Source organism: Meriones unguiculatus, chromosome 20 (assembly GCF_030254825.1).
Source record: "Meriones unguiculatus strain TT.TT164.6M chromosome 20, Bangor_MerUng_6.1, whole genome shotgun sequence".
NCBI classification, from domain to species: Eukaryota; Metazoa; Chordata; class Mammalia; order Rodentia; family Muridae; genus Meriones; species Meriones unguiculatus.
The window spans coordinates 69,212,652-69,456,444 of NC_083367.1; the positions used below are offsets into that span (position 1 = coordinate 69,212,652).

General features: G+C 47.2%; 1 protein-coding gene, 1 long non-coding RNA gene and 1 other non-coding gene across 3 annotated transcripts; 1 reads left to right on the forward strand and 2 right to left on the reverse strand.

Annotated features, from left to right (window-relative positions):
• Window positions 1-74,785: 74,785 nt before the first annotated feature.
• On the reverse strand, window positions 74,786-242,393 carry Mthfd1l (methylenetetrahydrofolate dehydrogenase (NADP+ dependent) 1 like). Its single transcript, XM_021644473.2, has 28 exons — window positions 242,002-242,393; window positions 234,920-235,004; window positions 233,495-233,545; window positions 233,353-233,406; window positions 229,028-229,152; window positions 227,627-227,727; window positions 225,576-225,712; window positions 211,674-211,785; window positions 205,116-205,207; window positions 203,293-203,390; window positions 200,236-200,409; window positions 191,022-191,158; window positions 189,188-189,234; window positions 186,807-186,914; window positions 185,829-185,903; window positions 184,136-184,238; window positions 177,433-177,509; window positions 172,067-172,207; window positions 171,627-171,695; window positions 164,881-164,992; window positions 141,387-141,526; window positions 136,220-136,261; window positions 135,106-135,206; window positions 134,404-134,581; window positions 121,060-121,167; window positions 117,786-117,938; window positions 81,899-82,017; window positions 74,786-75,208 (listed from the first exon to the last, which is right to left on the reverse strand). The coding sequence occupies exons 1-27, from the start codon at window positions 242,214-242,216 to the stop codon at window positions 81,928-81,930; spliced, it is 2,925 nt and encodes a 974-aa protein (XP_021500148.1). The 5' UTR covers window positions 242,217-242,393; the 3' UTR covers window positions 74,786-75,208; window positions 81,899-81,927.
• LOC132649661 (U1 spliceosomal RNA) lies at window positions 120,044-120,205 on the reverse strand. Its single transcript, XR_009588139.1, has one exon. It is a non-coding gene; the product is annotated as a U1 spliceosomal RNA (small nuclear RNA).
• LOC132649514 (uncharacterized) lies at window positions 192,135-195,315 on the forward strand. Its single transcript, XR_009587983.1, has 3 exons — window positions 192,135-193,087; window positions 193,200-193,967; window positions 195,043-195,315. It is a non-coding gene; the product is annotated as an uncharacterized LOC132649514 (long non-coding RNA).
• Window positions 242,394-243,793: the final 1,400 nt, after the last annotated feature.

Consider the following 243,793-nt stretch of genomic DNA (forward strand, 5'->3'; position numbering starts at 1 on the left):
AGGACTTCACTGGCCATTGAGATTAAAAAAAAATTAGGCATGAAGCCAGGGCTACATAGTGAGATCCTGTATAATATATATATATATATATATATATATATATATTTGTGATATACATATGTGTGTGTGTGTGTGCGCACGCGCACGCTTGCATCTTGGCCCCAGCCAGATGGCTCAGTAATAGAAGGTGCCCACGCCTAGCCTGAGGTCCTAAGTTATATCACTGGCCCCACAGGTTAGAAGGAGGTCATCAATTTACGGAAGTTTTCCTCTGACCTCTACAGAACACCAGGCCATACCATGCTCATGGCCCTGCTCAGAATAAATAAAGATGCAATTAAAACAAAACAAAACAAAAACCCAAAAGCAGAACTCATGGCTATTTAATATATCTTTAAAATCTAGGAGATTATGTGTTTTGTTTTCTTTCCTTCTTTTTTTTTTTTTTTTTTTCTGAACTACAACCCCAGGCCTGACAGCTCCTCCCTTCCCCCTATTTCCTCCTCCTCCTCTGAGTCAGGGTCTTACTATGTAGCACCAAGCAGCCTGGAACTCACAGAGATCCCCCTGCCTCTGCTTCCCACGTCCTGGACATAGAGGGATGGGCCACTACACCAGGAAAAACCTTTATCTCACGAGTTCTCTTTCCTTGTGATCTTTTCTTCTCGTCACGCTTCTGGGCTGTCCCTTCCTGCACAAGCTGCTAAGGCTGAGACTTCCCCGTGTTTCTATAAACTCACAGCCCGGCTCACAGCTTCAATGCAACCTCCAGGGACCCTAAGCAGGGACAGCCCAGACAAGCCATTTCCTGGTCCCTGATCCTCAGAAACTGTGAAACAACACAGATTCTCTTTAAATGCTATGTGCTTGTGTGTGCCGAACGAATAATTCAAACTGAACAAAAAAAGTTTTAAAAAGGAAAGGGTACGACTGCTCCTAGTTATGGTGCAGGGGAAAGGTAACTGGATTTTAGGAAAAGCGTGATCAGAGGCAGGGACACCGGGGAGGACCCAGCACGTACATGACTAGACTGAGCTGGGCCATGTGAGGAAATGGGGGTGGGAAGAAGGAAGAGCTACCGACCAATAGAGGGCCTGGGCCACCTGACTGGCCAAAAGAGGGTAAAGAGCAGACCTAAACGCCAGGTAACCAAAATGGCTGGGTTATATAGGCAAGGGCAGCTGGGGGAAGGCAGCGGAGAGGTTCAGGGGAGAGAATGGGGTATCAGCCACACCCTCTAACAGACTCTGGGGGAACCTGATGGCCAGGTCCACTTTGGCATGTTAAATAGGCACTTCAGCCTTTTGTCCTGAATTTGAGATTTAACATCTTTGGTTTTGTTGTTGTTTTTTTCTCTAGACAGGGTTTCTCTGTGTAGCTTTGGCTGTTCTGGAACTCTCTGTAGACAAGGCTGGCCTTGAAGTCATAGAAATCCACCTGCCTCTGCCTCCCAAATGCAGGGGTTAAAGGCGTGCACCACCTCAGCCTGGCTGAGATCTAACATCTTCAATGTGAATATTTTGGGTGCTCGAGAAAGTGGACTGTGTAGACAGAGCGCTGCCTGCCTGTAATCCTAGCTTTGGAGTTGTAGGCCGGAGGCTCAGAGGTTCGAGGTCAACCTTGGCTATGTAGAGACACCGAGACCAGTCTGGGCCACTTGGGGCCCTGTCTCAAAAAACAAAACAGAATCAAACAAAAAGAACTTGGGGTGATGTTCCCTAAGTCCTGAATACCAGTGATCCCTAACTCCATGGGAGAATAGCTTTTCCCCGGAAAGTCAGAAGTAACTTCCTGTGGTGGCTGTAAAACAGAGCCTGGTGGCAGAATCAACTGTGACCATTTTAGGAGCAGACACAGCACCTGCTCGGCTAAGTGTGGCCTCTCTAGAGGCCTGGTACCTGGCACTGGGTCCTGGCCCTCCAGAATGAGCCTGTTAACAACGCTCAGCTAACTGTCGTGGCACTCACTTTTATTTTATTTTTTATATTAATTAGTTTATTCACTTTGTATCCCAGCTGTAGCCCCCTCCTTCATTCCCTCCCAATCCCATCCTCCCTCCCTCATCTCCTCCCATGCTCCTCTCCAAGTCCACTGATAGGAGAGGTCCTCCTCCTCTTACATCTGACCCTAGGTCAGGTCTCATCAAGGTTGGCTGCATTGTTCTCCTCTGTGGCCCAGCAAGGCTGCTCTCCCCTCAGGGGGAGGTGATCAAAGAGCCAGCCACTGAGTTCATGCCAGAGGCAGCCCCTGTTCCCCTTTCTAGGGCACCCTCTTGGAGACTGAGCTGCCATGGGCTACATCTGTGCAGGGGTTCTAGGTTATCTCAATGAATGGTGCTTGATTGGAGTATCAATCTCAGAAAAGACCCCTGGGCCCAGATATTTTGGTTCTGTTGCTCTCCTTGTGGAGCTCCTGTCCTCTCCAGGTCTTACTCTCTCCCTTCTTTCCTAAGATTCCTTGCACTCTACCCAAAGTTTGGTTATGATTCTCAGCATCTGCTCTGATACCCTGCTGTAGAGTCTTTCAGAGGCCTCTGTCGTAGGCTCCTGTCCTGTTCCCTGTTCTCTACTTGGTCCAGTGTCCGTCCCTTTGTCTGAGTGAGGACCGATCATCTTACCCACGGTCCTCCTTGCTTGGCTTCTTTAGATACACAGATTTTTGTAGGTTTATCCTATATTATATGTCTAGTATTCTAAGTGAGGATATACCATGTGTGTCTTTCTGCTTCTGGGATACTTCACTCAGGATGATCTTTTCTAGATCCCACCATTTGCCTGAAAATTTCATAATTTCCTTGTTTTTAATTGATGAGTAGTAGTCCATTGTGTAAATGTACCACAATTTCTGTATCCTCCGTTGAGGGACCTCTGGGTTGTTTCCAGGTTCTGGCTATTATGAATAAAGCTGCCAGAAACATGTTTGAACAAATGTCCTTATTGTGTACTTGAGCATATTTTGGTTATGCCTAGGAGTAGTATAGCTGGATCTTGAGGAAGAGCTATTCCTAATTATCTGAGAAAGCGCCAGATTGATTTCCAGAGTGGTAGTACAAGTTTACATTCCCACCAGCAATGGAGGAGGGTTCCCCTTTCTCCACAACCTCTCCAGCATGTGTTGTCAATTGAGTTTTTGATCTTAGCCATTCTGATGGGTGTAAGGTGAAATCTCAGGGTCATATTGATTTGCATCTTCCTGATGGCTAAGGACGTTGAGCATTTCTTTGTTTCTCTGCCATTCTATAGTCCTCTACAGAGAATTCTCTGTTTAGCTCTGTACCCATTTTTTAATTGGATTACCTGACATGTCACTTCTTTAGTTCTTTGTATATACTGGATATTAGCCCTCTGTCAGATATAGCGTTGGTGAAGGTCCTTTCCCAGTCTGTAGGCTGTAGTTTTGTTCTGACGACAGTATCCTTTGCTTTACAGAAGCTTTTCAGTTTCATGAGGTCCCATTTATCGATTGTTGAGAGCCTGTGCTTTTGGTGTTCTGTTCAGGAAGTTGTCTCCTGGTGGCACTCGCTTTTAATCCCAGCATTCAGGAGGCAGAGGCAGGTGGATCTCTGAGTTGGAGGCCAGCCTCATCTACAGAGTTCCAGGACAGCTAGGAATATTTGTGTCCTTATTCCTGGATGGCTAAAGAGTGTCTTTAGCCCTCCTCTGGCAACACAAATTGGGTCATACCAGTGATGACCCAGTTTAGTACACTTTCCTTTCAGGGTACTGTCCTAACCCTTAGCCATGTATTTGTGTCTTTTGGTATCTGTGCTTGCTCCCTTCTGTCCTGTCTCTGCCACTATGTCCCCCCTTACCCTGGAGGCCTTCGGACCAAACTTCAGAGCCAAAAGGACAACCCTTGTGCCTTTCGCATCTCCTCATTTCTGCACATGCTGTCAGCTCTGACTCAGGGACGTCTGCTTAGGGGGGCCCAGCCAGATCCGTCCCTACCCGGAGAGCACCTGAACCCGGAGCTCACTCCGGACCACACTCCTTTCAGTAGCCGTGAAAGCGTCGGTCTGACATAGAAAGAAGGACACTTGGACACAAGAGAAAGAAATGGAGACAGGCTGCTCCCAGAGAGAGAAAAAGAAGCCCAGAGGACAGCTGCTTTTGTTCCTCAAACAGCCTAGCACCGGGCTGGGCTCCCTTTCCTTCTAAGAGGTGTGAAGGGACTTGTCCCCGGGGCTGGCTGGAAAGCCTTCCTGTAGGGAGGCGGCTGAGTCTTGACCAGACTGCTGGGTTCTTAGAATCTCTGTGCGGGGGCTGAGGCCAATCCCCAGTCATTAGGCAATGGACAGTCATTAGGTAAGATGGAAGCCAGCGTTGTGAATTACCCCAGTTCTTCCTGGCTGCTCTTGGGGAAGTCGGATCCCTCCACTTTTGGAAGAACTGGTTTTAGCAACCTGGCATCTTAAAGTCAAATGAGGTAACACGACTTGTGCCTCATTCAAGTGGTCATCAAGACGAGATTTCAAAAGTTGAAGAAGTACTGTTAAGAACATCTGCCAGAGGGCAAGAGCCGGCCCTGTGGTTAAGAACACTTGCTGTTCCAGCAGAGGAACTCAGACTTACATAAACAGGAGAGGGGGCGCCTGCCTGCCCTCCCACCCGCCCGCCTTCCAATTCTCTTTCTCCTTCCTCTTTTTCCATCCAGAAAACTCTCGTTATTTTACTATGTAACCCAGGCTAGCCTCAGACTGTTCAGCCTTCCTGCTCAACCTGCAGAGTGTTGATAGTGTTCATAGGCTTATACTGTCACAACTACTCCCTCTCTACTTTTTTCCTTCTTTTCAGACTGACCTTAAGCCAACAAGAATTCTGCCCAGGGTCTCCCACACCAAGCTGCAAGCCTTTGTTTCTCCATTTTTATCTTTTGCTCCACAGTCTCTGTGGATGTGTGTTCTGGATGTCATAAAATATGGCCAATTAATTCACAAGCCTGTGGTGTGTCTTGGAAGCATTATTGTGATTAACAAGGGGACAAGCAGAGGGGGAAAGGAAGTTGAAATTGGCTTTTCTGGCTTCAGAACACTTTGGCTCCCCCCCCCTTTATTTTGGCAATTATTTTAACTATGCAGTATTTTTAATCTTCTTGAGTTAGAGCTGGGGAAAGCATTATTTCTTCTGAACATGCTCTTTAACTGGCATTCACCAGATAGTTTTAGTCCGCTTCTTTTATATCAGTGGCATTTCTAAATCAAAATGTACAGACACCCATAGGAATGCTCATTCTTCAATAAATCAGTCTCAGCGTCAGCAGCCTGGCTTGTGCTCCTGCTGGTGGAAGGGATACTCTCCTCCCCAGGAGCTGGGTAATGCAGGTACAAGCCCGCCCCCCCCCCCCACAGGCTGGGTTACACCGGTAAAATCCACAACCCCATTCCCAGCCCTACACACCGGCTGGGTTACCCAGGTACAAGCCGCCACCCCTCCCCCCTCCCATACTGTGATTTAGTGTTTCATGGCTGAAGTGGATAGACGGGAATTGCTTGGTCAGGGCAATACGTATGTCCTGTGTGAACAGCTTTGTAGAGAGATGAGCGTGTGTCCCATTGTCACGGAGAGCCTCCACTGCCAGACAGGCTCCGCCACTGTGACCTTGGGTGAATTACTTTACGTCTCCAAGCCTTCATTTGCTGGCCTTATACTTACATATCAGGAACAAAAAGCCGTTTTGCAGGTGGGTGAGATGGTTCAGCCGGCACAAACGCTTGCAGCAGAGCCTGGCGTGGTGGAACCAGTTAGGCTTCTAGTGTCCTGCCTGAGTGCACACAGGCATGGACACACACAAGTACATAATAAAGAAGATAATACGTGTGTGTGTGCTGGTTAGGAAATTAGAAATGGAATCATGGGTTCGGTGAAAATTTCTTCGGGAGGTGGAAATAGAGAGGGATAGAATAAACAAGGTAGAGAAACAGCTGGGAAAAGAAAGGGAACCAGCTACAGGAGGCGGGGCGACAGGAGGCGTGGCTACGGGGGAGGGGCTACAAGGGAGGAGCTAAAGGAAGAGGGGCTACAAGGGAAAGGCCGTTGGGGGGAGGGGAAGGAATGAAAACAAGGTAGAATGACAAGTGTGAAGATGCTACGATGAAAGCTTCTACTTTTTATGCTACCTAAAAATAATTTTAAGATTTTTTTGTTTGTTTTTGAGACAAGGTTTCTCTCTTTATAGCTCTGGCTGGCCTGGAACTTGCTACACAAACCAGGATGGCCTATAGCTCACAGAAATCCACCTACCTTTGCCTCCTGAGTGCTTGGATTAAAGGTGTCCATCCTCCCCCGCCCCCCGCCCCAACTTTTTTGAAACATTTGTAAAGCAGGGTCTCCAGGAGATACTGCATTTCTATATTCACAGAGGCACTGATCCCAATAGCAAAGAGAAGAAGTGTCTCAGAGGTCCACCAGGGAACCAGCAGATACGGAGGATGAATTGTGGACATGTGCAGAAGAGCATTTAACCCCCAAAAGGAGGGAAATCCATCCTACACCACAACATGGAGCATCTCTGAGACTCTGGTGGTTTGAAGAAGAACGGCTGCTGGCCGTGGTGGCACAGGCCTTTAATCTCAGCACTGGGGAGGCCAGTCTCTGTGAGACTGAGGCCAGCCTGGTCTACAAAGCGAGTACTAGAGCAGCCAGGACTGTTACACAGAGAAACCCTGTCCTGAAAGACCAAAACCAAACAGACAACAAACAAAACCAAAATACCCAACGGCCCCCATCAGTTCAAATGTTTGACTGCTCATCAAGGGGTGGCGCTACTTGAGCAGGAGTAGAGGTGTGGTTTGCTGTAACAGGTGTAGCCTCATTGGAGGAGTGCTCCTCCTGAGTCATCACTCTAGCTTCCTCCCTCTCTATGTGGATTCTTGAGACAGAATCTCACCCTGTTGCCCAGCATGGCCTAGAACTCATGCAATCCTCCTGCCTCAGCTTCCTAAGTGATGGATGAGGTTAATAATAATAATAACAATAAATTATATTACAAATTATTATCAAAATTATTATAATAAAATTTACACCGCCTAGCAAAGGAAAGAAAATGCCCTGTGAAGACAGAGGAACAATGTTTAAAAATGGAAGAATGGGGGCAGAGAAAAGGAGGGAACTCCAGAAAGGAACCCAAGTTGGGTGGGAACCATTTCTGACAGGGAATTTGTTTTGCCAAGGGAAAGGGAGGCAAAGAGGCCAGGCCTCCCCAGCTGTTCCTTTTGCTTCTTGGTCTGCAGCTGGAAGTGTTTTGTTTTTATTTTGGCTTGAGCTGCTAATTACCATGCCAGCCGGCCTGTGTGACAAGAGTCAGAGAGAGAGAGAGAGAGAAATTGATTAACTTAAATTCCCAATCTCAGGAGAGCAGCTGTAGAGAAAGGCACAGCCCTGTAAGGGGGCTCGGTCCTGGGGCGCTCTGTGCTCAACACTCATCTGACACTGTTCCTCAGTGGAGAGAAAAGTATTTGAGAAACAGTCATGAGAGCTAGTTATGTTGGCACACACCTTTAATCCCAGCTCTTGGGGAGGCAGAAGCAGGCAGATCTCTGTGAGTTTGAGGCTAGCCTGGTCTAGAAAGTAAATCCAGGACAGCCAAGGCTACACAGAGAAACCTCGTCTCAAAAAACAAACAAGCAGAACCAGTCATCCAAAATAAGGTGTGTTGCTAAAAAATTTGAACCATTGCTTCTGACAATCCTAATCTAGAAGCAGGTCGAGCACCCACTCATCGAGTGTCTTGGGTATATATGGGTTCCAGCTTAAAAAGAAGAAAGGCTGGGTGTGGTGGTCAATAACTTTAGTTCCTTCACTCAGGAGTCAGAGGCAAATAAATGTGTATAGACATACATATCTGTATATATATGCACACATACATACATACATATATATCACATATATACATAGATACATAGATATATGTATATATACATATATATACACATATTCAAATATACATATATACAACACAAATATATATTATAAAACTATATATATATATAGTTTGTTTTGCTTTTTTACTTAGTTCTCTCCTGTAATCCTTCCTGCCTACCGAATGTCTCACCTTCTAGTCTACATTTTCCTATAGGCCATAGGTCTTTTAATTGACAGGCAATGCTCCTGGGGGCTGAGCAAGGCCTGTGCTAAACCCACAGGTTTTTGGGGTGCAGAGGGTGGGATCCAGGGCATACATGTTAGGCAGCCACTTTACCAACTGAGCGATCTTCCAGGCTGGGAGAGAGTTTCAGGACTCCGAGGCTGGCCTCCAGCAGGCTGTGCAGAGGTAATGGCTGTGACCTCCTGGTCCTCACACCTCTGCCCCCGAGTGCTAGGATTGCAGGTGTGTGTAATTGTCCAAATTAAAAAAAACCAAAAAACAAAAAACAAAAAAAAAAACCTATCATCTTTTCTAATAGCCGCAGGAAAACCTGGAGGAAGATTATTTGCATTTATATGCAAATTGATTCAAAATATTCTCCAAAGAAGGAAAAGATGAGGATGTCAGGCACGGCTATGTAACAAAATGAAAAGAAAAAAAAAAAAAAGATTTTTTTTTCTTCTTCTTCTTTTCTGGTTAGTGCCTAAAGAAACTCTGAAAGTAGCTGGAAGAAATCAGCTATATAAAACACAGAGGGAAAAAAACAGCATAAACCTGTCCCCACACAAAATGAATGAACAATTTTATTGCTTAGATGGTGTGGGCTAAAGGTAAGCCAGGAGCCTGCTCTCTCATTCTGTTTATGTGTGTGTGTGAGTGTGAATGTGTGTGAATCAGTGTGTGTGCATGTGTGTGGCGACCAGAGATGCCGGTCCTCGGCAGCTGTCCACCTTTGTTTCTCACTGGTCTGGAACACATCAGTTAGGCTAGGCTCCCTGGCCAGCAAGCCCCAGCGATCTGCTCTCACCTCCTCAGCACTGTGCCGACTCCTGTGGTGTCGCATGCACAGGTCCGAATGCTCGCACAGAATGCATCTTGACGACTGAGCTATTTCCCCAGAGCCTGTGTTTTGTTTGTTTATGATTTTTAATTATTATTTATTATTTTTAATTTCGTGTCTGTGCATGGGCATTTTTGAGTGTCTTCAGAGGCCAGAGGAATCAACCCTGGAGTTGAGACTATTGGCAGTTGGGAGCTGCTCAGCCTGTTTTCTTTATTTTTTAATCTTTTCAGCACTGTTCAGCCATTTCTTTTCTGGAACCTCCAGTGCAGCGATGACCACATTCAGCCTCAATCAGACATTACTGCTGCGTTCTTAGTAAGAGTGCAAGTAGAACTTGGGAGGCAGGGGGATTAACTTTAATGGCAGAGAAGAATTCTTTTTGAAATTGTATTTTTAAACTTTATTTTATGTGTGCTAGTATTTGTCCTGCTGGTGTAGCTGCACCACATTCATGCCTGGTACACTAAGAGGCCACAGAAAGAAAGCATTGGTACCTTGGAGCTGGAGTAAGAGAGAGTTGTGAGCCACCATAGGGATGCTAGGAAACCCATGTCATCCGTAGGAGCAATAAGTGCTCCTAACCCCTGAGCAAGCTCTTCAGCTCTCTTGCTTAAAGAAACCCTTTGGATGCAGAGTCTTTCTATGTAGCTCAGGCTGGCCTTGAACTCTAAGCAATCCTCCTGCCTCAGCTCCCAAATGCCCAGGTTAATTCAGCATGACTCACAATGGTCAGCCATATTTAAAGCTTTGGAAAGTAAAATCCTTTTTTTTGTTTGTTTGTCTGGTTTTGTTTTTCCAGATAGGGTTTCTCTGTGTAGCCTTGGTACTCCTGGACTCACTTGTAGAGCAGGCTGGCTGCAAACACGTAGAGATCCGCCTGTCTCTGCCTCCCGGAGTGCTGCGATCACAGGGGTGCGGTACCCACCCGGCTGGGAAGTAAAGTCCTTAAGACACTCTGCATAGACCTGTGCATTGTTCACCAGGCTCTCATCAGGAGCCTCACCAGGCTCTTAGAGCTGGCGCTGCCCTGCTGTCCCTCACATGACTTAGCTCCTGCCTGTGGCCATCAGGGAACATAGCACCGGGAGCTTCATCCGAAGGAGGCTCATTCCAGGAAAAGATTCAATGGCCATAGCGAGCAGGGCGCCTGGCACTCACCAATTACCGCTGCAGCTTGTTTGGAAATAGAGCTCTCAGAAGCAGACTCTGAGCAGGGTGACAGCAAGAGGCCCTGCTTTACTCTGGGAAAAGCCCATTGCAGTGGCTGAGACTGACCGACAGATGCAGGATGGAGAGATCCTAAGATGTTGAAACTTAGAGCGGGGTGCAGTGATGCACGCCTGTAATGCCAGCACTCGGTGGATCACTGAGTTGGAGGCCAGCCTGCTCTACAAAGTAAGTCCGGGACAGCCAAGGCTACGCAGAGAAACCCTCTCTCGGGGCTGGGGGCGGGGGGAGTTGAAACTTTTTCCCATCACAGAAGGCCAGCTGTGTGCCTTCTCCTCTCTAGCTTTATTGCTCAACCTTGCTTTGCCATCTGGGAGCAAACAAATTCCATGTTTGGCCTTAGTTCAAGGTCAGTTCCCAGTTACAGAGTCCTGACTGAGCCAACATCAAAGCAGTGACAGACTTTGCTTTCTCATCTTGGCATAACTGATCTGTGGAAATCCTATATGCAGCTGGGCGTGGAAATAATCTCACACTCAGGAAATAGAGATAGGCAGGTCTCTGTGAGTTCAAAGCCAGCTTTGGCTATCTATATAGGCAGTTCCAGGTTAGCCAGGGCTACACAATGAGACCCTACCTAAAAGAAAAAAGAAAGAAAGAGACAAAGAAGAAAAGAAAGAGAGAGAAAAGAGAGACAAGAAAGAACGAGAAAGAACGAAAGAAAGAAAGAAGAAAGAAAGAAAGAAAAAAAGAAAGAAAGAAAGAAAGAAAGAAAGAAAGAAAAAGAAATTAATAAAGAAATTAAGAAAGAAAGAAAGAGAAAAATTAAGACCCAACTGAGCTGGGTGGTAGTGGCACACGCCTTTGATCCCAGCACTTGGGAGGCAGAGGCAGGCAGATCTCTGTGAGTTTGAGGACAGCCAAGGCTACACACAGAGAAACCCTGTCTTGAAAAACTGAAACACAAAAACAAAAAACAAACTCGAAAACAAAGCTGTACAATTGGACGTTGCGATTGCATGGCAAAGTGACTGTCACGATACAGTTATTTCACACAGCTATTTGCGTGTGCGTGTTGAGAAGACAAGATTCTTGTGTCTTTGTTTCTTGAGACAGCATCTCATTTTGTAGCTCAGGCTTGGCCAGTGCAGCCCAGGCTGGCCTCCATCTCATGGCAATGACCCTTCCTCAGCACTGCCCCCCGCCACACTCCTGTAAGGGCTGTATCACCATGTCTTGAAAGTACCCACTCTTAACTTGTAAGGATTTATTATTTTGAATTGTGTGTATGTGTGGGGAGTGTGTGGGTGTGGGTATGTGTGGGGGTGTGTATGCTGCTTACTGGCTCGCTCTCATGGCTTGTCCAGTTTGCTTTTATATCCACCTGGACCTCCTGCCCAGAGACAGCACTGCTCACAGTAGGCTGGGACCTTCCACATCACCTTAAAGGTTCCAGTCTTTAAACTATTGCCACACGCTCAGGACAGAGCATTCAAAATGTGAGCCTGTGAACATTTCAGACTGAAGCCAGTAACAGTCCATCTCACACTGCAAATCTACATATCTATCTGTCTGTCTATCTATCTATCTATCTATCTATCTATCTATCTATCTATCTACTCATCTATCTACTCATAATAGCCTTAGAAGGATTAACGTATCCAGTGGAGGATGGGAGACTTTTTCCCAACATACGAAATTCCACCCTTGATTAGAATTACTTTTTATACTTTGGATGCTTTCAAGTGGTCTTGGCATCTTGTATTTTGGCCTGGATAGATGGCTCAGCAGCTTGATGAGTCCTGCTCTTTCAGGGGCTCTAAATTCAGCCCCCAGTGCCCACATCAGATAACTCACAATCACCTGTAATTCTAGCCAGGGGATTGGCTACCTTCTTTGGCTTCAGCAAGTACCCTCAGTCATGGAGCATTTTCTCATGCATACACACAGTTTTAAAAAATTAATCTTTAAAAATTACACAAGCTGGGCATGGTGCACACGCCTTTAATCCCAGCACTCAGGGGGCAGAGGCAGGGGATCTCTGTGAGTTCAAAGTCAGCCTGATCTACAAAGTCTAGGACAGCCAGGGCTACACAGAGAAACCCTGTTTCAAAACAAAACAAAACAAAAACAAAAAATTTAAAGAACACAATGTAAATGCATATATATTATTTTTTTAGATTCTATTTTATTCTATCAGCGTTTTTTTTTTGTTGTTGTTGTTGTTGTTGGGTTTTTTTTTGTTTTGTTTTGTTTCTGTTTTTCAAGACAGGGTTTCTCTGTGTAATAGCCCTGGCTGTCCTGGACTTGCTTTGTAGACCAGGTTGTCCTCAAACTCACAGAGATCCACCTGCCTCTGCCTCCCGAGTGCTGGGATTAAAGGTGTGTGCCGCTATGTCTGGCCCTTGATCAGTATTTTAAAGGTTTTTACAAAAGTTTTTTAGATTTATTTATTTTATGCATATGAGTATTTGCCTGCATGTATGCACGTATATCGTGTGTGTGTGTGTGTGTGTGTGTGTGTGTGTGTGTGTGCGCGCGCGCGCGCGTGTGTTCGTGTTCATGTGTGGTGCTTGTGGAGACCAGAGGAGGACACTGGCTCTCCAGGAACTAGAACCGCAGATGGCTGTGAACCGTCATGTGGGTGCTGCAAACCGACCTGGGTGTGCTGCAGGAAGTGCTCTTCACCACGGAGCCGCCTCTCTGCTGTGACGATGATGCCCTCACCCTCTGAAAGTGCGAGCCAGCCCCGGTCATGCGTTTTCTTCTGTAGGCTGCCTTGGCCGCGGTGCGCCCTCACCGCAATAGAGGAGGAACGAGGGTACCCTGTCTCACAAGCAAAACAAAAGATGACAAGCCCGAAGCAAGGCAATTTACAACAGTCATGCCAGCACCAAAGAACACTCTAAACTTGTGTTCTGCACAGAAGGAAGAAGATCCGCTTCTCCATGACAGCACAGAAGAGGAATCAGTGAACACCAGAACTGGGAAGAAATGAGCCACACTGAACACAAAGCCCCTGATACCAACAGGGAAGATGGAAAAACCACCAGTAACTCAGCTAGTTCAAGCCCCTGCCTCCGCTCACCGGGAATACCTGGGGCAGGTGATGACAAGAGGAAATGAAGTCTGGACCCGAAATTAGTGAATGAGAGTCCAGGGACACAATACAGAGAAGCAAAGAGCAGTTTCTTTGGAAAGACTAGCAAGACAGATTCTGGCCAAACTAGCCAACAGACAGAGGGAGAAAAAGAAAATAAAGTTACAGATAAAAGGGAATTGTTGCAACAGGCACCAGTGAAATCTAGAGAACCGTTAGAGAATATTTAGATACTGATATTCCAAAAAGCTGAAAAAGCTAAAAGAATTGTATAGTCTTCCAAACACTTATGACCTTTCAAACTTAAACTAAGGAAATATAAGCAATTTAGAGAGATCCATGACAAGTGTCTTAGGGTTTTATTTCTTCGAAGAGACACCACGACCAAGGCAACTATTACAAAGAAAAACATTTAATTGGGGCTGGCTTATAGTTCCAGAAGTTTAGTGCATTAGCATTGGTGAGAAGCATTGTGGCATCCAGGCAGACATGGTGCCAAGAAGGAGCTGAGAGTTATACGTCTTGATCCACAGGCAGCTGAAGGAGACTGTGTGCCACACTGGGGTTAGCCTGATTGTAGGAGACCTCAACACACGAGACCCCACAGTGAAACACTTCCTCCAACAAGGCCGCACCTTCCAATGGTGCCACTCCCTATGGCGTGCAGGAGTGGGTGGGGCCATTCCTGTTCAAACCACCATGAGATTAAAGTGGTAATTGAAAGCCTCCCTCATAGAAGAGCCTAGGGCAGATGGATTCACCGATGAATTCTACCAAACCTTCAAGGATGATCACGCACTAATACTTATCCAATTGTTTCACAAAATAGAAAGGGATTGAATGTGACCAAACTTATTCAACGACTATACTGGCATCAGATAGGACATGACAATAAAACAAAGAAAAGTGCAAGCCGATCTTGCTGATGAACATAGGTGCAAAGATGCTCCCCAAGGGCCAGGCACACTCAGCAGAGCCTCACAGTGCTTGGGAGACAGAGGCAGTTTATGTAGAGCCTGGTCTACATAGTGAGTTCCAGGATATCTAGGGCTATGTAGAGAGGCCCGTTTCAGAAACACAACACAGCAAAAGAGATACTAGCAAGCCGAATTCAAGAACTTCTTAAGAACATACAAACGACCAAGTTGGTTTTACTCCAGAGAGGCAAGGTTGGTTCACATATCCAAACTGACAAATATAATACAGCACAGAAGAAGATTTGAGTGTCTCCCTGGGTAGCCTGGGTTATTCTGGAGCTGTCTCTGCTTCCCAGGGCAAGAGCACACATGCATGTGTCAACTCACACACATTAAAAATAATGAAATTGTATTTAAAAACTGAGTTGAAAGTAGACTGGTTTTTGGACTGTGAAAGCATTCATCAAGGTGAGATTTTCCACCTGAGTGTGTTAAAATACCTAGAAGCAAGGACACAGTTCCAAAACATTAGGAAGCCATATTATTTGTTCGTGTTTTCTTTTCCTCTTTTGCTTTCTTCCTGAATTTTGAATCAGGGTCCATGTATCCCAGTGTGGCCTTGAATTCAGAATGTAGCTAAGCTGGTCTTGAACTCCTGACCCTCTTGTTTCCATTTACAAGTGCTGAGATGACAGGCGTACCTACCACCAGGAAGAGATCGTTTTTTATCTTTTAAAGAAAACTCAAACAATGACATCAGAGAGAAATGCATCGATACAGTGTTTCAGGGTCTAAATGTGCTCTTAGATTCATACTCTCATTATATCTCTGCTTTGTCTTGAGTCAGGATCTCATGCAGCTCAGGCAGGCTCAAATTTGCCACACAGCCAAGGCGAGATCTTGAACCTCTCGAACTTTCTGTCTCCAGCTCCCCAGAGCTAGGATCACTTTTATGGACCACATTCAATTTCATCCTTCCTTAGTGAGAAGTGGTGATGAAATGGTTTTTGCTAGCTCAGTTGTGATGGCAGGTTGGCCCCAACAAATAAAAAAATTACAGGCAAGCCCACGTATTAAACATAACTGTGGTGGGGCTACTCAGCATACTTCGTGACTTTGATAAACTTTCTTCCATGTTCACGATTTCCTCCAGTTTGGCGATAAATATGATTCACGCGTGTGGAACATCCAGCAGAATCTCCTGATGGGAAAAGGTACACAGCCTTCCCGGAGTCGCTGTGTACATCAGGAAAGGAGTGTGTGGTGTCCAAGAGGCCAGAGATTGCACGGGACTGCACAGGGAGGGGTAGAGCGTGGGCAGATGAAAACCAAGAGGGTTCTTCTGAGCCCGGAGGTGGTGGTGCGTCTTTAGTGTCGGCGCTCAGGAGGCAGAGGCAGGAGGATCTGTGAGGTCAAGGCCAGCCCGGTCTACAGAGTGAGTTCCGGGACATCTGGAGCTACACAGAGAAACCCTGTCTCAGTGAAGAAAAAAACACAGATTGCAAATAACCTCCTTATGAGGCCGCCCCACCAGACACCAATCCAACTAGCTTACGTGCTACCCTCGTGCTGCTTGTTTGATGTTGGGCTGGATTGTGCGCGAGTGTGCAAAGAAGGAGGGTGTGTGTGTGTGAAGTGAGAGGAGCTGCTCACGAGGAGTGACCACGAGAGCAAAATCTCAGGCTAAATGCCCTCCTCGCTTCTTTGTTCTCTTCTAGACGTTTCAAGAACCATTATGCCATAAAAGCACATAACTTCTTTGCTCATCAATTTTACAACCTTCAAAGACGAGACAGGCAAATGGAAGGTGGAAAGGAAGAAGCATAAAGGTACCGACTTTCCTTTATGTGGCACCTCAAATCAGAGTCGCGCAGTTAAGGCCATCAAAGACAGACCATTTTACTTGCAGATAGGGCATCTGCTGTCAGCCATTCAGATTGGTCCCCTCTTCGTTTATCTTGTTTTAGACAAGGTCTCACTGCGTCCCTGGCTGGTTTGGAACTTGCAGTAATCCTCCTGTCTCGGTTTCTTTGACTGTGCTCCCCCCCCTTTTAAAAGCAAATTTTAAATTTTAGTTTATGTGTATGAGTGTTTTGCCTGCATGTCTGTCTGTGCACCAAGTTGGCACTTGAACCAGGAGAGACTGAGGGACTTCCTGGGATCAGAGTTACAGACCATTGGGAGCTTTCCTGCGGGTGCTGAGGGTAAAATCCAAGATCTCTGGAAGAGCGGCAAGCGCTTCAACCAGCCCAATCATCTCTCTGGCCTCCTTCCTTTTACTATCATGATCATCACTTCCCTGAACTAAGACGCGCCTCCTTCTTTGTTTTACAAACGTCCGTTGCTGTTCTGTGACTGCACTGGGATCACTGTACCGCTCACACACACGTCCTGCCCCTCTTTCCCCTTGGCTGTGATCACAAAGACCTACTCGGCCACCCACACCTGCTCCTCCCCGCCCATGTCCCCAGTGCTTTCTGGGAAGACAGAGAAGTCATTTGGCTCAGGGCCAGATTCATTGACATAACATTTTTCCTGATCAAGGATGGTCACGTGCTGCATCTTGCAAAGAGGCCTGCTGAGCTGCTCCATACAGCCTCCCATCTGACACACACACACACACACACACACACACACACACACGCACACGCACACGCGCGCACACACACTCATTCAAACTTGCTCTGTAGACAAGGCTGAGACCTGTCTACAATCACCTCCCGAGGGCTGAGGTCACAGATATGTGCTGCACCTAGCTTCATCTTGCCCTGGTGAAAATGAGGAAATGCCACTTGCTAACCTTGTTGCCGTGGTGTATGTTACCTCCAGCGAAGGCAGAACCCCACACCAAATCCATGTTAAAAAATAACTGTGCTTGGGCTAATCGTCGATCTTTGTGGGCTTGACAGTGTTTCTTCTGCCTTCAGAATTGCCCCCAGTTTGGTGATAAGTGAGATACATTCTTGTGGAATGTGCAACAAACTCCTGATAGGGAAAGGCACACAGCCCTGTGGGAGTCGCTGTGCAGATCAGGAAGAGAACGTGACGTGTTCAAGAGCCCTGTGACTCAGTGCATGCAAGTGTGTGTGTGTGTGTGTGTGTGTGTGTGTGTGTGTGTGTATGAGTCTCCGTGTGTGTCTATGTATCTCTGTCTCTCTGTGTCCATCTGAGTCTCTCTGTGTGTTTGTGTGCGTATTTCTGTTTGTGTGTATGTGTCTGTATGTACAGTGTATCGCTGGAAAGTTTGAGCTACACGAAGGTGAGCAGATTGTGATGTGACAGTCATTAAAATGGTTCACAGTTCCACATCAGGTCTCATCAGACCATGGGGTAGGGGTGAGGGTGGAGAAGACCTGAGCTGTTGGAGGCAGAGGGGGATGGGGAGCTGTGAGCGCTTACAGGGTGATTTCTCTGGGAAACAGACAGACAGACAGACATACAAGGCCACACGGACAGTTTAGAATTAGCTGCTGCGGATCATTTCAGCAGGTTCGGGGAACCAAGGACTGTCATTGGTTGTCTGTACCTGGATCGGGAAAATGCAGGTACATAAAGACTGGCTGGTGTGTGTGTGTGTGTGTGTGTGTGTGTGTGTGTGTGTGTGGCAGGGTGAACTAGAGGAGGGAGTTGAAATGTCAACCTTAGGTTGTTTCATTTGTCATTGAAAACTTCACTCACTCATGAGTCATTACTTCTAGGAATTGGCTATCCTTGGGATAAGCAGCATGTGGGCAAGACATGTCTGTGTATCAAAGTATCAGAACAAGTGAAACAAGAGTCATGGGTAATGGAGATATTCGCCGCAAGTTTGGGACAGCCCTCTGAAGCTCCTGACGCCTTAGCATGGCAGAGAGAGTAGAGAACCCAGTAAAGACAGTCCTTCACGATGCCACTACAATTATCTGAGCAAAAGGAGCGAACACAGTCTCGCATGGTGGAGCATCCTGCATCCCTGGGGAGGAGGTCTTTTTTGCTGGGTTGCTAAGCTGGCAGGATTCACATCCATAACCCTAGCTGCTTGCTATTCTCACCTTGTAAAATGCCTGGTACTCAGGAGAGCAGTGGCAAAGCTACATCCTAACGACACTGCCTCATCTGCTCTCTGGCCAGTTCCCCCTGCCTTTAGCTTCAGCTCTTTTGACCACACAAGCCAACCACCACGCCCCTCCCCACTCACTCTTCTCTTTTTCTTCCTTTGTAGAGCAGGATCAAACTAACTTTATCTTAACCTGCCGCTAAAAGGTGGCAACTTAAATACCGGCTTGGATTCATTCCTCAAGACCTTGCTTGTCCATCATGTGCCTTACCCTAGCTTGTCTATCATGTGCCTAACCCTTAATCATTCATTTGAGCACAAGACCTTCTGGGCTCTGGGTCCTCAGAGAATTGATTGTCCAGGACACACAGTTTAGTTGTGCCCACAAAGGCTACGCTGTGAGGCCCACAGAAGCTTTGAGTTCATCACTCCCCTGCTTTAGCCTCCTTCCCAGTAATGCTGTGCTGTTTTGGGCCAAGAGTTCCACATGCATTCTCTAGGCCTCTCATGGGCTTATCGCTCAAGGTTCTATCTGCCTCCCAGTTCTGGAAACAGTAAGTCACTTATTGAAGGTCACGTGGCTGGATGGAGAGGGAAACAGCTTATACAGCTAGGCCTTGGACCAGGAGGGTAGCTCAAAGAGCAATAAGCACCAGCCATGAAAAGCTGACAAGCTGAGTTCAATCCCTGGAACCTCCGTAAAAAGCCAGATGCTGTCATAGCTGTAATCTCCACACTCCTAGGTGGAGAGGGGAGAGGAACCAGGAGGATGGGGTGCTGGTCGCTCCTGGGCTTGGAAGCCCGGAGGACGTGGTGCAATGGCAGAAAGCAGAGACCCGACCTCAGCTGGGCATGTGACACACGCCTTTAATCCCAGCCCTTGGGGAGGCAGAGGCAGATCTCTGTGAGTTCAAGGCCAGCCTGGACTGCAAATCGAGTCCAGGACAGCCTAGGCTACACAGAGAAACAAACAAAACAAAAAAAGAGAGCTCACTTCAGTAAGGTGGGAGCAAGGATCAGCTCCTCAAGTTGTCCTGAGGTCTCCACAGAAACACAGACAAAGAAGTAAAAAGTGAAAGCGTGAACTCCAGGGGCAGCATCCAACCTATCGCAAAGACACGGCTCCCAGAGCACAGGGCGTCACCCAGGGAAGCTCTACCTTCTCTTTCACCCAGAATAGAAGGTGGCCATCCAGGTGGGGAAGGTGGTACCTGGAGATGTGGCATCAGGCACAGGGCTTCTTCCTTCTTGGAATGCCACACAGGGGAGTGACTCATCTCCAAATGTCCCTCATACAGAGCTCCCGCAGGCAGGAGCAAGGAGTCTGGTCAGGGGTTTGAATTCTTCAGACCTGCCTGCTGACTTCATTTGTTGTTTCCCCCTGTTCTTCCTTTCCCAGGGTTAAGTGAGGTCACGGGAAGAGGACTCTGGTGACGGCATTAGTGGCTTTATAAGAAAAGAATCCAGCCAGCCTGCTTGCTCAGTCTCACCCTCTGCTGCCTTCTGCCGCACAGGTTATTTGTTATTTTATTTTAAAGGTTTACTTTGTTTTTAATTATGTGTCTGTGCATTCTTGTGTGTGTGTGTCGGTGCTCTCAGATGTCAGGGGCGTTGGATCCCCTAAATCCAGAGTTACAGAGTGGTGAGCTACCTGACATGGGAGCAGGGGAGCAAACCTGGGCCTCTTGTAAGAGCAGTAAATGCTCTTAACCCCTGAGCCATTTTTCTAGTTCCCTACTTTATTTGACTTTATGTTTTTGGTGTCGGGGGATCAAATCTAAGGCCTTGTACATGGTAAGACTGGGTCTGCCCCTGAGACACACTCCCAGCCGCTCCGCTATGCTATGGGTACTAGAAGACACACATCAGGTGCTAGTGCGATGTCCGCACCGTGACTCTTGCTTCACGCGGGCTCGGAAGTCAGTTCAGGTCTACAATTCTGAATTCACCTTTCAGGAGTTGATGAGGATGGAAAACTGATTCTATTTTTTTAATAGAACCCCCCAAACCAAAACCCACATAATTTATTTTTTGTATGAATGTTTCGTCTTCCTTTGTGTGTACGTACTATGTGTATGCAGTACTCCCAGAGGCCAGAAGGGGGCAGCAGCTCCTCTGGAACTGGAGTTAACAGACATTGTGAGCCGCCACACAAATGCTGAGACTTGAACCCAGGTCCTTTGGAGGAGTAGCCAATACCCTTAAGTGCTGAGCCATCTCTCACATCCTGCAGTGTGTATATTTTGCCAAAATATGTGTGTGTTTAGCACACACCTCTGGTGCTTGCAGAGGCCAGAAGAGGATGTCAGGTTCCCTAGAACTGTAATTTCAGATGGGTGTGAGCCACCATGTGGGTTCTGGGACTTGAACCTGGGTCCTCTGCAAGAGTTATTAGTGCTTTTGACTCCTGAGACATCTGTTCACTCCTCAACCCCCATCCCTAAGTCCTTTGCGTGTGATGATGGATGGGAGCAGGGGCAGAGGAGGAGCTTGGTCGCCTTGTGTGTGTGTTTGTGTGTGTGTGTGTGTGTGTGTGTGTGTGTGCTTGCAAGCCAGCAATGGAGGTTACTCCAGGGCATGAGAACTGTGTCTTGCTTGCCATGACTTTGGCCGTTAAGACTCAGCCTTTGTCCTTCAAGAGGAAAACAAAGGGTGATTCCAGATAGGATCACAGTGTTAAGCAAAAAGCAGCTTGCTTCACTCAGGGGATTGGGAAGCTGCATCTATTGGAAACTTTCCTTCCACAGTGACTTGCAAACAGCAGCTGTAGCTTAATTATTCAGGAACATTCCAGGAACTGCCTCTGTGCCTTTGCACCTCCCTCTTCTGAAACACTGCAGTTCTTTTCCTCGGAGACTTTCAGAAAGTTATTTAGGCGTTATTATAGTGGGAGTATGGGGAGCTGTAACTCCAAGACATCACAGCTATACTGGGAGAAATTCAGAATCTTGCCAGCCTCTTTTCCTGTTTCGCTGAGATACTAGGCTGCTATTATCTTTTAAGATTTATTATATTCCGTGTATGAGGGTTTTGCCTGCATGTATGTCTGTGTACTGTGTGTATGTGTGGTACCCTGAAGTCAGAAGACATCCTCAGGTCTCCTGACACTGAAGTTATAGACGGTTGTGAGCCACCGCATGGCTTCCAGGAACCAAAGCTGGTCTTCTGCAAAGCGACAAGTGCTCTTAACCCTAAGCCATGTCTCCATTCCTGTTATTAGTATTTTGAGCCGAGGCTCTGGTTTCTTAGGCCGGCCTCAGATTCACTGTGTGGCTAAAGATGCCCTTAAATTCTGAAACTTTCGTCCTCTGCTTCTCAAGTGCCGGGAGCACAGGCCTGCACCACAAAACCTGACGACAGTACATGATTTTTCTTCTTAGATATTGTTGTCAGGTTGAGGCAGCCAAGAGAGTGTAACATGTGTGGGGTATAAACTGTGTTTTTTCCTTGCCAAAGAGTTCTCTCTGTGTTTTAGGTCAGTCAGGGCTGTATCCATAAAGAGTACATCTGTCAGAAGCTCCTCACAAGAGAGCCAAAAGTCTCTCTCTGATTTCTGGTTGTAAGCTTAGCCTTTAACAGCTGAGCTGTCTCTCTAGCCCAGAAGTATCTTAGAACAAGGAGCTACTCCCAAAACTATTTCAACAGACCTAGACAAGAGCAGACTTGCTTGTGAACCACTGTCCACCATCCTCCTGTCCATTCCTTCCCCTCTTGTCCTGCGGGAGCGTGACCTCCCATGTGCCAGGCAAACATTCTACCGCCAGCTGCACCCACAGACAGCTTTTCAGCATCTGAAGGCCAGCCTCACTTAGCAGAGGCCCTTCCGGATTGGTCCACTCCCTGTGCTTCCCTCTTCAGTCTTACCTGTGGATCATATATCCGTTTCTTTCTTTTTCTTTTCTTTTTCTGGTTTCTTTGTTGGCTTGTTTCTCGAGACAGGGTTTCTCTGTGTACCCTTGGCTGTCCTGGACTAGACCAGGCTGGCCTTGAAATCACAGCGGTCCACCTGCCTCTGCTCCAAGCACTGGAATTAAAGGTGGTATCTACCACACCCGACCACATATCTATTTCATATGCACTTCACCACTGAATACGGAATGACAATTTTTTCAGATTCTTACACCCTCATATTTCGCCCTGAGGGGGTCCCTCTCTAAGAGGAAAGTGTGAGAGGGACTTGTTAAAATCAATCCGTCTTCACGCCCTTTGTTTTGGGATTCCCCTTCTATTCCAAGTGACCATGACATTGACTGTCAATGATCAAACCTTGCATCCTCTTCACCAAGATGTGAGCTTTGCCTGGTCAGTCTCCCCCAGGAGCCATGCCTGCATCATTGGGCTCAGAACCACGACTCCAGCATAGCCAGGTGGGCTCACAGCCAGAGCTCGAGACGGAAACGGAAGGACTGCTGGTGCTCCTTCCAGCATGGGAGCACAGTCCCCAGGGATTAAACCCTGAGCACTCCCAGTGGCCTTCTGCAGAAAGAGTCCGCCTGGAAAGGAAACCCACAGACAGAATCTGGACTGTGAGGGTGTCAAGAGCGCCGCTAGGTCATTTCAGGGAAGCCTGGCTCTTTCCTATAGGGGCCACGAGGCTTCTTCTAAGTGTTCAGTTACTGATGCTTGCAATTGAGAGAGCCTAATAAACAGATTGGAAAGAATCTCTCCCCTCCCTGTCAGTCACGTATCTTTTACATTTTAGGTTAGGGCTCTCTCCTCCAACTCATAGACTCCCATAGGTTTGAGAGCTGGCGCTGTGCATCTGTTCATTCCAATACAAACACGACGATATGCTTTGTTATAGGCTGGATTGAAAGCCTTCAGGTGTTTCCCTCGTCAGCTTCGTTTTGGCTGGGGGATCAGGGTTGTATTGTGCATAGTCCTAGCTTTTGTCCCTCCCGAGTGTGTGTGTTGCAGATCCATAATCCCAAAGCCAAAATCCTGGGGCCTTTTGTGTCTCAGGGTTCAGATTTTTAGGAGGGCAGCACAGACCACAAACTCCTCTAGCAGAGGGCTGTGGCACGGCTTAGTGTTAGAGAGTTTGCCTGGCCCCCAGCACCACACAAAAAGCAGGAAAGAAAAAAAGCGGGGAGGCCTTCAGAGGCTTCCTGCAGTAAAACATGGTGTGCTGTTTTCTTATGATACTTGTTCTGGTTAGGTTTTTGTTTGTTTTTTTGTCTTTTGTCATTTTGTCTTTTTCCTTTGTCAACTTGATACAAGTTAGAGTTCTCTGGAAAGAGACACCTCTATCAGGCAGGCCTTTAGGCTAGCCCGTGGGACATTTTCTTGATTCATGATTGGTGTGGGTGAGTCCAGCCTGCTGTGGGTGATGCCACTGAAGCCGGTGGCCCTGGGTTCTATTAGAAAGCAAACTGAGCAACTCAGGAAGAGCAAGGCAGGAGACAGCATTCCTCCATGGCGTTCGCTCTGGTTCCTGACTCCAAGCTCCTGCTCTTGCCCTGACTTCCCTTCATGTTGGCCGGTGAAAGGGATGTGTAAGCCAGGTAAAACCTTTCTCCTAAAGTCGCCTTCAGTCACGGTGTTTATCGCAGAGTAGAAACCTCCCTGGACAGAATGAATGCCAACACTGGGGCGAGGATTAAATGTGGATGAGCTCATTCTTTAGGTCAAGGTCTCGAGGTTAAGAGCACCAGCTGCTCTTCCTAAAGGTCCTGAGTTCAATTCCCAGCACCCACATGGTGACTCACAACCATCTATAATGCAATCTGGTGCCCTCTTCTGGCTGGCAGGTGTACATCTAGACAGAATACTGTATACATAATAACTAAATAAATCTTAAAAAGAAAGAAAGAAAGAAAAATGGCCCAGAGTAATGAAATAAACCAGTTCTCTTCAGAAGACTAGTTCCCAAACACCAAAGGGTTGGGGCAGATTAATTAGAAAGCAATAACAAAAAGGGACAGAGTGTCTAATTATTCTTGTCCTAAGAGAGACCCCTTTGCAGATGAGGACATGGGGCATATTAAGCCTCCAAATAGGTTCACCAGAAGTTCAGTGGCAGCATAGAAAGATATCGGGTGCCAGAGATATGTGTATCACGTAAACACAAACACACACACGCAGAAAACTGTGACAATAAGCCAAATTACCCATTTTTAACACTGGCTCCCGGTCAGAGAATTTTTTGGTGTTTTTTGTTGTTTGTATCTGCATTTAAGAAAAATTTAACAATCATGTGTATGTTTCTCGGCTCTGAAATAATTGGCCGAGATTGAAGAAGTATGTTGCTTCACTATGGTACAGGTCCACTCTCCTCTCATTCCCTTCAGTAGAAAGGAACTCATTGTAGCACCAGCCATGACTCGCAAGCATTATTGTTGTTGATATTATTGTTTTGCAGCACCAAGGATTGAAAACAGGGCTTACTCCATGTTGGGCAAACATCTTCCACTAAGAACTTTTATGGACATTCTGTTTTGAACCACTTTCACTCAGTTGTCGCAGGTGGCTGTCGCTTTAAAAAAGAAAAACCCAGTTCATTCACTTTTACCAATAAAGACTCAGGAGCCAGATGCTAGGGTGAAAACTTGCTAAGAGAGACAGAGAAAACACCCAGCTGACTTTCCTACTCAGCTCACATCCCAGAAGGAAACAGCCAAAAAGCCAACAACTAAAATTCAAAAGCTTACAAGCTCACCCGACAGTCCAGGAGGAAAAAGCCAAAAGCTAGAAGTTAAAAAAAAAAACAAAACACAAAAACTCTTCCTCTTGGCATTGTCTTAAACACCCTTCAACTCAAAGACCCTCCCTGCATCGGACAGCTAACTCTGGTTAAGTCGGGAGTGTACAATCGCAAGGGCAAGCCGTGGGAACATGTTTTCCACAGTGACTTATAGACCAATAACAGCAGCCGGCTGTAAAGAACAATGGGAAGTAAATTCACTCCTATTCACCTGCGGGGTGCACAAACGCACATTCCGACAGGTCCGCGTTCTGAAGAAACTGAGGCCTTGTTCTCTCACAAGCACTTAGCATTCTCCTCACACGACTCTAGTCTTGGCCCGAGACTCAAACCTTGGACCAGGTTTTGAGCAATCACCAACTGGGAAGCAAATATTCAAATGCCTGAACTGTGGGGGACATCGCCGTCAGCCCACCCCAGCCTTGGGACTATCACAGAGAGAGCGAGCTGAGCCCCGGCACTCATCTCTCTCTCTCTGCTTCCCATGCCTACTTCTCTCGCGTTCCTGCCACAGCGACCTCCCACCGTGGACGGACTGGACCCTCAAACTGAAGTAAACCCTTCCTTTCTTAAAATACTTCCGTCAGTATTTTGCAACAGTGATGAGAAAATAACGAATATAATACCATGTAGGCACCTTCGCTGGAGCAAATGAAAAAGCCATGCACCCAATCAGGTATGTGCTACAAGGAATGCCACGTGCAATATTTGCCAGTCTCTAGTAAGAAAATTGAAAAGGGAAAGAGGAAACCAATGTAAGTGTTTGGAAATCCAACAATGAGTCATCCTCTATTTGACTAGATTTTGAAGACTTAGTTTTATAAAGAAGTTCAAGAAAATATGACTTGAAAGCTAAAATGAAATGTCTCTCAAAGGAATGTGAGGGGCTAGGGACATATAGCTCAATGGTTGAGCACTTGCCTAGCTCACATGTGCAAGGACCCGGGTTCCATCTCCAGCACGGAAATAAAAATTGACAGAGCTCAGAAAAGAGCTAAGGAAGGCAGAGAAATGGCACAGTCAAGAAAATGTTTGCATTGCAAATCTGAGGACCGGAGTTTGATTTATAGGCTAGGGTTGGAATCCCAATGCTGGGAGGAGGAGTGGAGACAGAGACAGGCTCATTGATTCCTGGGTGTCACTGGCCAGCCCGTGAGGTTACTAAGAGTTCCAGGCCAAAGGGAGACCATGCTATAAAAAAATAAGAGTCCAGCCAGATGGCTTTGCAGGTTAAGGGAGTAGCCAGCCACAAGCCTGATGACCTGGCTTCAATGCCTGGACACACATGGTGGAATCAGGGACCCTCAAAGCTGTCCTCTGACCTCAAGACATGCATGTCACAGCACACTTGTATATACACATACACAGTTTAATAAAAAGGAAGTTAAGATGTTTAAAAAGAAAAACAACTTGGGGCAAGAAAGGTGGCTCAGAGAGGATCTGAAACTTCATGGATTCCTTGGGGACCTGTACCCACAGATACATACTCCTTCAGCATGCACATATAAACATAATTAAAAAGAGAATCAGTCTTTAAAAAATGAACTTAGCTGGGCCCAGTGGTACATGGATTTAAGTGAGTTTAACTTAAACTCACTAAACTTAAAGCACGGCTTTAACTCTCTGTGAGTTCAAAGGCAGCTTGGATTACAGAATGAACCCCATGACAGCCAGAGCTACATGGTAAGACCTTGTCTCAAAAAAAAAACAAACAACAAAACAAACAAACAAAACCAAAAAAACAAACAGAATGATCTAGTTTTAATTTTATTTTAATTGCTTTAAAAAGATGTATGTATGTATGTATGTATGTGTATGTGTGTTTGTTGGTTGTGAGTCCGTGCCATTGGTGTGCAAGTGCCCAAGGAGGCATCAGACCCTCGAGGGCTGGAGTCACAGGTGTTTGTGAGCCACAATGGGTGCTGGGAACCAAACTTCGGTCCACTGGACGAGCAATGAGAGCTCTTCACTGATGAGCCATCAACACTGTAGCCCTTTATTTTATCTTTTAAATTAATTTATTATTTGTTTTGAGCTTAACCCCCACACCTCAGGGTCATTAGATGCCCTTGTTCTGGAGATGAGCTTCGTAAATAAAAGTAAATCCCAAAGAATCACGTAAAGCACAACATTTTACAAGGACAGTAAAAATTCTATTTTAAGGCAAACGTTATGGAAAAATGCTAAGACCGGCTATTTTTGGAATCGAGAGATAATTTCTGTCGTAAAGGGACTGTCCTGTGGCTTAGGACAGCAGGCAGGAAATCTGACTTACTAAAGCATTGTTTCAGCTCCATTGTTTTCACTAGTTTACTAAAAATAACTCCCCAGCTCCACCTTTTTATCAACCTCCCAGCAGTCTCCCTGAAAGCATTAACTTTCAGTGAGTTCAGAATATCCCAGGCTCATGCCATCCGCACAGCTGCCTGACAGCGTCAGACGGGACGGTAGCCCTCTCCTGCGGGAGCAAGACTTTGGGAGACAAATCTTTGCCAGATATAAATTACTGATGGGGCAAATGTCTACTCACATTAACGAGTAGGTAAAATGTGGTGTAACATTTCTCAGCCACGATCAGAAGAAATAAAGTCCTGCTACAAACTATTTGGTGAACCTCAAAAACACTGTGCTAAGTGAAGCAAGCCAGCAGCAGAAGCCGGCTAGGAAAAGTACCTGAGTGGGTAGCAAACCGGAGCGGAAGTGACCGTGGGCCAGGGAGTGGGGGTGGAATGAAGATTGGGATTTCTGATAAAAATGATGGAGACGTTCTGGTGGCAGAAGGCAGTGATGCAAGTATACCGTAAGCAAGCCGCCATGCTTCACTCTGTCCTAAACATTTCTGAAAAGCTGTTAGCAAGCTTATGCCGCACGTGTGCAGATGCGCTTAGAGGCGGGAAGACGGTGCTAGTAGATTCCTTGAAGCTGGATTACAGGCAGCTGTGTGCTGTGCTGGTGCTGGGAAGTAAACACGGGTCTGGAGGAGCAGCCAGGACTTTTCACTGCCTAGCCACCTTCCCACCTGGCTCAGCTTTCTCCATCCTAATGCGATCGCCCCTGATACCCTGCAGAGTCTTCGGCCCAGGACCAAATGCTAAAATCTGCAGATGCTCAAGTCTGACACGGGGCAGGGAGCTGACTACAAGCATCTAACATACATACACTCTGTTCTGTTCTTTTGTTCATTTACTTTGTTGTTGCTGCTGTTATTGTTGTTTTCAATTATTTTATGTGTGTGGGTCTTTTTGCCTGCCTATGCGTCTATGCACTATGTATGTACAGTACCCAAGGAGGCCAGAAGAGGGGTCAGAGCCCCTGGAAGTAGAGGTACATACTGTTGTGAACCACCATGTACATGCTGGGAATCAAATCCGAGTTCTCTGGAGGAGCGGACAGTGCTCTTAAATGCTGAGCCATCTCTCCAGCCCCTGTTGTTGATTTGTTGTTGTTGTTATTGTAGTTACATTGTGTGTGTGTGTGTGTGTGTTTGTGAGGGGGGAGTCTCATGGAGTTCACTGCTTGCCTTTAACGCCAAGACTGGCCTTGAACTCCTCATCTTCCTGCCTCCTCCTCCTGAGTGTTGGGATTGCAGGCATGTGCACTCTGCTTGGCTTCCTCTGTGTACTCCAAGTTATCTTTGGCACTAGCAGAAGGGGAGTTCTGTGGTTCGAATATTTGTCTATATGAGCGATTGTTGACACCTTAATCCTCTGGATTATTTTTCATTCCAGTTTTGGAGCTGGAGCTCAAATCCTTTCACACACAAGCCTTTTGCCACTGAGTTCCATCCCTATCTCTTGTGTTTTTGAAACACAAATTTCCGGTAGCACAGGCCAGCCTTGAACTTGCCACTCTACAGGCTTCCCCTCCTGAGTCCTGATATTACAGGATTACACCATCACACCTGGCTTTGGAGACACACATTAATGGCAACTGGAGATGAAGCAAGATAAAAAGACGGGGAAAATTATGATGCCGTGGGAAGGAGAGCATAGGAAAGAAACCCTTATCCCAGGATCTGATCTGCTTTTCCTGTTGTTAGAGGCAGAAACTTTAGACATTACTGATAAAGCCAAAATTGCCTCGTTGAGACAACGCATGGTTTTCTAAAACGCCTCAAACAAAGATGCCAGTGATAAGTCAGCTGTGCTTGCATTGGGCTCAAAATTAGACATATAACCTCGAGTTCTAACCACCCCCTCCCCCAAATCTGGGACAAGAGCCCTCATAAATCCATCTTGCAACCTTGCTTACAAAAGAACATTCTTTAACCTTTAAACCTTGTAAATTATACTCTCTGAATGGAAAAAACAAAACAAAACAAAAAACTTAGGAAGCACAAGATCATAGATTGAGCCATTGTGCAGACAGTTCGCTGTGACTCCCCCATACCCGCAGAAAGTCTTACTGCTCCCATGAGTGTCTTTTTACAATCACCGCTGTACTGGGCTGTTAAAGCTGGGCATGGTGACACATAGCCCAGCACTTGAGAGGCAGAGGCAGGGGGTCTCTGAGAGCTGGGGTCCAGCCTGGCCTACACAGTGAGGTCCAGCTTTGGCTAAAGTAGAAGGCCTGTGGGGTGATTATGTTGGTCGTATTTGAGAAAGAGCAAATTGGGACCACTCCATGCTACATTTCTCTCCTGGACGAGGAGCTGTGATAGTTGATGTCCTCTTGGTTAAGTCCATTGCTGTCAGACTGTAGGAGGTAAAGACGGGATCTCTGAGGGAGAAAAAAAAGATTAAGGTTGAAGGAGAGCTATCCTCACTGACAGAGAAAGGCTCCTGAGGACCTGAATGGAATCCCCAGAACTCCCACAGTGGAAGGAGAATACGCTTGATCCTTTGATCACCACAGGTGTTTAAACACACACGCGCTCTCTCCACACACACACACACACACACACACACACACACACACACACACACGCCTGCATTCACACATGCATGCACACACTTGCACAAAATAGCTAACAGTGTAATGATGTAACTTTTAAAAGTGAGGAAGGAACTGTCACAGCCAAAGGACACCTTGGCTGCCTTTCCTCAGGTGCAGCCCACCGTGGGTTTTTGTTGTCTGTTTAGGTTTTTGTTTTTGAACTAGGACCTCTCACTACACGTGTTCTGGGGATTACAAACCAAACCTGTGCCTCTACACCCGGCTTCTTCCTTGCGTCTGGGAATGGAACCCAGTCCTCCTGCTCGCAAAGCAGGCAAGCAGTTTGCCAGCCTCTGCCTGCAACTGCTGCATGTTAAAAGTGCTGTAAGAGAGGCTGGAGAGAGGGCTCAGTGGTAGGAGCATTGCTCTTGCAGAGGACCCCGGTTCAATTCCCAGCACCCGTGTGGCAGATCAGAACTGTCTGGTCTGTAGCTCAAATTCCAGTGAATATGACTCCTTCACACACACACATACACACATGCCAGACACCAAAACATACATAAAAATAGATAAGTTTTTAAAAAAGACAGAAAAAAAAAAGTACTCTAAGGGGTGTAACCACCAAAGAAAACACGCAGACCTTAAAAGTCTTAACAGCGATGGCTTAGGGAGTCACAGAAACCAACCGAAAACAGTTTATCTTAGAGGAACTCTGATGTGGCCTGTGATTTAGATAATCTCGGAGGATGGCTCCCAGGATTTTAAGCATAACAATGGCATCGTGATTGTGGAAGAAATGCCTGTGGTTTTGGAGAAACATCCTGGAGTATGAAGAGATAAAGTTACATGTGTGAGAAATTAGCTATAGAAAAAGAGGAAAATTGAGAGAGATGAAGACCTGTTGCTGACCGGGCGGGGGTGGGGTCTGTGCCACCTGTGATCCTCAGGTGGGTCAGAGCCTGGCAGCGGCTTCTGTGCTGCAGTGTGTGTGGTGGGCGTGGGTGGGCTGCTCCCCTGGCCTGCCCCAGCCAGGGTGGCCTCTGATCTGGGCTCCGGAGTCGGGCGAGGGAGCTGACCCGTGGAAGACCCCGTCCTCTTTTTGGCTCAATGGCTGGGAAGCCCTGAGGCTGCCCGCTTGGCAGCGCACCCTGCTCTCTCGTCCAGGAGGACAGACGTGGGAAGAAGAGAAGTTCCTTCCTTCTCGTGTGTGTCTGTGAGTCCTCAGCTCTGCGCTACCCTCCAGCAGGGTGTGAGAAGCAGTGGTTTATGGGGGACTGTTCGCTGTTTGTTTTCCCCAAGATCAAAACTCTCATCTCCCTCCGTTAACATAAGCCATCAAGGGTTGGTCTGTATTTAATTTTCCCTGGGTGGTCCCGGGATGACATCTTGCCCTTTTGTCTGACGGTAGGAACTTGGGAACCCTATCCTTTGCTCATCTACTTAGAACCGGCCCACCTCCTGCTGCTGGCCTGGTAGTGTTGGGTGGATTCTGTTTTGAAAATGCTTCTAAAGTTACAAGGAACAAGGGCTCCTTACATGTGAGTGCTCAGGGCAGAAGCCCTGTGTCCCGGCCATGCCCTAGCAGACTGGTCCTGCCAGCAGGAAGGAGCTGCAGAGATTTCTCTGCCCTCATAGCTTTCTCTTCTTTGTCAGTCTTTGGGGTTTTGAGATGGGGGCGGGGGCCCTCACTGTGTAGCCCAGGCTGGCTGGGAATTCCTGACAATCATTTAGCGGCAGCTTTCCTAGTGCTGGGATAACAGGTTTGAGGCACTCTGCCCAGCAGCGTTCCCTGTACTTTATTTTGTTCTTTTGTGATAGGGTCTTAGAGCGCCCACCTGTCTGAGCCTCCCAAGAGTTTATAGGAGTATGCCGCTATGCCTGGCTCCTTTCCAAGTTTCACATTTTTAATTATTTGTATTTTATTATCCATTTTCTTTCATTCTAAGACAGAGCTGCTCTGTGTGTAACAGCTCTGGCTGTCTTGGAACTTGCTCTGTTGACCAGGCTGGCCTGGAACTCACACAGACCCACCTGCCTCTGCTCCCAAGTCCTGGGATTAAAGGCCTACACCACGGCCGCCCAGCCTCGAAATACATTGTTGATGCTGTCCATGAACCCCTGATTCTCCTGTCTCTTCTCGACCACCGTGCCCTGAACCTTACAAGATTTATTGTTGTTCTCAGGCGCGGTGCGGTGGATTGAACGTAGGGCCTCAAGCACGCTAAGCAAACGCTCTACCACTAAGATCTACTCCCAGCCCCTCCCTGCCCAAACTGCACAAAGCCCCTTGGGCTATGAAGTCGGCAGTTCCACCGTGGAGAAGCAGCTAGGCCTCCAGGTAGGCTGACTGGTGTAGGCTTCTCACTGAACTGTCCCGTTTGGCCAGTGGAGATGACTCCACTTGACCGGTGTCAAGGTGAAAAGCACTTCTGTAGGCTGGCCTTTTAGGGGAGGGTCCATCTGTCTGTCTTCAGTGAGAGTGGAAGGCTTTCCCCAGGCCTCTCCTGTACCAGCCTCCCGAAGGAGCCCTTGCCAGAGCACTGTGCCACAGAAGTGCGATGGGGGCCAGCACGTGACCATTCACAATCCACCAGCATGGCTGGAGTGCTGAGGAGCCCAGGAAGCATCCTCAGTCCCGAGTGACACCCTGGACACACACCCTGAAGGGCACAAAGAGATGCGCTTCGAGTGCTGGGACCAGAGCGTCATTTGAAACCTCACACCATTGCCCCTTTCCTGGAGTCTGAAGTCTTCGTACTGACCCAACTAACAGGTCGGATCCAACTCACGGCTTCAGCAGCCGTCTGTACAGCGAGTACGTCACGGGCATCTTGGCTTGATTACACCTGTGACTTCATGGGATCTATTTTTAGTATACACACTAAAGTGAATAAAAGCTGTGTGATTCATGTTGTCCGAGAGCAAGAAAAGAATGAGGACATTAAGCTGCCCCCGGGCACCCACACCCCTCGAAGCCTCAGAGCTGGTGGCTAGAGCATCCGGAATCCAGAAGCCTGAAGCACATCTCAGGGCCTGCTAGTGGTCTGTAATCCCCCTCTAAACGGTTCTCTCTCACTGCTTTTGAATCTGTTCGCGTCAAACCGCCCCGGTGCTTGAGGCGAAATTGTTGACATTTCTCGTGTCGAGGTAGGTAATTATACATCTAAGAGGCTGGGCTGTTGCCCACCTGTGGCAGACATCTGTCCGTCACGCCCGAGCTTCCCCGGAGATAAGCCCCGAGATAAACGCAGTTGAGCATGACCACGGCGGGAAAGCAGACTTGAGAAGCTGCGTTGGAATCCAGGTTGGTTTTCAGGTGAGGCGGAATGTGTGCTTCTCTGCAGCAATCGTAGGAAGGAGCGCAGTCCCTGCGTTCCTCGGCACCCTCCCCAGCCCCAACAAAGTCTTCACGGTCAGGTGGGGGTCCTTACTCATCTAGATGAAAACGTGCCAGCAGGATTGACGGATAGATAAGTCAGAAGAGAGCAGAGATCAGGACACAGTTACCTCTAGAGATTGTTTCAAAATCTGCTTTCCAAGCTGTCAGGTCTATACACATAGACACACATAAATAAAAATGCTAAAAAACAAACTACAATGACGGCCATAGGAAAGGGTATATGGTATGATTACAGTGCACATAAAATGATGTATAAATGTGTAATTGCATTTGTGTCCTACACAAAATGGAAATGACAGAGTTCTATGGTAGTGGGATTTGAGGTTATGCCTTTTGGTTTTGGTTTTGTTTGTTTTGATTTTTCGAGACAGGGTTTCCCCGTGTAGCCTTGGTTGCCCTGGACTCACTCTGTAGACCAGGCTGGCCATGAACCCACAGAGATCTGCCTGCCTCTGCCTCCCCTAGCACTGGGATGACAGGGGTGCACCACCATCCCAGGCTTCTTTTTATGCCTTTTCTATGTAGGAAACCAAACCAAACCAAACAAAACCCAATATATTTCAGGAAAAAAAAAAAAAGCTACATATTTGCAGTTAAGTGTTCCCCAAGGAAAGCAGTCTGTTAAAAAGTAAAAAGCATTAATTATAAGGCTATCAAATCTGATAGTGAGTAGGGCTTCTAGATTTAGAAAATAAAAATAGAAGATACTTGGTTAAATATAAAGCTTGAACAACAGTGTCAGTATGTCTCCATGAAATATCTAGGACATGGCGCCTATGTTTTTTTCAAGGATAAGAACTAAGTGTAACAGTAAGTATAATTTCTAATCAACAATATTTGCACATACATTCATATCACACCACATACATGTTTACTTTTTTCCAGTCCTGAGGCTGGAACCCACGCCTTGTACATAACAGGCAACAGTCCAACACGGGCTACGTCCCCAGACACTCCCCACCCCAACTCCCAACCAGGGTTTCTTTGTGTAGCCTTGGCTATCCTGGAGCTAGCTCTGTAGACCAGGCTGGCCTGGAACTCACAGAGATCCACCTGACTCCGCCTCCTGAGAGCTAGGATTAAAAGCCTCTACCACCCAGCTTCCCAGCCCTTTCTTTTTTTAATTAATTAATCTATTCACTTTACATCTTAACTGTAACCCCTCCCTCCTCTCCTCCTGGCTCCACCCACCCTCACTGTTTCTCCTATCCCCCTCTTCTATGTCTCAGAAAAGGGGAGCCTTCCCTACCAACCCACCCCAGTATATCAAGTCATAGCCTCATCCTCGGTGGCCTGGCAAGGTAGCCCTGCCAGGGGCAAGTGATGGAAAAGCATGCAACAGAGTCCTTGTCAGAGACAGTCCCTGCTCCACTTACTAGGGAAGCCACTGAAAGACCAAGCTGCCCACTGGGACACTCAGTTCCCCAGGCTGTTGTAGAGTACCTTCTGCAGTCCAGGCGGTCCTTGGATTTGTGATCCTCCTATTTTAGCTGAGTAGTGAGATTAAATGCCTGCATCCTTAGGTCCAACTGACTCAAGCATGTTTTCTTTCTTTTGTCTCTGTGTAGCTTTGCTTCAGATGGTGAAATGCTGTGCTGTGTGCATGCCTCTTCCTGCAGAACATGCATGGAGCAAGTATTCCAAACATGTCAGGGGTAATGCTCTGGTTTTGACTTTTTCTTTTGATTTTATTTTTCAGATTCTACAGGTGGAATCCAGGCCCTCAACATGCTTGTTAAGTGCTCAGTAATTAAGCCACACCCCCAGCCTGGGAAATTATCTGACTCAAACTCAGCTCAATATAAAATGACTTCACCGCTGCATGCGGTGGTGCACGCCTGTAATCCCAGCATTCAGGGAGGCAGAGACAGGTGGATCTCTGTGAGTTCAAGGCCAGCCTGGCCTACAAAGCAAACCCAGGACAGCCAGGCTATGCAGTGAAACTGTGTCAAGAGAAACCAAACAAATAAATAAAGTTACATAGTTTAGTATAAAAAATTAAATGAGCTAGAGAGACGGCTCAGGGAAGAGCACCTGCTGCTCTTTGGAGGAATCAGGGTTGCTCCCCAGCACCCCCATGGAGACTCACAACTACCTGTAATAACTGTTCCAATGGTTCTGAAACCCTCTTCTGGCCTCTAAGGATACCAGCCATGCACAGGCAGGCAAAACACTCATCCACATAAACAGGACTTATTTTAAGACCTGGGAGTAAGTGCAAGATCTGTCATTGAGTTGACATTTTTCATTTTATTTGACTGATCTTTCTTTGGGGAATTATTTTGTTTATCCATTTACATTTTCGTTTTCTTGCTAAATTTTATACTGCATTAAAGGCCTTAGTAAATCATGGTTTTTATTTTTAGAATAGATATCTAGCAATATTATTTTAGTTTTGGGCTAGTTGGAATTCTGTGAGAATGTTTTGAGAAGGTAACTGACTGGAATGTTTATGTTTACATAAACATAAAGAGTGCTTATGTCTGTAATTCTTTTGTTTTTTTTTTTTTTTTCGAGATAGGGTTTCTCTGTGTAGCCTTGGCTGTCCCAAAGTGCTGAGATCAAAAGCCTGTGCCAGCACCATGTGGCATTATGTCTGTAATTCTTTGCCTGTTTTTGTTTAGTCATTTTCCATGGATGTGTTCACTAAGTTTATTTGCTAGATTACCTATGTATTTTCAGAGGATGGTCTTGCAATTATTCTAATCTTCATAAAGAACTGAACTTTAATTGACGTCAGAAATTCAAAGTTACCCTCAGCTACACAGTATGCTTGAGTCAAGCCTGGGCTACATGAGATTTGTTCTCAGATAATAAAAACAGGGGATTTGGGAGAGATGGCTCAGCAGTTAAGAGCACTTGCTGTTCTTCCAAAGGACCTGAGTTCAAATCCCAGCACCTACATAAAAGTGGAGTGTGGCTGTAGGTATCTGTATCCCCGGGCTGGGAATGGGAAAGCAAGTGGGAAAGCTCTTGCTGATTGGCTCGCCATCGCAAGCGAGCCTCTAGTTCAGTGAAAGGTTCTGTCTCAAAATACACAGAAGTCTGCAAATGTCCTCCTGTGGTGCGGAGGCCACAGGCACAGGCACACTCGGATGAACCCACCCACACACCTGCACACACCACACCACACCACAAACATGCCCAAAACCAAACAAAAACTCGGAAAAGTGAGGTCAGCTTTGGGTCAGATTGTTCTTAGATTGTTTTTATGTTTTTATTTTATTTTTGGCTATCAGTTATATTTTTGCTTTTTACCTAGAGCAAATTGACATCATAGCTATTAAAATCTCTTCAGCTGTTTCTTAGTGTGAAACATCATTTTTCTATCCAAATGTTTACTACGTATTCGATTCTATTTTATCCTTTGTTATATTTAAAAATAGAGATCATCTGGGATTTATTGACGTGCATAAGATAAGATTTATTTCTCTAGATGACTTGTTTGGTGTTTTTAAAGAACATTCTGTTTTTCTTTCTTTCCCTTTGATTTTTATGATGACGGTTTATCTTACATTTAATTTTTTCTATGTTTGTCACTAGACTTAGGTTCTTTTGATCTGTCTAGTTGAGCATTAGTATCACCCTGCTGTACATTACAGAATCTAACAGGGTGGTAATAAAAAGTGTTGGAGCATTATAGATTATGTGTGATGTAAAATTTTTATAGCTTTATAACATTTTGAACGTTATAGTTATTACCTTAATTCCCTAATTCTAGAGTCTTTCTTCATGTGTGTGTGACTCATTATGTAGCCTTGGTTGGCCCAGAATTTCCTATGGAGTTCAGGCCTAAACTCATAGAGATCTGCCTGTCCCTGCCTTCTGAGTGCTGAGATTAAAGCTTCAAGTCATCCCACCTGGCTTCTTCCTTTGCTTTCTGTCTTTCTGTCTGTCTTTCTTTCTTATTTTGAGACAAGATTTCAGGCAGCCCAGGCTCGTCATGAACGCTCTAGAAAACTGAGGATGAGGCGAACTTCAGCTCTTCTTCTTCATCCTACAGGCTGGGGTTGCAGTGGGCCCAGTTTATGTAGTGCCGAGGTTCAAACCGAAGGCTTCATATGTGATGTCAGGCAAGCATTGTACCAACTGAGCTGCCCCCACAGCCACGGCTTTTCTCTTTCTACATAATTCCTTTGGGGCCTGATGAAATCAAACAAAGCCTATCAACTAATTGGTTCAACATGGGCAGTTCTCCACACGGTTTCTCCAGTCAGTCATAAGAACAAAATTAGGCCCAGCACCTGGGAGGCAGAGAACATCTGTGAGTTCCCAGGCCAGCCTAGTCTACAAAGCAAGTTCTAGGACAGAAAGCTAGGGATGTTACACAGAGAAACTTTGTCTCAAAAAACCAAAAAACCAACCAACCAAATGAACAACAACCACAAAAACAAAAAACTTGAAAAAAAAAAAAAAAACACCCTGCCCCCAATCTTTCTTCTGTATTTGACATTTGTGCTATGAAGCCTATACCTGTAACCTTTCAGAACCCTGAGGTTTGAAGTAGGATTTCCTTGGTCCTTGTCCTCCTCCATGTTTTATCCGTGGGTGCTCCATGGATAAATTTATGTAGTCCATGTTACAAGCCCGGCTCCCCACAAACACTCACAGCTGCAGCTCAGAGTGTCCCGATGCTCTTTCCTAGCCTCTGGATGTGCACAGGTGTGTGTATCATACACACAAATAAAGACATCCTTTTTTTTTTTTAAAGATTTATTTATTATGTACATAGTGTTCTGCCTGCATGTATGCCAACATGCCAGAAGAGGGCACCAGATCTCATTACAGATGGTTGTGAGCCATCATGTGGTTGCTGGGAATTGAACTCAGGACCTCTGGAAGAGCTGCGAGGGCTCTTAACCTCTGAGCCATCTCTCCAACCCTAAAGACATCTTTTTAAAAGAAGAAATTTCCTTCAAAGTAAGCTAAAACAAGATTGAGCTGGTGAGATGACTTAGTGGGAAATGCAATAAGGAGAGAGAGGGACTTAAAAGACAGAACAACAAAACCAAAACAAAATCAGAAACAAGTGCAAATGTTGAAAACGAGCACCCATGAATAAAGTTAAGAACACAGTGGAGAGCAACAGCAACAGGACGAGGGCCAAGGGAATCCTACTGTCAAACCTCAGCAAAACAAATCTCTCAAGCAGTAACCGGGCAAAGGAGTTGAACAGACAAGTTACTGATGTCCAGCAAGAATGTTCGACATCCTCAGCTATCAGGAAAGGCCCATGACGATGGCTGCAGGGTCCCCATTCATCAGAGTCAGAGCCGCAGCAACCAGGACAGCGCAAGGGGAAAGGAGCACTCCCAGACCCTTTCGGTGGGAGTGCAAACTGGTGCAGCCATTAGGGAAATCTGCGTGGAGAGGCCTCAGCAAGTTAAAATAAGATCTACCATCAAGCCAACTGTGCCACGCCCACATCCCACACACACCACATGACCCTTGCTGCCCTCTTCACAGGGCTCATGGTGTAGAAGCAGCCTAGACCTCATCAGCCAGTGAACAGATAATGAAAACGTGATGTAGTCATGTACACGATGGAGATTTATCTAGCCCCGGGGATGAACAAAATTATGTCATTTGAGGAAAATGGATGTAACTGGTGAAATAAGCCAGGAGTCAAATGTCACATGTGTTCTCTCATATTCACTCTAGACTGAACTACAGTGAATACACACAGATGGAGCATGAAGGGAATCCTGGGGAAAAAAAGAAACTGTCAGGGGGAAGATGCTTTAGGCAGAGGCAAATAAGAGCAAGGTAGAATTATATATATATATTTATTTTAAATATATCTGTTTAGGGAAAAGCAAATAAGATCAACGTAGAACTAGATGTATGTGTGTGTCTGTTCATGAAACTCATTATTTTGTATTCTTACTAAAAATACAACTATATAAAAAGGAAAGCTTCCAGTACCTGCATCACGTCACCCCCCCCCCCCCTTTCTTTGGTGTTTTTGACACAGGGTTTCTCTGTGTAGCCTTGGGTGTCTTGGACTCGATTTCTAGACCAGGCTGCTCTGGGACTCACAGAGATCCACCTGCCTCTGCCTCCCCAAGTGCTGGGATTAGAGATGTGTTACACCATGACCCCCGCCCCTGCAAGCTGTTGTATTTCCAACAAGCTTACTCTTGACCAGTTCGGACGGCATCCGACCCATTGAAAATCACATTATCTTTTGCAAATATATATAGTTAGCTCCCTGTGTTACAGTGAATGAAAAAGTGGGAGTTTTTAAAGAGCGAGCCAAGGATGGATAACCCCTTCATACACACACATGCTCCCCCTCTGTCTGTGCAAAGGTGTGATCATCCTCCAGTTGCCAAGCACTGGGGAAGGAAGTCGAGAGAAGCTGCCCTCTTCAACAGACAGCAGCTGTGGCCTTGTTTTTGCTGCCGCCCCCTCCACGGGGCTTTTCCGTGGTTGAGATAACATAGCACAAGCCAAGAGGGATTTGTGTTTTGGATAAGGAGAGACATTCTGGATGCATGTTTTGGGAAAAGAAGGCGTTTTCCATCTCTGCACTTTGGCAAAAATCTTCACTAGTGAGAGCAAGCCACATGGGGTTGGGCTGGGGTCACAGCGATCCTCCCTTAAACATCCCCCCAGCTCTTCTCTCTCTAGTGTATGAAGACGGTACTCTTCCTTCCTTTCCTTCCTTCCTTCCTTCCTTCCTTCCTTCCTTCCTTCCTTCCTTCCTTCCTTCCTTCCTTCCTTCCTTTTTTCCTTCTCTTCCGTCCTTTCATTTTTTGAGACAAGGTTTCTCTGTGTAGCCTTGGCTGTCCTGGAGTCGCTTTGTAGGCCAGGCTGGCCTTGAACCTAGGGAGACCCACCTGCTTCTGCCATCTGTGTTGCTGGGATTACAGGAGTGTGCCATGGCCCCCAGCATGCACTGCACCTTTTTAGGGTCTGCTTTGTGTTATAATTGTTTGATATCTAGGGGATATCTAGGAGGTGTTGATTCCAAAGTATGACTTACTTTGCGTGTACCCAGTCCCATGGAAATGGGATGGTTTTTAGGGGTGACTGGTGTTTCCTGTTTACCCTACCTCATTTTTAAATTACTAACAACACACAATACAATATAAATGGCTGCAGTGGTCTGAGTAGGAATGGATCCATAGATTCAAGTGTGTGACTGTTGGCCTGTGGGAGTGGTGCTGTTGGAGGTGTGGTCTTGTTGGAGGAAGTGTGTCACTGTGGGGGCGGGCTTTGAGGTTTTATAAGCTCAGGTCTGCCCAGTCTGGCTCACAGTCTCTTGCTGCTTCAGATCAGGATGTAGGACTCTCAGCTCCTTCTCCGGCAGGCACAGGCTGCCATGCTTCCCACCGTGACGATAATGGACTAAACGTCTGAAATTGTAAGCCAGCCCCAGTTAAATGTTTGCCTTTATCAGCGTCGAGGAAGCTCTTCACAGAGATAGAAACCCCAACTAAGACAATGACAAACAGTTGTTGGGTTTATTGTTTAGAAAACAATGGTTTAAAAAAACCCTGTTTCGTACAGACTAACTCCCCTCCCCAGGTGTTTTTCTACTTGTGTTCGCTAGGATTCATAAATTCAGGTGGAGCTAACTCTGCTGCTTGACGCACTCCCATAGCTGAGCGATAGCCATTGGCTCTCAAGTCCTGCACGAAGAGCCTTGCTGCTCCAGGCTCTGCCTTCCCATCCTGATTCTTCTAGTCCCCGTCTTTAAACATCCATTTCCCAAACAAAGCAAGGGAAAGACCTTTGAATTTGTTGCCCCTTCGCGGCCTTCTAAGAGCAGCAAGCAAAGCTACAGAGCATAAACAGGCAGTATCAGGGACTAATGGATGTTGATCGTCTAACGTGGGGTAGAGGGAGCCCTGTGTGCCTGAGGAAGGAGTGGATGAAGTCCTGAGTGAGCATCACTGGTGTGGACACACACAGCCGTGTCAAGAACCCCAGGGGCTCAGACCGGTGGAGTAGCACAGCCTTCCCCAGGTGAGGCGCAAAGGGGTGGTAAAGCTTCCTCAGGTCCGAAAATGAATGTTGATATGTGCGCAGAAACCGTCAACCATAGCGTCTTCCTCCCGAGTGCCTGCAGCCGGAGACTGCTCCCCTACAGAGACCTGCCAAGATTGGCTAAACCTGCCTCCTTGTTCAGCTCTGTGCCATGCTGGTGCCTCCTCTGGTCAGGTGCAGAAGATAAACCAAGCGAGGTTCCAGGTTGGAGTTGGTGCCCTCTATCAGAATGAGCATGGCCCACTCGATCTCAGGTTTCTGTACATACGTCTGTCCCTTCTTAACTCTCCCGTGACCCCAGTTTCACCAGCCTCCCAGCTGCGCAGATCTCAGCAGTCTGACTGCCCCTGAGTTTGAAATCTACTGCACTCTATCAGCTGTGTCCCCGGAAAACTGGGGACGAGGAGTATGTCGGGGGAGGGGGGGGAATGAGAGGATGGGGGTTGGGGAATGGTTGGGGTTGTAGATCCCTCCCCACACCCTCTGCTTCATTATGTCCCCACCTTCTCCCTTTGTTTCCCTGTCTCCTCCTCTCAGATGGCATTAAGTGTCCTTTCTATGCCAATGTGAGCCCAGCCAGTCCCACTGTAACCTCTGATTTCAAGTTTGGCTCATTCTGAACTACTCAAAAAATAAGCATTCATATGACAAGACAGAAATGGACTGCAGTCTATGCCAGCAACTAAGGGCAGATGCCGTAGGTGGCAGGGAGCTCCCAGCAGTGAGCACAGGGCACCCGAACACTGAGAAGTAAGGCAGCACCGGCAGGATACTGCCTCAAGTGTGAAGAGAAGCAGGAGGGTTGAGGAGAAGGGAATCTTCAGGCAAACTGTCCCGGTGGGTCCATGCTTGTCCATGTCCACCAGAGAAATCCCTCCATTCTCGATTTGGTGCCACTGGTGAGGTCAGGCTCACGCCCATGTTTCAGAGTCATGGCTCCTGACAGTTACTCCATTTGAACTTAAATAGCAATTTCAGGTTAATTTGAAAATTGATTAGGTCAGGCCTTTTCACAGACATGATTTTGCCTTTTGGGATGTGGGGGGTGGAGTTGGGGTCAAAGATCCTTTCATGGATCCAGGATGTATTTGTGAGAACCGGCTTTCCAGTCAGTCAGATGCAGTCACTGGGGTCTAACCGCGGCTGTTGGCAGAGGGCAGGGTTTATAGCAGGCTCCATTTTGACATTCCTTTCAGGTTGTTTTTTTTTTTTTTCCTGCGAGGCCCATGCTGTTCTGCTTCTGCAGAGTACCTGTTTCAGATGATCTCCGCTGATTGCCAGGCCAAATCAATTGGAGACATTGGCAGCAATTTTCACTTCACAGCGTGCAGGGGATATCACTCCTTCCTACCCAAATGCCAAAGTGTAAAGGTCGCCAGTGATTAGAGCCTCCTCATCTGCAGCTGCTTCCAGGCTGCCGGAAGGTCACGCTCATCTGCCAGCAGTCTGCAGGTTACCCAGGCTATGCAAAAGCCTTCCAAGCACTCCCTGCCTCAGACAACGCCACCGCGTTGGTGTTTGCTGTTGAAGCAGGGGTCTGAGATTCTTTGTCTCCTTTAGTCCTGCCTTCTGGCAGCCATCCAAGAGCCATCCACCTCACTACAAGGCAGCAGCCCTTGCCAAGACGAAGCATAAGAGTCATCTGAGGGACCTGTAAAATCAATCATTCCAGACTCTCCCAGAGATGCCGAGTCAGCACATCTGGAAGAGTGGGGGAGGGTGGGAGGGGCTGAGAGAGTTTTAAAAGTCCAGAGGGCTTCTTACGGGTGATTTGAAGAGTTACTGTCCTAAAAGTGTCATTGCCTGGGTACGTCCCCAACACCTCTGTTCAACGTCTCTGTGTTCGAGTCTACCTCTAACCCTTGCGGCCTCGACAAGGCATCCAAGGGTTTTTAAGAACTGACAAGGCATTTTTAAGAATTTTGCTGGACTCCTCAATGCTCTCTAGTGCGAAGAATGAATATCACTTAGGAAGTGGAATTTATTCAGGTGACCCGTATGACAGGAGCGTTAACCGAAGACTGATTCCATGCTGGGGGTGCTGAGAACCCAGTAGCTGTTCATACGGGGTTCTAGAAAGCTGCCGGTCTCCAGTCCGTGTTGACTGTAGGCTGCTGTGCCACCCTGAAACTGCAGGGTGTGGAAGGGGTGGGCTTCCCACGTGACTGGCTAGGGGTGCAGATTTGGCTTTCCTAGGGTCCAAAGTTGGAAATAGGGATGAAAGGCACAGAAGTTGGCTATCAGTGGATCAAGTCCCAGCCCTGTGTGAGCAGCTGGCTGAGGGCTTGCTGTCCAGTTTCTGGACACTGTTCCTGGAGACAGTGTCCTGAGACATGGGCCGGAAGATGGAGGTTGCAGGGGAGTGTTCTGTTTCTACGCACAATCTGTTGTCTGAGTAACACTCGGTCGTTCAGGTTGAACAAGGTGAAGAAGTAGTTAGGAGTATTTTTATGTTTTATTAAGTTAGTATGTGTTGGCACATGTGTCAGTCAGTGGCTTCCTTTGACCATGTGAGTCACAGGGCTTGAGCCTATGTCCTCAGGCCTGGCATTAGGCACTTGAATTCACCGAGCCATCTTGTTGGCCCTGCAGTCCTCCCTCTTTCACTCATCTTTGCTTATTTTGAGGCAGGGTCTCAGCGCATTTCTCAGGCTGATGTTGAATTTTTTTCTGCAGCCCAGGCATGTCTCGGCCTTGCCACCCTTCCCTCAGGCTCCGGCGCTACCAGGCTGACTTATTTCAGTGGCTTCTGACTTGGCCACAGAATGAAGTCCGGATTTGTAAGCATATCCCCCAAATCTTGCCAAATTCACCCACGGAGATGCTGTGTCTCAGAGAAATGGAGCCAGCCTCCTAGCCCTAAGTTTATGCTGCTTTCCGGATAGCCTTCGATCCTGGGCTACCACCCCTTTGTCTGGATTTGGCCGCATGTATCATTCTTCAAGGCCAGAGTTGGTAAGGAAAACCTCATGGTACACAGTCCTTCTGTAGTGGTCCCTTTCAGCTGTGGGACAATCTGCAGTCTGTCTTATCCTCTGTAGACCAGATTAATAATTATGATGAGGGAGGCAGGAGGGCTTCAAGAGAAAAATGCTCATCGGAACAGTCCCAACCTACAGCCTGCTTTCTGGACACAAGTGGGGAGATGGGAATTTACCCTGTGTGAACGCATTGACCTGTGCTTCAGGCTTTTGCAGTTTTCAATGTTGATTAAAATCTAGGAACAGCCAGGTATGGCAGCTCATGCTATAATCCCAGCGCCTGGGAGGCTGAGGCCACGTTGGGCTATAGGTCAGCCTTAAGCCGTGCTTCTTCTTCTTTTCAATCACTTTACAGCCCCATCCCAGGCCCCTCCTTCATCTCCTCCCAGTCCCACCTTCATGCCTCCTCTTCCCCTTCTCTCCCCCTTCTCAGAGAATGAAAGGCCCCCAAGGAGTACCAATCCACTCTGGTATCTCAAGTCGCAGCAGGACCAAGCACATTTTCTCCCGCTGAGGCCAGCCAAGGCAGCCCAGCTAGGGAAAAGGGCTCTAAAGGCAGGCAGCAGAGTCAGAGACAGCCCCTACCCCCATTGTTAGGGGACCCACATGTGACCACGCTGCACATCTGCTACATATGTGTAGGGGGTCTGGGTCCAGTCCATGCATGCTCTTTGGTAGTGGTTCAGTCTCTGTGAGCCCTCATGGGTCCACATTAGTTTACTCTGTAGGTCTTCTTGTGGTGTCCTTGACCCCTCTGGCTCCTTCAATCCTTCCTCCTACTCTTCCACAGAACTCCCCGAGCTCCGCCTATTGCCTGGCTGTGGGTCTCTGCATTTGCTTCCATCAGCTGCTGGGTGGAGCCTCTCAGGTGACAGTGATGCTAGGCTCCTGTCTGTAAGCATAGCAGAGGATCATTAATAGTGTTGGGCTGGCTCTCTCCAAAAGGGTGGGTCTCAAGTTGGGCCACTCATTGGTTGGCCGTTCCCTCAATCTCTGCTCCATCTTTATCTCTACACTTCTTGTAGGCAGGGCAGATTTTGAGTTGAAGGATTTATGGGTGGGTTGGTGCCCCCTCCCCCGCTGGGAGTCCCCCTGGCTACAGGAGGTGGCGACTTTAGGCTGCATATTCCCCACTTCCAGGAATCTCAGCAGGGTCACCCCCATAGACTTCCCGGAGCTTCCCCTGTCCCAGAGATGCCCCACCCCACTGACTTCCTCTCCCCTGGTCCTCCCCACACACCCACTCTCTCCATACCCTATCCCCACACCTGTTACCTCCCGCCCTCTCCTGTACCTAGTTCTCTCCCTCTAGCTACTTCAGAATTTCCTCTTCTGAGTGAAATTCAAGCATTCTCCCTTGGGCCCTCCTTGGCTATGGCTAAAATCCACCTATAAGTGAGTGTATACCATGCATGTCTTTCTGGGTCACCTCACTCAGGATGATCTTTTCTAGTTCCATCCATTTGCCTGCAAGTTGCATGGTGTCCTTGCTTTTGATAGCTGAGTACTGTTCCATTGTGTAAATGCGCTACAGTTTATCCATTCTTTGGCTGAGGGACATCTGCGTTGTTTCCATTTTCTGGCTATTATGAATAAAGCTGCCATGAACATAGTTGAGCAAGTATCCTTGTGGTATGGTGAAGCATCTTTTCTGTATATTTCCAGAAGTGGTATAGTTGAGTCTTGAGGTAGAACTATTTCCAATTTTCTGAGAAACCTTCAGATTGATTTCCAAAGTGGTTGTACACGTTTTCACTCCAACAATGGAGGAGGGTTCCGCTTGCTCCACATCCTCACCAGGATCCTTTGTATCTCTCTGATGACTAAGGACATTGAGCATTTCTTTAAGTGCTTCTCAGTCATTCGAGATTCAAGAGTCCTCTGTTGAGAATTCTCTGTTGAGCTCTGTACTTCATTTTTAAATTGGATTATTTTGTTTGTTGGTGTTTAATTTCTTGGATTCTTTATATATTTTGGATATTAGCTCTCTGTCGGATGTAGGGTTGGTGAAGTTCTTTTCCCATTTTGTAGGCAAGGCAGTGGTTCTTAACGACCCTTTCATACAGATCCTCATGTTGTGGTGACCCCCCCAATCACAGCATTATTTCCTTGCTACCTAATAACTGTAACTTTGCTATAATTATAAATCGTAATATAAATATCTGATATACAACTCCTGAGGGGTCGCAACCCACAGGTTGAGGGTCACGAGGCTAAGGCATGAGACCCTCAAGATGCTGGCAGGACTTCGAGTACTTGAAAGGATGTTTCCAAGAGTGACCAGAATCGTTTGATTGTTTGAGGCAGGAGGTTAGGTTTAATTATCAACTCGACACAATCTACAGTCACCTGGGGGGGGGGGGTCTCAGTGAGGGATCGTCCATATCAGGTTGGCCTGTGGGCACGTTTGTGGGGTTGTTTTGATTGCCTTAACTGATGAGGGAAGACCCAGTCTGAAAGTGGGCGGTACCATTCCATGGTTTGGGACCTTGGGTCGTATGAGTAGAGACAGCTTGCTACGCACTAAGCATGGGTGCGTTCATTTTTCTTGATGTTTGAAGTTCTTGTCTTCCGTGTTTTGTGGCAGACTGTGGCCTGTGACCTAGGATAAACCCCATTTGCCCTGAGTTGCTTTTTTAAAGTTTGGGTTTTTGTTTGTTTGTTTGTTTTTGGCAACAGAAATGCACTTGCAATAGTTACGGATTGACTTGTTCTCCAGTACAAGGTGCTGATGTCTTGAGCCTCTGCACCTTGTTTGAGTGTAGGAGCTTTGCATTCAGCATCAGATCATGAGGTCACTAGGATTCACTCAAATCCCAGGTGAAGAGAGGAGACACACTGCCAAGGAGACAGCCTTGTAAATAAGTGATTCTAGAGGGAAGGCAGACTGTAGCCTGGGTGGAGGCAGACAGCCATGTAGCTGCCAGCCAAGAAAGGCAAGGAGATGGAGCTCCATTCTGATGACACCTTGACATCAGATTTCCAGATACAGCAACTGTAGGAACGCCAGGACTGGCAGAGCAGTTCTGTTGTTTCAGTGAATACTGTGCCAGCAGCCCTAGGCCATGAATATGCCAAGATCCCTGGCCAGCCTCTGAACCCTCCCTAGCTGGATGGCAGCAACAAAGGCAGGCCTGTCTTACAACTTCATCTGGACATACATGCTTCAATTGTTGGCCCTTTACACCGTCTTCTAGGTGACTGGCTATGTCCCAGCTGCTTCTCACCTCATGACCCTCCTCAGAAATGCTCCTGCGCCCCTGCGCCCGCTCTGCCACATTCTACCCTGTTTGTTTGTTGTTTTTTACTCATCCCTCATCCCATGCCCAGGTGGCCTGTGTGCAAATCTTGGGGGCCTCTGTGAGACTCCATCCAGGCCAGGAAGCTCTGATAGCCCTCCAAGGCCCTACCCCACCTAGAGATCCCCAAGCTTAGGGCTCTCTAGCCAGAAAGTGTAGGAAAGGCTTTTGAACCTCAAGCCACTGGGCTTGACGTTGAAGCCCACAGCAGATAAGGCTGTGCCCATGCAGCCCACCGAAGCAGTCAGCAGGCCAGAAGCACGTGGCGAGCCCTCACAGACAGTTCATGTCTCTTCCCACTGAGCTGCAGGACTGTCTCGTGAGGACCTTTGCTGAGACAAGAGAATGGTTTGCCTTTCAAAAACCTGCAAATCGGTGTGTCCCCTCGTGATTCTTGCCCACACCAGCTGCTGCTGTGTGGAAACTCCTCTAGGTGTTGGTGCCCTTTGCAAATGGCCAGTCCCTGTGGGTTGAGGGCCAGTACTGGAGAGGGAGAGATGTACGGGAAGTTGTCACAAGGACAACTGGGTTCTTCCTTTGACTTCCTTAGAACGGCCCCTGGGACCTGAGCGCTAACTCCCGTATAGTTTCATGAATCCTTGATCCTGTGTGTTCCTTACTGGCCCATTCACTCCCAACCCCAGCTGAACACCTAGACTCCATTGCTTCAGGGTGAGTGCTGCATGAGCTTGGATTTAGAAACTTTGTTGTTAACGTGCATGTACATGTGTGCTCACGTGTGTGTGTGTGAGTGTGAGTGTGTGTGTGAGTGTGTGTGTGTGTGAGTGTGTGTGTGAGTGTGTGTGTGAGTGTGAGTGTGTGTGTGTGAGTGAGTGTGTGAGTGTGTGTGTGTGTGACTGTGTGTGTGTGTGTGTGTGTGAGTGAGTGTGTGTGAGTGTGTGTGAGTGTGTGTGAGTGTGTGTGTGTGTGTGTGTGTGTGAGTGTGTGTGTGTGTGAGTGTGTGAGTGTGTGAGTGTGTGCTCGTGTGTGTGTGAGTGTGTGAGTGTGTGAGTGCGTGCTCGTGTGTGTGTGTGTGTGAGTGTGTACCAATTTGAAAACCACCCCTTATAGGTGGAAGGCTGCAATGGGCAGTGTAGTACTCTCCCTGCCATGTCATGCCCTTACAATGAACCCTGGATTGTTGTCTTGACCTTATTTGGAAAAACGTATCTTGGTAGCTGAGACTGAGTTTAGGATGTTGAGCCGAGACTATCCTGGATGACTCTGTTCAGCCCTCACAGATGTGTCTTCAGGCGACAGAAGTAGGAGGCCGGGAGTGCAGCTCGGTGGGTTGAGCACTTGCCTAGTGCACAAAAAGCCCCGGGTTTTGTCCTCCGCCCCACATAAGCTGGTATGTGAGGCACACCTGTAGTGTTAGGAATGTTCAAGAAATTCAAGGTGATTATTAGCCACATATCAAGCTCAAGGCCAGCCTGTGCTACATGGAAGGGGGAGTGTGGAGGGAGAAGAGAAGGAATGCTGCAAGTTCTCTCCTGCAGCCTTTAAACCAGTGGTTCTCAGCCTTCCTACGTGTGACATGAGCATAGTTCCTCATGTCGTCATGATCCCAAACCATAAAGTTATTTTCGTTGCTACTTCATAACTGTAATTTTGCCACTGTTATGCCCATAGGCCTGGCATAAGGGATCAATTAAACCAGTGATGTTGAGAGCATACTAACGGGCCATGCGCAGCCCTGAAAATGCTGTTATAGGGTGCTGTGGGAGGTGGCTCAGTTGGTAAAGGACTTTCCTCACAACTGTGAGACCCGAGTTCAGCCCTGCAGGGAAGTCCTGTGGAAAAGCCAAGTGTGGTGCTGTGGATCTGCAGCCCAGCCCTGGGGAGACAGGGATGGCGAAGGCTTGCGGGCCAGCTCAGACAGCTGATTTGCTGAGCTCTAGGACTGGCGAGAGACCCTGTCTCAAAACATGAGGGGCGTCGGCCACACGTTTGGGAGGCAGAAGCACGATGATCTCTGTAGGTTCAAGGCCAGCCTGGTCTATATGGAGACCCTCCAGCCAGGGCCACATATGGAAACCTTGTCTCCAATATCTGTAAAAGGTTGGTGAGTTTTCTAGGAAGACACCCGGTGTTGATTTCCAGCCTCCACAAACACACACATGAACACGATAAATAATGTTACATCGCAGCAATGCAGCCATTGATGTGAAAAGACGTAAGTAGAGTAAGTAGATTGCCACAGGAATATAACCACATTACAGTGTGCTCTTGAGACAGGCACATGCCTGTTTTGTGTACATTGCAGAAATGTTTAAAAGGAATGTTAATGGTAGCTTTTCTTCAAATGAGTACATTTTTATGGTCTCTTGCTTCCTTTTCTAGGTTCTCCATAATTAATATATAATTTATAGTAATAATGAAAAGTATTTGTGGTTTTTAAAAAAGATCTATGTATCTATGTATCTCTCTATGTATCTATGTATGTATCTATGTATGTATGTATCTGTCTATCTATCTATCTATCTATCTATCTATCTATCTATCTATCTATCTATCTATTTTTATGTGCATTGCTGTTTTGCCTGTGTGTATGTCTGTGTGAGGATGCCAGATCCACTGAGACTGGAGCTACGGACAGTTGTGAGCTGCCATGTGGGTGCTAGGAATTAAACCAGGGTCCTTTGGAAGAGCAGCCAGTGCTCTTAACTGCTGAGTCATCTTTCCAGACTGGTAAAAAGTATCTGTGAACCTACCTATCCGTCAGCTACCTTCTAGCATATACTTTCTGCCCATACCTTACCATATAGCATTCGTTTAGCTATCAAATGTTACCTCTCTGTCATCAATTTCTATCTTGTACTTATTATCTGCCTAAATCATGTCTGCTGTAAATGCCGTTTTAGGAATAACTACATAGCACTTGGTATTTTTATTCACAGTTCTGCCTGTCTTTTATTAATCATTCACTTTGCAGTCAAACAAACTTTATACATCTTTTGTGCATTTCTTCTTTTCCTGTAATGCCATTAAAAACTAATTTAAATATTAAAAAAAAAGTATCTGTGAGAATAAGAAAACAAACAAAGACCTTCCATTTTCGGGGAAGCATGCTCCTGGGACCTGCTGCAGGAGGGCATGTAGTTTTGTTATGTGCAGGATGGATTTAGGGAGACAGACTGATTCAGCAACAGGAGGGCCTGGGCCCTGGAACGTCAAAATGAGACAGCAGGGGCTGGAGTGAAGACAGGGAAATGCTAGCTTAGACACCTGCAGGACTTTCAGAGCCCTCTGCACAGATGGGGATCCTCTCCCTCTGTTTACATCGCCGTCCATCTCCCCGGGGCAGGTAAAATCCTTCCACTCTATTTGATCATGGAGCCAGGCACACACAGGGTTCCGCCCCGACCCTGAGGAATGTGACAGTTCACCTGAGCCAGGAACAGGACTACCTGGAGGTGCCAGGAGGACTTCTGCTCTCAGTTTATATGTTGCTGAGGACTAGCTGCCGTAACTGAGCATGAGCAACAGGGAGCCACACACCAAACTGAGCACGAACAAGCAAGAGTGACAGGGTCCTGCGAGGGTATGTGCTGGTGTGGGCAAGGATTTATGCGCTGGGTTTCAGAGATTGCAGCAGTCTTCCAGGGGCTCCTGGGTGAAGCGGCCATCGATTACATGAGACTAGAGAGGACAGGGGCACCTGCCCAGCCGATAAAATGTCACCAAGCGTTTGACTAACACCTCTGTCCAAATGCTGGAGTAGAGAGAGAAGCCCTCAAGCGTGAGGGTGTAGTTCAGTGGTACAGCACTTGCCCGGCACGTGTGCGGTCCTGGGTTCAATTCACAGTATCACACACATGCACACACTCACACATACGGAAAATAAATCTCACGCTCACTGCCATTTCCTGGTGATAGAGGTGTTCACCTCGCCATTCGGGAGGGCCTCCCGGATCACCCTTTGCTAACTGCTGCTTCCTTTTCAGGGGGCTTATGCCATTTCCTCTTTCCTGCTCTGACCGAAATGTTAAATACAGAACTCTCGAGCTAGGCATGGTGGCATAGCCTGTAATCCTAGTCCTGGGAAGTGGAGGCAGGGGCTTCGGAGTTCAAGGTCATCCTTAGTTACATAGTGAGTTTCAGGCCAGTCTGAGCCACACAAATCCTGTCTCAAAAAAACCCCAAAAATTTACCGTCGAAAGTATGTGTATAGGATCCCTCTCCTTGCCTCCTCTTTTGCATTTTAAGAATCAAGCACACACAGGCAGAGGCTGGGTGTCATTTCTCACCCTGTACAGGACACAGGGGGCCCTTCCTGAAAGAAATTCGAGGGGACATCCTGCCCCGATAGGAAACTCCTGCATTTTCACTTCCTGCCCTATGGCCAAGCACCTCCTGTTCCTGGCCAGCGTCCTGGCCTTTGTTACCTCCCTTCTTCCTGTTGTCCATTCCTCTCCTTGCTGTCCTTCCTGTCTCTCTACAGGACTGGAGGCGTGAGTAGGTAGGACAGCCCTAGGTGCCCTTGCAAAGGAGACTGGTAGTTTTTGGCTCTCACTTTATTCCTCTTACTCTACAGCAGCTGTTGGCTTGGTATGCCAGCACCCCTGCAGGGCTAGGCCTGTCCCTCTGTGGCCTGGGAGCACAGGGGTACCCTCACCCTGCCCCTTGCTTTCTCAGGCTCCTGCTCTGATCATCTCCGTATTCTAGAAGTGCAGGCAGTTCAGGTGGTGTGGGTGCTGGGTGGGCCATGGGCAGCAGGAAAGGGATGTGGAGGGAGAGAACAAAATCCCTGTTAGAATGCCGTGGAGAAACCCTTTACCTTGGTGCTAACCACAACAAAGCCCCACAGTGCCATCTTTCTTGGGCTCTGCAACAGTGTTCTGTACTGGGGCACAGAGATTTGCATTGTTTGCAATCCAGGCGGTTCTGAGGCAGAGCCCTCCCAGGCAGGTTGTGGCACAAGCAGGCTCTGGTGTCTTCCTCTGTCCCCTGGTCCAAGCGAAGCCCCCTCGATTTTATGGCCCTTCACATCCTGCAGATGTGATCTTCCCTCTTCATCCCTAGCCCAACTGGTTGGGTGAAGTCAGACTCCCTTAGGGTCTGAAGTTTATTCCTTAGCTTGTCTGAGGAATAAACCTTTGGGTGTGCCTGTGAGGGTGTTCCTAGACTAGGTTGAGGTGGAAAGACCCTAAATGCACCCACACTATGCCGCGGGCTGGGGTGTCAGACTGAAAAATAAAGGAGAAAGTGAGCTGAGTACCAGCCAGCATTCACCTCTGCTTGTTTCTGCAGATGCAATCTCACACTTCGGCTACCCGCCTTCCCCTCCTTGGTGGGTTGTGCGTGGAGCTAGAAGAACCCCTTTCTTCCTTAAGTTGCTTTGTCAGGCGGCATCTCAGCTCATTGTTACGGTAGCAGGACAGTGAGTGTCTGTGTGCAGTGAGGCTTCCTTGACAGCTTCCCTTTCTAGACTGAAGGATCGAAGTGTCTTCAGGTGCCTTTTGAAGACTGACCTTTTTGTGTGGTGGCAAATCTGCAATGGTCACAAGGTGACAGTTCAGAGGCTGACTGTCCCTGAAGGCCCTGGCCTGTAGGATGCTGCTAATGGGGAGTGTTGGAACTTTGGGGAGATCGTGCTTAGTGGATGCCCTTGAGTCACTGGAGTGTGCCCCAGATGGGTTTGTGGGACTCTTTGCTCTCCCTTTTGCTCTGGTTCCCTGGCTCACACACTCCCACCATGCTGGGTTGCTGTAGGCCCAAAGCAACGAGCTCAAGGGTTCCTGGGAAATCCCTTTCTGTAAAGTCATCGTTTCAGGCCCCTTTGTAATTACAGCAAGCTGGTGGATGGTTGGCCAGTGGCAGTGCGTTTTCACTGATTAGTGGGCCGGCTCTGTCGCCTGCCGCCCGGCACCAAGTCTGGGCTCTGCCACACTGGGGACAAGTGACCCCAACTTCCCGCTCATCAGTTGTGCAGATGTGTCAGAGGACAGTGGCCATAAGTTATTTCTCAGGTCATGTGTAATTCAGTGACTGTGCCAGGTAGGTGGTAAAGGCTTGGTTAGTTCTGGCCAGGTTTTTTTTTTTTTTTTTTTTTTTCAATCTGACACAAGCTAGAGTACCTGGGAAGAGGGAGCCTCAACTGGGGAGTTGCCTCCATAGGACTGGCCAGGGGCCAAATCTGTGGGACATTTTCTTGATTGATGTGGCGAGCCCACTGTGGGTGTTGCCACCCCTGGGCTTGTGGTCCTAGGTGGCACGAGAAAGCTTGAGCAAAGTCAGGGGGAGCAAGCCAATAAGCAGTGTTCTTCCATGGTCTCTGCTTCAGTTCCTGCTTCCAAGTCTGCCCTGCTTGAGTTCCTGCCTTGACTTCCCTCAGCGATGGACTGTCTGGATGAATCCAAATAAACCTTTTCCTCTCCAAGTTGCTTTTGGCTATGGTCTTTATCATAGCAGTAGAAAGTGAATTGGACAATGCTCAAAAAAAAAAAAAAAGATTCTGGTGGTTGATGCTATGGTGCCAGGGCTACCTCTGTCACTGGGGACCTTCCTGGCTGGGTCACACACGCAGAGACAGGATTCTGCTTGGCCTATCCTGTTGGAGCCTTCGAGGGTCCATGTGTGGGTTGATCCCCTGTCTCTGGGATCCGCTCGCTGCGGGGAGACATCTGGAGCATGCGGAGCAGCTGGAAGTAGCTTCATAAAGTTTGGACAATGGTCATTCTCACGTATCATCCCAAGCAGAGCAATCCTGGCCTTCAACTCCGGAGAAAAGAAAACGAATTGAGCGGGAGGAGTTATCTGGGGAGAAGGACGATGTGGAGAATGAATGACCTCCCTTGTCATGTAGGAGTTTTCAGAGAGAAAGGCGTTGGTTTTGAACTCTCTTCCACACTGATTGATTGGTGAGGAGTGCTTTGTGCTCGTGCAGCTCTTCCTCAGTGCAGACAGCAGGCATGGCTGTGACTGCAGGATCCCAGTTAGTGGCGGGCACTGGAGGACGCTTGCTTCAGTTGGATCGCTGGCAAAACCCTATTTTCTGAGTTTTAGGTTTACCTGAGCGTCTCTTCCCTGAGAGAGAAACTTAACTTTGGGAGACGTGCTGATGATGCAAATTCTCAGGGCTGGTGGTGAGAAACAGAGAAGAGAGCATGGGCATCTTGGGAGTGAGTCTATGACTTCCAAAGACACTGTAGGTATGGTAACTTCCCAGCCACAGCCATCCTCCTCTTCCTCCCTGGTATGAGTGGGAATGGCTGGTGTTGAAGGATGTGTGCCAGCTAAGTCCTTTCCCTGGTGATGGCGGAAGCTGTGCCTGCTAGGCACAGGGCTGCATGCTGGGGGTACAGCTGTGAAGGGTCAGATGCAGTCCAAGCTCTGTTGTTCTACAGTCTCAACAGGGAAAGGTGGGCATTGAACAATTCTCTACACTTGTATGGTGGATCTGGGCCTCTTGTCTTCCTGATAGCACTCACTGTTAAGACATGGTTTTTGAGGCCCAGTCCAGAGAACTGCTGCCTGCAGAAGGGGCTGGTGACCCAGTTCCCGGCTCTGCTGACCTGGAAGGCGGTGGGACGCTCAAGCAGTGGCGAATGTCTGGAAGTCTGTGCCTCTCCCAATGTCCTTGTCCTGGCCAACAATTCTTAATCAAGGCTGGTTGTCACTTCTTGTGGAAGTCTTTCCTGCCCGTCAAGGTCTGAGCTGGCTGCATGGCCTGGTGGCCTTTGGGGTCTCCTCACCACTCTGTCACTTCCCTGAACACACAGTGCCCTAATTACCAGCTTCCTACTGATCAGCCAGCTCCTTGAGTGTCATCAGGCTGGTCAGACAGTGTCTTTAAGGTTCATCTGAAGTTCCTCTTGGTGTGGGGCCTGAGGCATGACAATCCATGCTGCACAGTGGCTAAGGTACTGGACGGATACATACATACCTGTGCCTTGCTACTGGGGAGGTCGAGGCAGGAAGGTTCTGTGTGATGTCAGCCTATGCTGACTATAGCGTGTGCTATAGAATGAGACTCTCAGAGAAGCAGGGAAAGGAAGAATGAGAGGGAGAAGAAGGGGAGGAAAAAGAGGAAGGAAGACAAAGACAATGGTTATCGAGGAAAAATGAAGTCTGGGATCCCGTGATCACCCAGTTACAACCCTGGCTCTTTCAGCCAAGTGTTGGGCTGGGAGATTTCGCTTTTTTCAGTTTCTCCATTGATTTTCTGTTTGATGGGAGCAGTTTCGTATACCGTTTCTGTAGCTTCCTTTATCTTTAAAATGAGGCTAATTATAGACTTGTGGCAAAGTTCAAATGAAATAATGTGTATAAAGTGCCATAAAGATTCTTGCCAAAATAAACTATAAAAAGTTTACATTTCTGAAGTGAAGAATTAAGAGATCTTAAAAAAAAAAAAAGCAAGCCACTCTGTGCTCACTATTGCTGCATTCATTCCTTCATATAATGGCTGCTTTCCAAACACTGAACAGGGTCACTTCTCAAGCCACATACTCCCAGGAACTTCACAGTGTGACTCTTGGGCTCTGCAGGGTCAAGGCAGAGTTGTTGGTGTAGTGCGATGAGATGGGGTTAAGCTAGAATGAAGTGGTGTGCTTATACAAGGGGAGAGAACTGTTTCCAGTAGAAAGGCCTAAGAAGGGAGATGTGTGTGTTTGGGTGGTGGTGGTGATGGCAAGAGCCAATCAAAATGAAGGCTGTGTGAAAACGCCGGAAGAATGCCCGATGCCTAGTAAGCTAAAGATCAAAACAGGCAAAATTGGAGCCTTACAGAGGTCCTCTGCCTTGAAATATAAAGCTGCTCACCGAAGTGATAGGTTATTAACTGAAAATCCCAGTGCCATGGGTGGGAAAGCTGAGAAAGCTCTCAGAGAGCAAAGGCAATTGCCACTGTATTGGTTGCCCACCAAAGCGAGATGGCTAAGATGATATTGCTAGAGATGCCCCATGCCTTGGTCATAGGACATAGGAAAACCAAACCGGAACTAAGCTGGAAGCTTCCTTCCTGCTAGCTAGTCCTCACGGTGCCCGAACGTGCTGCTTTGGGCAGCCAAGGGAGAGTTGTCACTGGTGATCTTACTCATCTGTAGACGCTGTGGGCCACAACACTAACCGGCCTGCAAGTTGTGGCCTCTGGGGCAGTGGAGACAAGTCTGTTACCGGGGTAACCAACCTGTTTCTCGCTGGAGTTGACATCTGCTCCACCGGGGGCCAGGGAGAGGAGGCTCATTCTACTACTGCACACTCAACCAAAAGTCCATGCCTGGGAGGTCACAAGTTCCAGGGGTAGATTATTGACGATGCTTTGCTAAACATGATGTGCCTATCAAACTGCCTTCCAAGTTCCCAGTGAGATACAGTATCAAAAGGTATCGAGGTACGCCAGGCACAGAGGAGGAAGGCGGGGGCAGGGGAGGGCCGTGTCGGCACGGGAAGGTGAGTTACAGCCCCCCCTTCTGTGGAACCGGCCATGCTAGTCCCTCCTCTGTTGCTGTGATGAGACACCGTGGCCAACAGGGACCTCTTAAAGGCTCCGCTGCCTCCCCAAGTGGAGCCCCTGACACTAGACCGCAGGTTTAAAGACAGCCCCACGCAGGCCGTTCCTCACTTACACTGCCACGGGGGAGAACCCAGGCGCTTGTCCACCCTAGGCTAGCACGTTACTGCTGAGCTACAGCCCCAGCTCTTGGCATTGTGAGATAGCTGTGTAGCCAGGGATGGCCTGGAGCTCAACAGTTTAAATTCTCCTGCCTTTGTCTCCTCAGAACTGGGATTATGGTTGTACACCACCCTATAGGTATTCCAATGGCCCTTTAACAACTTCCCGGTAACTCCCTGATGGTCCGTGTGGAATAGTCAATGGGGGGGGCAGTCTTAGTTATGCGGCATGCTCAGCAGGCCTCAACTCATATTCTATGTCACAGGGATTGAGGCTGTAAACCTGCCTGCTTGTCTCTCTTGGAGGAAGTTGACTTGTCCCTCTTCTAATGGCCACTGCTGTTATTGTCATGTGATATTTGAATGTGGCCTTTAAGCTCTCAGGCCACTTTAAAAAAGGACAGGGAACCTGGAAGAGCTGAGTATGGGGCTGGGAGGAGAAAGGGCCTGACTTTGGGCTTCTGTATTGCTTTGCCTCATGGCCATTTCTTGTCTGGCTTTCTTGAGTGAAGGGCAGAAGAGAGTGCATAAGAGAAGATGAGGAATGGCCAAGGAATGGCAGTAGGCCATCCAGTAGATGGTTACTTGGTCCATACTCAAGCTTGAAGGAGTGAAGACACCAGAATAATACTCCCCAGAGAAGACTGGGCCTCTTGCTCATCCCCCTCTCTGAGAGGGTAGAGATGGTTTCTGAGCACTGTGTGCCAACATCCTGTGTGTTTGCTGCTGTGTCTCCTGGCCCCACCCTGTCTGTGGCAGCATGACTCTTGGCTGCAAAGGGCTCTTTATTTGCCAGGAGGGAAAAGGAAAAGGAAGAGGCTTGAGAACCAGGTCAGTGCCTTGCCGTCTCACCTCAGACCAATTCTTTTAACTAGGTGAGAGAGAAGCCAGGAATGTGGGGAAGTTTCAGAAGCCTGTAGACTCCTCCGAAGGTCCTCAGTACAGGGAGCCCCGTGTATGCCCAAGCTTCACCCCCTGTGCCTTTCGCCAACCTGGTTCAAAATATTCAGGAAAAAACATATCATTTATGCTGTGTTGTCTACCATGTATTCCAGAGATAGTTCGAGAGTCAGCATATATATATAGGTTATATGCAAATGCTTCATCATTTTATATGACAGACTTGAACACACAGGGACTTTGAGACCCGGGGATGCTGAACCTAATTCCCGGGGGGCAGGCTGGTCCTCCATCTCATCTAGGATGTTGCGTGACCTTTACCTTTATTGTCTGTATGTATATGTGTCTGTGGTAAACGATCCCCTTTCCATCAGGATGCTAGTCTTCTTATTAGTCTTTTTGGTTTGGGGGCCATCTTGATTCAACAGCCATGTGCAGATATCACAGATTTAGGGTGCACTGGAGAACACAGGCTGCCTGGGTGTATGTGGCAGTCACATCATCTTTGTCATCGTCGTCGTCATAATGGCTAGAAGAGATTTTAGGTGGGCTCTAATTTAATGTGGTTAGAGCTTTTGTAAGAAAAGACATACATGGGGGGAAACGGGCAAAGAGACGAAGGTTGGAGTGATGGCCATAAGTCAAGGAGTGTGGGAGCCACTAGAACCTAGAAGAGAAAAGGACTTGCCCGAGAGGATCCTGAGGAGGTGTGGCTCCAGTCCGTGTCTCTGTAAGAGGCTGCAATCCTGTGGCTGTCGGCCACACCATGGCTTCTTATATCCGCCTAGGAAAGAAACACTCTTGCGTCCTGTGTGAAAACCAAAACCTTTCGTTGTGCACACTCGCGACTTCCTGCTCCCTCCTCTGATAATTCCAGCCTCTACCACCCCAAGCTGTCTACATATACACAGTTCTCAAAATGCTTCTCCAGGCTGAGGCTTGGAAAAGGTGTTTTATTGGTGTTCAGAGTTAAGCCTCCACGTACCGTCCACCTCTCAAGACAACCCCTCTTCAAGTTTATTCCTTAGTTCATAATGCTTTGTCTTTGCAGCCTCTTCCACTGCAGCCTGGGCTGGTTATGTTTTCTTGTCAGCTTGATACAAGCTAGTGTCATCTGAGAAGAGAGAATGTCAAATTGAAGAATCGCCTCTCTCAGTTTGGCCTGTAGGCGAGTCCGTAGGGGGATTGTCTTAGTTTGATTGATATTGGAGGGCCCAGTCCATTTTAGCTCTATCCCTAGGCAGATGGTCCCGGGTTCTATAAGAAAGCAGGTTGAGCAGGCCATGTAGGCAATCCAGTAAACAACATTCTCCATGGCCTCTGCTTCAGTTCCTGCCCTGACTTCCCTGCTTGATGGACTGTGGTCAGGGGTGTAGGCCAAGCAAGCCCTTTCCTCCAAGTAGCTTTTGGTCCTGGTGCTTATCACAGCAACAGAAAAAAGAGAACAGAGTAGGGCCATCACTCCATCAAGGGGTTCCTGCCAGCATCGCAAATCAGCACCAAGTGACCAAACACAGTGTGTGTTTTCTGTGGTCTTCCTCTCTTTCTTCTGTATTCACCCTTGACAGGTGTGCCTCCTCTTGGTGTCTGAGACATCCCTAGTTATTCTTTCTCCTTTGCTCACTCTTACACACTTACTCACTTTTTTCCTTTGGTGTTGTTTGTGACTGTAGCCCTTTTCTTTTTAGGATAATCTCATTCACACCCTCAGTCTGGATGTGAGCCGTCAGCAGGGCCACGTGTCCTCCAAAAGTGGCAGAGGCGCCATCCCCTCCTCTCCTAGTTTGCTTCCAAGTATTCCTGGGCTTGTGACAATTTCTGCCTCTCTTCCTTCACAGCTTTCTCCTGCATGAGTCTCCCATCTTCCTCCCGTCTCTTGTGAGGACACACGGATAATGCAGCATGATCTCATGTCAAGATGCTTAACTTAATTGCATCTGTGGGTAACTTTTCCCACAGAAAGCCACATCCATCTGATTCCAGGTAGACATGTCTTTCAGGGACCAATACTCGATTCACTCTCTGCACTCTACTGCCCGAGTGTCCCTCAGGGACTCTCTGCCTCCATCTACATCCTCTGCCCTTGTCACTTATGGAATGGCTTGTCCTAAATCTTGCCGCCTTGGCCATCTGCTCTCTCCTGCTTCATCCCCTGGGGCAGCATCAAAAAAATGATCTTTCCACAATTTGAAACCGACCACATCATTCTGCTGCTTAAAAAGCGTGCTTCTGAGGAGCTGGTCTGCAGCAGACCTGTAATGCTGAATATTTCATGAACTACACAGCAGTAGGATTGTGCCCTAGCTTCAAGCTGCAGAGGATGTGCTCCAGGTTACAGAGCAGGGAAGTTAAAATGCATTTTTCCAGCCATGCCTGCTGCATGCACCCCTGCACTCAGGTGCTCTAATTAGTGAGTTACCATATCAGAGCTGTAGGCTCTACCTGGCTGTACCTAACTCAGTGCCTACTCAACCGTCTAATGCTGTGACCCTTTAATACAGTTCCTCATGTTGCGGTGACCCTCAGCCATAAAATTATTTTTGTTGCTACCTCACAACTGTGATTTCCCCAACGTTATGAATCATAACGTAAATAGCTGATATGTGACTCCTGTGAAAGGGTCATATGACCGTCCAGAGGGGCCGTGACCCGCAGGTTAAGAACCACTGCTCTAACTGGATGCAAGTTAAATGTGTATACTTGTGTAAAGGGAACTGGGAAGCTCTGCAGTCCCTTAGACTAAACAAGCTTCTAAATGCTTGGTACTGTCAACCAGTCCCCTTAGAAGGCAGCAGGAAACGATGTCTTCATGCTCCTCCCACGATGTCTCAGATGGAGACTTGAGCGCTCTCGCGATGCATGAGCTAACGCGAGAACAAGAAGTGCTCAGTCCAGATGGTGTATGCCTTCCTAATGGACAGAGTCAAGTCAGAAGGAGCAATGCTGAGGAAAGGGAGGACCCTTATAAAGTGGACATCCAGGGCCACCTGTGTATGTAAGAGCACCAAAACCGCCAAGCAGACCAGACTCCCAAACCTCCGCAACCCTGCCCCACTGGAAAGAAGCCCATTCTATTTATCAGTTTGTTTGTTTATTTACAGTGTCTCACATAACTCAGGCTGGGCTCACATCCACCATGTAGTCGCGGCTCACCTTGAACCCGGGATACTCCCTTTGCACTTTTGGAGCGTTGGGATTACAGACGTACGCCACTGTACTTGGTTTATTTGGTGGTAGGGACTGGGCCCTGGAAATCATGAGTGCTCAGCAAATACGCGCCCAACTGGGCTATAGTCCTAGGCCCAGCAAACCATATATATATATATATATATATAAAATCTAATTGTCAAGGCAATAATTGAGACATGAATCAGAAAGGCTCAGAGTTGATCTCCCTGCATAGCTCAGTGGGTAAACCATTTGCCAGGCATACATACATGAGACCCTGGGCTTGGTACCCAGCCTTGCAAAACCAAAACCAAAACCCCAAACAAAGTTATCACCAAGTTGATTCTTTTTCCTTAGGTTTGCCTAAGACAATTCAGGCAGATCTCTGGCCTGATGCCACCCTCCTCACCCCCGGGTGGGTCTTATAATATGCATGGCAGCTTGGCTTTTATTCTGATTTGAAGTTTCTTGGGATAACAAATGACAGAAACATAACCCAAGTCTGGCAGGAGTGTGCATTGGCTTGGGAATGGAAAAGCTTTGGGAATGGTTTGCTTTAGTCTGATTGAATCCGGGGCCTTACACAAATGTCAGCAGAGCATGGCTTCTTTCTCCATCTTCCACTCTGTCACTTTCCTTTGTCTTCTGCTGGCTCCTTCTCCGGCTCTCTCTTACCAGGTGGTACCTGGCAAATGCAGGCTTACTTCCCACTAAGCCAGCAGCCTCAGAGCAAAGCACCTGTTCTTGGTCTCCATGGAGATGGGATCCAGGCCATGCAGGATGCCCAGGCACTCAAATTCTTACTTATATCAAAGGAATCGCACTTACACATAACCTGTGATATCCTCTCCAGCTCTTTAGATCTTCAGATCACAGCACAGAATTTGCGAACTCTATGCAAATGGTTGTTCTATTGTATGGTTCAAGGATGATGGCAAAGTCTGAGAATGTTTAAATGCAGTCACTTGTCTGGGTCTTTTTGATTCATACTTGTGTGGATCTCTGGTGTGAAGCCTGCAGATATGAAGTACCCACTGTCTTTCATTCTCCAACCCCTGCCACCACCAAAGTTGTAAGATTGGCTTACACTAGCCTAGCTTGAGTGACATGACTGGCCAGATCCAGCACTCTTTGGTTTTTTTGTTTTTGAGAGAAGGTTTTTCTGTGTAGCTCCAGCTATCCTGGACCTTGCTGTGTAGACCAGGCTGGCCTTAAACTCAAAGAGATCCACCTGCCTCTGCTTCTGAGCACTGGGACTAAAGGTACTTGCTGTCACTGAGGAGAGCCCGGCTCTCCTCTGGAGCCAGTGATGGGTTTGCCCTACCATAGTCACTCTAGGGTAGAAATGTGGTTTCCTAAAGGATCACTGTGGCATGGTTTCTAGAAAAAGAGGATTGGATGTTGGGCAGGCAGAATAGGGATAAGCCAGAATATGAGTTGGCAATAAGCAAGAAAAAATAAAAACAAAAAAACACTGTCTGTTGTTTTACTATTTGGCAGTTCAAATGGAAAAAAAACTCATTGATGATATATAAATTTATTTATATTTATACATTTCTTTTTTCTTCTCACAGAAGAAACTGGTAAGAGAGATTAGGGTGTCCCAAGTCCTGATTAGACAGTCATAGTCATGGATCGTGGCAGCTCTAACCACCATGCTCTAACCTGCCTTCCCAAAGGAGGGATGCATGAAGACTGCCCCATGTGACATGTACTCTGCTTTGTGTTGAAGGCATGGCTTCTGGACTTTGTCAGGTGCTAAGTCTATATGAGGTGTGTGTTTGTTTGAGATGAGGCCCTGGCAAGCCTTGAACTTGCATTCCTTCTGCCTTGGTCTCCAGAATGCTGGGGTTACAAGGCATGAACCACCATAGTGGCTTCCCTATAAGGTCATGAACAGGCTGCTGAAGAGATGGCTTAGAGGTTAAGAGCACTGGCTGTTCTTTCAAAGGTCCTGAGTTCAATTCCCAGCAACCATGTGATGGTTCATAGCCATCTATCATGAGATCTGGTGCCCTCTTCTGGCATGCAGGCACACATGCAGAATACTGCATAATATAATAAGTCAAAAATTAAAAGAAGATCATGAATAAATGATCAGGCTTGCTTGGGATGTACAGGCACCATCAGGCTCTAGGATTGATGGGGTTCTCATGCGCATATCCACCTTTTTCTGCTAACTGCATCAGGCCTGACCTTTTGGGGACCTCCCTTAACAGCTGCAGTCTGGGGCAGGTTGGCAGAGCAAACCATCGCCGCATTGGGCACTAGAAAGAAGCACTCGACATTCATTTAATGAGCAGAGTTTGTCTGTTTCACAGCTTAGAAATGTGTCCCTTGGGGGTGGGAGAGATTCTCAGCAGTTAAGAGCAAGTACTACCCTTGCAGAGGACCCAAGTTCGGTCCCAGCACCCACAGTGGACGGCTTACAACTGCCTGTAACTTCAGCACCAGGGCATCCGACGCCTTCTTCCAGACTCTTCCACCACACTGAGACGTACGGTGTGCTGGGCTCTAACCCAAGGCTGCGCTAGGCAAATTCCCTCCCAGCTGGCCGACATCCTGTTCTTTCCTTGCATGCTGCTTTCTTGAAGATGGCCTAGCAATTCTTTTCTTCCTAGAGAGGGAGGTTGAGATCAGAGATCACCCAGGCTGCCTCAGCGAGAAGTGTCTATCATGGGCTGTTTGCTCTCACGCTGATCTGGAGTTGCTCTCTATAAACCTGTTCTCTTTACAGCAGCAGCATGAGCTCTGAGATATCCCCCATGCCAGTTTTTAGCAGCAGAGCAGGTTTGTGAGTTGTAAGCTCCCTCGGGTGTTTCCACAGGAGTCCAAGGCTCATCATCTTGGTGTCCGATCAGTACCAAGGCACGCTTCTGGAATGCATACATGGTTTCAGTATAAACAGTCCCCAAACTCATGTATCAACCTGACAAAGTCTAGACTCAAATGCTTGTTTCAAGGAGAAAAAATGAGGAGGAGGTGGAGGAGCCATTCTTTTAGAAAGAATAGCAAACCTGTAAAGCCAGGGTATGTTTATACAACTAGGTTATAATTTAAGTAAAGCAATGTAAGACAAGCTAAACTGGAAGTCGACTGTCTTTGTCATTGGACCTTCCAAAGGGCCAGGCGAAAGGCCAGGCCAGGCTCCCTTGTCTTGTCTCGGCAAGCAGATGGCCAGCACCTTAGTGCATTGCCGCCAGGGTGTGTCTGCTCAGTGCCATTCTTGCTCTGAGACACTGAAGTTCAAAGGGATGAGCAAGAGCCTCAGGAGAGACAGAACCCCCCTCTCAGGGGTCAGGACTGCCCATGGGCGCTGTAACCTCACACAAGTAACAATTTACAGCTGATTCATTCCACCCTTCGGATGCAGGTCACTACCCCAGAGCAATGTCTCATTTCAAGAGAAAACAAACTCCCATGTGAATTTTTATCATATTCGTAGGGATGCCTGTGGTGATCTCATCTCCCATGGTTTTCTCAGACTTCCGAAGTTCAGCTCAACCCCCTGTCATGTTCTTCAGAGAACCAGAAACGCAGTTTGCTCGTTGATATTTGGTGTATGCTGTGGGTCAAGTGAGCAGAGGACAGAAGGACCAAAGTCGTCTGTTTGGGTGAAAGTGCAGAAACAAGTCCAGTAAACAGTAGGAGGAAAATTATGGGGCTTATGAACAAAATCAATGCTTTATAAAACTTTATATCCCCATGTTAAGTAAGTACAATTTTAAGGCAAACTGTTTTTAGTGGTATATTTATTTTTAGAGATGCAAAACTCTATATCAAATAGATATTTAAAAAGCTATGTGCTGGGCCTAGTGGCATATGTCTATAATCCTGGCTACCTAGGAGCCTGAGGCATATGTCTATAATCCTGGCTACCTAGGAGCCTGAGGCAGGAGAATTGCAACTTTGAGGATTGCCTGGGAAACTAAGACCCTGTTTCAAAACACTAAAGTAGAAATAGGGCTGGGCATATATCTTAGCAGCGGAGCGCTAGCCTATATGAGGCTCTGGGTTCAATTCTCAGGACTACAACAAACAAACAAACAAACAAAACTAAGACCAAATGAAAACTCCTGTAGTCTTTTCAGTCTGTTCTTGGTAGATGCTCCAACTCTTGGAGTCTTACCTGCTTTTTTAATCAGCCAGAAACAGAAATGAACAGATGGTCCAGGCAGCTGCCCGAATGCCACTGTCTGGACTGTGGGCACTTCTCACCTGGCACATTTCTCTCCCTGTTGGGCTCCCGGTCTCTTTGCTCACCTTTCTCTTCTCCATCCTCTGTCTTTGCAGAAAAATGCTTCTCGAGGTTTCTAGTGACCCTGCCTTACCCTGAACTCTCTGAAATTGGCTACAGCACACTTTCCTGCCTTTCTGCCTTCCTGCCTTCCTGCCTTCCTGCCTTCCTTTTCCTTTTTTTTTTTTTCTTTTTTTGAGACAGGAACTCTCTGTGCAGCTTTGGCTGTTCTGCAACTTCCTCTGTAGACCAGGCTGGCCTTGAACTCAAGAGAACCACCTGCCTCTGTCTACTGGGTGCTGGGATTAAAGGTGTGCACCATTAGGCCTAGTTTACAGCATGCTTTTCTAATTCCATCTTCCCACGTGCTATCAAACTGCCAATCCTGATCTCTTAAGGTTTATCTGAGACTTGCTCCTGAAGCTGTAGTACCAGGGGCAGCTTCCTATGGAACTCTGCTGTACAGCGGAATCTTGTAAGAGACAGTGGTGTTTCCCAAAGCAGGGCCACTCCTGGAGGGCATCCGAGTCCTGCGCTTTTACCGTGTGTGATCCTCTCCTCATGGAGGACTGCTGAGAATGTGAGGCAGCCTGGGCTTGCGTAAGGAGCTGGAGCCCCATCCGAGAGTGTGAGATCAAGATCAAAAACAGAAAAAGAAAACTGTGCATGCGTGTGTGTGCACGCGCACTCACTGCAATGGTCAGATTTTCCTTGAGTTCTCACAAGTCTTGGCCAATTTTGTGCTGAGGTGAAGGGTGCACTGTGTGTGTGTGTGTGTGTGTGTGTGTGTGTGTGTGTGTGTGTATGTGTCTGTATCTGTCTGTCTGTGTGTTCTTAGGTTCCTGTTTGTATTCAGGCTGCTTCTCCACTGTAGCCTAAACTATTCTTTCTCCACTGTTGTAGCAGTGGCTACTGCCAATCTAAGAATGTGCTGCTTTGCCTATGACAGGGTCTCATGTAGCCCAGGCTGGCTTGGAACTCAATATGTAGCTGAGGCTGTCCTTGAACTCCTCATCCTTCTGCCTCCGTCTCAAGTGCTGGGATGACAGGTGTGCCTCGAGATACCTGCTTTGGTTAAACATATTACTATCATTTTCAGATCTGTCTCGACCACTTTTTCTAAAACTTAGTTCATTGTTTGAACAATGATATGACTCTCGGAAGGTCTGACTCATTCTTCACAGGGATGTAATATCTCAACACGGATGTTTTAAAAATCTAGTTCCTAGGTTGATTTTCAGTGATTTCAGTCAACAGTGGTATATTACGTATATTAGTGGTTTTATTATGCATGGTGTAACCAGGGCTCAATGGTTCTTTTGTGGTCTTGCCTCAGTTCTTTGCTGGGATGCCAGGGTAACATATGGACCTGACCCTGTGCTTCTCCCTAAGAGCCCTGGTTTTGGATGAGGTTTAGGGAGAAGAAAAAAAAGGTTGAAAATAGAAGATCTATGGATTCATTGAAGATCCATGCCTGAGAATTAGCTGATGTCTGCTTCAGAACCTGGATGCTGAAAGATAGTCCTGTCTTGACTGCATCCATGGCAGAAACATGGGTAAGCATGATCTAGACATCAGGCCCGTTTCCTCATATATACTGTCACACACTGAAGTAATATAGTCCTAATCTTAAGACAGGTGTTTCAATTTGCTTAGAGCAAAATAATGTAATCTATGCTCCAGATCTGGCTTAGAAGGAGCCACAGGTGAACAGACTCGCCCTGTCTGTCTCCCTCCATCCCTAAAGGGAGTTAATTTTCTGTTGCTCACTAGGACTGAAAGCATGGCAGTGATGGCTGCTTATTTTATTTTTTTTAGACTTCTCTACATCAGGCTGGTTGCTTTTCCAAACTGAAAGCCTGCGATTGGTTTGGTTCTGGTAGTCTACTACGTATTGTATGAGCAAGCAACAGCTAAGATTATGGGGTTGGGCTCCCTCAGAGCCCACCTCCCCCGCCTGCTTGCTGCTCATGGGAAGGTCACTGACTTTTCTCCGGGCCCAGCGTCCTGTGTCTCAGAGGAGGCTATTCATATCATAGTCACGAGGCTTTTGTGAGTGACATCCTGCTGATAATCCCTATAGCAGAAGCCCTGGCACGAATTAGACACCCAGTAAACGGCAGTGGCTAATGACTCCAGAGCGTCAGAGCTGCCAGAGCTGCCAGAGCTGCCAGAACCAAAGCTGACCTTCGTCATTTTAGACCGGAGGCCGCTTTCTCAAGGTGGCTTCATCAGCTTGAGTGGCACCCTGCAGACAGAACCAAGACTTTTAGCCCCCAGAAATAACACCGATAAGCATAGAGGAACAAATTGGTTTCCAATGAGTGGAAAAGTTTGGAAGTGTTGATAACGAGCTTTGGATGCTGGCAGTAGGAAGTAGCGAGGCCCTGAGTCCCAGCACTTTTGGAGCAGGGGCAGGTGGCTCTCTGTGATGCAAGGTCATCCTGGTCTACATAATGACTTCTGGGCTAGCCAGGGCTACAGAGTGAGAGTCCGTATAACACAGTGGTCAGTTCTTTACTTATTTAAAAAAAATTCTTAAAAAAATTGTCTTTTAAATTCACTTTACATCCTTGTATCCCCATTTCTCCTCCCCTCCCAGTCCCACTCTCCTGTGGTTGGTCCTTTAAACGTTTTTTTTTTTTTTTTTTTTTTTTTTTATCTTTTTTTCATTTGTTTGTTTTTTAAGATTTAATTTTTTTTCTTTTCAGTGCTGGGGCATGGAGCCCGTTCATGGTAGAGACTAACTGGTAGTTTGCAGCCTTGTTCCTGGGGTGTCCACAGACCGGGGTCCTGTGAGGTTCTGCCACACTATGCTGTTTTACCTTCTGCCTTTGTTTACCGTGTGACCCTGGTGACACGCCATAGAGCGCACTCAGGCTTCACGTTCACAGCAATCCTTTTGCCCCAGCCTCCTGAGTGCTGGAATCACATGTGTATGTCACCATGCCTGGCTTCCATGTTTAAATAATGATGCCTTCAAATCATCTGTCTAGAGGCGGCTTTTTTTTCCTTCAGCTTTTCAACTTCAGAAGCTGCTGGGCCCATCCTGGTCTGAGCACCTTAATGGACTCGTGTCTCTGAACACGGGTTTGCCCAATCTTGGATCCAGGCGGAAGTGCTCAGTGGGGTTGAGTGTGGCTTTAACATCAGAGACCACGCTGAGTCTCAGAAGTGTCACTTGTATCTTGGGCATGTCCCCTTAGCCCCTCAATTTCCTTCACTATAAACTGGGAAAAATGAACCTTGTTTTACTTCCTTAAATAATATGTGCAAAATGTCTGGAATGGTTCTTGGCAGGTTATCCTTCAGTAATGTCAGCTATTACTAAAAGGCATTAAGGAAATAGCTGCCATTCGTGGGCTTGCTTCCTGCTTCCTGTTAGTGTTCGAAGCCCCCGAGCTCTCCATGCAGAATACTCTGTGCAGTCTCTGGGCTGCCCAAGGCTCTGCTCCCACTTGAAAGTCTTTCAAAGCTCATCCTTTCATTTTGATTTGCCCTTCCGGATGGATCAATACCACCGGCTAATCGTGGACTTTTATTTTCAGGTTGTCTGCTGATTTTGCTGGGTTAGAATGGGGTTTCTTTTCATTTATTACTTTCCTGTGTTGAGTGGGTACATGCTATCGCTATGTGGGCAGAGGTCCTGGGTGAGGCCAGGATTTGGAGGGCCGCAGTGTCCTTTTACCCTTGAAACTTGCATACTAAATGGCTACGTTGAGCTTGCTTTCTTTTTTTTTTCTTAATTTCCTTCTCTTTTCCTTTCCTTTCTTCTCTCCTCCCCTCCCCTCCCTTTCCTTCCTACTTCCCTTCCTTCCTTTTTTTTTTTTCTTTCTGAGTTTGCTGTGTAGCTCAGTTTTGTCTTGGCCTTTCCATTCTTGTTTTAAACTCCCACATGCTAGCATTTGCTAGCTTGTGTTGCCATGCCTAACCCTATTTTTAATTTTCTTTTAAATAGGAGAATTCCAAACTTTAGCCAGTTGTATCTTTCTGCTCCCAATCACCACTCACTATAGCAAAGAACTGTTTGTAAAAACTTAAAAATTATGACTCCTTCCTTCCTTCCTTCTTTCCTTCCTTATGTTTTTGTTTTGTTTTTTTTTTTTTTTTTTTTTTTTTTTTTTTTTTTTTTTTTTGACAGGGTTTCTCTGGGTAGCCTTGGCTATCCTGGAATTCGCTCTGTAAACCAGGCTGGCCTCAAACTCACTCTGCCTGCCTCTGTCTCCCAAGTGCAAGGATTAAAGGTGTGTGCCACCACCCCCTGGCATAATTTTACTTTCAATCAAACATCATACATGCTTATGGTATACAGTGTGGCCCCTCCCCTTCGATGCACAATGACCAGATCAACATGTTAGGCAAGTGTAGCTTCTTAGACACTTGGCTTTTTGTTGTTGGGCAGGTAGTTAGTGGTATGTGCTAGTCTAACACATATGAGGCTCTGGGTTCAATCCCCAATCCAGCCTTCTCCATCCATCCCCTCCCAGCTGTAATAGTGGCCCTATCACATTACAGGAATAGCCATAGCTAACGTTTATCTAGTGGACTTCATGACTTCTGTCTATGAACTTAAAATAAGTCCTTTAACAATGTGGTGCATTAAAGTATTTTAGAAAATACTTAAAAATAACATTCTTAGTAAGCCAGGCGGTGGTGGCGCACGCCTTTGACCCCAGCGCTCAGGAGGCAGAGGCAGGTGGGGCTCTGAGTTCCGGCCTGTTGCAATGTGCAAAGGTGTGTCTGTATATTCAGCTGTTGATTCTGTTCTGGCAGAGAGCTACAGTGGCCTCATATTCAGCTGTTAATTCTGTTCTGGCAGAGAGCTACAGTGGCCTCATATTCAGCTGTTGATTCTGTTCTGGCAGAGAGCTACAGTGGCCTCATATTCAGCTGTTGATTCTGTTCTGGCAGAGAGCTACAGTGGCCTCATATTCAGCTGTTAATTCTGTTCTGGCAGAGAGCTATAGTGGCCTCATATTTGGTAAACATACATTCTTCCTCACCTGCCTAAGGCAGTCTAGCATTGAATTTGATTGGCTTTGGTAAAGAGCTGACAGCTGAGACAGGAAGTGAGGGTGGAACTTCCGAGCGGAGACTGAGTCTCAGGGAGAAGAAAGCAGAACTGGGAGATTTGCTAGTGGAACATGGAGGTGCTCAGATATGAACAGGAGCAAAGAGATAGAACTGGCCACATTGGCCGGAGTGGGCCGGAATAGTCAAATTAATTTAGATGGGCTAGCTGAGAGTCTGCCCCGCTAAATGCCTAAGCTTTTAAACATTGGTAAGCCTCTGTGTCATTATTTAAACCGTTGGCAGGTCTGAAAGCCCTGCAACAGAGGCCAGCCTGGTCTACAGAGTGAGGTCCAGGATAGCCAGGGCTACACCAAGAAACCCTGTCTTGAAAACACATAGTCAGCATGCAGCATGTACAGGGCAGAGCTACCGTGAGGGCAGCCATTCCTTCGAGAACCTTTGCTCAGCTCTGCAGTGCAGCCGCTGGCCCAGCTGAGCAGCTGAGATGTCTCCTACAGCGTGCACTTGCTTTCTGTCAAGAGGCTCTGTCTGTCACTCGTGCCTCCCAGGGTCCAGAACCCTCTGCAAACTGGCTTTGTCGCTGCCCAAGCATGGCTTGCACTTGTGCCTCCTGCTCCACAGTGGGTGGCTCTTCTGGTCCCTGCCCGAGGCCACTCCCACCTCCAGCTGCTTCAGGCCTTGCCCCAGCCTCGAGCTCCCCATGGCCTCCCACCATCCTTGGCGTTCAGCCTCCCTAATTATTCAGCACTTAAGGGGTTTTTTCTGTCCATCTGTAGTTCGTTGTAGATGATCCTTTTCCTGTCACTTCTGTTTACAGTATTTACAGCTACTTCAATTATCTGTTCTAATGACGAGCTAGGTGGCATGAATAATTTACATTTTTCTTTTGGGCTCGGGAATAATCCCTGCACTCACATTTTGAGGTTGGAGTGTACTTGATATTCTGAAAATTCACATTTTCAAACAAGGCCTGAAATTCGCCATCTGAAACTCAGCAGGAGGGGCCCTTATGTAGAAGGCTCTTCCTTCCCCTGGTCCCTGTAAACTCCTTTGGCTCCGATCTCCATGATGAAATTGGAAAGCATTTCTCTAGCTGGCTCGTCCTGAACCCGGGAGAGCCTGCGTGTTCTCTCACCGCGTCTGCCTCTGCTCTTTGTCTGGTACACCCTGTCTCTGTCAAGGTGGGGGCGCATCAGGAGGCTGACTTAGAGAAGAATTATCGGGACTCAGGCAATTACTGAGGAAGAAAAATTCCTTAATTGTAAGACTTTGCCAAACATGCATTCATTAAATGGCTCTGCTCTCAGGCGTACTCACAAAGAGACGGGGCTGCTGGTTTTGGGAAAATTGTCTCTTCGCTGTCTTTATAGCAGAGCACGCAAGCAACATGATGTATGCTTGAAAAATATTAACTGGCTTTGAACTCTTGGGGTCCTTTTCCATAAACACAGATGCCCACACAGGGCTGCATAAACGGTGACATTCATGGCGATGTGTTGGGCAGAGGGCTGCAACCCTGACCGAGCAATGAGAAATATTTAAGTTGAGATGATTTGTTACATAAACACTGCAACCTCAGACAAGGGCAGAGCACTCCCACTGGCCTCCTCTGAGCTGGATTGTCCCAAAACACAGACATGGGGCATGGGCCATTTTTGGAATAAACTTGCCGTTAATCATGAGATGAATACGTGACAACAAATCTGAAAGTTGGGATCTTTAAATCTGCCCAAGAGGCCCAGATAGATTGTTTAGGGAATCCCATCAGACTGTGATGTTTTATGAAAATGAACTCAAAACCTGCAGGCCCCCCCCCCCCAGCAGGTAGGTGCGAAGCCTCGATTGCAGATGCAGCCTCCGTTCTTCGAGGGAGCCCCCTCCTCAATCCCTCTTACCTTCCAAGCAGTGTTGATGTCTTGTCTGAGTGGGTACTCAGCTCTTGGTGGCTTGTTAGACTAGTTTTGGGGGGATGGGAGCAATGAAACTCTTATGACCTCATCTCCCCATAGCTGTCAAATGACCCTTCCTAAGAGGTCACATAAATAAACTGGGAGCTGGGCGTGACCAGTCCTGGGAGTCGGGGGCAGGAGAATCTCAAGTTATAGGCTAGCCTGGTCTACATAGTGATTCCATAGGTCAAAAACCTGGGAAAGAATGAAACCCGGGGGACTTGAGAGCCTAGGGAAGAAAAACAATCCGGGGAAGGGCTGAGTTACTTGGCTCTGAAGGGGCTGTAAAATGAATTCTTATCAGGGGGGTGGCTGCCGTCAACCATTCAACCCTTCAACCCTTCAAGGAGTATTTATTTAGACCTCCTGTGTGTTTAGCCTTGTGCTGGCTCAGTGATGACACAAAGCTGGAGGTCAGGTTAATTCCTAATCTTTAGCTTGGAGAATGATCATCTAGCAAAGGTGTTAAGAAAACTCCCAGGAGCAACCTCAGAAGCATATGGGCTACAGAAGAGGAGAGGAAAGATTAATTTCTATTTATTTTTTGAGTCAGTCTCATGTCTAGCTTTAAACTTGCTATGTAGCTGAAGGTGACCTTGAACTCCTGACCCTCAGAACTCCACCTCTTGGGAGCTACTTCCTGAATGGTTTTCAGGCACACTACCAGCTGAGCCACATCCCCAACAAAAGCTTCACTTTGTACAAGGATCTCTGGTAATTCTAAAGATGGTCTCAAAACCAGCTTTCCTAAAGCAATGATTATAAAGCCTGGGTAAATGCATAATTTAGCCCAAATGCTTGGGCGGAGGGTTTTACTGCTAAGAGTCCAGAGAGGTTATCTTTGTTCACTTACCGCATACGGGCAAATTTAGCTCGAGTACAATGGGCCTGCCCAATTAGCGCAGCCTCACGGAGCAGACCACTGTAGATAACCTTGGCCGTAGGGGAGCGATGCTAGATTCGAGGCTGTGTGCACTGGACCTGGGTGCTGCCTCCCTAGGGCTTAGCTCAGAGGAAGGAGAACGGGAGGACGCAGATGACAGAGCTGAGGTCACAGGATGGTAACGTAGCTAAGGATTTGATTTTGTCTCTATCTTGAAGGCTCAACTGTGGTTTTCATTCCAATTTGTGGCGTCTTTCTTCCATTTAGGAAGCAAATGCCTGACTGAGAGATAAAGGCCCAGCAGGTGTCATCATGAACAGCCCTTTGGAAAGGCCATCTCCAATGTCCTCTGTTCAGAACTTGGAGTGCCTGTTATAGAACCCCACAAACAGGTGACAAGAGGTGAGGAACCTGGCCCTTCAGGAACAGCCACAGTCTGGTTTACTTTGACCCTTTCTGCAGTGTCCAGCGTTTGCTGTGCAGGCCCATGGACACTAACCCGCTCTTAGGAAATTGGTGAGTTATTTGCTTAGCTCTTGAATGAGAATCCAAACAGTTTTCTGATATGGGAGATTGGATTAGTTACCTCTTTTGCCCTTGTGACTAAATTCCTGACAAAGGAACCTAAGGAGAAAAGGATTTATTTTGGCTTATGGTTTAAGGGAACACAGTCCATACAGAGGGGAAGGCGTAGAGCAGGTGGCCATATGGTGGTGGCGGGGAGCATATGGCTACAGCTCTTTGACCATGAGCTTGCCATGAGTTCCTGCTTCCTGAGTGCATTCCACTATACTGTGTGTGTCATCACATAGGCGTAACTATTGAGGGGAAACGGTGAGCGTGAATGCAAAGAGGTGCAGAGACAAGGAAGGACGCTGTAGGATTGCTAAGCCAAATTGCACTTGGGAAAAGGCACTCTGGGCATCCGTTGGTTTACAGGGTTTTGGAACAAGCTAACTTGTACATAAAGACGCATTATGAGCGGAGCAGGGTCACTGGATGGGGCTCGTAAGGGCATCCAGGAAGGTTCCTGCAGGATGTGCCCCAGGATATTTATGGTGACAATTTCACTTATACTGCCCAGAGGACAATTACTTATTGTTGGCTTCTCAATCGTTGGTTTTGTTTTAAGTTTTACATAATTTTATATTATTGCAAGGGGGAAAAGGGGACAAGGAGGGGTCAAAGAGTAGGGGGCAGGTCACAGAACATTCTCCTCTTTGCATTCAGTTGGGCCAGAGGAAAAACATTTGCCAAACACCTGACCTTTAAGGGGCCCACTCCTACCCCTGTGGGCCCAGAAAATAGACTGGCCATTGAGATTCACTCATGGTAGAAGGAACTTGCAAGCATGTGTTAGAGAAGTGACCTGACTAGGACCTAAAAGTACCGCTAGTGCAGGCTGGTCCAGGAGGACGTGCTAGCCTGCCGCAGTTGAAGGAGGTCAGCTGCCCACGCTTTCCTCTCTCTGGTTATTTTCTTGCCGTTTTCAGAGCTCCAGGCGCCCTTGCCATTTCCTCCACAAACCTGCCAGCTGACGACCCTACCACTTTCCCATGGTCAGTGACATCCCGAGAGCCACTGGACACTGGTAGGGTGGCTTTCTAGAAACATTTATTTTCAGTTCAAAGACAACGATAAAGGGTACAACTTGGCAGCAGAGAGCTGGCCTGTGCAAGCCGAGGCCTGGCGTCCCATGCCCGACACAGGTGAGAAAAAGAAAAAAGACGAGAGAGGAAACTCCATAGAGGAAAACCTTAGCTTTCAGGTCACACTCTCGCCATCCCCTAGTCCCCATGAAGTAAACACTCTAAATAGAAGCAGCAGAAATGGTGTTAAGTCTGTAGGAACCGAGAGGAACTCTGCGGCTCCCAGAGGAGGCGCGGGTCCTATTTCCTCCACTGGAAACGGGATCGAGGAAGCGGTCTTTGGCCTGTCTCGGAATTTCTCCAGCATTGCATAACAAGCAGATTTCAAAATTCATTTTCTTCTCCAACTGCAGCAAAAGGGCCAGGAGAGCCTGCAAAACAGGGGTGGGGGGGGGAAGGTCTCAGAGCCAGGTTGCTTCTCCTCTGCTGCTAAACTCTGGCTTCTGTCTCAGTTTTAAAGAAAACCCAAGAGTGCAGAGCCACGCCTGGGATTCTTGTGTGGGGTGTTTCCTGTGTGAGAAATGAGCTGGGGCAGAGACAGGCGGGTGCCCGGAGCTCCCTGGCCGGCAGCCTTGCCTGCCTGGTGTGCTCCAGTGCAGCAACTGTGTCGAAAACTAGTTCAGCACCTGGACAACGAGATCCACAGTCGTCTTCCGGTCTCCACACTGATGCGTGTGTAAGTGCATGTAGACGCATACCCCCCCCCGCCCCCAACCACAGTTAGTGCTGTCCCACAGGCCGCCCCTGTGCTTCCCAAGGCAATCCAGAATGTCCTTGGCTTGTGGGTTTTGCTATATGCAGGGTTCTGGGGCTGTGACAGGTGTTAGAGTAACAGCCTGGCTGCCTTAGATTTGTGCTCCTGTTTATACAGGAGAGAGCACAGGGAGCAAGTTCTAAGACTCCACACGGGGTAATACAGCAAAAAACAGACCCTGGGCCTGGGATGTTGCCTCCTCTCAAAAAACAAAACAAACAAACAAAACACACACACACACATACAGTATGATTTTTGGCAGATCTTGACTTCTCTAATTTTTAAAAATGTCTTCATTTATTTTTGGTAGGGTTTCATCTAACCCAGGCTGGCCTTGAAGTTGCTACATAGTCTCCTCCTGCCTCCCCTCTTGAGCTGTGGGATTAGACATGCACCACACACCCTCTGTAATCTCCTAGAAAGAGAAAAGTGATCAGACTATATCTGAAAAACAATAACTAAAGCAAAACATCCAAGTCCCAGAAGAAAACATGTTCCCACTCCAGGAAAAATGTAAATGCCAGTGTGTAGGCTTTGATCTGAGTTTATCCATGGAGGGATTTATTTGAGAGCCAGGAGAGGTCACTGTGCTGGAGCTGGGGGAGATTCGCCTCCCACAGGTAACTGCACAGTCTGCAGACAGGGCAGAGTCCCCCGGCAGTTTGAAGACAGAAGACAGCGGTAGAGAGGAAGACAGGACTTCAAATACCCCCCAACATCAGAGTCCAAGGGGGAATAAACAGAAACCAGAAACTCAGCAAGTATATATAACAAACGAAAAGAAAACACATCACCTCAAGGGGGCTGTCTGGCCCAGCCCCTGGCTCCTTATTCAGGGGTGCAGCAGCCTCACTGTAATGACCAGTGACCCCCTGGGAGGGAAGGCCGGGTAGAGGGGGTTGCTCTGTGGGCTGGAGATGGTCCCAGCGCAGAAGAATTTCTTGGTTTAGAGGGGAGAAACGGGAGGCACAAGGCCCTGCTCTTGTGCCTGAGGTTTTATGTACAGAGTCTGTATTCCACATTTCTTTCCTCTTTTCGTGGAGTCAATGTGCAGCCCAGGCCTGAGAAGTCTAGTTACAGATGGAAATGAGGGCGGGGCAATAGCTAAGGTAAAAATGTAAAAATTAATTATTATTAGCCAGGCATGGTGGCATACGCCTTTAATCCCGGCACTCCAGAGACAGAAGCAGGAGGGTTGTTTTGTGAGTTTGAGGACAGCCTGACCTACAAATCAAGTTGTAGTATAGCCAGGGCTGTTACAAAGAGAAACTGTCGTGAAAAACGAAACAACAAGAAGAATTAGGATAACTGTATAAGGAGAAAGAACCCTGGAGTTTATCCACTGGGGACAGATTTTATGATATACAGGAATATATGACACACTGCTCACCCCAAGATGTGGGAGACTGCACCGGGGCCCTTGCTCATGCTGTGCAAGTGTTCTACCATTAAGCTACACTCCTAGTCCAAAATCTATATGGAATAGCCTAGTTCAGTCAGTGTACTGTGCCCCAAGGTTCCTCTTACAGGGAAGAAAGAAGGTCAGAGTTGGTACCTAACCTAGATATGGAAGGTTTTGTCCAAACAGTCATTGGATGCCAGAAAGGATTAAGTGGCAAGGGCCGCTATCTTCTTGCATTCCTGCCTGGATGAGGGAAAAGAGTGTGTGCTCCCTGTAGTGGTGGAGCGAAAGAGCATTTCAAAACCCAAATCAGAGCTGGGGCATTACCCTGGGCTCCCCTTTGGTTTGGGAGTTGGGGCTGGCCAGGACCATCCACAGAAAGGAATGTGTGGGGCCACCTGACTTGAGTCATTTCTGACCAGTCATTTCTTTCTATGGGTGCAACTCTAGAAAAGAACCTGCTGGCAAAACAGTGGCGTTTACAGCAGGACCAGAGTCGATCCCAACTCGTGCAAAGCATTGCACAGGATTGAAGGCACCTTGGTTCTTCAGGGAGCTGCTAGACTTTATTTTGCGGATCATCTGGAGACTTGGAAATAGTTGAGGGCTGAGAATGGGAATCCAGAAGGAGAGAGGAGCACACGTCCCGCCCTGTGAAATACATCTTGAAGCAGAGGACTGCGGCACAGGATGGATTTCTCGAGGCCAAAACTTCTCGGAAAGATTTCTATTTAGTGACATCCAGAGGAACGAGTCTCAGCTCAAGCGAACAAGGGCAGAAGCTACAGGGAAGGCTTAGGACAAGGGGCTGGCTGAGCTCATTCACACTTAATCTAGGGGCGGGAGGAAATTAGTCACTCGCGTCCCTAGTGGGCACAGGTGCAGGTCCCCGGAGTATTCCTGGAAGGACAGTGACTCTGCCGCCCTGCAGCCGAGGGTCTGGAAGGATCCACACCCCGTTGCTGGGGCTGTAAATCACGACACCACAAAGTGAGGACCTTTGCGATGCTGGAGCCCTGTCTAAGATGGACCGCTTTTTAATTTATGCAACTCCACAGACCGCTGGATCCTGGCAGAAGCAGTCCTGGACTGCCATCCCGGAGGGTCGCAGGAGAAGGGAAAATGTTTATAGGCGCGAGCTGGCAGGAGCCGAGGAGGGGAATGGTTATTTGTAAAAAGCTTTTATCTGAGGACACCAGATCCCTTTTCAATTGTTCCAGCAGGGTCAAATGATGGGTTTTGAACGACTGCCCAGCAGGCCCAGAATGTATTTAGTCATCTCAGAAAACAGCAGCCTGGGGTAAATGAGAAGCAATACCATTCAAGGAGACGGTGAGGTAAGAGGCCATCCCATCACACCAAAGTTTTTTCACTCTGAGTTGAATATACAAGTACTTATCTTCAGTTATTTTAAAAAACAACCCAGATTTATTCACCAGCTGATACCATCTTTTGGAATGGGCCTAAGTTCATGTGTGGAATGGGGAGTGAGGGCAGTGTCACGCTCTAAGCGGGCTAATCTGGATGAGATCTTGGCTTCTGTAGCCATTAGCTGTGCAGTGTTGACCTCTTTGGGCCTGCGTTGTCACAGCCCTGAAACACGACACCTCACTGGCTGGATCTCTGCACATTAACTGGTGTGGCAGAAGGATACGTGGTAGTTGGTGAGTGAATGAGAATCCATCCAGAAGGAGAGAGGAGCACACACCCCGCCCTGTGAAATACAAACACCTTGAAGCAGAGGACTGAGGCACAGGATGGATTTCATGAGGCCGAAACTATTTAGTGGCATCTTGAATGGGTCCCAGCTCACGCGAACAACGGCAGAAGGGCCGCAGGGAAGGAGTGTTATGCAGTCTGGAAGCAGACTGCCCTCAGCCACCACCTCTCTGTGACCACACGGGGAGACTGATCTCCCTGAAGCCTTCATGGTTCACTAGGACACACCTGCTATGGTGCTGGGACCAGCATTGCCAGGTACTGAGTACAGTATCCGGCATGTCAGAAGACATGAGCCACAGAGTCCTGCTCCATCTTAACTATGTGTTAAGATTCGGTGTGTGTGTCTGTCTGTCCGTCCACAAAAGGGCAGCAGATCCTCTGGAGCTAGAGTTACAAGTGCCTGTGAGCTCTCCAGTGCGGGTGCTGCAAACCAGCACTGGGTCCTCCGCACAGTTGAGGCACCTCTCCAGCCCCTTACTTAGTTCAGGTCTGTGCAGCCCAGGGTGAGCTAGAACTCACTACGTCGTCAAGGTGACCTTGAAATCCTGATCCTGCTGTTTCCACCTCCAAAGTGTTAGGATTAGCGGCTTGAGCCACCATTCCTGGACTGTTTCATCTTCAGCTAAAATCTGGTAGGATGCTTGCCAGGGAACACACAGGGGACGGGTCACAAGAAATTTGTTTAGGTATAGCGAAGGGCACATCTCTGGCAAACCTCAGTCTTAGCTGCAATAATTGAAGCATGACTGGGCTCCTCTTGACCTGCTTGGAGAACAAATGAAAACTGACCAAAAGTCTGAAAAAAATTATTCGTTAGAGATAAGAGACTCATGCACATATTTGTTCTGGAGAAAAATGACTGATAGACCACATAGGATTCTTGACATGGAAAGAAATTCGTTAGGGCAGGGTTCGACTTTTGGTTTAAAAGGAACGAAGCTGTGGTTTTCCCAAGGCCTAGCTGGGCCCTCCAAGACAAGAGCCACAACAACAGACCAAAATAGCACTGCTCTCAAAGGTTAAGTCTGTGGATTCCTGTGATAAGCCACTCATCTGCTGTTATTCTTGGTTTTCTTCTCTAGGGATGAGGAAGATGAAACCCGTGGCTGAGACTTTCAACAGTTCCCACTTGGCAGCAACAAACATGCAGAGGAGCCTGAACCCCGTTCGTCAGTTCAATGAGGCCATTTACGTGGCCTCTTGCCTTTCTCACCAGAGTCTAGATCATATTTGTTTAATTAAAAAAGGAAGAAAACCAAATAAGGAACACCAAAGCGCTTGGGATATGGCTCAATTAGCACTGTGCTTGCTTTGCAAGCGTGAGGTTCTGAGTTCGATCCCTAGAACCTACAGACAAATACTTCCAGGTATAGCAGTATGTGTTTGTAATTCCAGGGCTGGGAGGTAGAGACAGGAGGATCCCTGGGGCTCCCTGGCCACGCAGTCCAGCTTACGTGGCAAGCTGCCATCAGTGGAGACTCCATCTAAAAACCCAGCTCTGGGTAACTCGGGAGGGTGCTCCTGAGGTGGTGCTCTCATTTCCACGAGGATCAGCTCAGCCCCAAACATCAGCTCCCAAACCCCAGAGAACTGTCAGCTATTAGTGCTCAAACCAAAGGAAATGGAAATTTTGCCTCCCACTTAGGGTTCCAACACAGAGGTGTTGAAGGGTATACAGATCAAATAAACCCATCCAAATGCCCGGAACAGGGTTTTGTGCCAAGAAGGTGGAATAGGATAAGGAAGAGCATTGAGAGTTTGCAGGAGACTGGACCATGGGAGCATGGTGAGGACACATTCATATATGGGATGGAAAGGGAGCCCCAAGCTTTACTGCTTCTGCCCGGGGATTCCAGGAAGAACGATTAGAAGTATGGTCATTCTCTTTAGACAGGCAGCCGGGGCAGAAGCCAGTAGGGATTATTTCACCTCTGTAGGACAGAGAGCAACGAGGCCCACGTCCCTCAGCTCTGAGTGGCCTACAAAGCATAGAGAACTCTCCCTTTTTAACCCAAGGGGACCAGGATCCAGAAAGGGTTCTAATATCCCATGTCTCAAGGAAGACCTGTTGTCCATCTCTGTGTCTTTCCAGGAGGAAGAGCCCAACCACAGTCAAGAGCTGAATTGTAGGGGCTGGAGAGATGGCTCAGCGGTTAAGAGCACTGACTGACTGCCCTTCCAGAGGTCCCGAGTTCAATTCTCAGCAACCATATGGTGGCTCATGACCATCTGTAATGGAATCTGATTTCCTCTTCTGGTGTGTGTGAAAACAGAGCATTCATATACATAAAAAAAAAAGAGCTGAATTGTGTTCCCCCAAAGGTATGTGGGAACCCCGGCCCTGGGCACCTGTGAAAGTGTTTGGGTCAGGGTCATTGGCAGAACAGCCAAGTTAAGACGATGTCTAAGGCTTGGTGGTGATGGCGCACACCTTTAATTTTAGCAACTAGAGAGGCAGGCAGATCCCTGAGTTCAAGGTTAGCCTGGTCTACAGAGCGAGTTTTAGGACAGCCAGACCTATGCAGAGAGACCCTGTCTCACTAAACAAAACAAAACTCTGTAGTCTGGGCCTGAATCTAAAATGCTTGGGGTCCTTAGAAGAGAGCAAAGTGAACAGTGTGGTGGTGGATAAGTAAGCCTAGCGCTTGGGAGGGTGAGGCAGGAGGATTATGAGTTCAAGAGCAGCCCAAGCTATTTACTGAGTTCTCATCTCACAGACCCAAACTAAAACCTTTCTGAAAACAACCACCACCAACATACACATACAAACTAAGAAAGAAAAACGGAAACGAGATGAACTCGGGAAGACAGGAGTACAGAGGGGGAGAGCTCAGTGACCAAAGAGGCAAGATTGTAGGGCCAGGACTGTCTGGTGGTGTAGATGCCATGGCATCCCTCGGAGGGAGCAGGACACAGCTCTGGTGCTTTGTATGGCAGCCCCGGGAAGTGAGCCCAAGCTCTCCCCAACACAGCTGTGTGGGAGAAAAGGCAGCCTCTAGCCTCTGTACACTCCAGTCGCGTTCACACTCACGGTCAAACCTCCACCGGATTTAATCCAGGTACACTGAGGGCATGCCCATGCTTGGGAGAGGGACCCAAGTCCCAGGAAGCTATTAGGTATGAACTTGTTGTGACCTAGGAGACAATTTAGTGTTTATAACAAAACAACACAAGACATCGCACCTGACTCGGGTCCAGTGAGTCCCGTTCCGTTAGAACAGGCCTTTGACTTGCTCTGTCTCGGTGTCGAGGTCTATGTCATAAAAGCAGGGCCGAGTGGGCAGTCCTGGCATCGTGCTCATCTGGAAGAGGAAACAAAGCAGTGCACGTGAGCAAGGCGCACCAAGCGGTCAATCACGGAACGGTCCGCTTGACACGAGCCAACCGCGCCGTTCACGGCAGCCCACAGGACGTTATGGACCCGGGCGGCCCTGTCAGTCTGACCCCTGCCTTTACTCTGCAAGGAGATCAAGCACAGAGCACATGTCCCCTCCCCCAACGTGCGGCCCATTCTCCCTCCCCCGTGGTCCCACAGGGCACAGCGGCCACTGGTGACCTTCAGAGCTTCTAGTCTAAGTGCAGTGTGCATACGGAACCTGGAGCCCAGCCTTCTCTGGCCGGGGCTGAGGTTGCCTCCTCCCGAAGCAAGAGCCTGCGGTACAGCCCAAACCCACCGTCTAGACAGCAGCACCTGGCTTTCCCTTCCAGCAGGAACGCCAGTGTCGGTGACAGAGCTGTGCCCTGGGCGTAGAGCTGCCGAGTACGCCGCCTGTTTTGTTCCTTAGTAACCTCTACAAAAGGCATTTTTATTGTTCCCACGTCACATGGCAAGTTACACGTTCGAGGCTCAGGTAACCAGTGCCACATGACTTCTGGACTTTGCTTGTAAGGTTACATGATGCCATTACACCGCCTCAGAGTGGCACTCTGTATTTTACATGGACGACAGCCTGCGTCAGCCGTCTCCCAGCACTGTCTGAGGCTGACATTGCTTTCATCTCACTTGATTTTTTTTTTTTTTTTTGGTGGGTTGCTAGGACCTGGTTTTTTCAAATAGGGTCACCTGTGGCCCAGGCTGACCTTGAACTCCCGATCTTCCTGTGACTGTCTCTCAAGTCTTGAGATCACAGTGCGGGCCACCACGTCCAGCAAGGTGAGAAGATACTAAGTTATAAAGGCAAGTGCTCCCGAGTGTGGCTAGCTGGAGGCAGAGCCTGGTTCTTCAGCTGGTTCACTGTGTCCCTGGTGGCAGAAGGCCCTGGTGTACCACGAGAGCATGTAGGTGCCATATTAACACACTCCTCCCAGGATCTGAGAGGATTCAGGATGCCCTGCTGTGCTCCCGCTTCCAGCGGCATCCATCCCCAGCTACTCTGAGATGAAGCGGTGATGGTGACGGGCTAGCGCTCACTGGCCTGCCTGCCCCACCCCACAGCCGTTCTCATGTCCTCCTCCCCCTCTCTCACTCCTGTCCCTCTGTGTTCGGGGACTCTTCTCCCTCAGCCAGGGCTGTGGAGCAGCGGCAGCTTGGGAGCCTGAGCCTGCGGCAAGTCTTCAGGGGACTCGGGCACACACTTCGTCTCACACGGTACCCGCAGTCTTCTTTGTGTCCCCTTCACCTCGGAAGAGTGTAGTACCTCAGTGCCATCTCTCCTTTCCCTGCTGGCTGGGTGGGGAGCCTCACTGACCACTCTTGTGCCCGGCTGGTCCTGGAGTGTGGCAGTAGGGGCCTGCCGCAGAGCAAGGAGAAGGCACAGCACATGGCTCACTGGTGCAGAGCACTGTCGTTCCCTGCGTAGGGCTACAGCACAGGTGTGTCATGGCGACCAAGATGTCCGAGAGCAGCTGGGGATAGAGGCCTCATCTGTCCCATGCTGCTGGGCAGCCACACTCTGGAGCCCAAACAATGAGCTAAATATAGACTCTGGCACCTGACTTAGTGTCTGGGGACCTGCTGTATTTTAAGCTTACCTTCTTCCTTCCTAGCATGGAGCCGATGCTTTTCCGCTTACTACCGAGTGACTCTACTGAAAGGAGGGAGGCTATGTGTCTTGTGGTCATTCTAATTGTGTCACAATATCGGGACACAAAACGAGCCAAGGTCTCAAGCGTCAGGAAGTGAGAGATGTCTGTCTTCCACTTTCAGCTTCCTTTAAGTGGGAGAGACATGAGTGGAATGGCAGAATTCCCACATTCCTTTCTAACGATGCTGTAATCACTTCTGAGAATCGAGAGTACTGATCTGGGAGAAGGGGCAGCAGACAAGAAACCACAGGCTCTGTAGAGCAAGAGGTTGTGTGCATGCTTCGTGCTGAGGAAGCACCATGCAGAGTCCTGTCACCAGGACTGTACACACGCACACCAAGTTCTCCTCCAGGAAGCAACGGCCAGAGTGCGGCTCTCAGGCTGGATCCCTAAGGCACCACCAGCGACAGAAAAGCGGAGAGCCCCCTGGGAACTGGCCACAGGCCTGGGGTCAGCAGGGCTCTGTGCAATGTGGTCCTCCTCAAAATAAACGAGGAGCGACCCAATCCACATGCTCTTCATGCTACATTAACGGAGTCTTGTGCAAAGGCTGAGTAAAGCTTCCTTCATGATCCCGATTCTAACCACAGCTGAACTCCCACGTTTGTCCTGACCACGAGAAACCGCACTTTCTACAGGCACTGTTTAGAAACACACTTTAGTGCGGGTGGGACGGTGGTGGCAAAGGTGCTGCTAAGCCTGAGGACCTGGCGAATCACAACTGTTTATACTCCAGTTCCAGGGGATCTGATGCCCTCTTCTGGCTTCCACCGACACCAGCATGAATGTGGTACATACATGCAGCCAAAACACACACAACTCATTAAAGAAACCCTACCCCAGCTAACAATTGCTCATGGCGATAAAACAGGCAAAGCCTCAGACACGGCTCAGTTCACAAGCGTGAGGGCAACACACAAGCTGTCTCCTGGGTGCGAGATTACAGGTGTGCACCTCACCAGGTGGCCTCCCGTTTCACATGCCTGATTCTGGAATTTTGTTTTCAGGGAGATTATAAATTCAAATTGGTAATGGGGGGGTACTTTCTAATTAAGGGAAGAGGAGACAAGGAACACTTGCCACAGGCCCATTTTATATATAAGTCCAATGCTTACTCCTTGGAAAAAAAACTGTAGAGAAACAGGAGGGTGTCCCTGCCCGGAGACAGACAGGGAGAAGAAAGTGCTACTTTAGAGTTTCAGTCTTATTCCTTTTCAGATTCAATGTTTGCTTAAGAATGGTGTTGGCAACCAGGTGTGGTGGCGCCCACCTTTGATCCCAGCACTTAGGAGGCAGAGGTAGGTAGATCTCTGAGTTTGAAGCCAGCCTCGTCTACAGAGAGACCCTGTTTCAAAAAGCTCCAAACATCAACCCTCTCCCCCCCAAACAAAAAACCTCTAAAAACTAAAGAGTGGTCTCTTACATTATGGCTAGAACCTTTACAAGAAAGATCAACTTTAGAAAGGAGCCACAGCAGACAGTAGACCTTGTGACTATAAAACATTTCTAAGGCATTATGAGTAGAATAATTACTCGGATCATCCCCGTTACTCTGTTAAGACCAGACATAGATCACTGAGAGCGTTTTGAAGTCTGTAAACAGCTCTGGTTTGCATGACTTCATCAAACAATTACCTACATATTCAGTTAAAATTTCCTGGCCTGGGGATGTTCCTCAGGGGCTGAGGGCTTACCTAGCTAGAGCATACTTGAGGTCCTGGGTCTGAGCCCAAGTCACACACATACACAGCATTTTTTGGGAAGCAAAAGGAATTAGTTATAGCTGGAATGCTGCTTCTCCAGAGGGTTGGCACAAGCCAGGGAAGAGTTCGAAAGCAAGGCCACACTGGCTAAATGGCCCTGCGTCTTCACCATGCTTTGTCCTAGTCATTCCCTAAGAGACACACATACCAGCACGCAGGCGTTAGGCCATTTACACGGGGCTCTTCACACATCCCGATTGCTAGGGAGACTTTTGGCCCTTCACTGTCACCATGACCGGCATTCCAGAACTTCTCTACAGCCCTGATATAGGTAGAGGCTAACAGGCTTTCCTCCATCCCTCTGAAGCTGCAGTCATGTTCAGTGAAGCTGTATCACGTTCCTGGTACCAAATGAGAGGGTCTGAAAGTGCTGTGTTTTAGCTGGATCGGCAGTCTGAGAGCTCAGGACTGCTGGGAAGGGCTTCTGCTTCCTAGGGAGAGGCATGACCCTAGGGCAGTTAGCTCACTGAGCCTTCACTGGTCATTTGTAAAATACAGATGTGACAATGCCTACATTTTGGACTCCACTTTGAAATTAAAATGAGGTAAGAAAAGACTCCAGTTAGGCATTCCACACACAGTACTTATTTCCTGTGTGAACTAAGACATGAGCAGCCTGAGAGCATTTGCCCTCCTGTGCTGGTCTCATGACCTGAAGGATTATTCTGGAACCATATAAAGGTAGGAGAGAAATGACTCATCCTGACCTCTGACCTCCACGTGTGTGCTGTGACATGCATGCTCCTACTCTTTCTTAGTCATAAACACACTTGCACATAACAAATGAAACATGAGACAGCACAGACAGATATAGAAAAAGCAAACCTATTCCATGACTGTTTCTTTTACAGGGATACATAAAGCTTATCAATTTTGAGATATTTCCCTAATGTTTTGTGTGTTATCAGCTGTCTTAAAGGTAAGCAGAGGGGATAGCTCCCAACTCCACAGTGTGTGTTCTTAATAGTGTCCAGTTACCACGGTCAAGTCTGAAGCTCCTGTGTTGACATGGAGACTGCTGCACGCAGGCCTGGCAGAGCTGCCTGGCCGGAATGCCTCTGTCCACCTCTCCACCTTTGTGGGCCTTTTCTGCCATTTGGCATCACACTCATTCTCCAGCCATCTGCAGAGCGCATGCTCTGAGGCTCTCGATGAGCTCCAGGGAAACAACGTGAGTTAATAACAGGGTTCTGAGGAACGCCTCCCTTGAGCATTAACAGATCTTGGCTATCAACTCACCATCCTGTGAAGGGAAGGTAGAGAGGGAGCTGGGAGGAAGGGTGGGGTGATGGACATTGTTTCTGCTAGGAAGTTTACTATTTTTCCTTCCTGCTGCACTGAACTTGGGGCCTCACACAAGCACGGAACCAGGAAGCCATGTCTCTGGGCCAGTTTAACATTTCTCTCTTGTTTTCATCCCCCATCCATCCTCTATGCCACTGCAAGGCTCCTCTGTGGAGATTAAAAGCTGCAAAGTGGACAAACTGAACGGGAGGGTGGAGAGAGGGTCTGCGTTACTGAATCTTCCTTGATGCTGCTCACGGAGCAGGGGTGGGGTGGAAGCCTGCTGGAGAGTAGAGAAGGGGAAGGGTGGGTGGCCTCAGACCATGCCTACCAACTGGAAGCTTGGCTAGCTGAGCCGTGCTGGACGAGAGAGCATCTCTGGCCCATCTTAACTGTCAAAGATGATGGAGGTCTACATTGCTTTGCAGCCTTTTCAGGACACCAGTCTCAGGCTGGAACTGCTTCTCTCTCTCTCTCTCCACACACACGTGTGTATATGCACATATATATGTATATATAAATACACACACATTTATATCTATAAACTCATCTCTATATATGATGCCATAAATATAATTATACATTCATATCCTGTTTTCGGTACAGGATTTCTCTGTATTCCTGGCTGTCCTGGAACTCCGCAGTCCACCTGTCTGTGCCTCCTGGAATAAAAACCACCACTGCCCAGCCTCTCTGGTCAGGATCTTACTATTTAGCCAAGGCTAGCTTTGGATGTACACTATTTTTGCCTCAGCCTTGTCAGCATGGAATTACAGCCATGTTTCACCATGTCTAGCCCTTCTGTGACACAGGGAGAACACCAATATATTCCACCCCTCCCCCCCCCCACCAATTTTAACTTTTCCCAAATCCTGGGCTGAAAAACACCATACTGTGTTACTTGCATTAACAGAATACTGTTCCCTGTTTTAAGGGCAGATAAAGGATAAGGTCAGGGCTGCTATGGGCTAGAGATGCGCCCTCTGTTCTACCTTATATCCGTGTGTGTGTGTGCATGTGTGGCGTGCCATGGCATACATGTAGAAGACAACTTGCATCATTAGGCTTGGTGACAGAGCCTTTACTGCCTGAACCATCTGGCCGCTTCTCCCTAACTTTAACTGCCCTTCTTGACATCCATTCTGCTGCTGGGGACGGTGCTATGGGACCACCTTTCTCTAGGTGAGCACCAGAGGTGGAAGACAGAAAACTGAGGACCGACTCTACTTCACTCAGCCATGGATTATGACTCCCCATTTTCTCACACAAGTACATTTATAACACATTAGAAACAAGGAGGGAGATTAGGAGTGTAGCTGAACAGTACAGCTCATATTTATGCACGAGGACCAGGGTTCAATCCTTATCACTGAGCCGGGGAAGAGGAGAGACAGAAAGGGGACAAGACGGTCAATCCTTTTGTTCTTTTTTCCCTCCCAAATTTAATTTTTGTCAAAATTAAATCATGTGTTTGGTTTAAAAGATTACATCATTCCTGAAGGCTTACTGTAAAAAACTGACATTCTCTGACCGCTGTTGTCCACCAACATCACTGCTGCTCCCAAGGGGTGGCCGCCATTAACTCTTGGCTGCTCCTGTCTGTGGTAGCTTGAATGAAAAGGTCCCCAGAGGCTCATGGGGAGTGGCATTCTTTGAAAGGATTAGGAGGTGCGGGCTTATTAGAGAAAGTGTGTCACTCTCTCTTCCCGCTGCCTGCTGATCCAGACTTAGAACTCTCAGCCCTCAATGTGGATGTGGAAGGCCAAGCACTCCATATTCCCCGCAATCATCTCTAACTACAGAACTGCCTTAGCGCAGGATCGATGAGGATGTTTAACTCTGCACAGAAAACCATGTTGCATCCCTGTCACATCCCCTAGTTCCTCTTGTGTTGAGGAGTTAATACTTCCTTGTGCTGTCATTTGCTTGGTTTCCCAAGTATCTTCCATCGGGCATATCAACATGTTCTCTGACCAAGGTCGCCCCCCGCCCCGCCCCCGCCCCCGCCCCCCAACACTGCTCTGTGTCTACACTGCATTCACACAGAGGTCAGGTGTCCTTCAGGTTTCTTTCTCGCTCTCTCTCTCCACCTTACTTTCCGAGACAGGGTCTGTCGCCACACCTCAGGGTGCTGATCTGGCCAGCCTGGCTGGCCAGGGATCAAGTCCTTGCCTTTCTGCTTCCTTGGTGCTTGGATTAAGCTCATGCTTGGCTTTAATGTTTGGTGCTGGGGAGCTAAATTCAGGTCTCACTGCGTCATCTCTCCAATCCTCTAACACATCTCTTAATGAATTCAAGAAAAAGATGAATTTTCTTTGGTGTCGTCCTTCCGGCACCCTCCTCCTCCTCATCCTGTAGGGTTATTAAAACAATCCCCACAGCGGGCTCTTCCTGTTCTAGATCAATAGAACCATTCTTCTCTCCGGGTTTCTGTTTCCTTGATCCATCTTGCAGCAGGCACGGCCATGACAACCGGAGCTGGCCCCCGTCTTTGAGGAAGGTGTGATGGTGTCTAGCCAGCATCAGAGGTCACTGCGATGGGGACCACCCTCCCCCTTCCTAACACATTCAGGAGAAAGTCTCTCTTGCTGGCTCTCAGGAACTAAACCAGATCCATGAGGAAGCCAAGTGGTAAGAATCCTACATGTGTCCTCTAGGACCTGAGGGAGGCTGGTAGCCAGGCTGGACAAAGGCTCTGGGAATGGTAGCCAGGCTGGACAAAGGCTCTGGGAATAGTCCACGAGCCTCAAAAGGACCCCAGGCCACAGCTGAGGTCCTGCCCCTAGCTGATGCCAACACTAAAGCTGTAGGTGAGGAATGCAGCCAGGCTGGGTTCAGGGTCCTGTGCTTTGGCTGCCGTCAGCTCTTGCTGCTTTAGGCTACTTAACCTGTGGCCATAGGTTACCAGCAGAAGAGAAACACGCTCCAGTTCTGGGTCAACAAGCTCCTCTGGCAGCGCTTGGAGGCCGGGCAAGGAGACGTAGGCGTTTGCTTGTTTGTTTTTCTTGCGTGTGAGGACAACAGTGTCCTGTGGCCTGGTCTCCTCATCGCTGCTGAGAGGGTCCATGTCACAGCGACTTCCTTCCCCTGTAATGCTCTCAGCATTCTCTCTGTCCTTTTACTATGACGAGGTGCGCTGGTGTCAGTCTGTGACTCCATCTTGGTGACCCCTTTGATTAGAAACTTAATTTTGGGGAGAAGAATTATTTCTTTCATAGTTTGGCCTCCTCCCTGTGGTTTCCACTGCCCATTTGGAATTTTAATTATTTGAATGTTAGCTTTCCTAGACTGTTCTCCTACTCATGATTTTAGTAGTCCTTTAATTCCAGGATACGTGTCCTTCGGAGACAGTTGACTGGTGAGCGCATGCTCTCACTGAAGCTGATTTGGTTTCCGAAGACTTGGAGATTCCCCAGATGTCTTTCAGTCTTGATTTCTCACTTAATTCCATTGTGGTTACTAAACATACTTGATGTGATCTGAATCCTTTAAAATTTATTGAGACCAGTTCTGTGGCCCAAAACACAGCCAATCTTGGCAGATGCTCTATGAACATTTGCAGAGATTTTGTGCTCTGCCGCTGTTGGGTGGAGTGTCCTAGAAATGCCAATTAGGTCAAGTGCAATTTCAGTAGTATTCTAGCTTCTACATCTTTATTGATTTTAGCCCCCCCCCCCCGGGTTTAAAAACTTCTGACTCTACTGTGCCTCTTTTTCATTATGGCTCCTTCCAACTTCAGGTATATTAAAGGTGCTATTTTCTCTACAAACACCAGATTGTTATGTCCATGGATGAAAATGCCACTTTAATTTTTAAAAATACGTTTTACACCGTGTGTCTCATTTGTGTGAGTGGGGGTGGGGGTGTGGGTATCAGGACAACTTCGGGTTCTGCTCCTCACCTTCCGCCTTCCTTGAGACACTTGCTCTGGTGCTGTCCACTGTGTAAGAGGGACAGCTACGTCACGTGCTTCTGGAAATTCTCTTGCCCTCACTCTCCATCTCACTGGTGGAGCACTGAGACTACAGATCCTGTGTGGCCAGCTTTAGAAGGGCTTTCGGGATTTGAACTCAAGACTCACTGGCCACATTGGCCACACTTGGGTGGCCAATGCTTTACCCACTGTGCCATCTGCCCTGGCTTCTCATTTTAAGTTTTCACTGTTATTCTTCGCTACAACTCCAGCGGCTTTTTGGTTCCTGTCAGTGTTTCCCCAGCACCCTTCTCTTGCAGTGTCTTTCTCCATGGTTTCATCACCCACGCAAGCATGGTTAAACATTACAGTACAATATGGTAAGATCCTTTGAAAGAGTCCACAGTCATGTAACTTGAAAACAACAAGGTTTATGTGTCTGGGTGTTTTGCCTCGGTCTCCCTGGAGGGATACCCTCTCTTTGTCTTCAATGAGGGAACAAGCTGAGCTTTTGGTCTCTGAGAACTCTTACACACACTACCCTGGAGCCCTTTCTTACATAACAGCTATGACCATCAGTTCTGGGACCCTTCTTGTCAGCTTCCTACTTTCTGGGGGGTCAGGTTTCCATCCCAGCTGCCACTCAATGTCTTGAGTATTATTTATCATAACTTCTTTCACCTTTCCAGTTATTTCAAGGAGAGGTTCAGTGTACTCCTGTAACTCCTCCTCTCCCATCATGCAATGTACCACAGACTGCTATTTCTCATTAAGTGAGATAATATTGTCTTACAGATGTATGTGTGAATTTTATAGGCTCATGGAGCCTTTCAAGTTAACTATAATTTCATCCACCAATTAGAGAGCAATGTTATAAGAAACATGATATGGTGGGAAATTAGACTTTAAGATAAGACTCCCATGAATAAGATTACAGTACTAGGCTCCTCTATGCAACACCCGCTAACATATAAAATAAACACAGGAAAAGCAATCTTTTCACAGAAAACGTTTGTAGTCCTTAAAACAGAGCACCAGAGAGTCTGTACTTAAAATGTGGTTTAATATAACATATATGCAGCACATCTGTGCCTAGTGCCATAGAATCTAGAAGAGAGCCTCAGATCCCCTGTAACCAGAGTCACAAGAGGTTGTGGGCCCCCAAAGGGTGCTAGAAACCGCACCTGGATCCCCCGAAAGAGCATCCAATGCTCTTAACCACTCTTTTCTGTTTGGGCTACGAACTAAATTATAACGGCTAATGGAAACGCTAATCATAGGTTTCTTTAGTGCCTGCAATTCTCTGCATTTCCTAAGCAAAATGAATTTATTTCCTCTGAACTTTTATTTTATTACAAAAATGTTTTTGATGGATCAGAGCATTCATTGCCTTGCCACTGACACAAGCTCGAAGACCCATCTGAAATTCAGCGTACCTCCTGCTGGCCTCTCAGCGACCCTGGGGAATGACAGCTTCCCATAGTGGCACATTCTCAAATAAACACAACTCAGGCATCTGACACGCACGCAAGTAATTCTCTAGCATGCTGACGCAGATGGATACCATCAGGATACCATCAGTCCATTAGCTGTTTTCCCACAGAAATCAGGCTGCTAAAGCCCATTCCCCTTATGTATAGGGCACAGATTACCAGCATAAGCTCACTGCACAATGGGGGCCGTTCCCTTAGGGTGGCTCCTGTCATAGCTTGGAATGGATCTTAGAAGAGTAAAAGTCAGAGCTATCAGCGTGGGCGGCAGAAGAATGCTGTGCGCACATAGCCCTCACAGCACTACAATCTTTTTGTCAGGATGTAAGTCATAAACATATGTAACTAGGAACCTTTCTCTCTCTCTCTCTTTCTGGGACAGGTTTTCTCTGTGTAGCCCTGGATGTGCTCAGACTCACAGAGATCCACCTGCCTCTGCCCCCTGAGTGCTGGGATTAAAGGTGTGTGCCACCACCTGGCCTGAGTGTACTATTCTATGTGAAATCTCCTTGTCAGGCTACAAAGACCCTAAGTTTTTGGGGATATGATCTCTCTTAGCCCCAAAAGCCATGTGCAACTTTCATGTCACTTGGGTCAGATGTAGAAAACCTGGCAATTTCTCAGCCATCTGAATGTAGGAAGAATGGCCCCATTACAAAGCATGGGTCCAGAGCTGGGCTCTCAGTATGGAGATGAAAGTGGTGGGTGCTGCTGGCGGCTTTGGGAATTGGTGTTATGATTGTTGGCTAGAATAGGAAAAGCAAGGTCTATGTCAAGTTCAGTGCATCCACAGGATCCCCAGAGGAACGAGCATCTTGAGGAACCCTGAGAAGGTAGCTGGGAGTGATCTCAGACTTAGTACCGTCCCTTATATCTGCCTCTCTGCACAGCACATCTTCAAATGCCTTCACTGGTGCAAGGTGAGGAGGTCCTGAGAGACAGGAATGTTTTTGGACAAGTTGATAAGCAGGAGCACGTCAGAGGATGCTGATGAGAGCAGCCCTGGGCCCTACCTCGAGAAGGAACACTGGGATTTAGCATTGGAGTTTGGCTTCTCACAGGAAGGTGCTTCCAAAGATAAGGTGTCAAAGCCAGGGCAGAGGACGTCAGGAGGAAAACAACATAATGGCAGACTTAGTTCAAGGGCGGGGAGTGGAAAACGCAGAGTGAGTGTGAAGCTCCTGAATGGAGTCTATGTTTCACCATGAACAACCAGAACACAAAGATCCAGCGGAGAGGGAAAGAGGGAGGGAGGTGGGGGACAGAATGATGGGGGGGGAGACAGAGAAGAAAAAAAGACAAATGCAGAGAGAAGAGGGAAGGAGAAAGAGGAAGAAGAGAGGGAAGGGAGGGTAAGGAGAAAGAGAGGAGAGGGAAGGAGAGGAAAGAAGGAGGGAGAGAGGCCTCATTAAAATTATGATTTTTTTTTCATAACTAGATTTGGGCCATATGACGGTAGCTGCTTTAGAATAAAGCCAGCTAAAAATCTACAAGGTCGGGGTGGCTGAACTCATAAGAAGTAAACACTGCATTCTCTCCCTTCGCCCCGGGACCCGCTTTCCCCAGCCTCCCCGTCTGAATTCCTCGTCTTTCACCAAGACCGCCCCAAATTATGATTGATGTGAAAGCTGCAATAAAATGATACCATAGTTTCAGTTCTTTCCAAAAATTTAATGAAATCAGGAAAACTGGCACAGGTCCACACAGTCAGAATCAAAGCCGGAGACCACGATCACTGCTTCAAAGAGATGTAGATGAGTTCAAAGGAAATACAGCTGCAGACAAGTATCGATACTGTCTTACGAAGACCGATGACCCCCTCCCTCAGTGAATGGACCCTTGTTGACAATGCCAAGTATGGGCAAAATGGTAATATTCTTGCCAACTTGAGAGAGTTTAAATTTTTTAACCTTTTCTATACTGCCACATTGAGCTGTCTTGAGATATGGGGTTAAGTTAGAATATTTACATGATTTATATCAAGCTTAAACAATTTCTATTAAGTTAGCTTTTGAAAAATGATTGGGTGATCCACTCTGAACACTTAGAGACTCTTCTGAGATTAGTGGGTGGAAACAAGAAAAAGCCAAAACAGTCCCGAGAAAAAGAAGGGAGGCCAGGGGTCAGCTGGGAAGCATAGGGATGTTGTAATGAAACCCTCAGTTCAAGAGGAAACTGACCCAAAGAGGCGACTCAGAGCCCCAAGGAAATGCTGCAGGATTTCAAGGAACTGGTGGCATTATGAACCAGGGCCAAGAACAAAAGAGTGAAAATCGATACTGGAAAATCCTGAGGTGTTTCCATCTCCGTCACTGGTAAGATCTTGGCTCAAGTTCCTTTTGATGGGTCACTCATCGAAAGGCACCCTTGCCCTATAAAATCACAATGTGGCCTTTCTGCTCCAGTGGGGTCCGGCAGGCATGCCTCTGTTGTTGCAGATAGGACCAGAATAAACTTTTCTTTGTCATCCTTTGATTGAGTCAAAACACAGGACTTCTATCAGATCTGTGTTCTAGCTGATACTTAGGTTTACCCAGAAGTCTCCCCCTTGGCCCATGACCCCAATCAGAACTGTGCTGTCTGGCTAGCATCCTTCGTCTTGTTCATGTTGCTATGCCTGAGAGGAAACTTATAGGCAGGTGTGTCTTGAGTCCTCCCAGGACTGCTGTGGGTCCTCACTAAAGTCACCACAGTTACAACGCACCTGTGGTCCCCAGGCACACAAACAGCAAAAGGTGGGGCATAAGGTACACTGCTGTGTCCTCACGGCCTGAGCAGGAAGGAGGGAATGAACGGTGATGCCTAGACGGCACGCTGCTACCATGGTCCATCCATCCCTCCCTCCCTCTTCCTCTCCACACCTTGCTCTTTTGTTTTATTGAGCCATGGCTGTCCTTTAACTTGCTACGTAGACCATGGTCCAACTCGGGGGTAAAGAATTAACCATTCAGCAATTCCCCACCACTGGATGGAGTGGTTTCAAGCCATGAATAAATAAACAAAGACACATGTTTATATATATCACTATCTATCTGCACGTAAGCTTCTATTTCATTCATTCATTCATTCATTCATTCATTCTACAGTGCTAAAGATTGAATTCAGCATCTTGTATTACCTGGCAGGCATTCCACCCGACCCCCTTTTTCTTCTTAGAGATGAAATCCCAACGATCACAAGCTAGCCTCAATCTCTCTCTCTACGTCTTGGTAGCCATGCGCCACCCCCTCCCACAACGCACACACACTCAATAAATAAATAAATAAATAAAAATGTAAATCTAAGGGCTTTGCCAGGACACGCCTAAGTGCCAGAGCTCGTTCTTGTAAGCGAGGGTGACCTCCAGCTCCCGGTGACCCTGCCTCCGCCTGCTGAGTTTGGGTTGCACGGATCGATGCCATACTCCATTGTTTATTTCGCTGTTTCAGACTGAAGAGGTGGCATCTGCTATATAAAACATGATAAAATGCTGCTGGGCGTGGTGGCTCACCTCTTCAACCTCAGTGCCTTGAGGCAGAGACAGAGGGGTCTCTGTGAGTTTGAGGCCAGCTTGGTCTAAGCAGCAAGTTAGAGGACAGCCATGGCTCAATAAAACAAAAGAGCAAGGTGGGGAGAGGAAGAGGGATGGATGGATGGACATTAAGTGTTTAAATGTGGTTGGTTCTAGCGATGCCACCACTGTCAAGCTGCCCACGCTCTAAAAAATAACTATGCTCATACAAGCAACTCAAATTAACCTGAGTGAAGACCCCCCCTTCAACACAAACAGAAAGAAGGCATGAAATTAGGAGGAGACTTGAAGGCAGTAAGGGGCGGAAGTAGGAGGATATGAGAGAGGGTCCTGAGGAGTGAGAATGAGCAATGAACATTACACACATGTATGAAGTTGTCCACTACAAAAATGTAAAAATGATGAAATGATTCATGGTGTTTTCAACTGGCCAGACTAATGTAATTTCATTTCATAGTTTTAACACTACCCAGGACTACAGTGATCTATCTACAGCACTTTTATGTGCTGATCACGAAGCCGGTTGTTTGTGTGCATACACGAACAAGCTTACGTTTGAGAGTCTTAGTTAGGGTTTCTACTGAAGGATGCAACTTGTGTTTGAAGTGGGAAATCAAAGTCTCACAGAACAGAATCCATCCAGCACAAAAACGCATGTAGAGAAGGATCGGCTATACGTTATATTATGCTTCAAGCGGTTTTTTATCTCATGCATTCCAACTGTCCGCCCCCAGCTAAACAAACATTGGCCTTTGCTAGTGGGAAACCTCTGATTTAATTCTGCGTCTACCCTGTGCATCAGCCACTCAGGAGCCTAGCCTGACCTCCTACGACCGTGCAGGCCACAGGGGCATCGCCCGCTGGTGGGTCATGGCGACAGTGCCAGCCTGAGCTGACAAACGGCCACCCAGGGATGCTAAAGAAGGGTGGAGGAGAGGTCCCTCTCCCTGAGGCCCTGAGCCTTAGCTGACAGGCTCAGGGGCTGGAGTAGGTGGAGCCGAGGAAAGGGAGACGTAAGTCACCAACCTGACAGAGCAGTGGCTGAAACCGGACCAACAGCAAAACTCCTGTTATGTGGGCCAATCTGTTCCCTCTCTTTGTCCAAGTCTGAGTCGAGTTTCTGTTATTTGAAACCATGGGCAAGTTCTGACAAACAGGCTGAGTTTAAGCCCTCACCAAGCAGGAAAAAGCTCCATGACAGGGCCTTTCAGCTTGGAGACTGGGCAGTACTGGGGCCAGCCTGAAAGGCAGCAGGGGTGTGATGGGGCTGGAGAGGAGTGGGCCTGAGCTCGGCTAGGCCCCTCCTTCAGGCAGCATCTACTGAAAATGACAGCACAAAAGCAGAGGTGAGCAGACAGTTGCTGCCTTGATAAGGAACAGACAATCATTTCTTTTAATATTTAAAAAAATTTTGGGGGGATAATAGCAGATCTTAAGCCAATCTTTGCTAAATCGGAAAAAGAAAACCTCCTATCTCCAAGTTGGATATTTCTCAGGAATTTAAAAGCTACCTTCAAGAGAATGTTTCAAATTCACCACATACGATGTGAACTTCTTTGGAAGCAAGCTTTGCGAGAGAAATCAGAGCATGCTGGGACACACCTCTGCAACTTGACGGCTTTTGCCAAGTGTTAGGCTCTTTTCATTCTTGGATTTTTTTTTTTGGAGACTTTAAAACAGCATATTTTAAAAGACAAACAATTGAGTTCTGTATTTAGAGAGCCTCTCCCTCTGAGCGAGTTCATCCAGGAGTAGCCTGGTCCCAGTGGAAAGATTATGACAGGGGTCTTTTAAACCTCTGCTGGCATGGGCAGAAAAATATGGCCCCCTAGAATGCCTGCCATTTCGATCACAATGTGATTGATTTAAGTCTGAAAACAATAAAAATCAAGAAAAACAAACAGAACAGTGGCAATAAACCAACCAGACATTATCCAGACCTTTAGTTTTAAAGGTGCATTTTCAAACGCTTCATTGAGTTCTAACCAGAAAACTCAATGACAGCTGGCGCTGCTTCCCATCCCCCACCCGATTCTTGACATTTGGGTGTTTAATTATTCTATTCGCTTAACCGTCTAAATATATTTGCATAAGATTGCAACAGTATCAGATGGAAGTCTTCGTGAGTTTTGTCAATATTGTTTTTGGCTAGCCTCATGGAAAGGAAACATGTTCTGCTAAAGAGCCACAAATTTAAACAGGGAAATAAACAGCTCGCCCCTACATCTGTATAAGCTGTATTTGCCAGTGATGTTGAAAAGAAAGATGGGCATTTAACAAGATTAATCGTCATACGAAATATTCAGGCTTTTCCCGATGCTAGGCTGCACAGCGTCAATTAATCATGTTTGGAAGTCGGGAGAACAAAGGCTGTGTGGACAACCCAGGGGACAGCAAGGAAGCCGAGAGAAGAAGAAAGACCCAAAGGGACACGGCTCACTTTTAAACATAGACCTCCAGGCTATACAGAAGACCTGCAATTCGTTTTAAAATTTACATTCTACTATTAAATTTGACTTGGCATGTTTTTCATGCTATTCCCCGAGACACTTAGAATGATGCAAGGTGTTACCTACCATCATTAAGGGAGAGACGGGGAAGTGAATTAAAAGCAGCAGTTAACACATGTGAACCCAGTCTCTCTCTCTCTCTCTCACGCATTCATGTGGAGGTCACAAGTCAAATGTGGGTATCTTCCCTCAGGATGCCATCTACCTTTTTCTTTGAGGGCGGAGAGTGGGGGCAGGGTCCCTTACTAGCCTGGAAGTCACCAAATAAGCCAGTAAGCTCCAGGGACCTGCTGGTCTGTACCTCCTCTAGCTGGGATTACAAGGGTGCGCCATCACCCTGGCTTTTCACATGGATTCCTGCTTGCATGGCAGGCACCTTACCCAGTGGGCCATTTTGGTTCTTAAGTTCAGGTCCTACTGCATCCTTCACAGTTCTGTGCAGAAATTCAAGTGCTTTTATTTGACCTTTTACTTCCTGCTTTGAAGGGGCCACTCGGTCACCCTGCTTCTGCTCTCAGTGCACTCCTGATGTGCACACTGGTTCACACATTCCTCTCCAGGTCCTAGAATACAAATGGTTGAGGGGAAAGACTTTGCTGCATCTATCTCTTCTTCCTAGTAGCGAACAGTACCTGGAAACATCACAAAAAGTGTCGGCGGGGCAGCCAGAGCACAGAAGAGCCATCTCAGGCGTCTGCTGTTCTTTGGCAACCAAGGTGATTGAACAGGAGTGGCTGACTTCAAAGGCTGCTCAGAAATCCCTTCCAGGTGGGGACCTCGAAGTGACCAACTCTAGTGTGGAAGGCTGAGGAGCAGGCTCTTTGAAATAGGAACCGGCGCATGCAAGCCACATGCACTCTCCCTCCCTGTGACTCGTTTGGGAGAGGCCCTTGCTAGACTCTTCCTGCCAGAGGCTCCTGAGTGTTCAAATTACAGGTGTGCCTCCGTGCCCAGCAGAACCTTGGTTTCAATGGCCACGAGTGGCTCGGGCAGAACTCTGAGCCGGTAACAGATCTCACCACAGAGCCTTAGACCCGATACCAAGTGTCCTGGCATCTGCTCTTGAGCTGGCATTACTGCTTCCCTCAACATGTTTTTACCGAAATGCATTGCTGTTCAGGACAGGATGGTGTAACAGGCAGGAGAATAGGAGGCTAGTGAAACTCTGTCTGCAAGGATGGTGTTAGGGATGGGGGCGAGGGCGGTGCTTCCCCCATTCCCTAAGCAGGAAGACCAGCTCACTCCGCCCAGACTGTTTGTTTTTTAAACCAACAATTAGGTTTACGCTTAATATCTGCTTTCGTTTTGAGAGTCTGTGATTTGTATGGGCCAGACAGAAGATACCCATGTGATTAGTCCAAGGAAAGACCCTGGGGCCTGAGCCTCTACTGAGCTTCCTTGACTCCTAGCATTTAGGCACTGTCATACCTCACTCTGGACTCTGGGCTGTGGCACTGGCTCCACTTTCCTCTGTATTTGAGCCTGTGCTCTGGGTCCTTCTGTTCTGTTTCGTATCCACTGCTGCAATAAGCCATGGTATGGCTGTCTGCTGACTTCGCATGTCTTCCCAGGGGACCTGCTGTGTCTGTAGACGATCTTGGGGAGCCCCAAAAGAGTGACCTTTCCTCTAAAATGGTTCTACTTCCTAACCACTGTTCTAAGGAAATGACAGCTTCATCATCTGGAGATCATGTCAGAAGGGAGGATCACTGGAGAGTTCTTTCTCCATAACCCCTCACCCCATCTCCCCATTTCTGTCTCACATAAGCTTTGTGCATTTTTTTTTTTTTTGTCTTTGTAACTGTTTCCATCTCTTTTGTTTGTTTTGGTTTTTGAGACAGGTTTTCTGTGTAACATCCCTGGCTGTCCTGGAACTCGCTTTGTAGACACTCACAACTGTCTGCCTGCCTCTGCCTCCCAAGCGCTGGGATTAAAGGTGTATGCCACCACCGCCTGGCCTGACTGTTTTTATGTTAACAAGGTCTTGGAGCCTCTAACTGGCCCTCTCTGTTCCAGCTATCTTGCTGCCTGAGTGATCGTTCCAAAACGTGAACATAACTATATTGTTCCACTCAAACTTTTTAGGCTCTGCAGGCTAAACTCCAGCTCCTCAGCCTGACACTGGGGCCATGTGACTGGGGCCATGCTTCCTGCCCAGTGTCTAACACACTGTAATGCTCGGCCTGTACAGGATTGCCATATTGACTTAAACAACACTGTTTCAGGCCTTGACGTTTTGTATCTCCTGCCTCTTTGTCCTGTACCACTTGGTTGAGCTGTTCTTTCATCCATCAAGATCTCTGCCGGATGTCCCAGCCCTCAGCGCCATCAATTCTGAAAGCTCCTGGAGTCCATCAGCCTCGTGACACTCCAAACTCCATTTCTCAGTCATCTACGTGAACAGCTTGTGTTTCTCACTAGCTTGTTCACTGCTCAAGGGTGAAGTCCAGGACTTTGTGGTTGGTTTTCTCTTGGCCTAGCACTCAACAGTCCTTCATACATGCTGAGCAGGTGAGTAAGAACTCAGGCATTTGTGTGGCTGCACAGGGATGGGTGGACTAGGCTGGGATGACTTAATGAATGGTCCTGTGTACCTGAGGACTGGGTACCTAAAAGAAGAGGCCTAGGCAGTTTTGGTGTGGGAACTCTAGTGCCTGGACTTTTGGAGATGACAACGACAAAATCTCCAGCGCTTCCTTACCTCGAAGGCGTCTCCCTGCCAACTGTGGCCTGCTTTGCCCTTTGCTGAACTCCTCTGTTCTTCCCTGAGCGACTAGAGCGCCTTCCTTACAATACAGAAAACGCTTTAGTCTGAAACCCAGTAAAGCCAAAAATCCACTGAAAGCACGGACTCCCCAGTGCATTATGTAATATCCTGGGGAAGAGTCCTTCCTCACTGTGCCAAAAGGGAGCCGGGTGTGTGGACAGGAACTGTGCACAGCTGCCTCCAATGCAGGGTTCTGTGTGCAGCACTGAGCTGCTCTAGAGGGTGCTCTGGGACATGCCAGTGGCCAGGCAGCCTGGGCAGTGGTGGCACCCCACAACTGAGAGTGTTCACTAGTTAAACTTATTCAACAAAACTGGAAACACCAACTCCAGCACTTTCAGCCTCGAGAGGCTGTCAGTTCTCACTAAAAGCTACGGCTAAAACAAACCCCCGGCACGCACACACCTTTGCATCCTGATTGTATAATAATGCCAACTATATCTAGTTCAGAATTGCAGAAGCGAGGTCGGAGGACATCAGTGTACCCAGGGATGAAGGCGCCAGCTATAGAGAGGCAGACACTAAACCTAGGGATCCTGTTGCCCCGAGTCTCTCAGTGTGCTTGCCACTAGAGAAAACAACTATTTGGGGGTCAGAGAGATGGTGACTTAGGAAGAGGAAAAGAAATATGAAGGAGGAAAAGAGAGAGAGAGACAGACAGACACACACACAGATATCCCTTGAGAGAACCGTAGGAGTTTACTGAACTGTTGTTGCAAGTCAAGATATGTTGTTCTCCAAAGAGGGGAATCATGGCCTCACTATAGGTGTGGCAAGGGGGTAGGAATTAGGGTCCAGGGCTAAGGGCATGCCTGAGTCATGTCTCTCCCTTCTCACAGGACAAATTATACGCACGTCTATGAAGAATTATTTTCATGATATCTTGTGGGATCAAATGGGACTTTGTAGGGATGTTATCAGCCAGCATGCAAAAAAAAAAAAAAAAAAAAAAAAGTACAAATGTGTAATGGAAATAATGATTTTGGTTGGCTGTCACTGGCAGGGCATCTCTAAAACAAAATGAATGAATCATGTTTCTGTGACATGTACCCAAAGCTTCTGGGAGACCAGAAACACAGGCCATGCCAGACACAAAACATTGGCGCCCTCACTGCTGCTCTGTTCTGAGCTCTGGCACCACCTGCCCTGGCTCCTGCCATGGTCCCTCCCCAGTCTTACTCCTTGGCAGCAAAAAGCTATTTATTTTGTTCAGTCAACGTGGATAGGTCTGCTCTTATTACATATGGAAATGAGGTGAGACAAGAGGTTTGACCTTAGCCCATCATAAATATGCCATAGGCTGTGCCCGACATGCAGCGGAATTAACATTCCGTGTCCAGCTGTCCTCATAGGTGGGATGGCCCCCTGCCATGTTTTAATTTCATGTGGACAGGGAAGGCGGGTCGGCGTGCCATCTCGCTGTGTGTGTGTGTATGTTCTTCTTGTTGAGGAGAATCTCTGTCTCCTTGGTGTAAAACCATTTGGAAGTGGCAACACCCTTGTTGTTTTGCCCCTTCCCTTGCTAGATGTCATCTCAGAAAAGTGAGGTTTTCAACAAAGCGTTCGGGAAGCTTCTCTTGGAATGAAGCTTATTTCTGTGCGCATCTGTGATACACATGTGGAGTACGAGGGGACGCTGCTGTGTGTCCGCCTCAGCTGCTTGCCACCTTCTTTTGACATAAGGTCTCTCTCGGAATCTGGAGCTCGCTGGTTTGGCGGGGCTGGCGGGCGGGCGTGCTGGGATCTGCCTCCTTGGTACCCGGGTCACAGATGGGGCTGATATGATCACCTAATTGCGCTCTCCGGAGTTCAACTCACATCCTCATGCTCGAGTGGCAAGTAGTTTGCTGACCGAGCCACCACTCCAGACCTCTAAGAACATCTTGACCTCGACGAGGTCAGAGGACAACTTTGAGGGGTCAGTTCTCTCCTTTTGAGGATTCGGAGAAGCAAACTCAGGTTTTCAGGCTAGTGTGGCAAGCGCTTCTTCCTACTGAGCCGGCTCTCTGGCCCATTTCACTAATTGGTATGGACATGGGTACCGAGCATAAAGGTTTTGGATCCATCTGCCCACATAATGGGCAAATAGTTTGAAGCCGCCCTTTCTAACAAACCAGTTAGCAGAAGCAAAGCTCCACAGGAACAGAGGTACGGCTGTTCTGAAACAACCCTGGCAGCAGCAAATGGATCAATACACACAAACTGCTCTGACCGCTGCCCGGCACCAAGCAAGTGCTCAATAAACATTAGCTCTGGCTATAGTTTTATTTTTATCATAACTGATTTAAGCATTTCTTTATTCCTCTTTCCTTTTCTATGATTTTCTTTTTTCAGGATGTGTTGTAGAGTGAACCTAGGGCCTCATGCATGCTAGGAAAATGCTATGCTTCTATGCATTCATTGTTTTGTTTTGTTTTTTAAGACAGAGCCTCACTGTGTAGCTCTGGCTAGCCCAGAATGTGCTATGTAGATCAGGCCTGCCTCTGCCTCCGAGTGCTGACCAATTGTATGTAGTTGACAGTATATACCATGAAATACCATCCATAGCTCCCCAAACACAAGTTGGTTTTCTAAGTCATAATACGTTTTAGATATGGAATCATAGGATTTACTTAAAAACAATTGTGTCTGGCTGGAAACTATCTAAAGAGTTATACGTTATAGTTATGAAAAATGGGACTTTTTGGAGCCAGAAAGATATCAACTAATGGGCTCAACAAAGACAGGGGGAGCTGCTGAGGTGGCTCGCTGCTTTCCCGCAAGCCTGAGGAGCTAACTCCAACTCCCAGAACCGAAGGTGGGTGCAGAGAACTGGCTCCCAAAGTTATCCTCTGGCCTCCACACATGTGTCACAGTTCATGTGTGCCCCACCCACTACCACACCAGTAAGCAAGCGAGCTCCAGTGGGAGACCTTCCGGCTCATAAACTGTACCAGGCGGAGGTTCTGCTCGAGGTTGAAGCTGTACGGGGAGCCACGCCTGTGTGCTGACGACGGGGACGGAGGGTGGGCAGCTGACTGCGCAGCTCACTGAAGCGGACCCCGCACTCCACAGCAACCTCCCCACCGCTCTGCCACTGTCCTCAGCTCGCCTCCGGGGGGACGTATGGGCACAGTTTACAAAACGTGCTGCAGACATCCCCACCACGGTTGTCATGTGCCATTAACTACTTCCTGCCCAAGTAAAAGAAGAACTCTGTCAGTCCTGACTGGAAAAGTTACCTCTTATTATTATCCTGCACAAAACTGTCTCTTCTTTTTCTAGCGATGCAGGTCTAGCAATGAACTTCTAACCTGAAATGCTCCCCCCCCCACACCCAAGGACACAGGCTTCCCTCTTCGCCTCAAGAGAAAAGCCAGGGGTTTCAATAGAAGCTGAAAGGGATCCCCTTGTTGGGTGGGGTGCGGTTTCTCTTCTCTCTCCCTGCCAAAATGTTTCCACCCTCAAACTGAAGCACATTCCACTCCTTCTGACAAACATCAAAATGAAAACAAACCCCAGCGTTCAAACAGCTTTGTTTGGGGGGAAAAAAAACCCAGTTATGATGACATTAAATAGTAACGAATTCAGAGCTGCCAGTGCAGTGGCCTTCATTTGTGAAGAGCGTTTATCAGCTTGGGAGGGAGTACCGATGACCTCACCAGCTTGGGGGCTACACTGACCAACCTCAGCGCTGAAGACTGGAGTGGATGAGTCCTCGCAGGAGGCGCACTGTAAAGCAGGTTGAACCTAGGACCCACCCCCTTTACCAGATGCGGTTTCATTATGTAGCTCAGCTTGGCGGTGAGACCCTGGCGCCTGGGATGGCCTGTAAAACTTGTCTCTTGAGATGAGAAACGTGGAAGAAATGTGCATTTCTCTTGTAAACCCAGGCAGAGAAGAAAAGCTTATCACTTCTCATTGTGTCTTTGTAGCTGTGACGTCATTATCTCATTATTCCTGGACTCGGTATGACCGTATGACCGTATGAGACAGAAAGTAGCTAAGGAACCAGGTTAGCGCTCCCAGTGGCCTTGCAGCAGGCTGCTCGGCAGCAAGTGAGCTGAGAACGGACAGTTACAATGTATCAGTATCAACACACGCAGACAAACCTGAAGGGCCTCAACCAGAGAGATTTCCTCTCCGCTGATAGCTCTACGTGTTGATTTTCACAGTTTGAGACAGCTTTAGAGGTTTCTCATGGACAGTGCAGTCAGCAGCTCTGAGGTAGAACCCCCAGCGCACCTGTTAAAAGGCCAGACACCCTGCTGTGTCTGGAATCCTAGCGTCCATTGTGTGTGTGAGATAGGTGGGTTTGCGAGACAGCCATCCTCACTAGAAACAGCTTCCCAGGCAGTGAGAGAACCTGTCTCAAGAAAAGGCAAAGGGACAGAGAGACCCCTGACGCGCTGCTCTGGTCTACCCGTGTGCACCCGCATACTGGCGAGCACGCACCCTCTCCACACGACACAACACAGCGCACACACACAGAGACAGACAGAGAAAAGGATGACAGTAAGAAAGTCTGAAATAGCTAATGCAACACACTGCCACAAAATACACAGAAAAAGCTCTAATGCGCAGGGTTCCATTTTTACAACTGTGGCAGAGTGTGAACTACAGGCGTCCCATGGCGTCCGCAGGGGACTGCTTCCAGGAACCTCGCTTGTGGACACCTGTACGATCCTCCCCCACACCTAACCATTGCTAAATTGCTTACAACGCCTGGAGCAGGGTCAAAGCGATGTAGACAGTTGATATTCTGTACTGTTTAGGGACGGACAAGAGAAAATGTCTGTGCACATTCAGTATAAACACGGGCCAGACCACCGCCTGCCCCGCGCAGAGCCAGCCTCTAGTCACGGGAGCTCCTGGGTGACAGGAGCATTTTCTGTTACTTATGATGTTCCCAGTGAGGTCCTTCTGCTAACACCTGCTTTCATGTTAAAGAGGGAGCTATATCTTCATCAAATGGTGCTGGACTACCTGGATGTCTACATGTAGAAAAATGCAAATAGATCCATACTTATCACCCTGCACAAAACTAAAGTCCAAGTGGATCAAAGACCTCAACATAAAACCTGACACACTAAACCGGTTAGAAGAAAAAGTGTGGAATACCCTTGAACACATTGGCACAGGAGACAACTTCCTGAACAGTACACCAACAGCACGGGCTCTAAGATCAACAATCAATAAATGGGACCTTGGGAAACTGAAAACCTTCTGTAAAGCAAAGGACACTGTCATCAGAACAAAACGACAGCCTACAGATTGGAAAAAGATCCTCACCAACCCTATATCTGACAGAGGGCTAATATCCAGTATATATAAAGAACTAAAGAAATTAAACAGCAAAAAAACAAGTAATCCAATTAAAAAATGGTGTACAGAGCTAAACAGAGAATTCTCTGCAAAGGAATATCGAATGGCAGAGAAACACTTAAAGAAATGCTCAACCTCATTAGCCATCAGGGAAATGCAAATCAAAACGACCCTAAGATTTCACCTTACACCCATCAGAATAGCTAAGATCAAAAATCCAAGAGACAACACATGCTGGAGAGGTTGTAGAGAAAGGGGAACCCTCCTCCACTGCTGGTGGGAATGTAAACTTGTACAACCATTCTGGAAAGCAATCTGGCGCTTTCTCAGACAACTAAGAATAGTGCTTCCTCAAGATCCAGCTATACCACCCCTAGGCATATATCCAAAAGATTCTCAAGTAGACAATAAGGACATTTGCTCAACCATGTTTGTAGCAGCCTTATTTGTAATAGCCAGAAGCTGGAAACAGCCGAGATGTCCCTCATTGAGGAATGGATGCACAAATTGTGGTATATCTACACAATGGAATATTACTCAGCAATAAAAAACAAGGAAATCATGAAATTTGCAGGTAAATGGTGGGATCTGGAAAAGATCATCCTGAATGAGCTATCCCAGAAGCAGAAAGATGCACATGGTATATACTCACTCATATAGACATATAATATAGGATAAACCTACTAAAATGCTCAATTCCTATCCAGAAAGACAAAGAGGCCAGGCATCAGAAGAAGGAGAAAAGAGGGAACAAGTCAGGAGCCTGACACAGAGGACCTCTGAAAAGCTCTGCCCTGCAGACTATCAATGCAGATGCTGAGACTTATGGACAACCTTTGGGCAGAGTGCAGGGAATCTTAGGAAAGAAGTGGGAAACAGTAAGATCTGGAGAGGACAGGAACTTCACAAGGAGAGCAACAGAACCAAAAAATCTGAGCACAGGGGTCTTTCATGAGACTGATACTCCAACCAAGGACCATGCATGGAGATAACCTAAGACCCCTGCACAGATGTAGCCCATGGCAGTTCAGTATACAAGTGGGTTCCATTGTAATAGGAACAGGGACTGTCTCTGACATGAACTGATTGGCCTGCTCTTTTAATTACCTCCCCCTGTGGGGGAAGCAGTATTACCAGGCCACAGAAGAGGACAAGGCAGCCACTCCTGATGAGACCTAATTGACTAGGATCAGAAGGAAGGAAAAGAAGTCCTCCCCTATCAGTGGACTTGGGGAGGGGCATGCAGGCAGAGGGTAGAGGAAGGGAGGGATTGGGACGGAAGGAGGGAGGGAACCACAGGGGGGATACAAAGAGAATAAAGTGTAATTAATAAAGAAAAAAGAAAGAAAAAAAAGAGGGAGCTATGCTGACAGTCATAGCAAGGGTCCAACACAAGGAAGATCAAATGCTGTGGGACCAGCTCTCCACACCAAAATTTACATTTTTTTCTTTTGTAAGAGCCATCTTCTCTTTCTAGTTGAAGCCCAAAGATCAAACAGCATTTCTCTACCTTTGAAACTCAAGAACAACCTTAGTGAGTCCTGGGTACCAATGCCATAGGACTGGTTGCTCACCTCTTCTTCCCTTTGGCCACCTTTTTCCTTGCCTCAGCTGATTTTTTTTTTTAAATTTGATTTGTAAGTTTTAATTTAGTCAGCTAATTTACAGAACTGGAGATTGAACACAAGACCTCACTGAACAGTATGTAATTATTTTTTTAAATTTTATTTATTTATTTATTTATCTATTCACTTTGTATCCCTGCTGCAGCCCCCTCCCTCGTCTCTTCCCAGTCCCACCTACCCTCCCTCTTCTCTCTCTATGCCCTTTCCCTAGTCCCCTGATAGGAGAGGTCCTCCTCCCCTTCTATCTGACCCTAGCTTATTGGGTCTCATCAAGGCTGGCTGCATCATCTTCCTCTATGGCCTGCTACAGCTGCCCCCGCCCCCAGGGGAAGTGATCAAAGAGCCGGCCACTGAGTTCATGTCAGAGGCAGCCTGGTATGCAATTTTTTAAAAGCTACTTTCCTGGTCCTCATTTTTAACTCCCGCCCCTCCCATAATATTTTTATTGATCATCTGGTAATTCATATGATAAACCTCAATCACAAATACTTCCTAGTACTCTCGGGTCCACTCCTCACCACTGTGACCTGCCCCACCCCCAGCACTCTGATTCCTAATGCCATAAATGTCTCTAAACCCTACCCCAGCAGATTTGAGTCTCCTCCAACTTATCCCCCCCCACACACTCACACACAAATCAGGGATTGACTTTCTGAGTGGTGGACAGACATGAGCTCTCTTGGGTAACGCTTGAAAATGAGGGGACAGAAAAGCTGGGGTGGAGCTCGGCTGTAGAATGCTGGCATGAGGTACTGGGTTTGGTTCCCAGCACTGGGAGAAAGGGTGGCAAGATGGGAGCCATCAGTCCCATCTACCCATCTATCTGCAGAAAAGGCGGAGGGGTGTGTGTGTGTGTGTGTGTGTGTGTGTGTGTGTGGACTTTGAGCAGGGTGAGTACGATGGGGACAGAAGCTGCAGCAGCCAGGGCCCTTCTGGACAGCACCTGACTCTTCTTCACTGTCGCTTTCACAGTAACCAGAACAAAGCAGTCACACATGCCCCTAGTTCTCAATCATCCTAGCAGATCAAGTGAAACCGAGAAGAGCGTAATAGGAACCATGGCTTTTAGTCAGCCATTCAGAAGGATGGGTAGCCCAGTCTTGTATGACTGGGCCTCAGCCTATGGCATCTACCACCACCTGCAGATAGACAGTGTCAAAACTGAGTTAAAGGACTGAGTGCACTTGGCATCCCTTGGCTTTGAACCGGGCATGAGCATTCTGATAGCTGGTCGTAGAGCTCATTTTGGAGACAGGCTGATAGCATCTTTCACTTTGTTCCTTCCTCCACACTAGGATATCTGATATGTAAATTCATGTCAGGAAGGCTGCTGTGTTTGGACCTGGTTTGATGGCCCACGTCTGGTTGGATGAGGACTACCAGGACACTGATTCCAAAGGCTAGTGTGCAGAAAGGATTTGTGAGTGCCTGAGCCCGTACACCTAACTTCTTAAAAAGACTGTCCTGAGCCCAGGACTGTAGTGCTGGTGAGTCCATCATGTCAGAAGAGCCCTACGTGCTTCCCCATCTGCTGTCAAGAACTGGATATCCAGCCAGCAGCCACGTTTGCTGTTCTACATGGCCTGTCTCACTGCAGCAAGCCTACAGAGCTGAAGGCATGACCTTCACGTGGTGGAAGGGGGCTTGGGCTAACGGGGGACACTATGTAAATGACCTGGTAGGTTAAGGGGTCACCCAGAGGATGTACAGGTGCCATGCCTCAGCTGGGCGGAGCTGCAGGCGTGGAGGAGTGTGCCTGTGGGAGAAATGGAGCATTCAGAGGAGGACAGGCATTTTCTCATGGCATGCCCTGCCCCACCCACTCCCTACACTGTCCTGGGGAAGGCTTGGAAGGTGTCGTAGCTTTGTATTTAGGGGATAGATAGATTTGTTTGGAGAATGAAAGATGAATGTTGAGAGGTGCATACAGACACGGGTACGGTACTGGCCACACCTTTTTTGGGTAGTGCCCAATCTTGTTCATGAGGAGCTCAGCACCTCAAACTCCCAGCCTCCAGTTCCTTCCTTAGCAGACGCTAGCACCTTTACCACAGCTGGCCTGGGAAACCATTGGTATGGATACCTTGCAGATTCTTCCAAAGGGCTAGTAAAAGGGTTATGAATTTATTCTGTGTCTAAGCCTTATCATTTAAACCGACATAAATTATTTTCCTAAGTCTATTCACACTTGTTCCTTGATTTTCTACCATTGAGTTGAGCTAGACCAAACTAAATGCTCTGTATTTTCAGACACTTAGAGAAGGCGGTAACACCAATTCTCTCAAGGGCAATTTATTGCATTTCTATTCAACTCAGTATTCACGGATGGATAATTTAACAGACACATACTCAGTTCAGCTTGTAAACTGCCATGAACTCCAGATTCTGCTGGCTAAGTTTCTCCATGCACTGCAATTCCAGTTTTAAAGAATGATGTTTTTCTTAAAAGCTTATCTTTTCTTTTCGCTCACTCTTCCCGCTAACCCCGACAGACTCTAAGGGTGGTCTGCGATTATTTTTGCAACATTGGCATTTTGGTTTTAATTCATTTCATTTGCATAAATTGCCTCCCTGCTTCTGATTACATGCTTCTTGGCAAAGCCTGTGGGCGAGGAAGCGTAATGGATGGATGAAGAGGCACAGACTATGACAAATTCCGCAAGCCTAAGATGACTTGATGGGCGTCTCTCGGAAGCTCTCTTGAACTAGGATGTATTTTTGTTAACATTCCTATGCCTGGAATCCAAACCAAAACCCTGGGAAAAGAAGACAAGGGGGCTATACATGGAGGTGGAAGAGAAAGGAATCAGAGTGTATCAACTATTGAAAACAATAGTTGACAAAGCTGAGTGTAGACTGGCCGGAGAGCTGCTACACGGCAGAGAGCAAAGAGCAACATTCAACTCCAGCCTGGATTGTAGTTCAGTGGTAGAGCTGGACACAAGCGCGTGAAAGGCCTGGTTTACACCCATTATAGAAAGCTAAGACTGCCACTCAGCAGGAGGAACCACCCCTCCCCCTCCACTCTCTCCCCTCCCGCTCTCTTTTCTTCTCCCCCTACAGACCAGGTCGGCCTTGAACTCTTGATCCTGTTGTCTCCCCACTACGACCGTGCTGGAATGTTCCATCGTGCACAGCCAACAAGGGGGCCATTTCTACCAACATTAATATGCTGTAGTTTCCCTGGTGGGGCTGCTTTCATTTAAAGTAACCATTTATGTAAAGAAGACTGGCTTCCAGCTAGGAGGAAGAGATTAAAACAAATGGATGGGGCCTGGATGCCCTTTCATAGCAGAAAGACACCATCCCCACGAGTCACGGAGCTTTCCCCTCTTGCCAGCCAATAGTTTTTGGAAACTGAGGACATCAGTCAACTTCCTCTCCCTTGGACACACCATGCTGGAAGGACAGGAAGGTCTCCTTTGTTTATGGCCGGACACATGCATGATTTCCCTGGAAGGCGTGATGCCACACGGGTAGAGAGCACCCTGCCAGTACACCACGTCAAAAAGAAGCAGCTGATGCAAGGGCCAGGTTGGAGGGAAAGCAGGAAATTCTGATGCTGAGATAGGGGAGAGACGGGGAAGGGAAACCACACCGGGGGCGGGGGGGGCAAGGAGGGAACTGCCAAGGGCTCAGCCAAGCGTCAGAGGTCACAGGAATCAAGCCTGAGCGGACGCTGCTTCACTGAAAACTTGGGGCATAGACGCCAGGAGCTAGGGGCATTAGAGAGGAGAAGGTGTTTGGCTGAGACTTGTGAAACAGGCTGGAAGATTTCCACTGCTCCGTGGGGCAGGAGATGGAAGGGGGTGTGGTGGGGGAGGAGGTGAAGGTGACTTTGCAGGAGGCTCGGTTGTCCTGAGCTCCCAAAGGACAACCCGGATTGGCTGAGTTCTACATAGTGAGCTCCTGTATGTCTCACTTAAAGCCTAGCTTGGGAAGTGTTTAATATTCTCACCATGTAAGTAAATGTCAGCCCCTGAAAAAGGCCACAAACGGTCCTCTTCTTGAAATCTACAAGGTCTGAACGGCTTCACCTTCACTCATGGTGGAGTTTAGGAAGTGCATCGCTAACCAACCGGGCACCCCAAAGTATGGGTGTGTGGTGTGTGTGGGGGAGAGGTTGCATCCCAGCACCCTGAACGAACTTTATCACTGACCTGGATCAGACCCAGCAGGCAGCTAGTACATACTTAGACCGAGAACTCGGAGGGAAAACAAAGGGAGTTCAACTGGACGTGAGAAAGAACAAGCCGGCAATGCCTCTAAAGGGTGGGGCCCCAGCGTGCTGTTTTCACCCCCACATCAGGTCCAGTAACCCTCCACAAAGCAACAGCCTCACTGATTCCCCACACTGGCTCCAGCAGCTTCCTTCTTTTTGGAGGCCAGCAAAGGCAATGACGTCAGGGTGCACCTGGCAGTGGTGTGGTCAGAGTGGGCAACCGTAGCAGAGACAAAAGCCACAGCAAGTTTGAAGCTGATCTTCTAGTCCTTTGATCCTGAGATTTCCACTTTGGGGCAGGTCTGCTCTTGGTTCCTCCCCACAAGCACACAATCCAAACAGGGTGCATGCATGTAGGATCCCTTTACCTTCTCCCTAGGACCCACAGGGGAGGGACTAGAAGAGAGATGAACCACAGAGTCAGACCGGGTATCATGGTTGTCCTGGCCACAGTGTTCGCCTTCCTCACGAGTCTGTGTGGCAGACTCCAGTGACCCTTAGAAATACCCTCTAGGAGGACTGGAGAGATGGCTCAGAGGTTAAGAAATACCCTCTAGGGCACTGACCACCATATAAATACCAGCAGAAGGCTTTATCTCTTCTAGATGAACTGAAAGATTGTTCAAGCCCAAGATTCCAGTCAAGATTGTCACTAAAAAACAAACAAAACCAGTCTGCATGGCATCAAATTAAACCCCACAGTGGTTAATTAAAAAAAAATCCGTTATGCATAGTAACTGACTCACATAATTTCAGCACTTAGGAGGCCGAGGCAGAAGAAGTGTGAGCTCAAGGCTAGCCTGGGCTATGTAGGGAGACCCACTAGTCAGCTGCCCAACAAAGCCACCTAGAAAGAACTCACACTACATTCTTCCAGAGCCCTTCACTCACAGCCTCAGTGTGCTATCAAAGGAAAACAATCAGAGAGAGCTAACTTCAAATGGACATCTGCTAAGAATTGGAGCTTGGTTGGATACCCCTCCACGCTGTTTTGAAAATGTGTCACTGCTTAGGAAAGTTCTCTGAGGAGGAAGACGGGCTCCACCCACTCTCTACCCTGAAACAGAACCTAAGGAGGGCCGCGACAGGGAGACCCTATTGCACCTCTTTTGCATAAACACTGGGCGGGCCCAGACGCACCACCCTCAGTGCGTGCGGCTCCTGGGACCACTCCAGCGAGCGCGGTCCTCTCGCTGGACCGCAGCAGGCCACCTGCAGACCGCCGCTGGGCGGTCCAGACAGGCCAGGCAGACCCGCGGGGTCAGATCCCACACTCGGGGAGGCACTCTGCCTCTCCTGAAAGTGTTTGGCCCAAGTTAAATATTGTTCCAAGTGCTTATGGCTCATCACCTCCCCATTTATTGTATTTTTATGTTGTAAAAGTGACATACGCTGCTCCGTGCTAAGGCTGTGGTGTGGACTTTTTGGTCCTTTCTGTAAGAATTTATCTTCCAACATCACTGCACATATGTGGCTTACATGGTAAATATATCATGCCAAGTGATTAAACTGGCTTTCTAAGAAACTGAAGACTGTACCACTGTGATAGAACAGAGACCACCTGCTATTTTTTTTTTTTTTCTTTTGGTGTGAGATTACTTTCTGGAAAGTTGTACGGGCTTTTGGGTTTATTGGCTATTACAAATCATCAGCTCTAAGGAATAAAGTCATTTATAAAATTTGAGGCTGGGAAAACTATATGAAAGCATTTGTCCCTTCTCCCCACCACAAAAATGTGCACTTGGAAAACTGTTTCTCAGAATAAGAGGTCCCGAGCAGCAGCGCTGTACAGGTTGACAGTCATTTCATGACGTGTTGGGAAGAATACGAACCTGTGGCCATCCCAAAGCAAGGACACACAGAAACGTGTTCTCTAGATTCGTTTGCATTGACTAATTTTATGTATGGGTGTGTGCACACGTGTGTGGAGTTCTGAGAGAACTTCCAGGAGGCTCGCTCCTTCTACCCTACGGTAGGTCCCTGGGATTGAACTCAGGTTGGCAGGCTAGGCAGCAAGCCCCTTCATCCACTGAGCCATCCCGCCAGCCCAGAATGCACTCTTATGCAGAGAAGTAACAGAGAAACTTACTTTAGAAAGAAAAGCTTGGCTCCCTTAACACATAGAGAACCCCCCACAGGAAAGCCTTCTGGGGCCTGTAAGCCGAGGGGTTTCTGTGGAAAAGCCTGGGAAGGTGAGATGGGCCAGAGAAGCTCCTCACTGTGTGACACTGACCATCAGTGACTGACCATGAGCTCCAGTTACAGCAATTCCCAGACAGAATGCGATGTGACGTGTCAGCCACAGAAATGCACGGGACAGCTAGGAAAAAGGGGGAAGGACAGGTAGGTATTTAGAGCTAAAACGAGGAACGGACAAAGAAGCCAACCTCCTCTAGCATTTCTCCATGTGATTCCCCAACAGGGTCAAACGGCCGTTGTCATGGCTGGACTGGTTTGTGGTGGGATTCTTTGCTTTCAAGACCTATGGGGTAGGGAAGGTGCAGAAGGGCTACTAGCCGCCCTTTGGGACACACCGACAGGGGACCTGTCCCTTTGTTCTAAAGCCCACAGCACCCTGTCCGCGTCGGACATTTATTTACCAGAGTCTGTCCGGCAGAGGCCCACAGGGGACGTGTGTCCCTGTTCCTCTCCATGAAGTTCGTGGCCTTGCACGCTGGAGGTGCTGATCAATGGTTTGCTGAATGAGTGAGTGAGTGAGTGAATGCTACCGAGGAATGGAGAGCCTCTCTGACTGTGAGGTCTGTTGGGGGCGGGGAAGAGCCTCCTATCGCAGGCCCATGATAGCTACTGAATGTGGAATGACTAAGCACACACTGATTCACTCAGCTAGAATTTTCCCACCTGCAGGATCCAGTTCCCCTCGTGTCCCCATTCCTTCTCCTGAAGTCATCGTACCAGGAAGTTACCGCAACATCTCTCGAAGGGGTGATGAATGCTCGAGGCATTCCAGCAGCCTGTGGTAGGGCCCAGAGTGGGGTCAAAGAAAGTGAATTCCAGCCTTATTAGGAGATCCTGGCGTCCCTGGGGGAGTTTGCCAGGCTTGCGCGGGCTTCCTGTGCTGTCACAGAGTGTGGCCGTCTCACTGCCTCCAGCAACAGTGTCCTGCCTTCCAGGACCCGCTTTTACTCAGGCTCCACTTCCTTCCTGACTCCACAGGCCTGATGGTTTCAAGATTGCACCGTAGAGCAAGCACAGACACTCCCTGTGTCCCGGAGGTGAGATAGTGACACAGATGGCTGACTCAGTCCAGGAACCGCTGAGAGCGGCCACCGCTCCAGGGCTATTCCATGCTTTCACTGATTAAGTAGTCAAAGAGCCGGGTCCAGGAGCAGAGTTCACGGGGTTTCCGGGACAGCTTTGCTTTTAGCCTGGCAGAGAAGGTGGTGGGGTGTGAAAAGTTTCACCACAGAACCATCTCCCTGGCTGACTTGGTGCCTTTGTCCCCATGGCCATTCAGACGATCTGACACTAGAGTCAGGCTTGCCTTTGTCAGTCTACTCTTTCCAAGGCGCTCACAGCTGTGTCTGCTCTCTCTCTCTCTCTCTCTCTCTCTCTCTCTCTCTCTCTCTCTCTCTCCCCGCTTCTCCCACAAATGACAAATGTAGATCAGGAACTCAGTCTGTAGACCAGACTGGCCTTGAACGGGCAGAGATCCGCCTGCCTCTACCTCACCGACACGGGGATTAAGGGCATGGGCCACTGGCTTTTCCTATGCTCTTCACTTAGTAATGGTGGACTACCAAAGCCAGCAGGCTAAAACGCTTCCCTTTTATGTCTGCACACGAGCTATTCCCCGGAGCTCCTGTGTCTGAACACTCGGTTCCCGGTTGAAGGAGCCGCAGGTCGTGGGTGGTGGAGCTTCCCTGGAGGAAGTGGCTCCCTGGGGCTAGGACGTGAGGTTTCGAGGTCCAGCCTACCTCCCTGTGGCCAGCTGCCTTTCCTCCATGGTAGACTGTGTATTCCTTCCTCCGCCATGAGCCAAAGTAATGACATTCTCCATCCTTCCTCCCTTAACTTGTTTTTGTCACAGCAAAGAGAAGGGCAGGAAAATCACCCCCTTCTGTATGTCCCGCGCCAGGCAGCCATCTTCACAGCATGCTGGGATGTTTCCACACTCTACAGCTGTCCCTGGGGCTGGTTCTGTTTCCCTTAAACTCTTTCCACGAGGTGCTGCAGCTGGCTGGCCTCCCAAAACGCACATTCTGAGCAAACCCCGCCCTGTAGGGGTGCTCTAGACTGAAAGCCAAGTCCCTAAGGAATTGCATTCAAGATGGCCACTCAGGCCCTGAACCACCTTTATGCCGGGTCTCAGCCTCTTACCCCCAACCCCCAACCAATTCCATCCACACTACCGTTGTCTGGGTAGGGATATCATGTTGTCTTGAGCCTTTGAGCTGATACTCCGTCTCCAGTCCCCCGGCCCTGAGGTGGAACCAGCTGGCGCCTCCTTGCCTAAGAGTGTGGTTATATGGCCCCACAAAGTGGACTCCAGACGATTCTACCTTGGCCATTATTCTGTTGCTCACACTTGCTTTCCTCAGAATCTCTGCACCTCACAGTGCATAGGGAATTAAAAAATTGTTCTCAGAAAAGATTTTGCCCAACATCAAATGAAATGGTCAGATGTTTGGGAAGGAATGTTTTTTGTCCATTCATGTTTTTTGTTTGCATAAAAATTATTGTAACTTTTAAAATTTGGACTCAGGTCAGGTGGTAACCGTTGCAGTAGCAGAGATGTTGAGGAGTAATTCCCCAACCCCTCTTTTTTTTTTTGAGACAGGGTTTTTCTGTGTAGTCCTGGCTGTCCTGGGACTCGCTGTTAAACCAGGTCACTCTCAAATTCAAACCTCTGCCTGCCTTTGCCTTCTGCGTGTTCAGATTAAAGGTGTGTGCTACCCAGCTCAGCTAAATCAGCTGTAATTTTAAAATTCTAACCCTAATCTAGGGGTAATCATATGACGAAGTCAGATTGAAGCCACAGCGCCTGTGGAGGGCTAGCCTGGGCGGCGAGGGTAAGGCCCGTCCTTTCTCTGCTCACCTCCTCCCTTCTTTAACAGACAACCGGAAATGACAATGACCGTTCCAAGGGACACAGTCCCGTTACAATGACCATGTGAAACGGAAACCGAGGTGACGTATTCATTTTCCCAGTCAGTTTCTATCAGATGTGCTCAGGAAGGAGCAAGGGGGAGGGGCACCGCCCCCGCCCCCCCCCCCCCAGCTCCTGGGGTAGCTGTTAGGGTCCCGGCCAGCGTGAGCAGCCAGCCCCAGGTTCCTCACAGAAGCACACTATGGTGAGTTTGAGTCACTAGCATGTGAAAACGTCTGTGAAGCCCGGCACTCGGGCACACTGCTGCCGAAGGAGCACACTGATAAGTTCAGGCCACCACTCTCCTCTGTGCCTCCAAAGGTTCTGAACACGTGACCCGACAGACCTGCCTGTGACCTGCAAGGATGGAGGTGGCTTTTTGTTTGTTTGTTTTTTTTTTGTCACCCCGTTTTTGGTGGTAGTGTGCTTAGAAAAATAACAAATGCTATCAATTCCTCCCCGGTGTGCGATCTGCAGAGCCGGCAGAGCATGAGGAAGGCGTGACAGCCACACAGAGGAGGAAAGGCTTTGAGGCCTGGTACTCACTGTTCCCACCAACGGGTAAATGAAGCCGGCACCAATGCTGGCCCGGACGTCACTGATAGGCAGGACGAAGTCCCTCGGCACCCCCTTTCTGTCAGGCTCGTGAGACAGAGAAAGGTGTGTCTTTGCCATGCAGATGGGCAAATTTCCAAAACCCTGTAAGAAAGAAAAGCAAATGCAGTCATTGCCATAAATTCCGGTCCCTTGGACATAATCTTCTCTTTATCCCACCTCTGCAGCGATGGTTTGCTGGTGCACCTCTCTGCAGGTGCAGCAGAGGCTGCTACTGTTTGCTGCGCAGGAGCTGAGGATAAGAGCGCGTGTTTACACGGCGATAATTCAGCAGGGTGTGAGGTCCACTGCTTACTCTGGAGGGTCTCCTAAAAAGGAGGCACTTGCACGTTTGCCTATGCGCGCGCGCATCTGTCTGTATGTGTATGCGTGTATGTGAGGCTATTTTTAGGCACAGCAGTGGGACAGCTGTGGAAAGTACTTTCCAAGGCTATTAATATCCAGGAAGGAGAAAGGTAATCCACACAAGGCTCCTAATGAGGCTCTCAGTCTCATTGTTCTGTCCTTCTCAGAGTCTGCGGGGGAAGCAAAGAGCCCTTTGTGCTGGTTTATGAATCATGGCTATTTGATCTGAGATTACATTATAGGAACTAAGATGAGGTCACTTTTTCAGCCTCTTTTATTTTTAAGGACCAAAGTCTGTGCCTGACCCAGAATTCCAAAGGTGAAAGGGGAGGAAGTCACGTGCAGCAGCTTACAAAAAGGACAGTGTCTGGGAGGTTGCTGTGATTAAGCTGCACATAGTGTCCCTCAGAGACCTGACTAATTAACGGCAACCACATACTTGACACTAACTTGTAAGGGATATTCCCGTGGTAGACGGACAGATGACAGAACGTAATTGCTTATGATTCAACCTAAAACTATTTAGAATATTTTGGAGTACTATCAATTGTATGTGGGGTGGGAGTGGTTTTGAAACCCCTACTTTTACATACTAACGAGGAATTTGGTAAGGAAGGAAAAAAAAAACATAACAACTAATACCCAGCTTTTTTAATTTTATAAAATGATTAGATATTGAAATTCCTATGCAATGATACATATGTAAATGTATGTATACACAGCCTTTGAAAATTTATTAGAAAAATTAAAAAATGTCATCCTATTAACATTATACATAAATAACATTTTATAACTAAGAAGGCTATTAAAATAAATAATAGTTCTGAGCATTAAAAGTTCATGGGAAAAATACCCCAAACTCAACAACAATGACCTAACTTAGTTGTTTGTGCAAAAGTGAAAGATTTACCACAGAACATCTAAGTGTGGAGTGACTAGCAATCCTTTGGTTTGTACTTTAAGGGAGATACGGTCTCTTACGTTTTAGGAGAGAGATAAGGTCATTAGCCCGGCCGGTCTTCCACATTCTATGTAGCTGAGAAAGTCCTTGAACTAAGAATTTTCCTGCTCTTACCTTCTAGTAATTATAGGTTTGCAAATCCAAACCCATGTTATGCAGTGCTGGGGACTGAACTCAGGACTTGGTGAGTAAGCAAGCACTCAGGCTACAGCCCGAGTCTGGGAATCCTTTATGAGTAAGTCAGTAAGTAAGTAAGTAAATAAATAAATAAATAAATAAGTAAAGGAAGCTCGGGGACCAGAGAGATGGTTCCGTGGGTGAAAGCACTTGAGAACCTGACTGTGCACGCCTGAAACGCCAGCATGATGGGAGTTGGGTGTGAGGAGAGAACTGGATCCTGAGAGCTCTCTGGCTAGGTAGACCGGCCAAAGGGGTTAACTTTCGGTTCAGCGAGAGACCCTACCTCAAGGCAGGCAGGGAGAACATGATAGAGAAAAGCATGCGACACTCTGCTTCCTGCATGTCGATGTGAGGTGTGCACACCTGTACCCTCACACGTGTGCAAAACACACTCTCACACAAAGAAAGAAAGAAAGAAAGAAAGAAAGAAAGAAAGAAAGAAAGAAAGAAAGAAAGAAAGAAAGAAAGAAAGAAAAGCTGGGCCCAAGGAATGTCCCTCAGTTGAGTACTGGCTGAGTTGGCTGAGTTTGTGAGAGGCTCTTAGTTCTATCTCCAGGACCAAATCAAATCAAATCAAATCAAATCAAAACAAAACAAAACAAAACAAAACAACAACAACAAAAACCACAAACCAAAACCACAAAGTAAAAAGACAAGCCAAGAGTGTATGTGTGCAAAGTTCAAGGAAAGAACATTTTTTTCCCAGGAGAGTGTGAAAGCAGTCCTCCACTACCTCAAATGATGCAATTGAGTTTTCCACATCTAGGGAAATGGCAGCGGCCAGCAAATCTTAGTGCAATGGACAAGCCCTGCCCTGGAAAAACCTCGGTCATGACCATGACATCGCCACCTGCCAGGTAAGCATATGCTTGGTTTTCCAGGACAGGTTTCTCTGTGTAGCCTGAGCTGTCATATACCAGCTCTGTAGACCAGGCTGGCCTTAAAATCGCAGAGATATGTCTGCCTCAGCCTCCCAAAAGTGCTGGGATTAAAGGCGGGCACCTGGCTGACAAAAATAATTTTTACCAAACCCCAGAGAACACTCAACTTGGCACTGATAGGATCAAACATATTTCTAATTAGGATAAAGGTGCTGGAGAGGAAAAACCAACAGCGTGACGTGTAATGGAGCGACCCCAATGGCAGGTATGTGAGGCTCTGACTTGTATGTCAGGAGGCTGAGATTGGCGGAAGCATTCGAGGCACACGGCCCTCCCATGGCTGCTTGCTCGCTGGGCCTTGTCACGGTCTAGACACACAAGATGGTGGAGCCTTCAGTCCCCAAGAACAAGCTAATGAACGGCTAGCATCAAAACACCACTGGACACTTCCGTCATGGTCCTTTCACCTGCAGCACACAAGCATCCCACAATGAGGGGAAAGTGCTGTGAAGAGTCGCTCGGTGACTTCCCCTCTGTGTACCAAGGGGGCGTTTCCAATGCATGGATGGATGACACCCATCTCACATACACCGACTAGCGATGGAGCCCAGCAGGAAAGTGCTGACTCAGCCCAGGAGCTGGGCCCTGTGTTTCATCCCTGGCGCTACAAACCAGAGTCACATTCATGAATTTGGAAACCTCGGATGTAAGACGATAAATGCCCTCACCATGATACTCTCGTCAGCCAACAAGACCTACGCCACCGCTCTCATCTCTGCTGAGCATTTTGAGACTACAAGCCAGACATCCCCCCTAAAAGCACAGGGGTCTTGTTTACCTGTTGCGTATAGCGATCAATTTTAGACTGTGCCTCAGGAGAAAGCTCAATATCCTTGGCTCCGTAGACAGTCTGGGCGATGGTTCTTATTTTCTCCACAATTGGAAGCTGGAGGGACACGAATGACAACAAAATTATTGGCTTTAACATGGCTGAAGAACTAAGGGAAAGCTTGAAGTTACAGACTTTGACTGAAAATTCCCCCACAAGTACAGCATTCAGAACCAGCGACCTGTCCCTCTGTCACCCAGGAACTGAAATGTTCACCTCAGCAGTTGGCGGGCTGAGAGGAAGCCTTGATATTGAGCCAACAAAAGCCTGTCAGCCTAGCTTTCCATTTTTGTCCATTTCAATATTAAACTAATGATTAATGTCATGCAAAGAGATTCCTAATCTCTTTAAATGCTGATGTGTTTGGGGTTTGGAAAACCAGATATTGACTCTGCTGTCACGTTAGCTAGCTCTGGGAAATCAAGCCGCATGGGAGAAACTCTGAGGAGACTAGATATCAGCAACAGATGCCAGGTTGTATGTGCCTCAGTCCCAGTACCTGCAAGTTTTAGGCCAGCCTAGGCAACACAGTGAGGCTCTCTCACAGAACCAAAGCCCTAAATAACACCTCAACAACCTGCCACAAAACAACCTCCACACAACAAGCCCCCAACTCCCTCCGAACAAAATATCCAGTGAATCACCCCCGACGAAAGAAAAGCAAGGCGAAGGATACACGTAATCAGTGTGTGTGTGTGTGTGTGTGTGTGTGTGTGTGTGTGTGAGACCCTGCTGGAAGAACAGCACCACCCACTGGGCATTTGGGCAGATGGCCAATGAACTGTGTCTGGCAAGGGCGCCTGTGTATCATACAGGTTATTCAAGAAAGACAAACCAAAGCCTAGTACGTGCCGCCCTCCCAACCCTGACAGAACCACAAACAGCTTAGAACCATGCTTTTCAGCACTGCAGACCGTGTTTCTGTCAAGCTGTTCTGTGTCTGGAACATTTAACAAATAAAACAAATACAAATGTAACCCACCACACACACACACACACACACACACACACACACACACACACTGCCACTGCCCACCTCCAGACAGGCTCTTAACAGGTAGTCCTTACTGGATTGTAGACCAGACTGGCCTCAGACTCATAGAGCTCTGCCTGCCTCTGCTTCCTGAGTGCCGGCATGAAAGTCACAAGTCACCATGCCCAGCAGGCGTGACTATTTCTAATCTTTCATTGGAGGATACAGAAAGGACCATAAGCAACAGGAGTGAAGAGACTCAGTGCTATGCACACATCAGCTCTTTATAACTTTATTATTAGTTCAATGAATTCCAGTGAAAATCCCAAGAGCACCTAGGATTTCAGAATGTGGCCAACTGGTTATAAAATGTATTGAGGAGAGAGAGTTCAGGCACAGATCAAGTATCAATAATACCACAAAACTATATTAATCAGTTCCTTGTGATCTCAAGGAAGTAGATGCATTAACTACTCAAAGAGAAGAACAGACTCAGGCATCTCCACAGGTATGAGGGAGTACACAACACAAGAGTTGGTGACCCAGCAGACTTCTGATTAGAAAGAAATAAAGTCAGATCCACACCAGCCCCTCTTCCTGAAATAAACTGGGTATGGAACAGAGGTTCAACTTGAAAACTAAAGCTCCACGTATCACGGGATTCTGGCTTCCCAATGAGGGAAGGATCTCTTAACGATGGTAACAGCAGAACAGCTTAACGTTAGCATGGGCCATGCATGTCCGTATTCCCAGCCCTTGGGAGGTAGAGAGCAGGAGCAGGAGGTTTGGGCCAGCCTTGGCTACACAGTGAGTTCAAGGATAGCCTAACTTCATGAAACCCTGTCCATCTACGCACACTGCCATGTCCACACCAACGCACATACGTCATAAAAGAACTGATTTCCCGATCCTTAACTTTTATTTTTGGAGGCTGGAGAGGTGGCTCAGTGGTTAAGCACAATGACTCCTTCACAGGACTGGGGTTCCTTTCCCAGCACCCACATGGCAACTCACGACTGTCTGTAGCTCCGGTCCCAAAGGATCAGACATGCTCTTCTGGCCCCTGGGAGCGCAAGGCATGCATATGGTACACAGACACACATACAGATGAAATAGCCATGTACATAAAATAAATGAAATTAAAACAAAAAAAAAATTTTCCTGAGATGGGGTGACTTAGCCTCCTGAGCACTGCGTCATCACCCCTAGCAACGTCTGAAGTTAAAAACATAAAACTTGGAGGGTAAAAGGATAAGGAGGAGACCTTGGAACCGTTATGTCCTCTGCCTGAGAGAAGATTTGAATAGTTTAAAAGCTGAATTTTACATACACAGAAAATGATATTTAATAATGGTCAAAAACTAATAACCGCAGGAGAAACAGTCTCACGGGTAATCAAAGAAAATAGCTACTAAAATGATAAAAAAACTAAGTAGCGGATTGGGGAGATAGTTCTGTGGGCAAAGTGCTTGGCGCACTGGCATGAGGCGCTGAGTTCGGATCCGGATGTCGTGTAATTACAGGTCTGGTGCACCAATACAGTAGACTTGGGAGATGCGGCAGCCTTGGTAACGAGCGAGCTTTGGTTTAGCAAGAGACTTATTTCAAAACAAAACAAAACAAAACAAACAAGGCGGAGCTGGCAAAATGGCTCAGCGGGTGAAGTGGCGCGCTGCCGCCAAGCCCAGGAACCGGGGTCTGACCCCCAGGGCCCGCCTGGTGGACGGATCTATGCAAGCCGCCTCCGAGACTTCGGGGCCCGTGTGAACCCACACCAACGCTGGAAAGCGACGGGGGAAGACGTGCGGCTCCGAGTGGGGACGCACTGTGGAAGGCACGTGCACACACGTATGTGACTTGCGTGACGTCGCCCTGCACCTCTCCCGCCCTCTCTCATCTAAGAAACAAACCAGAGACAACAAAAAGTCAGAACCCTTGTTCCTACTCTGCGCTCTCGGGCAGAGGCGGGAAGCCACACGTTCTGGCCCCGGTTTTGGGGAAGGGACTCACTGGCTCATCCCCGTGCAAGCTCCGACTTCTCTCTTTTCTTCGACCAGTCTCTGCTGTAAGTCTGACCGCCCCAACACATCCCTCAGCAAGAAAAAACCCCACAGCACAGCACCAGGTCAGCTAAGGGCCGGAAATACCTCTGGCCACTGCACCCTGTGACCTTGGAGGTCCTCTGCCTTCTTGCTTCTGGGATTGGCCCACGAGGTATCTTTCCCTGTTCTGTTTCAACATTAAACTCGCTGAAGCTCTCAGGTCTATCTCAAAGGCCACCGCTCCCACAAAGCCTTTGGGGCAGTGACTCTCAATCTGTGGGCCGTGAGCCCCAAGGGGGTATCAGATACCACGCATGTCAGATACTTATGTTATAATTCACAGCAATAGCCAAGTTACAGCTCTGGAGTAACAGATAATTGTGTGGTCACCACAAGAGGAACTGTATTAAAGGGTCTCAGCACTAGGAAGGTTGAGAACCACTGGATTAGGGACATACGTAGTGTGCGCCAGCATTTCCTCCTCTGATGTTGGGAGTACCCGTAGCGATGTTCCCTGACGGAGAGGATGCTGGCTCACGATGTCTTAGAAAGTACGGACCTATCTGGAATCCTAAAACTCCCCGGCTGGCAAGGTGCCTTTTAGAAATCACAAGATGTGAGAAATCACATGAGAGTGTTCACCTCTGGAAAGGGACAACTAGTTCCTTCCCAGCCAGGCAGAATGTGAACCAAGGGCCAGGGGTCAGGGAAGTCATCTCTGTCCCAGTGTCCAAGGAGGACTGCCACAGAGGCGCAGGCGCAGGGCGCACTCACTATCACGGGAATGTTGTGGGAATGTTAGAGAAAGCTCTAGGGCACAAATGCGGGGCTGAGGCTAGGCTGGAGATAACCGAGGGTAACGCTGTTTTCAGCACTGGGAATTGAACAAAGGGCTTTGCTGGCACTATGCAAATGCTTTACCACTGAGCTATACTACCTCTTTTTACTTTTCCCCCCCTTTTAATTTTGAGACAGGGCTTTACCATATTACTAACCAGCTGGCCATGCACTCATGCATAGCCTAGGCTAGCCTGGCACTTGCAAGTTTCCGGCCTCAGCTTCCTTACAGGCTGTGATTAAAAGACCATGCCATGACACCCAACCCAACTTCTAACATAGCCAACTAGAAGTTCATGTTAGCTGAAGAATAGAGATGGGCTTTATTATTCAAGGTCAAGAACTGTAGCAGATGTTTTTATTATCGTGAAAAGTATCTAAAAAGGAGCAGCTTAAGAGGAGGGGCTCTTGCAGTTAGAAGGCAGCTATGCTCACCACTATACCACCAACGCAGGTTGGCTTGCAGTTGGAGGGCACACAGTCCCTCATTGCAGGGAAGGATGATGACAGAGTACGAGGCTCCTGCCTTCCATCTGCTGCCAGGAAGCAAATGGCAAGGAAAGCCAGCACCCAGCTCACTTTCTCCTTATTCAGTCTGGGATGATGTCACCCACATTTAGAGCAGGTCTTCTTATCCCTGTCAACCCAATCTAGACCCATTTGTCCCTCGTGGACATGCCGAGGGGTCTGTCTCCTAGGTGACTCTAGATCCTGGTAAGCAGACAATATTAGCAACCACACAGACCATCTGTTTACCTAAAGGTTACTCAAGCCACCGGGTAGACTGCTACCCTCCATACGCAGGTAAACGAATGACTGCAAGTTTCCTGTCATCTAAGCGCAAGCTCCTGGTGGCACCGGAGTTCTGGAAGAGACAGGAAAGCTCAGATGATGAGGTGCTGGGGTGACAGAGGCGGGGGACTTTGTATGTGAACCGTCCTCACTGTCTGCACCTTGCAAGGAAGTCCTTGCTCCCAACACGGTGCTGAAGCCACCACAGTCTCTGCTGGTCTATAACAACTTGGGGCCAGCGAGAAAGCTCAGTTGAACGGTGCTCGTTGCCAGGCCGAGTGGAGTTTGATCGGTGGTAGAAAGTGAGAACGGACTCTTGGAGATTGTTTTCTGTCCTCCACATGTGTGACCACCACTCCAAGACAAACACAAATTTCATGATCTTTCTAGCAAGAAGGAATCCTCCAGTCATCAGGAACCCTGCTCCTTCAGCAGGGAGCAGCCGTGGCTGTTACCTCTCATCTCTGCTAGGCTCCTGACACTGTCTGCCCAGTGTTGCTCCAACTGCTGTGAGCCCAAGCCAGGGCGCATATCTTCTGTCAGTCACTAGTCTCTCCCTTGCTAGTGTTTACTGGAAAGTGCTTTGGGAAGCCAGTGCCAGGCTGACTCTGTGAGCTATACTGAAAGGGACAGAACCCATACTGGGTGGAAAAACAGGAAGAGGGAGCAGTGGGGCAGTCTCGTCCCTCTGGTTCTCACTGTGACAGCTGCATGGCTCTCAGCGGGCACGCCAACCCACTGAGCAGGAACCTGGGCCAAGGTTCCCAGAGACTTGTGTCTCCTACAATACTTTACAAGCAAATAGATAGAAATATCTGTTAACTTATTGCGTAGGGCTAGTGGAAAATGGCCCTTACAGATACTACTCTCACTATGGGTAATATATGTATTCATGTTTCCAGTGAAGAAACTTTCTATTCTTTCCCTGCTTGGTTGTGAAGAGAAGTACAAACTTTGGGGGAGAGCCCAGTCTACTGATCTTCAGCTGAACTGACTCACCTAAGCTGCTTTGTGGCAAATGAGAGCTTTATAAAAACAATAAAACGATAACGTCAGTTATGAGTGGTTATTCTTTATCGGCATTCCCTTGATTGTGGACACACGCTGAATCTGTTTATTCCCTTACCCTGATATGCCTAGTGTTTAGCAGAGTGGCTCACACATAGTAGGCCTTGCCCACGCCTGTGCTAAATAAGCAATTAATGGTCTGTGGCAAGTACTTTCACAACGTCAAGGCATCATATGCAAGTTTTGGGGACTTTCTGTGCAAGAATTCCTGATGGAGTGCGAACAATGGCACGATAAACAAGCGTGACAGGAGAGAGTGCACAACCGATGCTCTGAGTAAACACAGAGAAGTCACGAGGTGGCGGGCTGCAGGAGAGGCATGGAGCTCTGCAAAAAGCTGGCCAGACATTAAAGGGACCTTTCAAGGGTGACGTTTGGTGGCAGAGCGATTGCCTAGCATCCAGAGGACTCTGGGGTTGACCCCAGAGTTCAGAAAAAAGAAGAAGAAACAAAACAACTTGAATAGCGTTTCCAGGGAAGGACAAGAAAGGTCTCAACAAGCAGAGGGAGGCATGACTATTGTACAGGAAGAGCAAGGCTGAAGCCTGGGCCCAAACAGCAGCAGACAGGAAGCTTGTCAGAGCAGTGAGTAGCCTACGTATACACGTAGGAGCATAAAATACAGTACTGGGAATTCACGGGGGCTGGAGAGGAGGCTCGGTGCTGAGCAGCACTGACTGCTCTTGCAGAGGACCTGGGGTCGATTCCCAGCATCTAGCTGGCAGCTCACAACCATCTGTCACTCCAGTTCCAAGGGATCTATGTAATGTCCTCTTCTGGTCTCTGTAGGTACTAGGCACACATGTGGTGCACAGACATACACGCACGCTGAATGAAAATAAACGCTTCTTGAAAGATGGTGTCTATACTAGTGCTGGTGAGTTAACACCATGTTAGACCTCGACTTCGCCAAACAGGTTCCACGAACTTGTCCTTCCAAGCGTCTGAAATGGACATTCGGGAACCTGGAACAATCTAGAGCGGACTCTTCAATGGAATGTCTGTCAGCGTGCAAACACTTCCTGGCCGCTCCTCCAGACAGGTAGAAAGGCATGTCACAGAGGCATGAAGCATTTGGAATGTGACTAGTGCACTTGAAAAATGACTGAGGAGGTGAAGTCTTAATTTTATTTTAGTTCTTTATAATTAAACAGCAGCCACTGTCTTGGGCAGCATGGCTTTAGAGAGACAATATGACCAACCATTCTGTTGCTGCTTTTTGTTGTTGCTATTTGTTTGTTTTTCAGAGAGACAGGCTTCCTCTGTGTAGCAGTCTTGGCTGTCCTGAAACTCATTCTGTAGACCTGGCTGTCCTGGAACTCACAGAGATCCCCCTGCCTCTACCTCTGAGTGCTGGGATTAAAGGTGTGCACCACCACACCCGGCGTGAGCAGCTTCTCTTAAAAAAAGTCATTTTCTTCCATGTGCATGGGTATTCTGCCTGCATGCCTTTGCACTGTTAGTGCATGGTGTCTTTGGAGGCCAGAAGAGGGTCGGATTCCCTGGAACTAGAGTTAGAGATGGCTGTGAGCTGCTGCATGGGGGCTGGACATCGAGCCTGGGGCCTCCGGAAGAACAGCAGGTGTCGGTAACTGCTGGGTCATCTCTCTAGCCCCTGCTGCAGTTCTTGTATGAAGATGCTACAGCATAAGCCCTGGCTGAACGGTGCCATCGGTGTAACGCGGAGGGCGTGGTGACTTTTACAGGCCACACTCATGCTGTAGCTGTGGTGACCCTGGCCGGCATGCCTTCTGAAGAGCCGAGTAAGAAATAGCGTCCTTTTTGTTCTTCTTCAAGGCCATGGAGCTGAAAGTATGTAGGTTAACCATTTTTACTCTGCGATACTGGAGTAATGTATTTTGGTGCCCATAAAATATTTAAAGAGAAGGATCAATTGATAACTTGTACATGGACTATAAATCTCCAGGTGCCCGGTACTCACTTCAGCTCGTGGTCTGTATTTTAAACGAAGCATTGATTTTAGATGGCACACGCCTAGTTTGGCAGGCACCCTTTCCAGTAATTCAAACGGACACACAACTGCAAACTGTCCACGTTCATCTACACTGACCAGACCACATAGGTACAAGGGCAGCGTAGCCCCTGTGCCACCTGGCACCCCAGGAGCAGCTGTCATGGTTCCTGGGTTTGTGCCAGTGACGTGTGTGCTCCCGAGGGCTGAGTAGAGGCTTCCAGGAGCCGGGACCCCGAGTGTCCACCCTGAGCGAGAGGTGCACTTCAGAACCCCCGAGAAACCTCACCCTCCCAAGGCAACTGCCATTCCTGACACAGAACAGTGGGCTCCGGGACATGAATAAATGTCTCATTGTTAGAGAATCTGCATTCTTCACTGAGAAGGATCGCAAACACAAAATTTGCAAGGGTAATTTTTAAAAACTTATTATTCTCAAACTTATTGTCCTACCACACTTATTTTCCCCCTTTTCCTTGAAAGTTTGATCTTCCTGCCTCAGCTTCCTGAGTGTTGGGATTACGAGTGTGCACCATGTCCGCTTGAGCGTGTGTTTTCATGAGGTGTCTTCTCCTTTGTGCCTCCCACACCCGACTTGGAAACTTGTGTGTCTTGTAAGAGCAATGGGAACAAACACAGGGTATGGCTCCATTTCACTTTCACATGCAAACAGCTCGTGCATGTTAAATGCTGGACTTTCCTGACTGTACAGCAAAGCCCCTTCACACCCACCGAGGTGTGCTTCTGGGGGAAACACCTCTGATCCAGACTGAAGGTCTCCTTCAAGAATCAGGAGTGGTACCTCAGGTGGGGACACACTTGCTCTGGAGGAGCCCCAGAGTCTGACCTCTCAGAGCCTACAGTATGGGGGGACAGGCATGATCCACCACTGCAGAGGTAGGATCAGGTGGACTTCTGAGGCTTGCCGGCCAGTCAGCCGGGCCTGGCCTACTTGCGATTAATTCCCTGACCAAGGAGAGACCCTGTCCACCTGAGACATGGTGCACTGCCCTGAGGAACCACGCCTGAGGTTATCCTATGGCTTCTACACACATGTACAGGAGTATCACACACACACACACACACACACACACACACACACACACGCACACGATGACAGGGAGGGGAGGGGAAGACAGGGAGATGAGGGGAGGGGAAAATGGGGAGGAGAGGGAAAGACAGGGAGGGAGAGGTGCTTATAAGGAAAAAATAATAATAATTAATTTTCTGAAAAAAAAATCATTTAAAACAAAGCCTCAGCCTCCTCATATCGGGGCGAATGAGTGTCTGCCCTGAAGGGAGCACTTTTCTCCAGATGTATTTTACGACATCTGGTGTCTTTAAGGTGCACATTTAGTCCCTCCAATGAGATTACTATGTTCTCATCTCATCTCCATTTGAAAGGCCCCTTGCAAATGGGATCGTGGCGTAAATGGTGGCTGTCCCCCTTGTGGTGTGACCTTCATAGGTTGCCATTGGAGAGTCTCTCAGTGTTAGAGGGAGTAATGTATTTCTAGAAATGTCTATCACAATGATATTCGGTTTTCAAGGGGACCGTAAATGAAATCACACACTGTTAATTTCTCATCAAGTGCTATTTCTTCCATCAGTGAGACAGAGCTGGGAGGGGCTTTGCCAGACCAACAAAGGACAATGAAGAGGACGCTTTGAAAATCACATTGGTTCTTGTGTGATGCTCAGATCTCTTGTGGCCATTTGGCACACAGGAGTGAAGCACTGTTGATGGAGAGTTTTTGTAACCTGTTTTTCACCCACACCCTTGTTCAGAGAAATAATGACCCTGAGGCGTAAATATGCTTACAAAAGCCTAGGTTAATATAGCTAGGCATGTTCCCTGACTTGTTCACAACTAACATCCTGTTTATTCTGTTCTAAATTCTGCCATATGGTTACCTCTGCTAAGGTTTCATGTGTCTGTCCTCCTCAGTGTCCTGGGTGAATCCCAAGCACTTCACTTTATCCCAGCATTCACTCTCTCTACGGAAACTCCTCCCCCCTGTTTCCTGCCTCAGGTATAGGCCGATCAGCTGTTATTGACAGGTGAAGAATCTATATAGTATGGAAGACAGTATACCTACAAAACACTTGCTGGGCTGTGGAGGTGCAAGAAGGTCAAAGGAGAGCAAAGAAGAGACAGGGTTGGGCAAGATCTGTTCTGGGTGCCATGGGAATTGGGGGCTGGTGAGGGGAGGGGCGGAAGACTGGAGCTGTGCAAAGGCAGCTCACACATAAATAAGAAATCCAAACTATTACAGCACAGAGGTGAGAAAGGCAGATTTACTCAGCCAGGTGGGCAGTTTTACAGATTACTCCAAAGGCGCAGTACCTGGAAAGGGAAAGGAGAAACGGGAAAGGGGCATGCAGGCAAAGGTGACATAGGGCAGGGACATAAATAAGGAGAAGGGGTTTGCAGTCTTTCTCACATGCGTGTGCCCCACCTCCCCAACTGCTACAAAACAGGTAAGATATACAGAGATGAATAAATAACATTTTAAGTCTAAAATTCTACAAATTCAACCCCATATGCATATAATGTACATAAAGCCACAGATGCAGATATTCAGAATGAACAGCTTCGACTCCCTCACACCTCTAGTCTGTGAAGCCCTGCTTTATATACATAGATGTAAGTATATGTGCATGTATACATGAATTTAAATTTGCGCACGCAAAAGCTGAGAATCTGGTGGCAAATGCCTTCTGTCTCAATTACAAGAAAACTCACAGTTCCCACCTATGTTCAAATTTGAATCTTTAAAGACAAATGAAGTAATTTCTCAATAGCCAACTAGACAAAACCCAAACACACTCTGCTCTGAAAATGACTGGCAGGATAGAAACCAACCCTAACCTGGGGGCCATGAATGCCCAGTTCACAATCTCACAGCTGGTGGCTGTCTCCCGTGCTTTGACCCAGAGAATGGTTCTCTGTCAGCAACAGGAAAGACCTTCTAACAAAAACAAATGTGGACCTGCCTGGCTGTGAAGGTCCCACCTCAAAATGTCTGCAGGTTTAGAGGAAGGATGTGGGGAGGATGAACTCCTGATGGAACAAATAAGCCTCTGGCTAGCTCTCAGGCTCACCTCTCCACCTTTGCAAAAAAATGAGGCTTTATGATCCTGCGCACAGCTCTTGCCTCTCAAAGAGAAGGAGGTGTGGTCTACTGTGGTCCTGGCTGATGCTGATGGTGCATTAGGAATCTACCTTACAGATAAGGACAACTCTGATTTGTTAACATCTGACATCATAAAACAAGAAACACCCAGGAAAGAAAATACAAGTGGAACACACATAAAAAAAAAAAAAAGGATTCCTTTGAGAGTTGGTAAGATGTCACAAACTTTTTGAAACTCAGATTTTGTCTTCCTGAGACAGCGTCTCAATGGTAGTAGATGCCTTTAATCCCAGCACTCAGGAGGCAGAGGCAGGTGGATCTTTGTGTACAAGGCCAGCCTGGTCTACAGAGTGAGTTTCAAGACGGCCAGGGCTACACAGAGATGCCCTGTATCAACAACAACAACAACAACAACCAAACCAGTGCTTTCAGCTTACTATGCATTGGAGAACAGCCTTGAACTCTCAACGCGCCTCTCCCAGCAGATGGATCCCGGGGGTTGACTCCAGGCTGGCAGGTTTGGTGGTGGCATCTATTTTTACCTGCTGAGCAATCTCACCAGGCCACCCCTATTCATCTTGACCAACACTGTAACCCAGAATATTCTAGCCCCCTATTCATCCAGTGGCCATTCTGCACCAGCTGTCACGATCCGTTCCTTAAGCCCTTCTTCCCCCAAATGCTACATGGTGATGCCCCTTATCTGGCAGGACTCTGTGCCTACCCCGTTTCTGTCACCCCTTGAAGGTGAGCTCCACAGTTGCTATCCCCCTCAAGCTGCATGTCTCCTCCCCGCCCTTAAACAGATGGCGCCCAGTGCTGAAGACCAAAGCTGAATGCTGACCTACTGCCTTAGAGTCTCAGTTCTGCCTCCTCCTCGTTTTGGGACGGTGGGCGGGTTCCCCACCTCTGCTTCAGCTTTTTAACCTCAGAGCAGGGCACCACCAGTTCTTGCCAGGAAGATTAGGATGAGAAGAAGCGGACAGGCGCAAAGCGCCCATGCAGATGATAGGGGGACAGCCTCCCTCCCAAGGTGACAGATGTGACCAAGCCCTTGCTCGCTTTTGCTTCCTACTGACTTACACTGCTGAGTCAGGTGAGCAGGGGCGACAGTGATGGTACCGCTGAGACAGGACTGGGGACTGTGTGAAGGAGGGAGATGGGAGGAGGGGCTGTCAGCTTGCAGACTGACACTCTGGAAGCCACAGACTCCCTCCGAGGACAAACCCATTGACCAGAGCAGAATCCATGAAATCCATAATGGAGATACGAGGTGGACACCAAGACATAAGAGTGGATTCTGGGAAATTCAAGTTTTCTACTTAAGGCTCAATGTCAAAATTAAAAAATGAACTATGAGGCTGGATATAGTGACACATGCTTGCAATCTCAACGCTAAGGAGGTAGAGGCAGGAGGGATTAGAAATTAAGGCCACCCTTAGCTACAAAGTTAGTTCAAGGCCAGCCTGCTCTTTAGGAGAGTCTGTTTCAGCAAAAACACCAAAAGCCAAATGGCCCCAAGAAAAAGAAAGAAACTAAGAAACTAGGAAAAATGGTATTCTCATTGCTGGCTAAACAGCCCAAAGCGTGTTGAAGACAGACAGACACACGGTCACAGCAGTATGTACAGTAGTCATGCGCTGGAAGCAACCGTCAGCAAAATGTAGTGTGTACAGGGAGTGGAGACAACATCCAGTTCTGACATTAGACTGTGAGACGAGCCACGCAAGGAACACTAGTGCTGCAAGGTGCAACTCCTGCAAATTATCGAAGCGATCAAATTCCTGCATATAAAGTAGAACGGTGCAGGAGGAGCCGAGGAAACGAGGCGTGGGGAGCTGCTGCTTCAGTTCTCTGAGACTGAGCGTTCTAGAAATGTGCTAGACATCTCACATTGTTTCACAGCAGTGTGAATGCACTCACTACCCCGAACTGCACCCTTATAATCGGTGACGTATGTTTCACTACAAAGAAAAAATATGCAAGATGGCATGCAAGAAAACACGGTGAGCGCTGGTGAGATGGCTCTGTGGATAAAGGTGCCCACTGCTGAGCCCGGCCCTTGGTTCCATCCCTGGAACCTACATGGCAGGAGGGCAGAACTGACTTCCACAAGTTGACCTCTGATTTCTGCATGCATGCTATAGCATGTGTGCGCCCACATATACCCATCACACGTGCACACACAAAGGACTGGACCACAGCAGAAACGGACAAGCAAAATGCTTCCCAACTAGGCAGCTGTGAGCCTGAAAGTCTTGCCAGCAGGAGCTAGGAATCCAGCACCTTTGAAAGCAGAGCCTTGGCCTTGGCATTGACTTGGGGCAGGAATGGGGTCTGCCCTTGCACGCGACCTTGAACTTGCTTCCCTGTAGAGCTTCTGGGGAGGCTACACAGGATGACTCATGTGAACGGTGCTTCACAAGACACAAGAGCTGCCACACTGCTGCTGTCACGGCCGTCGTGTCTTACCTGAACGTCGTACAGGAACTGGAAACGGCTTCTCTTATTTGCAGCTTCCCTCACAGCGCGGGCCAAGTCCACGGTCCCCTTCCCTCCGGCCGACCAGTGATGGCAGGGGACCGCATCAAAGGCACCAGCCCTCTTAGCAAGCTCGCACACCAAGTCAATCTCCGCGCGGGTGTCAGTCCTGGTGAGGAGAGCATTTGCGGTTTCTGCATCTGTATTCACTTAGGGATGTTTTGAGAGGAAGACTAACGGTTTATATAGAACTTCGCTCCCTAACACGGAATAGATTTCAAACATCAAAAGTGGTCACATTGTGTTTAAATAAATCAGACTTGAAGAAAAGCACGCAGAAAGAATCCTCTCTAACATGACTCAAATATTTCAAGTTGTTATGCTTTTTTTTTTTTTTTAATCTAGAAAATTCTGTAACGACTCCTTTTGATCATTCATTCAGTCTGCCAGACAGAAGCCCCGGGTAGAATGAGGGGAAAAAAACAACAATCCCAAACAACCTCCCTCAAAACCAAACAGATGGTAATTTACTATCTGAGTTTCATTTCTACAGCAACACTTGAGAACACATTTGTGAAAATGAAACCAAATCAAGTAGACAGAATTCTGTGTCTTTCAGATGAAACTGAGAAAGCCAAGGACACAAACATGGTCGCTAGTGTGGCCCCACAGGGAGCAGAGAGCTGGACTCACTTGAAGACATTTAGCGCCACCACCACGGGGACCCCGAAGAGCTGAGCGATCTGAATTTGTTTCTGTAGGTTACAGCAGCCATCAGCCACGAGCTGAATGTTCTGCAAGGAAATCGGCCTCCGTGTCATTACAGCTCACCTGCCACCAGCCCCCAAACCCACAAGCCAGACCAGCCTCAAGACACTGGCTACATCTGCTTCTATCCTTTCTTACTTTATTGTCCTAAAAACATCTAAAGACCTTGTGCTGCCAAGAAAGAGGGCTATGGACAGAGGTGATTCATGTTTAAGTTCGGGTCTAAAACTATTCTGGGTTCAAGCACATGTATTTGAGTTCTGGGCCAGGTAACTATGGAGGACTGGCCACCAGCGCATCAGCAACCCACCGTTTGCAGCCAGGGGGGCAAAAGGCGCAAGTCCCTGGGATGCTGAGGGGGCGCCCTGCCTGGCTAATTTGGATTAAACCCATGGTGCCACCTGTAGGAGCCCAGCAGCACTGCCACCAGTTGACCAATTTATCTACAGGATAGTTACTGCCCTCTTGTAAGCCATGAAAATAACTGCACTTCCCAAAGGAGTCAGCGTTTATTCTACCACAAAGGAAGACACAGCTACAAGCTTCGCTCTTTTCTGGGCTTGGGTAGCTGTCTTGGAGGAAGAGAACAGCAAATAAGTCTATCTCTCTTTTCTTCAGCTTCAAGAGATAATGGAATGTTTTCCATCCCTCGATCCCGCTCATTTTCATAGGCATTCTTAAAAACTCAAGGAATCGCATGTGTACATGCGTGTGAAGGCCAGAGGACAGCCTTGGCTGTTCCTCAAGCACCTTCTACCTCACCAAGTAGGCTGGCTGGCCAGTGAGCCCAAGGATCCACTCATGTCTGCCTCCCTCGTGTTGAGAAAGCAAGCATGTGCCATCATGACTGATATTTTTCATGTCGGTGCTAGGGATTGAGCTCAGGTCTTTGCGCTTGCAAGGTAAGCATGAGTTTACCCACTGGGCCATCTCCTCATCCATAAAAGCACATTTCTTAACAGTCGCTGGCGAAGGTACATTCACTGATGCTCAGCTGGAAGCTAACCATTAATTCGGTTGAACGATTAGCTCCTCTTACCTCCTCTGTATATTCTTTCTTGAGAGGAACCCCAGCAGTTACCTGAAATAAAAAGAGACAAAAATCTAAGACCCACCTCATGACTTGGGAAAAAAAAAAAAAAAAAAAGCTCTCTATAGCAATAGGCCCAGATGGTTTTATAGGAGAGTTCTACTCAATTTTGGATAAATCAATTACTGTAATTTTTACACAAACCTTGCAGAATTAAAAAAAAAAAAAAAGAATACCTCAAAATTTAAAACATTTTGTGTAGCTAACATCTTACTCATATAAATGGATGAGAAGTGACTCAAGATGTTAGCAAGTTGATTAGTAAAACCTAGTTATCTGTAAAGCAGACACGGCTGACTAAATTGGGCTTTTCTGCCAAGGTAAGATATCTTACAAGTAATGATAATTTAAGCAACACTTACAATCTTAAAGAGAAAAACCAAATTGTCACCTCAAAAGAAGGAAGAAAAACCTGCATCAGTTTTTATGCTAATTTGGCCAATTAAAAATAGAAGGTAATCCCTGAATCTTCATTAAAAATGGATCCTAGGCATCATGCTTAGTGATGAGCTGTTTAAACAACCCCTTTAAAATGAGGACGAAGATGCCTGCAGCCAGCAGGAACCCTCATCCAACACTGCATTGCAATTAGGAAGACCTTGCCAGCGATAAGGGAAAAAGAGTATAGATTGGAAGGAAGAAAAGGAACTCATCTTCAGCAATGAATGGCAGCACAGAACTCCCCAGAGACTTAGAAGGTTAAATCAGTACAACAATTAAGAGAATTCAGACAGGAGCAGATCCATAAGAAGATATACAAGCTCTGTATGACATAAGGCAATGAAGAGATGTCTGAATCCTTTGAATAGAAATCCAAAGAGACCACAGAACCTATAGGAAATGTTCAAATGCACACAAGGTTTGGCGGGATAGGGCTGGGCTTATGTGGGCTGGAGCTTCCACACGTCAGGAAATACAATAAAATCCATCAATAAGATGCAGATAGTTGAGAAAAGGGTCACTTGTAGGTTAGACAAACATGAAGGAGCTTTGGATCTCCACAGTACACTGACATCATGAGACTTGGCGACCAGATGAACTGAAGGAGATCCCGGAAAGAGACTTGCACACATTTGGGGAAATGGATCCACCCCACCCTAAGCCAAAAGAAAGAAGGACCACTTAAGACATAGTGCAGAGGCAATTACTTATTAATACAGGAAAAAATGCAGTGGAATCTGGTCAGTGCCCCACATGCCAAAGCATGATTTATTCCATGTGTTAACTTGGTGGGAATTCAGGTGTCTAGATATTTGGTCAAGCATCACTGTGCGTGTTTTCGTGAGGGTATTTTTTGGATGAAACCCCAGAAAAGCAGGATGCTATCGTATCCATAACTGGCTGATTTCAACTTAGCAGTCGACTAGGATAGAGCACAGACTGGACCAGCACGATCCACTGTTGCGGAGTTTCCAGGGGAATATGTAGGTCCTGGATTCTGGACTTGTGGGCTTTATAATCATGTGACCCGATTCTTCATTACCCTCCACCTCCCACTACATACCCATGTGCCCAGTGACTTCCAATGTGTGGAGAACCCTGACTATTATTGTTCATTAAAAGGGTCAACTGTGAAAAGACTGTAGACTCAGGGATGTCAGCTCTTACGCCACACCAAGAATGGTCAGCACATCGGAAGTCAGGCTATGAACTTACAGTGCTGGTGGTGTGACTGTTAAATCTCCACTGTCAACAGGAAGGCATTAGGAAATTCCTAGGGCGTTAAGAGCATCCCCTGGGTGTGTCTGTCAGGGAGCCTCCGGAGAGGCTTCATGCAAGAAGGAAGACCCAGGTGAGGGCAGTCAGCACCATCCCAGGGCCGGGGTCGGCGCAAGCCAGATGACGACCAACATTCGCCCTGCTTCCTGACTACGATCACCGGCCCCTTGCTCCTGTCACCATTTCTTCCCTGCGCTCACGGCCCCTACCCTGTTGGCTCACATCATGAGCACCCGAAAACCCCTTCCTCTTTTAAGTTGCTTCTTTTCAGGTATTTGGTTCCAGCAAAGAGAAAAATAACTGTGTCAAAATGGGCAAGTTCAAAGGTCACAGGATTTTCCACTGTACAAATAATGGATTAGAAAAGCAAACCTCAGCTGAGTAAACACACAGGCAGCTATGGCTCTTTGTGTGATGCTGAAAGGAAGCAGAAATTACACAGGATCAAAAATATCACCGCAAAACCGTATCGAGTAGGAAGCAGACACTGTGGTGGGCAACATGGATTAATATGGACGTAGGACTGACAGATGAAAGTTCATTTGCGACTCAATTACTGAAAACATTTCCTGGATACAGAATATGCCAGGCCCCGGGGCACAGCAACTAATATAATGAGACAGTTCCTGAGTGCAAGGGATCCAGAAGCTGAGGAGGAGAGATCATTTATAAGATACTGTGATGCCAAGCCCTGGCCCTTTCTTTGCAGCCCCCCTGATCACTATCGCTCTTTCGGGCAATCGTTTGGTCCTTCAATGTCCCCCGCATGTCTATGGGGGTATGTCCTCCTGGGGAGAACCAGTGGGGATGGTGAGTCTTAGGAGATGCTCCTTGGCCCCCTCCCCCAACAGGAAGCGAGTGGCTTTGCTTTGTCCTGGGCTCCCAGCCTGATGCACTTACTGCCTTGCTGTGGGCATAAGCAATGACCACACGACTGCATCAGTCCTTAGGAGCGGATTATCAGGTATGTGTTTCAGTCTCGGGAAGCCGATTAAATGGTCAGCGTTTCTACCTACGTCCTCAAACCTTGTTACCTTCTCTGCCATAGACCCACAGCACTAAGTAGGGACGGAGGGAGCAGGAAGGGACAGTGGAAGAGAACACAGCCCGCCATCACAAACACATACGGTAAGAAGTGTGGGGTGGAAATCAAGTCGAGCATCTTTACAGTCTGGAGGTCTGGAAAGACTCTGGACTGTACATTCCAGGTCTGAGCAGTTCCCTAAACAGAGGTGTGATGCTAGCCACTGCTGGTCCCTATGTGGCTGCAAGCTTTCCCCCCGTATTTCATGAAGACCATATCAGACCAGACAGACTCTAAACCTTCTAGAGGATCAAAGCTCTTACGCTCTTTGAGTTTACATGTGGGAGTGGCAGAGAGAGAGACTATTTCAAATTAAACATATAATTTTTATTTTCCATATATTTATTTACTTATTATTTATTATTCACCCTCCCCTCTCCTCTCTTTCTCCTCTTCTGTCTGTGCATTGCTGTTTTGCCTGTATGTGTGTCTGTGTGATGGTGTCAGAGTCCCTGGAACTACAGACAGTTGTGAACTGCTAGAGTGTGCTAGGAATTAAATCGGGGTCCTCTAGAAGAGCAGCCCATGATGTGTCACTGAGCCATCTCTCCAGTCCCTATAACTTTTATTTTTTTGCATGCAGAAGTTGGCCTAAAGATTCCAAGTCTAAAATGGAGGGCCAAGGGCAGCAACTGAGCACTATCAAAATTGCTTAGATCTACAGTTCTGTGTCTTTACAAATGCTGCATTTGAGATGAGAACTTCGGGTAAGATGGAGCGCTGAGGTGTCTGGCTCTATGTGTCCTTGGAGTTAGAACATGGGTGTTGCCCCTCACCACTCCGCTGTGCGTGGCAGACGGAGTAGGGAGTCTGACTGATACTCGTGGCTTCAGGCTTGTCTCCAAAGTCAGCAAGTCTTGGCTCCTCAGTTATAAAAGGGATTGAAAGTAGTGCCGGATACAAAGAAATGCTCAGAGGATCGTCGTTTGCTAGTGGCAAACCTGTTACTTGTTTTCACTGGGTGACCACCTTGACAGGGAGTTTTATGAGCACAGTATTCTAATTAAGAAACTAAGCTTGAGGACTGTATAGTCTGGAGGTCTGGGTTTGATGCACCAGTATGCTATAATGAGATCAGATGAGAAAATGATAACGAAGCTTTGAATAAAAATGCTCCCACTTGGAAATTTCTATCTACTGAGCCATCTCTCTGCCCCACCCCACCCCAAATTGCAAATTTCTAAAGTGAAAAACCAACCAAATTTAAAACACATGTATAGACCTTTTTTGTACATTTTAAAGATAGGTGACAAAAGTCTTTACGTACATTAAAACAAATAGGTGTGGTGGCATACCCATTTAATCCCGGCACTAGCAAGTGGATCCCTAAAAATTCCAGGCCAGCGAGGGCTACATTCTGGACGCTTATTTAGAAAAAAAAAAAAAAAATTAGCAGAGACAGAAGGAAAGAAAACAGATCACCTATAGTGTCCTTGTGCCAAAAAAGTATCCACAGAAGCAAGGAAAACATCCATCAAAGCTATCCCGGCAATCCCAGCGGTCCTGACGGAGGAACGGGAGCTCCGTGCTCCTGGCCCGGTCCTCCTGCTCACTGAGGTGTGGCAGGGATGACTTAAGACAGGTTATGGTGCTGTTCAGAAGCCATGTGTGGGCCCAGCAAGTGGCTGACACGTGATCTCTGGGGGAGGGGCTTTATAGACAATCGGGAACACCTGGTGTGCACTATAACAGGTTCTATTTTGAGTCTGGTTGGTTTTGAACCTGTGGCAATCCTCCTGTCTCAGTCTTCTGATGCTAGAATTATAGGTGCAACCTACCATATATGGCTTTTTTTAAAATTTAAATTTTGGGTCGTCTTGGCTATCCTAGAACTGGCCCTATAGACTGGGCTGGCCTTGAACTCACAGAGATTCACCTACCTCTGTCTCCCGAGCATTGGGATTATAGGCGCGCACCAACACCTGCCCCCCCCCCTTAACTTTTAAAAAATTATTTTACGGGTCTGAGTGTTTTGCCTGCATGTATCTATGTATACCACATGTGTGCCTGGTGTTCTCGGAGGTCAAATCCGATCCCCTGGTGAGCCATCACGTGGGTGCTGGTAACTGAATTCAGGTCCTCTGCGCGAGAAGCAAGTAACCCACGAGGCCGGTTCTCCAGCCCACACATAGCTTTAACATTTTTATCTTATTATTTACGTGCGTGTGCCCGTGGGATCCAGACAGGGCGTTACAGGCAGTGTGAGCCACTTACGAGCAGTGAGTGTTTAGCCACTGAGCCATCTCTTCCGCTCCCGGCTGTTTGTGATAAAGCTAGGAAACCCAACCCAACCCAACCCAACCCAAAACTCACACTTGGCCCCCCTCCGTGCATCTTCAGCGCGCGGACAGTGGCCACCAGGACGACGACGTTGGGCACCAGGCCAGAAGCTCGGCACTTGATGTTGAAGAATTTCTCCATTCCAATATCAGCCCCAAAGCCAGCTTCAGTCACTGCAAGGAGACAAGTTGAGAATGGGCTGTTGTTATCGGAAAACTGTAGCTGGTGCTGCCAGTCCATGTTTAGTAACGTCCAAGTGCTCACCACGGCTCCTGCCACAAGGCCACAAGGCCACAAGGCACAGCACCTCCTGTCTACACAAAGCTGACCTGACATCGCCTTCACAATGGAAGATGCTTAACGTCACAGCACAAGGCAGGTCTCTGCTGTTAGACCCAATAGGCCGCAAGGACTCACTGCAAGGCCAAGAGATGTCTTCCCGGTATTACAGCTCAAACCAAAGCTTTTCCTAGCATAGATGGGATTTTCAGCTTTGCAATCAGGCTCCAAACCCTATGAAAGGGACAAGCACATAATATCGTGCCTTGTTCTTTATAGCCTATCTAGAACACATTATTTTAATAGTATAACAATATTATAATGTTATTTTGCTTTTATTTTTGCGCCCCTGATCAATTCTGTTGATGAGGCATGGCTTAAGGATTTCGAGAGGGAGACGTGACGAAAGACAACAGCTTAATTCAGAATCATCATCATTTCTACAGGCTCTTTCGCAGCCGATAGAAATACCACCATGGCAGCTAAGTGAGAACCCTTGTACAAACACGAAGAACTTAGTGCAAATCCCTACATCTATGAAAAAAATCTTGCTGTGGCTGTAAGCGTGCATCTGTAAGAATAAAGAGCAGAGACAGGACTGTGGGGCTCACTGGCCACCAGCCTAGTTCCAGGTGAATTTGGAGGTCCTGACTCAAAGCAAGAAGGTAGAAAGTGACAGCATAGGCCATCCCATGTCTTCCTCTGGCCTCTGTGTGCACAGGAGCGCATGTACACATATCTGCATACCTGCACCCCTACCTAAGACATGTCACTGTGGCGTCTGTGGAGGTGATAGACAGACAGACAGACATGACTATGCATTACTTTCTAAGACCATGATAGATCCTGGGCTAGTAGCATTGTCTTCCTGCCCAGGGGAGAGCTACAGAGCCTTGGTGTTCAGTGTATGAGCCATGGATTTAGAGAAAAAGCATCTAAGAGCTTGTTAAAAAGGTGGGATACTGGGCCCATGAGATCTACGCAACTAGAATGAACATCTAAAATAACACATTTTAATTGATCATATGTGCGTGGGTGTCTTGCCTGCTTGTAGATCTGTGCGCCATTTGCACACCTGGTGTCTGCAGAGGTCAGAGGAGATCATGGATCCTGTTACACAGTTATAAGCCACGTAGTGCTGTGAATCAAACCCTGTCCTCTAGAAAAGAGCCAGGGCTCTAAACCTCTGAGCCATCTTTCCAGCCCCAACAGAATCAGTATTTTAACAAGACACTCATATGCAATGATTGCCCATTATGATTTTGGAAGAATACTACTGATGTATAAAATATTTTGGAATACACACCATTTACTGACAGTATGGCTGAGGCCCTAATTAATTATACAGATAGGAATAAGAAGTAAACAAATATACTATGGTCTTATAAAAATACTTAAGGACTGGGGTTGAAGCCGGGTAGCACAATGCTTGCCTCGCATGAGTGAATTCCTGAGTTCAAATCCTCAGCAGCACACACACACACACACACACACACAAAAGTAAACAAATGAAGATATAGCAAGATATAGCTCTAGTTTTCATGGGAAATAGAAATTAACAAGAACTGATGGAAATATTTTTTTAGATGTGATCTTAGATTCCATATACACTTAATTTTTATTATTTTAAGCATTTCATGTACCTATTCTTTTTGCAGAACCTCATAATTCTATAGTCTCCTTTAACTTAAAATTATAACTTTATTTTTGTATTGCAATTATTATAAAAATAGTCACTTATAACTGTTAAATAGATGTGCCAAAATTTGTAGAACTCTTCCCTCTTTGTGGAATAGTTGGGCAGACTCCAGCATGCACAATGACACACTGAAATCGTGCTGCATGTGAGCTTTAATCTCTTTCAAAGTAGATTCTTGGAATAAATTTCCAAGGGCAAGGTTATGGGCCAAGGACATAAAACATCTTTTATGACCACTGATACACATTTGACAAGTCAATTTTATGGTTTAAAATTAATGTTTTAAGTTACTATAGAAAAAACTAGGTTCCATGGCCTTGTTCTCATTTATTCTCCTTCCCCCAGTGCCTGGCCCCCATTCCTTGATTTTTATTTAATTTTTCTTTGAATAGATTTATAGCAGAACAATTGAAAGGACATTCCTTCTTTACACGCCAGATGGGACCATTCTCATGATTACTATCCACAGTGGTCCAAGTTGGAGATGACTTCTAACCTCTGCGAGGTTGCCCCAAGAGGTGCCCGGGAAACAGCTATGAAGACAAAGCTTAAGATACAAAGGAGATTCTAGGATGCTGGAGATGTAAGGGCCACGGAGACACAGAGAGACGGAGCTAAGAAGACTCCTCTTCCCTGCTTCCTGACGGTGGCTGCAATGCTGCCCACTCCTGCTCCCATCCTTTCCTGCCACAGTGGATTACAGCCGCAAACTGGGAGCCCAAAGGAACACTTTGTCCTTCAAGTTGCTTATCTCCATGTTTTGTTCAGCACTATGAACATTAACTAACACAAGTACTAAGCCCTTAAACACCTGCTCAGGGTGCGGAGGACAGATGCATTTGTTACAATCTTTCCCCTTCCTTAGCACTAGCTACTCTGTGTTAACTCTCAATGCGAACCCCACATTCTCCCCCAGTCACAGGCCTCTTACCTAAAGGAAAAAAATCCTTTCCATTTTCACCACGAAGTCTTGCCCATGCAAACCATCCCTACTTGGTCTCCGTCCACGCTTCAGGGCAGGGAAGGTACTCAGTTGGTACAGGGCTTGTCTAAACACAGGGACATGGGTTTGATTCTCAGCACCCCTGATATAAAAAGCCAGGCATGGTAGCGCATGGTTATGATCCCAGACTGGGCTGGTAGAGGCAGGAGAGTCCCGGGACTGGGTGGGCAGCCAGTCTAGCCTTCATTGGGAAGTTTCAGACCTATGAAAGAGTGTTTCCAAAAAGGCGGGCAGGAGTGGGTGGTTGGGCAGGAAGGTGAGGATTTCCCTGAGGTCACCTGCGATTGTTCTCTGGCCTCTGCCATACATGCACACCCACATGGAAAGACATACATATATAGGAACATGCCTGTGGCACGCGAGCACGCATGTGCGCGCGTGCGCACACACACACACACACACACACACACACACACTCCCCCCTCATTCTGTAGCAGCATCAAACTATCAAGCTTCCTGAAAGAGATCAGTACTACGTTACTGTCATTTCTGTTCTTCCCCCCTCCCTGGAAAATTCCTTTCCTTCCTTTCCTCTCCGTAAACCCAGTTCAATGGCTTATCTGGATCTCAGAGAGGGGGATTTGCCTTCCCCTTGTCCTCTTGGGCATCTTCCCCCTCTGCTGTTGTCTCTATCCTCCTGACCCCTCCCCGCTCTTATCAGCACCCCTCTCAGGACATGCAGCACCCTCATGGGCCGCTCTACTAGCTTCTCCTCAGAGGCAGGAACAAAAAGTGTGGGACGCAGCAGCCAATGCAAAGGTCACACAATTCAATAGCCACGGATGGACACATTAAAAAATAGGAAGAAAGACATGTCCGTCCTTATCCTCTTTTTTTCTTACAAACCCATTTTGATTATTTAATCAAAGATGCAATGGTGTAGATGCCATACCTGACGATGAATAATACTATCACCTCAGATGGCTGAACAGAGCAATTAACCCCAATTTCGTATTTTTTAAGACACACACTGGAAATAAACAAAACAGTGGTAGAAAAGAGACTCTCAGTTAAGGGAGGGAAAAATGGGACTCCAGCTGGCAAAATGATATGCAGGGGCCAGAGGAGAGCCAGGTTCCCAAGCTTTGAAAGCTTTGACTCTGTTTTCTGAGCATGTGAGTGCTTTTCGATTGTTTGTTTCCACACTGCAGGCTGCCAAGGAGAAGGGAGAGAGTGATGGCTGGAGAAGGCTGGCCGGGGATGGGTATTTGCTAAGCAGGAAGCCCCTTCCCAGGGCAGCAACAGTGAATAACTGGAGACTGACACCGTAGGGGGTAGGGGTCGGCCTTAGCCCCGAGGCCTTGATGAGAAGGCTGGGCCTGTGAGAAAGGACAGGTCACTCTTCCTGCAGGCTTCGTTTCCTCAGGACTTCCTGAGAAACACCAACCAGTTAAACCTCCCCAGTGACCTCAGTAGGCAAATTATTCCCTTATCTTACTGGTTGTCCCTGATAAAAATTTCAGGGGCCAAGCCAAAGAATCCTCTTCTGTTGAATTCAATAGACATATTCCTAAATCACGGAGCAAGTCCACTTAGCATGACTCGGCTTTCCTGAAAAGCATGCGATGTAGGTTTCAGAAAGCTGCCTGTTTAAAAAGGCTTGCGATAAGTAATATTTGCGCAAGCCACAGCCACTATTTGTCTTGGCAATCTCTCTTCTTTTTGTTACAGCTCTTTCACTTACAGCATGAATGAAAACAGGAAATGCTGATGGATGGGCTCACGGAGTCAGCACAGAAGTTATCCTGCCGGATGGCTTCATTCAAACTTTAAAACCTACAAGCAGCTCAGAAAAGGGCAGGCCACTGGGTCTGAGCTAGGGGGAACCTACAGGATGGCTCTGTGCAGAAGGGGATTAAAGGGTAGGCAGCTGGCTTGGCCATGACAATCGCTGAGAGCACTCAGAGTCCTGGGGTAAAAATTATAGAGCAGGAGTGTCAGGACAGCCACAAAAGTGCTACACTTGCCAACAACATGAGGCTGGCCATGTGCTCCCTGCAAAGCCCCCGAAAGGAGAGGGTTTCTATTTGCCAAGTTTCCCTCTGACACCTCTGGCTCTTTGTACATAGGGAGAGGGTGGTGGTGACAATTAAGATTCGGATTTCCAAGTCTTCTTCTAGAAGTCCTATCTTCTTTCTAGAAGTCCTATCAAATGCAGGTTCACGAAAGGCTGGAACTGTGAGGAATTTCAGGAATGACATTCTCTGACCTCCTTCCAGCTCCTAAGCCTCAGGCAGCTCACCTTCTGGAGAGCAGGACAGGGAACCCACCGAGGGCCCAGGCTCCTCTACTGCCCAGGCTGGAGCTGTCCCCACCTCACACGCTCGGCTGTCCGCCACTCTACAGAGCACGTCTCATTAAATGTGCACACCACGGAATTCAGGAAAAACCGACCTCTTCTCCTGACAACCCCGCCGCCCTGTGCGATCTCCTGCCTGAGATGTCTTCATTCAGTGAGGCAACCAAGCCCACAACTGAACTTCAATACTGTGACGAGGGTAAAGAAGATGAAATCATCCAGTGAACAAGCACCCCGACTCCGGCCTTTCTTTTGTTTTTAAACCCCATATTCTACACTTCCCCATCACCTACCCCCCTCCCCTCCCACCACACTCCTTCCCAGCAAGCCTTCCTCCTCTCATGCCTTGCCATTACTTGCTTTGGGGCCCTCTGCACAAGCAAGGATGCCTTAGCAGTGGCTGTACACCCAGGACCATGACTCCTCCCGAAACAAGCATTAACTGCTTAGAGCCCCTCCGGGTGGGCGTGTCACAAGTCTCTGTCTCATCCAGGATGGAACATTGGTGTGACCTTTCCTTTTTGAAACTACTTCTATACTTTAATGTGTAGCCCTGGTGGGCCTGAAACTCAATATGTAGATGAAGCTCACAGAGATCCATCTGCCTTTGCCTCCTAAGTGCTGAGATTAACTTATTTACTTGTACGTAGGTAAATCTGAATACCACCCTGTCTCCTTGTCTTTAGCTCTGGCTGTTCTCATGCCTTAACCCCTTTATCTTGACCAATCACTCACTCGCTCACTATGGCAGCATAAACCATAAAATGCCGCTGAGTTCTTCTGAGTGAAATGATGCTCCTCCCGGCGTCCCTCCACCCCTCCCCACCAGTGGGGGCAGGAAACAGGTTCTGGTATTTTTGGTCATCACTGGCATCTAAGAGACACTGCTTTGGTATCCCATAATCCTCAAAACTGCGGCCCTCTTCCAAATCAAAGAATGCTCCGCCCCACTCAGGCAGCTGGCTTTGGCTCAAGCAGAACAAAGGAGCACTGGACTTTCTAGACACTCCCTCTGAGAATATTACGAATGCATCAGAGGCTAGACTACAAGATTGCACAAGCTTATTATGTTAATCACCGTAACCTCATCCACTGAGATCCTGGAGTCGGAATTATCCAAATAAAAAATTCCGCTCAGCGCAGCTTTGATGTATTGCATCAATAATGGGGTCAGTGCAACTTAGCAGTTTGGGACGAAGGTGACTCCTGGCTTAATAGCATGAGGAGGAAGGAGGGGCGGGGGGGGCCGCTCAGCATGGGAAGGCACGGGCGATGGTGGTCATCCACCTTACCGCTAAAATGTGTGTATGATGGGAGGAGGGAGCTGTTAAAAAACAACCAACCAACCAACCAAACAAACAAAACCAACTAAAAACTAAACACGAGAAGATGGTGCCGATGGAACAGTTACTGAACATTTCTACCCGACCCTTTATTCTAGTTTAATTCTCTTGATGGGATAACACACTCTGACCAAAGAAAGGCAACTTGGGAAGAGAAAGATTTATTTCAGCTTAAAAATATCAACTCACAGTCCATCACTGAGGGAGCTGGAGCATAGGCCACGGAGAAACGGCTTTTATTGGCTCCGTCATTGGCCCGTGACCAGTGCGTGTTCCTCTACAGCTCAGGTCACCTGCTTAGAGTGGGATGGGCCTCCTGCTTCAGGGCGATGTGACCTGGGTAACGCCTCTGTCCACATGGCCAGCATAACCCTCTGCTTAAAGCCTATGATGCTAAGGACAGAAAGGTTTCAATAACTGTGCTCAGGTCACTCTGTTATTAAGCTGGACTGAAACCGAGGCCCAAGGGACTACAGTCTCTGCTATTGTCCCTGCTCCATACCGCCTTGCTGACGCATCAGCCAACCATCAAACAGTTCTCTAGGTGAAGTACTTGCAATGAAAAGTCCTAACACTTGTGCTTCAAAGGTATTTTATTCTTCGGATTCAGAAATTTATTTTTACTTAGAGCAATTGATGAGTAGATTATCCATCATCTCTCCTAGTTGTTGGTTGTCATGCCAACAGAGGCAGTACTTGGGCAGCAGAGGATAGATGAGACTTTGGGTGAATCCAGAAAGATTCCAGAGAGGATGCTCAGGGAGCAGGTTTCTCTGGACTTCGCTCCTAACTCAAAGTGCAGACGGCCACACAAGCACACTGCAGTGTCCCTTCCTTAGAACCAACTGGGGTCCTGTGTCCCCACCGAGCCCTCAGACCCCCATGACCTGTCCCCCTAAACCAGGCATCAGTTTTCTCAGCACTGGCTGGAGAAGTGGGTAACTGTAATTTCCCAGCTCAGATTCTCTTTACCCAAGGTTCAGACAGGTGGGGGAAAGGGAAACTGGTTTACTTTTGAAATTCTCGTTTTTGGCTCCCACATGAGGAAACCCTTTTTAAAGAAAAACATGGTTTCTTGATTGTCTCATACTTGAAACACCTGAAGATTATCACCAGAATTGCGGATTGAATTTTCACCTGTTATGTCACGTATGTGCTCTTTGTTCCGTAAGACTCACAGGATAAAAAGAGAAATCAGTCAGCGTTCATAGCTACTTTATGATAGCGATAAATTTTCTATGTGATGCAAGCAACATAACATATAATAGACAATATATCGAGTTCTCCATTATTTTTGGACGCGGGGTTAGATTTACGGACTGTTAAAGTTTTCAGTACTAGTCACTGTAGCCAGCTCTCCTCAGAATGGGTTAAGATGTATGTCTGCACAGTATGGATTCTGTCAATTCTCACAATGGGGTCTTATAATCAGAGAGGGAAATGAAACTGGTTTATGTTCAGTCCATGCTTCACTTTCTCTGACAAACGAGAGATTGCAAAGGAAGGAGCGAGGCACATGGAGCCAGGCTTTGCCCTGAAGCACTATGGGTTGTAACTTTTGTGCAGAGCTAAAAGAAATGAAGATGAGTCTTCACCGGCCCCTTCTGCCCTATGTAAACAGCTGCTCTTGCAGCTGTCTGCCCATGAACTCAGGAAGAGTCAGTTCAAAGTCATGGAAGCACATGTGCTCTGAGCTGGAGCTCAAGGTGGGCTAGCCTTTGAGGATGTTTAGTTATTTTCTCAGTGGCTACAAGGACACTAAGCAAGCCAGGATGAGTCATCAAATGAACCCCAAGGGAAGCTCAGCGGTATTGTTACAGCTTAAAAAACAACGAAGACCTCGGTTTAGAGCACATTAACTGCGAGGATCTAACTCATCTCAGGTCTATGAAATTTTACTAAAACAAATTCCTTTCTGCTCTGTAGGTTTTGTTTATGTAATCCACGGTCCCTTGATTTTATTAAGAGTAATAGAGTTGAGTTTCCATAGAGAATACAAAAAATCAACTTACTGGGCACATATTTGGAGACTGAAGGAAGAGATCAGTCAAACCACAAATTAACGTTATTTTGAAGACCCTTCCCCCTTGCCCGGTGGCCAGGTTCACACACACTGGGAAGGCTGGAGCTGGAGAACATGAGAAGCTATTCGGGGTGTACTCTGGGGAAGGGAAAGAGAACGGTAACAACACATAATGGGTACACAGGGCCAAGAGTGGCGGTACATGTCTGCTATCCCAGCACTGGGGAGCCTGGAAGACGTGAAGATAAAGGCCAGTCAGATCCACACAGTGAGTTATGGTCTAGCCTGAGCTGTATACTAACATCCATTTCAAAAAACCAATAATAAATAAATAGGACACAGAGACACTTGGATAAATTTGTGAGTGTGAGCATAGTCACATAGTCTTGAGAATTTAAAAAATATCAACGTATTTTAAACGGAAGATTCAGAACTTGTCCTCCTGAACCTGCTCTGAGGGTTAACCAGCCACCGTTAGTTCATTTAGAACCATCCCTAGCTGTCTTGTTTTGTAAGACAGATTCTGGCCAAAGAGAAATTTAAGTTTGGAATAAAATGTTTAGATAAAAATTAAGTTGTGCATGCTAATTATCTTTGAGACAGGGTCTTCCTATGTAGCTCAGACTGGCCTGGAGCTCGCTGTATTGACCAGGATGGCCTTGAACTCAGGGAGCTCCATCTACCTGTCTCCAGAGTGCTCAGATTAGGGAGTGTCCCACTGTGTTCAGTGGTGCATGTTAATTTTATTTCTCACATAAAAACCTACGCTCTGGCTTGGGCGCGTTTGTGCTGTGGATGCCTGTTGCTACCGCTTGCAGCTTGTGAGAAGTGGGCACTATGTTTCCTCCGCACAGAGATGGATTCTGAACCTGGGTACCGTGGCGCACACCCATAATTCTAGCACCCAGGAGGCAGAGGCAGGAAGGCTGCCAGTCAGGCCAGCCTGGGTGCCACAGTGAGGCTCTGTCTTAGAATTAAAAATACAGAATAAAATAAAAAGAATTCTGTCTGGCGTGGCTACCAGCAAATACGTCCTAACAAAATGGAAAGATGGGACAAAGCATTCTCTTAAGAATAGTTTATGACAGTTCGCCTAAGGAAGAAGAATGGAAAGTGTGGAGGGGCACGCATTCTGCCACAGATCCCCTGAAGACAGGACAATACGACAAAGCATGATGACTCCTTCTGCCTCGCGGTAACTTGAAGGCACTACGCAGCAAGAGAAACTCTGATCACCGAGTCTGAAAACCAAGTAACAGGCGGCTTTCCACAAAGCACCTTTTATAATTTCCAGATTCCCAGAGGCAAAATATTTTAAACTTGAAAGCTATAATCTCATGTGTGTGGCAGGTATGTATGTCTGTATACACACATGCATGTATACACACACCTATGCGTGCACGGAAGCCAGAAGTCTGCGTCAGGGTCTTCCTCATTTTTCTGCATCCTGTTTTTGAGGCACGGTCTCTCTGAAGCTGGAGCCACCATTTCAGCTGGGTGGGTGAATCAGCTCTGGTGGCTGCCGGCATCCCTGTATCCCTACCCCTTAGTGCTGGGGTCACACCAGGCTTTATGTGGGGGCTGGGGATCCAAACCCAGCTCTGCATATATGAATGGTGGAGCTATCTCTCTGGACATGGTGGTTCTTGTACAGGTGTGGCTGATGGAGAGAGAACTGACTTCTGTCTCTGGGCGTTAGTCAAACGTTCTCTGGAAAAGGCTTCAGCACCCATGATCTTTATCTAGGAGAAGAACAGCTGGGCCTGTCCATTTCTCACAAGCAGACCCCTGAAGCCTTGGCTCATTCTGCTCAGCACTGGGACCCAGGACAGAGGAAACCTCTGGGAGTGTCACTGAGTCCAGCACGAGCAGCCTCTGTGTTTATCTTTACGGCTTAGTAAGGAACAAGGTCAAGCAGCTTACACTAAAAGGAGAACTTTTAAAATACTGATGGGTGGCTTACCTGACCATGTAGCAAAAGAGGGTGACGTTACCAAAGTGGGATAATCGGCTACAGCAATAAAAGGGTAAAAGCTCATTCAAGAATGTCGCTAACACTTCCTCTATGATATGGAGAAAAGAGACCAGTAAAGGAGATGAGTGCGTGGATTACTGATCAAGTGATCCTGGGACAACTGACTGATGATGGGGGCTCTCTCCCCGGAAAAAGACTCCCTGGCACTTAGAGGGGCTCAGGCTACATTTTGGGGGGAACCTACAAGGCCAGAGCTTAGCGATGCAGCATGGGAGAGCAGCGGATATGTACCGACACTCCTTGTTTGTCCCGACAGACACAGGCTATGTTAAGTGTCTAGTCTGGCCCAGCAGCTACCACACTGCAGTCCATAGCTCTTTCCTGGTCATGGTGGGCTGGCTGGCATCATGTCACTTATCACCAGCCACCCCTCCCCCCAAAAAATGGAGACCCCAAATTTCTCAGGATGCTGTCCACTGAATAAAGATGCTCTCACACTATTGTGAAGTTTGTGTCAAACCGAGAGACAGGGACCATCTGCCCACTACACTCCCGAAACACAACACACAATACTGCATTCTATTTATGCCTGTGCACATATGTTCAAAAATGTATGAAAACACAACTGGGACGGGCCCTGTGGTCCTAAGAGCTGTGACTGGGGAAGGGAAGGATCAGAATCACGTGCTCGGCGTGACATCTGCTATGACAGCATGCTCAGTGAAAGGGAAGAGGAGGACATTTGGGTCTGTAACCTCAGAGGGCGTGGCCAATGCCAAGACCAGCTGTTGGATGCTGTCCACAGAGCAGAATAGAAGCGTTAACAGCCTAAGAGGGCTGGGTGTACATGCTGCCTGCCCATGGACTGCAGTTCACAGCAGCATTTCCCCGTGAAGGTCAGCAGATCGGGCAGCAGGCACGTGGCTGAAGCCAGGCAGGTGTGAGCAGGTGTGAGCAGGTGTGAGCAGGTGTGAGCAGGTGTGACTCTGTGCAAGCAGAAATGACCCTGGCAGTTGCTTCTCACCAGTTTCCGGTGTAGCCTCTGATGAGAGTGGCAGATGCGCCCTCTCTGATTCAGCACCGAGATGGAATGTGTTTCACTCAGCTTCAAGAGGTTTACCGTGAGCTCCGGTGTTTGCATGTACAAATATCCCGAGTTCCAAACACCAGCAATCCCAATAGCACCCGTGTCTGTGTTTTTCAGCCCAAATCATTTGGTCTTTTGGTTTGCTTTATAAAACTGCATGATTATTTCTGATGAGGGTAGGTGGCTTTTACCTTTTAAGGGCAGGCAACAATTTAATGGTATAATATCTAAGAATACTTAAAATAACCATGAAAATGGTTTGCTCTGAAAACTCTTTCTTGGTTTAGAATATAGACAGGATAGTTTAGAGTAGAAATGGCTTAAACACACCACGAACAGGAAACCCTCCAGAGCCCTACACACACACCCCATGCTACTCCCAGGCTGACATGAATACAACAGGTTTCTGCCTTCTCGATTTAAGTCTGAATCCAGAACTTTTGAGCCAACAGCTATTCTCCTCTTGTAGCTCGGAGGCATCAATCAAAGCGCTCTGGGGCTGGGCTGATGGCTCAGGATGTATGAGCATCCTGAGCACCCATGTAAAAGCCAGGCATGTATGTTTGCAACCCCAGCATTGGGAGAGCAGAGCCAGGTATATCTTGGGGAGCTCAAGTACCAGCCTCTCCAAGAGACCTGACTCAAAAAGTAAGGTGGAGGGCAACAGAGGAAGACACCCATCATCCACCTCTGACCTCTGCATCTTACACACACCACACGAGGAGCTCTGACCTCATTCCAGCCTCTGGAAGTTCAGCTCCTCTGCCAGTAAAACTGAGCCAATCTCGTACCATCTCGTACCTCTTTTAAATTAGAAATGTCACCTTGACTTCAGTCCCAGAATTAATGCTGTGCAGAGAAGGAAACCCCGTGTAGCCTGCAAGTAATACACAGAGGAAATGATCTACATAAAAAGGCTAGGATGTCTGTTAGGTAGGCTCTGTTTTTACAAGTCCACCAATCAGGATGGGCTTTACCCACAAACTCAAGGAGCCATGAAGAAGGAACACAATGGCAATAAAAGCGTGTATTTCTCTCTCATCTGAGGCTGCCACTACCCAGGGGTCCAGAATGATTGCCAGAGCCCTGACGTCATAACTAAATGTGGGCAGAGAGGAGAAGGGCACACCCCCTTTCCGAAGAGCTCCTAGATGGCTGGGGACGTGGCTCAGTTGGCAGAAGGCTCTCTCAGCCTGTATGCGGGCCTGGATTCTATCCCTACCACCTCATAAACTGCGTGAGGTTGGCACTTGTCTGTAATCCTAGCACACCAGAGGTGGAGACAGGATGATTAGAAGTTCAAGGTCATGGTCAGGTTCAAGGCCAGCCGTGCAGAGGCAGGGTAGAGAAAGAGGAGAGGGAAAGGGAGGAGAAAGTGAGAGAGAGAGAGAGAATGCCGGGAGACCTCTGGGAAAGGACGGGATTGGGAAAGTTAAGATCCTTTGCGATTCCCCGCCATCGCCCTCCAGCAGAAAGCAGTGGCATTCAGAATGCTCCTCCGGGCAGCAGTGAGCTCATGCTGCGCCATCCAAGCCACCATCTGCTTCCTCCTGAAGAGATGTCAACAAACACACATCCACCCTAGGTAGGACACTGACAAGAAAGCAAAGAAAGACTCCCGGCCTACGTCAGCGGAACCATGAGTGCTTGGACAGAGCTCGGCTGACTCTCAAGTGCCAGGGGGATGCGCCCCCCACCCCCAGCACGTGACCCTCAAGCACAGCTGCATCTCTGGAGCTCATGGTCCAGATTGCTGGCAGCTCTTCTAAAGAGACACCCACCTCACAGCTGTGGCTGTTCACTGCTCAGATGTCACCTCAGGGAGGGGCCTGGGCCTGACCTGGAGAGGGTTAGCTTTTCTGAGCTTCCAGAACATTCCTTGCTTTGGCTTCTTGAGTCTGCTGACAACACCCCCTTCCCCTCTTCCCTCCAGCTGCTTGGCAAGTGTCTGATTTATGGCTTCTGCTGTGAGCCAGTGGGTAGGACTTCTCACTGAAAGGTCTTATGGGGGCTAAAGAAGGTCACTGTCATAGACTGTTGGGGGACATGGGACTTACCACTAAACACTATGGACAGACAGACAAACAAGAACATGACAGTGACTCTAGTGAGAGCTCAGCCCCTACAACTAGGGACAGACAGCAAGGTGGAGGCCCCGCAGAGAAGCACCAAGCCTGCATAGCAGAAGTCGGAGAATTCTTATTCTGATAATGGAATATTCCATGATGAAATCCCATTTTTTAAAAATGTTAGAAACAGGTTGGAGAGATGGCTCAGCGGTTAAGAGCACTGGCTACTCTTCCAGAGGTCCTGAGTTTAATTCCCAGCAACCACATGGTGGCTCACAACTACCTATAATGCCCTCTTCTGGCCTGTGGGTGAATAGCCAGACAGATCACTCATGTACTTTATAGAAAGATCGGGATATGAACTTGTCCTTTATGCTGACTTCATGACGCTGAAGCTGGAACCTATAGCTAGGCACTGCAATCTTCGTGGAAACAACTTTAACCTGCCCTGCATGAACCTACTCCAAGATTTTGCAAGGCCAATAGGTATGATGAAACTTTAATTTGGGGGCATAGGATGGAGCTCAGTAGGTAGGTACCTAGCATGCCACATGTACCAAGTTTGATCCTAACCACTGTGTATAAACTGACTGTGGTGGGCTCAGCTGTAATCTCAGCACTCAGGAGGTGGAGGCAGGGGAGTTAAAACTTCAAGGTCCTTGGTTACACAGTAAGCTTAAGGCCAGCCTGGATACTGCAAGACTCCAGATGAAAACAAAGCAAAACAGAACAAAATGGAAAGGAGGGAAAGGGGGAGAGGAGAAAAGAGGAGACAATCTTTGGAATGTATACCGTTTGATGAGATAATAAGCATCACAAAAATGTTATATCTATATACTTGATGACCTGTGTCACACACAGATAATATCTGTTCTCAACCTGTAGGTTGCAGCCTCTCTGGGGTGTTGAGTGACCCTTTCACAGGGGTCATCTATCAGATATCCTGCAGTATCAGATATTTACATTATGACTCATGGTGAATTTTTATTATTTTAATTAATTAGCTGATTAATTAATTAATCAACTCCCCAGAAGCTTGTTCTATAGACCAGGCTGGCCTCGAACTCGGAGATCCACCTGCCTTTGCCTCCTGAGTGTTAAGACTGAAGGGGAGCACTACCAGGCCTGACTTATGTTATGATTTATAACAGTAGCAAATTATAGCTACGAAGTAGCAACAAAAATTATTTTATGTTTAGGGTCATCACAGCATGAGGGACTGTATTAAAGGGTATTAGGAAGCTGAGAAGCACTGGTGCAGCCATTTTACTCATGCCAGATTCACTGTTCTAGACAAGAATACGAACCAGGCTGAGACCATCTCAAAGGAGGCAGGAGAGGTGATAAATTTAGGGTCTATGATTTTTTTTTTTCATATAAAGACCAATTCTCTTAGAAGCCAGACATATGACACTTGTATATAATCCCAGCAGATGGAGGCAGTAGGGTCACCAGCTCCCAGCTAGCTTCAGTTATATATACTGAGATGGAAGCCAGCATGGGCTACATGGAGTCTTTTGTCTTAAACAACCAATTTTAAAAATTTAAATGGAGTTTTAGGAGCTTCTGAAATCATGACAAAATGTTGACACACTCTTTTAAAAAATTAAAAGAGTCCATTCCCTCATTGCTTTTCTCGCTACAGCACAGCAGTCATGGGTATATGTCTGACAAAGAAAATGATGGGAACGCCCTTTACACTGGCCTCACCGTATCAATAATGTTCAGTTTCATAAATGGCTGCTTTTTCTTTCTCCATGTTCACACCCTGATAAATTTATTCCCAGGTGTTTTATAGCGTGGAGGTGTGAATAAATAGGATCATTTCTCACATTGTAATATGTTTATTCTTGACATAAAGGAAGGCTATTGACTTTTCCATATTTTACTCCAGCCAACTGGGCAAGCTAAAACTTTTACTACTTACAATAAATTTTCAGTTGGCTTCTTGAATTTTAGATATGTCTACATGATTATGTATAAATAATGGAAACGTTATCTCTGCTTTTTGCATTGTTTTTTCTTTACCCCACTGATCTCTAAGAAGGTGGGTAGCAGAAGTGGCCATGGACACCCTGGTCGGGTTGACAAGGTATGCCCAAGGGGTTGCTATCTGTCATGTATGACGCTGTTTGCTCCGCTCCTGGCTTTTGATTCTGCTTGAATTTTGCTATTGCTGGAGATCCGTCCTTGTCACTTCGTTCAGACACCTCCTTTGTCTCTAGCTTTCCAAACTCTCCTCTGCTGTGAGTAAGACAAGCAGCCCACAGGACCAAGAACCCTTATGTGGATTTTGCAGCGACAGACTTTGTAACTGAAACATTCATGGTGAAATGGTGAGAACCGTTATTGTTACAGGTGACTAGAGGCCTGCAGGCTTTAGAAAGCAATAGCAATTCGCTTTCCCTCCTGAACACCCTTCCCTAAAGATTCAAAGAAGACCCGGACAAGACACACTAAATTATACTCCTTCAGGAACTGCCAGTTTCCCAGCATTCCTTGTTCAAAATTATACGGCTTGTATAGGAACAGCACCATATTGTAATTACACCAAATGCTGATAAAAAATGTAGAAAACAGCCTCACATAATTGCAATTTTTGAAACTATAAAAGGCAATTTGGCTTATGTCCAGCATCCTGAGGCAAGATGTTCTTGGCCCAGATAGGCTAGGATAGCAGTCATATAACGTAATCTGAAAACGTATTGTGCAATGGACATTAGAGAAAATCCCTTAGAAGGGCCCCGTAATCATGAGTTACAGAACTCCAGCTTAACCTCAGGACCACTTTTTAAAGTCATTTTATGTCAACTATCACAACACTAATCTCTGTGTCATGATGTTTTGACAAGGATCTTATTTGGACTCCACATTTTATGATGCTAAGCAGAACGATATTCCAAGCACGCATTTTGGAGTATACATAAATCACAAACAGGAACGAGCCACAGGGCTCATTTTAAACACATTTGCATTATGTAGGACATAGAGAAATGATCAAGGTCAGGTTGAGCATTCCTAAAGTTCAAAACGTCTTTCTCAAACATTTGACTTTAAAAAAAAATTACTTTAAAAAAGATTAATCTTTATTTTGTTCATGTGTTTTGTGCATCCATGAGCGTAGACCATGTTTGTACATGTGCCTGCTGTAGAGACCCAAGAGGGTGTTGATCTTGAGGAGCTAGAGTTAAGTGTCAGGCATGAGACTTAAGTGCTGGGAACCCAACTTGGGTCCCCTGGAAAAGCATCAGGTACTCTTAACCACTGAGCCATCTCTCCAGTCCTGGGATTACTTTTTTTTTTTTTTTTTTTTTGTAGCTGAGGCTAATGCTGAACCTCTGTTCCTCCTGCCTCCACCTCCTGATTATGTGACCACAGGTGTGTGCCCAGTTTCTACAAGCTTGTCAGGCTTCCATTCATGGAGTTATTCATGTTACATAAGCCCTGTATCAACTGATTATAGCTCCAGTCCCTGCCTTTGGTTAAGATGGAGTCTTTGGAACTCTCTATTTCCTAGGCTGGCCTTGAACTCCTGAACCCCGAAAGTAATCTTCTTATACCTGAGGCTTGTAGTCACATGCCGCTGCAGCAGGCTTCATATAATTATTTTTGATTGATTGATTTGCTACTTTAATAAACCATTAATGGTTAATATGCTTACGTTCTTCATTAAAACACCTAGTGTCAATCCAGACAACCTGCCCCTGGGGGAGCCTTTCCCATGACTGATGTGTACTATTCAGTACACATCAATTCAACACTTATTAGTCCCAGAGCCTACAAGCAGAGGGCTAGATGACAATGGGATGGACCCAGAGTGTATATTTACAGGCGGTAAGCAACGGAGAAAGAGTTCAGGTCAGGGCGCAGGACTGGGTTCGGATCGCTGCTCTTTCAGCCCAAGCGCGTCACCTCGGGACAAACTTCTCTGCTCTGAAGCTCAGTCTTCCCAAGCGGAAGTTGTGGCCAGTGCTGTGACTCCTTCGTAAGCCAGTGAGCTCTCAGCCGCAAAGCTCAGGGCCAGTGCCCGGCACACAGCAGACTTCCAGAATGGAAGGTAAATGCAGATCACGCTCAGCAAAGAGCTCAGCAAAGAGCACACGTCAGCGCCAGAAACCGTGTGATTTACAAGCACCATCCCTGCTATCCTCACAGTATAAACAGACAGACGTAACTGAAAAAAAAAAAAACTACAAAAAACTCAGAGGAACACTGAGATACTTTCCCCTCTCTCTTTGCACAAGGGCTGTACTTAGATGACAGCAACTAGCATCTCACCTTGAGATACTACACATAAAAAAATTAAAAACTATTATTATTCTTTAATATTATGTGTATGGGTATTTTGTTTGTATATATCTGTGTATTACATGCATGCCTGGTACCCCTCACCCCAGAAGCCAGGAAAGGGCATTGGATCCCCTAGAACTGGAGTTATAGACAGTTGTAAACTGGGTGCTGGGAATCAAATCCAGGCCCTCTGGTAGAGCGGCAAGTGCTCTTAAGCGCTGAGCCATCCTTCCAGCCCAGGGTACCTTACATTTTTGAGGGTAAGAAAGCAGAATGCGGTGTCTGTTGGGCACGGCAAGTGCTACCAGTGTGATACAGATTACTGTTTCCACAGAAGCGGATGTTAACTGACACCCTGTACTGTGTGGCTGTAAGTTAGAATGGGTGCTGGAGGAACAGGAGTTGCTGTGTAGAAGCTGAGGGCTGGACAGTGCGTGTGAGGCTGGGCGTGGGAGCTCAGCACGAACATGCGCTGGGAACACGCGGCTTGGTCAATTTAACCCGAATACTTTCCCAAGTGGTGTACAAGCAGGCCATCCTAATCTCATTTGCTTATTTTATATTTCACATGTACGCTTGCCTGCATGTATGCATGCGTACCACCTGCTTGCCGGTACCCACCGAGGCCAGGAAAAGGCACCAGATCCTTTGGAACTCGAGTTACAGACAGTTGTGAGCTGCCATGTGGCTGCTGGGATCGGAACCCGGGACCTCTGCAAAAGCGCAGGTGCTCTTGACCACCTTAAGGTGCTCTTCGCCTCTCCAGCCTGGGGACTGAGCCTTGGCCATGCTGGGAAAGCCCTCTACCACTGAGCTTCCTCCTCCTCCTCCTTACTATTATTATTTTTATTCTTTTTTAAGGGCTGATGACTAGTTGTTAAAAACCAAAACCAAACCTCAAGCAGATCTAGTCTGTACACAAGCATGTGCAGTAGAAACAGGCCAGCACCGAGAGGCCCGGGAATGGGAGCTGGCGCTCGCCTCCGGACTCAGACCTCCAGGGACACTATGAATCAAGACCTGCTCTTCAGAGCACAAGGTCTAAAATCCAACCCTGGACTCAGCAGCTGCCTGGGTTTGCACACCCCTTCCAGGCCGTTTGCTAATAATCCAGTTCTTAGCCCTGATGTGATTATGTATAGGATTACTCAGGCCACAAAAATGAACTTCCTACCAGAGTGAAGCCTGACCGAGCAGAGAGTTTCCTATGTCATCAGGCTGAGCTTCAGGAGCCTCCACGTTCAGAAGCTGGACACTACTTCAACTCAAAATTTTTCCCTTTTTAAAGGGTGGATGAAATTATAGGAATGTTTAGTTTGGTCTGGTTTTCTTCTACCTAAATGATGGAGTATTTAACATTTCATTGCAATGAAAACAGATGGCAAGAATAAGTCAGTAGCTGGGTGTAACGACTCACTGAATTCCTCTGAAGCTGCAGAGGGAAGATTTGCAAGCATCCTAAAGGACAGGGAGGAAGACAAAAGCAAGATGACTAAACTCAGCAGCACCCAAGCTCACCTTTCAAGGCAGGAGATTGCTGTATTGGAATATGATCCCCCACTCTCAATGGACTTGGATAAACACTATGAACATGGGAGGGAGGAGCCTGACCCAAGCTCTATTCAGAACTGATGTGGATTCGGTGGGGTCCAGGCCTTGTGATGGAATCCTAGTGGGTGTGTGAGTTCTAAAGTCCAGAACTCAGGAAGCAGACTAAGAGTCTCCATTAGCCTAGTGCTCACAGTGAGGTCCAGCCAAGTAAAGCTACGAAGTGAGACTGTCTCAGGAGCATCTCTCCTGGGATGGGGCCGGAGGAGCCGGTGAGAGCGTGTGCTGCTCTGGAGAGGACCTGAGCTTGCTGTCCAGCACCTATATCATGTGTGGTCACAGCAGTCTGTTATTCGGGGGATCTGATGCCCTCTTTGGGATTCCCGTGTCACTTCCACTCATGTGTGTGGAAAACAGCTCCCCCAAATACAAATACAACACAATACAAACAAAAATAAAAAAAGAGAGCAGGCAGAACACATGCCACCACACCCATGCAAACACACCCCAGACTCACGCATACACTTACACACACTTACACACCCACACCCATGCACGCACATACACATACCCGCACACCCCACAGCCGAGTAAACACCAACACCCACGCATACATACATACACACATGCACTCATGTTCATATACACACTCCACGCATGCATATAAACACACCACACCCACGCATGCACACATACACATGACACACATGCATGCACACACAAACCCACACACCCTACACCCATAAATGCACACACACACATACACACACATACACATGAATGCATGCACCCTCACACACTCACTCACGCACTCGTGCACACACGCACACACACGATTTCTTGCTGTGTAGCATCTTTTGCTGTCTCACAACTCTGCCAACCAGAAGAGCATCAGAAGATGCAGGCCCCCAACCCCGGCAAAGAGTAAAAGTCAAAGCAGAACCTTTTCTTTAACACAGGGTCTGCGGCACCGCATTACAGCGACAGGAAGTGAGCCAGCATTTGGGGGTGAGGCATACGAACACTGCCCACTATTGCACATATGAAGGGGCACTGGCATGGCGTCACATCACAACTACATGGATTTATTCGTCGATTAAGGTGGAGGATGGTTGAGTCACTGAGACAAGTGTGGGCTGGCCTCAAGCTCACAGTCCCTCTGCCTCAGCCTTCCAAGACTACGGGCAACATCAACACTTCTGGACCATTCTATCTGTATTTAAGTACAGGAGGGGACTTGGGAGGTCCTGTGGCTGTGACTAGGGTCTTCACCTAGAAACTGGAGTGAAAGACAATTACATGAGCAGGAAAAAAGTAAAAAAAAAAAAGCTAAGGTTTGTGAACAATTTTGAGATTCTTACAAATAATTTAAATGAGGTAATAATAATTAGAAAAAAGAAAGTATTATTTTTCCTTTCCTTTTTCTTTTTGTAAAAATAGCCCTGACTCGGGTAAGATTCCAGAGAGAGGTTTGCCTTTCAGCAGTGCATGGAGGTTGAGTGGGCTCCCACGGGGACCACCGGCGCTCGAGATGGGGCCATTACAGTCACCACAGCACTTCCAAACTTCTCATGAAGCCCTTTGCTCTCGTCTGACAAATGCAGCTAATTGAATAAAAGCAGGCCTGCTGTAAGGCTGAATGGACTGCTGATTCCATTATCTCAGAATAATCATTCCGGGCAGACAAAAGAGCTCCTTGCCTGGACATTGGGGCAGAACGAGAAATAAGAGTAAAAGGCAGTAAATGAAGAAGACTCTGTGCAAGAGACGGCCCTCTCTCTCCAGGCTCCTTGACGGAGCACCAGGCTCCCCTAGTGTACTCACACTCTACAGGTTAGCTTCCCCTCCACACCCACATTCACGGGAGGGTGGGAAAGGTGTCGGTAAGGCAGAAGCAGATGGGGTGTGCCTGGAATCTGGGAAGGTCTGGCTAGCACAAGGATGAAGAGCTCTGGAGATGGGCGGAGCAGCGGGCTACACTTTCCTGCTGTGTGGCCAGGAGGGCAGCCTCTCCTCAGAGGGTCTCAGCCTCCCTGACACTGCGGCCCTGTAATACAGTTCCTCGTGCTGTGGTGACCCCCAACCATAACGTTATTTCGTTGCTACTTCATGACTGTTATCAATTGTAATGTAAATATTGATATTTGACCCCCAAAGGGGTCACCACCCACAGGTCAAGAACCGTTGCTCTAAATGCTGAGTATTATACGACAATTAAAATGAAAATCATCATCCCTCCAAAATAAACTCAATTAAAAAAAAAAAGACTTTAACCTCACCCCCACTGGCCATGTGTCAATAATGGAGGAAGAGTCACGAGGACCCAGTAGCTGGCAGGTCAGAACTGACAGGCACAGTGTCGCATGCCCTCTTTTTAAACCCATCAGGAAACCCTCTCAGAAGCCGTATTTGGCCTGGTGAGATGGATGAGTGGACAGAGGTGCTGCCTGGGCCAGCCGGGGGACCTGAGTTTGAAAGCCTAGAAGCCATGTTAAAGTGAAAAGAGAACCAGTCAATCCCACAGGCTTGTCCTTTGACCTCCACACGTGCCGTGTTCGCCTCATCCTCAGACCAGGAGTCTGAGGTACAGTGAGTTAGCATGACTCTAAGGGTGCTCTGACCATCCCGATGGGCTAGATGCCTACGGGGGAACTCTCTCCACAGACTGCAAGGGGGCAGAGGGGCAATCAGCAGCATGGCGGACCTCTGCACAGCTCCCCACAGTCTACACATCAATTTCTCCTTGGATATCATCAAATATCATAGAGAAGGGGTTCTGCTATTACCAAGGAGAAGTCTGAGCCCTAGGAAAGTCCTTGCTTCCCCCTCTGAAACGGCGGCTCCCACTCCACAGCTTCTGACCCTGGATCAGGAGCACCCCTCCACATCTGGTCCACCTTCACATTTTCGGGAGGAGAAAGCCTTCAAGGAACACCCCCGAGTCTAACGCCTTGTCCAGGCCACAGGAGAGTTGGCATGCTTTGCAGACCCCATCGACGTGTACCTTTAAAGACAGTTGGTCATGATAATGCAGAGTCTGTAAATACCTGCTTGATAACTTAAGGCAGAGAGCTCTGTCAGCACAAGGCACGGAGTTCACCCTGGAAGCACTCTTATCTAGTCGATACATTAGAAGCTTTTCACTTAACTGCCTATCTACTCAGTATCTGCCTTTCCCTAGCTTCCTCAGCTCACCTGCAGTGAGTCCTCAGCGAGCAAATCCACTTAGAGTGCCTAGCCACTCCTGTAGCAAAGTACAGGACTGCCACATCCCACAGACCTTTGGAGGATGGAATTACATAAACCTGCATTTGATCCCATCTTGGCATAGGCAAGGGATTCTTAAATTGGTCTTGATAACCCGGATGAACCCTGTGATGTCACAGCTTCAGGGTGTCGATCTAGGTTCTCCTGCCCAGCGCACTTTTTTCTATGAGAACTCAAAAGGTGAGTTCTTTGATACAAAGCGAGTTCTGGATACAAGGCTGATGGCAACTGTGAAGAACCTAACTGCTATACTTGACTATGAGAATTTACATGATAATGGGAACTGCCTGCTGGCGAGGGAAGCTCTGATGACAAAACTACCCCAGGGTCAAATGAAGTGCTCTTCCGCGATCCTTGTTTGTTTTGCTTCTTAGCTTTACCACTGTGACCTGAGATTATGGCTAGTAGCCATGGTTCAAACTCTACGGCAGGTGCCCACTCCTGACAGGACCAGACAGTAGGACTCTAACAAAGCAGATTGAGACTATTGGCTGGGAACTTCCCTGCTATCAGGTCACAAAAACACACCAGAATCCCTGGAAGAAAAAATTGATTTTAACGTGTTGGTACTATGACGACTCTATCCCAGGCATTGTCCTTTCATCAATATTCTTTAATCACTGAAGTTTGAAGAAAACCACTTACCTACAAAGCCTTCTTCGCCGACCAGTTTCAGCGCAATTTTATCAGCCAACACTGAAGAGTTGCCGTGAGCGATGTTGGCGAAGGGGCCGGCATGTACAAACACAGGCGTCCCCTACAGAAGAAGGAGAAGTTAAAACCCCAAAGGAAACGGGAGGCTGGAGACCAAGGTGCCACAGAGGGTGGGTGTTTAAGTGAACCCCTTCATTCTGAGTCTACATTGCACACTCGAAGCATAGTATCTCCTGAGAGATCTAAAAGTGCCAGGAAGGGCGGAGCCTGTCTGTAATTCCAACACTTGGGGTGGAGGCACAAGGATCAGTAGTTCAAAGTTATGTCCAGCTGTAGGAAGGGTGAGAAACCAGTCAGGGCGACAGGAGCCCAACGTAAAAAAGCAGGATAGGGAGACGGCTCAGTCAGTGATTCCTGCCACGAAAGCACAAGGGCCCGAGTTCACACCCTCAGACCCACGTAGAAGCTGGGTATGGTGACACCGGCTTGGAACGTTAGCACACAAGAAGTGAGAGGGTAGAAGAGGCCAAGATCCAGGGAGGTTGCAGGCCAGACGGTCTAGCCAGTGGATGAGCTGTGGGTTCAGCAAGAGCCCCTGCCTAAAAATCAAAGTGGAGATGGATAGAGGAAAACACTCAAGGCCAACCCGAGGCCTCCAAGCATGTGTACACATACAGAGGCAACCATGAATACACAGTTAATACAAACAACAACAACAACAAATCCTTTAAAACAAAGCGAAAACCAAAGACACCCTCATTGATTCAGACATCAAACAAGTCTCAAGTTTTCTTGGACAGAATTAGCCTACAGTTGATGCTGAATAAGAGACAAAAATCTCTAAAACTGCGGTCACCTCTGATTATAACTTTGGTAAGTTATTGTTCATTGTCTGTTGATCATAAAATATACTTTGTAGCAAATTTTTTATTGCCTGCATTATGTATTTTAAAAATAATTTAACCAAACTGTAATGGTTAAAGTAATATTTTCAGTCCCCTTACTCCCCATGAACGATTAGTCAAGTATTCAGGCGGCAGAGGCAGGCGTATCTCCTTGACTAGAAGGCCAGTCTGGTCACACAGTGAGTGCCAGGTTGGTCAGGACTACACAGTGAGAGGAGGGAGGATCAGGAGTGCGATGCCAGTCTACATTACATGAAATTTTGTGTCAAAGAACTGAGCATAAAAATCAATATAACTCATGAAATATGAGAGTCAGGGCAGGCCAATTACAAGGTCAGGCTATTTTTGTTTTCATATTAAAGTTGATTTCTCATTTTTTTTTAAAAAGGTCCTATTTAAATCTTTTAAAAATGGCCTAGCTATTTAACAGGTTACATCTGGCAATTGTTAAGATAACAAAAGCAGGCAGCAGAGATGGCTCAGTGGTTAAGAGCACTGTCTGCTTTTCCAGAGGTCCTGAGTTCAATTCCTGGCAACCACCTGGTGGCTCACAACCTCCTATAGCAGGATCTGAAGTCCTTTGCTGGCATGCAGGTATACATACAGATAGAGTACTCATGTACATAAAATAAGAAAGTCAGTAAACCTTTAAGGGCCTGGAGAGAGAGCTCAGTGCTTAAGAGCACTGGCTGCTCTTCCAAAGGACCTGGGTTCCAGTCCCAGCACCCACATGGCAGCTCACAACTATCAAGGGATCTGACAGTCTCACACAGATGAACATAAAATAAAGTTAAATAATTAAAAAGAAGACAAACAAGCACAACCAAAAGATAACAAAAGCAAAGAAAAAGGAGAAAACCACCAAAGAGGAAATGTATGAAACGATAGAAACAGTTTGTGGTGATTGCTAGTCACGGTGCGACCCAGGCCAAGCGGGGCCTCAGACCCGCTCCGCCGTCAAGGATGACTGAGGCTCCGGATCCTCCTGTCTCTGCTTATCAAATACTAGTTCCACAGCCCAGCACCACCATACCCAACTCAAATTTACTATTAGAATTTTTTTTTTCAGAAAGCATACGAAATAGTGGGTTTCTTTATGACATTTAACATTTACTGTACTTTATGAGTTCTTACCAATTACTGTCCTAGTTAGGGTTTTTATCACTGTGACAAAACACCATGACCAAAATTGGCCTCGAGAGGAAAAGGTTTATTCTGGCTTACAGCTCTCACTGAGGGAAGTCGGGGCAGGAACTTGGAGGCAGAAGCTGAAGCAGACAGAGGTCACGAGGGTTGTGCCTACTGGCTTGCTCCTCGTGGCTTCCGTAGCCAGCTTTCTCAAACAACCTAGGCCGACCAGGCCCTCGCACATCAGCCGTTGGCTTGCCTTCAGGCCAGTCTGGTGGGCATGGTTCCCTCTTCCAGAAAGACTCTAGCCTGTGCCAAGTTGACACAAAACGAACCAGCACAATTACAAACAAAACCAAACCAATTCAAGGGACTAATTAAAAACTTTAGGCTTTCAAAGTCTTTAAGCCAACTTTGTCAATATAGTCATTTTTACAGTGTTTTTAATTTTTTCTTCCCTTTATTGATGACAACAGACTTTAGTTCTATCTGAAAATAATTTTCCCATTAAATCGCTGGGACCTTGTTTAAAGCGCAGCCAGGTTATTGGGGGCCTGCTCAGATAAAGGCTTGGCTCCACCTGTGAAAACACAAGCTGCCCTTTGCTGACACAGCAGAAAGCAGGGAGGGACAAGGGATGGGGGCAGGGCAGCCAGGAAGTATGGAAAATTCCCACGAACTATGATGGGCTATTAGCTGAACGCGGTTCAAAGAGGAGAAAGCAAAGAACAAAAGCAGGAGACAGCGGGCGAAAGATTGTCTGAGACTAAAACAGCTTCTCAGGGCCAACACGTGAGTGTGAAATTTCGCTTCCCCCAAAGACCTCAGGAGAGAGAATAACGGGTCCTGAGAAGGTCAAAGTGATGTGAAAAATATGAGAACTGTAAAATCCGACACGCACGTTTGTTCACTTGCACAAACAGCTAGTATCTGCACTCCACCCCCGTAACCACGGACGACTCCTCCCTTCTCTCTACGCAAACCTTTCAGGCGCTCTGAGAAAAAATTATATAAAGACTCTGAAGCTTCCACCGTTTTTTTTCTAGCCTGGCCACCTGGGGCGCACTGCTGCCCCAGAGAAATGTAATGAGGGCAAAGCCATAGGCTCCATCCGCGGATGGCAGCTGGCTCGGCTCCTCAACAGACTGCAACCTTCATTGCTGCCATCTGTCAGAGGTGCCGGGCCCTGGTCTCCAGGGGACACAGGTGACATGGCATGGCTGAACAGACAAATGCTTGACGGTTCACTCCGGGCTACTGCTTAATCTAAAGCAGATCCTGCTTTACAGAGGGAAAGGACTGTCACCTTCCCTGGAACTTTTCTTACTGTCTAGGTTATACGACTCATCAACCAGCAAAAATGCTTTGTGAGTCAAATCTTTATTTCCCTTTTTAAAGTCTGTGTGTGTGTGTGTGTGTGTGTGTGTGTGTGTGTGTGCGCGCGCTCGTGCGTGTGACCACAGTTGCATGGGCACACAGTCAGCATGCGGCGTCAGAAGACAACCTCACGTTTTGGTCCTAGCTTTCCACTTTTTTCCGAGACAGGGTCTCTTGTTTTTAACATGCCAGGTTAGCTGGCCCAGGGTCCTCCCTTCTCAGCCTCACACCTCAACATAGGAGTGCTGCCGTTACAGGTGTGTATGCCCACACTTAACTTATATATGTGGGCAACGAGGATTCGAACTCAGGTCCTCCCACGCTTGCAGAATAAGCATTCTTACCCACTAAGCCATCTCCCCAGAATTTAAATTTTCATTTTTAATTGGCAATTAAGATTCCTAGAAGTCCAACAGGATGTTTTGCTGGAGTTTGATCATGGCTGTCCCTACCAAGGTCTCTGTGGTAAAGTCTTTGCACCAAGGGAAGGTGGTAAAAGTCTTAGGAAACGGGGCCTAGTGTCAGGACTTTGGTCCCAGGGAAGAGGCATGTCCATGAGTTGGTTTACTGATGCTGGTCTCCTCGTGCGCTGGCTACAAGGGGAACGTCCTGCTCTGATAGATTCTCTGGTCAGAGACCAGAATCCCTGATAGACTCTCAGATCTGTGCTCTCTGACACAGCGCCAAAGCCAACGGGGCAACCAGACACAGGCTGAAAACTCCAACACCGGGAGCCAAAAGAACCCTTTCCTCTTTACACCTTCTTTATCTCATGTACCCGTCACAGTGGTGGAAAGCTCACAGGGTCTCTTAGGTACGCTGACACACCCCGTCACATACTTTTCTCGTTTCTCGTTCAACCATTAGCATGGTTGACACATCTGGAAAACCCATTATTCCCATCTAACCAGAACATGAACCATTTGGTCAACTTCTCTCTAACCTGGTGATCACAGTTCTAACTTCTACATTCTATTCTCCTAGAATTTTATACTTTTGTGTAAATGTAACTGGAAATCATGGAACCAAAGAACGTGAGAGCAAGAGCTAACCTCTTCCTGATGTGAGAAACCCAAGACCAAGGGAAGCAAGGGGTATTCCTCAATGCCAAGGAGCAGATTAAAACCCATTATTAAGATTACCGGCCTGGTTTTAAAACTCCTAGTTTGGAGTCTGAGTGGACTAATGACCAAAATGGTGTCATCAGACATTCGGACACAGGGACAAAGACACATATTCAATGGTGGATGTAGCTATAAAATAAAGTGCTTTGAGTTAAACACATTGTCTTAAAAAAATACGCACTTAGAAATGTATTTATCATGATTTTTATTTCATACGCAGAATGCTTGGGAATGTAAAGTAAGGACAATTTTGGCTTCTCCAGTCTCCATAATGGTCTTTTCAGAAACAGTTCTACATTTATTACTTCAGTTACTTGATTACCAGAGCATCGGCAGAGCATTGTAATCCTGCCCTGCCTAGCACGTTAGCCTCTGACCATGTACCGCTACAAGGTACGTAAAACGTAGCCAGTACTCCTTTCCCCAAAACCTAAATAAATATAACTGCAGAAATGCGGCCACACAACTGAAAGACTGCATTTTTTATTATACTCAACTTTAATTTCGGGTAATGCCTGTAGCCTGTGGCCACAACCGCTCCAGACAGTGTGCTCCAGCACTCGGTGATCTCCTCACTCTGTGTGTGGCTCATCCATGGCAACATTTGGGCTCTGGTGATTACTTTCTCATGTTAAGTCTTCAGCGAGTTCTCGTCTGGCTCTGGATGAGGCTAGCCTGTGGTAGCCAGGCCCCTCCGCTCCCCCAGACACCTGCTCCTCCGAGTCTATGGTGCAACCTAGCATCAGCCAGTATCCCAGACTCTTCTGAGGTCTTTCAGGGAGCAGCTACGACTAAGAATGGCTGGCATCAAAGCCACCTGTAGGGAGGCAGGGCATCCCCAATGGTCTCCTCTGCCACGAGTAATAGGTGTGCCCAAATATTAACCCTGCCCACAGTTAGACTTCTAGGCTGCCCTTGAGTGCAGACTCGCAGGGTCACTATTCCAGGAGCCCTTCCCAAATGACCATTTAGAATCATGTATGGACAGAGTTTAGCACACAAAATCCTAATCAGATTCTGTGATTATTAAATAAGTCATCTGTTTAAATAATCTTAAAAACTAGCCATGACGTGACAGCGCTATGCATTGCTTAGGAGAAACCCTTTTCTTCAATGAAGCCAGATTTTCAGGGTGGAAGTATCTTAGACTTAGTAAAGATATTTACTTAATGACTCGTTTACTTACTTTGCTGGACCAAGGCTATGAACATTGGAGGCAAGCACTCTGCACTAGACTCTCTCCCTGTCTCTCTCTCTCTCTCTCTCTCTCTCTCTCTCTCTCTCTCTCTCTCTCTCTCTATATATATATATATATATATATATATATACATATCTATGTTGGGATGTGTGTGTATTGATTAAAACAATTTAAATCAAACAAGTCAAGACAAAATTTCAGTATTTGTATAAAGGTTACAAAAACAGTGTGACCACTAAAGTGAAATGAAGATACATTCTTAGAAAACATTTCTTAGTATTTACTGTATTTTACAAGGAAAAAACAACCTCATGTATAATTATAAAACAAAGAACTTACAATTAACTTGCCAGATTAAGTTCTTTTGCGAAGTTAAAACAGACAATGTGGCACAGCACAATGGTGCCACCCGTGGAAGTATCACACAGATGTTTACTTTCTATGCCCATATTCTAGCTGACTAAACCACAGCCAAGACGACAGTCACACCTAAGAATCGATAAATTCACTTTTAACTTTTTATATATTCATTTTTCAGAGGACCAAAAAGTTCCTGTGACACTCTGCCAGACCCACATTGGCCGAGGAATGTTCATATCCTATGAAGGCAAATGCTATGTTATAAACAATCAAAAAAAAAAAAAAAAATCAGGGCTGGGCAGATACCTCAAGTCAGTAAAGTCCCCGCCAGGAAGAATCCGAGTTTGAAACCTAGAACCCAAGTTAGAAAAGGCCCCCAAAAGATGGCATGTGACACACTTGTAATCGCAGTGCCAGAGAGGCAGAGAGGCGGAGCTGGCCACTCAGGGTAGCCTTGTTGGCGAGCTCCAGGCCAGGGAAAGATCCTGTCTCAGATAACTAAGGTTGACGGCCCCTGAGGAACAATTCCAGAGCTGACCTCTGGCTTCCACACACCAACATGTGTGGCACCACTGCCCAACATGCGTGCACACTCACACACACGTGCACACACACAGGCACACACAAATCAACAGAACTACTTACTTCTAGGGTCTGCATCAGATTCGGTTTGATGGCGTCTTTCATCAGAACTGTCAGCGCGCCTGTCACCCCCTACAGGAGAGAAGAGGACACACAAATCAACAGGGAAACTCCAGGGCAATGGCTGACTTGTCCCCGTTGCCCCTACCCTGCTTTTAGGGGGGCATCGGCCCAAGCTGACCATGCCCCTGGACTGTCATCTCTGCCCATGTCTTTCTCACCCCAGGCTCAAAGGCAAAGCAGGGATAAAAGCAGGCAAGTAAGGTGAGATGCTTATGAGGTGGATTCCACGTGTCCTGGCTGCAGCCAGGCACGGACCAGCCATCAACAAACGAAGACATTAGGCAACTGCAAGGCTTGTGGAGATGAGGGGGTGTACAGAACCTGTCAGAATCCTCCCGACAGACAGCGAGCTCCCCAGGAAACCTCCCGGAAGCCCTCACCAGGTCGTCAGCCGTCACAGGCTGCCCGTCTTTGTCACTGGCCACCACCATCCTTCCCAGCCGCTCCTTCATGTCGCTGAGGCTATCGGTCAAGGCCAGCACCGCCATGATCTCGCTGGCGACTGCGATGTCGAACTGGGCCTGAGGCAGCAAAGCAGATGCTGGGGTGAGCGGCGCCACCGGGCACTTTCACGGGAGCCAGGTTTCCTCAGTTGCAGCTGGGGGCTGGGGCCTCCCACCGTCCACCCTGCCTGCGAGCCGGGCTCCCGCTCCCAGCGGCTTTCCCAGGCTACACACAGATCGCCCACACTGTGGCAAGTCTCCTGGTTGAGGCCTGTGAAGCCCGCCACTCACGGTAGTTTACTGGAGACTAACAGCGGAGTACTGCTGTAGGGCAGGGCAAGGGCTCAGCGGCAGAGTTCTTGCCTCGTACACAGGAAGCCTGGGCTCGGTCCCCTCCCTTCTCCAAAAGCGTGAGCATCATTATCTGTCTTCTGAGCATCTTCTATACTAGAAAGTCTGGCCACAAAGGCAGGGACTGCCTAGGAAGATCCCTTTTGGATGTCCCGTGGGGACAGTAGCCTGCGGCACCCAGGGTGTCTTCAGTGCATGCTGAATGAGCTAGTCAGTGGACCACAGGGTATCCTCAGTCTCTGAGGGAAGCCCCCTCCGCCCTGCCGACCTCCTTCCTTTTTATTGAGGTAAGAATCAAATACAGACTCTTACATATACACTCTACCACTAAGCGAATGGTCCACTGACACTAATAACAGGCCTGTGTCCAGGAGAGATCAGTAGAGGACAGTGGAACAGGAGAGCCCTACAGACTTCCTGTGTATGAGGCTTGTTTATCAGGGTTAAATCTCTGCTCAGGGGCTGGAGAGATGGCTCAGAGGTTAGGAGCACTGACTGCTCTTCCAAAGGTCCTGAGTTCAATTCCTAGCAACCACATGGTGGCTCACAACCATCTACAGTGAGATCTGGTGCCCTCTTCTGGTGCACAGACACACATGCAAGCAGAATAATGTATAAATAATAAAGAAATAAATCTTAAAAAAAAATCTGCACAGGTTTGTCCTAAAAGCTAAAGAACAACATGGAACCATGCTGTGTCTAGTCCATGAGGATGAGGCTCCAACCTATCTTAAGGCTCCCAGCAATGACAGCCAGAGCAGTGATTTTCTTCAAAAATTTCTCAGGACTTCGTCCTCCCTTCTCTTGGCTCCAACGGCAGGTTGTAGAGAGTCCAGTGGGAACGAAGAAGAAGGCAAGGAATATGTCCTTCCTTCTGCTTGCAATCCATCCACCAGGAAAGCATCTGCATGGAGCCACTTCGTTAATCCCAGGGGGAGTGTGTGCCAGACAGGTTCAAGCTCACACACAGAGAGAATGGCTCTGCCCTGGCTTATCATTTTATTACCCATCTCCATCACTGACAGATGAGGAAATGAAGGAAGGAAGGACCTTGCTGCCTCCTTCCTGGTTGAGAGTGTATTAGCTATTGATTTACTGAAAAAATACTGCCTGAAAGTTAAATATAGCTATATTCAATGGTTATATTCACAACACAACTCATTCTAAAATGTAAATAATTTTTCACTGCATGAAATCTAGGTTCCTATAGCACATATTACATTGTAAATGGTGCATGTAAAATGAGCAAAATGTTACTATTTTCCGAGCACAACATGGGCCTGGAAATACTCTGACAGTATGAACTACGCAGTAAGCAACTTGTAGGATTTATATTCTGTGTACAAGTACTTCACTTGCAGTTGCTTGGTTTTTAAAACTCTAAGGCCGCATTATGGTAGAGACTTCTAATTCCAGCATTTGGGAGGCTGAGGCAGGAGGATCGTGAATTTTCAGCCACCCTGGGCTACCCAATGAGTTCTAATTGGCCTTCACATATAAACTGAATCAATCGAAGGATGGTTTAAAAGTAAATGAGGCTATTTGAGGATCTTCCTCAGTTTACTAACCAGGGTGCATGGGAGAGGGCTGCTCTACTTAAGCAAATAAAACACTTCATAAATGGGCGAATGAGCTTTGTACCATTTCTCAGAATGAAAAAGGACAGTGTATGATGTTGCTAGGTCTGTGAGTGGATTTAACTTTTCTGGAAAGCAATGCAGAAATCCATGTGACTTACACACTGACTACAATTGCCATCCCTGGAAATCTTCAAAACCTTCAAAATAACACAAGTACACACCTAAACACAAACATGTTTACTACAGACGATTTAGGAGGGCCAAACACCGTCTATAGCCTATGTGTCCTTAGCAGAAAGTGGTGAGCTGGTTGATACATGTATCTGAGCTTGCGTAGCCATTGAAACAAGCGACACAGTTTTACCCTTGTTAATTTGGGATGGTGATCTACGGAGTCTGAGGGCTAAACCGAGCAGCCAGCGCCCTAATACAACCCTTTATTAACTCAAAAAGGCCTAAAGCAATACAGAAACAAGCCACATGCCCAGGTAATTTAACCTATATATCCCAGGCTGTCCTCAAGCCTACGGGGATCCTCCTGCCTCCGCCTCCTAAGTGCTAGGACTACAGGCGTGCACCATGGTTCGCTACCGCCTTGCTCTGCAGTGCTCAAGGCACCGATTCAAAGAGTGTCTTATTTTCCCGTCAGCTGTCATCTGTTCTACTTGTTCAGCAGCCGCCTGGCACCACCTACTTCCTGTGACAAATGTCTGCTCTAAGGATAAAGTACGGGTTGAGTAGAGAAGGTGAAGCTATGCTTTCAGGAGGAGGTGAGAGCTGACATGACAGGGCGGACAAAGCGCAGGATTCACCCAGCAGAGGTGAGTCTGCAGACAACACACCGTGGTCTTACAGAAGGCCACCAGGGGACAAGCCATGTCTGAATAGGAATTGTTGAACATCGTTGTGAGGCACAGTCATCTCTGTTGTGTGTCCCAGATGACCTCTGGGCTAATGTTTCTGTGCGAGTGACTGCTTCATATGGAAGATCTTGATAGCTAAGCCTATCAAAAGTGAGCTATTATTGCCTTCAGTCTCTGCACTTTGTCAGCAACAGCCTCTGTCCATAGCGACTGTTAATGGCTGCCTCGTCCCAGGAGGATTTTGCCTCCTATTTTCTCAAGTTCTCATTCACCCCAATGTGTTCCCCGTTAGCGCTGTTGTTTTTCTCTTTCTGAGGGAGGTTCCATCATCATTCTCCCTCAGAACTCAGAAGGAATTTCCCCAAGGCCACCTGGCATTTGGTGTTGTTGATGAGAATTCTTATTCCTCTGTGAGTAATCAGGATCTTTTCTCTTTGGCAGCACTTAGGAATTTCTTCTTTATTCTTCATGTTCTGAAATTTCAGCCTGATGTTTCTGGGCAGAAGTCTTTTCTTCCCCTTTTCTCTTTTCTACGCCCCCTCCCTTTCTGTTCTGTATTTGTCTTTTAACATGACAACATTGTTTTCCTCAGACTGAGAAGTTCCCTGCCTATTAGATTTTTGAGTAGACTGCCCACTCTGTTTTGAGGTAGTGTTCTGTAGATTCCTTCTGGAAGGTGGCTGCTTTGGCCTTTGTGTCTGCGTGCGTGCGTGCCTACCTCCCACATACCAGAGGCTGGCATCAAATGTCTTCTTCCGTTGCTCTCTCCCTACAGAGTTTACATCGGCTGTACATCAATCCCCATGATTCTTCTGTGCCTGCCTCGCCACTGCTGGGATCACAGGCACAGGCCACCATGCCTGGCTTTCCTTACATGGTGGCTAGGAATCTGAACGAGGTCCTCAAGCTTCTGGATCAGGCAGTTTACCAACAGCCACCTCCCTAGGCCACTCAGTCTTTTTTGAAATAGGGTTTCTCTGTAGAGTCAAAGCTGACCTCAAACTTGCAATCCTCCTGTCTCAGCCTCCCGAGAGCTGGCATGATACTCATGTGCCATCATGCCCTGCTAGAACCTTTATAACTGGGGGTGGGAGTGGATTTCCAAGAATTTCTGTTTCTTAAACGTTTGGACTCCCCTCCCCTCCATGTTTTTTGTTTGTTTTAACTCTGGGACCCATTTCTACATAGTTCCTCGGCTTGACATCCCTCACTATCGTACTCAAGCCAACATCACAGTTTGCTTTTTTTTTTTTTCTGTACAGGTCCCCAACCACTAACCCCAAGGAGTGGCTGTTTCCCCCTGGTCTGAGAGCTAGGACACCACTCATCTTTGAGTTTAGAGGTCCTTCCTCTATCATCTAGATTGTCCTCTCCATTATCAAATTCCTCCCCCCAAACTTTTCAGGAACGACTGTGGTTTCCTTGTTTGGGCAATGCTGATTAAATCTGTTTGTGTGTGAGAACTGCAGAGTTTGGGGCAACAAGGGGGTAGGCAGGCTTAGGCAAGCTTCTTGATCCAGGCCCCACACTCACTCACTCCTCCTCCCTGAAAGCCCGTGGTCTGTGTGTGCACACGTGTGAGAGGCTCACAGCAGGGTCCTCCTTGGTCATGCTCTGTATACACTGAGCGGGGTCTCTCCTTGACCCTGGAGCTTACCAGCTTCAGCTATGGCTCCAAGGATCTCATCTTCAGCCCAAGTGCTTGGTGACAGGTGGGCACCATGCCCATCCAACATAAATACGGCTGTGGGGACCCGAACTCTGGCCTTTATGCTTGTGTAGAAACTGCTTTAGCCACTGAGACAGCCCCCCCCACTCCCCCCCAACTCACTTTTTAATTCAAAATATTTCAAAAGCTCCCAAAATCTGTTTGGTATGAGAAATGGCTATTATCATAAAAGTCACTTTTTCCACTAATAAAAAATTAATGTAAAGCCTGTAAATTAAAAACTTCTCAAAGAAAGAGTTTACTATTAAAAAAAAAAATGAGGGCTGTTGTGTCTGGCTAAAAAATTACAGAATGAAATTATATTTCCTAAGTGCTGCCATCCCACATCAGAGGCCCATTAAATGGAAGGCAGAGTTCATTCCCCCACCCCCGCCACATTGTCTGCTTTTGAGTAATAAGCTATTATTCTTTGAAAAAACTCTCCATGCTATTAAACCTAATAAGTGGGTGTTTGTCCTTTGGTTTATGAAACTTTCACTTTTCTATTGTTATTCAGTTGTTGTATTGAGACTTTCTGGAAGAGTCTACCCAGAAACACAGCCAAAAACACACGGAAAAGAGGACACTAGAACCTTCCTGTCTCCTGGTGCTGTCACTTCCAGACCAATCCTGATGCTCCCCAGTCCAACTGCACCCCAGCCCCTCCCCGCCCCCCCCCACGCCCTGAGATGGTGGGAGAACCACCAGTACTGTGGCCAGGGGACCAGAAGCAAAAAGCAAAGATGGTGGAGCCCAAGGTGAGGGAGGGCAAACACTTCCGGGAAAGATGGCGCCACCTACCGGCCGGGAGTGTCCTTTCTCGGCGGTTCCCTGCCCGACAGTTATTTTTCTCAGAAATCGGTCATTGGTGTCCAATACTGAAAGAGAAGAGGTGTGTCATTCGGTCAACGCATATAGATTGGCCATGCTGGCAGATGCTGAAAACAAGAGTCAAGGTCTGGCTTAAGGAATCAAATAAGTGAGGAAAAAAAACAGATGGTAGTGGTGTGCCTTAATGACAGGGAGCCAGGCAACGGAGGGCTGGGCTGGCCGCTTTTCACCAGGCAGCAAGGACAAGTCGTTCTCAAAGTGTTTCACACTGCCACCTAAGTCACAAGAAGCCAGCTCAGTGTCTCATGTATATCACAGCCAAATGCCCGGTAATTCTATCATGCGTTATTAAAAAACCTAAACACAGAGGCCTGAACAGAAGTGTCCACACTCATGCCCAGAGCAGCTCCATTCACAGTGGCCAGAACGTAGAAGCAACCGGAGTTTCCACCAATAGATGAGTGGTCTGACTCACAGTGTAAAAATGAGTGTTTTGAAATACGCGCCACAAACATTCAAAATGTCATACAGACCCAGAAGGGCAAATTCTGTCTGGCTTTCCCTCAGTTAGGGACCTAAGGCAGGCAAGTCCATAGACACAGGAAACGGGGCAGTGGTTCTCATCCTGTGGGTTATGACCCCATGGGGGGCCATATGTCAGATATCTACATTACAATTCATAACAGCAGCAAAGTTAAAGGTGTGAAGTAGTAACAGCATAATTGTGTGGTTGGGGTCACCACAGCATGAGGAACCACGTTAAAGGATCGCAGCATTAGGAAGGCTGAGGACAGCCACTCTAGAGTGTCTACAGGGGATGATGAGCATTGTGTACAGCAGTGTCGACAGGGCAGTCACTTGGATGCAGGTGATGCTCTCATTGTACAGTTACGGATGGTTGGCAGGGTAGCTTTGGGTCATGCATAGTTTACCACAATGAAAAGAAAAGCCAAAGGAAATACAGCAACACCGGAGGAGACAGACTGTGATGAGATCAAGAACAATTCTTCCGTGTGTGAACTGCACAGGGCTTCTATTTTTGTCTGTGAAAACTATTTGGCTTAGAAAAACCAAATTTCTGAAGCTAAGAAACAAAGACAGAAGCATAGACACTTCCCTCATCCTTGGGCTTTAAAAACAGCAGCACTGCTCACAGTGGCAACTGAGAACCAGCTTAGCAAATGTGAAAACAGAAACAAAGATTATGAACTTGGGGACAAGGGGCTGGTGTAGGATGTGGACCGTTCATCTTCCTAATAACCCACTTCCGAATATCACTCTCAGGCCTCTTACCCACAAGTGCTGCCAAGTTTGCGCTCTCTCTCTCTCACACACGCAGACACACTCATAGCCAAGTACGTATAAATTTTCACTTAAAACATTTTTTAAGTGTATTAACTTTCACGTGCATTGGTGTTTTGCCTGCACGTATCAGTATGAAGGTGTCAGACCCCCAAGAACTAGAGTTATAGATGGCTGTGATCTGCCACGTAGGTTATGGGGACTGAAGCTGGGTCCTCTGGAAGAGCAGCCAGTATTCTTAACTGCTGAGCCATCACTCCAGCCCCCACCCCCACCCCGGCCACACACACTTTCATTTTTTAAAATAGAAGCAAGGTTAAAGGGTTGCACCTTGGCAGTGTCACCTGTCGGCCAGTGCTTTGGCTCCTGAGACGCCAGGCACACAAAACAAAACCAACTCCTTTTTTTTTCTGTGTAGTTATATAAATTCTCTTGGCTGCAGACTGGCCATCATACGTATTTTAAGTCAGTAGCGGCCCATTCAAATTGAAGTTTGATGAAGGGAAGATAAGCAAAAAAGGTCAGATGAAGCTACAGCATCATTCAAAGGCCACTGTGCCTTTCACTATGCCTCAGTGGAACATTGTGACCTACCAGGATACTTGCATACGGGGACGGAGCTGTACGAATTCAGCACAGCAAAATATGACAAGAGGTTCAATCCCAACCCATGAGACACAGATGTGGCCGAAGCCCTCAGAAAGCAATGGGAACGCACAGCTAGCAGCCAAGAGATGGAGCGTCTGGTCCATGCTAATTCCTCCTGGAACAGGCTCTGAGGGCTTTTTCTCTGCTCAGTTCTGTGCTGGCTGGGCAGGGTCATGAAGGTGGATAGGGCACCGCTGTCTGACTCCTGGCCATTTCCTGGGAGGAGATGCCAAGAGCGCCAGAGCGCCTGCATGGAAGGAAGACTGTGGGGTTCTGGGGTGCGCTGGTTTACTTTTAACTTGTTCTAAGCAGTTCCTTTAGTGCTATAGTGTTGCTGGTACCCAGAGGAACCCCCGAGAGCTGTAGGCATCATGCTATTGTACACTGTGTAAAGATTCAAATGCTGATTTCTGTGCCCCCATGTCTGATTGCAATCCTTGTTCCGAGAATCTCCTGCCTCAGTATTGTGTAAACATTGCTCCCCAATTGTTCCCTGATATGTCAACAGAGAAGCCTAACAGCCAATGACCAAGCAGGGGAGAGAACAGGGCTGAACTTCCCGCCAGCCAGGGGAGGAGGAGAGACAAAGAGGAAGTGGGGAATCAGTGACAAGGAGAGGTCTAGGAGACATCATGAGAGGGCAACTGGAGCAGAGAAATCCAGAACATACAAGTAATTTGGGGATTTGGGCTGGAAGGCAGACAAATTAGCTTAGAGGGTTAACATAGATGACTATGCTCAGTTTTTGTACCATCAAGCTGTTAAGTAAATATAACAGTCCAGTCTCAATTATTTGGGTGTCAGCTGGGTTAAGAGAAATACTTCAATATAATTTTAAAAGAACCACTAACAGAGCACTTTTGATCCTGTAAGTATCCAATACCAGCCAAGAGCTGGAGGGCAGGCCCATTATTTGGCTTCCACAGAAGACATGGCATCCTTATCCCATAGTGCCACTGGGCTAGTGCTGGGAAGCAGAGACATGATATCTAGGGCCCTTGGCCTGTGACAGGCAGCTGGACACGTGTGGGAGAAGGCAAGTGTGTAAGTTTCTGGGGAGTTAGGCTCCCCAAGAGGCAGGGGCTCGGGGTACCCAACGCTGCAAAGCCTGCCTCCCCGCCCTTAGGGGAGAACACACGGCTGGAGATACTCTCTCCCTCCCGCGCCTGTGACATGTTCCTAGAATAGTCCGTGTCTTAAGCTCTCCTCTCATCACCCGGGTTATACTTGTTCTCCTTCAAAGCCGGAAAACTCTGCTCATAAATGTACTTGGTTCATCTATGAAGCATCCTCATTCTCATACTAAGTCACTGATCGGAACCAAACTACGTATCAAATTTCAGCCTGAATTCCTCTGGCCCAGGTGACTTGTCCTCAGCAATAAAGTTTGCTTCCTCTTAGCATCCCAAATAGTAACATAAGTCTGTATTTTTCTGGGGTCGCTTTTGAGGTTGTCACTTTCGTTAAAGTTGATTTGTAGCCACAGCACATTCCAGTCCTGCCTGCTTTGGTGCGGAGAATCCAGCTGGATGCTGGTCCTCACTCAAGAGGTGATATTCCATGATTTCTGAGGTCGGGGCCCAGCTTTAGACATGCAAAGATGCCAGTTGGTCTGAAAGTCTCTCTTTCAGCACAGTTGAAAATACGCTAATTTCCATGGCTTAATTTTTCTTTCACCAAAAAGGACCCCTAAAATGATTTACAGAGTAACATGAGCTCAGAGCTGTCTTTGAAAGGTTGACTACAGATTTTGCAAACAATGGCATTTTAATAACAAATCTTTCTAGTTTAAAAAAAATGTAGAAAAAAAATAATGCCCCAGCAAAATGCTGAAAATATTCATGTGGGCTATTCAATCTATTGTTTATTGGTCTATCTTAGAGTTGTGGCATGTACAAGTCACGGCTCACCCACAAAGGAATATTCTAGAGTCATTTAAAATGACCACTTTAGCCAGGAGGTGGTGGCACATGCCTTCAATCCCAGCACTCTGCCAGGCAGATCTATGTGAGTTAGAGGCCGGCCTGGTCTACAGAGTAGGTTCCAGGACAGCCAAGGCTACACAGGAAAACCCTGTCTTAAAATACAAAAACAAAACAAACAACAACAAAAAATGACCACTCAAGGTGCTGGGGTTGTAGTTTGAAGGTGAAATGTATGTTTTGCATGCCAAAAGCTGTGGTTTAACTTCTAGCACCATGAAAAATAATAAATAAATGAAAAAAAAAAAAAAACACCCAAGAAAGAGCTAGCAAAGTAGACCGTGCTTAGAATGTAATTGAATTGGGCAGGAAATAAAATCCACATACACAAATGGTAACAGAGCTGTACAGAAAAATCAGATGCACCAAAAACTATGATTAGCCATTACTAGGATTGTGAAATGCTGCTTAATTTTTTTGACACAGTCCTTACAATATATTATTTGTTTTAAAATAAAAAATGGATCCTTAAAAGAGTACTCAAGGAGATTTTAGCTTAATCTTAGGAGCCAAAGACCTCAGAGAAACAACAGAGCACAGCTGTTACCCTCTAAGGGTCACTAGGGAGGCGCGTCGGATTTTGCGTGTTCACATTTCAGCTGAGCCTCCCCAGAGGGAGGCTGATATTACTACAGGTCCAGCATCCAAAATTCAAAAATTTGAGGGTGTTAACATAATACCGCTAGTGAAAAACCACATAGCTCAAAACAGCTCCACGTACAAAATTATTTAAAATAATCTATAAAATATCCTTCAGGCAACATGTGGAAGATGTAAGCAAACTTTGTGTTTAGACTTGGCTGTCATTATTGCGCCATCTGCCCAAACCATCAAATCTTTGAAGTCTGATACACTGGATAAGGGCTACTCTGTATAGATGAGGAAACTGAGGAAGTGGCCTTTGTCTCTTGGCTGCAAGCTCTTCTGGGATGCACTCAGTTCTTACTGGCATGGCTGAACGGGCTATTGGGAAGTCAGCTCAGGAAGGGTGGGGGTCTGGTTGAATTTGGGAAAAAGACTTGCTTAGAAAGGAGACGGGCCAGGCGTGGCCATGGCCAACAAGAGGCTGGCTAGAGAATGACGCAGGCCCCCTGGTGGAGAGAAGAACAAAGTTAGGCACTAGTAGTCCTGAATGACAACTGGATTTCCCTGCTGAAGGACGGGAGCTCCTGAAGCTGCTGACTAAGTCACAGGCCAGCATCTCCGGCTTAGGAATCTACTGAACTAAGGGATGGAAATGCGAACAGGAGAATGTGCTAAAAGATAACTGATAATTCAGGCATTGGTTAAATATATTCTGAAAGAGGGTAGAAGTAGGAGAATGGGGGACAGGCCTGAGACAGCAGGTACTGGAACATATGTCACCCATCATTTTGTGTCCTGTAGGGCTCCTAAGAGGTGACTGCCACATTTCTGTAAAGTACAGACACCATCAACTCCATGACCGTATTTAAGGCTCCAAAACACAGAGCAGCACTCTCTGTAGCGTGTGACTGCCAGGGTGGTACACACCTAGGACCCAGCTGGAAACACTCTCCAGATGTGGAGGAAAAGCCTGTACTGTAAACGAAAACTAGAGAGGAGCTCACAGAGAGACAGCCAGGCATGGTGGCAGAAACCTGTAATCCTGACATTCTTGGGGGTGAGGGAACAGAGGCAGGAGGATTGAAGCAAATTCAAGGCTGTCTGGTCTACATAGCAAGTTCTCAGCCAGCCAGAGCTACATCATGAGAACTTCTCTCAAAAACAAAAGGCACTGGGGGAGATGGCTCAGTTGAGAAAGTGTGCCTAGTACCACGAGGATCTAAGTTTGATCCCCAGCACTGATAAAAAACCCAGCAATGCCATGGGGGGGCAGAAACAGAAGGAGCCTTTGGGCTTTCTGGCCAGCCTGTGTAGGTGTAGGCTCGGAGCGATGCCTGCTGTAACGGCTGGCCTCCTCTGTGTGCACACACTCTCACACGCAACCTGCTCTAAAAAAATTAAAAGAGGGACGGAGAGGTGGCTCAGCAACTAAGAGAACCCACTGCTCTTGCAGAGGACCAGGTTGAGTTCTCAGGATCCACATGGCAGCTCACAACTACTTTTAAATCCAGTTCCAGGAGATCTGACATCTTCCTCTGGTGTTCATGGACACGGCACATGTATGGCGTATACACATACATGTAGACAAAACATAAGATTAAAAAAAAAAAAGAACGTAAACTTCAGCCCCAATCCTTTCCTTTTGTTTTTTTTTTTCAATAGAAATCCTGAATGTAACAAGTAAATAAGGAATAATATAAAATATATTTCTTTTTAAAAAGTAGAGGAACAAAGTAGGCTTGGGGGAAGAGAACTCACTAGACAAGGAGGGATTGTGCCTTAAAATCGTCTTTTAAATGGAAAGAGGAAGGAAGAGAAAGAGTCTTGACACATCTGGAGGAGGTTGTTTTGCTTTGTGGTGTTCAGCCTTGCACATGCCACACTAGCGGGCTCCCACGGAGCTCTCACCACGGCCCCCCCTTAGCCATCTGGAGAAGAAGGGAGTGAGTGGGACTGAGCCCAGAGAGGGGGGTGGGAAAGAGCATCAATGGCACGGGGTGGTGGGATCATGAAGCCTGGAGAGGCGGCTGGAAGACGGCGGTTTTTACGAACCGAATTTATGAATGTAAGCTTGTCTGTGAACTGACTGTGAGAGCTAGGGCTCAGGCACTCTCCCCATCTGGCCCTGCATGCCCTCTGGTTTCCCCAGGACCTACCTCTCTGCCATGTGATGGTGGAGGGGTCGATGTTGAGTCGGGCGAACTTCCTCACTTCCTCCTCTGTCAGAGTACTCGGATCGGTCTTCTCTATCCCCAGTTTCTAATAATCGGGGAGAAGTGCCATCAGAACAAGAAAGAACAAGCAGCCAAACAACCTTACCCTGTGGGGCATGCTATCCCATAATTAGTAACATCCTTGAAAGAAACAAAGCCAGGGGTGAATCATTCTAGCCCATGTCTTCTGTGGGTGGAAGATCGTGGGGATCTGGGAGGGGGGTCCAGGCGGCAGCACACAGTGAACTCGTGGCCTGCACTTCCTTGTGTGGCTGGCGGTACGTGCTGGAGGCCCACGGGGATCCCGGGCACGGCCCACGGCCAGCACTATGCTTCCTAGGTCTCTTCATAAGCCCGTACCAAGTGAGGTGTATGCCTGGGTTTCAAAGGAATGCACTTTACTTCTCTTGGGGAAACGAATTAAAAATTTTAAGGGGGTGGTGGTACATTCACGAAACCCCAGCACTTGGGATCAGGAGTTTGAGGCTGAGCTATGTGAGGCCCCGTCTCAAAAACTAACTAAATAAAGCCAAATAAACAAAGCTTTAATGGGTTTAAAAAGTGCTTTAAAAATATATCTGATGGCAGCTGGGCAGGTGGTGCACGCCTTTAATCCCAGTAACTCAGAAGACAGAGGCAGGTGGAGCTAAGTTCAAGGCCAGCCTGGTCTACAGAGCAAGTTCTAGGGCAGCCAGGGCTATACAGAGAAACCCTATCTTAAAAACAAACAACAACAACAAAAAGCCAACTAACGGGTTTAAATTATACCATACAGGTGATTTTTTTTTTCTTTTGTCTTAAAAAACTGACTACTAGTACAGAAGAAGCCAATAGCATCAGAAAACGCATGGTAAAGAATGAAGATGGCTTTTTCAAGTATCAGGGTAGAGTAGCCTTGGAGAGGGCAACGAGAGAAACGGGTATCCAAAGTATCTGCTCGTTCAAAGTTTCAAAAACAGGAAAGCATTTCTCCTCAGAAGGAGGAGGCTACGTAAGAGCCGATGTATCAGTTAAGGGCGCTTGTCGGTTACAAAGCATCCCTCCCACCTCACGTGTGAGGAAATGGAGCCCGAAAAAAGTGGGTTCTTTAGCCTGACGAGATGACTCAGGGGTCAAAAGGTACTTCCTGCCAAATCTAACAACTCAAGATGAATACCTGGAGGAAGGAGCTGTCCTTGGACCTCTGTACATAATGTACAAAATGAGACAAAAATGTAAACAATTATTTTAACCACACAATCTTAAAAAAATACAAAAGGTAAGTTATGGTTTCCATGGCTCTTTGATGTCGGGATTTATCAACAGACTTCATTCTGTATGTTCTGAGTTAATGCTCTCTGGGTAGCAGTTCTCAACCTGTGGGTCATGACTCCTGGGGGTCACACATCAGATATCCTGCATATCAGAGATCCACACTGTGATTCTTAACAGCAAATTTACAGTTATGAAGCAGCAATTAAATAATTTTATGATTGAGGGGCATCACAATGCTAGGAACTGTGTTAAAAGATCACAGCATTTGGAAGGTTGACAACCATTGACCTAGAGTTTCATAACCAAAGGAATATATAAAAATCCAAACCGAGTTTCTAGAATGTTCTTTTCTTAAAAAAAATACTATTTGCTGGAAACTTACCTTCAGCCGAGAAAGTTGAATTTCTGAAAATTCTCTGACGCCATTCACTAAGGGAACTAGTCGATTGTAGAGAGCCTAAGAGGGGGAGGGGGGAAATCAAACCAAACGAAGCTTTATGTCCAAGCCATGAGCTTGGATAACTCATAAATGGACAAAGCTCATTACATTTATAACCAAATAGGCTCTATTAATATTTGAGGGCTGATATATACAACACAGGCTTAAATCCTGTCATTGTAACAAAACTTACTTAGTAAAGCAGAAATAATGTTCATTACTAAGAATTTGCATAAAAACACCTGGTCTATATCCTTACAACTTATGAAATAGCTATCTGAATTTTGTCTGAAAGGTACAGTGGGGATTATAATTGAAAAAGTCAGAACCCTTATTGAAAATCATTCCAAGAAGTACCTCTCTCATCTATGACTAATGCCTGTGAGGAATTAAGACAGGGAACTCCGCCATTCTCAGGAGTGAGTTGGTACTTGGACTTCACACGGGTGAAGCCAGAAAGGACCTCGAGGTTCTTACAGTTCATGATTGCTGCATGTACTTTTAGTCTTATAAACGGTTGACTGTGGCTGTAGCTTAACGCTATAGCTCTTGTATTAGCACACACAAAGTCTGTACTGGAAGCCCCTTCCCCCCAACAAAACAAAACAAAAACCGAAGTTCAATCCCCTTTAGAATAGACCAGTGTATGTATGACCATAGTGGAAAGAAATGATATACCAGTGATCTCTAAAACTGAAAATTGTCACATCACAGTTTTCCCAACAGTTCTGTAGTGATTGTCAACTGACTTGAGAACCTGATTAAAGCAAAGCTCCCCTCCTCTGGAGGTGAGGCTACAGGTTAAATTTACCAAATTTTGACATCTATTTCAGAGAGTTGATGGCTCTAAAAGTCTTTCACAAAGTCCTCAAGGATGCAGGAATAAAAAGCCCCAAGATGGCTAAGGAGGGAGCTTCTCACCTTGTCTGTTTGCGTGCTCTCATGTAAGATCCTGGTGTCGATAGCTGCAGCCAGCAGGTTGTTAGCGGCCGTGATGGCGTGGATGTCCCCAGTCAGGTGAAGGTTGAACTGCAAAGAAACGCCTCATCTTTCCATTTGCATCACATGGCCAGGACAGTTCTCTAGGACCCCCCATATTAAAAGAACAGCGTGCCAATCATGAGCTGAGACAAGATGGCTAGCTCAGAAAACCAAGGCCAAGGCCTCCCACTTGACAATAAAGAACTCATGAGTCTGTGGTTCTTCCATCCTCAGGTCAAAGATGACACCTTCTGGTGGGCTTAACAGTTTCTCATGATTTCTTCATTTTCAGTTATTTATTTGTACCACTTCATTATTCAGGAAACTGTACTATATCAAAAATACTTGGGAAGAAAACAAGGCTTAAACAGTAAAAATGAAATAAGAGAAAACATTAGTGAAAGCTAGTTTTGCATTAACACACAATGACTACTTATAAATTGACACACCCATAGTTTGGAAACTTCAATTTTTAAAATTAACTCATTCAAATGTTACTTATTATCACCTATGTCTACGGTAGAGGGAGGAGTGTGGGCATGTCACCGCATGTGTGGAGGACAGCAGATAACCTCGTGGAGCTGGTTTTCTCCTTTCACTGTTACTTGGGTTCTGGGCTTGACTAGCCAATGCCTTTAGCTGCTGGGCTGCTTTACTGGCCCCTACAAACCTTCAAGGAAAAGTTAATATGGGTTTCACATCTTAACCTACAAATGTGAGGTTCAAAGAACTCTAAAATCTGGAACATTTTAAACACCCACATGAGGCCACAAGTGGAAAATTTCATCCTACATTTTGTTTTCATGATCAAAACCATTAATAATATTTCACAAAACCCAGTGAAATCCTGATACTCTCCTGCTAAGACCCTTCAATGGCTGAATATGACACTTCAAGTCCAACCTGACCTCTTGGCTATGAATGGAAGGCTGGCTTCTGCCTGCTCCTCTGCCTCAGCTTCCCTAGACCACCCAGCCGTGGGCCGGCCTTCTCGTCATGTTGTGACACCATGCGGCCCCTGACCAGGCAAAGCCCTTTTTTGTCTCAGGCTTTCCTTACAGAGTTTCCCCAGCTGGAAATGCCTTCTCTCAAGCATCTTTAATCCATCTAGAACTCACTCTAACATTTCTCCACACAACTCTTTATGAGTCTGCTGCCTGTGTATGACACCTGGTTCGTCAACCAAAGCTCATGACATGGGAGGCCATGGTGCTATAAGCTGTGGATAGAGAAGGAGCAGACTCAGTTTGTCCCAGCTTCAAGGGTCCAACTGCCAGCCTCTGTGTGTGGTAAGACAGCACCCCTACACCGAGCCACGGAGTTAAAGACCCATGCAGAAGAACACCATTGCCCTCTCCATATATGCTAGCTAAACCTCAAAATGTTCCCCTTGCACATTCCTCGTTCTTCATGCTAATTTAGTCTTTAGGCCTTGGATTCCTCTACTTTGTGAAGGGGACTGAAGGGGTTCTGGAGTGAAGCAGAATCTTGAGGCCATAACTTGGGCAGGGTGGTGAGGATGAGAAAGGAGAGAGCATGCCAGGCATGAGAAAAGGCTTTGGTCAAGAGGAAACAGCGTGTCAGGTACAGCTCAATGGTGACGCACAGGCTTAGCGATAATGAGACCCTGCAGCCCGGCGCCAATGAATAAGAAAAAACAGAACAGGCATCTCCAAGGACGTGATAAGGTGGGGACCGAGAGCCTACAAAGCAGGAGCAAAGACCTGATATGACCTCTCAGGCCACGCAGAAGTGATAGGTAACAGGAGGGAGAGGGTCTGGCTCAGACCAGGGCTTAGGGAGAGCTTGGGACTGACCCCTAGAGAGCGAGGCTGAGGGAAACAAGTACTGGTCAGACACGGAAGGTGAGGGAGGAGGGTCCTAGGAGAAATCAGAATCAACACCATCGCTTCTTTTTGCCCAGTTTCTCTGAGGTGATTTTATTCGTGGCCTCACTTGGTAGAACAAATCATCCACCTCTTTCTGAGTTTGGTAGTCTCAGAGACGACTGATGGGACCCAGGACAACACTGTCTTATCTAAAATGGGCTTGGGAACACAGAATCTTCTGTAAAGATGTATGATACATACACACAAACACACATATACATACGCACCCCTCCTCCAACACAAACATACATAGAATTTGTTTATAAAACACTCCAAACAGGGACTAGGTTAGCATCCATTTGCCATAGGAAATGTGTGTGTGTGAGTGTGTGTGCGTGTGTGTGTGTATTTGTGAAACATGAATATTCACATCAAGTAGCACACACACATCTATATGTAGCCACCAATGTCAGGCATGCCGCACGGCCTTACCTCCTCCATGGGGATGACCTGAGCATATCCACCGCCTGCTGCTCCTCCTAGACAACACAGGAAGTACAGGGAGGTGAGGCACAGACCTCAGGACGCCACTCACACACTCAACAGGGAGACTTCCAAGGCCCAGAGACTCCATCCACACAGACCAGAAATGAAACAAAAACAGGACACTGCAGCCAGTGCTGCCGTCTTAGGCCTTCTGTCTATTTAGAAAGGAAGGTTAGGACCTGTGTCTGCTGACAAAGGCCTGCAATCGCAGCTACCAGGGAAGATGAAAGGAGCATCATGGAATAAACAGAGTGAGTTCAAGGCTAGCCTGGGCAGCTTAGCAAGATTCTGCTTTCAAAAAAACAAAACAAAAAACAGTGAGATATAGCTCAGTGGTGAAATATTGGCCTAGTGTGCATGAGGCCAGAAGTTCAGTTCCTAGCTCCACACAAACAAAACAGTCAAAAAGAAACAAAAAACACCTCTAAAGGTAAACATAGACATAGCAGATTTCAGTAACTATAAAACACATGTATCAGAATTCGAGGTCATTTCATTAGTTCAGGGTCTATGTGGCTATGCTTCATATAAATCATACATGAAATAAAAATAGACCACCTGCTGGGCTCGGTGAAGTGCTCAGGAGGCAGAATCAGGAGGATCACTGCAAACCTGAGGCCTTCCTGGTCTGCACAGCGAGACCCTCAGAAAGACCCCAAACCATGGTCTGTGGGGCAGGGATGGCTTGGTCTCATTTGCCATGCCCAAGCTGCTGAGTTTAATCATCAGCATCGGAAATGTCAAACCACAAAAAACCCAAAAAATAATCACCTGCGAACACTTCAGACAAAAATTATATTAGTTATCCTATTGAAGATATTTGTCTCTCACAAGTGTATGTCATTTTACAAAACACTCTTTCCTTTTCATATCATCCCAGAAGAGTCTCACCACAGCCAGATGTGCCTGGTACCAGAAGCCTTTTTCTACTTTAGATGTGGGTTAAAGACTTTAAGGTTGGCTCTATAGACCTCGCAGAGGTGAGAGGCAGCCATGAATAAAACCATGGCCCCTCTGCCCTAAGTCTCATGTTCAATCTGCTCCATAATGCAGGGACTTCCAGGAGAAATAGGTGCTTTTAATGGGTTAGGGATTATTAATATTTGTAACAGTGACATAAATAAAATACAGTTAAAAACCACAAACTGCCAGGAACACGCAGTAATTGCAGCAGTAAGGGCTGAGGGGTGACTTAATGATAAATCAGCCAAGTAGGAGTAATGAAAGGGAAGGTGCCAGACATCAGCTCAGCTAAGCCGGAGAGGAATTTCCTCACAGCTCTGCATGCAGCCAGTTGTTCCATCTCCAGAGCGTCTTGGACCCACACAACAACTCCCACAAGCTGCGACTTGGGGCCTGACCTGGAGAGCTCATGTGTACAGGAAGAGACCTCTCACTGTGGTTGCGATGATAAAACACTGATAAGATGGGCAGGGTTTCAAAACTGCTTGGCGAAGGAGGTGGAGATGATATAGAAGACGCTGCTGGAGACAGGAGGCCTCAGCTACAGCGCCAAGGGATCAGTCTCCTGGGGCCCCACAGAAGGCAGCCTCCCACCCCGCAGCAACCTCTGTATGCCTCTACGTACCAGGAGGTTCAGCTCAGGGTGACTTTTATGTCCTGAGTGCTCAGTGGGCAGAGGAACGTTTAAATCAATCAATCAAACAACCCCAAGCTCTTCGGCAAACATTTAACTCCATCTCTGTGCTTCATGTTCAGTTTGAACTTTTACTCCGCCCGGGTTTGCTCTGAAAACTAGCTCTGTTGGTAAGGAAAGTACCTTTCACTCCAAATGTCGGTCCCTGGGAAGGCTGCCTCAGACAGGCGAAGGAATTGACGTTCAGGTGGGCGGTCAGCGCCTGGACTAGGCCAATGGTGACTGTACTCTTCCCTTCTCCCAGCGGGGTGGGCGTGATCCTGATTTGGGGGACAGAGGGATGAATTTAATTCCGAGACAACTTTAGTAAAACCAAGCTGAGGTTTCAGATCCAGCTGATGGTATGAGCAGGGAGCAAAGCTCCTCCAGCATACTTGGGACGGCCTCTTGGATTGCTCCTGTACAGGCCACATTTAAGCTAATGCCAGAGGTGCAAAAATGAAAGGCTACCCGAGCAAAAAGAAGACCGCTAGGTAACAGGGTTGGGGATGCTCATTTCAGGGAGCTGCAGAACTAGTCAGGAAAAGAGCTGGAACCATCAGTCTTTGGGGGCTGTCCTGGCTTCTGCTTTCCAGAGCTATTTATTTGGGGTACAGAGTGGGTAAAAGTCCTTGCTGAAAGGTTCCTGAATAAGCAAGGCAGGGCCCGATTCTCAGGATTAGAAGGGACCCCAAAGGCCCCACTGGCAACGATAAATTTTGTAGAGAACACCATTTATGTCTCAATGTCAAAAGTTTGGACATGCCTGGTTATTCTTTTCCTATGCAACAGGCCTTTGAATGCTGGATTAGTTAAGTCCAGAGTCCCACTGAGCACCAGGAGGAAACCCTTGCCTGAGGCAGCTGATTCTCCAGGCCACCACAGGCATATTTTTGCATATTCATAATATTGCTGTATTTTTGATCTTTCACTCCCAAGTAAGGTCCCACGGCACCCTTCTACAGCACACTTTAGCCATCACTAACGTTCTTTAAATTTCTCTTCAGTGCTTACGACCTCATCTTTTATGAGTCAAATGGTGTGAGCCAGGGTGTCTAGGAAATTTAGCCACAACAACTCCAGTGACAGAGTTTCCCAACCTACAAACTCTGGTGCTGTGTATTATCAGAAGGGGGAAGGCATGACTTCAGATACATCTCTGTCCCCAGCGGCTCAGAACACCCGTGACATGATCAGTCGGTCATTCATACAGTAAATATTTATTCAGTTCCGTCATGAGTCAGGGCTAGACCCTGGAACACAGAAACAATCCTGGTAGACTGTGTGTCTCCCTCCCAGGACTTCCAACCGATGGGACGTACAGATAACTCGGCAATTATAGCAACTGTGATAAACACCAAGTTGGGAAACAGGGCAGGCGCTGTATTAAGAGCAAGTGAGATGAGGTCGCCTTCGCTCTGGGACGTCAAGGGAGGCTCCCTCCAGACCGGAGATCTAAGCTGGACATGATCTAAGCTGGACCAGATAAATATTACCTCGCTGAAATGCAGAGTGCGCTCTACGCGTACTGGGCTTTTTTTCCTGGGCTTTTCCTATACATGGAAACCGCGGCTACAGCCAACTTAGGCAGGTAACTGTTGAGGTTACCCAGGCAGGGTAACCTCAGTGAGAACAAAGATAAGGACAGAAACATCGGGTACGTTTTCCTTTCAGGAACACGCAGAAGGGACCAAAGGGAGCCTGGAGAAGGAAGGAACACTTAGAGGCGAAGGACCAAGAAGAGCTGGCGAACGTGGTGAGGAAGCTGCTGCTGACCACTCTGGAGCAGGGGCTTCTGATGAGCCAATCAGACACTGTTTGATGAACTAGACTGGAAGTGCCCAGGTCGGGGGAAGGGAGCTCAGCAGGCCGCTCTCCAACTGTCCAAACAGCGCCCAGCCGAGGGGAGTCAAAGTGAAAACTGTTATTCAAGGCTCTGAGTCAAATCCATACTTTTTTTAGATACAAAACGAACACCACCATTGACAGAATCACCATCTTGCAAAACCCCATAAAGAGGCTACAAGGGATCAATGCTGTGCTTCATGTCACGTGGAGGATTCCATTTTCTCCCCCAAGGATATGCTGGCTGCGCTGAAGGGGACACGCCCAGCGATGACCTCAAACTTCAGCCAGCCATCCAATTCTTAATTGGAAACACAGGGCTGTGCAGCTTGCTGCCAACCAACACAATACAGGAGAATCACAAAGTAGGAAGTATTTATTGGAAGCAATAAAAGGAGAGCGACAATAAAAGTTTATTTCGCCCTACCCCTGTATTTGATATCAAAATTTGGTTTAATTCTTTCCCCATATCCTTAGCTCAGATCCCAAATCATCGAGTTCGTCTCAAAAGGAGCAACTTTCAAGCTAAGTTTCCTTTCCTGTGTCTGCGAGGCCTCTCTGCTATGGAAATGGACCTGTGAGTTTTCTTCAGTCTCCAAGCTCCTGCTGCCAGACTGAATCTACAACGTTGGTCATGTGAGTTTTATGACTTTTCTGAAGATATTATAAGGAGAACTCTGACGTGTCCACTGCTGAGGTGAGGAGAAATACCCACATTTCCTGCACCACTGTCACCTGTCCAGTGCCCCCACAAACAGCGAAAGAATCTAACATCATGAAGCCTTTTCTTAGGCAAGTTACTGTGCACACTTATGCCAAGATATTCTGTGACAACTGGAAAGAGGTTTGTTTAAAAGTCAAAGGGATTCCTAACACAGAGGTGAGAGGTAAAGATCTGAAGCACATTTAAGACTGAACTTTGTCACAGTATCATGGGCACCAGCCATGCATGGCCTGACCATGAACTCCAAAGTCACATGCGCATACAGCTATAAATATGTATCCTTCACCCCAGGCGTCTTTATGATTTGGAAGGGTTTAAAAGCCTGTACTATCTAACAATAAATGTGACAGTCCATTTGGTTGTGTTTTCCATTACAGCTGACGGGGCAAAGGGTTCAACAGACCCTGTTGGTACTGGTTTCTCCTAATGATCCCTGTCCTAGTCTGCCATTAGCACAACTTAAAGAAAACCTCACTCTTGTTCAAATGGCTACGTAAGGCAGAAAGGGAAACTTTTACAAGGTTAGTACTGTTATTTCTATATTGCAACAAACTAATAGATTGAAACCTTAAAGAAAAAAATTTAAATCAGGTATTCAGCACTCTGAAAACAAAACCAAACCAACATGACAGGCTCTTTATTTTCCTCCAGTGTGAAATTCAGACTTTAAAAAACTGTCCAATGAATTCATAGAAATTCTAGAATCTTCTACAGGGCCCAAGACACATTCAAACACCCCGCAGCTGCTCCCCATGTCAAGTCCTCACACGAAATTCCTTTTCACTCATGTAACTGGGAAAATATGTAAAACTCAAGGGCCTTTGAGAATCTAAGAATCTTCTGGCGTATTTCTGGGGGCAATTCCCAATACTTTTCATTTTGTCAGGCAAAGCCAACACAGCCACGTGCACGGGTAGATAGCATGTGCCGTGTGGTGGACAGGGGGAGACATGATCCCCAACGAAGGTGAAATCCTACAGTCTGAAGAATGGTTTGAAAATAATTTTTGTTTTTTTTTTAATCTATTCTGCATTTGAGCTATTAACAATAGAAGTTAAAACATAAAACCTTCCCTCTTTCCTATGTTCATCCTACTGTTGATATGTTTAACTCACATTTACACTTGATTTAAATGTACAGTACTGTATGTATGGTGATTTAGGTTTTTTGAAAATTTTCTTGGGTATCTGAATTCTTTAAAGTATGGGAGAATACCTAAGTTATAGAGTTCAGAGAAAAAGGAGGACACACGTGTTATTTACAGCTGGATCTTTAAATGTAAACAGAATGGTATAAAGGTAAAATCCTGGGAGGAAACAAGAAAATTAACACTTCTGAGTAAGAAGATAACTTATTTCCTTCAGACTTTTCTTTATCCTACAATTTGTGCAAGAAGTCAATATTACTTTCTGAATAAAAAGAGACTTTCAAAAAAGGGGAAATAATTCTCCTTTAAATTGAGGGGTCATTTATATTTTTAAAAAAGTTGCAACAGTGCATGTAATAGTTGATAACATCTTTTCCCCCAGCTTTACATCCGACTAAAAGTAAAAACAGGAAAGTGACTTTTATGTCAAATTGATTTTCTATTTTTAGGTTATAATTGTGTCTGATGTCAGTCACTCACCTGCCAAAACCAGTCAACATTGACGAACATCTCAGGTACTGTACTTGAAGGAGAGTTAATGAATTGACTGAGACAGCTCTCACCATGCAGCCCTGGCTGGCCTGGAGCTCCATGTGTGGAACAGGCTGGCCTTAAACTTACGCCCCGCCCGTACCTGCCTCCCAAAGTGCTGGGATTAAAGGCGTGTGCTGCACCCATGTTTGAATTTGTGTTCTTGTACAATACACTGTGGCACAGGCTCTCTAGACACCAGAGATTTCTGCAATGGATATGCTCAGAGCTCAACATTATCACCTTAATGTTTTGGGTTTTTTTTTGGTTGTTATGTAGTTTTGACTAAGGAAGAAAGGAAGGCTCCTTCATTGTGGCTTCGAGTGTCTCTGTGAACTGAGAGGGCTTAACACATTGTTGTTCTGCTGTTTAATCTGTTCTTGAGGACTCAAGTTCATCTTGTATTTGCATTTACCTCATGGTATGCTAGTTCAGCTGAGGATGGTGAGCAAGCAATCAGCCATATGGCCAGCACTCTCTAGCACAGGGCCTCTCTCTCTCTCTCTCTCTCTCTCTTTCTTTTCCAAGCCAGGGTTTCTCTGTGTAGTTCTGGCAATCCTAGAACTCACTCTGTAGACTAGGCTGGTCTTGAACTCAAGAGATCCGCTTGCCTCTGCCTCCTGTGTGCTGGGATTAAAGGCGTGCACTGTCATACCTAACATAGCACAGGGCTTCTTAATACAATTTTTTGCTTGTGAAATCTTTCAACCAAGAAATTTTTGTGTGATCTCCTGTATACAAATAGGTATGCAATTCAAACATTAATTGATAATAAATTATAAATTTAAAACTCAGTTTTTGGCATATATAATTTTACTGTTTATTAAAAGAAAAAGTAAATGTGCATACTAAGATGGTTGTGTAAGGTTTTTTTTAATATAAGAATTAAATCCTGGGGTTGGAGAGATGGCTCAGAGGCTAAGAGCAATGACTGCTCTTCGGAGGTCCTGAGTTCAATTCCCAGCAACCACATGGTGGCTCACAACCATCTGTAATGATATCTGGTGCCCTCTTGCAAATAGAACATTGTATGCATAATAAATAAATCTTAAAAAAAGTATTTGACAGCTTTCATGAGATAAATAAATATTATAAAAAAAAAGAATTAAATCCTGGATGAATATTTAATACTCTAGGACACAAAGCATCTTCAAAATTTTTCAGAGTTGAAAGGCAGTTTGATTTAATAATCAAAATGATTTAATAATCAATGATCAAATGCTGCATTGAATAAATATGTCATACACAAAAATGGCAGAACCATATTTAGGGCCATTGAAGAAACTGATGGAAATTCAGTTCTAATCCTAAAAAACTAATAATTTTTTTGATGGAACTCAAGTTAGCAACTCAAATAGCCATTTCAAAAAATCAAACAATCTAACACAAAACCTAAAGATATATCAACTTGATACTTACATGCTAAAAATGATGGAAAGAAAATATTAAATATGAAAAGTCTTATTTTCTATAATTAACCCAGTATATTTCTATCAGAACATTACATTTTGTACTCACAGCTAACAATGTGAATCTGAGCTCATGTGTGTCAGGAATGTTAATGTTGTGAGGTATGATGGTGCGCCCGGAGCAAGTTCAAGATGCGTGACAAAGCAGGGGTGTGTACTGCCAAAGCCATGTCATGTGAATTATGTGTCTTATACTGAATTAACTTCTAATGGCTTTGCATTCAAAAATGCTTTACCGTTGCGCTTTTTTCTTTTCTTTCTTTCTTTGGAGCCACCACATTTGGCGACATGACTCCAGATTTTAGAAGCTGGATCTAGCGTGTGGCCACAGGCCAGGCCTTAATGGCTTAACTCCCACGATGGGAACTTGATAACAATATCATCATAGCTTTGGTTTAAGACGTGTCGACTCTTTTCTTAGCTTGAGGCAGGGCCGTGTCTAGTTCTGGGCTTTATGTCTAAAATGGACGATTCCCAGATGGGGCATATCACAGCCACTTCATGAGAGAAAAATGCTTCATGAATCTTCCTTTATTATCAGTTAACGCATTTCTCCTGAGATCCTTGGATCTCATCCTGAAGGTTCTGGAAGTTAGGCCCACGGCCTCACACATGCTAGGCAAGAGCTCCAGAGCCGAGAGACAGCTCCTGGCCCAAATCTTCTGACATAAACCCACCAAGACTACCCAAATGCTGATGAAGGGAAGCAAATCCATGTATCAGACACATAAAAAAATAAAAAGAAAAGGGGTGTGTGTGTGTGTGTTTCCTTAGGGAGCCCAATCTACGAATATGCAGCTATGTCCACCATTCCCCGTCCTAAGGTGCTGGCCATACCTCAGGGGCCTACTCCTTGCAAACCTGCCATCAAGCATTCTTGCCTAAAAGCAACATTGACTACAAGATGGCTCCAGTCTCAGGTGCAGGAGTGAGGAATGACCACACCCTTCCTGCCTGCAGGAAACCTGCAGAGGTTCTGTAACAGAGGTGCTATAGCACATTATTTGGATAAAGAAAGAAAATCTGTATCAGACAGGTACAGACGTCCTTGTCATTATTCCATAAACAAGATAGTGTAATAAATAATTTGTATAGCCTTTGTACTGTATTAACTATTGTTAGCAACCTAGCAATGGCTTAATGCTTACAAAAGCTTCTCTGTAAACTATATACAAACACTGTGATATTTTATGGGAGGGGTTTAAACTTTAGATTTTGGTGTCCCCAGAGCCCCGGAACCAATTCTCTGGTAGATAATAAATGTTCACTGTAACTTATTTCATTTCTAGAAAATCTTGTGAAGGAGACAAATGCACAAATATGGATGTCCAGGGTCATTTATTTTAGCACAGTTCACAGTGACCCCAAACATAGACACCGTGGAAATGTCTGTCTGTAGAGGAATCAATTGTGAACCATCCCTATGTCACATTGTCAAGCCATTTTCCTGCCTCAAAATACTAGACCGGTGGTTCCCAACTACCCTAACGCTGGAAGCCTTTGATACAGTTCCTCATGTTGTAGTGCCCTCAACAATAAAATTATTTTTGTTGCTATTTCATAATTGTAATTTTGATACCGCTATGAACCGTACTGTAAATCTGTGTTTTCTGATGACCTTAGGTGACCCCATGAAAGGCTCGTTCAACCTCCAAAGGGGCCACAAGTTGAGAACCCCGCACGAGGAGGATTACACACGCTATATACGAGTAATGGTGAACCATTGCTAACACCTGTTCTTTTACCGGGAGCTAGAGGCACTGGAAAAATGTGGCACATGCATTGGGAGACTCAGATACAAACATGGAAAGCTTGTCACATGTCCACGAACACAGTAATGTTCACTCGTTCACCGTCGGAGGTGACCTCATAGGAGGAGCTGTTTCCTCTGGGTGGTGGAACTTGTGCTAGTTTATTCTTTCATTTATTTTCAGTATTTTTTTTTTTAAAGATTCTTATAGTGAGACTGCATTATTTTTACAACTGTCTTAGTTTGTTTTCTATTGCTATGATAAAACACCATGATGAAAGCAATTTGGGGAGGAAAAGTTTACTCCATCTTTCAACTCTCAGGTCACACTCCATCATTGAGGAAGAGGGCAGTAATTCAAGGAAGGACTCTGAGGACAGGAAATGAACCAAAGACCATGGAGAAATGCTGCTTACTGGCTTTCTCGGCCTGCTTATTGTGCAATCTAGGACCACAGGCTCAGAGGCGGCACAGGGGATAGGCCCTCCCACATTAGTCATCCATCAAGATGCCAATGTGATGGGGCATCTCCTCAACTGAGGAGCTCTCTTCTCAGATGACTGGAGCTTGTGTCAAACTTAGAAAAAAATCCAAACCCAACCAGAACAGCAACTAACGAAAACAGAAAGCAAACACATGGATAACTAAATAAACCTGCTAACTAGGAGTCAAGTCCACAGCTAAGAAATGCCTCTACCTGATAAATGGATTTTGTGCCTCAAGCCTCATTATCTATCTATCTATCTATCTATCTATCTATCTATCTATCTACCTACCTACCTACCTATCATCTATCTATCTACTTTCCTTTTACCTATCTGTCTACTTACCTATTATCTATCCACCTACCTATCATCTATCTATCCACCTACCTGTCATCAATATATCCACCTATTATCTATCTGCCTACTTACCCACCTACAGTCAATTATACAAAGTTACAAGACCACCCAAGAATTTACATGTCTGTTGATGTTCCTTAATGTCACAAAAATATAGTTCAAATCTCTGATTATCTAGCAAATATATTTTTTAAAAGAAAATAACAACAACAAAACCTTCTCCCTTTCATAAAAAGTCCCAATTTGGTTTTCGTATAATAGTCAACACAACTGAAAACAGCCCAACCTGAGTTTGAAATGTAATGAGGGTTTTGTGAGGTCCGCACATGAAAATGAACTATCGAGAACATTAACAAGGGGGGAGACATTTTACAGTATATCTTAAAATGTTATTTGAAAGTAGAATATAGAACAACACGCTCCTCAATCATGTTCAAAACAGTATGTTTCTAATTGTTATTCTGATTTTTTTTAATCCTGGAAAACTGCATTTAGATGGGTTCCTACCCATCTGGGAATGGTCTTGCATGCCCTGAACACCAGCGCTTAGGAGACAGAGGTGTAAGGATGAAGAACTCAAAGATATCCTGGACTACATGACTCGGTGGACGGGGAGAACCCCAGGGAGAAGCACTGAATACAGGGTACGAGAAATAAAGCTCTCAGCGGTGCAGCACGGGCCTGGCAGACATGTGGCTATCTGCCAGCAGAAGCCGCCTCATTCCCGTTTCAGCCCGTGACGTAGTTCAGGGTAGAGACGTTGCCTATTGCATGTCAGACCCTGGGTTTGGGCCCCAGCAATGCAAGTTGAAAAATAAATTAAACAGCAAAATTAGCAAAATGGTACTCTATATACAGAATGGAGATTAATTTGCTCAGCCCTGAGGGTGAGGAGCCTTTTCATGGCAACTGGAAGCTTGCCGACTGAAAGGGAAGAAGGTCAAAACCGAGAGTGCAATGCTCTTAAGGGGTAAGTGGACAGAGATGAAGATAGGAGATGGTCCTAGAAGCCAGTCTCCTCAGTAGAGTCAGTGTGGAGTGGAGTCTTACCCAGCAACCAAGACGTATTTTCCATCTGCTTGATCCTTTAACCTCTCCAGCAGGGACAAACGAACTTTGGCTTTGCTCTTGCCGTAGATTTCAATTTCATCTGCAAGCAATCCTATCTCCTTGGCAAGGACATCCACAGCTTTTGGAGTCTGTCCTCTTGAAATCTCAATATCACTGGAGAAAGAGAAGAGAAGCATGAAGGAGGCAGTCGCCTCAGCTTAGGTGGTCGGCCCTCGAGGGAAAGGCATCCTTACACCCTGCCAACCATTAAATCAACCCAATTGCTTTGTGGTCCCTTTTCCCAGGCAGAATTAAACACAACTGCTAACAATTAAGATCCATGAGAAAGTGACTTTCCCTTCCCTCTCTTTTTGAGATATTATTACAAAAACACTTACCAAGGCCCTAGAGTGGTGTCAGGCACAAAGTTAACACCCATGTCACATGGAGAGGGCAATTGTGGTCTTTGCACTATGGCTATGGTAAACCCATTAGTGAGCACAAGGCGCAGTGAGGCAGGGGAGTGCGGAAAGACTACTGCATGATGCGTTCTCGCCTGGCTAGCCAAGGTGCCTCTTGGCTATTCAGAAAGATGGAAATGCTATTTTGTTTTATCTCCATCCATACTTTCTCTCTTTCCCACTTCCAGTCCAAAAATAATATTTCATAATATTTTATTAATTATGTAATGGCTTATGGAAGGACACAATATTCGAAACTCAATCTCAGACTGAAAAGTCAAGACCTTTATTTGGAGGGTGTCTGGGCACCAGACTTGACTGAGGTGAGCACACGGCTATGGCCAATGTGCTCAGACACATCTCTTATTTGGGGTCAGCTTGTCCATTTATCTCACTGACTATCTGTCTGAGAGGGAGGACTGAGGGCACACTTATTCCCGGAGCCCTGAGTGTCACATAAGAGAGGACGGCAGTTCCCTGGCATTCCTTGGCAGTCCCTCGGACACCGCGGTCTTTGAGAGCAGCGGCAGACCACTGCTAAAGGCAGCTCCTTGGCTACAGTTGTTTCCTGTTGCTACTGCTGACAATCTGCTCAGCCCCAATAAGACTCTAATTCTCTTCAGACCAGAGGACCAGGCAGTCTGACCTTTGTATAGGAGAGAATAGTAAACATGCCTCATTGCCCCTGCTCCAGAGGGTAGCAGGGGAGCTGGGAGAAGAGGGTGATCTTCGGGCCAGTGTAGGCTGAACTCTGGGTGTCCTGTCAGACAATTCCCTCCCCAGGTCAACATAGATCTTCCTATTTCTCTTCTCACCCACCCTTAGGCCCTGAAATCTTATTTTATCTTGTCTTCCTGGCTTTAGTTTTTCCTCTGATTTCTCTCCTTTTGTCATCTCTGAAACTGAGGAGCTTAAGCTTTATCTTGAAGACTTTCTACATTTCTCCCCTTATTAGCTTAAGAGCCACAGTGACATCAATTTTGATTTTTGCTTAGTTGAGATGGGGACCTGGTTGACCCTAAAACCCTCAGTTCTCCTGCTGTATTGTCTCCTATGCTGGGATTACAGGCTCCTTTCCATTTTTTTTTTCATATAAACTATACAGTCTGCATTCCTTTCCCAGAGGCTCTAGAAACCACATTTGGCTAAATAACTAAAGTAGCCCCAGAATCCACTTTGGAAGATTTTGACAAATATGATGAAATCTCTTTATTATTATTACTATTAATCTTTTTTTTTTTTTTTTTTTTTTTAAGGCCTCTGCAAGGATACTGTATTGGTGGCGTGCTTGTATAAGCCAATCAAAAAGATATTTTACAAAGCTGACTGTACTGAATGGGGTGAGATTATAAATAGCATGCCTCCATGGAATGTCTGTTAATGAGCCAAAGCAAGCAAGTCTAAGGTACATATTCTATTGCGAAGGTAAAAACAGTCTCACGGGTACGCTTACACAGTGGTCAGGTGGCTCAATAAGCAGAGAGGTCAGTTCTGGTAACTGGGCACGTTGCACACACCTGTCATTCTAGTACTTCGGAGGCGGAGGTAGGAAGGTCACTGCGAGTATGAGAGCAGCTTAGCCTACACGCTAACTACTCATGGCTCATCACTACCCCACCCCCCAAGCACTGAAAAACTCAGCCAGTTACTGAAGGCTGTATCTGTTCAACACGGTATACACCAGCATTGCTGGATGGGATGATCTGGACATTGGGATGAGGCAGCCAACGATGATAACCTGGTCTCAGCGTGTCACACTGATCGTTCTAAACCACGCACTAAGCTTATAGCCTGTAGTTTGTATTTCCAGTTATGCAAAGAGAATATGTACTCTGATTAGTTAAGATCCTGGAGGAAACCCCCATCCTGACCATGACCACGTCTTTCGGGACAATCCTGAAGAGAGCTGAATGCTCCCGTGTGAGTGCCTTTGGCTGGTTTGCTCCTTTTCCCTAGGACTACAAAAATATCTGCACTATGCTGGTCAGTATCCTAGGTGTTCTGAGTCCTGGTCAGTACATTCCTAATGTTGCATGACCCATATTTTGTCAGATAAAGATACTGCTGTATGAACAATGAAGAAAAACTGTTTATATGTGTCCATTTAATATAGAACATGTCACTAGGAAGAAATGAAATGATAGGCAATCTTAGTATGGATAGAATATGGTAAGTATGTCCACCATGATTTAACCAGGGAAGACTGTGATAGAGAAATGGCATCTCAGTTTGATGACTAAAGGAAATTGTCTCCCACCAAAATCCAAGTACTGGGGCTGATGCTATAGCTCAGTTCATGCTTCCTTAGCGTGTACGGAATTCTGGGTTCCATCCTCAGCACCCAAGCAGGTGGTACACACATATCATCCCAGTATTTGAGGTATGGGGGCACTCAAATACCCCCATCCTAAGGACAGAAGTTCACACTGTCCTTGGCTACACATGGGGTTCAACATCACCCTGGGCTACGGGAGACCACGTTTCAGATAAACAAAAAGCCCAAAGCCTTGCATTACGCCTCCAGTCTGGGACAGGCTAGAGATCCGCATCACCGCGTGAGCCGCCCTCAGTACAGGCCAAGCACAGGGTCCCCTACCTGGGCACAGGGGAGAGAGGCTGCAGCTTCAGGCAGTGGAGCCGCCACCTTCTGTGCTGCTGCTCCCGGAGCCACCTCCTGCCGCTGCTGACCATGTTCTTCAGGGGAGAGAGAGGAAGACCATCACAAAGGAGGGAGACGGCAGGGCGCCCACGTAAGCTGCAAGAACACTGAGAGGGGCTTACGAAGCCAAAGGGACCCCCCTCAGGCTAACTATCACAGGATATAAGCAATAGTGGGATGCACGTGCCACTGGCCTCACAGGCTTTGTTTATGGGCTGGGAGGTATACGCACTGTTAAAATAGCTAACTACTCACAAAAGACAGCAAGAAAACAGATACAATTGTTCTGAATGGATTTTTAAAAAAGTTATGTGTGTGTGTATGCATGCTTATCCATGGAGGTCAGAGGCTGACATCAAGTCTGGATTCTTCTAATGTTTTCCAGCATAATGATTTTTATAATAAAAGTACGATTGTTATTATTAGTGAGTGTATGGGTGTTTTCTCCACATGTATTTGTCTTTGCACATGTGTGTGGAATGCCTGGAAAGGCCAGAGGTGGTTGGATCCCCTGGAACTGAAGATGGTTGTGAGCTACCATCTGGTGCTGGGAACCAAATCTGGGTCTTCTGTAAGAGAAGTCAGTACTCTTAAACACTGAGCCATCTCTCCAGCACACCACCTTCGTTTTGAGACACAACCTTTCCCTGAACCTGGGACTGTACTGTCCCTGCAAGTCCCAGACACCCTCCTGTCGCTGTGATTACAGGCGCCCGCCACTGCTCACAGATGTTTACGTGGGGGCTGGAGATTAAACTCAGCCCCCTCTGCTGTGGTCCAAGCGCTTTATTGACTGATCCACCACCCTAGTCCCTTGGATGGAGTCTTCCTCTCAATTAGAAAAGAAAAAAAAAAAATAAGACAACATAAGCCCACATGAAAGCTAAGCTTGGATTTCCAGCTTCCAAAATGTGTCGTTCCGATTCAAATACAGCCCGTCTGCCACCAGCTGAAACGAGTGTGGAAACCGAAGCACTCAAGAGCAAGGCGTGTGCATCTCTGTGTGTGAAATTAAGATGAACAGACGTAGTCCCACGGGCTCGGCATCCTCAGGATGCTCGCTCGCTTTCCATAGCTCAGAGTTTAGGCTAAACAGACGACGGTGGCTTTAAAAGGTGCCTACAAACTTTTCAACAGCCCGATACGGTTTCCCTCTACAGAGGCCAGGAGACTCGCTTCCAATAAAAGCAAAAGTGGCACCTTATGATTTCAGAAAAGCAAACAGACAAATCAACCTAAAATACGCGCTTTACTCTGTTTTGGGGTCACTCACAGTGGCGGAAGTTAACTGTAGCAATTCAAGAGGCCCTGTGGGTTGGTCCCCATCCTAAGGAATCCCAGCACCACCCACCAGCAATGAGGAGCTCAGGGTCACTCGCCAACAGCCGTGTGGGGTGTGCTGTCCTGGAAGTGAACGTCAGCCCTCAAACAAGCCCCAGCTGACACCGTGAATTCAAACACCTGAAAGGCCTGAAGCTAGCCTGTTCCCACGTCTCTCACACAGAAAAATGATGAGACAACACGTGCTTCAAGTTTTGAGCTGCTCCATTTGAGAGTTAATGTGTCACACAGACCCCGCTTTGGGATCTGGCACGGTAGATAGTAGGCAAAGCTTCTGTGGGTCCCTGTTTTCTCCAACCAGATGGCCTTGACCCCCAGCGCAAAGTGTCTAAAACTCTACCTGATAGGCAGAAAACACATGCAAAACATCAGCAGCTACTAACAAGACCCCGAAACTCAAACGACCGTGTCAAACGAACCTGGATCCGCAGAGCTGCAGCAAGGAGACTCACACTGTCTTCTGCAATGAGTCCATTCACAGCGACCCCAGGAGCGGCCCCTCTGAGCTTCCCTGTGAAGACAGTGGAAAGGAAAAGGCTTGCAGTGTATCGTCACTGATAAGCAACCGCCCTTGTTAAAAACCCAGCCCACACGGTGCGCGCCCGTCATCCCCCAAGGAAGCTGGGAGGTCAGGAAATGTCTACAGGCCAGTCACCTCTGCCACAGCCGGAGGCTCTTGGCTGGGCGATTTTGAATGTTACATCCGTGTCATGTCCATTTAAGGTGTTAACGAGGGATAAACGGAGGCACGGCTTAACAAAGCACACTATGCTTGGAGATGTGTCACACCAAAGGACACAGAAACTTCTAGGCATAGCCTCTTCAAGTACCCTAAGTGTCACGCTGTTATCTGCAAAAATGAGTTTGGGATTAGTGGGATGTGGTAGCGCAGCCCTGTAAAACCCAGCACTTGGAACGCTGAGGCAGGAGAGCAGACAGTTTGAAGCTATCTTAGACTACGTAGCTAAGTCTAGGCTACCTAGTATAAACCCGTCTCAAGAACATAGATAAGAACGAACAGAGACAGACACAACAGTGCTTCAGACAGTTGTTCTAGCTGGATCTGGTGGCCTGTGATCCTCGTTCCCCAGGAGGCTGGGGCAGGGGTGACTACAAGCTCAGGGCCAGCCTGGGAAACACAGCTGGATTCTGTCTCAAAATTAAAAAGGAAAAGGAATGGAGCTCTAGCTCAGCAGTAAAGTACCTGCTTAGCATGGTTGAGGCCCTGGGTTCAAGGCCCAGCACCTCTGCCCCTCCCCCTGCCCAAAGCTAATTCACAACATTCATCATGGAGGCAGCATGGCTTGCACAGCTGGTCACAGACCTGTGCAAGACTCAGGCCTCCACCTCTGACCCAGCCCTGCCTGGGTTGTGAATCAGCCTGTCAGAATTGTGTGGCGTGAGGTGTCACACACATGGTCCACGAGGCGCACTGTCTAGGATGCTCATTTTAACTCTCAGGTGTACTTGCTACCTCACGTTTGGATTTCTGACACGGTGGGCCTTCATCTTTTTACCAGAAGCTGTAACCTTTACAGCATGACATGAAAGAAATAAACAGAAGTGACTTTACTTGTGAACACAAGGCACAAACAAGAGTGAAAAGCACCTAGTGGATAAACCCTAAAACTGTGACTAGAGAAAGCTTCATTAAAAAAAAAAAAAAAGATTCCTGTCAGTTTATCTAATATATGTAAAATAAATTTAACTCAAATAAAATCAAATGTAGAGAATTTTTCAAACATTATGACAGAGAACATACATATAATTTGTAGATTATAATTATATTTTCAAAGTAATAACTGTGGGTTTTGGTTTGGTTTGGTTTAGAGACAGGGTCTCACTATGTAGCCCTGGCTAGCCTGGAACTTACTATGGAGATAGACCAGGCTAGCCTCAAATTCACAAGAGATCTGCCTGTGTTTCCCTCCCAAGTTCTGAGGTTAAAGGCACAAGTCACTATACCAGCAAAATAATTGTGGAGTTCTTTACAGAGTGTGTGTACGTGTTCACGGGTGGGTGAGCTAGTGTGTGTGTGTGTACATGTTCACAGGTGGGGGAGTGTGTGTGTGTGTGTGTGTGTGTGTGTACGTGTTTATGGGTGGGTGAGCGAGTGTGTGTGTGTGTACGTGTTCATGGGTGGGTGAGTGTGTGTGTGTGTGTGTACGTGTTCACGGGTGGGTGAGCTAGTGTGTGTGTGTGTACGTGTTTATGGGTGGGTGAGCGAGTGTGTGTGTGTGTACGTGTTCACGGGTGGGTGAGCTAGTGTGTGTGTGTGTACATGTTCACAGGTGGGGGTGTGTGTGTGTGTACGTGTTTATGGGTGGGTGAGCGAGTGTGTGTGTGTGTGTGTGTACGTGTTCATGGGTGGGTGAGCGAGTGTGTGTTCACGGGTGGGTGAGCGAGTGTGTGTGTGTGTGTGTACGTGTTCATGGGTGAGTGAGTGAGTGTGTGTGTGTGTACGTGTTCATGGGTGGGTGAGTGTGTGTGTGTGTGTGTACATGTTCACAGGTGGGGGAGTATGTGTGTGTGTGTGTGTGTGTGTACGTGTTCATGGGTGGGTGAGTGAGTGTGTATGTGTTCACGGGTGAGCGAGTGTGTGTGTGTACGTGTTCATGGGTGGGTGAGTGAGTGTGTGTGTGTGTACATGTTCACAGGTGGGGGAGTATGTGTGTGTGTGTGTGTGTGTACGTGTTCATGGGTGGGTGAGTGAGTGTGTATGTGTTCACGGGTGAGTGAGTGTGTGTGTGTGTGTGTGTGTGTGTGTGTGTGTGTACGTGTTCACAGGTGAGTGAGTGTGTGTGTTCACGCCCAGGCACATGAACCAGAGAGCAGGAGAGCACATCAAGTGTTTTCCGTGGTCCCTCCCTACTTGATTTACGGGGGGGGATGCTGTTGCACCTGGAGCTCTCGGGTTCTGCTGGCCAGCTCGCCCCAGGGATCCCCAACTCTGCCTCCAGGGTGCTGGGATTACAGGTGGCCACGGTGCCCGCCTGGCATTTATGTAGGTGTTAGAGAGCTGAACTTTGTTCTTAAGCTTTTGTGGCGAGCACTTCACCTAATGAGTCATCTCTGCAGCCCCATAGATTTTTTTTTTTTAATTATCAAAAGACCATTTCTGTCATAGAAATATGACTTAATTTCCATCAAAACCAATTGTGTTTTAGGATATTAACTCTAGGGATTATTTGATGTTGTCTTGGGTCTGGGATATCTCTAAACGCCCATGTGTAGGGGGCTGCTTCATCAGCCCGTGGCTCCACGGGAATGTGTTGGCATTTTGAGGAGGTGTGACCTAGTGGAAGGTTTCTAGGTCCAGCCTTGAAGGAGACACCGTGGTGCCAGACCCTTCCACTCTCTATTTGCTTTTGTGCCACCTCTCCTGCCGCCATGTACTGCTCCACCACAGGCCCGGAGCAACAAGGCTGGTAACCAGGGAACCACGACCCAAGACAGACTTTCTTCCTAATCAGTTGATTTTCCCCGAAACTTTGCACAGTAACAGAAAGCGGACAAACACACCTGGTTTTCAAATTTGGGAAGCACAATTAAGAATTTCACCTTCACCTCTTTTAGCTAACAATTATAAAATTTATTAAAAGAAAACAGGCATGTAAAATGCTTTGGCCTGTATCCTCTCTTAGAGAAAAAAAATGTCCCTAATAGCAATGTTTTTGAATTAAGAAGCAATTTTCCTAGGTTCTGGGCCACTTGACTCTTAAATTATCCACTCTGCTGACAGTTCTTTGCAAGAAATTGCACAAAACACTTAAGGGTATGTGTTCCATGATGTTCCATTGTCAAATTCATTAAGGGTGTTGGAAAACTGTATCCCACATGTATACTTTAAAGATTAGCAACACTTCGGCTCTATAAATCACAGCTGGGCAGAGGACAAGAGTCAAAGGATGGGAGAGATTTGTTTTGCTTTGTTTTAACCACTAGAGACCTGCTCTTAAAATCCTGTCCAACTACTACGGAACAGAAAAACGACTGTTTATTCTCCTGTCTTTAAGCAATGGAGAATTAAGAACGCTACATTCCAGGGGCTGGTACCAATTTGTACATGCATGTTCCCAGAACATCAGGGGCACAGTCACATAGTAAGGAATTCTTATCACTTTAGGCCCTTGCACAACGCAGAGCTCAGGAAAAGAACTATGCCGGAGTTTTGAAAAGCTGCACAATGACTGCTCAGCTGGTTGATGACTAGGGTTTGACGGGTCCCAGAACTCAGTGATGACTTGAAATTACCTATAACTAGTTCCAGGAGCATCTAAAGTCTCATAGTTATGGTGGCATCTGTACCCTCTCTCACACATAAGAGAGAAGAAAAGAAAAATAAATCCTGAAGAAAGATCCAAACAACTAATCTGGTTTGGTGGTACATGCTTGTAACCTCAACAGGCTGAGGCAGGAGGATTAAGAGTTCAAAGGGGGCCTCAGCTGAACCATGAGACTGTCTCAGAAACAACAGAAATCTCACACCAATGAAATCACTTTCTTTTTTACTAAGATAACCCAAGATCCATGCAGGCCCTTTCCACTCCAGCAAACTCTGCCTTACGTCCACAGAAGGGAAAACACAAGGTCCTCATGGATCACACAGTTTATTACCCGAGCCCTGGAGATAGCTCTGGACTTTTCTCTCACTACACACCACACGCCACTCTCTCAGCATGAGGTGACTCTGCAAACAAGAAGAAACACAGAGACGCTGCTGTTTGATCCTGTTTTCTCTGGGCCCATGACTGAGGACCAGCTTCTCCATCCTGCTCAGCACACTGGTTCCTTTACCTTACAACATTGGATACAAAAATCGCATACTCAGGGAAGATTCTGTTCTTTGGCAATCAAGGTGCTCCAAGGTCATGGCATTTCTTCTTTTAAACATATGTTTAAGTAATGAATAATGAAGAGCTTATAGCCAGAGTAAAGAATGTAAAATTTCTGTGTCTAAATTTCACATGTTCGGTTCATGTGACAGTGGAAGGAAAGGGCTGACTATCAGGTCTGTTTTCTGAGTACAAGTTCAGGAACCTCAGCCATTAGGAAGATCTCTCCCAGGCTTAGGTATCGATAAGAGGCAGAGCTACAACATGATAACCCCCTGGATTCCGTCTACCTGGGGAGTGGGGAGCATGATTACAACAAGAATGAAAACGTCACTAAAGATCCTCACCTTCACCCAGCCACAGGCCATTAGCAATTCTGGCCTTGAGTTCCAGCAGAAGGCCTTCCCTCTTTCATAATGATCCCAAAACAGTCTACTTGTCTGTTTCACGTGGCTTACCTGCTCGCTGTTAACACTCAGCCTCTACTGAGCCCCTGGGGCCAGGCACTAACTTGCTCATGTGACATTCCAGAACCAACAAGAAAAGTATCATAAAGGGACCAGATTAATTTAAGATAAACTAGCTACAATTATTCTACCTATAGAATAATTAATTCAATATAGAAGGCTTCTAGTCTTTTATGCCCTTCTGAGTACTGAAACATTGAAACCTAACGTTTTTTTTTAAATAAAATATTTATCTATTCTTTGAGACTTTCATATAATTAACGCCATGTCAGCTCTCCAACAAAACCTAATTTTTTTTTATTAATTATTATTATTGTTGTTTATTTGGTTGGTTTGAGACAGGGTCTCACACTATGTAGCTTTCCGTTGGCTTGGAGACCTAGCTTTGCCTAGAACTGAGAGAGATCCGCCTGCCTATGTCTCCTGAGTGCTGGGGTTAAAGGTGTGATGTCCTTAGAAATAGCTTCATCAAAGCCAAGAGTTCTAAAAATAAAGCTTTATCAAAACCAAGAAACATTAAAAATAAAGTTTCATTACACAAAGTATATCACTTTTTATATAACAGCAGAGCTTAAAGACAGTGCAAAAGCATATTTAAGTAGATTCTGTTTCCAGCTAGAATTGTGTCAAAACAGCTCTCAATATAAATGCAAGGCCTCCACTACTGAGCTACATCCAGCCTCTGCAAAAGTGTATCTTATTCTTTTATTTTTTTATATTACATTTATATATTTACATCTGAGTGTGTGAGGGTGTGTACGCCATGGCCGTGGTTTGAGTGTGTGGAGGTCGACTTGATGGCGTTGGTTCTTCCTTCTGCAGGTAGCACTCAGGTCATCAGGCTCGGTGGCACGTGCCTTTATCCACCTAGCCCACCTGCCAGCCCCAGGAGCGCGTACGTCTGCCCTCACACTCTACCACACCTCGACCTGCTCCATGCTCTGTGCTTTCAGAGCAAGCGTTCAGGGGTCCCCGTGAGGAGAACTCGCGACACCCAGGGCTGATCACTGCTGTGGCCTTCCCAGCACCGCCACTTCCCTCAGTGCTTGCCACAGAGAAGCTGCCCAGAATCCTCTGCGAGAAAAACTCCCCTGTGCTTTGGAGTATCAAGAGCCCCGTTTCTCCCCAACCTCACACATATCAGCTCGTCCCTTTGAGGTCACAGGTGTCATGTTTGTCAGATACCAGTGGCTGCAGAGACATTTTGGGGAGGGGGAAGGAGATGCCATCACTGACATCTTGGTTTCTCTCTGCTCACAGCGTGAACATGGTACCGGAAAAACCCCAAACAGTGGTTCTCAACTGCCAAATGCTGTGACCTGTTAATGCAATTCCTCATGCTGTGGTGACCCCAAGCATACAATTATTTTTGTTGCTACTTCATAACTGTAACGCTGCTGTTATAATTCAGAATGTAAATTTCTGATATGCAGGATATCTGCTATGTGACCCCTATAAAAAGCTCACTCAGGCCCCAGGAAGGTCATGACCCACAGGTTGAGAACCACATCCCCACAGGTAGGCACACCAACAGTCCAGTCTCCAGTCGTGCAATGCACATCTACAGCGCCCAGTGTCTCAACAACAGGGTCTCTCCCAAAGAAGCAAGGTGACCATTTCCCCACCAGCTAACCTGCCTTAGTCACTGCGCTGCCCCACCAAGGTGAACCTTTACCTGACGAGAAGTCATAGAAGCAGTTGAGAACAGTGCTTCCCGGACGGATCCAAGCAGCAGGAACCTCTTCCGGCCTAGGTGAACCTAAGACCACAATGTCTGCCTCTTGAAGCTAAAAGGAGAAAACCACACACATTAACCTATAGCATAAGGACGTGACTGGCTTCTGATGCCAGATGACTCCAAAGTAACAGGCAATTTTAGTAAAAGACCTGGGGTTTCCTTCCAAATTGCATGGACTAAAACCGTGAGCCAGTTCCGCTCAGTCCTGTCTCAGCATAAGCAGAGCATGACCAACGGATCTTACAAAGAAAACAGGACTTTAAAAATATCTTCACAGTGGCCATCTCAGTGTACACATTATACAAGCATTGTCATTTTCATAAGGCACCCTTCCATAGATTAGCCATGTTTGGAAGGAAAGAGTGGGTTGGGAAGCTGGTTCACTGTGTAAAGAATTTGTAGCGTAAGAACAAGGATCTAAGATCAAATCCCCCAAACTCACATATAACCAGGCCTGCCATTATGGCTGTAACCCCAGTGTATTACGGTGAATCAGGTGGTGAAGACAGAAGAATTACCCAGGAACGAGTGGGCCAGCTAGACTGGGGCATGCATTGGCAAAAGGGCAAAGCGATCCTGTCTCAAACAAGGTGAAGCCTCTGACCTCTGATTTCTGTGGCCTCATTCACAGTCAAATGAGCATGCACACACTCTCATGTATACACACACACACACACACACACACACACACTCTCACACAGAGAAGGGAGGGAGGAAGGGGAGAGTGAGAGGGAGGGAGATGGAGAGGGAGAGTGATGGGGGAGAGTAGAAGGAGGAGAGGAAAGGGAGAGGGAGGGAAAGGGAGAGAGAGATTTAAGAAAGAAGGGCTAGCTCTGCTGAAACAATTGTCTAAGCAGCCGTTCACCCTCCTCTGCCCTGCACAGCCACGACAGAGTTAAACCGCACCAAGAAGTGTGGAGCCAGCAACCCCTGCGATCTGACCAGTTTAAGCCGTATGTGATCTCTGCAGACAGATCCAAAAAGCAGCTAGACTCGTGGGTGCTGTTATGCGTAGGGAAAAAGTGTTCTGGTGGAAAGACGATTGTAAACATCTGTTTCAAAGAGCCATTTCTCATTTACATACTTAAATGGCTGTCATAAATTCAACCGCAGTGATCCTCGCAGGAAATACAAATATTTAAGGCCAGCTCCAGAGCAACAGATAAGAGACACCACTTTGCTAGCTTTCTTTTCCTGCACAAAAACAGCCAAAGCAGAGTATGTTAAAAGAGCCATTGAAAGAATGTCTAGAAGAACAACACTGAAGCGTTCATTTTGGGGAAAGGCAGGGAACACAGCTTCAGAGCAGTCCCCTGAGAGCTGTCAGGGTCCTGCACGTGGTGTCTTTGATGTAACCCCTTCTCTTCATTACCTATAAATCCTGAGCATCTTATTCTGGCTCCTCGGCTACGAACCTACAATCATCTCTGTGCTAATAAGCAACCGGGGGCTGTTAATCCCACACAGAAGGGACAAAAGACCCCTCCCTCAGCCACGGTCACAGAATAGACGCTAATTCTTTCTGGAAAGAAAAAGTGCAAGATGCTTAGATCAATAAATAACCCACTGAGGACAGAGCAAGATTTTAATGAGCTCAGATTCAAGGAGAATTATCGTCTCCCTGGCCGCCCCTGCTTCCCCCTGCCGCATGGGAAAGGCGCTGGCCAGGGCCCGGCTTGAAACTTTACCTCATAACCAAATATTGCTTTCTCTGTGGAGACCGGAGCAGCATGGCTGAGAGGGAACCACCCACTCCCCAGGCAGAGGACCAAATGTTAAAACAATAGTAAGATGCGGAGAGACGGACATTAATGCAGAGCATGTGGGGTGCAGTGTGGCTTAGGTAACATGAAAACTATTCCAGTGGTCCCCATGGGGAGGGGGCATCAAATACGGAGGGAAGAAGGCAGATGTGATCCGGAAGGCTACGAGGGTTTGGGCTTTCCTACTCAGCAAATGCAATGCTAAATTCAAAGACAGGAGACTATGGCCAGAGCAGTCTCATCACTGTGGCCAATGTGGACACATTGGTTCCTTCTAGCAATGTGTTTTGAAGGGGAATAAATGAAGGTCTTGGGTTTGATAGATCAAAGCTAAAACAAGTAAAACAAAACAAAACAAAATACCCCAAACAGTTGATGCGCTGACAAGATGGCTCAATGGGCTCCTGCCAACGAGCCCAAAGATCTGAGCCCAACCCCCAGGTGCCCATACAGTGGGAGGGAAGAATTGACCCCGTCAAGCATTTTCTGACCAGCACATGCGTACTGGGGCACAGTCTTCTTATGACCCCACAATAAATAAATAGAAGTGTCATCTTTGTAAAGTTGAAAGCTATTTTTTTTTTAAAGAACTGGGCTTTTTAGCACCTGAGTTATAAAACATGCTTCCACATCTTTTGAATGTTACCAGCCCAGTTAAAAAAGTTAAAGTTGAATGAAGAAGACTACGTAAAAACAAAAAACATAACTCAGTAGGTAACTGTTTTCCCCAGCAAAGATACACATTAAAAAAAAATTATATTGAATAGTGGGACTAAATAAAAGTTAAAATTCTTCATCTTTTGGGATAGCTGGGGGTGTGAAGGTAAAAATCCTGCCCCTGGGAGCAGTTGTGAGAGCTGGGGTCTTCAGGATAGGGAGCTGCAGGTAAACACTGAGCTATGAGGAGAAAACAGTGAGCATCTAGTAGTTACTTATTTCCCCTCACATCCTGGAAGGTAAGATTATTAGCATTTAATGTCTGGATGGACACAGCATCTCAGTCAGCACCTGTGACAGCCACCCGCTGTCACACACACCGAACAGAAGGGTGCCAGGGGAAGGGGAGGACCCGTCACCTTATATGGCCCCTCCATTGATCTCTAACTCAGTGGCTTTACAGATTCTGTAAGGCCCCGTTATAGACCTTCCACTGTGCTTTGTAAGGAGATGGCGTGTTCACAAACACCTCACAGAACATGGAGGCTCCCTCACTACCTTTTACCATCAACCTATTTGTTTTTTAGAAAGTGTCACCTTTGCTGGGCATGGTGGTGCAAGCCTTTAATCCCAAAACTCAGGAGGCAGAGGCAGGTGGATCTCTCTGAGTTCAAGGACAGCCTGGTCTGCAAAGGGAGTCCAGGACAGTCAAGGCTACACAAAGAAACCCTGTCTTGGAGAAGAAGAGGAAGAGGAGAAGGAAGTCACTTTTATTTTACAAAACAATAATTTCTAAAATTACTGATGTTTTCTTAACAACAGACAGGGATTTGGATAAACAAAATTCATGTTTAAAGAATAAACTATGCTTGGTTTAGTCATGCTTGTGAAGAGCTACAGCCTACAGGAAAGGACATTCAGACAATAAAAAATGCAATTTATAATCCAGGTCTCCAAGGAAGTACTGCCCTCATGGAAACCCCATGTGGAAACTGCCCAGTTAGGCTCTTATTTTTCATTGAAAATGTATTATATTTTGGTTTCAAATTCACAGGATCACATAAAGAATACTAAATATGTGAATTCATTAGTATGCATTTTATTTATGCATACTAATGAAAGTAATAGAAAATCCCCCTTTCTTGTTCTCCTTCCTCAATGTTCTATCAGCCACACACACAACCATTTGCACATGCACACATGCATTACAGGGCAGCATCCACATGAGAGAGGACACGTGTTTTCTTTCTCTCTGAGATCAAGTGATCTCAATTAATTTTGTAGATTTGCAAACCATCCATTTTTCTGCAAATTTTGCGATTGTTTTTCTTTAGAGCTAGAAACGGAATCCCTCTATACGTGTACCAGATTTTCGTTATCCATTTATCTGTCTGGCTCCGTTTTCTCACTATAGTGAGCAGAGCAGCACAAGGCAAGAGAAGCTTGTGATCGCTTTGAGAGCTCTAACCAGAGCCTCCTTGTCAACTTGCAAGCTTTAAAAGCATAATTTAAAGTTTCTGAGAATATTCATTTATTGTCCCTGAATCTCAAAGAGCAACAAGTCAGGAATTTGAAAACACTGAAAAATACCGCCCCCCCAAGGTGTAATTCTAAAATGTATCATTGTTGCTGAATAAAAATGTAACAGAAGCACAGGGCTGGTCAGACTAGTCCATGCTGTATGAGATTGGTCTCAGGATGATTTCTCAGGAGGCGGATTAGGACGGGCAGAGCGAGGGAGAAGGTACCTGTGATATTGAGGAATCTAAGGGGTCTGGAGCTGAGACTCAGCAGGGAGCAGTGGGATGGGAAACCAGCTGGACTCTACCTCCATCCAGAGAGAAAAGAGAACTAGAAGGCTGAGTAAGATTCCCAAACTTACCTGTGTGTGTGTGTGTGTGTGCGTGATTGACGCTAATCAGCAAGAGGGGGCTAAGGATGGGGATAAGGAAGAAGGGTGTGGCCCTGCAGGGTAAGGGAAGGGATGTGGTTGAGGTTTACACCATCCCTGTAGTCATACAAACTAGAAGTTGAAAATGTAGTCCTGGCAACTAGGAACTGGTGAGCAACTTTCCCATAGCAACCACACCTGGCATGACCTCTCTCGCTCAGGCAGCCTGTGCAGGCTGCATATGGAGAGTTCATTTTGCACGACGGAGACTCCGTCTGTTCCTAACACTTTAAAACTTAGCATGCCTAATACTTGAAATTAGCTGGGTCTACACCACACCACCCTGAACGTGCCTGAGCGCATCTGAAATGAACTGAGCAAGCACCGTAGGCTATTCTCTGCATCAATGAAACCAACAGCCACGTTTCCCTGCGACAGGAAAATGAGGAACATGACTGACTGAAAAGGCTGCTCAGAGGCTCAGATACTGTCAGACTTTGGCAAGACAGAGGTTGAGAGTCACAGCCAAAGGTATTTCCTCCTCTCTGTGCCCACCCAGTGATCTCACCCTGCGAGAATTTTTTTTTTTCCTTTCAGGAATTGAGCATATTTCTGTTGTCTACTCTCTCTTGTGATCAGTAAAACACATTATTGGCTTTTAAAATCTTAAGACATTTCATAAATCAGAATGACTGCGAGTCAAATGGACAACAGAGAATTACACTATAATATATACCTATCAACATTCCCCGAAAGGATAATCAAATGACCTTCCTTTTCCCAAACTTTCCCAAGTTCAACTCTTACTTCATCATCCTATTGCATATGTAAGCTATTCACTTATGTCCAAAGATGCTAGGAAAGACAGTTAATCTCCTTTGAAGTGAATTTCAGAGATCCAAATGTTAAGGCAGGGCTGGGATGTACCTCACCTGCTCGCCTAGCATGCGGGACACCCGGCTTCAATAGGATCAGGCGTGGTGGCACACGTCTCTAACCCTTGAACTTGGGAGGTAAATGCAGGAGGAGCAGAAGTTTAAGGTCATCCTTGGCTACAGAGCAGTGGTCCTCAACCTTCCTAATGCTTCAGCCTTGAAATACAGAGCCTCATGCTGTGGTGATTTTCAACCGTAAAATTATTTTTGTTGCTGCTTCATCACTGTAATTTTGCTACTGTTATTAATTGTAATGTAAATATCTGATATGATGTTAGCTGACCCCTGTGAAAGGGTCGGTTAAACAAACAAACAAACAACAACAACAACACACAAAGGGGTCGTGACCCACAGGTTGAGAAATGCTGCTATTAAAGAAAGTTTGGGGCCAGCCTAGGAAACATGAGAACTTCGAAACACATATACAAACGAAACCACAACTACCACCACCTACAGCGACAAACACTTTACAAAGTCAGATAAAATGCTTTGAGGAAGAGGAATCTTAGTCTCAAATTCAATAATGGATATGTTTTGAAAAATCATCATAATATTTTTCTTCAAAGTCTTGAGAAAAAATAAAGGTAAGGCAGAGAGGCAGAAGGGAAGTAGGAAAGAGGGGAGAGAGGGAGAGGGAAAAAGGAGGAGAGAGAGATGTGTGTATGTGTGTCAAGGCACAGGCTGTGTAGAAAAGGGTGGGCCTCAGGACACACCTCCGAGCTGACGACCCATCTTAATGCACACAGCAGGCTCACGTTCGGGTATTCAGCTAGTGCTGTGGGCACGGAGGCTCTGCACTTCCTGGCATTTAGGCTTTCCAATGCCCAGCCTTCCATCCCGCACCTACGCATCAGATCTCTGCCACTGCTCTCTTGGAGGAACTCTCCGAGTCTCACCCTGGGGTAAGGAATCCAGGCGTGTGCCAGGTGAGTCAAGCACCTGGACTGGGGCCTCCACTCTGTTTACCAGCAATGGCCAGGATCCAGGCCTCGTGCCAAGCCTAGTGTGGTGTGTGTGTGTGTGTCAGATTATGTACAAGAGCATGACATTAACAGTCTCGTTTTGTCCTCAGAAACCATTCACATTGGAAAAGGAAAACACAAATCTCGAGGGAGTGGCCTGAAAACAGGACAGCCTGTTTTCTGCAGGACACAGGCCCATCGTCCAGCAGGACTGACAAGGGCCCTCTGCTGTGCAGTCTATTCCTCACTTCCACACCTGGACTCGGGTGACTCAGGGTGTGGCTATGGCTGGCCACGGCTGACTGCAGAGTGACACGGGCTACCTGAAAGTTCAACCGAAACCACAGGCCGGAGAAGCGTTTCGGTCCCCCACTGGGTTGCCCACAGAGAAAGAGGCCCTCTAGCCACACGCTTTCCCTCCTAATGTGTTGAGCTGCGCTCGGAAGCCGGTTCTCCTACAGTTCAGTACAGGTCTCGGCTTACGTCATGAGCCACCTGAGGCTAATCAATCTGCTCATTTACACGGTTCCACTTGACTTCACACTCACTCGTTTCAATACGAATCCTTTTTCTTAACACAGGCTGATATATTTTGGCTTAAAAAAAAAATCCAATCAGCTCCTTCTGTGGTGTTGACAAGGCACATGATCAGGCGGAAGGAAGAGCGAAAGCTACAGAAGCCAACACCTGAATGCACTTTGTCAGAGACAGTGTGGCCAGTATCTTAGGCGTCTACCGACACAGGCGCTCCGTAGAAGGCGGGTGCTGGCTTAGCTCGAAGCTCTATGGTGCCCACCCCATACATGACAGGCACACGTGAGCTCACCTGCCTTGGTGCCATCCCCATGGCTTCAAAGGGCGCACCTCCCTGTTTCCTAGCGGGGAGCCTGGAAGGTAGGAAGTCCAAAGCCCAGGGGATGGAGTTGCATTTAGTCCCCTTCAGGCCTTGCAAGCTAGTCTCTCGGAGTCACAAAGAGCTGCAGTGAGGGGAGTCAGGGGTGGTGGCCCACGCCTTTAACCCCAACACTGGGGAGGCAGAGGCAGGCGGAGCGCCATGAATTTGAGGCTGGCTCAGTCTACAGGGTGAGATCCAGAGCAGCCAGGGCTACACAGAGAAACCCTGTCTCAACTCCCCCACACCCCAAAGAGTTAGAATAAAACAGTAAACCTAACTTAAGGCCACTTGCTTGGGCCCCAGTCCCTGACCTGGGTGGGGCTTTGGATTCAAAAGTGGAGCTCCCGTGAGCATCCGGGGAAGTGAGGCTTGTCCAGAGGTTTGCCTCTGTCTCCCCAGTGCGGCAGCTTTGGCCTTCCCCAAATGATTGTTTCTGAGCAGGGCCTTATGCACACCACACGCATGCAGGGTCTGTGGAGGCCAGAAGAGAGTGTTGGTGCATGTGGAACTGAACCTGGGTCCTCAGCAGTTACACACTCGTGACTGCTGAGCCGTCCTTTCGGCCCCGAGTGTCTGCTCTCAACCGTTATGACCTCTGAAAGGCTCTTCTCATCCTTAGTTTCCTTTCAATGGGCCCAATACTGACTGGGGGGGGTGCATGTATTAGTTATCAGTGGGTATAATCCAGGGACCCAGTCCACTTGAAAGGCTGGGAGGTCCCAGCTCTATCTACCCCTAACCTTACACACACACCACAATACATTTAGAAATGCCCAGTTTACTTTTAAGCCATTTTATTAGGCATACTGTAGATAAATTTAAACTTTGTGATAATGGAGTTTTGCTCCAAAATTCTAGACACAGTTGAGCCTTCAAATGTGAAAGACCGTGTTGTTCCCTTTTTTTAAAATAAGTACTGTTTTTGCTAAAGCATCTCTGTGAATTAAGAAATGAGACTCTCAGAGAAAAACGCATTGAAACCCATCTCTGATTTCTGAAGCATTTCCGTAGGCGGCTGGGATCCAGCACTCATCAGCTGGAGGTTATTCCAGCTGTGTCTTCCAGCTGAGCTCGAACCAGGGCGTCAGTGGGAATCCCAAAGGAGCAGAGCTCTGCGATGCCCAACAATTTCTTTCAGTGACAGGGTACCACTTGACCCACAAGCACCCAGGCCATAGCATCTCTCACTCCAGATCAGGTTGGGTACCAAGGCGAAACCATGAGTGAGAAAGGATTATGGGTTGTCTATCAGCAGCATCACTCTGCTGCCAAAGAGCCTGGGAAGAGGATACACTTGTGTGGAGGAAAAGGCAGGAGGAAAAGGCAGGAGGGTTTCAGTCCTACTCAAATGCCACCGCCAAGACTTGGGTCTACACTCATTAGTATGTGAAAAATGTGGACAACATTGAGCTACCCCCTCCCCCACTGTGAGATGTCTGCCCCTCAAAGCATGGAGTTGATGCCTGGCAACCGGTCGGCAAATGTCTTAACTTTCAGCGACCTTCTCCGGGGCCACAGGGTGAAAAGCTACCGAGTGAGGTCCACCCTGTTCGTTGCAGAGCTCGATGAAGTCAGACCTGAGTTCTTCACGCTCACACTCCCTGCAGACTTGAGGTATAATCAGTATCTGTATCAGTTTGTCTGCAGTTACTATAACGGAATGCTCAAGATTGGAGATAGGGTGAGATTGTTTCTGATTTTCCAGGTTCAAGAACTTGATACTGGCTTTTGCTTCACTCTGTTGAAGGCCTCCGTGCTGGTTTGAACGAGGATGGCTCCCACAGGCTCCTATGTTTGAGTACTCCAGTCTGGCAGGGTGGTGCTTGTAACCCCACACTGAGGAGGTACATAGGCAGACCCCTGAAGCTCACTGGTCAGCCAACACAGATCAACTGGTGAACTCCAGGCCAGTGACAGATCCTATCCCACAGAGCAGACGGGTCCTGAGGATCACACCCAAGCCTGTGCTCTGGTTTCCACATACAGAGGCATACACTCAGCCATCCACCTCCCCCCACACCCAACACACACAAACACACGGCAATACACACAAACACACGACAATACACGTGCGGAAGAGTGAAAGTGACAAAGTCACAAATGATGGTATTACCTCCCAGCCTTTTGGCTAAAATCAAGGGTCTCAGATTCACGACAATACTGCTGTAATGTGGAGGAAAAGGAAGAGGCATATCGGTTATTAAAATATGCCTCTCCGACATGTGAAAGCAGGCGTGTTCATCAGCTCCAGACTCTGGAAAAACCACTGCCACGGAATCCGCTTTGGAGCTGAGCTGAGCTTCTCATGGCAGAAGAGTCCAGGTGATTTATTTTCATAATAAAAAAGTTCTTTAAAAAAAAAAATGTCTTTGTTTCTCAAAAATACAGATACAACCAGCCAAAGTCTCCGGACAGCTGTGAAAACGCTCAGCTTCAGCGGAGGCATCTTCTCCAGCCGCCCCAGCTGTTCAGCACAGGGCAAGGCTCATTTTCCTCTCCCACAACTGCTTCCAAACCAGAAATTCTAGGGCCGGGACTCAGTGATAGCCAAGCTAAGGAAGCACAAGGCTTGAGACTGCAAGGGAGGGAGGGGCCCTGGCCAGAGGGAAAAAAAAAAAAAAAAAAAACAATCGCTGTTGAATTTCCTGGAGTAGGCTGCCCCCATGTGGTGACTACTAAAAGCACACACGGGTTCCTGTACTTGCTTCTACGACCGCATTCCCGATCTGCCTTAACAACCGGCAAGCATGGCATCAGGGAGACCCACCCGCCAAGCCACCATTCTAGCTGTGGGAGGGGACTCCCGCTTTCCACGTAGGAGACCTCTGCCCCTCAATCCCCACCTCTGACCGCGAGTAATGCATGTTTTCACATGTCACTCAGCACAGAGAAGTCCCCATGATCTCAAGAGCCCCGACGGGTGTCAGAAACCACTTACGCCACTCACGAGCACACAAGCCAACTGGCAGCTTTCACGCTTTCACCCAGAGGAAGCTGCTTAGGGTTTCTCTGGCTTCTAAACTACCAGCTTCACTACTCTCACGCTGTGAGGTCCCTATTAAATAGAGCGATCGATGGTCAGTTGTACACGAGAGCTGTCACAGCACAGCGCCTGCCACTCGAGACCTGCTGCCCCAGCAGGGTTACTGAGTGACAAAGAGGAGGGCAGCTCACCGTGTGAGGCTATGCCGGACAAAGGTTAATTCACCCTGGGCAGGGGGACGAAGGGAGGAGCAGAAGGCTCAGGAGCTCATCCCACTGCTCAGGACGACTCACAAACGGCTTCTTGTGGGATTCTCTACCGAATACTGCCAGGCCCTGCCGATCTGAGTAATTACCACAGTGAGCTAAAACTGCCGACCCAGAATCTGCCTTAATGGCCACAGCTGATGTGTTCATTCACTGCTGTTTTCTAAGATGAGCAGCTTTATGAGGTATCTCAGACATGGAAAGATATAATAATAATACATGCTGGACACTCACTGTCCAGGAAACGGGCCAATGGTAGCACCCCTGATTATGAATCACTTTCTTAAGATAAACAGCTGCTTGGGGCTGAAGGAATGGCTCAGCAGTTAAGAGTGCTGGCTGCCTGTCCACAGGCCCTGAGCACGCGCCCGGAGGCTCACCAGTCTGTAGCTCCAGTCCTAAAGGGACCAAGGCCCTCTGCTGGCCTCTGGAGGCACAACACGCCTGTAGTACATAAACATACAAGCAGGCAAAAAAAGACTCATAAATAGAGAGAGGAGCCGGGTGGCGGCACACACCTGAAATCTCAGCACTCAGGGAGGCAGGTAGGAAGATCTCCGAGAGTCAGAGGCCAGCCTGGTCTATAAAGCAAGTCCAGGACAGCTAGCACTCCACAGAGAAACCCTGTCTCGAAAAACCGAAACAACCAAACAAGAAACACACTTCCTCTCTTAAAATATAGGCTCTAATAATGTTAGAAAATAAGTAAAAATTATACATGTCTTCTAAAATCTCAGTAAAAATCTATAAATAAACGACTCCTCCGAACTCACATATCACACTATGTAGGGCAAGGCTTACCCTGACTAATCTCCCCGACTCAGCTCCTGAGTGCTGGGGTCACGGCATGGTCACCGTGCCTGACCAGGTTCCTTCTTCATCTCCTTCTAAATGCAGGCAGTCAACTCTACCCGAAGTGTTTAGCTGCAGGGCTCAGCCGGGTAACGGGCATGGCTAAGCTGACACCCACCATCGGTTGAAGCCTTGTGGTTAGCTACCCCCTTTGCTCCGGTTTTATATTCTAGAATGGTTACTTCTGAGCAGCGCAGCAAGAACAGCAGGGCTAAATAGGTTCTCCAGCTGACCTTGAATGTCTGACCTTCCTGCCCATACCTCCTAGGTGAGCACTGGGATTCCAGCAGGCACCAGCAGGCATTCTGTGCCGGGTTTGCACATGCTAAGGCAAGCACCCACCCAACTGAGCCGCATCTCCTCCTCATCCTCCTTTATAACATTATTTCATTAAAGTTCACACAACCTGGACATAGATAAAGCTGCCCAAAACATGCTTAGCATTTTTCTTCAGTACATATAAGTGAAAAACGGGAACATTAAATATTAAACATACCACACATGAAACTCAATAAGTCAAGGAAGGAGAGGGGAAAGAAGATAGAGAATTCAAAGATAGATTGTTACAGCCCACTGAGCCTTAATTACAAGCCAGGTAGTCTGCTAAGTGCTTTTCATCGACTGTCTGTGGTGGCTGTCATGCACCCAGGAAGGATGTGATTCCATGGCCTTCGCTGCACAGTAGAAACTAACAGCCTTAGAATGATCCCACTGGGGTGACCATTAAAGACTGACTCTGGGAGAGAGCAGAGAGCAGGGCAGGAAGGAGGTTGAGAGGAACAGCAAGAGGAGGGGAGAAGTCCTCAGAGGGAGAAGGAAAGCACCTCATTCACTCCTGTCCCTCCCACGCTGAAGGATGATCGCTTTTCACTCCCTCCCTCCATTCTCAAAGTCATCTCAAGGACTATAGAGAGTCCCACACTAGCTGTTACCCCATTCCTTTCTCTGGTACTCCAAGGTGAATAGTGTGTGTGTGTGTGTGTGTGTGTGTGTGTGTGTGTGTGTTTGTGTGTGTGCATGTGTGCGCGCACACACACACAGATGCACATTTGGAGCCAGAGGGCAACCCTAGACATCTGTCCTATTCCACCACTCCCTGTCTTATTCCCTCCAGACAGGGTCTGTCTATGAAATGGCCGCAAGGCTTGCACTGATCCTCTTCTTGTTGCTGCAAAGGGGTTATGGGTACATGTGAAAATGCCCTGTGTTTGAAGAGGTCGCTCAGGTTTTGAACCCAGGTCCTCATGTATACTCAGCAGGTGGTTCTACCAACAGAGCCATCTTTCCAACTTCAAGTCTGAGCTTTTGATGCAGAAAAATGAAGCGAGAGCAATTTTATTATTAAAAGTAGAAGAAAAGAGGTCCCCTTGGCCCCTCCTTTCCCATCTTGCTCTGGTACACCTTTTCAGATTTTCTATTTTGTTTAACAAACATGTTTCGCTATTTCTGGCTTTTCCCTTCTGTTTTGTTTTGGGCTGGGATTGTAGCCACGAGCACATGAGGCAACTGCTGTACCACTGAACAATGTCCCCAGCCCCTGACCATGTCTTCTTGTTTGTGTGTCCGAGAATCTGTCTATGATAGTTCAGACAGGAAAACATCAGGGTCAAGAGTGCCCGAAACTCCACTGAAGGACTCTTTAAAAGCGTATTTCACTCTGAAGTCTTTACAGTGATGTGCTGGTTCTTGTACTCGCGTGAATTTGTTAGTGTCTATACCTGTCACTATCGACAGCATGGCTGGTGAGCACAAATCATAAGGACCTAGGTAGCTTTTCAAAGGTCGCTCAGTCATCACATGCCTATCAATGGCCATCTGCCGTTTTCCTATGGACTATTTTTGCCTTATTGATTTCTAAGTCAGACAGCAATCACCAGCTAAACCTTTGTTTTAAGTACCCCTAAGCTGTGACCACTTTTTTGCTGCTTTTTAAATGTAGTCTTGATGATGGGAGACTCAGCCCATCATAGGTGGAAACATTCCCTATGCAGAGGAGGAGGAGGGAGTCCAGAACAGCCAGTGTGAGGAGGGAAAGCTAGCAGAAAGCAAGCAAGGACCCAAGCATTTGTTTTCTCTGCTCTTGACTGTTGATACGAGGTTTTATACCTCTGCCTTGACATTCCCACAGTGGTGGACTGCAGCCTGAATTGTACGTCAAGCAAACCCTCTTCCCTGGGCTGCTTCCCGTCAGGGTTATTTGTTACAGCAACAGAAATGAGACTAGAGCAGGAGTTGGCGCTTGTTCTTTTTTGTTACAGCCGCTGTTAGTTTTGTCTTATTCTGGATAACTATGTGTCTGTTTTCTAACCTTTTCCAAGAGCCAGCTTTGAGCTTTGTTAAAGATCTCTCACAGACATTTGTTTTCTACCACATTAATAACTGATCTTGTTGTTTTGTTTAGTTATAGGTTCATCTGCAGTCCAGGCTGGCCTTGAGCTACTGTCTCCGGTTTCCAAATGCCGGGAGTATAGGACTGAGCTGTCATAATAAGCTTTGCTTTTCACTATCTTCCTCCTCCAAGATTTCTCCATAGTCATTCCTCTAACGTCCTGTTCCATGCTCGCTTTACACACTCCCAGCCTTTCTTCTTCTGATAGTGGGAATTTGAGGTTGTAGAGTCCCGTGTGAGACCTACCTTGTTTTGGAGCTGAGGTGCTGCCCACGAGGAGCTCATTGTCATGGATCCTTTCCTCTGGAACAGACAGTGCAGAGCAGCTTCCAAGGGCCCACGCGCCCCTATCACCAAGACCTTCTTTCCATCCAAGGTCATCCCTACCGACCAATGAAAATTCAACATTGAAATCCATACACAGAAACTTCCTTCCACACAGCTTTAACTGAAAGAACATCTTTTAAGTGGCTTTTCTCAGAGACCACCTCAGAAGAGTGGAAAGATGCTGCAAGACAGCGTCCTCTAGATGTGATGGTGACAGCTTCCCTCACGAGCTCTCAAGAGCTGTGGTGCCAGCACAGGACCAATCTAGTCAACACTCCAGCATGGACAGGGTCTCCTAAGACCCTACTTCTGGTTAAGGAGCTGCAGGCAGACAATGGCTGCCAGGATAGTGTTTGTTTTCTGCAGGAATGGAGCCCCTGGGAGGTTGCTCACCCTACAGTGACAGCTCACGAGCATCTGGGTAACACTCATTACACTCAGATTTTCTTGAAGAACGTGAACTTGGAAGGGAGATTGGTGGGGGAAGGGTCTGAGAGGAGTTGGAGAGGAATGGGAGGTGGGATTGATGAGAAAAACAAACACACAGGACGTGGCTATCTCAACCACACAGAGCACTGATCATGCGGCAGGAAAGAGCGTTGTAACCAACCAGGTTCTCTCTCACATCCCTTGTTTTTGAGTCTTTTGGCTCATTTTCTTTATAGAGTTTCCTACAAATACAGTAGCAGCTGTAATTTGCCCTTAGGAGCTTCTGACAAGGACCTGCAGGAGTGGATGCACCGGACCAGCTCATCTTAATGGCTGCTGACTAAAAAGTACATCTTCAAAGTTCATCTTTTAACTTCACTTTTTTTTTTTTTGAATTTTGACTGCTGCATGTCTGAGTGTCGGGGAGGGGCATCTGCTTATTGTCTCTGCAAACTGGGGCCAAGAAAAGCTGAGCTTCTGTGGTGTCAAGTTAGAAAGCCGTTAAATACGTGGGCCATCCCTCGGTGTCTTAGTCAGGGTTTCTCCTGCTGCCACGAAACACCACAAAGTAAGTTAGGGAGAAGAGGATTTACGTGGCTTACACTTTCGGATCAGAGTCCATCACCCGAACCAAGTCAGGACAGCAGCTCAGGCAGAACAGGAGCCTGGAGGCAGGAACTGACGCAGGAGTGTGGAGGATTGCTGCTTGTTGGCCTGCAGAAACTGGGCCCAGCAGCCCAGGGATGGCCCCACCCACCACGAGCTGGGCCCTCCCCACTGGTCACTAATTGAGAAGATGCCTTACAGCTAGATCTCAAGGAAGTGTCTCCTCAGCTGAGGGTCCTTGCTCTCTCATGACTCTAGCGTGTGGCAACTTGACACCCAAAACCAGCCAGTACATACAGTAATTATGAGCTAAATTCAGTAATCAAAAAGATAAATCACTTGCCTCTATCTATCTATCTATCTATCTATCTATCTATCTATCTATCTATCTATCTATCAATCATATTCCTGGCACAGGAATGTGTGGTCAAAAGAAGAATGAAACCAATTAAACTGTGTTGGCTATCAAAGCGACCCACTTGTTAATAATGATAAGTCTCACCTGGAATCTAATCTACCTGCCAGATTGAGTCAGTTCTAACTGAGTTACCTACACCTTCAGAGTGACAGATTTGCTGAATTAGGGGACATTTTCACTATGCTTATTTTGACTGTTTCTTTAGAGAAATGAATGTTTAAAATGTTAATGTTCATTTGTAGCCATCTTATTAATCTTACTAGAAAATGCTTTCAGTTTTATTTACATGCCTAAATAAAAACCAAGAGAAATAAACTCTACATTAAATAGCACTTTGAGGCTTCAACTAGAATTTTCCAGAAACAAGGCATTATTTAAAAAAAATATCTAAATAGCAATAGGTAGAAAATAACATTTCTTTTCTGTGTTTCATTTAGAATCTTCCAGCAACAAATCCTTACTGAAAAACAAAAAAATACCCTCCCTTCCCCAGTAAACAGGATCGATCATTCCAGACCTGATTTCTCAACAAGTTCTACTGCAGCTCTGGCTAGAGGTGAAACGAAACACTCAGGCACATCGCCTCGTGCCAGCTTCCCCAGGTTGACATCAGTAACCCTGAAGCAGAAGGGAAGAGAGCAGGTTAGTGGTGACACACAAATCATCCAGTGGTGACATACGGGATCAGCCCCAAATAAATAACTGCAAGTCGATGACTGAAGAGGGAGGGGAAAAATGGAGGCCGCCAGCTTCTCAGCGCAGTGCAGGACGCTCCCAAGGGCCCAGCGGGGGCCATGTAGGGCTGCACTTCACAGATGCAGGGACATCCCCAAGACCCTGACCCCAGGCAATCAGCGGCCCACTTCCAGAACTCTGGAAGAGTCTATCAATCCACCGACATCCGCTTGGCTTTGGTATTCATCTCCGTGGAAAATTAAGGGGAAAAAAAATAGTAACCACATACTTTCTACCAACGGCTTCTGGGCACCTTTCTCCAGCCAAATCTCGAGTGAGGAACCTACGAAGGGTTGCCAAGACAATCTTCCCTACCCGGATCAGTAACAGAATGAAGACATCCAGAAAGTCTCTGTGGTTCTCTTCTTGTATGAAAGGTCTGAACCTGAGGGCTTCCTGCTCCACCGCGGCATCTTCTCCCTTTTCGATTGCTCTAGAACTGGCGGTTGCATCATCCATCCAACCAACCATCTCCATCCACACATACCTCTATCCCAGAGAGCTCAGCGTCCGACCTGTGCACACACTCTCCCACAGAATTCCATGCCAGCCCTTACAGAACAACATCCTTGTCTGAGTCTACTCCTTGTCATAAAGAAAGGATGGAGTGGTGTCAGCCAGGGTAGTTTTGTGAGGTTTCAAGCTTTCGGTCAGCTGCTGAAGGATACACTAGACAGAAGTCTAACTTATGCCTTTGTTTACAACGCTAGAGTCCTAAATAAGCCCTGTTGTCTCAGCCGCAGGACAAAGTATTTCTTATGCTTCCATATAAGAAAATGGAATTTTACTCCCTAAGAAACACAGTCTCCCCAACCAGTCCAGGAATAAAGAAAGTTTCGGGGTTCCTGAGGAATCAGGCTTCAGATTTCTTTTTTTAACTGTTTGGCAGAATTACCCAGGAAAGATTATTCCTGGCCAAAGACTCGGTCAGAAGGTCAGGAGCTTGCTGGATAGATATGACAGTGCAGGATTACCTCCAAACAGACATGCATTTCCCAAGATACATGGTTTTCATTCATAGAACTTTTAAAGCTCTCAAACCTCTACACTATTAAAAAACGATTCCTTTTGAACTAGTTACTGAGTGGCAAAAACGAGAAACTTAGAAAATTAAAATCACCATATAAAGCTACTTATCAATGAAATGGGTTATTATTGATTGTTTTCATTTGTATTCTCTTACCCGTCTACATCTTTTTCTGGTTTCAAAGCACTAAGAACTTTGTTGGTCAGTGCATCTTCAGGGATCTGAAGGGCTAGGCCATGCACTCTGGGGTCTTCATTAATCTTCAAGATTTCATCTATGATCTAAACAGAAAAGATAAAACAAGACAACCCATTAGTTTTGTGAAAGTAAGAGCTGGTAAAAAAGTTGATGGAGGAAACGAAAGTGTTTTCTACGCTCTGGGATATGGCACAGTTGGTAATGTGTGTGCCCCTGATGACTTCAGCTGGCTCTCTAGAACCTGCATTTAAAGAAGAACGTTGGCCTTGGTACCACAGCCCTGTGACCCCAGTACTGGGAAGGCGGGGACACGCAGGTCTCTGGGACTTCCTGATCAGTGAGCTGAGGCTACAAGGTGAGCTCTGTGCCAATGAGAGACCCTGCCCCACACGTGAAAAAGGTGCATGGCTCCTTCTCTGGCTGTGCATTTGCAGCTACATGTGCACACAAACACTGGCATTTGGATGCACAGAAAAACAGATTTTAAAAATGTATATGTTGGTTTCTTTTCACTCCTTATTGAATGTGAGACGCAGTGAAGAGCCTGTTTCCTCTTTATAGCATGCTTAGAAAAGCCCCAAAGAAACCTGGGTGAATAAAACTTTTAGTGGCTTCAAAGTTCCTACAGTCCTGCTACGTGCGAGAAAACATCAAAACACCAAAGCTTCACTGTTATTCCATTTAGACAAAAGACAACTGCAGCTTAGGGGAGGCCGGGATGCATGCCTCCAAGCACCCCGCCCAGGTCCAGGAGGCCATGGTATCTACGCCAGCATGTGCTCAATAGAGGCTTCCCTGAGTGAGTCCAAGCAGGTAGGCAGGCCCTCTGGCTCACTGCATCCAAGCATCGTGACAGGAGCCTCCCCTAAGGCCTGGCACAGAAACTCCAGCACTTAGATTGACTTACCTCATTTAACAAAACCACACGCAGGAAGTGTCACTTGGCAATTTTTATTTCATTGCTTGGCAAAAATATCTACTACTACCTTCTGGTAGGGAAGGAAAACGCTATTTGGTGTACCAAACCAGAAGAAAAACCAGGCTATTTGTTTCACTCATTCAGCTGTGAGTTTAGGTTTCCAGGAAAAAGAAATAAATTTTAAAAAGTGACATACGTTAAAGATTCTACAAGGCTGTTTAGAACGTCTTGATTGTGGAGAGCTGGAATGTTCTAGATCTGGGGATAAATTATCTGGGTGATCTTTAATCCTCTTTATGGCCATTTGCTGCCCACCGGTATGTTTAATCTAGCAGCCTCCTGGCGACCAGATCAAATTCATTTGGAACATAGTAACACATGAGTAGCCTCTACCAACCCTAGAAGCCTTGAGAGGTTGGAGTGGACAACACAGAGGCCTCAACACGGCCATCAGATGGCATCTGAGACTTTTACTGCTGAGATTTGCCTTCCTGCCCACAAACCACAGGATGGCTGTCTTCACCGATATAGTTTCCAAGGGCCTTGACTGATGATTTGTGTGTGCGTGTGTGTGTGTTCTGCTACTAAAACAAACTTGGCGAGGCTGGGAGCTGGAGAAACGGCTCAGCACAGTGCTCTTCGAGAGATCGGAGCTCTGTTCCAAGTGTCCACTCAGGTGACTCAGAAGCACTGACAGCTCAAGTCCTAGGTGATCAGGTCCCTCTGAGCTCCCCGGCCTCAGCACTTATGGTACGCACCCGTCCCTCACATATTTGAAACAATCATATTCTGAGCATCTACTTTGTACAGGTTCTAAGTAGGGGACCTAACAGCTGTAAGTAAAGCTGCCCTGGTCAACATGACATGCTAACAAGGAAGCAAGCCCCAGCCCAACACCAGTGATGACTTAAGTTCTGGAAGTGATTGACAAACAGGGTGAAGAGTCACAAGGTGAGTGTGGTCAGAGGTTTCAATGTAAGCAGAGTCCAGGGTACAACAAGAAATTGGCTTCATCTGTACCGAGGGTGGGAAACACTAATGAAAATAAAGCAAAACTGGAAACATAAAAGCTTAATAAATTAAAACACTTGACATAATAATGCCATACTCATTTATCAAAATTTCAGCTGAAAAAAAGAAAGATTGATTCAAAAAAAGGAGTGGGCATTCATAAACCCTTATTAAAAAACAGTCAAACCAAGTGTTATGGGTGTGCATCTATAATCTTGGTATTTGGAGCCTGGGGCAGGGGGATTATGAATTTGAAGAGACTGGGCTTCATAGTGTTTTCATGGCTAGCCTGGGCTACACAGTTGAAATAGTCTAAAGAAAAGTGTGACTATATACAGGGAGTGTCCTGGAAATGGCAGGCCAGCTTCTTTGCCCTCTGTTACTGCTGGAGCCTTCATATTTGGTACATATAATAATTAGCTACTTGTCCAGGACCTAGCTTCCGTTTTTTTCTTAGACATGATCTATAGGCCTCCTGGCATTCAGACCGATTTTCCCATCTCCTTCACAATGTGGACAGACAATGAGGTTATAGCAGATGGGATGGGAGCAAAATTGTGGCTTGCAGAAGACATCCTTAGAAGGAAGAACATAGGGAGGCATCTGCCTTTATCTCTTTCCTAACTATCAAGATAATGAACTTTACCTGATATGCTGGGAAAGAGGGGCAATGGAGACCGTCACCCTCAACCCTGTGTGCTGCAGAGAATTACCTTTCCCCACAGGATCTAGAGAAGACTCAGTTCATGACAGCTACTAAAGACACAGAAAGACAGACTGCAAAAGCACACTTCTCATTTCATCAGTGACTGGACCAACTACTGGTTCAAGCAAAACAAAATGCATTTGAAAGCCAACTTTGGCCAAGCTTTCTCTTCCAGATGCTTGAATTTCGGGGCGCTCACAGGCTGAACACAGACAGTAACCCCTGAGAACAGGCTGCTCTTGGGTAGCAACCTTCACCGATCTATTAACACCAAGCAGCTCCCTCATTGCATCATCACACATAAGCTTACACCTCCCTATTAAAAAACAAACAAACAAACAAACAAACAAACAAAAAACCCTTCTGCCTAGCCCTGAAGGGGACTGCAGGCTACTTCACACTTTAAGGTTTCAGTTCCTCTTCATCAACTGTGATACAAAAAACACCCAAAGGAAAGTTCCAGAAATAAACAATTCATTGGTTTGAAATTGTACACCTCACTGAGATCTAGAACCAATCAGACATGAATTAGCCCCTTGTCTAGCAATCTACACTTGTGAACGGGACCGCTTCTCAGTGACGTGGGAGTCACTTGAGTTCCCAGATCGGCGTGGTGGCTTCACAGTATTAGGGCTTAAGGAAGTTTTCCTTTACTGAATAACGGGCTAAAGAAAAGAGCATCGACACTGATGATTTAGTTAAGCCAAAGAGAAGCCACGCAGTGCTGTAGGGTCTGAACTATTTGCACTTTAAGGTTATCTGCTGGATGTCTTTCCGTATTGCCTCTGTATCTAGCAAAAATTGCTTTGAGGTCATTTGAACCATCGTTCAAATAATTTTAAATAGTCATTATTGGGTGCAGCCGCTTTTGCCCCTGGTGGGAATGGCTAGGACCAAAGAGCTGACCCTAACATTGTCGACTTGGCAGTGGTGCACTACAGAGATGCTAGAGCAGTGGGAAGGAAGCACTGTAGTTCTCATACTTTGGGATGCTTTTCCTAGCCAAGTGACTGATTTTCAAACCTCATTCATGTCTGCCTCTCCCCATTCCCCCAAAAAAACCCAACAGCCAACTTTGGTGTTCCAGATCCTGTGATTTGAGGTTGTGTATCCCAGGAACCCTAACCCAACCCTATCCTCAAACCCTCCCTGCCACAGCCAGCCAAAGAAAAGCTAGCCACTAGGGCTTATGCCCCAGGCAACATGGCACACTGGGGAATGATGCTGGCAGGGACATTAGAGTGTGTGGCATTGGATGGAGAGTCTACCAGCTGTCCCCAGAACGGCAGTGAAGCATTCCTACATTACATCAATAAGGCTGTGGTGACCCTGAGGTGCCAAGCAAAGGTGCAAGGTCAAAGACGTCTGGATGGAGTAAAATCAGAGCTGGGCTTCAAGACACCCAAAAATCTCCTCATGAAATGCTGCTTCTACAGTGAACAAACAGCTTTATTCACCACAGTGTCCCAGTTTGTCTTCAGTAGAAATCAACCGCAAAGGACTGAGGTGATCAGGAGCTTTCGCATCACAGAGAGGTCCCTTCCCCCTGGAAACTCGGCCACAGGAAAAGGCTGGGCTGGCACTCATCACCCAGGAAAGATGTCTATAGGCCTGATAAGAAAAGGAAATGAGCGAGGCTGACATTACCTCATCCTCTCCGCTGTTTGAAGGCAAGCAGACGTGAGTGATGTCCAGACCAGCCTGAAAGGGAACACAAGATTCTCTGTCACCACAAGAGAATATATACTGTGAGGAATTCTAATGAATTGCTAAAATCATCATCTCTCACCTCCTTGGCCAAACTCTGATTTAGTTCTTGCATCAAACTGTCATCACCTGCCTAAGGATAAAGGAGCAGAAAGGAGAAAGTCACATCGGGAAAATTGCTTGACAAGTGTACCAAACACAACACGATTAGTTTGTGAATACAATGAACACAAGTGACTGGAACACAAAGATGATAGGAAAATACAGGAAACAAAACAAAACAAAAAACCTCTTACTGACTGAAAATTGAGCTAACAGCTGGGATTTATGTACATAATAACTTCTTGGGCTAAAAATTATGCCATTTAAAAAACGATAGATTTCATGTTATAGGGTACAGTGTTTTGAACGAGGATGTCCCCATAGGCTCATATGTTTGAATCTTTGGTCCTCGGTTGGTGGAGCTGTTTGGGAGGGATTAGGAGGTGTGGCCCGGTTGGAGAAGGTGTGTTGGGGGTGGGCTTAGGTTTCAGTGGACTTGCAGCGTTCCCAGCATCTCTCTGCCTCCCAGTGGAGGAGCAAGATGTTTTCCCCCAACAGTTCTTACCTCCATGCCTTTACCCTGACATACACGCTAACCTTCTGAAACCATAATTCCACCTGAATGATTTCCTTTAGACTTCCACGGCCATGGTGTTTTGTCACAATAATAGAAAAGTAACCAAGACATGGGGCACAGGAGAATGACGGCATCCTGGTCACACAGCCAGCCTCATGCTCTGTGTAAACCGTCAAACACAGGAATTTGGATGTTTGTGCTTCGGTTGAATGGCAACATGTACCCAGATTCCCATTGGCTCCCAAACCAACTCCCATGCTAGGAGGGGTTGTGGAAGCTTCCCAGAGGACATAGGTCAATGAGCACAATCCTGCAATCTCACACGCCACGGCGCCACTGCCTATATAGGCTGCTACTCTGACACCAGACCAGCCTGCCAAGCACCACCATACTAGGCCAACTGCTGGGCCAGAGTGCCTCCAGGCCGGAGTCATCCTGTTATTTCCCTGTACCTGTCACCAACCAGGGATGCCAGAAACACAGTGCCAACTGCAGCTCAGGACCAAGGGGCAGCCACCGGAGGATAAACACGTTATGCAAGGTCCTCTCGCAAACTAATGACTTTTGACACTTGGACCGTAAAACAGTCATGTGCACCTGCCATTACGCGTTGTCTTCCATAGAAACAGGAGAGCAAGCCCTATTTGATAAGTATTCATAAGTGCATGTGGGTTATAATTGTTCTCTGTCCAGTGATATATCTGGGTGCCTACCTCCCGACCCCAGAGAGCCACCTGTGCCACAGAATATATGACTCAGATAAAGACAAGACTCCAGGCTGACCCACAACCCTGCAGAAGAAAACCACCTACCAGCACTTGCCACTGACCAGACAGGCATCTGGTCTCTGTTTATAAACAGTGGGAGAGTACCATGCTCACAGCTCACCTGAATAACAGCGAGAACTGGCTTAAAGGCAGGGTTTTTCTCTTGCAGCAAGCTCAGTACTTCTTTGGAATTGTGAATGACTTCTCTGTAACAAGAAACAAATACAACACAGTCATTCCTTTGTTAACAATGACATAAGACAGGCACAATGCCTATCTTTACAAAGCTTGTTACTGTAAGTGAATCAGACAACAGAGGGAGACCAAGAAGAAGGCATGAGGGAAGGCAGTCACAGAGGCGTCAGAACTTCTGATGCAGACAGTGTGTGCGGGTACAAGCTTGTCATCTCAGGTCCAGAAGTTGGGGTGAGAGGATTGTGAATTCAAGGCCAGCCTAGAGGACACAGTGAAATCCTGTCTCAGAAAACCAAAAGATTAATAAAGGAATACGAAAGCCAATTCTGGATATACTGTGACAATCAGATCTTTAAACCACACAGAGGGGAAGCAAGTTACCTGTGGCCATAAGTTTCAGAAAGGTTAAATTTTTCTCCTGTATTTTCCAAGTTTAATGTAATAAAAAGTTTGGAGGCAGTGAGAGGACTCAGTGGGTAAAAGTGCTTGCTGACAATTTGCCAAACAGAATTCCATCCCCTGTACCCATACGGTAAAAGGAGAGAACTGACTTGACTCCCTCAAACTGTCCTCTGACTCTCTCACACACAAGCAAGCAAACAAATAAATGTAATAAAAGAACTTAAAGTCTGGGTTTCTATTCTACATTATCCTATTCTTTCACAACACTCCCTTACTCCTCCCCCAGGAGAAATGAATTTGGGGTACCGTGGGAAAAGGAAACAAATGGGGAAAAGTTTATGAAAATGGTGATGGCTGTGTGGACTGGCCATGTCGGACAAGGAAGTGGAGCCTCTGGCTAAATTCCAGATCCCAGAGTTTTAAGGAAGACACAAGAGGAAGGAAGGAAAGAAGAGTGTTGCAGATGTGGAAGGTCTAGGATGCTTTGCCCGGAGGGTGGGGCATTGTCACACTGCTGGGCCAGCTTGTTCTTTTGCAAGCCGTCTGCCCCAGGCCCAGCGTGGGCCACCTTCTCCTTCACAGCCTGGGAGAGGGGAGGTGCTGTACCCAGGCGAGCAGACCTATACAAACAAGACAGAGGCAGACTTTCTTGAACCGTCCAGATGGGTCATTCTGAAAGCCATCATTGCTTCTACGCTGTGTCCTCACTGGCACGTCTCCAGCTCTCTCTCAAAGCAGACTGAAAGGCTAATCAAAGCAGTACCCCACTTCGGAGTTAAAAGATTTTCACTCCCAGTGACGCCTCAGCCAGATGTCATCAGTAGTAAGTCACCAAAACAAAACCAAAACAAACAAACAAAACAAACCAAAACAACAACAACAAAACCCTCCTACTTTTCAGAGCAGTGGCTGAGGGATGTTACGTGGAAGGAAGGGTCTGAGCTCCCATGCAGGTGGACCCAGTGAGCAGGCTCAGAAGACCAGAAAGAACTCAAAACTTGCACAGGACTTAACCTCCCTGTCACAGAGGCCAACAGAGCCAGTGGCCAGGCAAGTGTACACTGGTAGCAATTATTTGTTTGGCTTTGGTTTTACACACTTGGGAAGAAGCAGTTCAATCCCCAGGGAAATAACTTCATTACGGTGCTAACACATGAAACCAGAGTGCTTCTCCAGTGATGGGTGACAGGGTTTCTATGCCGTGCTGCCGCCTATCCCGGCAGAGCTGCTAAGCTACTGTAGCCAAGCTGGGACTGTATTTTTGCTTGGTCTGGGAGAGGCACCTCAATGTGACCACCAAGTGCTTCAGGGTCTGAGAGTCCTCTGGGGAGCACAATAAACATCGAGGTTCCACCTCAGAAAGTCTGATTCAATATGCTGGGCTGGGGCCCAGGAACGTGTCGGTAAATAAGTGCCAGCCAGGGGTTTCTGGAACTCGGCCTGTGGATAACAGCCATGCCTGGCACCCAGGCCTCCAGTATACTGGCAGACCCTTCAACGGACTCTGATTTCATCATCTGTAGAGCAGGTAGATTTCAGTGGCTCTTCACCTTTTCCTTATTGTTGGAATTTTCCCCCTGTGACTAAAACTATCTGTATGGATGTGAAATGTCCCCTACACCATCACACGCTTGAACCCTTGGCTTCACGACTGCTGTCTGTGAAGGGTGTGGACCTTTAAGGAAGTGGAGCCTTGCGGGAGGAAGCGGGTTACTGGGGCCAGGCCTGGAGGGTGTATGGCCTGGCCCTGCTGCTTACTCCTGCTGCTCTTGTCTCGGGACACGATGTGACCATGGGCCTTTCACTCCTAGCACCATGCTTTTGCTGAGGACAAAATCCACTGGATCTATAAACTCAACAAACCCTCTCTTCTTCAGGTGCTCCCTGTGAGGTACTGGTCATGGCAACAAACTCTTAAACATAAGAATTCACAACAGGACCCCTCCAGTCTCTCGGTGAACTCAACAACAACAAAAATCACCCTCATCTCAGAGGAGAAAGGGAGGAGGAGAAGTGGGAGGGAGGGGGTGGAGGAGAGACTGGAACGAGAGGAGGGAGGGAAAGCTGTGATCAGGATTAAAGTAAATAAACAAAATAATAATAATAATAATAATAATAATAATAATAATAATAATAAAATCACCATCCTCAATTTAAAAAAACCCTACAGAACAAACAAGCAAAAACAAGATGAAAGGAGCATTTCAATAGATAGGTTATCACTAGGTTTAAGTTAGCTGTCAAGGGCTTCGAGAAATGGCTCAACAGTTAGGAGCACTACTTGCTCTTCCAGAAAACCTCAGTCAATTTCCAGTGCTCAAGGAGGTTAACTGCCTTCTGTAACTCTAGGTCCAGAAAAGTTTGGGTGACCTTTTATGGCTTCCAAGGGCAACAGGCACATAAATGATGCACAGACATACAGGCAGGCAAAACACCCATCCACATAAAATAAAAATGAGTAATAAAAAAAAAAGCAGTTGTCAGACCTAAAATGGTTGAGGTAAAGGGCAGACAGAAGATACAATGACACGAAGGGACCCCACAATGTAACAATACCATTAAAAAAAATCAGAATTGGCTGGGGTACCCGCCCACACGGACACATGTATCACGTTTCCACTCCTTGCGAGGCCTCTTGCAGAACAATGCTAGACCCCATACACCTAAAAAGTAGCAGAAATGTTTCCAAAGATGTGTCTATGCTCTTCGGGAAGAAAACCTCAGTTCTGACTGGGAACAGTGTAGCTAAAAGTAGGCGGGTGAAGTTTAAGCTGACAAGGCCCCAACTCCACTGGCTAGTGACACTGTTACGGTTTCTGCTCCAGCTCAGTCAGCCCGCCTGGCTAACTGCACTAAGCCTATGAGCTGAGGACAAAGCTGCCTTGCTCTAACAACTACATTCCTCGTTCTCCCTGTGGCTAGGCTAGCTGTGGCCAGGCCTGAGTGTGGGAGGAAACAGCTGGCCATGTTACTGAAAATTACCAAAGTACCCTGATCCCTGCCAGCTGAGAGCACTCCGTAAGAAAAGTCCACGTTTAACTTCTCAACTCCTCCAAAGGTAAAAGAAGGGTCCTTCTAGGAACATAAACCAGCTCCACAAACATCTCCTTCAAAGACAGCCATTTGTGTTTAGAGAAACAGTCCAGCAGTGGAGAGTTTCCTAATCCTTTGCTTTGGCCATCACCAGATACACTCCACATAACACCTGCAGTGATAAAGCTCACCCCAGCTACTTTCTCCGCAGTCTTCCCCATTCCTCTCTTTCAGTAATAAGAATCTAACGGCACATGACCACATGAATCTCCCAGGCCCTCTCCTGCATCTGGCTGGGATTATGTGATCAGCTGCTGGCCAAGAGAAGGAGGTAAGGATGTGTTTGCAGTAAGAGGACCACACACAACCTGGCCCTCTTTATGTCTCACTGGCTGGGAGGTAAGAAGACCAAAGATCGGGAGCCATGAGTCAACCAACTTAGGGACCATCCTGGAGCCTTTACTCTGGATATTACTGTCGGGTGTGGCTATGGTCTGAATTGGTCCCTCAAAGCTCATGCATTGCAAACTTAATATCTGGTGCAACAGTGCTGACACGGTACCTTTAGGAGGTGGAGGCCGTGTCAGGGGATAATGGAGGGGATGAGTTTACAACTGTATCTCAGATATATCTTTCAGCTATGATGTGACGTAGCAAAGCCCTGGCCACATGCCAGCCCCTTGACAGTGGACTTCCCAGCCTCCAAAACAGTGAGAGAGAAATCTCTATAGTTATTCAGCCAGTGGTGTTTTGCTAGAGCAGCACAGCCCATGCACGAGCCGAATCTGAGATTAATAAGATTATCTTCTATACAGTGTCCCACCCAACCGAAGCTAGGCAAGGCGCGTCACCAATTTATGAACCCCTAAGACAAAAATTGCTGCCAGTTCAATGACAGCAGGCCCTTTCCTTTTCAAAATGTATTTGCTGTATCGATGGAATTTATTTTTAATTAAGTGTGTCTGTATGGAGGCCAGAGGAGGGTCTCACGTCACCTAAGCTGGAGTGATGGGTGACTGAGACACCTATACGGTATGGGTGCTGGGAACCAAGCTTGGATCCTCTGCAACGGCCAGATGAGCCATCTCTTCAGCCCCATGAAAGATCAAACACACACACACACACACACACACACACACACAAACAAAAACAAAAAACAAAAACAAAAAAAAAAAACTAGATATACATTTTTCCCCCACCATTGGGTCACTCATCCATACGTACCAAATGGAAAACAATAAATTAAAGAATTCTCAAACTTCAAATTGGAGATCTGAGTCTCCTGGATGAGTTTTTAACTTAAAAAAAAAATCACATTTTTATTGTTTGTCAGTGGCTGTGTTTTTCATACGACCATCCTGTGTGCCGTAAGAACGCTGGTGAGGCAGCAATCTTCAAAGACGCCATTGTCCCTAGGTGGATTAGTCACTGCCCAATACTTTAATAAAATATCTGAAGCAATTAACTTACAAAGAGAAAAGGTTTATTTTGGCTCCTGGCCTCGGAGATCTTCCAGTATGAGATCTGGTAGCCTCCATCAGGGACAGCCCGTTTTCACAGGCTTGTGCCTCAGAGCAAAGCTCCTCATACCAGGAGCCACAAGGAGGAGGACACGGAATAAATCCCCAGCATTCCTTCAGGACAGGTTTACAATATTTACTGTAGTAAGCACCTCCTACAAGGCCCTACTTCTCAAAGGTCCCGCCCCACAGGGGCCTCAGGAGCACCACTCTGTGGCCCAAGCGCCCCCCCCCCCCATATATGGACCCGTGGGGAATAACTAACAGCCAGGTGTAGCCCTGCAGTTTTTCTGCAGTCACCCGCTCTGCAAGTTTTGGGGGCTGATACTTTCAGGATCCCTTCAGATGACAGACAGCCACCAGGAATCACAGCATTTCCAAAAATGACCTTTCAGATGATTTCTATGTAAGGTTCACTATGTTTCTTGGGGATTTCATGCCACGTGGACGATGCGAGATTCCACCCCAGTGCTCCTGAACAGCTGTCTACTCCAGGTGACAGCCAAACTGATCCCTTCTCCGCCTTCCAAATCCCACAGGTGCAGGCAGTGATGAACTTATTGTAATGGCCAAATCCCACAGGTGCAGGCAGTGACAAACTTATTGTAATGGCCAACAGACTACATGACACATCAGTAGTTTCCATTTGCGGGTGAAGACACTGGCACCGACAGCTTGGCCATGCCCTCACACCCAGGGGTACTGCAAAAGGAAGGCAACCGATTCCTAAGCACTGTCCTCGGGTTCCAAAACGGAGCCAGGAAACTAGCGCCCACCAGCTGAGAGCACAGGCGTGCGCACACTTTAATTTAGATTGTGTGTTCATGTATGTTCCAGTGCCTGTGTGTTGGTGTGTGCACACAGCACAGGTCAACTTCGGATGCTGTCTCTCAACAGTTGCTCACCTTTGGTCTTGGACACGGGCCCTGTCATTGGTCTGGAGCTCTTAAACTATGCTGGGTGAGCTGGTCACCGCGCTCCAGGATCTGTCTGTCTCTGCCTCCCCAGGACTCCTCAGGACTCCGGCACCACACCCACATGCCTGTCCCAGCCCTGCTTTGCTACCTGGGCGATCCCCCTAGCCTGGGCTCACATTTTCAAACAGGTAGAAAATTTAAAAAATAAGGATATTTCAGAGCATGCGAAAACTACTTGAAATTCAAATTTCCATATCCACAAAATATTGCAAAGAAAAATGTGGGAATTTGTTTTTCCTTGTTACAAAGGTACCTATGTAATATTTCACTTTTTGCTCTTTAGTCCGTTAAACCCTCACACCACTGCCCCAAGTTTGCATCTCAGTTTATTGTTAAAAAAATGATAAACAACAATAGTAACTATCTGTAGCGGGTTAGGTGTGACAGTCCCCGGGCCAGAATATTTTTGCTCGTTTAACTGTTCTCATAGCGCCAGTTGGGAGCCAGACTGGTAAGGACTTTCCCGCCACTTGCAGGTGAGGTCCTCAGTGGGTCCCTCGGCACCGCGGTGGCCCAGCAAGCCGCCTTCTCGGGTCGGGGCCTGGCCGGGTGGCGGGTGGCGCGGACGGCCGCCGCGAGCCACGGCAGGGACCCTGCAGACTCGGCCTCGGGTGCTCCCCGAGCGGCGGGGCTTGGGGCAGTGCGTGGCGACCTCCAGGGCTTCGGCGACCGTTCCGCCCGCGCCTCCCGGGGCAGGGGCGGCGGCGGCGGCGGGATGGCAGGGCCGTCCTCCCCGCCGCTCTCCCGCCCTGGCTCGCGCCGCCCCTTTCCTGCCGGTGCCACGCCCGGCGCGGTTGCATCAGAGCCGGGGGCGGGCGGCGCACGTGGAGCGGGGCGTGCGGTCCGTGCGGCGGGAGCCGGCGGGAGGATGCGCTCGCCCCCGGGGTCCTGCGCTCCGGCCTCCCTTTCCCCCACGCCCTCTCAGCCAGCCGCCAGGCGCCCCCAGCAAGTTGGCACCAAGCACTCCGCCTCCCGCCCTCGCGGTCCCCTGGGTGCCCCGGCGTCCGAGAGCCCCGCTGCCCCATCCATCCCGGGTCCCCGCCTCGGGAGCTGCGCGCGGCGAGCCGGACACTCACCTGACGATGGGCTCCGTCGCGGGGGCTGCCGCGCTGCCGGGGCCACGGCTGCCCAAAGCCGGGCCGTCCTGCAGCCGCCGCCCGCGCGGAACCCCGGGGTCTCCGCCTCCTCGGCTGCTGCTGGAGCCACTCAGCAATCGGAGGCGACACGCCGGGCCCGGGGGCAGCTGCGGGCGGCTGAGCTGGCGCCGCAGGAGCGGCAGGCTGGCTCTCATGCTGCTGCGGAGCGCGCGGCCGCGGGGCCTCCCGAGACGCCGAGATGCGGCAGCGAGTCCTCCCGGGGCTGGAGACTTAGGCGCCGGGGAGAGCCAAGCTACACAGTGACCGGCCAGCAGGAAGGATCGGGCTCTTCCTCGTGGGAGGAACGGAGGCCCCTAGGGGGCACTGTACCTAGTGGCCGTGACGTTCGGAGGGCGGGGGCCAGCGGACCGAGGCTGCTGGTTGGAGTTGCCCGAAAGTCAAGGCAGAGGAGGTGGGGCGTCAGGGTTGTGCCGAGCCCTCGCCCTTGGGTGGTGTGGCTAGCCAGCGTGCCTCAAAGCCTGGGGCCACCGTCGGTCTTCAGGATGCTGCGCTCTTTCTGCAGAAGGCAGGGGCCTCCAGCGCAGTGTGGACCTCCGGGAGGAAGGCTTCATTGCGTGGGAGGTGGCCTGAGACTAAGAGTCGCTCTTGGAGACTGCAGTGCTGGCTTTGTAGCCCTAAGCTGGCTAACGTCACTGGCCTCAGGACTGAGTCTTAAACGGTTATAATTCTCAAGGCCGCAGGAATAACTGTAACTTTGTAGTCCACAAGTAAGGTAGAAGTTCAAGGTAGAGACAGCGTTGGGGCACCCACCCTGCCCCGTGGCCTGAAAGAGACAGCATTTAACCCCAACAGATGTGAGGGATGGAGTGGGAGTCGGCTGATTTTCTGACTAGGAGAACCTGGGGATACAGACAAGTCATTTGGTTCTTTGGCAGAGCTACGAGTTCGCCCAACTCCAATTAATTCTCCTCCTCTTCCTCTTTTTAATCACACTTTACTTGGGTTCAACTGTTTGCCAAGGCTGGCGAGGGAAGGGCCGTGGCGGGAGCGGGAGTGGGGGTGTTCTGGGGAGAGAACTCGGGCCTGGCACACGAGCCTTTCCCTGCTGAGCCACCTCGCCGACACGGGGGTCGCGTCCTGAACTGCATGGCCAAGCAGGTTCCAAAGAGGGTGTTATGTCACTCTCTGGATCTGAGCGATCTGGAGGAGAGGCCACCGCGGTTAAGGAGAAATGTGTTGCTTCTGGGAGCCGCGAAGACTCACCATGAAAAATCCCTGTGCTGAATTGAGTCAGACCATGGGCCATTTTGAACACGCTTTGGACACTGTTTTTGGTCTTTATGACCGCTGTGGGCTGGATAAGGCCCCAGAGGTTAAAGACCTGGTCAGGAGCCTGTGACCTCATTGGGACACGGAGGATATTTCAAGAGTTGAGGCGCAGATGGAGGAGTTTAAGTCCTCAGAGATGGGCTCATAGAAGGGGCATTGGGACCTCTCCCGTTTGTCTGAAACAATGAGCTTATGATAAAAATGTCCTTACCAGCTGCGTACCCCAGTATTCGGCGCAGAAAGGAAACCGCCGCTGAGAAGGCGCCTGATGATACAAGCTACCTTTAACTGCAGTGAGATGCTAGCGTGCAGCCTGCTCCTTCACCGGCCGGCCTATCGTTTTAAACAATCACATTATCTTTTCTAGTCTTAAATTTGTTTGTTTGTATTTTTATTTTATTTTTGTTTTTTTGCAGCCTTGGCTGTCCTGTCCTGGACTTTG

Coding starts and splice junctions, on each gene's coding strand:
- Mthfd1l (XM_021644473.2), bottom strand. CDS start 242,216: ATGAGAGCCAGCCTGCCGCTCCTGCGGCGCCAGCTCAGCCGCCCGCAG. Junction 211,786..225,575: donor CACCTCAGCTCCAAAACAAG/GTAGGTCTCACA, acceptor TTCTCCTTTTAG/CTTCAAGAGGCAGACATTGT. Junction 82,018..117,785: donor TTTACCCGTTGGTGGGAACA/GTGAGTACCAGG, acceptor TTCCTCTTCCAG/ATGAGCACGATGCCAGGACT.